A 288358-nucleotide genomic window follows, 5' to 3' on the forward strand; every position below is an offset into this window, starting at 1 on the left:
TCAAACAAACTACACAAACACACAATACATCCACTTACTGTCGACGTATCATAATCATTATATATATATATATATATATATATATATATATATATATATATATATATATATATATATATATATATATATATATATATATGAATAATATCATAATTTAAAAAGTAATTAAAGATCATACTCTGATTTGAAATTATTATATTTAAATGAGATTATATCATAATTATAAAAATTAATAAGAGATTAAACTGCAATTTGAAATGATAAAATAAAAAACGAAAAAACAAATTCATGACACCGTCTTTTGTTTCTATTATAAATATTATTAATAATATATTAAAAGATAACTCATTTCTTGCATATATTTACATTAAAAGTATAAAGCATGAGTATAATTTTTATGTATCCTAAGTTTTTGTATAAAATATAATTTAATTGGAAAATGTTTTTCCTTCAAATGTTATACATATTTTCTATATAAAAACAAGGGTATTATAGGAATGGATGTTTGGGAAATATGTTTTAGATATGGTATTGTAAGAATCGTGAATATCGATAATTAATCCATATAAACCCACCTAGTCATTTTACCATGCATATAAAATCAAGAGAAAAGTATTTTTGGTAATGTATGTTTAATTTTTTTTTGCGATTTTGGTAGTTTGAGTCTTGGTCATATATATTTTTTTATTATCAAAAACTTGTGTGAGACGGTCTTACATGTCGTATTTTGTAAGACCGATATCTTATTTGGGTCATCCATGAAAAGATATAACTTTTTATGCTAAGAGTATTACTTTTTATTGTGAATATCGGTAGAGTTGACCTGTTTCACATATAAAGATTCATGAGACCGTCTCACAAGAGACCTACTCTTTTTTATTTTATTTTTGCAATTTAAGTTTTTTTATTTTTTTGGAATATTGATTGACAGCAAACACTCTAACGACAAAATGATGTCCCAGCATCGTCATATCAGAAAAAATGACTAAAATTGCCAATAGTACAAGTATAACATACTAAGAATGAAATTTGACAATATAAATTATCAAAATCGTAAAGAGACAAACATACAATACCAATAATGCAATTTTTGTATTGGTTTGTTCAATAGTTATAAATATCTCAACAGCTAAATCATTTATTAAGTAATACCCACCAACTTATCTTCTTATCACAACTAAAGTCAGATTAAAATGTTTAACAAGTTAGTAATGATAGCACAATTAAGGTCAATAAACCCAAACTTCCATCACCCTCTAGCTTCTAATGTGTAGAAAACAATAAATAATAAGTATGGTAAAGCCAACCCATGAAATACATATCAACCACAAACAAAACATGTCATTTGGAAAATAATACCAAAATACTTGGAAATTAGAGGGTTCAAGTTTTTTTACCAATATCTTAAATATTTACAGTTCCAGTTGTGTTGCAAATCATGAAGTTCTTAACATACTCAAAATTTACTGGACCAATAGTTGAAATCAAGGTTCCCAGTTTTTCTACCAAGAAAAATAAGTTTCATGCTGTCCGGAAGACGAGACGAGAAGAGACGAGACGAGACGCCAAAACCCTTAGGCAGAACTCAGACATGATTTTACATGAATTTATGCCAGAATAAGTTGTCCACCATCTCATCCAAAGCAGTCCTAGCAACAGCTTAGAATCTACTCCCACACTGATTGACTTGATCTTGCCTCGAGTTTTCCTTTACTTTGAGAACAATGTCTTCGATCACCAAAGAATCTAATAAAGAACCAGTGAACCATAGATTAAAGCTACATGACTAGTGTTCACAAAACTCCTGTTCTTTCTAGTCTAGATCGAGGAGTGGATTGTTGCGACTCCTCAAAGAATCGCTCGAGAACTTATCTTCCAACAGCCAGAGCTTTTGGAAGCTCTACCAGATGGATATCTAAGCGCATAAAAGAGGTGGAAAGGTAAGGATTCAAGTTCACACGATGATCCGGATTTCGGTTTTTGAAGCGAGCATATCTTGTGGTATGTCCAGTTACTGAGTCTAGACACGGTTGTGTAGCTTTCCAGATTCAGAAGCTCCTAGTTGTGGTTGCATTAACTTCAGCCAATCTCCATTTTCACCCGAAGCAAATCAGGAATTCGTCTGGGGACATCTGAGTTGGTAATATGAACCCTCCTTATATTAAGTTTTGGGAATTAAAATCATATATACGAGTGCTTCTGTTTAATACTTTTTGCATAGTGAACACATATTGATAAGATATGTGCTGCCATGACAGGCAACTCGAACTCTTGCAGTTAATACTTTCTTTTTTCTGCAGACGTATTCCATGATTATTATTATTTGATATTATGTTTCATGTTTGTTACTTCACAGATTCATTTTCTTTCTTTCTTTTTTTTTTTTTTTTTGTGGAGAAAAACCAGATTCATTTTCTACGAACAAGGAAATTGAAACTATTGCTAGTTGATATAAAAAGCTACATTTTCCAATTCAATTGCATCAAAAGAATTATAAATATCACGTAATTAATTACATCCATCTAGTTCCAACCAAAACTTCAACCCACAACTATACCTACAAACAATCTCTAAGTCATAAATGGGATCATTTCATGTATAACTGGATTCTAACCAGTGTGATATAAATTCATAAGCAACGAATGTTACGGCGCCAGCAGGTGCCGCTTTGACAACAGATGGGACAATGCCCTTATAAAGACCAGCCCAACCCTCTGCAAGAAAAATCTGACGAAGGGCATCGGTCATATTTTTGTAAGCTTGATGCTCGACTCTAGCTCCATATCTAGGATGTCTTTGCAGACCTACAATCTAAAAGTGAATTTCAAAACTACCTTATGGCATATATCAACTGTGGAAGGTGATATTTGCTTGTATATACCAAAGAGGCTGATAAATTACCTGAAATCTCTTCTTCACAACATCAAGTGGATGACAGACGGCTTTAGCACATGTTCCAGCAGCCAATCCACATAGGAAAAGCTGGAAGCTCGACAGTGCATCCTCCGATTGGCTGGCATAGGAAGATCTGTACCGGTTCCAAGCCTATAGAGCATGTGGAACAAAAATATATCAATTTGAGAGCGTATCTTGGAAATGGAACTGGTGACATGGATGCCTCATTCAATGAAAATCAAAAGTACAAGAAGACAGAGACAAATAATGAGCCTCGATGTGAGTACATCAGATACCACCACCATAACTTGAGAGCTCTAATTTCTTTAACATATCAAATAACAATCTACTGATAATGAGTTTCATTTGATATATATACTCATTACTCACAGTTATGATCAGACCATATTATCTAATGACCACATATTTTAGGCAAAAATGCAGAGATATTTAAAACCTATATTATCTCACTATAATCAACCATGCCCATTCAAGACGTATGATTCAAAACGGAACTATCACTACAGTATGTCCCTTTTTATCCGAATACGTCTGAGAGAGGGTGGGCTGGAACCAAAATCATTATATGGAAGATGGAAATAGAAGTTCACCATTGTCCAACGTTTGAACGTATCATATGTTCCAAACTGCATCCCCGCGTAAGGAATTATCTCAACCAGTGTAGGCGTCAATCCAGTGTACAGCCCTCGAATGCCACGGGTTTCAATTGTATGAACAAATGCAGACCGCATATTAGGATAAACCTGCATATAAGCAAAGCCTAACTACTAGAATTCCATATCCATGTCATTTAAACAATAAATACTGGCATTCAAGTTAGTGCTTTAGAATTTGGATGTCAAAATGTCCATGTGGCTATGTACCTTTGGCTCACCCTGTGACGCTAATATGGTTCTTAGAAGATCAAACGGATATGACCCAATGGTGGCGGCACAGCCTGCTAATGACCCGCTAATGTAAGAAAGATATGGGCTTGAATTAATATGGTCTTCTGCAAAAGAAATCAAGAACGGAATAGAATGTAAAACTAAATTGTAGCAAGCTAAATGGAATGCAGGACAACTGTGTCAATAAAGAGAGCTGGTTTAATCACAACAAGTTCTCAGATGTAGCAAGCTGAATTGTAGCTAACCTTCTTTAGAAGAACCAGATACAAATGTCTTCAATTTGTGCAAAACAGTAAATTGAATTGCTGTATATGGCATGACCATAAGAAGGGCTGGAACATTGCCCCTCCAAAAACCCTGCTTACCATAGAAAAAGGATCAAAAAATTTTAAAGGAAAAAAAGGCCTTCATGGAGAGAAATAATTGAATGACGAGACTTCAATCCAGACAGATGATATATCTTCGGCACATTAATTCAAACGCTATCTAATTTGCAAGTTAAGTATATTGAATATCTCCATATTAACAAGTAAGTTGTACCGGGTATCCTTCCTCCCTAAATATGTCCTTGGTTGCTTGCAGCATACTATAATATTTTGATGTACCATATGCATCTCCTCGAAGCAAAGCCCATTGTGTAGTTGGTTCTAATTGAACCTGTATTTGAAAGCTTCATGAGAAAATTCAGCCACTTAAAATTCACGCAAGCATAAGCCATATAATAATTGGATGCTTTAAGAAGAATTCATCCATGACAGTTGAAACTACCATTGCAACTCTAGTAGCAATCTGACCATCAACATAATTCCAACCCAATATAAAATAAGAATCAAACTCATATTAATACATACAGTAAGATCATATTCAATAACAATTCCATACATTTAGATCTCAGCTTCTTTAACCAAAACAAGGTTTTTTAAAAAACATTTAAAGTTGAAAAACTTAACCTGAAACCTGATTTTGATTACGTCAAGTGGCGACGTGAAAGTTCTAGAAATGGCACCGGAAATTGCACCAGAAGTGGCATCGATCAAAGCCCTTTTTAGCTGATCAGGCTCTTCCATTCCACTCCTTGATTAAAAACTGCAAGGAAAAACATTTATATAACTGACCCCTTATTTTTAAATATCCACTGCACTCCAAGTATTCACCCAAAGGCCAAAAGTAAGAACTCACACCGTTCTATGTACCAAAGAAAGTAACAAAAAGAGTTATAATACGCACAAGTTGTCAAATTTTTATAAAAAAAACTAAATGGGGTATAAGTAAACAATAAAAAGAGGCATCGGCGAAAATTCAACAGGTGGAGTTGAATGAATGCGAATATTTCCAACTTAATATTCAAATAAAAGCTAGAAAACATAGCAGGAATGAACCAATAAACAAACTTCCCCGCATAATGTCAAAGGAGAACACCTTAGATAAGAAAACGTATTTAGATGTAAAAAAAAACATATAATAAGTGCCAGCAGTCTAAAGATTATATTTTCAATTAATATAACAAGAATCATTGAACAAATGCGAATATTTTGAATGTAGAACATACATACACAGCTCACAAACATCGGAACTTGCAGAAAGATTGAATTTTTTAATTAATATCAAAGAAAGTACCTGAACAGAATGGATCAATGATAAGAGGGAAACTAAGGAGCCTTCATCGACAAAATTACAGATAATCCGACCCTTATGCCAAAATATGAGTATGCAAATGAATTAGTATCTATAGGTTTGAGTATACGCAGGAGGAGAAGTTTGGCGCTTCGCCTTTGATACAGGGAGAGAGGCACATGGCAGAGAGTTTTCTTGGTGGACGGTTTGGAATTGAAAAGGGAAAGTCGATTTCTTTTTATGACCAAAGAAGGGAAAGTCGATATTGAAAATTACAAAAAACTTAATTTTTTCCATTTATAGGATTTTTTTCATCGAAACGAATATATTTTATGGTAAAAACTTGTGTGAGACGGTCTCACGGGTTGTATTTGTGAGACAGATCTCTTATTTGAGTCACCCATAAAAAATTATTAATTTTTATACTAAAAATATTACCTTTTATTGTGAATATGGTCCGTAGACGGTCTCACGTAATACTCTCTCTATACTTATTTGGATCCATTTGGACGAGGAAAATTTATATTCCAAAATTTGTTTTAAAAGATTTTCTATTTGTTTAAATTATCGATATTATCGATTGTATCATCATTACATAATGATATAACATCTCAAAAATTCATTACAAATATCAAAAAAAAAAACCTTTTCAATTTTATATTTATTTAATAAGTGTTTATATCTATATATTTAAGAGAAACGAAAAAAGAAATGTAGCTTATATAATTGAGACGGGGAGAACATATTACTTCTATTCCTTATATACATGTTTTATTCTATTGTTTTGATGATTTGTTTCTTTAATAGATGAAATCATTGAACTTTTACCATATGAGTATGTCTCTTGTAATACAATTTTATAGATTTTTTTGGTGAGACGAATCAACCTGATTCACACTATAAGTGAAAAATAATATTTTTAGTATAAAAATTAATATTTTTTCATGTATCGAATCGGGTCGACGATTCATCTAACAAAATTGACCGATAAGACCATCTCACATGAGTTATGAAATCACGCCTTCTACTTTGTGATATATTTCCTACTACGCAAATACATGTGAGTAAAATAACAATAATTTTAAACTAGTATTTCTTAAAAACAGTCTTTTAACTTTTTGGCTTCGACATTTCTATTCGATGATTTTACAAACACTTCAATAATTTTTACCAAGAACCCTTCTAAAAACATTTTCGGTACAAATCAATTTTTTGTCAAGGGACTGAGAGATATGTACATGTGAACATGAGAACATTTAATTAATATCTAATCGAAAGTTGGACAACTTCAACCACACAATTTGTTAGGTGCAGATGCATTTGAAGTCTTTCTACGACCACAGAATTTGCCTACGCCACAATCAAACACCTATTTGAAGAGAATCAAGTCAAACTATTCTATGTCCGACTGTAAGACCAACATGGGAAATCTTTCTTCTTTGCCTTTGAACCTCAATCACCGAAGAGACCAAGGGAATAATTATATGAACTTGGTTATAATCATTCTTTCGTAACCGAACAATAACAAAATCCATGATCCAAACATATATAGAATGCAACCGTATTCATGAGTAGAAACAGTAACATATTACATGTTATGAACAAAAACATGCATCCATACTGTTGGTGAGTGTTTCGCAAAGCGAGGAAAGACTCCTGGACGTAGCAGATTGGCGGGTTACACGAGTGGAATAAACAACTGACTTGATAAGTAAGTCGATGGAAGTTATTGTTAGAGTAGGTGTCCAGCGACGTAAATTGTGACTTGAGTTTTATGGACTTTTATGAAAAATAATAATTATTTTAATAATATTTTGCGGTTTTATTCAATTATGACCATTATTATATATGTATACTCATACAAGCTGGATAGATAAAGCTCTTAAATATACAATAAGGTCCGTCTCACAACGTAATATCATGAAACTCATTAGGAAGTACACCGTATATTCTAAATAGGTTTCTAGTCAAATTAGCCACCTAAAATAAGATTAAAGGTTGCTTAAGTTTGAGACTAGCATATGTCATGTAAACGTTTCATAAAAATGCGTATTTCATTGATAATGACATGGATATGACGGTTCATAAAAATGAGTGATCATTTGACTGAACAACCATCTATCGAACTTTCTAAATGATTAACACTTATCGTTTGGAAAAGTCTACGGTTATAGTTGAATATCATTGGTCATTTGACCCGAGACAACTTGGAGGCCCTGCGTATTAGTGTTGCACTTCGACTCGTTTATCGATTTAATTAAGGTTCATCAAGTGGCGATGTTGCGTGTAGTTTCGAAGTCATGCATTGTAGTCAAGGATTCACCGTTTGCGAATGAGTGAAAATATTTTATGTGATCTGATGAGTTAATAGTGCAAGGAGTCTTTGGCAAGAGCAAGACATGTCCTTAGCGAAAGGTGTTTTCTTAGTTGCTACCATGTCACTGTTATTAATAAAAAATACATCACATCGTTTTTCGAATTCATTTTCAACTCTCGATATACTAATGAGGTATATTCGATTGAGAAATATGAGTTGAAGGAACTGCATTGTATGCAAAGGTAAAGAGATCTAAACACCTTATGAATGTCATAAGGTCCAAGGAACGTTTTGAACGTCAAAAAAAAAAAAAAATTAACTTCCGTCAAGGTGCGAGAAAACGGTGTTGAGACAATTTTTTCTCTATCGTTCGATTTGTTGTTTAAATCGTGTTGAATAATTTATTTCTTACCACATAAGATAAAGCACTTCATACAACGACTGCCCAAAACACTTTTAAATAATTTTTTTGAAGATCTGTGCAGGACAACGCTTCCTGTGCAGAAGGGGCAGCTGCTCGAAATATTCGGGTAGTCGAGCAAGGTTCCCTAGAATTTATCAGGTAGCCCTGCCCCTTTCGGGCTCGAATTATTTGGGCTCGGAGCAATTTTTGAATTTTTCAAAATTTTTGGGTCAAATTGATATTTTATAAAAATTTAATCAAATTCGTCCTTGAAAAGAAATTTTGTTAAAATTATGGAATTTTTTTCTTATAAAATAAATATTTAGAATTGAATTTTAATTATTTATAGTAAAATATGTTTTACTATAAATTTAATTATTATGAATTAATTGAAGTTAAAAAAATATGTTTATTTAACTTATTAATTTATTATGATGGTTAGCAATAAATTTACAAAATATATGATTTATTGATTATATGTGATATTATGAATTAATATAATATTTGATATTATATGATCAAAAGATGATCGAGAGTCTTCACTAATTTGTTATGTGTATGTTATGATATTTTACATGTTTTGTTTTAATTATTTGATAAATATTTAAAGTGCATATGGTGTATGACTCGTCCTCACCCTAAATTTGTACCTCAATGTGTCATATAAATTTAATGTAAATATTAGATTTAGTAGGAGATCAATATTTTCGGATGGTAGGCCAAGATCCTCAAGAGTTTTGAAGATCGAAAACAGGTAAAATATTGGAAGCTTATATAATATTGCATCTCTTCATTTACCTATGTTTTGGACATGGATCCATATATGGTTCATATGGATCAATGAACTCTCGATTATAGATAATCATTTATTACTATAATGCATGTGTTATGTTATGAATAATCAGTATCTGTGTTATTATTAATATAATAACAAGAAGAGTTATATGAATCAGTCAAACATACAAAGAAACATGACAAGATTTTAATTAATGATGAAACAAATTGTTAAAATTAAAATCCCTCGTTTTTTATAAGATCCAAAATTTAAATCAATCTCATTAAAAAGAAAATTAAAAGAAAGTTCAATATTTCATTGCTTTCATCAACAATGGTTGTATGATGAACGTTATTCGTATTTAGTGTTTGGCTCATATTATCGGGAAGGCCTGGACGCCAGAAAACAGTAACTTCCCCTCATATATTTGATGTGATACTACATGAAATTCCCATGACTTCGACCCATATTATTAGGGGATCTCATGGCTACATGTAGTAGCCCGAATTCCAAATTGGGTAATTAACGGATTAATGGTGATTAAGAAGGTTTAATGTGTAATTTTGACCGTGGTCATGATCGGACGGACCGAAGATGGTTCGGTAGCACCGAAGAGTTCGGACGATCCGAAGTGGGTTCGGTGGATCCGATCATGAGGTGTCAAGAGTTGATCGACACGTGGGAGTTCGGACGTTCCGAAGTGGGTTCGGTGGATCCGAACATAGCCTATAAATAGTGCTCGGATTTCCTCATTTTGTATTGACAATCCTTGAGTTGTGTCTCATATTTGAGAGATTTGGAAGGTTTCTAGGGTTAGTTGCCGGTCGAGCGATAGCCAAGAGCTGCCAGGATTGGTAGTGTAGCGACGCCTGAGTTACGAGGCAATCGACATCAAAGGGCTGTCGACGGACGAAGGTAAACCCTAAACCTTTGGTAGTACTAGGGAGTACTGGTTTTGCTAGTTGAGCATGGTAGTATTGTTCATTGGGTGCTTTTGATGCGTAGGCTTGTTCTAGACCTGATTAGCGGTGCTGCGTAAGGCTAGGCTTGCTGTGATAGAGGTACGAAAGTACTATCCGAGATATCCTGGTTGAGTATACATTCTTATATGTGTTGCATGATTATGTGGTGCATTGATATATGTCATATGATGCATGCTATTATGTCACGTTTATTACTGCACGTTGCATTTCATGTTGAGCCGTATCTCCTTCGAGATAGCCTTTACTGTTGAGCTGTATCTCTTTCGAGATAAGCTATATATCTTGTGGGGCCGCTCAGCCCTGTCTTGTCTTGTGGACGCATGGACACCGAGAGTACACAGTGGCCGACGGGTCGGGAGGGCTTCGGTGATCCGGGACATTTTAGGTCCACGTCTGTTCTTGTAGTGGATGCAGTGACCCAGAGGTTGGACCGCGCGGCACTATCCACTTGGCGCCTCTAGACTGAGCATTTTGAGATCTTTTGTGACTCCTGTTTCTTGACTACCCTGGTATCATATCATAGCATGTGCATTTCATATAGGTTTGTATACTCATGCTTTTGTACTGGGCGTTCTTATCGCTCACGTCCTTGTTTTAATCTTGGGCACCCCATTCCACGGGGCAGGCCTCAGGTTGGACAGCTCGGGTAGAGCAGGAGGAGGACAGTGAGTATCTGGTTGGTTTAGTTTTCAGTACTATTCTATTTCGTTATGGTTGTACCGAATATATTTTGAGTTCTTCTGATTTCGATTGGGTTGTATAACTATCATTTGTTGGTATTTCCGCTGTTATCTCTGATTTTTATTAATTAAGTTAAGTTGCATGCTTAGTTCTTGATTAGTAGGTGATTCTGGAACGGGTCACTACACTACATCTACTAAGGTTCAACATTGATCAGTTGGAGTCGACATGTGAAGAGAAAATAGATCATATTGTTGGGCCCTCATCAAACGTGAGACAAAAATATGTAATGGCTACAAGGGGCTGCAATTGGACTATAACTTTTGGAAATTATGGTCGACTGATATTATTTGAGATTATAATTTAGAAATTGGGCCTTTCGTGCTCACTAAGAAAATTTGATTTCTTTTTTTTTTATCAAAGGATGGTGAAAATATCAAAATAGTGGGAGGAAATTTATAAAAACAATAATCCATATATGTCTTACAAATATTTTAAATTTTAGTAACGTTTATTCTGTTTCCATTTCAGTATTTTTACGAGGTCATCGTGAAATCTTCAATCTGTAACACTTGATCAAAATAAGCTAACCGGACCAACTTACCTAGATTGGCTAACGAATTTAAAAATTATTTTATATTATGAGAAAATAGCATATGTGCTCACAAAAATCGCGTCTGAAAACGGTTGCTGCCAACGCCTCTGCTGAGGAATTTTCTACACTTGAGAAATGATGTGACCGTTATTTGCAAGCTAAGAGCTATATGTTAACTTCTATGTCAAACGAGTTACAAAGGCGGTTTGAGAAACTAGTGGACTTGGACCTTGTTATTCCAAATGAATTGTCCACGGACATTCATCTTCTATCACTACCGCCGTCGTTTGATGGTTTTGTGGTGAACTTCTATACGAACAAGCCAGAAGGCAGCCTTGAAGAACTGGTCAGTATGCTTACTAGCTATGAAGCCACCATTAAAAGGAAAAAGCATGTTTTCCTAGTGTGTTCTTCATCTGGGACGAAGAAAGGCCCAAAAGATAAGAGAAATAAATGTCTGTTCCTTCCAAGAAAAACAAAACAAGAAAGAAGCAAGCTTCAAACAATTCTAAAGGCCCACAAAGTCCGATAAGGTAGAAGAGTTCTGATAAGTGTATGTTTTATATTGAAGTAAATGTATAAATTAATTCAATTTCTTGGGTATTAGATATTGGACGTGGATCTCATCTATACAATTATTTGCAAGTGATGACAAGAAGTAGAAGGTTAAGAAATGATGAGATCTTTTTGAGGATGAACAATGGAGGAAGAGTTGCTATGAGGGCCGTAAGAGACATTTACTTAGTATTAAAAAAAATTTTAATATAATTTTAAAAGATATTATATATGTTCCTGACTTAGTATTTCTATGCTTGATAAATATGAATTTTCTTGTTTATTTGTTAAAGTGTTTGCAATAATTACAATAATGAATGTTTAACTGTAACAGACGAACTACAAAACACATTGATATTAAGTTGTATTTTGAGAGATAGTACATCAAAATGACATATTAACATGGAGAAAATCTCAACATGAGAATCCTACAGATATGATTAAAATGGCACTATCTCAAACTAAGCTTAAGCATTGCTTGGACTTAGTTAATGTAGTGGAGTCAGAGTAGCTCGAATGGAGGATTGGAGAATAGCCTATCTTTGTAAGACAAGGTGGAGATTGTCAGTGAGTGTCTCCCAAAGCAAGGAAAGAATCCTGGACATAGCAAATTGGTGGCTTACACGAGTGGAAGAAACAACTGACTTGATAAATAAGTCAATTGAAATTTACTACTGGTCGGTGGACCAAGGAACATGATGCTATGTGGACTATGTAGCACGGATACCTTAATTTTTTTTTTGAAGTATCGGATACAGATACGACACAGATACGAATACGACACGCGGATACGCGTGTCGGATAACTCAAAATCCGTATCGTTGACTTTGTTTAGGGTTGACCATCCGGATACGTTTTGGACACGGCGAGGACACGCTATAGATACGACGTGGATACATTTTTGGGATACGTTTGGGCTAAATTACAAATATTTAAAAGTTTTAGGGGTTAATTAAAAAAAAAGACTAAAAAGAAAATAATTTAAAATAAATTAAGATGGGCTTTTAAATCCCTAAATACATTTGCCCATCTCTTTCATTCCATTTCTGCTCAAGCGTCTCTCAATTCAACCGATATGGATGTTTGATTTCTTTTTACTTGCTTAAGATAGATTTTGCATTTAAAATTTGTACTTAAGATATTATGATTAATGGAATATTACATCTATCTCTATAATTTTTATTTTTCAATACTAAATTTATATAAATATAAATATATATAATATTTATATATTTTTTAGTGATTGTCGTATCCTAGCCGTACGTGTCTTATATTTTCAAATTTTGATGTGTCGCCGTATCTGTATCGTATTAGATATGATACTCATACCCGTATCCATGCAACATAGTATGTGGATAAAGAGGGAAATAACCTGCTACTGGATACGCAAGTGAGAGAATAAAGGATTTTAGATAGAGAGGAAAAGCTCACAATTTTCATCACAATTAGAATAATAAAATCACTAGAGAAAGAATGAGAAAAAAACATAGTGAGAGATATGAGAAATACAAGAGAAAATTGCAGTTGAGAGTTTCTAGAGTGGATCGATTATGTGTAAATAATTGTTTCTTATAATCTCTGGATCAATATAGGCGAAGAGGTTCTTCTCCAAAAAGAAAAAAGTGGCTGTTCTCCCATGAATGTAAGCCTTACGGCAAAACCCCATAATCTTTGTGTCTATGAGTTCTTGATTGTTTCTGATTAAGTCTGAATTCATATTCGCAAGTACATCTGACTGCATATTGATTGTTTCATGGTCTTTGATCCATCTAGTTAATCAGAAAATATTGCTTAATTTTTTTAACACATATGCATTTTAGCTTGTCTCCTTCTCTAAAAAATATAAGTTGTGCAAAAATATTACACTCGGATAACATTTGCGGCAGGAGAAATGATGGAACACTATCGAAAAATTGCTTTTGTAAAACTTATTTATACAAATTTAGAGTGAAATATTAATGAAAAATCGACCACTAAAAGAAGAAAAAGAAAAGAAGAAGAAATGAAAATTAAGAAAGAATTTTGTTGGTGATAATGGGTTGAAAAGTTTAACTTAGGTGGGTGAATTTCAATCGGACATCATTTAACAAACCTACTACACGTCACCTCAATACGATAATAATCTACTTTAAAGTCGAAAAGGAATCAATAATTTATGCGAATAAATATATTAAAAGTGGTGAGACCATGATTTGCAAGCTAAGAGCTATATATTGGCTTCAATGTCAAACGAGTTTCAGAACTGGTTTGAAAAAGCTGTAAATGCTGCTAACATTTATGGACACCTACAAGAGTTGTATGATGAACGAACACATCCATGAAGTCATTTTACTGTCAAGGAACTTATGACATCATGCCTGCGAGAAGGGGCCTCGTTCCATGAGCAGGGTGTGAGGATGATTGGGATCATCGATAAGCTAGTGGGCTTGGACCTTGTTATTCCAAGAGAATTGTCCACATATATTCTACTGTTGTCACTATGCCATCTTTGATGGATTTGTGGTCAAGTTCAATATGAACAAGCTGGAGACTACTTTTGAAGAATCAGTCAATATTCTTACTTCATATGAAGCCATAATCAAGAAGAGAAACATGTTTTCATAATGGACTCCTACAAACAAGCTCCAAACACTTCTAAAGGGCCCACAAAGCTCGATAAGACAAAACTTGTTTGCTTTCACTACAAGAAGCCTAAACATTGGAAGTGCAACTGTAAAAAATATCTAGCGCAAAAGAGTTATGAAAATGATATGTTTTATATTAGAGTAAATATAATAATTAATTCAACTTCTTAGATATTAGATATTGGATTTGGCTTTCATCTATACAATGATTTGTAGGTGATGACAAGAAGTAGAAGACTTACGGATGATGAAACCTTCCTAAGGATAGACAATGATGGAAGGGTTGCTGCGACTGCTATATGAGATATTTGCTTATCATCAAAAAATAACTTTAAGTTACTTTTGAGAAATGTTTTATATGTTTCTGACTTGAGTAAAAACATTGTTTCAATTTTTATGATCGATAAAGATGTAATTTTTTTTAATTTGTTAAAATTTTTGCAATATTTACACGAATGAATGTTTAATTAGAACTAACGATGTTCAAGTGAATACGACTCAAGTGAATATGATTTCAACAACAAACAAAATAAAACAAGATATTCTAAATATCTTGAGTTACGTCTCAAAGAAAAGATTACCAAAGCATACTTCTTTGGAAAAGTAGAGCATACACATGATCTATTGGATTTTATCCATACAGATGTGTGTGACCCGCTAAGTGTTAACACGAGATATGACTCATTTTAGACATAAATTCTCTTTAAATATGTGAGTTATGTCTGAAAGAAAAAATGACCAAAGCATACTTCTTTGGAAAAGTAGAGCATACATATGATCTATTGGATTTTATCCATACAGATGTGTGTGACCCGCTAAGTGTTAGCACCAGATATGACCCATTTTACTTCATTATCTTTACTAACGACTTCTCGAGATATGTGTATGTTTATTTAATGAAATACAAGTTTGATGCCTTTCAAAGAATTCAGAGTTGAAATAGATAAATAGTTAGGAAAGAGCATTAAAACACTTCGATCTGATCGATGTGAAGAATAATTAAGTATTGGATTTCAAGATTACCTTAGAGATAATGAGATTCTCTCATAGTGGACCCCACTACCACACCACATTTGAATGGTGTGTTAGAACATCATAATCGAACAATGATGAATATAGTTCGATCTATGATTAGATTCATTGAATTGTTGTCATCTTTTTGGAGATCTGCACTTGAAACTGTGGAAATATTGTTGAACCAAATCCATACAAAAGTAGTAACAAAACTATATATGAAATATATATGGGAAAACCACTCAAATATTCTTTTTTAAGAACAATCTAAATTTAGTCATGATCCTAACAGTGTGATTGGCAACCAGGATTTGAGAGGATTTCATGGGATTTGGAATTGGATTTGGAAATTCAAGTATTTGAAATTCCATTTGGTGTTTGGTTTAAAATTTAAAAATGGTATTTACAAATTCATTTCTTGTTTGGAGAAAAAAAGATTCGAATTTGGAATTTTAAAATTTTACTAAACTACACTTAGAAATCATATAAACATAAATAACTAAAAAAAATTTAGAAATTAATAATTCTTCTCTATTATTTATATTTGTAAATTCAAAAATTAATTATTATTTGTTAATCATAGTGCACATAAAATAATAATAAAAAAATCATCAAACAACTTCAAACTTTAACATGAAATTAATTATTAAACGTAAAAAGAGGCTTTGGTAATTACTATAATTTTTATTATATTAATCAGTAAATAACACAAGAAACTTATAAAATTTAAACGAAATCTTTCAACTTCTAAAAAAAGTTAAAAGGAAAAAAATCCTAACCATTTAGAAACTTTTGGTGGAGAATGATGTGTTGGATAAAAAAGTAATTTTATGTTTTTAAAATCCAAATCCCACCAAATCTTATCAAATTTGATGAGATTTGGATATACTTGTTGAAATCCCATGAAATCCCTTGAAATCCTAAGTCCGAATCCTTTTTTTTTTTCGAACATCTTGCCAAACAGTAAAAATAGGATTTTAAAATCCAAATCACATGAAATCCTCCCAAATCCTGGTTACCAAACACTGTAAAGTATGGTTAAATTTTTATATTTTACCATATTATCAAATCTCATGTCATATTTAAAATGATAAATATCGTAACTAAATCAAAAACCGAGAAACAAAATATGTGAAATACATAACATTCGTATATTATATTACACACATAATATCTTTCAACCTTCCAAAAACAAACATCCGGTGACAAAATTTAATTTATCATGCGATTGTCAATGTATTAAAATATATTTTAGGTGTATATATGATTTTATTTATTCACACGATATACATATTAAACCATTTATAATAATTAACGACGATTAGTACAATAACTTAATGTTAATAATTAAGCTCTGCAATTCGTATATACAAACATAAATTGTATATCGGTTTTACATTGCATCTTCCCAACTTATTTGTATTAACCACTTTCGTGTCAAAATATGTCCATATTATTGTTAAAATAAAATTATCTTAATTTTGATTATAACAAATTGTTTGGATCTCCAACTGTTTTTATTTGTTTAATTCGATTTTGTGTCGGATGATCTTACTTCAAGCTGATTTTTTCAATCTATTTTCAAATTTGGTTGGATTACTCTTTCACCGAGGTGATCTTATCTACTTCCAAATTGGTTAAAATGTCTTGTAATAAGACAAAGACTATTACGACATTTTCTTTTTTATGAATCAAGATCATAAGTGTTAGATTAGACTATTTATGGATGACAACTTTCCTTACGGATTAAGGGCTCTACGGGAAAAATCCGAAACGTGGAAGAGGATCCTAGATTTTTTCGAGTTCGGGGAATTTTTTAAATCTCCGATGTAGTTCGGAACGGGTATGTGATTACTATACTCATCCCCGAACCCGTTCCGAAAATAATATCAATAATAAAATAATAGTATTGTTAGTATTAATAATACAATAATAATATTAGTATTTTTTTAACATATTAATTATTATTGATATTAATATTATTAGTATTATCACTAATAATAATAGATAATAATAAGTTTTGGTTTAAGAAAATCTCCGAATCCTTTATCGTCTTGCCATATTAATATTTTTGAAGCGGGAATGAGAAGTTGATCCCGAAGTTTCGGGTTCGGGGATTCCCCGAACCTGAAAAAACGGGGATCGGGACAGGTTTGAGGGTGATTATAGAATTCGGGACGGGACGGGGACGGGGATGGCAAACCCACCCGCATCCCGTCCCGCCCCATTATCATCCCTAATCCTATTTGGTTAGCGTGCAAGACTCATATATTGTGGTCTACTATGAGAAAAATGGAGACAAAAAACACTTACCATTCCTAGTCCTTTTTGTCGGCTGTTGTGTACAAAGTTGAAGTTTGTGTAGGATTTATTAATGTTGGGATTTGTACAAAGTTGAAGTTTGTGTAGGATTTATTAATGTTGAGATTTCGACTTTATAAGACAATTTACTCTTTGAGTGAATCTAAGAAATCATGCCATGCACTCTTAATTAAGTTCTCGAGCACACTTCATTGAAAAATATGAAGCTATTCTCTTAGCATATGCTTAAGCTTAAAAATCAATCTGACGTCCATTGAAGATCAAGTCGTGTTGTTATGCTCACTCTATTGTATTTGTTGAGCTTAAGGAAAGAGTGTTTGTGGTTTGCATCATTCCATGTATGCACCTCGTGTTGTTGAACATATAGTTGATTTGGTGTCGAGTTATACTTAGAGTTTCAGTAGTTACGGTTAATCGGATGAAGTGAAGTCCTTGCAAGCTATCGCACTGATCAAAGTCTATCAGTGATATCCTTACTCACAAAGGAAGAAAGGAAGACACAAAAAGATTTCTTTTGAACTTCCTTAAAAATCTCGTTTTTTATTTTTAACCAATGTTTTTTTATAACCGAACATGTGATCGAATCGGTAAAATAATGGTTCCACTGGACGGTCGAACCAGAATATTGTTATATTGTGTAAAATAATTATATAATATATCAAATAATGTATTTTAAATTCTAAATATCTTAAATGTGTATATAAATAATAACAAATAAATTTAACAAAGTTTAAAATATAAAGTAAAATCAAAATATCAAATATAATTATATATATATATATATATATATATATATATATATATATATATATATATTTAAACAAAAAAATAAGTCAGTTTACTATAATACTAGTAAAAAAAAATTAACAAAGTTCAAAATCCAAATTAACTTTATATATATAACCAAAAATAAAATATTAAATATAAAAATAATTAAATTACAAAAATAAAAAAAAAATGAAACTAATCTGATTAGGTTTTAAAGTCATCTCCAATACTGCACCGAAATAGGGCAGCACACTGTCTTCCTATGAGTGTTGCACTATTTTGCTAAAATAGCGCAGCCTCCTTTCGACAAATTTGGCGCAGAGGTTTTCATTTTTTTTTGTTTTTTGTATTACAAATTTGCTTTTTTTTTTTTTATTATAAATAGTTATATTAAAAACTATAAATATTATTTAAATTTATTAATAATATAATCTTGATTATATAATATAAACATTATTCATAATTAAAAATATATTAAATAAAATAAAAATATTAATATATGTAAAATAAAAAGAAAATTCCGAAAATATTCTTTTTGGTGTAAGATTTGAATTAAATGTGTCACGCCCCGAGCCCGGGCTCGTACCTGCGTGCCTGCATAATGGGCTCATATAGCAACTAATTCGTTTATGTCCTCGTTTTACGAAAATGATTAACCCAAGTTGCTATAGAAGTTCATTATAAGTCATTATAAACTTATTTTAAATCTCTCATTTTTAAGATGTCAGACAAGGGTATCACAAAATGAGTTGGAGATGAATGTTGTATTTGGCGTAGAAATCGCACTATTTTAATGTAAAATTTGCACTAAAATAGATTTTGTGATTAAAGATGACCTAATTGATCCATGGGTATATGATATTCATCCCAACCGATTTTTGGCAGAAAAATGGGTTCAAGGTAATAGTTCGTACCGAACTCGTGACCGATTCTCGATTAAAATGCCGATCGAGTACTATTCAAAAAACAATATATTTGACGCCTTCACACTTGTTAAATTTAAGTCATATGAGTTCTAGTTCACCGAATCCACTTGACCATTTTCCGCACTTTAAAATATCATTTTTAGTTGCATTCACCTTATGCAAAATAGAATTTAGCATTAAAATTTTGTAAGGTTATATGCTGTCTGTTTTTTAACAAACAATTTAAAAGAATTTATGTTCTCTCTAGACTCGTTTTCGATCATAACATCGTTGACATAACTGTAACAAATGATTCAAACGGGTACGTAAACTATTTTTTTGAGGTTGTATTTAAAGCAACAATTTATTATTGTAGCATTCATTAATAAATTTGGGTAACATTTATTTATAAATTTTTAGATACAAAAAATTTCGAATCGAGCCACTAAATTCTGAATTAACAGTATCAATTTTTGTTATATATAATCTAATCTAACTATATAAGTAAAAATTTTGAACCGGAAATTATTGATAAAAAATTATGTGATACAGTCTTATTGGTCGTATTTGTGAGACATATATCTTATTTGGGTCATACATGACAAAATATTACTCTTTATGCTAAGAGTATTACTTTTTATTGTGAATATTGGTAGAATTGACTCGTCTCACAAATAAAAATTCATGAGATCGTCTCATAAATAAAGATTTGTGAGACTGTTAAATAAGAACCCTATTCGAAATTAAATGAGTTTCGAGAATTTTCGAAGTTCACGAACTGGAAATGAAAAAGCGCGTGGACTCGGAAGTGCTCACCAACCCATGATAAAACCCGGGGAGACTTTGCGAGTCGGCCTCGTTCATCTTCTTGGAATCTTTGATACACCTTTCTCTACGTTTAATTAGAGATACTATTTCTGCAGAAGAATAGATCTTTGGTTCTTTTTTCTGGGATTTTTCGTTAAAAAATGGAGTCTAGAACTCTGGAAATCGAGCTTCAGTATGCTAAGGACCTCAACAAGGTCAACCTTATCACCAAGATGGATGTTTACGTTGTTGTTTCTATCTCCGGTGGTGATAAGAACTCTACGCAGAAGACCAAATCGTCGGTGGATCACGACGGCGACAATAATCCCACGTGGAATTTCCCGATGAAGTTCACTGTGGACGAGGCGTCTCTGCAGCAAAACCGCCTCACGCTTGATTTCATGCTAGTGTGCGAGAGGGCTTTGGGTGACAAAGATATCGGTGAAGTAAACGTTCCCATTAAAGAACTCTTAGATTCTCCGTCGAAGGGCGAGGGGAAGCAGATCTTGAGCTACCAGGTGAGGAAACCCAGCGGAAAGCCAAAAGGTCAGCTCACTTTTGCGTATAAATTCGGAGATAAAACTGCCGCAGCACTGCCGTACGCGGAGGAGCACGTGCTGGCGCATCCTCCGGAGAAGGTTGACGGGGAACCCATGACGGCTTACCCAGCTGGATCTAGTGCGCTGTACCCACCTCCGCCTTCGGGAGTGTACCCACCTCCGCCTTCGGGAGTTTACCCACCGCCGGTGGCCGCCTACTCAGCAGGGGCGTCGTCGGAAGCTGGGGGACACTATCCACCACCAGCGGGATACCCTCCAGCCAACGGTGCTCCGCCGCCAGGAGTCTATCCTCCACCGCCTCCATCTGGATATGGGTACCCACCACCGCCATCGCCACACCAAGGGTACGCTTACCCACCACAGCCGGGGTACGCATATCCACCACAGCCGGGGTACGCTTATCCACCGCATCCGAGCTATGGATACCCACCGCAGCCGGTGCAGCAACAGCCAAAGAAGAACAAGTTTGGGCTTGGATTAGGGGCTGGACTACTGGGTGGCGCAGTTGGTGGATTATTGGTCGGAGATATGATTTCCGATGCGGCGGATTTTGATTGTGGTGGTGGATTTGATTTTTGATTGAATTAAATTAAAATTTCGATTTCTTTTCTTTTTTATTTTGTTTCATCTTGTATCACGGTATTGCAGACAGAATCAATGTATTATGGTAATTTTCGTTGATCCATGTAAGATTTTTAAATAAGGTAAAAACTCTTGAGATTGTCTTACTGATCGTATTTTATGAGACATGTCTTTTATTTGAGTTATATATGAAAAAATATTATTTTGTATGTTAAGAGTATTATTTTTTGTTGTGAATATTGATAAGTTTGATCCGTCTAACAAATAAAGATTTGTGTGATCGTTTTATAAGAGTTTTATTCTTTTAATAATTATTTAACTAAATTGTTTAAATTTTAGGAGGAAATTTTTTTATATTAAAAACTTTATAAAAAAATTATACATCTCGAACGAGAATATTATTCATTTTGGTAGTGACGTGTTTTGATTGAAAATTAAAGAGTCAACGACTTTGTTGGCTCAAATTTAAGCCATGTGAATGCGTCTAACATAATAAAATATGAATTGACTAATTATTAAATAATAAAATAAATAATATTAAGATTAGAAATGTCTTTAGCACGATGTATTGAAGACACGAGTATTGCCAATTTTGCACATTGGGTCCTCTTGATTTTATTTTATACAAGTGCGGGAAAACAAGTTTTCGGACCCTAAATATTTGAGCAAAATGATTGATGATTTTGTCGAGAGAAAATTTCGATTTGAAGATTGATCAACTAAACAATTTGACATTAAGGTTGTTGGAGCAGTCGTTTTTAACTGCTCTAGAACGCCAACTTCTATCCGAACATTTAATTTTTACTTTCGAATTTACAAAAGTGGTTAACATGAATGTTATAAAACTATGTCTTGTTTTTTTATTTGCAATTGACATCACTCAATTTGAAGACTTATCCATTGTCTAATTGAAATTCCTAGCACACTATCGACTTTAGGCCGCAACCTGATCACAATCTGCATGATGCTTAACGTCTCTTATATCAAGACTACAAACACGATATTTTACGTCTTTGTGTAAAGACTATCACTCAACTATTCATTGAAGCTCAAATCTTATTTATATGTATGACTGTGTGTGTGATGATTTAATCTATTACAGTGTATGCTTCTCAAATTTCTTCTCACAAATAGGAGAAAATTTCTCAATAAGATTATATATTTTACGTCTTTGTGTAAAGACTATCACTCAACTATATGTGTCTTGGGCTTATTCTCTTTCTAGCTTATTTTTGTTGTATAATATGTTCATTCTTTTAATCTCCATCAAAAGCTTATAGTTTGATCTTCAAAGTATTGTATTTGTGGCTTCCAAGAATGATATAGACTTTAGGCACAAGAATATGAACGCTTGGAAATGTTTTGTATTGTTTATGATATTGAAACAATTATATTTAACTTGCTGGCCACTTTTTAATATCGGGCTGGCAGCGCACTTCCTGAGCGGCTCGGTCGGATTTTGGTGGCTGGAATTTTGGAGCGGTCTGGTCGGATTTTGAGTGACTGGAGTTTGAGCAGTGAATCTTGATCCAAGTCTAGTTGGTCTCTTCTATTGGTTATATATCTTGATTTGTTGATTTTTTAGCGAAGTCGTGAACATGAAAATTTTAGCCCTTTCTATTAGATTTTCACATAATCAAGAATCACTCAATTACGAGTTTGTGTGAGAGATATATGCTCAAAATATCATAACTTCTCATGTCTAGTCGGCAACTTTATCTATGTTACAGAACCATCAATTTCATCGCGTTTTTATCATATTCTTAAGTTCCAATTCAGACTTTGACTTTGGAATATGATTTGTCAATCATTGTCGCAAATTTCTTGTGCATGATTAATTGCTCCATTACGATAATCGATCTGAGAGATATGACAAAAATTCCAGAAATGCTCAAGTCCTTTGTTTGTTGTATTTGTGTCTTCTAGCTTAATCTTGCGGCATCCAATTAGCATAGATAACATCAGAACTAACCTGACCGACCCGAAATATGACTTGTAAATAATTGAGTTGGTCTTTACAAATTTTTACCCGATTGTCATTTGGATCATGGACCGTCTTGAAATATGACCTCTAGATAATTTCGTTTTATTTCTAACTGTTTTGCCCTATGGCCATTTAGATCACTGAGCTATAAGATATCATCGAAATACGTCAGATCGCCAGATTTTCAACTTGACTAAATTTGAATTCTAACTTCCAACTTAAGCTAGCAATTCACATTTGAGCAAAATATGTTAAAAACATAATAACAAGTATTGTTATCATCGAAATCAAAATCGCTAGTATCTCTAAACCCAACAATCTCTCAATTTTTTATGATAACAAAACTTGGATAAAAATGATTTTATCTAATATATTTCTCTCAATTTTTGTGTGAATAAAAAAATTGATTTAAAGCAAATCAACTATAAATTTTTCTTCCTCTCAAGATTTAAATTCAATCTACCCTTAAAATTATAATTAGTCCTTCCTATATATTTTTTAAAGCTTGAAATTGATAAAAGTAGATGGATGACCAATCAATGAAAATATTTTCAAAAGAGAATATTTCAAATTATGCAATGCGCAAATAATATCACAAAATAATTCAATCTCAACTACATTAAAATACATTTGAAACATAGACATATAAAGTTGAGTAAACAAGATTCACTAAGAATAAACAATATTAACTCAAAATTTCAAACAACACAAAATGAAGATATATTTTTTCAATTCAAATATTCATCAGACATTTAAGATATTTTTTTATTAAACACCGATCATAATCATAAATGTAAGAAAATTGTCAAACATGCTAGCACAATTTAGAACATCACGTTGAGCGACAAACTCGAGTACTTCTTGCAAATTAATATGAAAATTTTAGAATGGGTATACTGAATTTTCTTGTTGATGTATGACTCAAATTTGAATATAATCTCCTCTTCGATTGATGAGTGCAACACTATCGAGCTTTTTAACAGAAACTCCAACTTTGTCCTTGTCTTGTTTTTTGCCGCAACAACACATGGTCTGACTTCAACAAATAAACTGCTTTTCCTCCGGCATGACCAAGCTGCAAATTTTATACCGCCACTATTCTCTATGAGTCTAGTTTGCAATACAAAAGCAGTTCTTAATTCGATCAATCGAGCAAGTAGTTATGTCAGTTAGGTTGCTGCAAGATGCCAAAAATGCTTAACTATGCATATATATGTTTAAAAAAATATACGAAAAATTCTAATTTTAAATATAAAAATCAGTTTAAATATAATAACAATATAAATTTTATTTCAAGAACAAATCGATTTTATACAACTTGTTGAGATCAGATTAGAGTTTAGAGAGATCTAATAAAATATTTTAAAAAATTTCTTGAAACTTGAGTTATGATAGTTCATTATTGAGATATTAAAAAATGAACCGAGCTCTGAGAAATTAAATAGAGTTTGATTTTATAGTAAAGGGAAAGAAACTCAAAATAATCATTCTAAAAATCGATTAAATATTTTGTAAAATATTTAAAAGATATGTAAGTTGAAATAATAAAAACACTTTGATTGAAGCTTTTTAACAAATACTTTGTATGCAATATTTTGACATTTAAAAGAACACATAAAATATTTCAACAATATATTTCAAAACAACAACAATATTTCATGTAATGAAGTTAAGATGCACATATTTAGAATTAAGAAAATATGGTCGGGAAATAGGCCCAATTTGATTTTGATCCAAGGCCCACTAGCCCATTTGTCACGTTATGGCTCAGTTCAATCGGAGCCCTAGCCCCTTCCTAAAACCCTCCACCAAATTCGATGCCATCACCATAGTCAGAAGAAGCAGAGCACGATGAGGCCACTGGACGAGAAGGAAACCACTCAAGTCTTCAACAAACTCCACAAATTCGTCGGCGGAAACCTTAAAAACATCGTTTTAGACAATCAATCGCACGAAGGACCCGACTCAATACCCGGCCGCTACTGCTTCCGCCTCCAAAAAGCCCGAGTGTACTACGTTTCCGAATCTCTGGTCAGGCGTGCCACCAATATCAAGCGTGAAAAGTTAATCTCCCTTGGAACCCAGATCGGTAAATTCACCAAAGTGGGGAAATTTCATCTCACGGTCCAAAGCTTGAATCTTTTGGCTGCGAATGCAAAGCACAAGGTTTGGTTGAAACCCACTTCTGAGATGAGTTTTCTCTATGGGAACAGTGTGTTGAAAGGCGGGGTGGGGAGGATTACGGAGAATATTCAGGTGAACGATGGGGTGGTGGTGTTCTCCATGGCGGATGTGCCGTTGGGATTTGGTGATGCGGCGAAGAGCACGGTGGATTGCCGGAAGATGGATCCCAATGGGATTGTGGTGCATAGGCATGCCGATATTGGGGAATATTTGAGGATGGAGGATGATCTTTAGGTAGCAGATTGTTATGGCAGGAGGGATCAAATTTTTATTTATATCATGTACTTTTATTTGGTTGTTTAATGTGATGGAACTGATAATTTGCTTCATGATAATCCAGCTTTAAAATTTTGTTTGATATGTTTATGTACTGGTGATCTTTAGAATGATAGTTTCTTGGCACACTGTTGTGTAATTGTAATGGTTGAGGGTTCTGTTCTTTTTCTTGTCGGCTATATGCGGAGTTATTTTGGTTGAAATTTAATTCTGCCCGGTTATTTTGAGACATGTATAGGTCCTAATGGTTAAGCTCAAGGGAAACTTGAATACCTGGTAAAATCTAGATTAGCGGATGAATACAAGTAAGGTAATCGATTTTGCTGGAGAATTTGTTGTAGTTTCCCCCTTTGGGATCATTTCTGTGCCTGCGTATGAAATTAACGAAGTCCTAACTTCTGTCACTTTATTAGCAACTTAGATTTCTTGTTTGTTCGGTCCATGATCAATGATCAATCTTGGCTGCTTATATTAGCATGGCAGCCGATTTGTAGATTAATTTTCTTTGTAAGCTCGATGCTGAACTTTATTGTGCTAATCTTCCCAGCTCTGAGGACTGTGAAACGAGGTTCGACGAATGCATAACCACTTACGAATTCTTGATGTTCTTGCATATATTCCGTAGTCTATATTATTCTGCGAATGGAATTCATCTGGGACTAAAGACTGTTGATCTACAGTAAGTTTAGCTTGGTTCTTTTGTTAGAGTTCGAAAGGAGATTTTTTTAATACACAAAAGGGCATGTTCTATGCAGGGAAATTCTATGCTCCGGGGGTGTGTGCTTCATCATAACCGTTCATTTGGCATGGAACTCGCACATTTTGTAGGGTCTCAGCACCAAATGAATGACGAATGCTCGCTCGTATGTTATCCTTCAGCTCTGTCAAATGAAAAAAGGACAGACCGTGGAACTCACACATTTTGTGGTGTGATGAATGCTGGTATGCTATCCTTCACCCGAGCTCTGTCGAATGAAAAAAGAACAGGATTATCTAGGAGGAATCGTGCAGGCTCTGGTAAGTTCCGTGGGAGTGTACTACAGTACCACACGCAAGATGTCCTACCGAGTCAAATGTTGGGAAATAAAATTAATTTCTTTTAATAAATAACCAACAAGACAGATATTCCATCTTTTCAAAATTCTTGGTTATCAAGAAATAATATTAAGAAACCCAACATATGGAATAAAGTTCTTCAATTGGCATTTTGTTTGCAATCATTAGCCAAAAGTATGTTGCAGAAAATGACAAAACCAGGATGCTAAATACTTACAAAACACAAGGAACATAATTTTGCCGTAAAACACACGTCTTAGTTATAATTTTGTCACAATTGGTGCATTCATCTCGTCATCATATACCTTACCAAGATTTCAAGAAATTAAATTTTCCTTTTTATTTTTGAAAATGGAATAGATCCTTCGATCCAAAGTTCATGGCTCTTTATTCCCAAATTCTATGTATTCTCCCCAACTCCATCGTTTTTATATATAGAATGTAGAGATAATCTTTTTAAATCAATTTCTTTATGCTTCCTTTATGACCAACCAAAAAAATTGAACTACCTTCATTGTTTAAGTTTCCAATTTTACTAGTAAAACCATTGTTAAAATTCTCACTTTTTGCATGCCAATAAGGTTTAATCTGATTTTATAAATGCAATAGCTTAGGGTGTGAGTAACAAGATATTTGTAAACACATATTTCAAGTTCAAAATATTTTTATGTATGATCGAATATTTATCGTTTTACCAAAATATATAGCTGATGTTAATTGTACAACTTAAATCTTTTAAACCACATTGCAGCCCAAATGTCATGGTTTAATCGCTCTACCAGCAGGAGCAATTATTGCATCCAAAAATTATCTCTCAATAATCTCACTTCATGTAGTTAATGAGAATCGAACATGTGACCGTGACTCTGATATCAATTGTAAGATCAAACGTTTTTCGTTTTACGTGATAATTGTGTAACTAAAATATTTTAAATCACATAGCAGCCCAATAGTCTTGGTTCGATCACTCTATGAGCAGAGATAATTATTATACTCAACATTTTCATATGCTAGGAACATAATTTGGAGTATAAAATACAATATAGATCAAGCGTTTGTCTTTTTATCAAAATCTTTAACTACAAATAACAGCACAACTTCGATCTTTAAATCGTAGAATAGATCAACTGTTCAAGCACCGTGTGTCGATATTTTCATGACAATTATTGTTCACAACCACTTCATAAAACATTTATAATTAGGTTATATTTCAAATTATCTCGATATAATAAAGATAATTGTTTTCACTTTTCAGGGTCACACTCTTAATAAATAAATCCATTATTAGAGAATAAATTCGCTTCACATGGCGAGGGTAAGTCACGAAATCATCCTAAAGATGCAATATTTCTATTAATATAAGGCTATCTTTAAACTACCTCAATCTCCTCACCGAGAATGATTGTGGGAACCAATATCTCCATTAATATAGAGAGATTTGGGAATAACATACGTATAACATAATATATCACACCACTATTACAATATTTATTGAGTAGGTCTCTTGTGAGACGATATCATAAATCTTTATCTGTGAGACGGGTCAACCCTACCGAGATTCACAATAAAAAGTAATACTCTTAGCATAAAAAGTAATAATTTTTCATCGATTACTCAAAAAAAGATCTGTCTCACACAAGTTTTTGCCATATTTATTCAGGGTTTCCAAGAATTTAGCTAAATGACAGATGTTATTAACTAACTAATTAAATATTCTTTAGAATAAATCCCATAATAAAAAATAAACATTCATTATTCTCGTTAAAAAAAATAGTTTCATGAAAGTTAATTCGATGATCTGGACTTTTACCTATAATATACGAATTATGAAAATGCTAACTTCTTGTGGTATGATAAAGTAAGATTAAGCATCTACTACTTTGTCAAAACGCTAACTATATTTACTCAGTTAGTGATAATTGTGTAACTATTCAAATCTTCGATGTCAGATAACAATTCAAACATCATGTTTCAATTATTCTTCACTTTTTCGTACAAGAAAAAATATTGCTTACCAATAATAATCTAAACAAAATATTCAGCTTAATTCATTTAATATGTTCCACTTCATAAAACCCTGGGTTTTCTTCCACCTAAAATTATTTAATACAAAATCTCCATATAACATTACCAATTTTAGTATTATACCATAAAACTATGTTACATAATTTATTTGGATTATTTAAATTCAATTAATTTAAAAGTATTGAGCATTTTATATATGAAACTTATGATTCAATTAAATAATATATATTTAACCAACTAGGAATTCATTAATGGCCTCTTAATTTTATTAGAGTAGGTATTTTGTGAGACGGTCTCACGAATCTTTATCTGTGACGGGTCAATCTTACCGATATTCACAATAAAAAGTAATACTTTTAGCATAAAAAGTAATATTTTTTCATGGATGACCTAAATAAGAGATCTGTCTCACAAAATACGACATGTGAGACTGTCTCACACAAGTTTTTACTATTTTATTAATCAAACGTTAATAATTAGAAATAATGGCTAACTAATTAGAGTAGGTCTCTTGTGTGACGGTCTCACGAATCTTTATCTGTGAGACGAATTAACCCTAACGATATTCACAATAAAAAGTAGTATTATTAGCATAAAAAGTAACACTTTTTCATGGATGACCCAAATAAGACATCTGTATCATAAAATACAACCCATAATACCGTCTTACACAAGTTTTTGTCAACTAATAAGGACATAGAGAAAAAGAAAATGGGGAAGAAAATTATATTATTTTTCTTGGTTCGAAACTAATGAGATAGGAAGATTTAATATACAAAATATTTAACCAATTTAAAACTTTATCATACATGAGCTGATAAGTAGCTTTGGAGTTTGTGATTCCCACCAAGAACCAAATAAAATATCGGCAATAATTCATTATTAAAGGTATTGTATTTAACTAATTTTATAGTTTTAGTAAATAATCAATTATATATATATATATATATATATATATATATACACATAATTATTTTATATATACCAAAAAATGTTATCCAATATAACATCTAAATCCAATCAGAGATAAAGTTTAATAATAACTAGTTTTTACAAGTCACAAGAACCATATATAACTTTAGTATCATGCCATAGATGAATTCTCTCTCCTAATAATTTTCGTGAGACCGTATTTTACGAGACAGATCTCTTATTTGGGTCATCCATGAAAAAGTATTATTTTTTATGTTAAGAGTATTATTCTTTATTGTGAATATCGATATATCTGACTTGTCTACCGTTTCACAAGTGACATACTCATTTTAATTTGTTGGCAAACAATCTTGTTAATTAAAAATGGAGGGATTTAATTTGGTTGTGACCAAAAACGGAAATATTGTCCCCAAGTAGAAAGAAAATATATATCAGGAATGTTTGACTTTACGCTTCTACAAAGATCTACGTAGCCATGATTTTATGTGCCAAACCATTTCGTGGTACATAATATATACAAAAAAATGTACATTACTTAATAAAATATAAATTGATCTTAAATTTTAATAAAGGAGATGATTTAGTATAAAATTTTCTTAAATTAGATAAAATTTAATTTAAATTGAATTGAGGTTTATTTAATTTAATCCCTATATATATTGAGCCATCGACTTTTGAATGGACTTTTCAACACGTTTGTAATATGCTTTCAATAATTTTTCTTTGAATCCCCATTCCTTCCTCGAATGGGCTACTATGATATTTCCCTCTCTTCCTCAGTCGTCAACTAAAAATTAAATATAAAAACATTTAAATTAAATGTGTGGAAATAAATATATCTTATTTTCTCTCTTATCCTATCCATAAAGCATGGGTCGAGAAAGTCGTAAATTTCTTTCTCACGAGTTTGATTTTGACAACTTACACCTTTTGTCACACTCATGCCACGCATGGATCTTATATACTTTCAAATTTTAATTTTTTTTTTATAAATTTAATTTTACATCTATATATATATATATATATATTTCAAGGAAATATTTGTCCAAAATCATCTTTATATATATAGATACGCACAGATGGATTCATTTAGAAAGTCTATAAAAATTATTACATATTACTGCATGCATGTAAGAATATTAGAGAAGGTTCTAAGGAACCCATTAAGATAAAAAATCTAGTATTTTTAATTATGTAGCCTTTATTCACTAGGGTTTTGGGACGTAGAATAGCTATTTAAATAAGTTTATTATCCCATGAAAGGCTCTTTCCGAAATTCTTGTGCTTGAATCAATTAAAAAGTAACTTTTATTTTTTAAAAAATACAACAGGAACCTAGTTCCCAATTATTTTTTAATCAGAAAATTCTAAAGGAATGCTTTTTAATTCCAAGTTTTGCTTGAATCTTGCTTGCACAACACATATAATCACTACATGTGTCACGCTTCGAGTCCGAGCCCGAGCCTGAGTGACTTCACAATGAGCCCTTATAGCAACTACTTTATATTCGTCATCGTTGTACGAAAATGATTAACTCAAGTTGCTATAGAAGTCCATTGTAAGCCCATTATAAATTCATTTTAAAATCTTTAATTTTTAAAATGTTGGACAAGTGTATTACAACATGTACGTCCATATTGTTTACAAGTTCTTGAAAGTATTATTATCGCCACAGAATTTCAATATTTTCAATTTTCGTAAAACTATATTTACTATGTTTTTACATTCCAAAAATTGTAAATTAATTGATTTCTCACATAAGTATTATTTTTAAAAATTTTAAGCATCAACTAATATTGATAAAAAAATGACTTATCAAGAATAAAAATTCAAATTCTAGATAGCATATGGGTATTATTTAAAAAGAAAAAAGAACAAAAAGTAAATTCCAGAGCATCCACTATATAATAAACCTTTGCATGATACAGAAACTTATCAGCTTAATTTGAGGTTACCACACAGTACCACTCACCTTGTTCCACATAGTATTTGTCATCACAATCCACAGTCTTCCATCCCATACTTCTCTTGAAATCCATAGCACAATAACAGCAAGATATGTCTGGTGTTTGGGTATTCAAAAACGGCGTTGTTCGGCTCGTTGAGAACGCCGGAGAATGCAATACCAAGAAAGTTTTGGTCCATCTTCCCTCAAATGATGTGATCACTTCATATAGTGTCCTTGAGAGGAAATTATTGTCCCTCGGATGGGAGAGGTATTACGATGATCCCGATTTGTTGCAGTTCCATAAGAGATCCACAGTTCATCTGATCTCTCTTCCAAAAGACTTCAACAAGTTCAAGTCCATGCATATGTATGACATTGTTGTCAAGAATCGCAACGAATTTGAAGTTAGAGATACCCAATAATAGTTGCTTGGTTTGGTTTCTAACGCGTATTTCGGGTTGTTTTATCGATTGAAGTTAGTGCAAGGGTGTGAGTGATGCTGGAGTTTAATTATTAGGTTTTTGTGAATGTTAAGGTTTGTTGTGTGCATGTGAATGTTGTCATAGGTAGAGATTAATGTTTTCTATGGATATGTTACTTGTGAAATTGGAGTTGTGATGCTTGGTTTTAGGGTAAGGTTGCCATTGTTACATCAATATTGTTAAGTTCACTCTCATTAGAATATATATCTAAAATGCAATTAATTAATTTTGGTCTACATTAATTTGATTTTTTTGCCTCCTTTCACCTAGCTAATTTGATTTAATTACAATATTGAAGAACTTTGATAATTTTCCATCACATAAAATTTAAATAAATTTGAATCGATTTTAATCAAAATTCGACGGTTTGTTTTAATTTTAATTTCTTCAATTATCTCACGGAATATTTTCATGAATCTAAGAGAAAAAATAATTTAGATAGTTCAACTGAATTATTGGAAATTGCAAGAACACATTTAATTACTAATAATTTTGTAAAATTATTTTCTATTGCGATGGATATGGTAAACAAACAAGTAATGGGTATTTTGGGTTGGATTCTAACTTTAAAACCTCACTTTTTGACGATAATGCTTCAAAAGTTTAGTTGATTTCCCACCCCAAATAAGAAATATACTTGTACCAAATATTCACTTTGCCATAACCCTAATCATTCAAAATATACAAGTAGAAAGCAAAATCTTTTTGATCAAGCTACAATATTCTCAATTTTTTTTTAAAAAAATTTGTGGGGTGGCTCCATGTCATTTAAAGAATCTCACTTTTTAGGTCCTCAGAAAAAATAGTAAATTGGTCTTATGATGTATAGGTTGATCTAAATTGGATTTTGGTTATCTAATAAGTTAAAAACAGGTCTTGATGCAATAATCTGCCTTCTTTTAAACCTATTTTTTACTAATTAGATTATCGAAATCCAATTTAGATCAATTTATAGGACGACATTCATGATATTCATATTATAAGTTAGGTGTACTTATTGTTCTATAGGAAGAATATAACTTTTTTGAGAATGGATTCCTTCAAAATATACTTGATTGTGAAATTGGAAATATGAGTGATGAATGTTGTTATGATCAAGCGCTTGCCATTAGGTAAAAAACTATAGTTGTTAGTCAAGACACAATTTTGTTTCCTTGTACTTGTGGCAGCACATAGTGCACCTACATAGGTGTTAATGTCAAGCTATTAGGCTCATGAGTCTGAGGAGGTGTGTCTATTTGATGGTGTTGTCTCATATCTTTTAAAGATCAGTCTTATCACTTTCCTACTGTCGGCCATATCTCTAGCTGAGAACGTCATTTTTTTACGACCCACCTAGCCAACCAAATCAAGCGGAGCAACACCAATAGCTTGACGCACGAGAACTTCTCAGGAGGTCACTCATCTCAATACTACTCTCACTCATATATATTTAACTCAACAAACCTAAGTGTAATTTTTTTAATTTTATCTAAATAAACTATCTGAACACAATATTTGATGTTTTTTTTAGATAGTTATTATTTACTCCATTCTTGTCTTGCCGTGATGGTCTTGCGGTGTCCATCACCGCATCACGTATAGAAAGGGACTTCGAATTTTATTTTTCGATTAATATTAAATTATTGAAAACTAAAATAAAGATAAAGATAAAAGAGGTATTCAGTAAGGGAGAACAACATTTTTAGTCTTATCACATTGTTTTCAGTTTGGTCATTTCCACTTGAATGCTGATATGATACCCGAAAATAACGACGTGACGTCAAATAACACTAGCGTTGTCTTAGTCGTTGCTGATGTGTCCGATGCCACTTCAATATTCTAATTAAAAATGACCAAAATTGAGAAAAATGTGCAAATCAGTGGACTAAAATTATGAATTAACCGAAAAATGGCCAAAAATAAATATAATTAGTAAGTTACATAACAAAAATTGTTGTTTTCCCATTTAGTAATTTAAAATTTTTGGAGAATAAATGAGATATAATATTTATAGGTCAACTTCAAATTCACAAGCTAAAATATGCTTTTATAATATTTTATTAATATAAATGAAGTATTTTTTTATTCCGTATTCTAAAATTTTCGTACAATATAATTAAAATAAATTATCTAACCTTCTCATATTTTATAATATAAAATAATATAGAAAGTATATAGAATAGAGAATATAGTTATAATTTGTTCATTTTTCATTTTACTTTTAAAACTTTCAATTTATAGTTTTAGTTCCATATGTTGGTTCTTGCCTCACATTTAATCTTTTTCGTTGGAGTCGGCTTTGTCAATAATTGTGATGTCATGTTATCAATTTTCGGTTCTACGTCAACACTCTGATGGAAAAAAAACTAAAATAAAAAACAATGGCCCACTTGCTGTACTAAAACTGCAACATAAAAATAGTTGGAACAAAAAATAGAAAATTTGACAAGTACAAGACCAAATTTATAATTTTCCAAAGATATCCACAATAAAAACTAAACTCAAATCATTACAAGAAAATCATCTCTAAATGATGCAATATGATGATTCTCACGTCTCTAAACAATATAAGTTTCTATCAAATAACAAAAGAAACAGACAAAGATTTTACACTGAAAAACCAACATATTTGACACATAAATGACTCATCTGTGTGTTCAGAACCAAGTTTACATATATTGTTCCAATGGAAACAAGATCCATTCTAATTTGAGCAGTTAAAACCGCGACAAATCGAAAGCCAGATTATGAGTGCTAAGAGGATAAGGATTCCAAGGACAATTAACTTAATTTTCATATTCTGATACCACATCTTTCGTTTGATCTGTTCCCCCCTTTTCTTGAATTCTTTAGCCTGAAATCATGAAACATGGTGTTAAAAAGTGCATTTGATTCTGATTTCAAGATTTTAGAGCAAAGAAAAGTACGCATCATGCAGCATTAACATCTTACATTGTCACGTAAATCTTCAGCCTTGTTGCTAAGATCATCTATTGCTGCTCCTCTTTGAATTGTCTGTAAAAGTGCATGATATGATCATACACGTTTGCGTCACCACTCGAGATCGAGAGATCAAAGAAAAAGTTGAAATGCAATCAAAAAGTGCAATTGAGTATTAATATATATACCTTGTCTATATTCTCCCACATGATATTTTGGACTTGGGTAACTTGAGCCTGTACTTTTGAAAGTTTATCGATCTCTTCGGTGTGCTCTGTTACATATTTCATCTGCTCTTTCATAAGCGGCCTGCGTTTTAATTTTTACATGCTTTCAGTTTCTTGCATTTGTGCAGTACTTACTAATGAATTATGTTTGGTTTTTACCCGAATTCTTTGCTGAGGCTTTTGGCAACTGCAGTATCTGCTTTACCAGCACTATATTTTCTCAAGAAATCAGATCTTATACGTTCCAGAAGAGCAATTGAAATCGGTTGTCGAACAGATTCATTGGCAACTACGCAATAAGCTGTAAAGATTTTTAAACACAGCGTCAAGTTGATTGATGCAGAATTATTCAGAAACAGGTCTAGTACTTGACACAAAATGTTCTTTAAAGATGATTCCATGAGTGCTGATGTTATCTCGATAATTACGACAATTTTAGCTACTAATGCACATTACTTATCGTTCTGCAATGAAGATATCAACTGAGGACCAGAAGAACTCAACCATATCAAGGGACCATGAACTTGTGAAGTTGCTAGCAGATAATATTGGCATATATGAATTTCATTCTGAATATAATTAAATTCTTACTTATGCAGTCCTCGAGTTTAATGTTTATTAAAATTTTCATCTTGTAGGAGACCTAAAACTAGCCCGAAAATTAGAGAACCAATTTCAAGTATAGCTATAAACAGTCTTGAGAAGTCTTTTCATTATGAACAAGATTGGCAGATTGCTTCAACTGCTGGTTCCGTGTAAAGAACTGACAAGGAAATTAAGGACTCCAACTATTCATCATCTAACCAAGATCCAGGAAAACCCATTTCAAAATCAACTCCAATTTCCCAACAAAATCAATCATGAAGATCAACAAACAAAAACATGGAGCCATAAAAATGAGAAGAAACAATTACCATAGCCATCTGCAACTAGGTAGTTAAACGTATGTTGATCATACTGGTAAATGAATTTGTTGCCTGATGAAGGCAACTTCTGCAAGCACTGCTCCGCCACCGCTGCAAAGTTCCCGGTGATCTCGGAGTACTCAGCCATTATCACCGTGCCGCGTGCCACGAAGCTGTATACAAACGATTCTTGACCCATGGCTGCTAAAAAAAATTTAGTCACGCACAGAACCTACCACCAAGTAAATAAAGATCGAGCTTCTCTGTTTAACGTTCAAGGATTTATGTTACTTGCTGTTTCTTGAAAATATTACAATTAATAAACCTCTCTTCTCGGTTACATGTTTCGTTTTTTTTTTAAATATAAAAAACAAGAACCCAGTATTTGACACCAAAAATTCAAGTCAACGACGTTGAAAATTATAAAGTTCTAGCGAGACGCGTACTTTTAACAAGGGTTTAATTTCCGCATGGATGAGCTGCGAGTTCTTTTGCTTTGCAACTAAGGTTTCTAGTTTTCTCATTAATATTTTCAATTACTGTAATAGATGGGAAGTGTTGGAGACCGTCTTACGGCGTTGTTTGAAAATGAATGGGTCATAACTTCAAAATCGTCCTTAATTAAAATGCCACGTGTCGTGTAATATTCTTGCAAGATTTTGTGGACCAAGTCTGATTTCGCGAGGTTGAGTACTTGCGACTCAACCTCAGATCCCCGTACATTTGCTTGAATGATATATGAAAACAGTATTTATGTCCCTTTTCTCGCTGGTGTGGATGCATGCACTGACACATGAGATTTTTGTTTATTTCTATTGAATGAATTCATTGTAAATATGTAAAATCCTCGGAGGTTCAAGAACTTGTGATATGTATTGGAGATTCAAGTGAAATAGTTTAGACTGTACAAACTCGAGCTCGATTCTCTCAAATTCTTTAGGATGTGTAAGGTGTCTCTTGCCGAAGTTTGGTCAGCAGTTTGTCTGCTTTCGAAGATAGTTCCAAGTATGTTGCTAGTGGATAATTGATGTTATGACTCGTTTATTTTCACGCGCAAAAAGTTAATGCAGTAAGCATCGACGCAGAAACCTTGATCAAGAAACTGATGAGGTCTGGAAAATTAAAGCGTGCAAAAATTGTGCCCAGATAAGCCTACAAGTAGCAGCTTAGAGAACATAGTGAGAATGAGGATGAAGAAATTACAGCAGTGAATAGTGTTTATGGCAACAGAAAACTTCTAGTTATTGTCAGCTCTCCAAGTTTGTCCCTTCAGTCTTATTATTGTGATTCAAAAAAGAAAAAGAAACTGCTGATTACCAGTATGTGAAATCGGATATCGACAACTTCCCAGCATAATAAGTTCATATTCATATTAAGAGTTTCACATTATGAGGTTCTGGAAGTAACTACAGAGCCACACATTTGTTTAGCAGAGGTTTTTGCTGAAAGTGATTAGTTTATGTGGAACAGACCCATCTTTTGGGCATTATCCTGTTTTTCTAAGGAAGAGTTTCCAGCAATCAAATGACTTCATCATCAAGCCTCATAACAAGAAACAAATTAAACGACCGCAGCGGAATGTTTAATACTTAATTTGGAGATGAATACATTCAATACACAAGAAACTATAATATGTGGATAGAGATATTAGTAACAGATAAAAAGATCGAATTTTTCGCTAAATATAACACAACATAACATATAATATGGTTTTAAGACAGTAAGCAAAAACTTAATCTGTCTGAAGGAATGTAATGCTAACAGGCTGCAAAAACAATGCGGGTATTTAATATTTATACCCTTCAAGAATTGAGATTATTGTTTTAAAAAATATTTGACTCGGCTACTCATAGACATGTTGATGCCTTCGAAGTTCGTTTGTCCGTGCCTAGAAAGATTACAATAACTGTAACATCGTCATGATATTTCCGCCTTCTGCCAGCAGGAATACTCATCAGCTCTTCCATACTAAAACCTGAAAATATGTATGACACAAGATTGAATAAATATGCTGACCAGCCGCAAAAACTTATATAAACTAATAATTCAAACTTATATTATGTTATGTTCAAGTAGATAGTCTCTAATGGTGTGACGTATATTACTTATTTCCTCTTTAAATAATTCACTTAACAACAAATCATTGATGAGACAGGATGCAAGTGGACAATAAGAAAAGTTAAACTACTACTACTATGATGAGTTATTTAATCTGGTCCACTCCGAAATTGTCCAAATGCAGCCAAAGATACCAACCGAAGAGCAGTAAATTATATAAAATTATCAAATTATTAAATAAGCAAATATTAACAGCACAAACGAGAATCAATTTTATCTTTTTTAAGTCAAACTTAATATGATGCACAGTGTAATAACTACGCAGCATCTAAGATTTCAAACTTACAGATGATCTGGCATACTTCTTCTGATATTAAGTATTGTTCAAAGAAATCATCAAACATGATCATAATCTATAAAACGTAGGAAAACGACCTTTTACAGTTGCATATCAGGACAGAAAATTAAAGACAAGAGAATTGGTGGTGTACCAGCTGACTCTGCTGCTCTTGCAGCAAGCTGTTCGACGAGAAATTTAGCTGGATCACCTGAAGGGTTCCTAAATATATATGAATTTACAAGCTTTACGACTTCATTGTTGCTGAAGAAGTCGAACAAGCCGTCACTCCCTAGTACGACAAAATGATCAGAGTTTGAAACCTCGTGTACCACTAGTGATGGTTCTGTGGATACATACGGGGGACTTATGAGATTACGGACACGAAGAATACCCATCAAAGCATCATTCATGTCTTTCTGCATGACAGAAGTAGCGTGATTAGATTTCGTATAAAGTGCGAAAAAAGAATGCTTGTCCCATATAAACACCAAATATGAATGAATGTTATGATTTTAGACCCTGCAAGAAAACTTCAAAACATTCTTGTACCTTCTTCAAGTAACCAACTCCAAAGGCCCTTGTAACCTTTAGCTTCCCCTTGACTTTACCGGCCACAACTGTTGAAGGGTCATCAAGATGATCATTCATAAGTCTGGTTCTTTCCACTACATTGTCGACGGTATGACTATCAGTGAGCTGGATGGCTTGCAGCCTTGCTGTTCTGTTCATGTCACCTCCTTCGTCATATGAAGCCAGCACGGCTCGACTATCACCCACATTGAGTAAGTACAAGTCCTTTCCACGTAGCAGCACTAGTAAAACACAAGATCCTATTGATACTAAATCGGGACGGTCTTCCATCTCTTGTTCGACCATGTGTAGGAATTCGTTCTCTGCCTGACTAAGTGCAAGGTGAAGGCTGTTAAGAACACTCTGCTTAAATGAAGAATCAGAAGACTCCTGCACTGATATCCCAGTCTAGTAAGTTCAGATGATACACAACTGTTTCATACAAAGTTCCAGCCAGGAAATCAGCCGCATCCCGTCCATTGAACCCATCATAGATAGCACAGAAAAGCCAGCCATTCTCTTCGGAACAAACAGCTTGAACTCTATCTTCACCAGCGGCGCCTCCAGCCACTTGTACTTCCTCTGCATTGAGGAAACTCGATGAAAATGGATCATTATCGAGTGTCTCATTTGGTGAAGATGGACTTATACTCATATTCGATATGCTACTCTGCACAGAAGATGATAAAAACTCCATTTTCCCCAGGGATGGCGAAGAAGGGATTCTGCGGAATGAATTAGGAGAGTCCAAAGTTGGCAAAATTTCTGCCCCGATTATCCCATTACACATATTCGTATTAGCTAACGTAGCATTGGCACTCAATGCCGCACCGGAGAGACAAGAGAAGGAGCTGTTTGCTCTTCGGAGCTTACCTGGAGATGGAATATCAATACCATGTGGGATACCCCAAGAATTATCATTCTTGGTGTCACATTGATAGCCAAAACTAACTTTGATCTCTCCAGCCGGATCCTTTATGATTTCCCTTTGCATCGTTGCAGCTTAGAAAAACAAGAAGAGTTTGGTCACTAATTAATTCTTCAGTACACCGAAGCATGAAAAGATATCACCACAATAAGATACCAAAAAATAACATGGATTTTAGTATTTGTGTTGATTCCAAGATAATAACTCGCACCAAGACGTTTGAGAAATGAAATACGACATCTCCGGGACAACTATTAGATTGCATTTGAGGTGATGAATTTGCAATACATGGTTTTCGATTATGATTTTATTGCTAACAACGAAACAATATATCAAATCTTGATTCTATATTGAGTGAACGAGTTTGACAAAGTAGAATGTATTTCAAATGACATCGTTATTAGGTGATTTGAAATACATCCCGATTAACATGAACACTATATAAACATACAAAGCGTGAATTTGAAATTCATGATATTACTTCTCTAAAACAACAAAAATACAATTGAATACTTTGAAATCCATAAATCCAAATGGAACCTTAAATATTCAAGTGATGGATTTTCTTAGCAAATATACTGCCATTCACAATTTCTACAGCTCAAGTTGACAGGATTATAAGACAAATAGATAAGCTTTTCTTTGACATGATATAGTAAGAGTAAGAGACAAGGGCATTTACACTCAATGGCAATGCTTATCCAAATGCTCTATCCTGTGAGACGATAAAATTTTCCGCAAGACTAATAGCAGATAAAATTTAATGCACCAATTAGAATTGTATACCAGAGGTCATGGGCACCATACTGCCAGCAGCACACCCTATCTACAAGAAAATAAATTTAGGTAGATTCTCCTTTCTTTTTTAGTGAGAACATTCTTCTTTTTTAATAAATATATAAAATTAATGGTGTGATCTTTAGTGATTGCTGTATATTTTCGCAGAGCGGTGACACTAAATTACATATTCTGAGGTTAGATTTTGCCAACGCATCGAGTAAACAAGATCCTACCTTTTTCAAGAATTTCTTCGCAAGTTCATAAGAGGAGAAAGATCTAAATCGTAAGAAATACCAAAAACTAAAACCATAGCATGGTCAATTATAGCAATACATGGTACCCAAAACACCGATCGCATTTTAAGGTTCATAACTGGTTTTCCAATCATGTATATCAGAACAACATATCTCATTACAAAGATGACACAATTCAACAGTTCAAAACAAGAACTTTTTCAATACTGAACCGAAATCATTAAAAGATCATCTTTATTCGTGTACTGCTCCAAACAACAAAAAGAACAGAAACATGGCCAGAAACACCAAGAAAGATTGAAAATGGAACAACCCAACTCAATACTCACCTTCCTGACAACAACCAAGATCCCTTAAAACCTTGAATATGTATCATGCACAAATACACACCTGGGGGGGAACAAAAACGCAGAAAATGATAAGGGCAGGAATAATATGACAAGTGTGGGCAGCACACGCGCATACACCCTCAGATGCAAAACAAGCGTTGAAAGAAGAATCTTGAAACAGGAAAAGGAGAAGATGATGAGAAAAGACTTTGCTAATTATAGAGCAATTGAATTTGACGGGAACGAAGGGGGCCAAACTTGTCTTGAGATTCACCAATTTACCGGTTAAAATTTATTAAAATAATATATATATATATATTTATTTATTTATTCAAGTGCTCTTATGCAGAGGGAAGGGTCCTGATTGTTGGCTCTCTCTCTGTGCATAGAGTTTTTATTCTCTATGCATAGAGTTTTTATTGTATGGAATTTGACTTTAATAGATCTTTTGTGAGACGATCTCACGAATTTTTATTTGTAATGTCGATATTCACAATAAAAATAATACTTTTAACATTAAATGTAATATATTTTCGTGGATAACCCAAATATGATATATATCTCACAAAATACGACCCGTGAGATCGTCTCACATAATTTTTTGTCGTTTTCTTTTACGTAGATGAGAAATATTTTCCACTCTTTTCTCTGTTTTTTTTTGGTGCGATTTGTCTCACTTCACTTTCTTTGAAGTGTCCACATTTTTTCTCTTTATTTTATTTTATAAATACTTCCCACCCTAAAGTATATTTTATATATAATTATATCATATGTTATTGGCCTTTCATATAAACTATTGTATATATTTTAATCGTATTAAATTAATATATATTAAGTTAAAATACATGGAGACTAAGGACACAAGTTTGTAAATTTTGTCGTTGTATTACAGCTTGCATCATTATATTTTAAATTTTTTTATTCGGGGGTGGGGGAAGGTTGCACCATCATTTGCATGCTATAAATTTTGGTTTTTAGTTTTTCGATGCATTTTTTTATTTGATGTGGGGTTTATGATTTTGATGTATATTAGTTTAAGGTAAATTAGTCATAACTCCCCAAATATAAACTCAACTTTACTCAAACTCCCTACACACCAAAACTTTTTTTTAAACTCCCTAATACTATAAAATTGACAAAATTGTCCTTATACACTGTTTGATTTAATTGATCCTCACGCTCCCCGGAAAAAGGTATCAAAGCATGGTTAATTTATTTCAAACACATGATTTATTATTACAATAGAAACTAAAATGTTTGAGGAGGAGAATTTTCGAAAAAATTATGAATCCGAACTTAGGTTCGAGAAAAATAATTTACAAGATCTATTCCAATATTTTGGAATATACACAAGGGCATCTAACTATTGTTAGATATCAGAAGCAGATAGGGAAGCTTCAGCACCCTCAGGTAAACTTATGATCCAAACAAATAAGTTTCTAGAGATAGTTCTAGATTTCTCTAAGCTCTCTTCAGATCTTAGGGAAATACAGAAGACGGTACAAAATTATGGCAATATGCTACATTTTGTACCTCAACGAGTTGAGAAAATCCTTGAAAAACAGGAAGAAATTCTTGGAATATTAAAGGATATTCAAACAAGAATTCAGAAACTATAAAAACAACCAAGTTCTAGTAAAAGAACTTCACGAAGATGGTTACCACCATCATTTGGTACCGAACCTTTGTTACATCAACAAAGGAAGACCAGAGTGGTTTCAAAACCTTTGACTGAAGAAAAAAAGATGATCCATCTAATTAAGTCTGTTTCAAAAAAGAAATTAATCTGATGACAACTTTAGAAATGATTGGTCTGGAAGATCTACAAGAGCTTGCGGAATCTTTCGCAAATCTCAAAGTTGTAGATCTAAAAATGAACACAACAGGAGGTGAAATACCTGCTGTAACCTGGTCATCTTCTCAGGAACCATTAAGAGAAAGTGTGGGATCTCAGAATGTTAACTTGAGAAAATCGCAATCTGATTTCCATACTGGGGGAGGATCACACCCAGCTGGAACAAGGACAAGAAGAAATCAAATTCTCTTGCATCAAACACCCTATGGGAAAACTGTTTTAGATCCAATACATCCTTACGGGGTTATGCTTAACCTTGATGTATTAGATTTTAAAAAACAGAGAAGATCTCATTGATGACTGGACATCTGCTATGAGAATCGCAGCAGGAACACTAGATCTCAACAAAGAAGGATTCATTAAACTCTTAGAAATGAGTCTTATGGGATCAGTGAAAATTGCTTCGGACATGACTTCTTTGGAAATGAAAGAGTCAGTCCTAGATGGTGAATCTCTTAGTGAGATCTCTGGAAAAATGGATACCCTATTTAAAGCATAATTTATAGGAGTAGACTATTTCAACAGTCAAGATACAGAGAAGAAGAAGAAATATACTCAAGCTCTGTATAGTCTATTGCATGATATATGTTTGGTGGATGAATACATTATGTTATTAACCAAATATAGATGGAATTCAGGGGTCGAAGAAGATATAGCAATGCAGCTATTCTTCGCCAAGATGCCTAGTCCCTGGAGATAAATGCTCGTAAGGGAATATGTACCTAGAAATCCAGATACTTTGGCAAGAAGAACCTCTTTCCTTAAAGGAAAATTGGCAGAATGGTGTCATATGGCAGCATTACATATCAGATTATGTACCAAGGTTTCTCTGTGCAGGAAAGATTGTAAGAGTAATCTATTAAAGGATAGCCTACAACCTGGCAGATCGAGATTTCAACCGAGCCTTGACATTGCATCAGAACTTCAAGAAAAAAAGGATGATGAAAGAAGGTAATAGACAATACTCTATTATCTATCAGATTTCATATCCTCTATCTAATACACATCATTCAGAGTTGTTTACTTAGAAACGAATTTATTGAAATTCCTGAGATATTCAGAAAAGCTGCTCAGACAATTTATCCAGAAAGAGTTGAGTTTTCTTTAATACAAGAAACAGATATCCAAATACAAGACAAACCGATTCTACATAGGAATCAAAGTCTTAGATTGAAATCAATAAGACTATCTTTTCAAGGAGATAAAATTACAAGTTATAGATGGGATAAAAAACTTGTCATAGAAACCCAACAGGAGCTGAAAAACTTTTCTACAATAGGAAAGCTAATATGCCCAGAAGGGTGAATGAAGTAAAAATAGTATTTGATATTACAAAGCAAATGAATCAATTTCCTTGTAATACCATATACTATTTGGAACAACCTACGATAGGAACTTACCAAGGACTGATTAATATCGGAGAATTGGAAGTCCATATCCAAGAGATTCCAGGGAAAGAATCAGATCGACTGATTCTTGGACTAGAGTTTTTTGAGGAAGACAAACCTTGGAAACGTCTAGAATATGGAATGAAACTTATGGTAGAGGATAAGGTGTGGAAAATCCAATGACCACAAGTCCATTTTCCATATACATTCCAGTAGGAATGTTATATGAACAATATAAGGCAGAATACTTTGCTGCTTATATTGATTCAGGGGCTGGAATCTGTACAGCAAAACGAGGAGTTTTTCCAAATAATTTGGAAGAAGAATTACCCAAGATTGCTGGAAGAGATTTTTTCAGAAGAATCTTAATCTTATGTAAAGAGATTAAGATGGCTGAAATCATGATTGGCGGTGCTGGACAAACACCTTGGTACAAGGTAAAGACACCACCAATTTATTTTCATGATACATGAGCTGACATATTGTTAGGAAATAATTTTCTACAAATTTTTAAGTCTTGTACTCAAGAAAATGAGACTAGACGATTATTGTTCACAAAACCCTGTGATCACAAAATCATAGTCCAGAGACTACGAGAGGCATTTTACAGAAAATTGCCAATCCAGTTTCGCAACAAGCGTGGTGATTCAGGAAAAATCCTGAACCCAAAAATGAAGGATTCAAGACGTTTTGGAGAAACAATGCTCCAGTTGAGAGCAGATAAAGAACTCCAACCAGAAGATATAGAATGCCTTAAGATAACTCTACATACAAATGAAGTAGAGTTTGAATCTAAGGTATCATTGGAAGATGTCAAGAAAAGGATCAAAGAAAACTACAATGCAGATCCCTTGTCATGGTGGGACAGAAATCAACTCAAAGCTTGCCTTAAAATTAAGGAAGGCAAAGAATATGAATTTATCCGTTGCAAGCCTATCCCAATGAATATCATTGATCAAAAGGATTGTCCGTTGCAAGCCTATCCCAATGAATATCATTGATCAAAGGGATATGCAGATTATAATCAAGGAACATTTGGACCTTGGTTTAATCAAAGCAGGTATGTCACAATATAGCAGTCTAGGTTTTCAGGTAAGAAATCATGGTGAGATAAAAAGAGGAAAACCCAGACTGGTTATTAATTATCAAGGAATTAATAAGATTCTGGAGTTTGATGGGTATTTTATACCTAGTAGAGAACACTTAATTAGTTGCATTCGCAATGCCAAGATATTCTCTAAATTTGACTGTAAGTCCGGATTATATCAAATTCGGATGCAGGAAGAAAGCAAGAAATTCACAGCTTTCTCCACACCACAAGGACATTATATTTGGGAGGTATTACCAATGAGATTGGCTAATTCACCTCAGATATTCCAGAGAATGATGGATAATCTTTTTAAAGATTATTTTAAATTTATGTTTGTTTATATTGATGATGTTTTAATAGCATATAAAAATATGGAAGACCATGTCAAACATTTAGAAATTTTCTCTAGGTTTGCAAAAAAAAAAATGACTGGTTTTATCTGAAAAGAAAGCAGTCATAGCCACAAGAAAGATCGAATTTCTAAGAATAGAAATTGATGAATCTGGAATAATTTTGCAAGATCATATTGTAAAGAAAGTGCAAAATTTTCCAAACGAGTTAAAAGAAAAGAAACAACTTCAAAGTTTTCTGGGAGTTGTTAATTTTGCTGGGATGTTTATTAAAAACCTAGCTAAACACAGGAACGTGTTCAATCCATTATTGAAAAAAGAAGCAAGATTTATATGGACAAAAGAACACGCAGAAGGACTTATCCATTTAAAGGAGATTTGTAAGAATTTTCCAAAAATGGTTATTCCTTAAGATGAAGATGATCTGGTATTGTATACCGATGTCAGTGATCATTGGTGGGCTGCGGTGTTAACAATTCTCACACCAGATGGAGAACAACCATGCAGGTATTGTAGCGGTTTATTCTCCGATGCAGAAGTCATAATATGGCATATCAACGAGAAGGAATTTTATGCGGTAATAAAGGTTTTTGAAAAATGGCCATTATTTTTACTTGCAAAGAAATTTACTTTCAAAGTTGATAATACACATGTAAAAGCTTTCTTAAGGAATAGAATTGAATCTAAAACTGAGAAGGCTAGACTATTAAGATGGTAGGCACTATGTCAGAATTATATTTTTGATATTGTGATAATTAAATCTCATGAAAATATTCTTGTAGATTTTTTAACAAGAGATGGACAGCGGTGATATCGATGGCATCATCAAGATGCAGAGGCATTTGAGGGAACACCTTGAAATGCTTCAAAACGAGTTTAACAAGCTGGTCTTAAATGCAGAAGTTGCGGGAAGACTACAAAAAGCCGATAAGAGGGTTGTCTCTGATCGAATTACAGGATGTTTACAGGCATATACTCAGTTATGGTCTGTAACACAAAGGCCTATCTTCCAGGGCATTGAGAAACCATTGGTTTCCTAAATGGAGAGTTTTCGAGTACAGGACTCTATACCTGGAACAGGGGATTCAAATACCCCTAGCACAAGTGTTAAGCCGGGATCATCTCCAGATGAGTCGGCTGAAACAAAAATTGAGACTCCTGATCCTTATCTTGAGTCCTCAAGTCAACCCTTCACCTCGGGGATTGAAGAGAGAGAAAGATCAACCTTAGGCCTCGTACTGACAAGGGCAAACCTAATGTTGGTACAAATGAAGTTGCAATTTCTCCATTTCAGGTTTACCAACAGAACTGGGAGAAATTAAAAACAAGAGTTGTCATTAATCCAGCTACCAATTGGGTTGATGTTTCAGGGAAATATCCTACGGTATGGATGAAACCTAATTCATATCCCAAGGAGGTTAAAGCCTGGTATGAATTCGGGGTTCTTGCCTCAGTTTACAATATAATGAGTGGTAAAATACGAAAGGACATTGGATACTTTATTTGAAAAAGGAATCCAATATAGGGTACAAGAAAACTGGACCCTAACTTTACAATATAAATAAGGTAAATGGAACCAGTTAAACACACCAGAAAGAAACCTAAATAAAATGTATTATACATATCTAAAGGTTTTAAAAAGAAGAATCAAGTATAAGAGAAAAGAGGCAGATGCTCTTAAATGGCTAGTTCAACATTTCCAGGAAAAATGAGATGAGATTACCGCAGATCTCTTACATACTCATCGTTACTTGTATCTCGGAGAGATAAAAGAAGATGAGAGGTTAATTTCTAGATTATTAATCTAGAAAAAGACAGTTCAAGAAGGGATCACTCAACCACTCCATGGTCCATATGCAAGCTGTAAAGGTTTTTGAAGATTTGAAATCCGAAGTTCAAATCCGAAGAAGCCTTCTATAAATAAGGCAGGAAGGAAGAAGTGATGATCATCGAACATTTTCCTCATTTCTTTCTACAATAAATTGTAATATTTTCTCTTTCTAGTTTATGTGTTTAGCAAGTTCAGCTACTATCAGTAGCTAAAAAAAGTTTCTCTTCCTCTACAGGAGATTTCAATGTAATAAAAATGTTTGTGTTTGAATAAAGAGATCTTTGCTCTTAGCTCCTCTCATGTATTATTTTCAAAATTTCATCTTTTATTGTACACCCTAAGGTAGGAAACGAATTAGGGTTGTGCCAAGTACTGCTGAAAGAATCTGCGTCGGTAACCATCGGTTGCAATCACGTGGTTGGACTGTGAGAAGCAGTTCGTAAAATACGACGGATATAACCCGGTGGTACTCCGGTCAAAGAGGTAAAAGATTTAATTTATTTTACGAAAGCATGATGGGCCATAATTTATACAAAGAAAATCAATTATTTAAAAATAAAGATATAAGGATAAAATTGGAAATTTTATAGATATGGAGAGTTGAAACAAAGTTTTAGTGAGGTAGGGAGTAAAGAAGAGGTCGAGAATGGGAATAGGGATTTTTTGACAAATTCCCCGTAGTTTAATTAGTATTTTGTTTAATTAAAAATGGTATGTATTAAATATAAATGTTATCTCGGATGTTGTAACATCTTGTGGAAACATGCAGCGGAATAATATAACACACAAATAAATAATTTAATTAAAAATAACACAGAGATAGTTATGCAAATTGAACAATAAAAGAAATCGAGCTTACATATAGTGAAGAAACGAAAAGTTATATTTCTTAATAAGTCAATGAAATAAATTGTGAAAGAAAATTAGTCTTGATTTCTAAAATATAATTTATTCCTGGAAATAATATTTTTTTTAAATATAATTTTCTTATTGATAAGATTGTGTGAAATATTGAATTAGGAGTTTTGTCTTTCTATATCTGATATTTATGATAAGGATTTTATGACATGCTATCATTGTTTAAAAAGAGTTTATTTCTAGTCAAACTTTTGGTTTTCATAGCTTGTAGGATATTTTTCGGAGATAAATCATTGGAGAAAAGGAAGTTATAAATAAGAGAACCAAGCTAAGGAAAAGACTTTTGAATTTTGGACGTTCGGTGGCTGCTTACTTTTTCACTCGTACACGTCGTGGTTTTCAAAGAAAAATAATTCACAAGGACGTTGTTATTTTGAAGAATGTCTTTTCACGTGTTGCCGTGATTGTTGGAGACATCTACAGACAACATGCGTGGAAGTGTTGGCCGAAGATCTCGTTTTATTGCTCTAGTTTTTGGCGCCGTGTATTTGGTTTCTTGATTATGTTTTTGTTCTGTTATGTGATTTAGAAAGCATTTTACTGAGATTTTTGTTAAAATCACTAGTGTTAGTTTTTTTAAACTGAAATTGTATTCTAATAATTTTTTTGCCCCGAGACATCGCAATACTTGTGTATAATTAATCCTGAGTTATTTTGATTTAAGTTATTTATTTTTTTGTTATTTTATTCCGCTGTGGGTTGTCACTAGGTGTTATAACATTTGGAACACTATTTAAATATGATACACCCAACCTTTTATATCTTTTATACACTTTACGTTAAACATAATATACCCTCATACCAACAAATTGTATTCCAAAACATCAATAACAAAAATAACCAAAACACAAGAATGCAAATTTATATCATCAATTCAGATCAACGAAACAATTCTTCAATCAACACTTTATAAGAGTGTTGTCTCTGAATATCTTAAACACGTCACGAAAACATAATGAAACATTGATGCTTCGTCTTAACAAGTTCTTCATAAATTCTGTCTTTGTTATCATGTATCTCGCTCGTCTAATTTTTTTTTTGTGCAACAATTATTCTTTAATATATATAGACTTGTATTAATAGTAATATGAATTCTTGAATAGATTCCTACAAGATATGGAAAATAGCTAGGGGTGAGCATTCGTAGAACCGACCGAATTAGCCATAATCGAACCTAATCGAAATATATATGTATGACCGAACTGGCCGAACTAATTTTCACAACCGATGAAAACCGAAGCGAATTAAAATCGGTTAATTCGTTCGGTGACCAATTAACCGATTAGCTTTAAAAAAGTGTGATTTAACTTTAATTATATATGTAATTTTTCTTGAATACTACAGTCTACAAAAATGCATAAAAACATAAAATTACACACAATTGTATAAGTTTTGTTTGAATACAATTAATACATATTTTTTTTATAAAATAACATAACATGGGCGGGCGGCATCTCAACCGTGGACGAGAGATGGGTGGGCGGCGGACGAAGTCAAGAGTGAAGAATATAGAAGTGAGAACGAGAAAACAAAGACGCTTAGAATTATATTAGAATCATGATTGATTTTAAAATTAAAAATATAAATATATATATAAAAATTGATAAATAATAAAAATCTATTAAATAATAGTATTTATTATATCGGTTAATTCGGTTAACCGATTTCAAAATTTTGAAAACCGTAATCGAACCGAATTAACCGATATAACCTAATTTTTTTAATTTGAAAACCGAATTTCCGAAATAACCGAACCGAATTTCCGAATTAGTTCGAATCAGTCAGTTAATTCGGTTTAACCAAAATCTTACTCACATCTAAATGTAGCATTTCATTAAAAAAAACAAATTATTTTAAATATTAAATATCAAATATATAGTTTAAGAAACTTAATATTCTAAGAAAGATAAAACTACAAAATCTTATCAAAAAAATAATAATTTTAAGGAATTGTGTCTTGTAATGCAAGTCACGTTTTCTTTCAATCTACCATTTTTTATTTTTTCTATACAAAATAAGCATAAACAAGTCAATGCATGTTGATGCAACTCCAAGCAACTTTATTTAACTCCCTCTGAATTTAACATCATTCTTACGAGATAAAGAAAGAAGTATTTCATTAGGAAACAAATTCTTTTAAATATTAAATATCAAATCTAAAATTTAAGAAACACAATATTCTAGAGAGATAAAACTTTTATACAAAGTCTTATCAAAAAAGAAAAATAATTTTAAAGAATTGTGTCTTGCAATACAAGTTACGTTTCCTTTATCTCATTGTTTTTATTCAGCTCAAATTAACAAACTAGCAACAATAGCAATCATTTATATGAAGCAAAGTGAAAATAGCTGATATACCTTTGAAAGGAGATCCGGAGAAGATATGGCCACCGCCAAGGTATTGGTCATTCAAACTTAATGTGGATGTGGCTATGAACGAGGAGAGGCACAGATTTAGTATTGGTGGGGTAGTTCGAGACAATCAAGACGTTTGTTATTGGCTTTTGGAAAACAGATAAACCAACCTTTATCAGTGGTACATGATGAATTGGTGGTGAGCCGGGAAGGAATTCTTCTTCTCTACGATAAAGGTTTTACTGATGTACGAGTAGCATCTGATTTTTTATTGGCAATGCAAGCGTTTGAAGAGACCTGCGATCTCTGAATGCATTCATATCCGTCGATCGTCGAATAATGTTGCTCATAATATTGTTCGTTTTGCTTTTTCTTCGCCTTCACCCTTTGTTTGAATGAATGATGAATTTCTCTTTTAGTTGGTTAATCTTGTAACGGATGATTTTAATCAATAAAGTCACGGGTTTTTACCCTAAAAAAAATCATTTCTATGCTCTAAATTTGGCGAGAAAAAAAAAAGCTTTTATATTTTGTTTATTTAGGTCATGTATTTTATGAAAATATTTCAAGAAAGAAGACTGTTTTTATTTTTCCATTTTATCAACTACATAAAATAATTGAGATATTATTCGGAATCTTTCACTCATGAAAAAATAAATAAAAGTCTATATATCATTTTTCTAATCTATATTATAATGAATAATTGTCTCCCAATCAAAAGATTTCAAAATCATATAAAGAGAAATTTAAATTTTAATATAACGATAAAAACTGATTATAATAATTATATTAAATGGTATGACCTTCATCCGAGGAACTATGTATTTCTCAATGTCCAAAAACAGTTGACTATTCGATCATAATAATTAATATGTTACATTCACATGATGAAGAATGCATTATGAAATTTGATCTAAATTATAACTATTTCTGACAAAAATTTGTGTGAGACAGTTTCACGGGTCGTATTTAGTGAGACAAATCTCTTATTTGGGTCATCCATGAAAAATATATTACTTTTTATGCTAAGAGTATTACTTTTATTGTGAATATCGAAAGGGTTGACTCGTCTCACAGATAAAGATTCGTGAGACTATTTAAATTCCTTTATTACAAAATTTATATTTAAATAAAACCATATTTTAATCTAATTTTTGCCGCATAGCCGAAGCAACACTGATGGTGATGAAAAGAGACTGGTACACTTGGTTATTGACTTGCTCAAGGCTCTCCTTCCCAGTGAGATATTTGTATCTCAATTCAGCTTTTGGAGTCTTGAAAAGCTAAAACTAAGAATAGGGGACACATTCAAGAAAATGGAACTCCCAAAATCTTTTGTCGAATGGGTCCACGCACTTCAAATGTGGACAATAAATTAAGCAAAATTTCAACTATACTGTACAAGGGTTTGTAATTATATGCTTAGTTAAGATAAGAGGAATGAAGCTCAAGTAACTTGTTGTCCTTGGACCATTCATTTGTTCTAAAGGGAAGGAAAATTACACTTGTCGAATATGACATCTTTGGATAATTTGGTTTCATGAGATTCTACGAAAACGGCCTTATCCATTTTGAGTAATCCATCATATTCAATGGTATCTGTTATAAATCTGGTATTGACTTCAAAGAAAATCATGAAAGAATGTTTGGTACTTTTTACTTGCTAAGATTTTTCTCGTAAGTTTTTGTCCTAGGATTGATATCCTCCTGCAACCGACACAAACCGAGAGGGGAAAAAATTCTCCAAGAAGTTCTAGCAGTAAAAATGTATTGTTTATCTATTTCCAAACAGGGAAAAATCCATCATAAAGGAAGAATTTCGCTTTTATCGAGTAAAATAAATTTGTGTATTTTGGCTAACAAAATAACCCCGTAATAAAACAATGGGTTTCTCAAGACATAGGGATAGTGTTGGGTTCAGGAAATATTGGGTGTGTGAGTGTGATATATATTAAATAAAGAAATAAATAACTTGTTCTCGATAGATAATCTGTTTATACCATCAATGCAACAAATTATGGGTAGTAAAATTTAAACAGAAGTTTCATTATCACCAGCTCAAGTAGTTTTTTTATAAACAGATGACAACCAACACGAAGCATGGATTTAGGCAAGTTGCAACTTCTGGGAAAACTGAATCAGATGTAGAAATACAACCAGAACAGCAGAATGAAGGAGTTCTAAAATGAGCGATGAGCTTATAGCATGAATAAGAAAAACATATCAGGCCATGCGAGTTTCCTTGGAAACACACACTTCGCAACAAATTTTAAGCCCTCCATAAATCCGCGCTCATAGAGCGACTAAAGGCCGTCCATTGCATGTATTTTTTAGATATGAATATTGAAATAGAGAATGGAAATATAACAGTTCCCATGATTCCATAAACAAGCATAAATAAACATCCAACAACCCTTGTAAAATATAGTCGCATTTGAGTATCATTCATCAGCAGACTTGGGCTCTTCTTTAGCCTTCAGTGGAGCTGAAGGAGAGGGAGAACCTTCTTGACCCATCTCAGTTCTAAGATCATTGATGCTCAGCTCCAACTCATCAATTCGGTTACCCATCTCATCAAGTACACGGAGTTAAGGAAACGAATCTTAATATATGAATGTATATGAATTATACAATAATGTTTAAATAGATCATTGTGGAGGTTTACTCTTTTGGGAACATGAATTTGGTCAAAATTTGTTTCTTAAAGCATTGCACATCAATTGAAAACAAAACCAAAGAAATTATAGTCCCTGTAAATGGCTTCGACTATGATGAAATCAAAAATGTAACTCCATATGATGGGAATATATAGAAACGATTTGGACACCACGTGGAAACAAAACAATAGCCATAATCAGTGGCAGGCATCCTTCCGTTTCATGCATAAAAAAAAATAGTGCATCCATATCCATGTATAAAAAATGCATTTAATAGATTGTATTGAAGGATATTTTTAGAAATGATGGATTCCGACATTGTCTGAAACCTAGTTTGCTGCAAAGAAATCAAAACCTTATGTTAGCAAGGACACTAACTGTAAGCTATAGCAGATAACATTAGAGGAAATATTAGTAACTCACCATTTGCTGTAGGAGATTTTGCACCTAAATAATAATACAGACATGTTAGAACTACCAATACTGGCTATTTATAATGTAAAATAAAGTTTGAAACCCACCTCCAACATAAAGAAAAGGGAGTTCTAAATTATAACAGAAAGTTGAAACAAAACTCAGACGAGAGGCGAAACCATGACCATAAATTTAAACCAGGTAACTATAAAATTATTTCCTTGACACAAGAAGATACAGAATACTACGGCACAGATGGATGAGTTGATTGGAAAGAACTTACAAATGCAGTCATGTCAGTAGTACTTTGTTTACTATTCTCCGGATCATGTCCATCCTGCAAAGCAGAAAAAGCGTGATCAACTACATAAATATTGCACATAAATACGCATGCAAAACAACTCATACAAGCATACACATCCAATGAAAATCAATAAAACAAGAAAGCATCAACTCAAAAACCATTGCAGACCACAATGAATCATATTTCACCATGATTAAGTCATCAATACAACTGTATAACCATCCTTCATAATCTGTAAATACCATGACAAAATGAGCTAACTGAAACAATTTCACAGCACAACCCATCAAATATGCGGTAATTTTTTTACATATCTAGACACTCACTACTTAATAATGAATACCGTATAAACATTTCCATCTAAAATTACGCAACTACATTGGATTATTTTTTAGTCATTGTATTACAAGACAAACGAAATTACTTGTTTTGGCATTCACAGATCTAAGGAAAAACCAAAACCATACGATGCCCACAAAAATTGGAACCACAATAATCAAAATCGCATAAGCTAATATTCGGAAAACATCAAGAGAAAACGAAGATGGAACGCACAATCCCTAAAAACGGAACAGAATCACCCAGATTGGATTAAACCAGCTTCAAGAAGTCCATAATTTAAAAGAAGTGGTAGGATAAATCGATTTTACGAAGCAATTTACCATTTTTTACGCGTATTTGCTGAAGAATTGGCTAGAGAGAGACTTGATCAGAACTTTTGGTGTAAGCTTTTTGAATACTATTGAGTTCGAGAATTTTGAAATGTGAACCACACTAGTAGAGAGATTAAGTTACTGACAAATTGGGCTGGGCCGGCTTTTGCAATACATGGGCGTAGGCCCATGTTCGATGAATTCTATTGGACCTATGTCCATCTAATTTAATCACTGAAATGAATAAAAACATCGGACCAAGGAGCCGATCAACTGAATTGTTTTTAAAATTATAATATTACAATCAGTAATATTTTTATAAATTAATATTCGTTAAATTAATAATCATATCAATATTATAAATTAATAAGTATCTAAAATTACAAACATAAATATAAAATTTTAGCAAAATGTGATTCTAATATTATTTATTTTTTATTAAATTTAATTATTTTTTTATACGGTTGATTTTATTTGATTATTTAATATATTGATTAATATTTAATTATTAAAAATAATAAATATCAGCTTAATTTTCAATTCGAGAAAATTTAATCGAAATACTGACATGGTAGAAATTTTTTTTTATTCCATGACAATATTGCGGGGAGAATAATTGGTCACGTATTATCATGATGGAAAAAACTTATGTGAGACGGTCTCACGAGTCGAATTTGTGAGACGGATCTCTTATTTGGGTCATCCATGAAAAAATATAATTTTTTATGCTAAAAATATTACTTTTTATTGTGAATACGAGTAGGGTTAACCCGTCTAACAGATTAGTATCCGTGAGACGGTCTCACATGAGACTCAATCTATCATGATTATGACAATTATAACACTGTAGAATTTTGTTGATTGACTTCGTCTCTGAATCCTTCGACGATTACTAATGATGAAATGATATATAATGATCAACCTTCGTTACAAAACCAACTAAGTAAAATACTATTTTAAATTTCATATGTTAAAAAAAGTATTTAATATTTATTTGATGAAGTAATAAATTATAAAATAATATTTTTAATTTTAAATGCAGACGTAATAGGGTTGAAAAAATGTTTCCTTTGTTGAAAATATATTTAAAATGTGTGTTGAAAGGAATTTTATTCCTTGATATACTTTCCATGTTTATCTTTAATATTTTGCCTTTCTAGACATGTGGATAATATTGAATATTTGATATGATATTATAATATTTTTATGATGTGATATCACAATATCTTTAAGATATTATCCTTATGTTTAAAGAGTTTTTTCCTAATGAAATTGCTTTTTGTCTAGGTTAAAAAGGACTACAAGAAGCAAAAAGTGTGCGACGACAAGAAGAGAGACGAAGGAGTTCGAGGAGTTTGGAGATCGACGCTATCTCGTACTATTGTTTAAGTGTTGCCGAGAAGTGCTTACATCCGATGACAACAACACCTAATCATTGTGTTGATTAGTGTGTTGAATCTTTGAAGACTTTTTACTTCTCGGTTGATGCATCCCTTGTATATTGGTTATACGGTTTTTTAGAGGTTTAGGATGCAATTTGTTACTCGCCTTAATAAGGGAGTTGTTTTATTCTTTCACTAGTATTGGTTTTTGTAAACTTACAAGTTTTCTAGTGAATTATTTTGCCCTGAGGCACCGCACAAGTATTTTATACTTGTGCATAATTCATATCTCGGTTGTCACTTTATTATAATTCACATTGTGTGTTAATTTGTCAAAATGTAACTTCCGCTGCATGTTGTCGTGGGTGTTATAACACCTACGCACAACACCTATATTCTGAAACACACAACACTCACTCTCAACTCGCACATACACTGTGGAAACAGAACTTTCAATTGGTATCAGAGCCTCCACTTGACGCTACTAAGTGAGATCCTGTTTTGTTTTGTTTTCAGAGTGAAAAGGAATTATGAAAGGATCAACAAATACTGTTTTTAGGCCTCCTGTGTTGGATGGATCAAACTATGCATTGTGGAAAGTAAAGATGAGTGTTTTTATTAAATCCATTGACGAAAGAGCTTGGCAACTTGTACTTGATGGTTGGAGTCCACCAAAACTCGAGGATGCTGATGGAGACACACGGCTCAAACCTGAAAGTACATGGACTGTCGATGAAGTGCAAACTTCAAACTTTAATTCCAAGGCTCTCAATGCTATATTTTCATCTGTTGACACAAGGATGTTTAATTTAATTACCACTTGTGTATGCGCCAAAGATGCTTGGGAGATACTCCAGAAGCACTGTGAAGGATCCGCAAGTGTGCGTAAAACTAGGCTAAGGATGGTGACATCAAAGTTCGAAAGTTTGAGAATGGAGGACAAGGAGTCTATTTTTGAGTATGACTGCCGGTTGAGACAACTCTCAAATGAATCACATGGCCTAGGAGATCCCATACCAAATGAAAGATTGGTGAACAAGGTTCTAAGATCTCTTCCTGAGAGATTCAATGTCAAAGTCTGCGCAATTGAAGAATCTAAAGACACTTCAACGATCAACTTGGATGAACTAATGAGTTCTCTCAGAACTTTTGAGATGAATCTTGATCTACAAAGGAAGGATAAAGGGAAGACAATAGCCTTTGAAGCCTCAACCGAATCTTACGATGAAATCCTTCAAATATCTAAAGAGGTGGATAAGTCTGATTTAGGTGAAGAATCGATCTCTCTTTTTACTAAGAAATTTGGTGATTATTTGAAGACTATGAGAGAAAAGAAGAAAATTGGACAAAAATCTGAGCTGCCCAATAACTCCACTTTTGCAAAAGCTCAAAAGTTTACTCCTATGAAAGGACAGTTTCGACCAAAGACCGAAGTGCAAATCCAATCTAATGTCAGAAACCTGGACTCTGTACAATGTAGAGAGTGTTCGGGATATGGACACTATGCCAATGAGTGTGCCAATCGACTTAGGAAAAACAAAGGCATGACTGTCACCCTGAGTGATGAAGAGTCTGATGATGATCAAGGATCAAGTGAATCTGAAAATCACACATCGTTATCTTCTGTGATCAAAGAAAAACGCTCAATGCAAATAAATCATTTGGGTGTTGCCACCGGTGTTGCAATACCTGGCCGCAACACCTCTTCGAATTCAGTATGTCTTAAATCTACAACCCTTGTGAGGCAAGTCAGTCTGAAACTCAAGAGGTAGATGATGATGAAGTCACTCTAGAAAGTGTGCAGACGATGTACGAAGACCTATATGAAGACTGGATCAAAAGAACTAAAGGAAATGCAACTCTCTCCAAAGAGAATGCTGAGCTAAAGTCACAAATTTCACGACTTGAAGTAATCTTAAGCAAGAAAGATTTGGAATTATGCAAAGTCAAAGAGGAACTTGGAGAAGCAACTCAGATTCTTGCAAAGATGAATTCAAGTTCATCCAAACTTGACTCACTTTTGATGACTGGACAGAATGACAAAGCTGAACTTGGATATCCGAACAGTCTGTTCGAAATTGGAGAATCTTCCAATACTGAGAGAAAACCAACTGTTTTTGTCAAAGGAAGTGTTGAAACCTCGAATGCTACACAAACTGAAAAAGGTACTCCATCTAAAAGGCAAATATCTACCAAGAAGTCCAAATCCAGAAAACGCCACTTTATCTGTCACTATTGTTTTAGACCTGGTCATATCAAACTCTACTGCTTCAAACTGAGAAATGATTACAAGAGATGGGAATCAGAACAGGTGTTGCCACCGGTGTTGCATAACACCCGACGCAACACTGCCAACAGAAAACCGACGGTAAAAAGGGTTTGGGTACCAAAGGCTAAGATTCAATGTTCCGTTATTTATACTTCATTAAAGACTAACATTGCAGGAATATGGTACTTTGACAGTGGCTGTTCACGCCACATGACAGGTTCTAAAGATCATTTGATTGACTATGTTGAACCGAGGAGTGGTCATGTGACGTATGGTGGTGGTGCTAACGGAAGAATTGCTGGCAAAGGAACCTTAAATGTTGATGGACTGCATAATCTACACAATGTGCTTTATGTCGAAGGGCTTAACTCAAACTTAATAAGCATAAGCCAACTTTGTGATGATGGTTTGCATGTTAAGTTTGATAAAGACAATTGTGAAGTGTTTGATAATGCTAATACTCGTATTTTGATAGGTACAAGGTCTGCTGATAATTGTTATCAACTTGGAGAAGACTTAGTGTGCAATCATTCAAAGGTGAGCGAATTAAACTTGTGGCATCAAAAATTGGGACATGCAAACTTCAAGACATTAAAGAATCTTGGTAAGTACGATGCTGTGAGAGGTATGCCTAATTTATCCTCTGGAATTCCGTATGTTTGTGGTGCATGTCAAAAAGGTAAGCAAACACGTGTTCCCCATCAAGTGTTGCAACACTTTGGGACAACACGGTGTCTTGAACTCTTGCACATGGATCTTATGGGTCCAATGGAAGTGAAAAGTCTTGGAGGTAAGAAGTATTCATGTGTTTGTGTGGATGATTTCTCTCGCTTTACTTGGGTAAGATTTCTTAGAGAAAAATCCGATACATTTGATGTTTTCAAGAAATTACATGCTAAGATTACTAATCTACATAATCTGAGGGTTGGTAAGATAAGGACCGACCATGGTAAAGAATTTGAAAACTCACACTTTGTATCATTTTGTGAAAAGAGAGGGATAACTCATTAATTTTCGGCCCCTAAGACTCCTCAACAAAATGGGATAGCCGAAAGGAAGAATAGGACACTGCAAGAAATGTCTAGGGTCATGTTAAATTCAAAGAATATTTCAAAGAGATTTTGGGCCGAGGCCTGGAACACAGCATGTCATATTTCAAATCGTGTGTACTTAAGGAGTGGTTCTACTATGACATCCTATTAAATCATCATGGGAAAGAGGCCGAACCTCAAGTATTTTCATGTCTTTGGGTGTGTATGTTATGTTTTGAATGACCGAGACCATCTTGCAAAGTTTGACTCTAAAAGTGACAAATGTTTATTCTTTGGTTATTCATCTATTAGTCGTGCCTATCTCCTGTATAATCTGAGAACAAGAACGACTATGAAGTCTATTAATATTGTTTTTGATGATCTTGCAGATCTAACGGGAAAAACGATCGAGGATGATATTGATGGGCTGCTGAACGAAAGTGAGACACTGCCTAACACAGATGTTGCACCCGGTGTTGTAACACCGGAGACAACACCTGCACTGGCAGAATCAACTGTTGAACTAGGAAAGAATACTGAGAATGATGATAGTGTAACCGATGAAGAGATTGATATTCCCAGCAAGGTTCAGAAAAATCATCCATCATCTCAGATCATTGGAGAAACATTTGGAGGAATGCAAACGAGAAGAAAGGAGAAGGTAGGCTATCGCAAAATGATGGGACTAGTATGCATGACGTCTGTGTACTCTCAAGTAAGTCACTCTTGTTTTGTGTCACTCATGGAACCCAAAAATATAAATGAAACCTTAAAAGATGAATTTTGGGTTGATGCAATGCATGAGGAACTTGAACAATTTGTTAGGAATGATGTGTGGGATTTGGTTCCCAGACCTGATAATATAAATGTTATTGGAACCAAATGGATCTTTAAAAACAAAACTGATGAATCTGGAATTATAGTGAGAAATAAAGCTAGGCAAGTGGCTCAAGGGTATACTCAAATTGAAGGAATTGATTTTGATGAAACGTTTGTCCCTGTTGCCCGGATTGAATCGGTTAGACTTTTACTTGCTATTGCATGTCACATGGACATAAAATTATATCAAATGGATGTGAAAAATGCTTTTTTGAATGGCATCTTGAAATAAGAAGTTTATGTAAGCCAACCTAAAGGATTTGAAGATCCACACCACTCGAACCATGTCTACAAGTTGAAGAAAGCACTTTATGGACTTAAACAAGCTCCAAGAGCATGGTATGGAAGGCTTACTGAATATCTGCTTGACTTAGGCTTCAAAAGAGGTGAGGTTGATAAAACCCTTTTTATTCAAAAATCGAAGCATGATATTCTTGTGTGTCAAATTTATGTGGATGACATCATTTTTGGTGCTTCTTCTCAAAAGCATGTTGATGAATTTGTTAAATGCATGTCTACCACATTTGAAATGAGCATGGTAGGAGAATTAAGTTTCTTTCTTGGATTGCAAATTAAACAAATGTATGATGGTATATTTCTATGTCAATCCAAGTATGCCAAGAATTTGGTGAAGAAATTCTCTACCGAGAACACTAAGCACATGAAAACACCAATGGGGTCGACTGAAAAATTGTCCAAAGACGATGTTGCGGCAGGTGTTGACAACACCCAGTATCGCAGCATCATAGGCAGTCTTCTCTACTTAAGTGCAAGTCGTCCCGACATCATGTTTAGTGTTTGTTTGTGTGCTAGGTACCAGGCTGATCCTAAAGTTACTCATCTAAAGGCTGTCAAAAGAATTTTGCGATATATATCTGGAACAGTTGACTTAGGTCTATGGTACACCAAAGAAACAAACACCAATTTAGTGGGCTTTAGTGATGCTGACTGGGCTGGAAACTTAGATGATAGGAAAAGTACCACGGGTGGGTGTTTTTATCTTGGTAACAATCTGGTGTCATGGTATAGTAGAAAGCAAAATTGTGTCTTTGTCCACTGCTGAATCTAAGTATGTTGCAGCCGCTAGTTGCTGCTCACAACTTCTGTGGATGAATCAAATGATTAAAGATTATGGATTCAACAGTGACACCTTAATTGTATACTGCGACAATTCAAGTGCAATTGATATTTCAAAAAATCCAGTGCAACACTCTCGAACGAAACACATTGACATTAGACATCATTTTATTCGAGATTTGGTTGAAAAGGGTATGATTCGAATGGAATTTGTTGGAACTGAGAACCAAATGGCTGATATCTTTACAAAACCATTGGATTTTGAGAGATTTTCCAATCTTAGGAAGTCTCTCAGCTTGTGTACACAATGATCACTCACGGTTGTTGTCCTCGGTGTTACAACACTTGTGGACAACACTCAGCATGCATGTGCATTTTATTTTTAGGATGCTAGACATATTGCATACATCTTGTTCTGTGTGAAGCATGTACAAGTGAAGGATACTGAATGGTGCGCTCTCGGTTGTGAAACAAACTTTCTATCGAAATTCTCTAAAGTATGGAGTATGCTCAATCTAAGTCGTAAAGTTGTTGAGGATGTTCATGTACTACATGGTCATGTCCAAAATAGACAATGACTTAGAAAATTCTTGAGCAATGAGGCGAAAAATAGAAAGAGGAGAAGAATTGAAAAAAAATTGAACAAAAACATTGTTTAGAAGAAAATGGAAAAAGCTACCTAGAGGAGTCCAATGAAGACCGTTCTTCTAATGTGGGAGCTACCACTTCTAAGTCAAAATCCAGATGGAAAAAGCTACCTAGAGAAGTCCCATGAAGACCGTTCCTCTAGAGTGGGAGCTACCATGTCTGAAATAAAAATGTTGAAGAAAGTTTGAGTCCAACTTGTGAGTGTTGCCATGAGGTGTTGCCAACACCTAACTACAGACTGATCACTGTTTAGTCACATGTGTGTGTATTTCATTTCTTTGATCATATTTCAGGCATAAAATTAGGTCATTCATACTATTGTTTTGTGAATACATCATGTCCAGTGGGCTACCAATTTTTGATTCATGAAATTCGAAGAACACCCTAACCAACTTAATTTTGAAATATTTTGATTGCTAATTGTTTGTGGGGTTAATTCGACGTATTTCTAACTGGTTACTTAAGATAATAATTACACTGGTTCAGAAAAGTTACCGTTGGGTGAGAGGAAAAACTGATTCGGAAAGGTACTGTAGTCACGGCTTAACAAAATATTACCGTTGGAGTGTAGTGCTTAAATACTTACGGGGGAATCAGGAATAGCTTTACTGTTTACTCTTTCCCTCACATTCTAAAATTATTGTCTACCCTTACTGTTCAGATTTCGCGCAAATTATCTGTGCTCTTCGCAAGTTCTTGTGCTCTTCGAATTGTTTTCTGTCTCTTTGCTTCTTGATTTTACAGATGGCTGGCTTCGATCCTCAAGACATAAGGAGTGAAATGGCTGCGAGTATGGGTGTTGAATCACCAGTCACAACACCCTCCGCCGAAGCAAATGTCGAGGGGAAGGAAATTGTGCCTGCACCAGACGAACGAATGCCACTGGAGACTATCGTCCCTGGTGAACCTGGGAACGAGATCAATGTTGAGAATCCTCTGGACTTCGAAGCTTTGAATAAAGCGTTTCCCCCTGCCCCCATGCGCAGAAGGTCAAAGAGACAAGCAGGGTTCGACCCTGACTTTGTACCAACCAAGAAACCACGGGCATTTGCCTCCTCAAATCTTCTGGACCCTGATTTCTCATCTGGAGACGACTCCGATGATGATGATTTTGAGTTGGTGGCGCGCCCCAAACCATCTGTTGCTGCAAAAGAATCTGGTTCTACTTCTGGCAGTCAAGGGCCAAACCCCATCACAGATTCTCAAAATGTTGCAGAAGAAAGAGCTCCTGATAAACCTGAAGAAGATGAACAATCCTTGGCCGAGTTTCTTGCTCACCTTAAGGAAGAAAAGGCGGCCAAGAGACAAATGTCTAAGGAGGATGAACCTGATTCAGAAATGATGAAGGAGTTTGCTGCCCTACCCCTCACTCATTTATGGAATCCTGGAATCGCAAGGTTTCATCAAGGATATTGATGAAGAACTCTGTCCTGTCGGAGGATCACTGAAGATTTCTCCTGTTTATTTTAAGGGCAACAGAAAGGTCGATCTGCCCTGGCAAAGTTCAAGTGTTGCTTCGGATGTTGGCCACACTGGAGACACAACATCTGAGCCCCAGCCTGACACTGCTGATACATCTGAGCCTCTAACTGCGAGTCTACCTCCTACACCACCTCCTGGTTATGTTACATTATCTGTCTCCTACATTCAAGCTCAAATTGACTATGGTCGACAACAGATTGCTCATGCCAAGCAGACCATTGATTATTACGAAAATCAAGTGGCAGATTATGAGCTTCTACTTGCTGCCAGCTACCATTCTGGACAAAAAGGGGGAGTAGATGATACAGCTGGAACCAGTGGAGCCCAAATGGATGAAGATGATGAAGATGCTGATGGCAGTAATGATGAATAATGAGATTTTATTTTGAGTTTTTCTCTCTTGATGTTTCTAGTACTTCAGTTGTTCTTTTATTCTCTCTGATATGTGTCACTCCCGATTAATGAAATATTCCGGTGTTATGATCTACATTGTTGCAACATCTAACATACAACACTGGCTACACAGATGAAGGCTTAAGTTCAGGGGGAGTCATGATCGAGCAAAACTTGCACTGTGAATTCCCCAATAAAATATGATTTTGTATGCTCAAAAAGTAATCGCAAGTGCACGATGTCAAGTAATAATATAGTGTATGTGAATACGAGTATCGTTCCGCTGAAGACTGTATTTAACAATTATTATTTTAGTTATTAAAACTTTAGCGACGAAAGGTGATTGGTTGTGTTATGACTAATAAAATGCAAGAAAATTAAATAAACAAGTTCAAAGATTAAATGATAAAATATGATTGCTAAATCGATTGATTAAATTTCAAATGATAAAAGAATTTGTTGGGAATTCTGGTTCTCCTACCGCTTATTAATTAATTAATTCGTTCGATTGTGTTCTACGCTTCCGACAGGATTTCCTATTCAATTGAACACACTCTTTCGAGCTATGCCAAACTAATTCACTCAATGAAGTAATTAAATGTCTTTAATTATTTATCAAGAATGAATCGCATTTCGATTGATGAAATCCCCTAGTTTTCGACCCTAAGGACTATGACTATCGGCACGTATCCAATTTCATATATCTATGCAAATTGTAGATCCGCGAATTATACTAATAGTTCTTATCACAAGTTATTCTCTCGAACTCACCCGCGATATAAAAACGTTGTTAAAGTTAGCTACGCTCTAACAACACAATAAAACAATAGTATAACCAAGAACAAATCAGAAATCGAAATATGAATTAACTAGATCAAAGTTTTGGGGTAGGATCCCCCTTTAATCCCAACAAATATGAAAAGTTAGCTACTAGAATTCATAATTAAAATCAGCAAAACAATGTTTAAATAAGAGAAAATAAACTTGAGATACTAGATGTAGCGAAATCTGCGAAGAACGATGCCCGGAAACCGTCGAATCTTCAATCCAAGTGCCAAAGCTCTCCAAAACTCTTTGTCCTCCTCCAATAATGTCTGAATCTCCACCAAAAACGTCTAACCCCCCTTTCCATTCCAACCATTCTCCCCACTAAGGTAAGAAATCGAGCATGAAATCTTGCCAAAAATAGATGGCGCTCGGGCGGTAGAAAATTACCGCTCGAGCGCCACACCTTTTGTGAATCTCCTTGGGAAGTGCAGCATTCGCGCTCGGGCGGTAGAAAAATACCGCTCGAGCGCCGACCTTTCTGTCGAAGTTCTTGGGGTGAGTGGCTCTCGCGCTCGGGCGGTAGAAAACTACCGCTCGAGCGCCAACCTTTCTGTTGCCTTGGTCACCTTTCGCGCCCGGGCAGTAGAAAATTACCGCTCGGGCGCCACTCATTCTGTCTGTTGCCTTCTCATTTGTACACTTTGCTCCATCTTTGGTTTTCCGGTCACTTTTACCTGCAAATTCGTCACAAACCAGTGAGATATGATAGAATGCAGATGTTTGCTCAAAAATAAACAACATGTAACTAAAATGCATGCATGCACAATGCAAACACAACTAAAACTAATGCAATAAAATACGTAAAAATGACACATATCAACCCCCTCATACTAACCTTTTGCTTGCCCTCAAGTAAAATAGGTTAAAGCACGAGATACTAAACAAACTCAACAACCACAAAATTACTCAAACACGAAATAACTAACACAATTAAATATCAATGGTGAGTTAACAAATTTTATGCTCATGCCTCAGTGAACTTTCTCCCGTACAAATCATAATCAAGTCAAATCTCAAACGAATACTCATTCTCATCTACACATAAATCTTGACACTAATTTGAACGTGTGTGTGTGTCATGATGGGTCTAGTCATCCGTATTTCAAATAGATCAATTATCCAATCATGCGAGTCACTCAATTTAACACTTCATTACAAGTCTCACTAGCATGCATCCCCGTGTCCATTTATCACTAGCCATTAATTGAACTTTATTCAACTTTTTAAGTGTAGATAAGGGTGTCGAAAAGAAGGAAAATAAGCTCAAGTGGCTAAAAGTTGGGAGTACACCGATCATTTTCATTGTGCAATCGTCAAGACGTTTCGTCTGACTTTCCGCGTCTCCTTACATCTCCAACTTTTAGCCTAGGAATAGAATTTCATTCCTTTTATTTCGGCTCCCCCTCACCTTACATCTCCTTCTTCCTTCTCTTTTTCTCTCTTTTTTTTTTAAATGCACAATTTTCACACATGTACTCCCTAGGCTAAGAATATAATCTTTTGGATTACAGCTGGTTAGGAGTATGACATTTTAATTCAGTGCATTGGAAATGAGGTAAATGTAAAGTTCAAGGCAAAATAAATTTTCTCATTCGAGGTCCCAATTAGCGACTTATTTTCACGGGTTTACATGCTAAATCAACTCATAAACGGTGCCTTTCAAGTTAACCACACAAAACTTTCAAATTTCACCATTATTCCTACAAACTTCTAGTCCCCACACATATGTGCTTAAAAAGTTCAAACTTGAGCCAACATTCATGCTTTAACAATCAAGAGTACCGTTCATGAAATGACCCGATCAATACTTTTGTATACTAACAATCTGACCTCATCATTGGCGCATAAATTATGTCTTCTCACCATAAACGACACTAGACAAAATAAATGCAACGAATAACTAATCAAACATAACAATCTACCCCCCCTCATACTCGAGTTGTGCAATGCCCTCATTGCACAAAACGAAACAGACACTAAGAATGCAAACACAAATGCAGACTAAAAATATGAAAGATAATAAACATGGTAGACTGAAACAATGATAAGAAAGAAAAACAGAAAAGCGGCAAAGAAATAAAAGTGCGAAGTAGGGGAAACAGTAAACTCCCCTGATCAAGCGTCATCCTCATCATACTCCGGCGGTGGCGCTCCTGCGGCTACCCCCTGCTGAGAGTAATCATACTGGAACTGGAATGGGGGAGGAGGTAGCGGAGTCGGTGGAATGGTCGACGGGTCAACACCCCCGTGCACAAGCAAAGATCGCATCATAGAGTCAATGTGAGATAGGTGGTCCGTGACATACGAGTTAAACTGACTCTGATGTGCTTGGAAGGCGAGATTTTCATCCATTTTGTCATTCTGCGTTCGCCTGCGGGGTTGTGGTGGGAGGCGGCGTGGAATGGCAGTGCTAGATCCACCGGCGTCCTCCTCCCGAGGGGGAAATGCACTGATTCGCTTAGCTCGTTTCCGCTGGAGGTCTTCGACACAAATAGGCTTCATGGGCTGCAACCACTCCTCATCATCGCGAAATACGACTCCCGCTCTAGCGCACAACTCGGAGATAATGGTGGGGAAGAACAGGCCCACATGACTGTTGTGGGCACTCAGTGTGATTTGTGAATTGATGAGTGTGCCCACGTTGATGGCGTATCCCTCGGTCAAAGCATAAAGCAGCACCGCCCGCTCTTTCTGGACCTCGCTCTTATGCGAGACCGGCATCATTCTCCGAGCCACAAATAAATACCAAAGGGCAACTTCGGTTTTCAAATACTTCTCGTCAAAACAACTCGGCGAGCCGCCCAATGGTTTCCAAAGTGCGCCCGGACGGCACAATGTGGCGAGAATCGTATCATAATTTGGGTTAGCAACTAATGTCTGGAAGTAGGAGTCGTCAACCTCCGCTGTCCCTAACAGTGCATTGATCGTTACCGAGTCATACGGCACATGTTTACCCCTAACAAACACCAACCCATTTCGCCCCTCGGCTGCATTGGCATAAAATTCGCGAACCACAGAGACTACCGTCGCCTTAGGTTGCTCACCGTATTGTTCTCAACCACGCCTTTGCAAATCAACAATAATATCCAAGTATCGGTCCTCTAACTGTCGCCGGACTCCCCTCTCGGCTATTGGGTTGCGATGAATTTTCGCATGCTCGTATCGAGCCCTAGCCTCCATACTAACAAAACGGTGTCTATCAAATGAGGATGAAGACCTAGAGGAGCCGGGGTTACCTTTTTGCTTTTTGGGAGCCATTGTGTTGGACAAGTTGGATCTTTGAGTTGGAGAATGGTGTTCTTGCTTCCCAAGGGAGATTGTGCCTTGTTGCCGGAGACTAGAGTGGATATTGAAAGCCTGCACCACAAAATTGAAAGAACAAAATGAGAGTAGTGAGGGATTTTGTGAGATGGGAATTTGGGGATTAGGGATTTTGAGAGGGGAAGATTCGTGCAGAATGAAGAAAGGGGAAGGGGATCTGCGCTTTAAAAGTCTTCGCGCTCGAGCGGTAAAATATTACCGCTCGAGCGCCGAGTCCTCGGGAAAAATTTATTAGCGGCAAATGCTCGCGCTCGAGCGGTAATAAATTACCGCCCGAGCGCCGAGTTCTCGAGAAAAATTCACATTTCACCTCTTTTTTTTTATTGTTTAAATTTTTTTTAAAATTTTTTTTTTTAAAGAAATTAACACAACTGGAAAATAAAAAAAAACTGACACGAAAGAAAAAGAAAATTAAATTAAATGCAAGAGAAGGGAAAAGAAGTAAGTTCTCAATTTATCGTCGAGAGCTAGAATGTCGGTCTGTCTCAGTTCGGCGTGTCTTGGAACCGGGTGATTCCAAGTTGCGGCTCAATTGTGCCACCCATGTAGTGCTTCAGTCGCTGGGCATTGACCGTAAATGCCCCATCCTTCCCATCTTTCAATTCTACAGCTCCCGATGGATAAAATTTCGAGATCACGAATGGACCGGACCATCGCGACTTCAATTTACCGGGAAACAAGAGCAACCGGGAGTTGTAGAGCAGAACACTTTCACCCTCCTTAAATTCTCTCTCGATGATTCTTTTGTCATGAGCCTTTTTGGTTTTCTCCTTGTAAGACAGTGCAAGATCGTAAGCCAAATTGCGGAACTCCTCCAACTGGTCCAATTGAAGCAAAAGTTGTTCACCTGCATCAGTAAAATTAAAGTTCAGCGCTTTTGTTGCCCAATATGCCCGATGCTCCAACTCGACAGGTAAATGACATGCTTTACCAAATAACAACCTATACGGTGTAGTGCCTATAGGTGTTTTAAAAGCAGTCCTATATGCCCATAGAGCATCATCTAACCTCACCAACCAGTCTTTCCTACTGACGCCTACCACTTTCTCCAGAATTCTCTTTATCTCTCGGTTCGACACTTCCACTTGACCACTCGTCTGGGGGTGATAAGGGGTAGAGATCTTATGTGTGACACCATATTTGCTTAAAAGTTTTTCAAAGAGTTTGTTGCAAAAATGAGTGCCACCATCACTAATGATTGCTCGTGGTGTTCCAAAGCGGTTAAAAATGTTTTTCTTCAAAAATTTTAGAACCACTTGAGCATCATTAGTGGCGTATGCTTCCGCCTCTACCCACTTAGACACATAATCCACCGCCACCAAAATGTATTTTTTCGTGAAAGAACTGAGAAACGGTCCCATGAAATCTATTCCCCACACATCAACAACCTCACACTCAATGATATTATTTAAAGGCATTTCGTGACGGTTAGAGATGTTACCTGTCCGTTGGCATTATCACATGCTAGCATATAAGAACGAGCATCTTTAAAGAGGGTTGGCCAATAAAAGCCACATTCGAGTACCTTAGATGCCGTCCTCGTTGGTCCAAAGTGACCACCTACCTCACGGTCATGGCAATGAGTAAGAATCGATCCCATCTCTACCTCCGCCACACATCTCCGAATCATAGAATCTGCACAAATCTTAAACAAGAAAGGTTCCTCCCAAAAATAATATTTCACGTCCGAAAAGAATTTCTTTCTTTGGTGAAATGTTAGATTTGGGGGAGGTGAGCCTGTAACAAGAAAATTCTCAAGATTTGCATACCATGGACAATTTTTTACCTCAAACAACTGCTCATCCGGAAACCAATCATTAATCGCATCAGTCACACAATCATTACTGATAAATTCTAATCTAGACAAATGATCTGCAACCACATTCTCAACACCCTTCTTATCTTTTATTTCCACATCAAATTCTTGCAATAATAAAATCCACCGAAGTAAGCGTGGCTTTGCATCTTTATTTGCAAGTAAATATTTAAGGGCAGAGTGATCAGTAAACACAATTACTTTCGACAAAACAAGATAAGCATGAAACTTGTCAAGTGCAAACACTACTGCAAGTAACTCTTTTTCGGTGGTGGCATAATTCAATTGTGCTTCATCTAGAGTCCTACTTGCATAGTATATGGTGTGAAATACCTTGTTTTGTCTTTGTCCGAGGACAGCACCTACCGCAGTATCGCTAGCATCGCACATGATCTCGAAGGGTAGATCCCAATCCGGTGCCACCAAGACAGGAGCCGTCACTAAGCGCTCTTTCAACTTCTCGTATGTCTGCAAACAATCAGAATTGAAATCAAAAGGCACATCTTTCATGAGTAAAGAAGATAAAGGTTTTGCAATTTTAGAAAAATCTTTGATGAAACGTTGGTAAAAACCGGCATGGCCTAGAAAACTTCTAACTCCCTTTATGGACGCCGGAGGTGGTAAGTTCTTGATAACTTCAACTTTCGCCTTATCCACCTCTATTCCGTGCCCCGAAACCTTGTGCCCTAGGACAATTCCCTCTTGTACCATAAAGTGGCATTTTTCCCAATTAAGCACCAAGTTTGTCTCCTCACATCTCCTCAACACTACCTGCAAGTTCTGCAAACAATCATTAAAAGACGAGCCAAAAATCGAGAAGTCATCCATAAATATCTCAAGAAAAGTTTCAATCATATCATGGAATATAGCAGTCATGCATCGTTGAAAAGTGGCAGGGGCATTACACAAACCAAATGGCATCCGTCTAAAAGCAAAAGTGCCATAAGGACAAGTGAAAGTGGTTTTCTCTTGGTCCTCGGGCGCAATCATGATTTGGTTATACCCAGAATACCCATCTAAAAAACAATAGAACTCATGACCCGCTAACCTCTCAAGCATTTGATCAATAAAGGGAAGGGGAAAGTGGTCTTTACGGTAGCATCATTCAATTTCCTATAATCAATGCACACACGCCATCCCGTAACAGTCCTAGTGGGTATTAATTCATTATTTTCATTTGTGATAACAGTAATCCCACCTTTCTTTGGCACACACTGAACAGGACTTACCCATGCACTATCAGATATAGGATAGATAATACCTGCGTCGAGAAGCTTAATTGTTTCAGCCTTTACTACCTCTTGCATCTTTGGATTTAATCGTCTTTGAGGTTGCACAAGAGGTGAGTACTTCTCTTCCATCAAGATCTTGTGCATGCAGACGGATGGATTTATTCCTTTGATATCTGCCACCTTCCACGCAAATGCATCCTTATGCGCTTTCAAAACTTCCAACAGCTTGTCCTCCATCACATCTATCAAAGCAGCAGAAATAATGACAGGTAAAGTGTTATTCTCACCTAAGTATACGTACTTGAGGTGTGGAGGCAACGGCTTTAGCTCAAGCGTTGGTGGATCCTCGATGCTTGACCTTTGAGGGGTCAAATCTCTTCGTTCCCCTAGATCCTCCAATCGCATCCTCATTGGCCTTCTCCATGGTTGGTTGGCATTAAAGTGTGCTACAATTTCAGCTCTTTCTTCGTCTAACTCCTCTTCTCCCAATTCAGTATTGATAGTGGCCTCCAAAGGGTCCCTAAGAGCATCCTGCACATAGTTGGATACAAGAGAGTCAAAAGCATCAATTCTAAAACAACTATCAAAATGCAGTGTGTGCTTAAGTGCATTAAAAACATCAAATGTAATCTCTTCTTCGCCCACTCTCAATCTCAACTTTCCCTCTTGCACATCAATAAGTGCCTTGCCAGTCGCAAGGAATGGTCTCCCCAAAATGAGAGGCATCTCGGTATCCTCCTCCATGTCGAGCACCACGAAATCGGCCGGAAAAATGAATTTGTCCACCTTCACTAGCACATCCTCAACCACTCCGCGGGGGTACTTGACAGTTCTGTCCGCCAGTTGCAAGGACATCCTCGTCGGCTTAGGCTCTCCCAACCCAAGTTTCCTAAACACAGAAAATGGCATCAGATTAATACTTGCACCAAGATCACATAATGCTTTATGAAAAACAACATCACCAATCATGCAAGGAATAGAGAAACTCCCTGGGTCTTTTAGCTTAGGTGGGATTTTGTTTTGCACCAAAGCGGAGCAATTTTCAGTTAAGTTGACTGTCATATGATCCTCCAACTTCCTCTTATTTGCTAAGATATCCTTCAAAAATTTAGCATAACTAGGCATTTGCATTAGAGCATCGGCAAAGGGAATATTGATATGCAACTTTTTAAACACCTCGAGAAACTTACCAAATTGTGCATCTAGTTTTGCTTTTTTCAATGCAGCAGGAAAAGGAGGAGGTATAACAATTTTTGGTTGTGTAGTGGGTGCTAGTGTAGGGTTAGAAGACTTACCTTTAGATGTCGCCTCTTGTTCATCCGGCACTTGGCTTTTCTCTTTTTCTCTAGGCTCCAAAACTTTCCCGCTCTTCAACTCAATGGCCTTCACTTGCTCTTTTGGATTAGTCTCGGTATTACTTGGCAAGGTGCCCGGCTCTCTACTTGCTATCATCTTGGCCAACTGTCCAATTTGATTCTCGAGCCCCTTTATCGATGCATCTTGGTTTTGGAGTCGAGTTTTAGTGGAAGAAATAAACTTAGACATCATTTGCTCCAAGTTGGACTTTTCTTCTCTAGGAGGATCGGATCTGTACATCGGTTGTTTGCCATATTGTTGTCCTCCTTGCGGTCTATTCTGACTGTTTTGACCGCCCCACGAGAAGTTGGGATGTTGCCTCCACCCAGGATTGTATGTGTTCGAATAAGGGTCATTCCTTGGGCGGTTTTGGACTCCCACTTGATTCACCGGTGCCTCATTTTTCACATAGAAGGGATTTCCATCTTGACAGTCTTTCACATAGTGCTCTCCTCCACAATTTTCATAGAATATCTCTTGAAGACGCATAGCCGTGCCACCCACATTCAAGCCGTCTATTTTCCTGTTTAAAGCGTCAAGTTGTGCAGTAATAACAGAAAAATCAGTTTCCTGGTGAACTACGGCACTTCTCCGCTGGTTGTTCCTGTCAGATTGAGGATGATAGCTGCTAGCAGCCATCTCCTCCAACAACTCATATCCTTCTTCCGTAGTCTTCCTCAAAAGGTTCCCACACGCAGCAGCATCTATCATAGTACGAGTAGGAGTAAGTAAGCCATAATAGAAGGTTTGAACGATTAACCCAAGTGGCAACTCGTGATGTGGGCATCTTCGTAATAGATCTTTGAAACGCTCCCACGCCTCATATAGTGACTCTTGATCGAACTGAGCAAATGTTGTGATGTCTGCCCGCAGCTTCATGGTCTTCGATGGAGGAAAGTATTTGATGAGAAACGCCTTCGCCATGTCCTCCCATGTAGCGATCGAACCTACAGGTAAACAATTCAACCAAGCTTTAGCTTTATCACGCAAAGAGAAAGGAAATAAACGCAGTCTAATAGCATCATCAGAAACTCCATTAAATTTAAAAGTATCGCAAATCTCAAGAAAATCCGCGATGTGTGTGTTTGGATCGTCCACAGCAGTTCCTCCAAATTGGACGGTGTTCTGAATCATCTGGATAATGGCTGGTTTGATTTCGAATTGGTTTGCCCGCACAATCGGCCTCACAATGCTGGGGCGTGCACCATCCAAAGAAGGCTGGGCATACTCTAACATGGGTATGCGGCGTGGCATCTCAATTCGTCTCTCGTTTTGGCGCTCCGCCTCCTGCTCTTGTTCGTGCCTCTCCATCAGTTCCTTAAGTCTTTGCTGTTGTCTTCGCCTGCGGAAAGTCCTTTCAATTTCAGGGTCACACTCAAGCTCCAAGTCAAGTGACTTTGGCATGCACCGAAAGAGATATCTGAATTAAAATATGGAGTGTTAGTTCAATAGAAATAAAATACAATAAAGAAAATAACTAAAAATATAATTGTAGATTAACAGTCCCCGGCAACGGCGCCAAAAACTTGATCGAGCAAAACTTGCACTGTGAATTCCCCAATAAAATATGATTTTGTATGCTCAAAAAGTAATCGCAAGTGCACGATGTCAAGTAATAATATAGTGTATGTGAATACGAGTATCGTTCCGCTGAAGACTGTATTTAACAATTATTATTTTAGTTATTAAAACTTTAGCGACGAAAGGTGATTGGTTGTGTTATGACTAATAAAATGCAAGAAAATTAAATAAACAAGTTCAAAGATTAAATGATAAAATATGATTGCTAAATCGATTGATTAAATTTCAAATGATAAAAGAATTTGTTGGGAATTCTGGTTCACCTACCCCTTATTAATTAATTAATTCGTTCGATTGTGTTCTACGCTTCCGACAGGATTTCCTATTCAATTGAACACACTCTCTCGAGATATGCCAAACTAATTCACTCAATGAAGTAATTAAATGTCTTTAATTATTTATCAAGAATGAATCGCATTTCGATTGATGAAATCCCCTAATTTTCGACCCTAAGGACTATGACTATCGGCACGTATCCAATTTCATATATCTATGCAAATTGTAGATCCGCGAATTATACTACTAGTTCTTATCACAAGTTATTCTCTCGAACTCACTCGCGATATAAAAACGTTGTTAAAGTTAGCTACGCTCTAACAACACAATAAAACAATAGTATAACCAAGAATAAATCCCAAATCGAAATATGAATTAACTAGATCAAAGTTTTGGGGTAGGATCCCCCTTTAATCCCAACAAATATGAAAAGTTAGCTACTAGAATTCATAATTAAAATCAGCAAAACAATGTTTAAATAAGAGAAAATAAACTTGAGATACTAGATGTAGCGAAATCTGCGAAGAACGATGCCCGGAAACCGTCGAGTCTTCAATCCAAGTGCCAAAGCTCTCCAAAACTCCTTGTCCTCCTCCAATAATGTCTGAATCTCCACCAAAAACGTCTAACCCCCTTTCCATTCCAACCATTCTCCCCACTAAGGTAAGAAATCGAGCATGAAATCTTGCCAAAAATAGATGGCGCTCGGGCGGTAGAAAATTACCGCTCGAGCGCCACACCTTCTGTGAATCTCCTTGGGAAGTGCAGCATTCGCGCTCGGGCGGTAGAAAACTACCGCTCGAGCGCCGACCTTTCTGTCGAAGTTCTTGGGGTGAGTGGCTCTCGCGCTCGGGCGGTAGAAAACTACCGCTCGAGCGCCAACCTTTCTGTTGCCTTGGTCACCTTTCGCGCCCGGGCGGTAGAAAATTACCGCTCGGGCGCCACTCATTCTGTCTGTTGCCTTCTCATTTGTACACTTTGCTCCATCTTTGGTTTTCCGATCACTTTTACCTGCAAATTCGTCACAAACCAGTGAGATATGATAGAATGCAGATGTTTGCTCAAAAATAAACAACATGTAACTAAAATGCATGCATGCACAATGCAAACACAACTAAAACTAATGCAATAAAATACGTAAAAATGACACATATCAAGTCACTGAGTTATCCATTCAGGGGGAGTTCAGCCAAATACCATTTGTGGGTTGTTTTGTCCAGAAAGGCAAAAATGGGGAGATTGAAAGGAATTTTATTCCTTGATATACTTTCCATGTTTATCTTTAATATTTTGCCTTTCTAGACATGTGAATAATATTGAATATTTGATATGATATTATAATATTTTTATGATGTGATATCACAATATCTTTAAGATATTATCCTTATGTTTAAAGAGTTTTTTCCTAATGAAATTGCTTTTTGTCTAGGTTAAAAAGGACTACAAGAAGCAAAAAGTGTGCGACGACAAGAAGAGAGACGAAGGAGTTCGAGGAGTTTGGAGATCGACGCTATCTCGTACTATTGTTTAAGTGTTGCCGAGAAGTGCTTACATCCGATGACAACAACACCTAATCATTGTGTTGATTAGTGTGTTGAATCTTTGAAGACTTTTTACTTCTCGATTGATGCATCCCTTGTATAATGGTTATACGGTTTGTTAGAGGTTTATGATGCAATTTGTTACTCGCCTTAATAAGGGAGTTGTTTTTATTCTTTCACTAGTATTGGTTTTTGTAAACTTACAAGTTTTCTAGTGAATTATTTTGCCCTGAGGCACCGCACAAGTATTTTATACTTGTGCATAATTCATATCTCGGTTGTCACTTTATTATAATTCACATTGTGTGTTAATTTGTCAAAACGTAACTTCCGCTGCATGTTGTCGTGGGTGTTACAACACCTACGCACAACACCTATATTCTGAAACACACAACACTCACTCTCAACTCACACATACACTGTGGAAACAGAACTTTCATGTGTATTGAATATTTGAATATTGAATATTTGAATATTGAAAATAAGAGTTGTAAATATTGAAAATTAGTGTGTGATGATGTAGGTAATGATGAAATTGTTTTTGGATTATTTTCCAGAGAAATCCTATAAATAGGTCGTCATTTGTAAAGATTTGATACAATTGAGTAGAGAGAAAAATAAAGTGTGTAGTTTGGTAAATTTTGAGAGTTTGAGATTTTTACTTTTTACCATAAATTTTTACTTTTTCACAATATCCTTCATGTTTTTAACATTTTTCAATTAAATTCGATATTTAATTTTCGTTCTCCCATGCCTCGTCTGTCTATCTCCCCCATTCACTGGATCTAAGGCTACCGAATGCGGTTCAATTTCCCGACCACCCTCTTCGGCGACGACTACTTTTCTGTCTGGTTTCACTCCTCTCACACCTAGTGTTTGGGCTAAAGTATTTAATTATGAAAGCTTAATTTAATTATGAAGCCCAATTAAATTATACAAACTCATAAAATGTGGGATACAGATTTCTATCGATTCAAATTAAGATAAGTCAAAAGATCGTGAAAAGAGGAAAAGATCGTAGAGCGTATAGAAAGAGATCATGGGATAGTGGAGAAGGATCACACATTTGCTAGGAAGAAAAGGGGCATCGGCTACAGAAAAAAAGACACACAGACAATTCTACACACAAAAAATCTGCAAAAAGCTCTCTGCTAATTTTCAATTTTCAAGCATTAATTTTCAAGCATTCCAGTAGCTGTTCTAGCAATCTAGATCTTGTCGTTTTAGATTTCAGCGATAATTTAGTATATTTTTCATATTTTGATGAATTCCTACCGTTTTTATAAATTCAAAATTGTGTTAGGAATTTATTTCCATCAATTTCCAATAGTTTTTTTTGCATTGCATTTGTTTTAAGAGATTAGAACCGACGATCGAATTTAGAATTCACGTCGATTGAATATTTAGAAGTTAGATTTTATTATTTTTAACACAGGTTGGTGCAACTTCGCAAATATTACTATTGTGCGCAAATATTACTATTGTGCTAACACCTAGCCTTGGTTTATCAGAACCGGAACCCTAACTCAGAACTGAAGCCTGCTAAATTCGCGATTTATAACAGGCAAATTTCGAAGCTCAATTTTCTCCCCTTCCTTGATTATTTCCGCCTCCATTTTCTCCTCAGCACCATCCTTCATTGGTAAGTTTCAATTTCTACGCTTTATTGTAGCTCGTGCGCACACATTCAGTGTGTGTTTTCCATGCTATTCTGTTTCGATCACTGTGCGGAAATTGTGAAATGCTTAGTGTTTGATGCGTACTCTGTTCCACTTATTCTGTTTATCCTCTCTCTCATCTATCCGTTATTCATCTTGCCGCTTAGTTTTCTTACATCACATTGCGATGGTGTGTGTCACACTTCCATCAATTTTTGTTTTGTCACTCCATGCATTTTTTTTTTTTTGAATTAATTTATGTTGAGATGGAACGAGTTTTGTTTATTGAACTTTTTCTTGTGATATAATAGTTCTAAGGATCCCCAAGCACAGTTCTATTGAAGAAGTGACTCAAGACTATGAAAGAATAACGTCCAAATGGTAGTTTTTATTTTTACTATTATCTCATGTCAAATGTCTAATTGTGAAATGCTTAGTGTTTGATGCGTACTCTGTTCCACTTATTCTGTTTAGCCTCTCTCTCATCTATCCGTTATTCATCTTGCCGCTTAGTTTTCTTACATCACATTGCGATGGTATGAAGGGTTGTTCAACGCATCATGATATGATCCCTTAGCTGTATGAATAGACATCTTCATACCGGAACCAATGAAACATTATGTTTTTCATCACATATGACATTCTCAAGCTCAATCGACCTTTATCTTTATTTTAGACTACTGATTCGACTAGAAACCTGCTTTTAATATATGGTGCACTTCCTAATAAGTTTCATAATCTTACGTTGAGAGACAGATATCATGATAACTATTATGTATTCAAGGGCCTCATCTATGCAGCTTACATGAGTATACATACAAAATTAAATGTCATAATAGATAAAATCTTAAAATATTATTAAAATAAATAGATTTTTATATTAGAATCAACAAAACTCAAAATCAAAAGTTGGTTCGTTGAGCACCACATACCCTGACAGATACAAGCAACCCGTCGATACATTACATTATGCAGCCAGTGATTTTGAGACTTTTGATGAAGAGTTGAATCTTGCGGTCTAGGACTGAATCTTACATCTTGGGATTTTTGATTCGACACGGAATTTTGTGTTTTTTCTTGTAACTCAACAAGTTGAAGCTTGTTTTGTAAATGAGAATTTTGAGCCACAGGAAAAATATGAGCTGCATGAGTCACAAGGTCAGCACTTCGAGCCAACGGATATTGTAAGGGTTAATTATAGTCTGTTGATGGGTTTCTCTCGGTATTTTCACGGCCAATGTACTAAATTAATGATTTCAATAAATTAATAATATAATATTTTTTTGAAAAACTTTTGTATAAAACTATGATAATTGAATTAGTAATTCTTTAAATTACAAACATAACTTGGAATATTTAGTAAAAATATGATTATATTGTTATTTGTTTTTCATTAAATTTAATTATATTGTTGTTTATTTATATAATGAATTTTTTTGATTATTTAATACAACAATGAATATAACATACTTATTTTTATAAATATATATGTAAAATTGATTTTTTTTTATATATGAATTAAGAGAATATGACAAGGAATTGGTGAAAAACAATGACTTTTATGTAATTAAATTTATATTCATAAAATAAAAAAATGTCACACCTCGAAAACGAGACGTGCTATCGACGTTGTTTAAAAATTTAAAATCGTGAAACAACAAGCCAAGAAATATATAAAATAGCCAAAAATCAGTCTATTACATAAATCAGAATTTTTTTACAGTGTAAAACACAAATGATGAAGCAATAACGTAAAGGAAAATAAATCTTAAACCGATGCTTGAAACTCCATGTTTCAAACTTGATTACCAACCCCAAAACTTGGTGTTCGTCATCTTCCAATTGATTTCCGCCCTTATCTGGGGAGAGAAGTAGGCCGATTGTATACAACAATATCGAAATATATATATATAATTTGAGTTCAAATCGCAACATTAATCAACATATGAGAGAAATAGAATTCGAAAAAACAACATTAAAACATATCATAATTGAAGCATAAACTTATACAAAGCACTGATATTAATCATTTTATCTATGATATACTGATCAGTCCCTAATTGTTACTCATGTAATGGGACGATACCATATATCGGTTATTATAATCCATCGTATCAGAGCTTTATTTTATCTTATCATATTTCGGAAATTTCTTACTACTTTTAATTCGAATCTCAACATTGCATTTTCAAGATTTCATAACATTGCAAAGGAATCATGAGGAATGAAACATATCTGAATTAAAGAACATGAATCGAGTAGCGTATGATCGAATTTTCAAAACACAAGAACATAATCATTTTAAAGCATGTATATTAGCCTACTTACAATTATTGAAACAACAAAAAAATGTGAAATGCTTGTGGTAATGCTCAAACACATGGATGCTTCTTGCTGCCGAAACGTGGCTCGAATAGGTGCTGCTTATGCTCGAAAAAAAGGGCTACTTGGCTCGAGTCTTGGACAAATTTTTGATCAACTTTGGGAAATTGTTTGCTTGAAATTGGGAAAACAAGGCTAAAAAATTATGTTGATCTTCTTGCACGAAAATTTTATTGTTTGAGTGATATGTTGGTGTGATTTTTCCTCTTAATTCTTTGGGTATTTATAGGGGACTTGGACTAGCTGAATGTTAATGATTTTAAGACATTACACCCCATTTTAATGCTATTATTAGCCAAAAATGAGCTGTTACAAGTTTGATTTGAAAAGTTGTAATTGGTCAAATGAGAATTTAACTTGGCCTTTCAAATTTCAAAACAAATCTGATGCCAAGATATTTAAATTTCAAAAATTGCAAAGAAGTAAAAAGCTTGTACAAGGTTTTATATATATAGATATACATAGAATCTTGAGTCTTCACAAAAAATACTCTTTCAAATAATAAATTATTAAATTCTATATAATTTAATAAAATGTCATCTTCAATGGGCCCTTATGTAACGTACCGTATTTTTTTACCATTCAAAATTTGCGGAAAAATTAAAAATTTTCTTAAACATAAAATTCATTCAGTCGTTACTTATCATTCAACATAATAATATTTAAAATCAACATCCCATACTCAAATTTTCCAACAAAGTACTTATTCCAAATTATCTCACAACCAACATAAAAACATAATATTTTAAAGTTTTCATAAAACATAAACATAGTGGTCCTCGGGTTTAGCCTTCCGCTCAGTCCAAGCCTGCCCCTTGGTCGCCACCTCATGTCTCCTCATCAACATACTCACCTGCATCGATCAAGTCTAGTGAGTCTAAAGACTCAACACGTATAAACTGGGAATAACGAGTACTTACATAATAAAATCGCATACAACTTCAAAATAGATCGTACATACTTCAAACTTGAACTTTGCATAATAAACTTAAACTTTCATAAACTTGCTCTTTGCATAAACTTTGAACATATTTGCATACATAATATGACGTGACATCACATAAACTTTTCTTTAACATGCTTTCATACTTCAACATACTTAACTTCATCATTTTGTGTAGAGGATGTTTCAAAGCAAGTGACCCTGATAGGTGGTGTTTTTACGTGTTTATTGCATTAGTTTTAGTTGTGTTTGCATTGTGCATGCATGCATTTCATCTGCATTTTGTTCATTTTAGAGTAATCATTGGCATTTTATCATGTCTCACTCGTGTGTGGTGAATCTGTAGGAAAAATGGTCGGAAAGCGGAGCAAAATGTGGAATCCAAGAAGTTGGACAGAATACTTGGCGCCCGAGCGGTAGAAAAGTACCGCCCAGGCGCCACAGAAGACCAGCCGAGGAAACAAGACAGAACGTTGGCGCTCGGGCGGTGATTTTCTACCGCCCGAGCGCGAGAAGGTGTCTTCGGAAGCCATCGTTACAGAAAGTTGGCGCCCGAGCGGTACTTTTATACCGCCCGGGCGCGAGAAGAAAAAGGGCCAAGACAGAGAGTGTGGCGCTCGAGCGGTACTTTTCTACCGCCCGAGCGCCGCCTATTTTTGGAAAATTTTGGACGCGATTTCTTACCTTATTTTGGATGGGGGTTGCGATGGTATGTCTTGGGGACGAATTGGGAGATGATTCAGACATTATTGAGGAGCCACAAAGGTTTTTGGGGAGAGCTTTTGCACTTGGATTGAAGATTCGACGGTTTCCGGGCATCGTTCTTCGCAGATTTTGTCACGCCTAGTATTTCTAGTTTATTTTCCTTTGTTTAAACATTGTGTTGCTTATTTTAATTATGAATTCTAGTAGCTAACTTTCATATTTGTCGGGATTAAAGGGGATCCTACCCCAAACTTTTAGTTGATTAATTTATATTTTGAGTTGTGCTTTATTCTTGATTGTACTACGATTTTTATTGTGTCGTTTGAGCGTAGCTAACTTTTACGACAATTTTATATCACGAGTGAGTTCGAGAGAATAACTAGTGATAGGATCGAGTAGTATAATCTGTGGATCTACAATTTGCATAGACATATGAAATTGGATACGTGCCGATAGTCATAGTCCTTAGGGTCGAAAACTAGGGGATTTCATCAATCGAAATGCGGTTCATTCTTGATAAATAATTAAAGACATTTAATTATTTTATTGCGTGAATTAGTTTGGCATAGCTCGAGAGAGTGTGTTCAATTGAATAGGAAATCCTGTCGGAAGCGTAGAACACAATCGAACGAATTAATTAATTAATAAGGGGTAGGTGAACCAGAATTCCCAACAAATTCTTTTATCATTTGAAATTTAATCCATTGATTTGGCATTCATATTTCATCATTTAATCTTTGAGCTTGTTTATTTAAATTTTCTTGAATTTTATTAGTCATAAAACAAACAATCAAATTTCGTCGCTAAAGTTTTAATAACTAAAATAATAATTGTTCAACACAGTCTTCAGTGGAACGATACTCGTACTCACGTACACTATATTATAACTTGACATCGTGCACTTGCGATTTATTTTGAGCATACAAAATCATATTTTTATTGGGGATTTTATAGTGCAAGTTTTGCTCGATCAGACCCATAACATAATAAATATCTGATCAGACAAACCACAGTACTGGGCTGACAGGGACGTATCCACTGCCACATACATAAGATCCCCGTTCATAATTTAACGGGCTGGTTGGTCCCCGTTCATAATTTAACGCCTTCCAACCACGATCTAACACGTTCATCATTTAACGGGGTGGAGAGGTCCTCGGCCACGTTCACCGACTTCCAAACTCATTCACTTTTTTTTGGTCACAAGACATTTAGCATACCTCAAAAACTTCAAATATTTTCTTTGCACGTCATACATAGTTACTTGGCACTGAGGGATTCGTTGGATGTCAATCGTGTCGTTGCTGCAACATACTAACATGAATTCATAAGCTTAACGTGTACAACTTAAACGTAAAAGTCATGCTTAATCTCAAGCTAAATAAATTTTTAGAACATTCTATAATTTCTCACCACTTGACCTTGTAAAACATCAATGTTAAATCATAGCATAAAACCTCAAACCAAACCTTAAGTGATAAAATATTTATCCCAAAAACAGAAGCTACACGGACCCCGTACCCAGGTCAGGCCCCGGGTCCGTGTAGGTACTGCCTCATATGTGTCATGTAAAAGAAGGGGTACGGACCCCGTCCCTAGGTCCGTGTAGGGGTCCGTGTCTGTGCGTTTAAATATGTGTCGAAGAAATGAGAAGGCACGAACCCCGTGCTAACCTCCGTCTCCGGGTCCGTGTCCGTCTGCCCAACGAATTATTTGATGAAAATTTTATAACATGTCTATTCTCCCAATTAACACATAATGCATCAAGATTCAACACTATGAGACCATTCTAGGACACCATAACAATGAACTAAACTTTTATAATCACCCTACAATTTATACGACCCAAAAATACTGTCATTTATATTAAAGTTTATTTCTTACGACTTCTTAATAATTTAAGCTCTTAACGACATGAATCAAAACCTCAAAAATACTATAAACATCATTACTAACTTTCTTATATGCAGCAACTATCAACCCTCGATCCCCAACAAAGCCCGCAACATAAAAACTTCAAGAACACATTAAAATTCATAACTTTCTTGAAACACGATTTGAGCAGTCATACGAAAAACATCATAACTCACTCGTTTTTAATCTAAATAACTAGAATTTTATATCAAATCAAACGTATCGAAAAGATCTACGTTTTTGTAGTTGAAAGTTTTCTCAAAATATATACCGAAAAATTGCAGTTTTCGAAAGAACATCAAAACATGAGTTTTCGGATTTAATTTGAGCAGTCATACTAAAAACACCATAACTCACTCGTTTTTAATCCAAATAACTCGAATTCTATATCAAATCGAACGTATCGAAAAGATCTACGTTTTCGTGGCTGAAAGTTTTCTCAAAATATGTACCGAAAAATTGCAGTTTTCGAAAGAACATCAAAACAGAAATTTTTGGATCTAAAATTTGTTCAAAACATATTCAATACATTTCTTGCTCAAACTTCTACATCATATATACATTTTTATGCTTAAAAACAACTCAACACATAATATGACATGATCGATGCAGCAAGAACAGATTATACATGCCTTTTGATATTTAAAATACCGTAACGACGATACCGAAGCGGAACGAGTGCGAGGATTGATCTGGGCGATTGTAGCTCGATTTTTTTCTTGAAATAAAAATGAACTAAAATTGCTAGAATATTTCAGAGAGAGTAAACGTTTGATGATGGGAAAGATGGGATAGAACTTAAATAATTATTCAAACCCTTTTTCAAAGAACATTTTCAAAAGAAGACAATTTAAAAATGAGTTTTGTGTGTGTGTATATATGACATGCGTGTATATGTATGTGTAAATGTGTGAGTGTGTGTGTGAGTCAAAGTGTGTGTTTTATATATATATATATATATATATATATATATATATATATATATATATATATATATAATTTAATTAGACTCTTAAATTTCTAAAATTAATTAAATTATTTAAAATACTTCATCCTTATCTTAAATAATATACTGCATAAAAATTTACTAAAAATCGTCCCGGTCTCCTTCCCTCGATCTCGCCTCGAATAATCGCCTGAAACATAAAACTCAAGAAAACATTTTAACGTACATTAAATAAACATAAATAATTAAAATAATAAATTTCATAAATTAAATAAATGCATGGATTTTACGTATACTGATTTTTGGGCTTTACAATATCTTCCCTACTTATAAAAATTTCGTCCTCGAAATTAAGTCTTACCGAACAACTCTAGGTAACGAAGTCTCATATCTGCTTCAGCTTCCCAAGTGGCCTCCTCCACTGATTGATTCAGCCATTGGACTTTGACTAATTTAATCGTCTTATTTCGAAGCCTACGCTCTTGCCTGTCTAAAATTTTAATCGGTCTTTCTTCATAAGACAGGTCTGGAGTCAACTGCAACGGCTCATGGCTCAGAACATACGAAGGATTTGCTAGATACTTCCTCAACATCGAAACGTGAAATACATTGTGCACTCCGGCCAAATTCGGCGGTAGGGCTACACGATAAGCTAGTGTTCCAACTCTGTCAAGAATCTCGAACGGTCCAATAAATCTCGGACTCAGCTTACCTCTCTTCCCAAATCTCATAACACCCTTCATAGGTAATATCTTAACAAATACATGATTACCTACAGCAGATTCAAGATCTCTCCTTCTCTTATCAGCATAACTCTTCTGACGACTCTGGGCGGTCTTCATTCTGTCACGAATCTTAACCACCACATCTGCAGTCTGCTGAACTATTTCTGGACCAAGTTCTGCGCTCTCACCAACTTCATCCCAATGAACTGGCGATCTGCACTTTCGTCCATACAAAGCTTCATAAGGAGCCATACCTATTGATGATTGAAAACTGTTATTGTAGGTAAACTCCACAAGTGGTAGTTTAGACTCCCAAGTCCCCTGAAAATCAATCATACAAGCTCTCAACAAATCCTCTAATATCTGAATCACTCACTCAGACTGGCCATCTGTCTGAGGGTGAAATGCAGTACTGAATAACAATTTCGTCCCCATGGCTGCATGTAAACTTTTTCAGAAGGACGATGTAAACCTCGGATCCCTGTCTGACACAATAGAAACTGGAATCCCATGCAAACGAACTATCTCCCTGATATAAAGCTCTGCATACTGCGTCATGGAGAAAGTCGTCTTTACTGGTAAGAAATGTGCCGACTTAGTTAGTCGATCCACTATAACCCAAATGGCATTAAATCCTTTGACTGACCTCGGCAAACCCACAACAAAATCCATGGTGATATTCTCTAGGGGTGTCAATCGGGTGGGTTGGGTCGGGTTTCGGGTCAACCCGCGAAATTTTTTTTACTTTTTTTTTTCAACCCGAACCCGAACCCGAAGCAACCCGAAAACCCCCAACCCGAACACGAACCCGTATAACCCAATTCAACCCGTCTAACCCGAATTTTATTAATTTTTTTATATATATTTTTTAAAAAAATTAATGAAAAAAATTCAAAAAAATAAAAATAATAAAAATATTTTAATTTAAACACATAATAACAAAATTTTCGATTTAAATTTGAAAGTTTAATCGTAGAAAATTAAAAGCATATTTACTAAATCAAATAAAAAATTGTTAAAAAAATAAAAATATGTAAAATAAATATCAAATGATGAAAATTTAGCACATAAATATACAATAAATTTTGTTCAAACATACAATATATAAAAATATAGGTAATATTTTCAAAAAAAAGTTTGTGGGTCAACCCGCGACCCAACCCGAAACCCGCCTAACATGACACTAACCCGAATCCACTGAACCCGAAAAACCCCAACCCGAACCTGATTTTTTTCGTATTGGGTCGTGTCGGGTTGACGGGTCGTTTCGCATTTTGACACCCCTAATATTCTCCCATTTCCACTCTGGAATGGGAAGTGACTTAAGCATCCCTGCTGGTCTCTGATGCTCTGCTTTCACTAGTTGACAAGTGAGACATTCTGATACATATCTGCGGATGTCTCATTTCATCCCTGGCCACCAATACAAAATTTGCAAGTCTTTGTACATCTTGGTACCTCCTGGATGAATAGAATACGGAGATGCGTGTGTCTCTGACAAAATATCATGTCTGATTGAATCACCATTAGGCACCCACATTCTATCTTTGTATCTCACAATACCATCTGACACTGTGTAGAGAACACTGCCCTTCGCTTTATCTTTCAATCTCCATTTCTGTAGTTGCTCATCTGAAGACTGTCCTGCTCGAATACGGTCTAACAAAGAAGATTTGACTGTCAGATTAGACAGCTTAGGAGCTTTGCCCTTGCGATAAACTTCCAAGTCAAACCTTTGAATCTCATACTGAAGAGATCTCTGAGCTGATAAATGAGCTATGACTGCAACTTTTCTACTCAATGCGTCTGCGACAACATTAGCTTTTCCCGGATGATAGCTAATTTCACAGTCGTAATCCTTAACCAGTTCTAACCAACGTCTCTGTCTCATATTTAATTCTTTCTGTGTGAAGAAATATTTGAGACTCTTGTGATCAGTGAAAATCTGACATTTCTCACCGTATAGATAGTGTCTCCAAATTTTCAATGCAAAAACAACGGCTGCTAACTCAAGATCATGTGTCGGGTAGTTTTTCTCATGTACCTTCAACTATCTGGAAGCATAAGCTATGACCCGACCCTGTTGCATCAATACTGCTCCTAAACCGAGCTTAGATGCATCAGTGTATAACACAAAATCTCCTTGATCTGATGGCATGGCTAACACTGGTGCTGAAATAAGAGCTTGCTTCAAAGTATCGAAGCTCTTCTGACATTCTTCACTCCACACAAACTTAGCATTCTTCTTGGTCAATGAAGTGAGTGGCACTGCTATGGATGAAAACCCTTGAATGAATTTACGGTAGTAACCAGCTAAACCCAGAAAACTGCGGATTTCAGATGCATTCTTTGGTTCAACCCATTCCTTGACAGTTGCTACCTTCGCTGGATCCACCTCAATACCACTACTAGATACTATATGACCCAAAAACGCTACCTTTTCCAACCAAAATTCGCACTTACTGAATTTCGCAAATAACTTGCGACTCTGAAGAATCTGTAAGACTATCCTCAAATGCTGGTTATGTTCTTCATAGCTCTTCGAGTATATGAGGATGTCGTCAATAAATACTATGACGAACTGATCAAGATACTGATGGAATACTCGATTCATGAGATCCATGAAAATAGCTGGAGCATTCGTTACTCCAAACGGCATCACTAAAAACTCGTAATGCCCATACCGTGTCCTGAAAGCAGTCTTGTGGACATCTGCATCTTTTACTTTCAGCTGATGATACCCTGATCGAAGATCTATCTTAGAAAATACAGTAGCTCCCTGCAATTGATCAAACAAATCTTCTATTCTAGGCAATGGATACTTATTCTTGATCGTTACTTTATTTAACTCACGGTAATCGATACAAAGCCTCATGCTCCCATCTTTCTTTTTCACAAATAATACCGGTGCTCCCCAAGGTGAGAAACTAGGGTGAATAAATTCCTTGTCTAGAAGCTCCTGTATCTGCTTCTTGAGCTCTAACATCTCAGCTGGAGCTAATCTGTATGGTGCCTTAGAGATTGGCACTGTGCCTGGCATGAGTTCGATGGCAAACTCCACCTCTCTATTCGGTGGAAGGCCTGCGACGTCATCTGGAAAGACGTCTGGAAAATCTCTTACTACTGGCACCTCTGATATAGATGGAGTGGGTACGTCAGGTGCTGAGACAATACTGGCCAAGAAAGCCTGGCACCCTTTGGAAATCAATCTCCTCGCCTGTATGCAAGAAATCATGCGAGGAAAACTCCTCCATCTAGCTGGCTCGAATAGAAACTACTCCATGCCCACTGGTCTGACCAACACTGACCTCTTCTGAAAATCAATAAGAACTTTGTTCTTTGTCAACCAGTCCATTCTCAAAATGATATCAAACTCTGCATTGGCAATATGATCAAATCTGCATATACCAGGTGACCATGCATTTCCAAATCAATGTCTCTAACCACACTGGTAGCTAATAGCTCTTCCCCTGATGGAACTATCACCGAAATTTTACGTCTAGGCCAATGGACTTGAGATCCAAATGATTAGCAAAGGTCTCCGATATAAAGGAGTGAGTGGCTCCTGAATCTATCAGTACAGTTGTGGCTAATCTCTTTATGAAAATATTTCCTGAGAGATGTTAACACCACACCAAACTTATATCCCAAAATTCTATCATTAACATTAAGCATAGTTGAAATCAATATATTTCCATTAACTTGAAAGTTTTACTAACACTCTAATAATCTCAAGTAAAATTTCCATATGCAAGGCAAATAATACCAAGCTTAAATAGAAATGATTACCGGTCAGTAGTGTATTGTCTGGGTTCGCTTCTTGTGCATGCATGGCAAATACCCTCCCTTGGGTCGGTTGCTTCCACTGAGGACACTGCTTCAGCATGTGGTCCGTAGATCCACATTTAAAACATTTACCTGACCCATACAGACACGGTCCTGGATGATGTCGGTTGCACTTGGGACATGCCGGAATATTGGCGGGCTTCTGTGGCGCCCCCTGCTGTTGAATAGGACCCTTGCCTCTAGGTGGTACTTGGTAAGGTTTCTTTCCAGGCTGCCCCTGAAAAGGTTTCTTGTGCTGAGGTCGCTGATACGGATGCTGCGACTGCGGTGGTGCCTGGTAGGGCCTCTTTCCCAACCTATCAGTCTCAATGTCTCGCTGGTCTTGCTCCGCCGCCAGAGCTCCAGAAACGGCAGCTGTATATGTAGTAGGGCAAGTTACCCTCACATCACGGCACAAGACTGGCCGCAAACCACCCATGAAATGCCTCAGTTTTGCTCGGGTATCATTAGCTATGAGTGGCACAAAGTAGCAACTCTGCTCAAACTTTCTCACAAGTTCAGCCACACTACTATCTCCCTGTCGTAGCGTCACGAATTCTGTAGTCAAACGAGCCTGTACCTCCTCAGTGAAGTACTTAGCGAAGAACATCTCTTTGAATCCATCCCAAGACAACATCGACAAATTAACTGCCACCGATGCACTGTCCCACAATCGTCTTGCATCCCCTGCTAGGAGAAAAATGGCACATCGGACTCGATCCACATCCTGCAATTCCATATACTCAAAGATCACCTCTATAGACTTAACCCACTCTTCCGCCACCATAGGATTCGTAGTCCCTGAGAACTTATGAGGATTCATCTTCTGAAATCTTTCATACACTGCTTCCGGTTGGGACCTTGGTCCTGTACCTCCTGCTGCTGGAGCCTGGTTCCCCGCAACCTGTGCGAAGAACTGTCATAGCTGCAAGCATCTGTGCCTGCATATCTGGAGGTAGAGGAGGAGGAGTGGCTCTTTCCCCATCACGAGACTCTCGGTCCTCATCCCTAGCTCCACGGGCAATCAAACGTCTAGGAGCCATACTGTTCTAAAATTCCCCAATAGGTAAATCCAACATGCATATGAACATGATATCAATAACATAAAATGTACGTAACTGAACTTTAAAAATATGGACATGCTGAAATCATACTTAATGCATACTACATAACATAAATCTTTGAAAACTTAAAACTTACAGACTTGAGGTGTGACCTTATGAGCTTCTTGCGACTGCAGTAGACATAACCCTTTACAAGAACACCGCTCTGATACCAACTGTAACGTAACCGTATTTTTTTACCATTCAAAATTTGCAGGAAAAATTAAAAATTTTCTTAAACATAAAATTCATACAGTCGTTACTTATCATTCAACATAATAATATTTAAAATCAACATCACATACTCAAATTTTCCAACAAAGTACTTATTCCAAATTATCTCACAACCAACATAAAAACATAATATTTTAAAGTTTTCATAAAACATAAACATAGTGGTCCTCGGGTTTAGCCTTCCGCTCAGTCCAAGCCTGCCCCTTGGTCGTCCACCTCCTGTCTCCTCATCAATATACTCACCTGCATCGATCAAGTCTAGTGAGTCTAAAGACTCAACACGTATAAACTGGGAATAACGAGTACTTACATAATAAAATCGCATACAACTTCAAAATAGATCGTACATACTTCAAACTTGAACTTTGCATAATAAACTTAAACTTTCATAAACTTGCTCTTTGCATAAACTTTGAACATATTTGCATACATAATATGACGTGTCATCACATAAACTTTTCTTTAACATGCTTTCATACTTCAACATACTTAACTTCATCATTTTGTGTAGAGGATGTTTCAAAGCAAGTGACCCATAACATAATAAATATCTGATCAGACAAACCACAGTACTGAGCTGACAGGGACGTATCCACTGCCACATACATAAGATCCCCGTTCATAATTTAACGGGCTGGTTGGTCCCCGTTCATAATTTAACGCTTTCCAACCACGATCTAACCCGTTCATGATTTAACGGGGTGGAGAGGTCCTCGGCCATGTTCACCGACTTCCAAACCCATTCACTTTTTTTTTGTCACAAGACATTTAGCATACCTCAAAAACTTCAAATATTTTCTTTGCACGTCATACATACTTACTTGGCGCTGAGGGATTCGTTGGATGTCAATCGTGTCGTTGCTGCAACATACTAACATGAATTCATAAGCTTAACGTGTACAACTTAAACGTAAAAGTCATGCTTATCTCAAGCTAAATAAATTCTTAGAACATTCTATAATTTCTCACCACTTGACCTTGTAAAACATCAATGTTAAATCATAGCATAAAACCTCAAACCAAACCTTAAGTGATAAAATATTTATCCCAAAAACTGAAGCTACACGGACCCCGTACCCAGGTCAGGCCCCGGGTCCGTGTAGGTACTGCCTCATATGTGTCATGTAAAAGAAGGGGCACGGACCCCGTCCCTAGGTCCGTGTAGGGGTCCGTGTCTGTGCGTTTAAATATGCTGTCGAAGAAATGAGAAGGCACGAACCCCGTGCTAACCTCCGTCTCCGGGTCCGTGTCCGTCTGCCCAACGAATTATTTGATGAAAATTTTATGACATGTCTATTCTCCCAATTAACACATAATGCATCAAGATTCAACACTATGAGATCATTCTAGGACACCATAACAATGAACTAAACTTTTATAATCACCCTACAATTTATACGACCCAAAAATACTGTCATTTATATTAAAGTTTATTTCTTACGACTTCTTAATAATTCAAGCTCTTAACGACATGAATCGAAACCTCAAAAATACTCTAAACATCATTACTAACTTTCTTATATGCAGCAACGATCACCCATTGATCCCCAACAAAGCCTGCAACATAAAAACTTCAAGAACACATTAAAATTCATAACTTTCTTGAAACACGATTTGAGCAGTCATACGAAAAACATCATAACTCACTCGTTTTTAATCTAAATAACTCGAATTTTATATCAAATCGAACGTATCGAAAACGATCTACGTTTTTGTAGTTGAAAGTTTTCTCAAAATATATACCGAAAAATTGCAGTTTTCGAAAGAACATCAAAACATGAGTTTTCGGATTTAATTTGAGCAGTCATACTAAAACCACCATAACTCACTCGTTTTTAATCCAAATAACTCGAATTTTATATCAAATCGAACGTATCGAAAAGATCTACGTTTTTGTAGTTGAAAGTTTTCTCAAGAATATGTACCGAGAAATTGCAGTTTTACGAAAGAACATCAAAACAGGAATTTTCGGATCTAAAATTTGTTCAAAACATATTCAATACATTTCTTGCTCAAACTTCTACATCATATATACATTTTTATGCTTAAAAACAACTCAACACATAATATGACATGATCGATGTAGCAAGAACAGATTATACGTGTCTTTTGATATTTAAAATACCGTAACGACGATACCGAAGCGGAACGAGTGCGAGGATTGATCCGGGCGATTGTAGCTCGATTTTTTTCTTGAAATAAAAATGAACTAAAGTTGCTAGAATATTTCAGAGAGAGTAAACATTTGATGAAGGGAAAGATGGGATAGAACTTAAATAATTATTCAAACCCTTTTTCAAAGAACATTTTTCAAAACTCTTATTTAGTCAAAGAAGACAATTTAAAAATGAGTTTTGTGTGTGTATATATGACATGCGTGTATATGTATGTGTAAATTTGTGAGTGTGTGTGTGAGTCAAAGTGTGTGTTTTAGATATATATATATATATATATATATATATATATATATATATATACATATAAACAATTGTAACATGTGTATATTAGTGAATCAATTAAGGCTATTTAACATGAATAAAATATATTTAAAATATTTAACATACTAATTTAAAATAAAACTCATATTAACCTTACTATAAATTTTTAATTTAAATAAGATGCACAAATGCTACAAATTCTAAAATTTTAAAATCAATTAATCATTTAAATAATTTAATTAGACTCTTAAATTTCTAAAATTAATTAAATTATTTAAAATACTTCATCCTTATCTTAAATAATATACTGCATAAAAATTTACTAAAAATCGTCCCGGTCTCCTTCCCTCGATCTCGCCTCGAATAATCGCCTGAAACATAAAACTCAAGAAAACATTTTAACGTACATTAAATAAACATAAATAATTAAAATAATAAATTTCATAAATTAAATAAATGCATGGATTTTACGTATACTGATTTTTGGGCTTTACACCTTAACTCCTAATTGTTATTACAAGACAATTTGATTAGTGTTAATTAATTACAACGGCAAAACGAATAAAAATTTTCTTTACAATGAGCCCAAAATGTGTCAACTATAATTATAATACTAAATATAGTATATAATAAAGTCTCGTCTAAACATATCAAATCATAAATATACCCGCACATAATCAAAATCAACTACATACAACAACTCAAATCCTCGGGACATGCCTCGATATATAGATACATATATACACTCGGATAGACCACTCAACCTCAACTCAGATACGACTCCCTCCAGAAATATTCTCTCCGGTCTCCTGATAACCTGGAGTACTTGCCATTGTCCACACACAAAAACAACAACAACCCTCCTTGGGGGTGAACAAAAGCTCCGTATGGAACAACCATAATATATACAACATGTATCTATACAATGATATATGATGTGCAATGGATGTATGTAGTGGAAATATCAGGTCAAATGCCTATCCACTAGACGTGTATCAGAACCAATCGAATCGCTATCAAATCAATGCTCGAGCTGACACATCAGCCTCAATCAAGTATAAGGAATGATCGTATGATAGCATCGGCAAAATACCATCAAATCTCAATCAATCAATCATAGATGTCACAAATGAATATGTTTTAAGGGTCACATAATGCCAAACATATCACCGTACTCGCAAACCCTATAATCAAATCCAATGATATAAAAGTATCCAATGATCATAGCTCAACATGTATGTCATGTATCGATGTATGAATAAAATGATGTATGTTAACAAAATATTTATTTTATACATCGATATATCAATCATGAATGTCATGTATATCACATCAACTCAACAAGTAAGACATATAGACACATATTCTGAGTCAAATCAATCAAACATATATCATCTGACACATATACAAGCTGTATGTTACTCGATCGTAACATACATCCATTCTTTGTCTTTAGTCAATGTAGCTTTAAGATTTCAATATGGAAAATCTTTCTACATCATCAAAATATTAATTACAATCAACGAATTCATTTAAAATCAACAATTCAAGTTCCAAAATTCTTTTGAAACTTTGAAAATTCATATTAAATCGAAATCGTAACATAATTCAATTCCGACTTTGAAAATTAGTTTCTTGTAGGTGATTATATCGGATATATTGATTTTGACTTCAAATACATGCTTATTTCAGCGATTCAATAAATAACAGTGCTGAAACCAAAAGAAAGTTATCTCAAAAGAACGCTCTCAACGCGAGGATTCCGAATATATAATTTGTTTCGATTTTCGAAAACGTTTCGAGGTAGATTATGACGATAGAACTCGATTTCCTCGTTTGTCTCTCGAAGCCTCCAAAGGAATGAAAAAGAAATGCAAAAAGAAACTCATTCTTATCGGCCTTAAATTATGTGCAGACGGTACACGCTGAGGCGGTAAAGAAATGGCGCCCGAGCACGCCGAGTTCTGTCCGGACAATTTTATCATGCCGCGCTAGGGCGGTAATGAAGTAACGCCCTAGCGCACCATGTTTTGTCCACAAGCCTTGATAATACCGCGTTGGTGCGCATAAGAAGTAATGCCCTAGAGCGTCGCGCCATGTTCTATCCGGAACACTAGGTTTCAAATTAGAAAAAATAGTCAACATGAAAGTTGTAGATCTATGTCTTGGCTTTCATTTGCCACTAACCTTACTCAATTTGGATATCGGACGCGAAATTTAAGCTCATTCTCCCAAAATGTGTTAGTGCAGAAACTTTACTGCACGTGATACAATTCGTGATGAGTTTGCCCCTATTTTCAAATAGATTTGGACTAAATTCAAAACATGAAAGTTCTAGTATTATGTATTAGTTTTTTAGAAATTGGTTTCATTTAATTTGAAATAATACTCAGATAATTATGCTAAAAACCGTAACATATGTCACTTCTCTATTGCGGTTTCAGCATATTATTCAAACACAAATCAATTTCTAATACAATCCACACATAATTTATCACTTTCATTGTCACTTATATACGTCATGCACTTAATAACATTATAATTTCATGAATTATCGTATATCGATAATCAAAATATGATTTACGATAATATGATACAAGATCTTTACATCCTCCCTATGAGAAAAACCACGATTTCTGGAGAAGGAAAAAAATCTCTCCCCCAAATCCCAATTGTAAAAAAATACAGGGTACAAGAATAAACAATTTGACCATTTAGTTTCATAGACAGAGCACTCATTTGGGGAAGGACGACTAGTCCAATTCAACACCCATATTAAATAAATAAATTAATAAATTGAATCATTCCTTTTAAGTTTGATTTTATACATGATAACCTTGTTACATTATTTTTCATTTGGCATGCGTGGCTCGGGGAAATTGAAAAATTTCAGAGATTTGAATTATCATCCGCCTTAAATGATACTTAGTTTTAAAGTCTTCCCTCGATATTCTTATATGATAGTTAGTTTTAAAGTCTTCCCTCGATATTCTTATTCTTCATTTTGATCTCTCACTCTAATAATTTTTAATATAACTAATATTTTACGCGTGCGATTCACATATTGTTATTTTATATAATTAATTAATAAAATTAGTAAGTATAAATGTTTAAAAATTTATTTAAATCAGGTTTAAATGATGGTAAATAACTTTATCTTGATTGAGTAGAGCGGCTACTAAAAAAATGGATAAAATTCATAGACTAATAGCTTTAAAAAAGACTAATTAATCAATATTAATTAACTTTATTTTGAGTAGATTTTGTCTTTATTATCTACTAATGAATTGTTAAATTAGTATATGATCTATTGTAAAAATTATACCGATCATTCATATAAAAATAATTTGATATATCTAACAGTTAACTGTATTTTGAATAGATTTTGTTTTGGTTAGCTATCAATGTATTGTCAAATTAATATATGAATTATTGTAAATTTGATGTCTAAAATCTACAAATTTAATTAAAATAATTATTTTGCCCTCAAATTAAATTATTTTTTCCCAACTTTGTTTTCATTAAATGTAAATAGTAAGTTTTTTGTGAGACATTTCGTAGATCTTTATCATGAAACATGTCAATTATGTCCATATTTACAATAATATTTAATATTTTTGGCATAAAAGTAATAATTTTAATGAGAGTTTTAAATAGGAGGTTTGTCTCACAAAATTGATACGTAAGACCATCTTATAAAAGTTTTTGTGAAATGTAAAATTGGTTGGTACTAGTATTTATGTATGTTTAGTGATTTCTTTTAAAAATATATCGAATTGATATTTTGTGCACAAATTAAAATTCAAATAACCATAAAATTACGAAATGGGTCATATTTTGACATGAAATAATATATAATTTATTTCAAAACATTTTTTTAAAAAATATAACCAAACATAGCCATATTTTTGCTAATCGTTATATAATTGTTTGGAGTGGGTCTCATGTGAGACCGTCTCATGGATCTTAATCTGTGAGACGGGTCGACCCTACCAATATTCACAATAAAAAGTAATACTTTTAACATAAAAAATAATACTTTTTCATGGATGACGCAAATAAGAGATCTGTCTCACAAATATGACTCGTGAGACTGTCTCACACAAGTTTTGCTAATTGTTTGTGCTAAAATAATTTAATTTATAGTCATATTAATTATTTTGATTTTGAAGAGCGAATCTCAAAACTATGTTTATTCGAGGGGGATGACTGCAGTTTACCACATTTCCTGTCCGAATCCCATGTTCGCTACCACCTCTGTCCGTGTCCGCCTCTTTGTTTCTTTGTTTCTTCTTTCTTCCAACATCGGCGCTTAAAATTCTTCCTTTCCCTTCAAAAAGCGCATATCAAATTTGAAATTTTCATTCTCAGAGCTCCCATTTCGTGCAACAATCTTTGAAAAAACATTACCAGATTGAGGAAAATCATCTTTAAAAGTTCTGTTAATCCATCGAAAGAATTGGAATTTTGAGCCGGTTCGAGTTTTAGCTCAAAGGAGTTGAATAGCCATGTTAAATCGGCTAATCAGCCAGCGCCGGGCGCGCCAGTTCCGGCGACTTTTGCGCAATGGCAAGCTGACGCTTTTATGCCTCGTTCTTACCGTCGTAGTCTTGCGTGGGAATCTTGGCGCCGGAAGATTCGGCACGCCGGAGAAAGATCTTGACGAGATTCGAGAAACCTTCTCATACATACGCAAGCACGCCGAGCCTCGCCGCGCTTTGGTAGAGCCTTCAAAGGGGCAGCGGAAACCCAGTGATGGTACGGAAAATGGCATCAAGAATTATGCTGAATTTGATATGAAGAAGATTTTGAAAGACGAGGATGACGGGGTTGAGGAATTCAAGCGTGATTCGACGCAACCTTATAGTTTGGGTCCAAAGATTGAGAACTGGGATCAAATGAGAGACGAATGGCTGAAGAAGCATCCAAATGTCCCTAATTTAATTGCAGAAAAGAAGCCCAGGGTATTGCTGGTGACTGGGTCGTCGCCCAAGCCGTGCGAGAATCCGGTGGGGGATCATTACTTGTTGAAATCGATCAAGAATAAGATTGATTACTCTAGGCTTCATGGGATTGAGGTATTTTACAATATGGCCTTGCTTGATGCAGAAATGGCGGGATTTTGGGCGAAACTGCCGTTGATTCGGAAGCTTTTGTTGTCCCATCCAGAGGTGGAGTTCTTGTGGTGGATGGACAGTGATGCAATGTTCACAGATATGGCCTTTGAGGTGCCGTGGGAGAGGTATAAGGAGCATAACTTGGTGATGCACGGTTGGAACGAAATGGTGTATGATCAAAAAAACTGGATTGGTTTGAACACAGGGAGTTTCTTGTTGAGAAATTGTCAGTGGTCTTTAGACATTCTTGATACATTGGCACCAATGGGGCCGAAAGGGAAGGTTAGGGAAGAAGCAGGGAAGCTTTTAACTCGGGAGCTAAAGGATAGACCGGTTTTTGAGGCGGATGATCAGTCTGCAATGGTGTATATATTGGCAACACAGAAGGATAAGTGGAGTGATAAGGTTTATCTTGAGAACGCTTACTATCTGCATGGTTATTGGGGCATTTTGGTGGATAAGTACGAGGAAATGATTAAGAAATATCATCCGGGTCTGGGTGATGACCGTTGGCCGCTTGTTACTCACTTCGTGGGTTGCAAGCCTTGTGCAAAGTTTGGGGATTATCCGGTTGAAAGATGCTTGAAACAGATGGATCGTGCATTCAACTTTGGAGATGACCAAATCCTTCAAATATATGGTTTCTCTCATAAATCACTAGCCAGTCGGTGGGTGAAGAGAATACGGAATGAAACTGGCAATCCTCTTGAAGTAAGAGCTCATCTGGGGTTGCTTCACTTGCATCCTAAGCTGTGAAAATGTCATTTTCTTGAGTAGGCATGGAGATCCGATGAAAGGGACTGACTTGCCCTTTTCATATCAAGATTTTTGTCTCTAGGAATACATGTAAAATTTCGAATTTTTATTGTTTTAGTGTAATTCGTTTGTTTGGATTGTTCTGCTGCACGGATTACATTATTTTGAGCTGGTTAATCCAATCCGAACTCATCCCTTTTCGGTTTATTTGATTCTTTCCCTGAATTTCATGATCTTCGCAAATTGATGTTTGATCTGCAATGCCACACAGCTGGTGGACCTGTAGTTTCATCAGTTATGATGGCCTACAACAAGTATAGGATTCTTGGTTTTGGCCGAGTAGCTCATTTATGCCTCAATCGGCATCGAACTTCTTCTCCATTTGTCCACGCAAAGCACGCGATATACGCATGTCGGGATCGTGCCATGTTTTTTAAAAAAAAAAAATTACTTCCATTAATGTGTAAAAAGTGTTACAATAAAAATACACTGAACATCCCCAGAAGATAAAGAAGTTTGAAACACATTAATACAAAACCAAATACAACACGAAATCAACAAATCTATATCAATACACGAAATACTTCAGTCGAAGTCGAAATACTCCAGAAGACGTGAATCTGAATCTTCCTAGTTACTGCAACAATATTGGGCTTCTCATTTTCAAATATAAGCTTGCTCCTTGCATTTCATATATAGTAAACTGTAGCTGCAAGTACTATACAACGCATCTTAGCTAGTGTGGAGTTGTTCCTATTAACGCTTGGAAACACTATGAGTAATGCTGCCGGTTGTGCCATGTTTCTCTTCATTCCCAACCACTCTCTGATCGCATTCCATATGCTACTGGAGGTAGAACACCCGAAGAACAAGTGTTGGACTGATTCGCTCGCATCATTACATAGTACACAAGATTTGTATGTCACATGAACAAGTCTGTCCTGAATAAGGAGTTTACCATGTACTAGTAACCACAACGTAAACCGGTGCTTAAGGAGAATGCATGGTTTCCTCAAGAGAGGTTGTCATTAGGGATGTAAACAAACCAAACCGTTTGCGAGCTATTTAGAGCTCGGCTCGATAAAAAGCTTGTTTGAGTTCGTTTGTTAATCATATCAAACCAAGCTCAAGCTCGATTTTGAGCTCGACAACTTAATTAAACCAAGCTCAAGCTTAAGCGTATTCGGCTCGTGAGCTCGCAAACATGTTCGTTAATATGCTCGCGAGCTCGAACTCGGCTCGTTTAGGTGGCTCGTAAGCTCGAGCTTGACATATTTGTTGAGTTGACAAATAAAAATATTAGTACTAATAAAATTTAAACTTTTATGTCTAATATAAAATTAGTTCATAGATATATTTAATTTTAACAAGCTCGAATCAAGCTCAAATTCGAGCTCAATTGTATGTTTTACGAGCTCGAAAATGAGCCGAGCTCAAGTCAAGCTTGTTAAATATGATAAACGAGCTATTAATAAACCAAGCTCGAGCCCGGCTTTATTAACATGATAAATGAGCTTTTAACGAGTCGAACTCGAGCTTTTCACAAGCTTAGTAATTTCAATACAAGTCGAATTCTAGCCTGATGATAAAAGCTCGAATAAAGCTCGAGCTTCTATCAATTTTAAACGAGTCAAACTCAAGCCAGCTGATAAAAGCTCGAATCAAGCTCGAGCTCGAGCTTGAATTAATTTTAAACGAACCAAGCTCAAGCCTGATACTGTTCGATTTGGTTTGAATTATTTACATCCCTGCCTTCTCTGATCCATTCGACACGTGCAATTTCTTTTCCATCGATACGTCCTGGTTGTCATGACCATCTTCTTTTTTTGTTGACAAAGAAATCATATGCCTACTAGATCATCCTAAATTATCGTCTCGTTTTTTAATTTGCATCCATATCTATTATTTGAGAGTAGTTAGTTAGATTGAATCTTGCATCGAAATTAATTTTTGTATACATACTATATTTTTAGATTCTACAAAGTGAATAACATTACATCACAAGAAAAGAACAATTCTTTAACCAAACATCAGGTCAAGTGATTTGTACCTTTTCCGGGCACCAAAATAGACAAGGTGTCGAAAAGATGAAACAAAAGACAAAGTGTCACCAACATGTCCAATTAAAAACTGACACGTCGCCATAGTTCACCATCACTGTCGCACCAAATCATCATTAACGCATTATTCATCTGCACTACTAAAACCTCTCTTCTCCCAATTAAAAACCCTAACTTGTTATGTGTAAACTGTTCTTTTATCGAAAATAATTATAGTGTTAGATTACAATATTTCATGGAGAATAATAAGCTGGATGAGCAAGATTTTTTGGTAGCTTCGATTTCACAGCTATCCGTTTCGAGCAATTCTTCGCCGCCGGTGGTTGCCCGGTTTCGCCCCGACTGGCTCCAATTTGACCTGGACTCCGATTCAAATAACTCCGTCCGATTCGAGCTACGAAACTGCAGGGTCAGTTTTTTTTTTTTAAAAAAATATCTTGTTGCATTTCCTTAACTTCACGTATTCAAGTTCGAGCTTTTTGTACCAATAGTGTTTGGTTGGAGGTTTAGCTTGGTTTCATATATTGAATCACGTTTGAAAATCTTTGTATCCATGCTAAAGAAGTTTGTAGTGCTAGGTTAATGAAATTCGTGCTACTGGAATTTAAGTATCAGGGAAAGGATCGTTTTCCATGAATCAGTTGATTATTATCTCGAACTGCTTTCACAAAAGTTCATTTTTATATATGTTTAGCATGTCATGTAGTGATGGTTTATTATAATGCTTGTTTCCTTTTACTTTCCAGCTTTTCAAGCTCGGACCATCTCAATCAGTATGTGTATCTGAGGCTTCTGAAGTAAATAAGGAGGTATTATACAATTTAACTTACTCATGCAACAATTTCATGTTGGCAAGGTTGTTTATGCCCCTTTTGGTTATTTCAGTTCGCACCACTACTACTTTGATTGCAATCATGATTGTTATATGTGTATGGAGTTCTCTATGATCTTCTGTATCTCACAAGTAATATGCTATTTTTGTGGTAATGGTGAAGATAAAAAAGAAGGATTTTGTTTTCTTTTAAATATTTTTGTAGAAAAAGAAGGATATATTTTTATGAATGGCGTGTAGTGAATAAGATGTAATGGTTATTCTGTCAGAAGAAGTACTCAAGGGGCATCACCATACAGTTTATAAATGAGGAGGAAAGTATGGCTTTCCATTGTGCATTTGAGCAATGGAAGAAAGACGCGACTGTTCAAGGTTAGTTTTTTGCATGTTGCAGGTGTCTCGTGAAGATGTAATTGTGTGATTGTCATTTGTTGATTTGGTTTTAAATGATGGTGGTAGTAGAGTCCATCATCTTGTGTATGTAGACTATGATGTATTTTATTTGAAACTTACGCGATTCAAGTGTGATGTTACTAATTTCTAACCTTTTATGCTGGACTAGCCATTTTCTTTGCCACCTCTAAACATTTCCTTTTGTTTCAGCCAATGTTTACCCTTTATTTGGCATCATTAAGTTCTGACAACACCACTACTATGATTTTTTAAATGACAATTTGTCTATAAATCTGATTGCATTACGTGTCTGAAATCTTGTTAAGAATCTGTCTTTTGGTAATACTATAGCTTTTTGATTCCCCGTTGATATGGGTTTAGATTCATGCCCATTTGGCTTTTATCCATTGCCTTGGTGTGAACCAAAAAATCACGATTGAGTTATTCTAGACATGTATGCATGCAGATTTTTTTAAATGCTCCATTATAATTGTTGTGATCTGATTTAAATTCAAACTTAAATCTAGATACACACTGTAAATGTTATAAACCTGGACTCCAAAATATGGAGTATAGGCACTGGTCTGTAGTTTACAACCATGGCACACTTTTTCTATGCAGTAGCAATAATAATTCATCATGCAACTTTGTCCATGCATGCTCATCAACAATGTCTGCAGTGGTTAAGTACTTGCAATTCTGCATTAGATTAAAAACTCTGAGGTCAAAGTTCTGAGTGAGGATTCACTGTACTAATACCAGAAAGTTAAAATATCCTTATAAAACTTTCATGTCATGCAGTCCAGTCTTCTGTCATTCTGGCAGAATTTGATTTAGTTAAAGGATAATCCGACAGAAGTAAATAATACTGAGGGCAGAGGCACATGGAAACTCATATGCAGTTCTTTTTTTTTTTTTTGCAGGATCCTCTTTGCCAAATGGAAGCAATGTCATCTAAAAGTAAATTTGATGACAAAATAGAGGCATCCTCTGCCAAAATGTACTTTCATTACTATGGACAGCTTCTACACCAGCAAAATATGATGCAAGATTATGTGAGGACAGGTTACATATCTTTGACATAAATTTATATTTCTTTGAAATTGATTTTGAACCCGGGCACTCACATCGGAGCTTTTCCTTTTACCTGCATTTTCATTGGCATGTGCTAATGTTTTTCATTTAGAGAGATTTTAATTCAAGAGCTTACGATTCCATGGCTTCTCTGGTTGCTGAACTAAAATCTCAAGTCTCATTAGATTGCTGATTTATTAGAAATTTGTGCTCCAGGAACTTATTATGCGGCAGTCATGGAGAATCGTGCGAATTTTGTTGATCGTGTGGTAGTTGATGTTGGTGCTGGTAGTGGCATCTTGTCATTGTTTGCTGCTCAGGTGCTGAATTACACATGATTCTTCGCACTCCCTCATTGAATTAACTGATTACTTTACCATCATTGATCAACGGTGGCTGATTTAGATATTCCTTTTCGCAGGCCGGTGCCAAACATGTGTATGCTATTGAAGCATCAGACATGGCAGAATATGCTCGTAAACTTGTAGCTGGGAATGCATCACTCATCCAAAAAATAACGGTGATATTTCTAACCATACTTTAATATTATTTTCAGATAAGTTGTTTGCACTGTTATCGATATAATGTCTCTGTTTATTATGTAGGTTGTAAAAGGTAAAGTTGAAGAGGTTGAATTACCTGAGAAGGCGGATATTTTAATCTCCGAGCCAATGGGTAAGTTTGCTTATCTTTCTTTTGTCATCTGGCAGATGTAACATTTTGATATTTTGGAAAGCCAATCTTGCTAAACCAAATGAAGAGAACTTTAGTATGCATGGATCCTTTTAGATTCATGGAAATGCTCTTCTGTCTTTCAATAGTTTGCAGTTCAAAGAAGACCTGAAGGCATATAATGGCCACTAATTTTCCTGCTGCAGGCACTTTGCTAATAAATGAAAGAATGCTTGAGTCATACATAATTGCGAGAGATAGATTCCTTGTTCCAAATGGGAAAATGTTTCCAAGTTTAGGAAGGTATCTGTTATCCAAAATAATCTTCTTTCTGTGCTCAATTCTACATTTTCTTCGAAGTGGGAAAAATTCTCCGACATTTAACTTGGACAATGAATTGGAAGTTGACAAGTCCATCATTTTCTTATTTCTCTCGGTTTCATTGTCACTGGATTTCGTCTGAAGTATATACTTGTTTTTTACTCGTTTTGTTTATATCATACATCATGAACAGTTTCGTTTCTTAAGATAATAGGAACGTGTTTATGCCTCTGCTTCTCTTTTATAACTATTCTATAATTTCTTGGAGCTTTGAATTATAATAATGCTTCAATGATATTGTATGTCATGACACAGTTATATGTAGCAAATTGAGCTGGTTTTTAAGGTATTCATTGTATGACATTCTTTGAAGGGCAATGATGTTCCTATTTCCATGTACTAGTATGAAAGATATTTTCAGTGTTTATACTTTCTGCCAAATTGTATTGATATTTCTATTCCGAGTTGTCTACATGACTAGAAAGCACCTCAAGTTATCTGTAGCCAATCAAGTAACCTAATGGTAGAGACGTAGAGTTATTGGTTTTCCAAGATTTAGATCTTGTTATTGAGTCACACTGTGGGTGTGTGTGAATTTTTCTTGATAAAGATGCATGACTGTGCATGTGCCTGTTTTTTCTATTTGCTGCTGTAGGGTAGGTTATTTTTCACATCAGTAAGAGCTTTACTTTGCGGTTTTCTTCTGGATATATATTGGTACTTGCTTGTTCTTGTAGGATACACATGGCACCATTCAGTGATGAGTATTTGTACACGGAAATTGCGAACAAGGTTGGCTACTACTATTGCAGCAGGTGTTGCTAATGTCCTACTGGTAAAACCAGGGACGGGTTAGCCATTGTTCATCAATTAATATTTTAGGTTCAACGAGGGAGGGATGTCCATTCACTTCATGGAATTTTAATTGTATAACCAAGTCGAGAATGTTATGGTGCTGTCGTAACATCTTCCCTTGACAATGAATGCTTTTCTATTGCGACGGATATTTGATTTTGTCTCTCATTTCCACCCAGGCTTTATTTTGGCAGCAACAAAATTATTATGGTGTAAATTTGACACCTTTACATGGTGCTGCATTTGAAGGATACTTCTCACAGGTTGGCTTCAAATTTTTCAATATGTTTTGTTTATTATATGTTCACAATAAGTTGCAAATCACTTTAAGACTATGTATTAAGTTTTCAATCCAAGATGCTTTTCATATAATGTGTCTTTTATAATTTCAAAATAAATATAAGACAATTTAATTCTGGAGTGATAATTTTCTGGTGAGTCCCATTGTCGTGATCATATCTGGAACTTAAATGTGTGGATCAAATTTTGTTGAGACATTGTACTATCCTTGGGCATGTCATAATCTACTTCGGATTCTTTGCAGCCAGTGGTAGATGCTTTTGATCCCAGATTTTTGGTGGCTCTTGCAGTTTCTCACGAGATAAATTTCATGTCCTCCAAGGTAATGTTAGCTTCAACCATGTATCTATTTTGTATGCGTGCAACTTCAAATTTCATTTATGGTTGATACTTGAATTCCAGAAATATTTTACTGAACTATCTCCTAGTCATTTTGTTGACTGTTTTGTTAGTACATCCACTCTAATTTGATCGGGGACTAAGATGGTTGGACACTTTTTTTCATCCAGTGCTCACTAAATAGATGGAAAAGCAGTTTGTGGTTAATAGAACCTCTTGGAAATGTGAAGCAAACTCTTTCATTTTGCTAAGGGGATTGTTGGTGTTGTGCTATACCAGAATTGTGATGATAGTGGTTTGATGAACATTTCTCTGAGAAAACAGTTCCAAAAGATTTGGTTTATTTTTAACCATCAATCACAGCATAATTTACAAATGAACTATGACAAATAATTTTTGGCTTTTCGAAAAATGGAGTCACTGGTGGACTCAACGTTTGTATATCTAATGGTCTCTTTACTTGTGATTCATATCCAGAACTTTTACCATAAAAAATTGCTGTGATTTATTTATTGAAAATTGAGTACTGAATTGCTGTGATTTATCTAAAAATTGCTGTGACTTATCTAATGTTCTCGGTTTTTTTAGTTCCTGGAAGAGTATGCGACCTTCAGAATTGCAGCATATTATCGGTTATCTTTTTTAAAGTTGTAAATATTGGATCCCATGCTAACAAATTATCAAAATCATGACAGGAGGAAGAATTATATGAAATTGACATCCCATTGAGGTTTATAGCTTCCGTAGGAACCAGAATCCACGGGTTGGCTTGTTGGTTTGACGTGTTGTTTGATGGAAGGTAATGGTTTTATGATTTGTGTTTGCATTTTCTCTGTTTTTCCTTTGCACCGTGCTGACCGCATCAAATTGTTGCAAAAATAGCACCGTACAAAGGTGGCTTACCACTGCTCCTGGTGCACCTACGACACACTGGTACCAGCTACGATGTGTATTGTCCCAGCCAATTTATGTGATGTCTGGTCAAGAGATAACAGGTCAACTACGAATGGTTGCTCATAAAGCACAGAGTTATACCCTTCACCTAACATTATCAGGTTGGTTTGCACAGTTCTTTTCGTAGTCATGCACGAATCTTTTTAAATGTGTTTGGTTCCTTCTATCTCGAACTTGATCAACGCTATCATTTTCCAATAATATAGCTAAAATGTGGGGCCCTGGTGCTGAACAAGGAGGAATACTACAGACGTCATCTGGTAAATTTGATCTCAAAGAGCCCTATTACCGGATGTCTCAACCTCAGGCATATCCAGTGGCCCAAGAACAACCTCCTCAGCATCTACAAACACAGGTTTTGAGCATGCAACTTTGTTACGTTTACCATATTCTCATCGAATGAAAGCAACAAATTTGTGTGTTTATGAAATTAGTTCCGTACTATTTACCCTCTTCCCACCGGAACACATCTTTGTTACACTTATTTGAGCTTTTAACCTACCTGGTAGTAATACTGATTTTCTTCCCAAGAAACGACTTTTAGGTAGTTTGAAATTTCTTCCCAAACTTCCTAGCCATTTTTCAATCTTGTTACATTACATCTCAGCGTAAATCCAGTCTCAACTTCATTTATTTTCTATTCTTAAGCCCACGCCCTTGCACAATCATAAGCAGAACCATCCTTCGATTGATGGTCATGGTAATGCAGACTTTAAGTAATATACATGTTGCATTTTGCAGGATTTACAAACACTGTCCCAGGATGAAGAAGGTTCAGATTTATTGCAGTAATCTTTGTGATTCGGAGTCAGAGCTTCCATCACCACTTCAATGACAAATATACCAATTGTCTCCTGATGTTCCCCTTTTCATTACTTTGATTTTCATGTCTTTGCTTTGAGACCATGAACAGCCTGTTTCTTTCTCTAATCTTATTACTTGTCTAAGCTTGTGCGCTCCACTGATTGTTCTAGGTGGCTTTTCGCCCCCATCGTAATTCATGGTTTTATTCAATTCAGATCAACTTTTTGGATCATGGCAAAAGTGACTTCCGGAATTCGTGTAATAATTTACCTATTCATTTATGATTAAGATGAGTATTTTTAGAAATAAGGTAATTTATTTTTTTCAATACATCGAACCCCAAGAGAGTTCCCAGTTTATTTTGAGACCTCTATGACACAAGAAAAATAATGACTGGCACCTCTACGAAAAGGAAGATCTTACAAATAAAATGAACGTTGGATTCTGGAACATTAGCAAAAAAAATAAAGTTATATTTCATCCATCCGGCTTCATTACAATGCAAGTTCAGCCATATAATATTTGAGGTATACAAGTATCGGTTGACCATTACCTATGATCAAATGCAAAAGCATATACTTAACAACAAAAAGAGAACTAAAACAGAGAAACAAAAAAAAATATGTGACATGGGTTATTGACAGCACCTAGCTTGAGTTCTTGTTGGTATGAGGGAAAAAGCTCCTAAGCATCGCTTTGGCAATCGGAAGGAGAACTATAGTAGCGATTTGTAGCTGATCTGAACTGCTTGTCCTGATACAAACCTGCCAACTTGGCATTTTGTTCCATCCAGCCCGAATCCGAACGTGCAATCTGGAATTCTTACCAGAAGAAAACTGAGATTGCAGGTTGAATGACCACATAACATCACCTCTCCATTTCCTCAAAGACAGACCTAATGAGCTGTGATTCTTGACAATAGTGTAATAATCTTTTCCCTTTGAACACCTTTCAGTGTTTGCCCTGAATGCTGCATTGGTTTGAGTTTGACAAGAAGCTGCATTTCCAATGTGAGATGGTAGTTCTCCAACTGTGATTTGATTCTCAAGAAAAGTGACGGGTACTCCAGTGGTCTGAACATCGAGTCCTGCCATGGTTGATCTTTTGTGTTTGTGCTTTGCCGAGACAGATGAACGTAACTGGATCTTAAACTCTTCTGTATCCTTAGTAAGTTGAACCAAAACTACTGCTGGAAATTCACCATCATAACCAAGATTATGATCCCATCCACGGCAGTCGAAAGCCTGCTCACTGAGAAACTGGGACGAGGGTTCAAAACAACAGTCCCTAAAAAAGGGCCTATTTCCATCGAAGGAAGGTGGGAGAGCCACGTCTGTTAATGGAACTGCTACAGTTTTTAAGCTTCCCGTTTGGTTGTCTGCAGAAGTGTCGTCTTCTAGTTCAAACGGGGAACAAATTTTGAAACCAAATAGATTCCCACTATCCAAAGGATTCTTAATCCCGACCATGGAATTCACTTCTGATAAAATTTTCATTGAATAAAACAAAAGCAGAAGACGTGATCTCCAACTTTCTCTTACATACATCGGTTTTTCTCCATACTTGTTTTCTTCAGCAAAAGTGCTGTTTTCAACCAGAGCCACTGGAACCATCAAACCAGGATTCACTGCCATAAACTCCCCACGAGCATGACCAATCATCTGTTGCACAGCATATGATCGTTGAGAAACAAACACCTCATAACTTAGTGGATCTCCATTGGATCCATCTGGAGGTATTGAACTTGAATGCGTAAAAGAAATTACTGCTTTCTGCCATATTGATGATCCAAGATAAGTCGTAACTAACTTCAGTAAAGGTAAATCATCAAAGTTACTGGTTTGCATGTCTAGGCGATCAATATATAGGACAACATCGGGTGGAGATTTCTGCATTATTTTTTTTATTGACAACAGAACTTTTCGATTGTGAGATTGATCTACCAGAGAAGGTCTAAGACCAGGGGTATCAAAAATCTTAACTTTGACTTTATCGAGCATACCTACGATTTCCTTCACATCAGTTGTGGCCGGCTCAAATGCAGTCAATTACAGCCTTCCTTTCTCCGAAAATGGAATTTATTGTAGCACTCTTGCCAACTCCAGTTTTCCCAATAACCAGGATGCTCACAGAAAAATACATATCATTTTTAGATTGTACCTCGAGTTCCTTAGCTGCCTTTTTGTCTGAATCAAAATGGAATTCCTGAGAAGAGGATCTCGACTCAGCAACTGCAAGCTGGTATAAAACTTTTGCAGCTATGGAATTTTCAGGAAACATGCCCAATCTGCGGAGAAGCTGCAAGTATTTTACTCTTATTTGCTGAATTACCTCCAGCTTGTGCTTCTGAGCTTCACTTAAAGTTTCCTCTATTTCACTGTTCATTCTGGGAGCATAGCCGTTTCTGGCTTCGACTGATGTAAATTGATTCATGTCACCATCTGACACAACACCTATGTCGTCCATAAAGCATCCAGCAAGGTCAGCAGAATCAATTATTTGTCTCACATCGCTAATTTTGTCATCTGAATTCACCCCCACAACCAAGCCTGTGGCCATCCGACCATCGATCTCTTGCAAAATCTCCCCACCAGAGAAAGGAGTAAAAACTCGTTCTTCCATGTCACCGAGCATTACATTAACATCAGCTGGGGGGGTTGGATTTTCTCCCTCACCATATAACTGTTCACTATTTTCTTCTTTATGCGTGGCTTCCTGGTTCACATTCTTGTCGTTTATGAAAGCTTCAGGCAAATCTGAATATCGGGGGCACCCCTCACTTAGGCCCCCCTTTGTTTATCTGAACATCTCGATCAAGAATTACACTCTCAGTTTGGTCAATCTTTTGCCTGCATTCTTGTTCCTGATTCTCACCTTGAAAATCATCATCAGAGACCGAACTATCCACATACACTTCAACCATGCCACCGCTGCTGTCTAATTCAGGAATTTCAAGTTTCATTAGTTTACATATTTCACAAGAGCGTCTAGGTTCTGTAGCTGTAACATCACAAGGAAAATTTTCAGGCAGCATTGTGTTTTCAGCAAGGTCAGCTGGCAGTCCATGGTTATCCAACCCCACAAATTTTCTCTCATCCACCCCATCAATTTCTTTAAATTCCCGGTCAAGTGGCATCAAACTTCCATTCCACTCTGATTCAAATGGAGCCTTATGATCATCAAGGGAAACCACAGAACCAGCACTAGCTTCATAAGTGTCCTCAAGATCTTTATTTTGTATCATATCAGCTGACACGAGACCATCAATAGTTTGCTCTTCTTGTTTTGAGCTTAGACAATCGCTACCAACTACCAACTCCTCAACAAATTCGATACCAACCACGCTCTCAGCCAGTGATTCATGAACTTCCTTTTCCTCAACCTCTAAGACGCTGACTTTTCGGTTACTATCAAGCCTCTGATGATTAATAATGCTCAGGACTCGAGCTACACCCGAGAATCCATCATCGTCCATAACTTCACTGGCCTGAGAATCATCATCACTGTCCCTTGATACCTGGGCGATGGGTATAATAGTGTTCGGCATCAATGAAATTTCAAAATCCACGACTGAAGATGATTCATTTTCTGAAACATCCTCATGAGCTGCAGCCACAACAGGTCTAAAATCACCATATCCCAAAACATATTCCCCATCTTCCAATATTTCTTCATCCGAGTCACTTGAAAATGAACTTGAACCGTCGTACTCGCCAACTTTCTTAAATCCCTTAAAATTTCCGTCGTTTGGGTTTCTGACAAGAGCTCTTCCAAATACATTTCCATTAATGCTTCCACTCTCTTCAACAATTTCTCTACATGGTCTTTCACAGAAGGCCTAAACGAAGCATCTTCATAGCTTCTACTACCTAGTAGAACCTTTTCACTATTTGGGTTCTTCAAGAAAGGCCTCGAAAATCCATATTCCTCAACATAGTGAGTATCCTCAAGAATTCCCTCATCTTCACCACGAGCAAAACCCTCAGATTCAGGCTCACTACCACTGTAATAACTACTGGTAGTACTGTTTCTACGACTTTTTGACGAAGCTGAATATTCAAAGTCGGATTCATCAACAGTGAGAGGAGCTCTAATACCTGAGGATGCTGAATCGTAAAAAACTGCCGCCTTTGGGGCCACTCCCACTCGTGTACTGGAAATGGTGACACCATTATACCTTGAACCCATGAAAGACCAGAACTTCAGAGCGCCTGACTGTTTGAATATATATATCCAAAGGTTGTGGTTTATCACACGTAAAGTGAGAAATCTTTGTTTCTGGGAATAAAGATGGGATCTTGGGTTGGTTTTATCTAGGTCTTGAATTTGTTTTGCTTTGTTGTTTTGTTTGAATGTTTGTGGCTTTGTTCGGTTTGGATGCATCGGGCAATTTAGTGGTGAGAAAAAGTACATGTGGAGAGCCCATTCTTGTCCTCGTAAATTAAGGTGGTCATAAATAAATTATAGCAACTTAAAACTCCACCCACATTTTTTTTTTACAAAAATGTATGAGAGACGGTTTCACGGGTCGTATTTTATGAGAAGGATTTTTTTATTTGGGTCATCTATGAAAAAATATTACTTTTTACGCTAAAATTACTACTTTTTATAGTGAATATCGGTAGGATCAACCCGTTTCACGACCGTCTTACAAGAGACCTACTCTTTTTTTTTTCTTCTAATTTTTTCGAAATTATAAAATATATTGGTCACATTTGAAATTTATATATTTAAATGAAAATTATCTAACAAATATAGAATAAATTATTTAATGAATGTTACTCGTGGATCTAAAATTAAGCATAGGAAAATGTATTGTTTTGGGTAAAGATACGTGTATGTGAGACTAAGCATCGGCATTTAATTACTTGTATATGAATATACACATTATTAAATGCATAGGTTCCTATTTGACCATGCCCATTTAATATTTTCAACAAATGGCCCATTAATTTCGAATATTTTAACTTAAAAGTAAAAATAGGCAAAATATTTAATTTTGTGGTGCAAAGTAAAAATTTATGGTAAACAGTAAAAATCTCAAACTCTCAAAATTTTTCAAACTACATACTTTATAATATTTTTCTCTCCATTCAATTGTGAATTTCTTCACAAATGGTGAGTCTATTTATAGAATTTCTTTACGAATAATCCAAAAATAAAATACATCATTACTTACATCATCACACACTAATTTTCAATATTTACAACTCTTATTTTCAACATTCAAATATTCATCATTCAAATATTCAATACACACATTTTAAATATTATTTTTCAACACTCTCCCTTGTGATGATGATCATAATGATTGTCTTCATTACGTGTTTTTATACTGCCTCATTAAAAACCTTACTAGGAAAAATCCATTGGGAGAAAAACCATAGTAAGGGAAAAAGAGTGCAGTCACATAAACTCCCCCTCATGTTGACACGAACAATTCTTCACAAATTTCGTAGATTGCGCATCCCAATATTATATATGTGCTTTCTGAATATTGTTGTAGGAAGTGCCTTTGTGAAGAGATCTGATGAGTTTTCACTTGATTGAATGTGACGAACATCAATACATTTATTCTTCTCAAGCTCCTTGGTGAATGCGAAGAACTTAGGAGGAATATGTTTAGTTCTGTAGCTTTTTATGAATCATTCTTTCATTTGAGCAACACATGCAACATTATCTTCATATAGTATCACAGGCTTCTCGTCGAATGATAATCCGCATGAGATTTGGATATGTTGGGTCATTGATTTTAACCACACACATTCACGACTTGCTCATGTAGTGCAATAATCTCGGCATGATTTGATGAAGTTGTTACGAACGTTTGTTTCTGTGAACGCCAAGAAATTGCACTGCCTCCACGAGTAAATACATATTCAGTTTGGGAACGTGCCTTCTGTGGATCAGATAAGTATCTAGCATCGGCATAACCAATTATACTTGGATTAGCATCTTTTGAATACAAAAGTCTCAAGTCTGTCGTTCTTCGTAGATAACGGAATATATGTTTAATTCCGTTCCAGTGTCTCTTTGTTGGATATGTGTTAAATCTTGTCAACAAATTTACGGCAAAAGATATATCAGGCCTTGTACAATTTGTAAGATACATAAGGGCATCGATAGCACTTAGATATGGTACTTATGGACCAAGAATATCTTCATCATTTTCACATGGACGGAATGGATCCCTTTCTATGTTTAATGATCTAACAACCATTGGAGTACTTAAAGGATATGATTTATCCATATTAAAACGTTTAAGGATCTTTTCTGTATAATTTGTCTAGTGAACAAACATTCCGCATTCTTTTTGTTCAATTTATAAACCCAGACAATACTTGGTTTTTCCAAGATCCTTCATTTCAAATTCTTCCTTCAAGTATGACACAACTTCTTGAATTTCCTTATTCGTTCCAATGATGTTTAAATCATCAACATATACAAGCAATAATTACGCATCCGGATGTTGTTTTCTTAATGAAAACACAAGGGCATATTGAATTATTTACATATCCCTTTTTCATCAAGTGATCACTTAGTCGATTATACCACATTCGACCGGATTGCTTCAACCCATATAATGATCTTTGTAATTTCACAGAATAACATTCTCTGGGTTTTGAACTTTGTGCTTCAGGCATCTTAATTCTTTCAGGAATTTTCATATATATATATATATTGCTATCAAGTGATCCATATAAGTAAGCTGTAACAACATCCATAAGACGCATTTCTAAATTTTCAGATACTGCCAAGCTAATCAAATACCGAAACGTAATTGCATCCATCACGGGAGAATACGTTTCTTCATAATCAATTCCAGGTCTTTGAGAAAAACCTTGTGCAACAAGTCGAGCTTTATATCTTACTATTTCATTTTTCTCATTTCGCTTTCGAATAAAAACCCATTTGTATCCAACAGGTTTTACACCTTCAGGTGTAAGGACTATAGGTCCAAAAACATTACGTTTATTTAGCGAATCCAATTCAACTTGGATGGCTTCTTTCCATTTTATCTAATCTTGCCGATTTTTACATTCACCAAAAGATTTTGGTTCATGATCTTCATTATCATTTATGATGTCGATTGTCACATTATAAGAAAATATATCATCAATTTCTTTTTTTTTTGTTCCATATTTTTCCAGTATTAATGTAATTGATAGAGATTTCATGATTCTCGTCAGTTTGTGGTTCTGACAGAACATTTTCATCATCATGTGTTTCTTCAAGAACATCATTCTCTATTTTGTGATCATCATGTGTTTCTTCAGGAACATAATTCTTTATTTTGTGATCATCATGTTTCTCTATGAATTTTCTTTTTCGAGGATTTTTATCCTTGGAACCTACTGGCCTTCCACGCTTCAAGCGTTTAATGACATCATGAGTATTTTCAATTTGTTTCTTTGGAATTTCAATTCGAGCAGGGGCATTTGCAGCATGTATATATGATTTAGTTACCCCTTTTGTGTCTGCAAATGCATCTGGTATTTGATTTGCTATTCTTTGCAAGTGTACAATTTGTTGTACATCTTTTTCACATTGTTTTGTTCTTGGATCCAGATGTAACAATGATGATACATACCATGTAATTTCTTTTTCGGTATGTTTCTGTTCACCCCCTAACATTGGGAAGATTTCCTCATTAAAATGACAATCAGCAAAACGTGATGTGAACACGTCGCCTGTCTGAGGTTCAAGATATCGAATGATTGATGGACTATCATAACCGATATAAATTCCAACCTTTCTTTGAGGTCCCTATTTTCTTTCGTTGCGGTGGTGCAATAGGCACATACACCATACATCCAAAAATTCTCAAATGAGAAATGTCTGGTTCTTTACCAAATGCAAGCTGCAATGAGGAGTATTTATGATATGCACTTGGTCTGATGCGAATTAATAAATCAGCATGTAAAATTGCATGTCCTCATATAGAAATAGGGAGCTTTGTTTTCATAATCATTGGTCTAGCAATCATTTGCAGACGTTTAATCAATGATTCAGCCAATCCATTCTGTGTATGTACATGAGCAACATGATGCTCAACAATGATTCTCATAGACATACAATAATCATTGAAAGTCTGGGAAGTAAATTCACCAGCATTATCGAGTCTAATTTTCTTGATTGTATAATCGAGAAATTGATTCCTCGATTTTATTATTTGAGCAAGTAATCTTGCAAATGCAATATTTCGAGTTGACAATAAACATACATGTGACCATCTGCTGAAGGCATCAATCAATACCATAAAGTATCTGAATGGTCCACATGGTGGATGGATTGGTCCAAAAATATCACCCTGAATACGTTCAAGAAACATTGGTGATTCAGTTTGGATTTTGACTGGTGATGGTCTTATAATAAGTTTTCAAAGAGAACATGCTTTACATTGAAACTTATTATTCTGAAAGATCTTCTGGTTTTTCAGTGGATGACCATATGTATTTTCTATAATTCATCGCATTATTGTTGAACCAGGATGTCCTAATCGATCATGCCAATTGGTTAATATTGAAGAATTATCAACTATCATGTTTGATTCAATGAGACTTATATGTGTATAATGCAATCCAGTAAGGAGCATTGGTAGTTTTTCAATCACATATTTCTTTCCTGATTTATATGTGATAAGACACATATATTTCTCATTCCTTCATTCATTGTTTGAGTATCATACCCATGTGAATATATATCATTAAAACTCGATAAATTTCTTTTCGATTGTGGTGAATATAAAGCATCATTGATAAAAAAAATTTGTACCATTAGGTAACAAAAATTGTGCTTTACCACATCCTTTAATAAGTCTACAGGACCTGATATTGTATTCACCGTTGTTTTCGTTGGTTTTAGTTCCAAGAAATATCTTTTATCTCGAAGAATAGTGTGCGTTGTACCACTATCAGGTATGCAAACTTCCATGGGATTAGTTCCTTGTTTAGCTTTGTTCATGGTATTTTACATATTTGAACTTCAAAAATATACAATGAAAAAAATTACTGACAATACATATGTAAATATAACACATATCATAATTGTACAATAAAAAATTATTATATGACTACAAGAAAAATAAATTATTGTACATTTATATTCTACCACTATATTGTTCATTTTCAGAGAAATCATTGAGAAAATCTGCAGCATCAATATTTTTCATTTCTATCCCACCAACATATTGATCATTTTCAGAGAAATCATTCAGAAATTCAGTAGCATCAAAATGAGTTGAATCACTCAAACGGTCATTGCGTTCAGTGAAGTTGGTCTCTTTTTCTTTCCCCTTTATAGATTCTTTATAGAGCTTGTAAAGGTTCTCGGGGCTCGACAAATACGAGACCAATGTCCTGGAGTTCCGCATCTGAAACAAGAACTTTCAAATCTTTTCGAGTGATTTTCATTAACACTCATGTTCTCATGATGTCTTTTCTGTGGGTGGTTCGTGACGCCCTTTTGAGATGAGTTATAAAAATAACTATCTCTATTGTTTTCAAAACCACGGCCTCGACCACGACCACTTCCACGTCCACAACCACGACCACGACCTCGATCTCGACCAAAATCTGGTCTCTGGATTTGATTTTGGTTTCCAGGTTTAAATTCATTTTTACTCACAACATTTACTTGTGGAAATGTTGTTGATCCAGTGGGTCGGGACTGATAATTTCTCATTAATAGCTCGTTGTTCTTTTCTGCCACAAGAAGACAGGCGATAAGTTCAGAATATCTCGCAAATCCACGCACTCTATATTGTTGCTGTAAAGTTATATTTGATGCGTGAAACGTGGAAAATGTTTTTCCAAGCATTTCTGATTCTGTAACCTCATGTCCACAAAATTTTAATTGCGAGATTATTCGATACATCGCCGAATTGTAATCACTAACTTTCTTGAAATCTTGGAATCTTAACATATTCCATTCATCACGGGCGGTCGGAAGTATAATTTCCCTTATATGTTCGAATCTTTCTTTCAATCCTTTCCACAAAACCATGAGATCTTTTTCGATGAGTTATTCACATTTTAAACCTTCATCGAGATGTCGACGCAAAAATATTATAGCTTTTGTTTTTTCTTGTGATGAAGATATACCATTTTATTTAATGGTCTCGCTTAGAACCAATGACTCAAGATGTATTTCTACATCGAGAGTCCATGACATATAATTTTTTTTCCCATGATGTCGAGCGCAACAAATTCGAGCTTTGTCAAATTTGACATGGTGATACTAAAAAAATTACGATGCATTTTATTAGTTAATGAATATTGCAATACAAAGTAATGGATAAACAACAAATACAAGCATTCGTAAAAATAAAGAAAACACACGAAGAGAATATTCTCTAATAAATACAAGACTCGTGAGTATGATAACCAAAATAATTAAAAATAACCTTGAGAAACTTCTCTTTTTCTTCAAAAAAATTGATGAAAAATAATTTTTAGAGAAAAAGAGAAAGTTGGAGTGATTGAATGTGTTTGTGAGATCATATTTATAGGGCAAAAGCTAGCCGTTTTTTTACCGTTTATGACCGTTGGTGTACAAAAAAAATAAAGGTATGTATTTGTATAATTTTATGGTAATAATATGGTGTATATAATATTAGGCATGCTTAAATAATTATGTATATCATATCATATTATTATAATGAGGTGTCATAAGTTATTTTGTTTAAAAACCTTATAAGCTTTTATACTTGTCGTATTCTTTACCGGGAGTGTGAGATGTCGTCTTAACATCCTCTCAGGATTTTAACAAGTTTTTGAAAAATTTATTTTTATTATTTTTAATAATAACATTATATTATATATTAAATATATACACAATAAATAAATAACAGTAAAATAAATATTATTACATTTTTTTTTACCTTTTTCTTCTATTTGGAGCTTGGAGAAGTATGGATGACTTTTAGAGTTTCGTGCTGATAACGTGTTGTGAAAAAGTAAAAAATTATGGTAAAAAGTAAAAATCTCAAACTCTCAAAATTTACCAAACTACACACTTTATAATATTTTTCTCTCTACTCAATTGTAAATTTCTTCACAAATGGTTAGGCTATTTATAGATTTTCTTTACAAATAATCCAAAAATAAAATACATCATTACCTACATCATCACACACTAATTTTCAATATTTACAACTCTTATTTTCAATATTCAAATATTTAATACACACATTTTAAATATTATTTTTCAACAAATTTCATTTATATTATTTGGAGTGTGTCCTTGTTCAAAACATATATTATGTATAGAAATGCATATCACTAACAAGTTTCATGTTATAAAAGTAACTATGACACATGTGCAATGTATAAAAGAAATTATAAATTTAATTATTTAAGTCGTTTTAATTTGAGTTTTAGTCGTTTAACTTGTCAGAAAGATACTTCTTTGATTTTTGGTATTTTTTTTCGTTTGAAGTCATTGAACCCATGTAACATAACTTATTTAATATAAATGTTCTCATACGTAGGAGAATAAAACTAATCATATAAACATTCAAATATATCTATATAAAAATAAAAGAAAAGAATAAAAAAAGACAAAAATTTGTGTGAGACGGTCTCATAGGTCGTATTTGTGAGACATATATCTTATTTGGGTCATCCACGAAAAAACATTACTTTTTATGTTAAAAATATTACTTTTTATTGTAAATATCGGTATGGTTGACTCGTCATACAGATAAAGATTCGTGTGATCGTCTCACAAGATACATACTCATAAAAAAAGCACGTAATATTAAAAAATGAGGGAGAAAACTTCTTTTTTCCTTTTTATTTTTGCTTATGGAGTTTTAATATGTATTATATAAGTTTTACTTTTGTTACGTAAAAGAATATTAAGGTCAAATAACAATATTCGATAGATTCAGTAGCTTCGATGAAAAAATAATCAAAACAAAAAAATGTAAGTTGGTGGATCGAAACCAAATTTAATAAATTATAAGGGTAAAATCCATAACAAACCAATTTAAATATAAAAATTACAATTTTCATCTGTTCAAATTGAAAGTCTTGTAGAACACGAAGAATCTGAAATCGTATTTATTCTTATTAAATTATTTGGGCCCGGATCTGAAACATTTAAATGGGCCATTTATTTTAATTTGATTAACCTGAGCCCAATATCAGCCCATTGTCTTCAAAGTCACGAAGCATCGTCCTTTCCTTTGTATCCGACAGCCAACTCAGATGCTGAAGCTAAGGCCTCCACGGTTCCACACCCATTTCTCCTTGCTCTTCAATCTCCCATATTCTCACCTCCATCGAAAGTTTTCCTTTTCTCTCTCGTTTAGCAGCTCCACATCACGAGCCCCAAACCCCAGTCATGCCGCCGCGAAGGCCTCTAGTCGGACGGAGCCCTCCGAATCATCCCGGTTCGTGCAGAAAGTACTGTTCGTGCCGCCGGGAATGAGACCGGATGAAGTTACCGACGACATGGTCCTACCTGGGTCGAATATTGTGATTGGACCCTATGCTGGCGATGCGAAGGTTAAGGAGGTGGATTTTGTTAAGAGCAGCAACCGGGCCAAGGATTGCCCCAATGATGACCGACCCGAATTCGCCATGTTGGGTCGATCGAATGTTGGCAAGTCATCACTTATCAACTTTTTGGTTCGGAAAAAAGATGTTGCTCTCACTTCTAAAAAGCCAGGTTTTATCTATATCCTCCGTTTTTAAGTTAGAACTGAATTTGCGTTTTGCCGTTAAGTTGATTTTTTTAAAAAAATATTTTGCAGGAAAGACTCAGTTGATTAATCATTTCTTGATTAATAAAAGTTGGTACATTGTGGATTTACCCGGTTATGGGTAAGCTTTTGTAGTTAATTTGTATCTATTTATATAATGAACTTGTGCATATTGATTTTTCTTGAATTTTAAATTTTCTGGGCTAGTTGTGTATACTTTGATTCTGTGCTTCAACATTTGGACTCACGAGTAGCTTTTGGCTTTTTTGGTCTTGAAAGTTTGCAGCCATTTTTCTGTTATGTGATTTGGGTATTGATCTAGTTTGGTCAAGTTAGTTTTGATAGGAGTTACTTGTTTCATTATTTATATGGTATCTGATTGAGCAAAAGATACTCTGATGTATCTCAAAATCGCTGAAATTATTAGAGTTGCCAAAGTCGAATATGTGTTTTCTTCTTTGTCATATAGCACAACTGAGAATTTCAATTATTTTTGTGGAGAGGATGTGCTAAAAGAAGGAAAAGATAAGTATATATTTTTATTATATTCAAAATAACATCTTCGAATTCCAAAATGTAAATCGGGATGATTTTATAATTTTATTCATAGTCGAAGGAAAAACACTCGTGCTATAAACAAATTTATGGGGTGGGGTGGGGTGGGTTCAGCCATCAACTTAAGTTCATTTAGTCTTCATCGAGATTTTAGTCCTTTTTGAAATAATGGAGGGCTGCGTATAAATGATTTAAACATGGTATAAGACTCAAATAATGTTCTTTGTGCAACCAATTAAGCCAATTAAGTTTTAATGATTGCAAGAGTGATGAGCATGCTGGTTCTACGTTAACCATTTGCTTACTGCAACCATCCTATTTTGTCCAGGCTTTATATAACCACAACTGAAAGTTACTCCATAGACATTATTTGTCTAGACCACTGTTCTAGGCGGTGGTCAACCTTCTAGAAAAGGTGCTGGTCGGCATGCCTAGGCGGAAAGGACGCCTAGGCAGTTCTAGACGGTCCTAGGCGGTTAGGGATTCGTTTTAAAATTAAAAATTCAATTAAAAAAATGCAAGATAATTTTTTATAGTCCCTAAAATAAAGTCCAACAAGGAATGTGATTTGTCGACTTGCCCTGACACATCAAACTTCATTTTCGTCTACGTTCTAGAGTGAAGGAACTCCACAATGATGATTTTGTATCTGAAGAAGATGTAGATCACAATGGATGATATTGAGTTAATTTAAACAATGATTTAATATCTTAAAATAAAAAACTTTATTTTATTTTTTTCATTAGACATGCTCTTCCCACCTATATCAAACAATGCTTTAATATTCTAAAATAAAAATATTTTAAAGATATTAACTTATAATGTTATTAAATATTATAAAATCAATTTTAAAAAACCGTCTAGGCGCTAGGTGATAGGTAACTGTTCACCTACTGCCTACCTTTTCTAGAATACTGGTTTAGACTTGAGATCTTCAGTAAAATTTTCAAAGTTAATACAGGTATCAAGCGACTGTGATCATCAAATGTGAGATTATGAACTCTCTTGATTTATTTTAAGAGAGCTGTTGGTTTCCCATGATTTGGTTTGAAGTTCAAGTAGCTCCTTGTTTGTGTGTTAGAGGGCAAAAAAAATTGTAAAAAGAATAACCTACATGGCAAATCTCTTACCTGGTTTCCTTGATAATTTTCTTAAAATGTGATGCTTTAGCATGGAAGTGTACTGTGATTCAGTTTGCACCTTCTGTGTTGACAAATTTTTCTGGTGCCGTATTTATGAACATGTGTGAGTGACTATTTTCCAGATTTGCCTTCTTTCTCACACTGTTTACATTTATCTACAGTTTTGCTAATGCCCCTGAATCTGCGAGAATGGATTGGTCCTCATTCACAAAAGGCTACTTTCTGAATCGAGAAACTTTGGTGTCTGTCCTACTTCTAGTTGATGCAAGTGTTCCGCCCCAGAAAATCGACCTTGATTGTGCAAATTGGCTTGGCCGAAACAACGTATGTTAGTTTTTGTTCTTGCATCTTATGTAGTTTATAAAAACCAACTGCTCTTTTGTCTCACATTTTTCGTTAACATTTGTTTATTTTTAGATCTCGATGACTTTTGTTTTCACTAAGTGTGACAAAATAAAAGGTGGTAAAGGGAGAAGGCCCGATGAGAACATAAGAGATTTTCAAGAACTGATTAGAGAAAATTATAGACTACATCCTCCATGGATAATGACTAGCAGCATAACAGGATTGGGCAGAGACGAGCTTCTTTTGCACATGTCTCAGCTTAGGAACTATTGGGATAACGAGTAATATTAAAATCGAAGTTGATTTTGTAGCATGGGTTTAGTGTAGTGCATCTGCTGTATCCAGTATTGCTGCATCTGCTGTATATGTTCTCAGCATCGATGTATTCAGATTACCGATATATTTATGTTATAAACACTGATTATATGATGTAAAGTATAAATCGTTCGTCCCTAAAGCTCGAACTCATGAGAAGTGGACTAATATGTTGGTCCCACGTGCGGAATTTGAGATAATAAAATCCGAAAAATAAAGAATAAAATGGACACCGAGATTTACGTGGAAAACCCCTAAAAATTATTAGGGTAAAAACCACGGGCAAGATGAAAAGAATTTCACTATAATATTTTGTGGTGTACAACTCACTCACTGTGTTTCCAAAGAGAACACACACTCTCTTAATACAGGAGAACAAAACACCTCACAAATATTATAGAACTAAGCACTCAAATGCTTATAAGATGAGAGAAAACTCGAAGAAGGGATGATTTCAGAATGAAGGGGGGAGCTCTATTTATAGAGCCCCTGTCAGTGTGAATACGCGTTAAAAACGCGTATTCAATTTCCATCTGAATTTTCCGCGAAAGTCCAACGCACGTTTTATAAACAATTTTCACGAATTCATCACTACAGGAAATGCAATAAATGCATTTCCTATCTATCCTGTTTGCCGACATTTCTCCCACTTGGAGATTTGATTGAGGATCAAACACATCTCCACACATCCTTTCAATCTTGCCATTCCCTTGCTGCTTACGTTTCTGCTAGACCACTTGAGGATCTACACCACTCTAACTTATCAGTGTTCACTGGCTTGGTCAGAAAATCAGCTATGTTATCCTTTGTATGGATCTTCTGCATATCCACGCTTCCTTCTTCTACTACTTCCCGCACAAAGTGAAATTGTACTCCAATGTGTTTCGTCCTGGAATGAAAGGCTGGATTCCTTGCGATGTGCAAGGCACTCTGACTGTCACAAAACAAAGGAACATTATCTTGTTTGTGCCCGATCTCCTCCAGTAACCTTTTAATCCATATTGCCTCTTTGCAAGCTTGAGTAGCTGCCATGTATTCTGCCTCTGTTGTAGATAACGCCACAACTGTCTGCAGTTTTGAAACCCAGCTTACTGCTCCTCCTGCAAGTGTAAACACATAACCAGTAGTAGATTTTCTCTTGTCAGGATCACCTGCATAATCTGAATCGACATAGCCCCTGAGTGTAAAATCCGATCCTCCATAACATAATGCAGCATTCGAGGTACCCTTAATGTATCTAAGGATCCTCTTAACAGTGCTCCAATGCTCTCGTCCAGGATTCGCCATATACCGACTAACTGCTCCCACTGCTTGAGCAATGTCCGGCCTTGTACATATCATGGCGAACATCAAACTTCCCACTGCTGATGCATATGGTACTCGAAACATCTCCATCCTCTCTGCTTCACTGCTAGGACACATCTCGGAGGATAACTTGAAGTTAACAGGAAGAGGGGTCGATATTGGCTTACTATCTTGCATGTTGAAGCGTTGCAAGACTTTCTTCAAATAATTTTTCTGGGAAAGCCAAATCTTTCTGTTACTTCTGTCTCGGTGAACTTGCATCCCTAGAATCTTGTTTGCTGGTCCCAAGTCCTTCATATCAAATTCCCTAGCCAACTGTGCCTTCAATCCTTGGACCTGATCTTTGTTGGGGCCTGCTACCAACATGTCGTCCACATACAACAGCAAAATGATATAATCATCACCAGACCTCTTGAAATACGTACAAGGGTCTGCACTCAGTCTGTTGTATCCAAGGCTCATGATATAGGAATCAAATCTCTTGTACCAACACCTCGGCGCCTGTTTGAGACCGTACAGAGATTTCTTCAACCTGCAAACCAAGTTCTCTTTGCCTTTTTCCGCAAAACCTTCTGGCTGGAGCATATAGATTTCTTCTTCAAGATCTCCATGAAGAAACGCCGTTTTTACATCTAGCTGTTCTAGATGTAGGTCAAACACCGCACACAATGCCAACACTACTCTGACTGTTGTAAGCCGAACCACAGGAGAAAATATCTCATTGAAGTCAATGCCTTCTTTCTGAGCATACCCTTTTACTACCAATCTAGCACGATACCGTTCCACTTGATTATTGCCATCACGCTTGATCTTATAGACCCATCTGTTTCCAATGGCTTTCCTCCCTCGTGGTAATGTAACAAGATCCCAAGTTTTATTCTTGTCTAATGCCTCCAACTCTTCTTGCATTGCTATCATCCAAAAAGATACATCCGAGCTCTGAGTAGCCTCGTGGAAACTGGATGGCTCACCATCTTCTGATAATAGACAATATGCAATGTTGCTTTCAGTGACATAATCTGAAAGCCAACCTGGTGGTCTTCTGTCTCGAGTTGACTGCCTCACATTGGAAACCTCAGACTCAACTTGTTCTTGTTCTTCGTGCTCTGGTACTGTTTCACAAGAAACTTGACCTTCGTCTGTCTTATTTTCTACCTGAAAAATAGTAGTTTCTGAATTCTGTGTGCCTTTGTCTCCCTTTACTTTATCTTCCTCGAAGATAACATCCCTGCTGATGACAAGCTTGTGAACAGTAGGATCCCACAAGCGAAACCCCTTTACTCCATCAGCATAACCCAAGAAGATACATTTTCTGGATTTCGAATCCAACTTCGATCTTTCTTGCTCATTGTACAGAACGTACACCGGACTTCCAAATATATGCAAATGAGAATAATCTGTTGGCTTCCCAGTCCACATCTCCATCGGAGTCTTCAGATCAATCGCCACTGAAGGAGAACGATTGATAATATAACAAGCGGTTTTGACTGCTTCCGCCCAAAATGACTTTTCTAGACCCGCAGTCCTCAACATAGCTCTTGTTCTGTCCAACAAGGTCCTGTTCATCCGCTCCGCCACTCCATTCTGTTGAGGTGTGTAAGCCGTCGTGAACTGTCTTTTGATGCCCTCATGTTGACAAAATGCATCAAACTCGTCACTGGTATATTCTCCTCCATTGTCAGTCCTCAGACACTTGATTTTCTTTTCAGAATCAAGTTCAACCCGCGCTTTGAAATCTTTGAAGATCTGGAAAGCATCTGATTTCTTCTTGATTGGATACACCCAACATCTCCTAGAGAAATCATCAATGAACGAGACAAAGTATCTCGCTCCTCCTAGGGATACAACCGGTGCTTGCCAAACATCCGAATGAATCAGCTCCAATATGCTTTTGCTCCTGGCAGTAGAAGTGCCAAACTTTAATCTGTGTTGTTTACTGGTAACACAATGCTCACAAAAGGGTAGTGACACTTTTGTAAGTCCCGGCAGCAGCTTCCGTTCTGAGAGAATTTTCAACCCTCGTTCTGACATATGTCCGAACTTTCTATGCCATAACACCGTTAATTCTTCTCTTGAACCAATTGATGCAACAGCTAGTTCTGCCTCTTTGTGTGTTTCTCCCAAAAGTACATACAGATTTGCAGCAATTTTTTCCGCCTTCATAACCACAAGCGCTCCCTTCACAATTTTCATGATCCCGTTCTCAATCCGAGTTTTGCACCCGATGTCATCCAATTACCCCAAGGACAAAAGATTTTTCGTCAGTCCTTTCACATGTCGTACCTCCTGTATGGTGCGAATGGTGCCATCAAACATTTTAATTTTGATAGTACCGACCCCAGCGATTTCCAAGGCATGATCATTTCCCATGAATACAGATCCTCCTGAGACTGGTTCATAATGATCAAACCATTCTCTCCGAGACGTCATGTGCCACGTCGCTCCTGAATCCATAATCCATGTGTCACAAAATTTGTGTCTGCCTTCTGCAACAGTTGCCGCTTCGCTGAATAATATTTCACCACTGCCTGAAGTACTGGCCACATTTCCTTCATCCGTAATCTCCACCGGTCTATCTCCAATAGCCGCCAAGCAATTCTCATTTCTTAAAACTGCTTGTATCTTTATTTTCCATAGCATAAAATTGCTTCCGTTGAATTTTGCTATCTCGTACCTTCCCGCCATTATGTCTACAACAATTTTAGTAGACCAGACAAAATAATCCCGCCTTAAATAAAAAATCTCAAAAAATCTTTTCTGATGTGGAAGATCAGTCTAAGCTGCAACCACAGAGCATACTCAGAATTTTAGGAAATTTTAAACCAAGGCTCTGATACCACTTGTTGGTCCCACGTGCGGAATTTGAGATAATAAAATCCGAAAAATAAAGAATAAAATGGACACCGAGATTTACGTGGAAAACCCCTAAAAATTATTAGGGTAAAAACCACGGGCAAGATGAAAAGAATTTCACTATAATATTTTGTGGTGTACAACTCACTCACTGTGTTTCCAAAGAGAACACACACTCTCTTAATACAGGAGAACAAAACACCTCACAAATATTATAGAACTAAGCACTCAAATGCTTATAAGATGAGAGAAAACTCGAAGAAGGGATGATTTCAGAATGAAGGGGGGAGCTCTATTTATAGAGCCCCTGTCAGTGTGAATACGCGTTAAAAACGCGTATTCAATTTCCATCTGAATTTTCCGCGAAAGTCCAACGCACGTTTTATAAACAATTTTCACGAATTCATCACTACAGGAAATGCAATAAATGCATTTCCTATCTATCCTGTTTGCCGACATAATAGTTTTGTGTTCTAACATGTCATCGATGATTGCTGCTGCCCTTCTTCTGCGGAAGATGGTGCCGGCTGAATTTTGTGCTAGTGGAAACCGCTCACACACTGCCACACCATCTCCTGCAATTAATTCGACTCGAGAGGGAAGAATAAAGGGAATTCGCCACATTTTGGTGCACTACAGTATTATCACCTGTCGGCGCGGTTGGCCGTGGAAGGTGACAGTACAATGTTTCAGGATATATAATGTACTTACACATCCATCAAGTCAAGGAAAACACTGCCGATCAAATTTCACAAACAACACAAGAATATTAAACAAAATAATGGTTTCATGAAGCATATTAATTTCCCACAATGAGGTAAACTTAAAAGTACGTCAATTACCATGAATCACCCCCAAATGTTTATCAATCAAGCTAGTTCCATTTAAGATGAAACATGTTTAACCAAAGCTTGTGCATGAATAGGTGGCAGATTAGACTGGCAAAAGCTTTGCCATTTCTCCTGCTTCTCTTCTTCATTCTCTGTAAATGCTTCAAACAATGAAGTTACAATACTTCTAGCTGCCTCCCTTGCTTCTGGGAGCTTATCATTTAGCAAATTTGCTGCAGTTTGAATCAACGCAACCAGGCCATATTCTTTCATACGTTCGAGATCCTGTGAAGCATTTTACACAGATAAGATACAAAGATTGCACATAATGTTAAATAATATGATATATACTTGGTGCCAGTTTCTTGTTTTTGTACCATCTTAGAGACACAACTGGAGATGGAAATTGCGGCTTTTGCTCGGACTTTGAGGTTCGAGTGCCCCACATATGTGTCGAGCTTATGGAGAAGAGAAAGAGGGGGAATGAACTCCACCATTGTCTTTAATCCCTTGTCTGCTTCCTCACATACAAATTTCTTATCTTGAGAGGCTTTCAGAAGTAGCTGCAGCAACTGTTTAAAAACAAGGAAATTTCTTTAGAATTGTAATTGCCATTAACATAACACTGAGCATCAAGAAAAACAGAACCGATCTATTAAATGTACCAAGTTGTTGAAGGAATCAGGAGTGGTGGATTCAAGTAACTTTTCACCAAAAGCCTTGAACATATCAGAGGAAGCCATGATCGAGGTCTTGCACAATGCACTTCTTGGATTCTTTATTGCTTTCACCATTACTAAAACCACATTTTCCCTGCATACCACATATTTCGAAGAATATCCTATCACACCGACAAAAAATTTTAAATTGTAAAAAAAAAAAATCAGAAAAAATAGCTTAAAACTTACAAAATTGGCAGCAATAGGGTGGAGTGAAAGAGTGCCAACCGCCTAACATCATTCAGTGACTCACAAACCTTCAACCAGTCTTTTGACTCGAACCCTCCAAGTAGACTCTGAAAATCCACTTCCATATAATTAACCAAGAACGAGCAAAACGGGAAAAGTATGTATAAAAAACCTGGATCTTCACTTCTGGGTCTTGAAACGCTTGAAGATTATCAGAAGGAATATAATCCACGGAAACGTCGGTAGAAGTCGGCAGCGATGAAGGGTGTTGGTTTTCGTTATTCACGCCAAATTCAGGATGCTGTTGCTGCTTCTTCTCCTTGTGAATCTGCTCCGAGACTTTCGCTTGTTTTTTGGGTCTTTCTTGTGTGATTGGAAGCTTATTATCAAGAGACCTAAGCGCCATTTTCTTGAAAGCTTTTATTTAACACACACTTTGAAGAAAGAACGAGAGAATCTGCGAGCAAGAGTAAATTTGAGGATTGCTTTATGATAGTGTTCAGTCAAGAAAAAGGGAATCGAAAAGATTATGCAACGGTCATTTGAGATTTGAAATATTGAGGATGAATAAGCAGAAACAAACTTTTTCACAACGGTCATTTTTTAGAAGTTGATTCTCTGTTTTCCCTTTAATATTTGAAAAATTTAATTTACAGGTGGCGTAGTTTTTCTTTCTTTCTTTCAAAAACAGAATTGACAAGTCATTTTCATAAAATTGACGTTAAAAGATGTCCGAAAGAGTAAAAATTTCAGAACTAGGAGAGCCATGATTCATTTCCTTTTCCTATTATATATGTTACATAGAAAAATTAGAAAATAAAATAGTTTTTTTTTAAAAAAAAATAATTGAAAATTGTTAATTTTTTAAACAGAAATGATACGAAATAAAATCGAATATAAATAAAAAATGCGTATATATAATAGTAAAAAGAGAATAGTAACTAAAAAAAGTAACTTTAAAATTACAGAATTATCATGAAAACTTGTATGTCAGATAAGAGGTGCCAATCGAGTGGGTTGGGTCAACCCACGAATTTTTTTTTATTTTTTTTCAACCTGAACCCAACCCGAAGCAACCCGAAAACCCCTAACCCTAACTCGAACACGAACCCGTATAACTCGACTCAACCCGCCTAACCCGAATTTTATTAATTTTTTTAAAATTTTTTAAAAAAATTAATGAAAAAAATCTAAAAAATATAAACAATAATAATAATATTTTAATTTAAACACATAATAACAAAATTTCGATTTAAATTTGAAAGTTTAAAATATATAAAAATATAGATAATATTTCCACAAAAAAAAAAGTTCGCGGATCAACCCGCAACTAACATGACACTAACCCGAATCCACCACACCCCAACCCGAACCTGATTTTTTCGTGTTGGGTCGTGTCGAGTTGACGGGTCGTGTCGTATTTTGACACCCCTGTGTCAGATAATATTAAGGAATAATAGATCATCAACTGTCATTGTTTTAAAATTGAAATTTAGTACGGTGATACACTAATGTTTGAGAGACGTACAAAAGATATGCATGGTTACAAGACGAACAAGAATCGCATTTCAAGTGCGACCCACTTGATCCTTCCACAATTATTTTCAATAATATTAACCAAACAATGTTGCATCCAAGCATTTGATCATCTGCGGATGCAACTTTCGTGTTTAATATTGGGAAATCATGTACAAATTGATCAAAGAAAAAGTTCCCAGAAGCGTCTCTGGAGCATACCAGGTTCTGTAATATAACTTTGGCTGCATATCCTACACCGATTTTGGTCGAATATTGGCCTTCAGAACATCAGAGCAAAGAAAACATGGTGAGGCACCTGGACTACCACAGAACAGATTAACAAAGGTTACTAATCAATCCTTGAAATCAGAAGCGAAAATGAAAATCATGATAGAAAACAGTAGAAGCTAAAAAAGGTGCATGATTCATTTGTTTGATGTTCATGGATACATTTCAATGCGAAAGAAATCTTCAAGAATGTACTTGAACTAGCAGTAGCAGCATATATAAGTTCGAGCATGAATGATGAAGGTTATGAAATAAACAACTTATTTCATTTCAAGAAAACGAGCAGTCGAGTGGCTTCCTTTTTCGAGAATTGAAAATATGAAGTATCAGCAGTAGTAAGTAATTCCAAATTGAAAATCCTACCTGAAAAGCCACATTTTCCTTGGTCATCCATGTTGATGGGGATATATATTTTTGAATTTGTGATCTCTGGTTTCTAACTGGAATAAGAAATGCCTCCTTGCTTGTCAACTTAAACAATTCTATTTATTGATAGTATAGAGAAACATTTACGAGCTAGTCGTCAATCTTTCATTGACAAGTAGTATTGGCGATTTCCATTTCCAAACAAATATCAAGTGCAATTACTGTTACAAGGTTCTGAAAGCATGCTGCGACTTGGCTGTTTCTCGCAACACAGCACCAACAATTGCCGCCTGTTCAAGACATTCAGCTTTATGCAAAGCGTCCAAAAGAATCACACATGTTTTGGTATAAATTTTACAACCCTTCAACCTAGTTTCTTCAAATAGCTGATATGCTTCTGTCGCCCTATTCGATACACTTAAACCTTCTATCATTGTATTATAGCAGGCAGAATCAGGTATGCCTCCATTTGCTTTGAACCTTTCAAAGAGTTTATCAGCTTCCATGATATTCCCAGCCTTGGCAAGCCCGGATATCATGGTGAGATAGGTGATTATATTGGGTTTCAACCCTTGCTTCTGCATTTCCTGCCAAAAGACAAAAGCCTTGTTGAATTTTCGAACCCTACAGAGACCATTTATAAGGATGCTATAGGTTATAATATTAGGTGTCGCATTCAAGTCTTTCATTGAGTTCCAGCAAACAAGAGCTTCATCTATTTCCTCTGCCTTAACAAGAGCATCAAGTAAGCAATTCCACGTTTGCACATTTGGCATTAAATCTCTTTGCATCATTTCTTCTATTATGAGATATGCTTCGTCAATTCTACCCACCTTTCCAAACCCATCTACAAGACTGCTGTACACCACTACATTTAACTCAACACCAATTGATTTTGCTTCTTCAAAGAGCATGTAGGCTTCATCTAGCCGGTCAATCTTAGCAAGCCCGTCAATGACAGAACCATAAGTAACTACAGTTGGTTGGTGGCCTTTAGCTTTCATTTCTTCCAAAAGTTGGTAACCTTTATTCACTTTTCCTGATTTGCAAAATCCATTGATAATAGTGTTGTAAGCGAGTGTATCTAGCACACATCCTTTTTCCTTCATTGAGTAAAATAGTTCATATGTCTCACGAGCAAAGCCCGCCTTTATGAGACCATGAATTAGTATTGAATAGCTCCGCGCATCAGGTGTAAACTGAGCTTTAATCTCCTCAAATAGAGCCCTTCCCTTTTCAGTTTCACCAGCTTTGAAAACACAATCCATGTAGTTATTAAGGAGTGTAAGATCCGTAGAAACCCCTCTCCGAACCATTTCCTTGTAAATTTTGTGTCCATCTTCTTTTCTTCCAGACCTAAAAAAGTTTCGGATTAGGGATGTGTATACAATTGCATCTGGCATCTGATCAGAATCCAGCATCTGCTCATACAATCTATAGGCATCATCTATTCTGCCAGACTTTCCCAAGCCATCTATCAATGAACAAAATGTGACTTTGTTCGGGGTACAAAATTTATGATCCATGCCTTTAAATATCGAGCAAGCCTCATCGAGTTTATTAGCCTTACACAACCTGTCAATCATAATGTTAACAGTCATTATATTTGGAACCAAGCCTGCTGCCTTCATCTCATTTTGAATTTCTAAAGCTGTGTCAACTTTTCCGGTCTTGCAAAGCATGTCTACAAGAATATTATAGGTAGAGAGATTGGGCATGGCATCTTTCTTCATGTCATCAAAAATTTCCAAGGCCTTGTCTACTTTTCCTTTCTTCCCAAGGCAAGTAAGAAGACTGTTGTATGCAATCACACATGGAATGGACCCCTTCAGTCTCTGCCTCTCCAGCAAACCAAATGCTTCATCAAACCTCCCAGCAGACCCATAACCCATGATCATGGTGTTATAAGCATATGCACAAGGAACTTTCCTGTTCAGTTCCATCTGCTCAAACAACTCAACTGCTTCGTCCAATCTATTAGCCTTGCAGAGGACTCCTATCATGCTGGTATACGATACTTCATCGGGTGTGAGACCATGGAATTTAATCTCATGAAAGAACTTCCATGCCATATCAACCTTACCAACCTTGCCAAAGCAGTCTATACACACATTGTAGAGAACAATGTCTGCATCAAATGAATTGCTCTTCATCTCATCTAGTAAGGAAAGTGCAGCATCAACCCGGCAATCCCGAGCAAATACACGAACCAAAGTTGTAAACAAATGCACATTAACTTCATATCCTAATTCCTGCATCTGATGAAAGAGCGCAAGCATGAGATCTGGGTAATCGGGCTTATGACCTGCAGCCAAAGCACCTATAACAGTTGTGTAAGCAGAAAATGCTGGGCGGAATTTAAATTTCCTCATAGATTGGATAATATTGCATGCCTCTTTCAATTTCTGCGCTTTCACACAGCTGGAAACTAACTCCACACATGTTTCATACGATGGACCAAATCCAGCAAGACTCATCTCCTCCAAAACATGTTCAAACCTATCAAATTTCTTACATCTAGCCATTACCATGAGAAGTGAATAATAAGCTTCGGGAAAATTCACTTGATTGGTCATTCTCTCGACCCACCGAAAATAATTAACAGCTAACTCAACATCCTTCATTCTCCTCAACACTCCAATCACCACATCCAATTGAGGTTTATCATCAAAAGACGATAAAGCTTTCTCTAGGGCCGGTCCCCAAGATCCACTTTCTAGAATTCCACACACCTTCTCAACCACTTGTCTAACAGCTTCGTGTTTTCTAATGTTTTGACCTTCTGCAGCATTCAGAGAAAAACTATACTTTTGCTCGTTGGCAGATCTTTCACTTTCCTTATCAACAAGAGAAACAGAGCTTTTTCCATCATAAGAGGATCCATCACTTGAAAATGAAAATCTATTACAAACGTCACAGAGGAAGAAACATCTCATGTAAAGCTGAATTTTTATCCCTGCGCCAACACATATATACAGTGAAAAACAATTGAAGGCTATATGAGATTCAACAAAGTCAGTCGATGACTCCAATAATTTCATAACAATATTAAACATTGAACTACCTTACAACACTCGATTGAATAAGGAAAAAAGAGCCACAAAAAAATACACGTTGATTGCCACACAAAAGGAATGGAAAAGATAAGATTTTGCAAAATTTTACCTCTATTAATTAAAAGGGCCCTCATTCTTCAGTACTTGAGCTGTAACCTGCAGATTACTTTCCCAATTAATCAAAAAAAAAAAAAAAAACCACACCCTAAGAAATGACCAGAAGACAGGCATTTATTCTTACCTTTCTTGAAGGAACAAACACCGGGGATTAAGGACTGCGAATGAGAAGCAAAAAATGAAGCCCGGCGACCCTTTACTAGTAAGGAAAAACGCTAGCGCCTACTCCCTCTAATGCCTCTATTCCTACTGCTCCTGATACGCTATTTCTAATAATAAAAAAATAAAAATAAACCATCCTCCGTTGGTAGTGTTTGTGCTGGACGGCCACTGGTGGGCAGGATGGTTGGTTACAGAACGCTGGGAAAGTGTTCGACGAATCGCCGTAAAGAAGTGGAGTAAAAATGATGATATATATACTTAGTGATCGCCGCAAGTGCAAACAGACAACTTTTGATTCATGCTAGTTTTAATATGTTTGTTAAAATATTAAATATGTCCATTTCTTTTGCTTAGATTTACTAAGTATATTTCTCTTGCACACTTTATCAAGCATGTGGAGAGCAGCATCAACTAATATTCGACGATCGAGCCATAAAGGAAGAGTTCTTGTTAACTAATAGAAAGCAAAGGTGGAATAGAAAATTCCAACATCGATTAATGCCTGTAGGATATTGTCAGAGAAAATTACGTACCACTGTTTCTTCCAAATGCTTGTAATTTTGAGTGGATTTCCCCCAAATTCTTCTGTTTTTTGTGGTTTCTCGAATTTGGCTTTACAAATCTACAACGCGGGATTCATCATAACTTCATTCCAGGAATTAAGCTTCGGTCCAATTTGTGTTGTGCCCGATTATTTAGTTTGGCTGTTAATTGGTATCAAACGATGGATGTGGTCATCGACAAAATTATCGTTTTCCCTCGATTCTTCTCTTCGTTCATCCAAAATTTTGAGAAAATGGCTCTGTATATGTTCGAAAATTGCATCTGATCTTCTGGAGAAAATTTTCACTTAGTGGAATTCAATTTTTCCGATTTCTCAAAATCTCTCTTCCAATCGTACTCTGTAAGCTCACTTCCATTTTTAAGAGCTTATGTTTTGTGTTCTATTTATATGTTTTTCACAGCTTAAATGCTCACATACAAAGAGATTATGGAATGAAAATTGACTATTACAAAAGCTTGGGTCGGCAAATAAATGACAATGCATGATATTCATGAGATTGAGAAAGGGCCGTATGGTTAACTGTGATCGTATTGTCATGCCGTTAAAAAAACAAATCATGGAAGTTTTGCTGAATGTGAGAACGATCGAATGACTAATAAATTTAAGCGGATTTTCTTTTGTTTTCATGCTTGTCTAGTTGGTTTGTTAGTAGTTTTCGGTCGTTAATGTTTTGGATGAGTGTCACATTAAGAACAAATGTTTTGTTCTAGGGTAAGCGATGAGGTGTCAGTAACGTTAATATAGCTGAAAGTTGGAAACAATATTTGGGTAAATTATTCTCATTATCTACCTCTTATGACTATAGTTGATAATATATGCATCTAAATTATGATAATGATGCATCAAATACGAGAATCAACATTGAATTTGGTTCAAGAGTGAAGTCCTAGAAAAGGAAAAAAAATGTTGCAATCGCATGTATGAAGGTTATATCGATGGAGGAAGTACAATTTATGCTCCTGCAATTCATATTCAGTCAATGTGTAGAGGGACTGAGAGGAATTGGTCTTCTTGAAAGTAAACATCGTGCGAAAATTTTCTAGGGAATTAATATGAAAGGGGGGCATAATAGAAGGACTTGGAAGAAACCTTCAACTAATTGTTTGTCATCCCACATAAATTTTGTTTTATTGTTATTAGAGTGATCAAATTTTTTTTCTTAACAGCCCGAAAATTCCGAACCAAATTGCATTGCATCGTTTCTCGTAATATTTTATAAAAATCACGATTAAAAATAGTAATTATAAACTGCACCGCATACATGGTTCAGTTATTTTTTTTTGTCAAGAACCACGTCAAACCGCCATGTCTAACCGTTTACCATAATATTTGACATAAGATTATGATAATAATTTGTGAACAACATATTTAACTAAAGAAGTCATCATTTAATATATCTTAAATCTCTTCAAAATTATTACTCATACAAAAAAAAACTCATTATCTTCTTAACATCTTTATATTAGTCTTGTATTAAAGTATTTATTTCTTTTACTACAAATATTTTTTTCGAAGTTTGAAAGTAAAAAAATGAAAGAATAGTGTAAGTGTCATTTTTGTTGTGGGTGCCTTGTGTTATTCAATTATTAACTTAGTTTTGAATATTGATTATTGTTTTATCTTTGTACGATTTGAGTTATATTTTATATTTCAAAGATATATTTTATATTTGTAAGACATTATAATGTTATTGTTTTTGAATAAATTTGAATATATGTTCTAACATTTTACATTAAAAACCCGCAAAAAACTCCAACCGTCAGAAACTGCTCAAAACCGTAAAACTAATTATACATGCCTAGATTTATTTAAAAAATACTAACCGACCGCAATAATGGTAATTCGGTTTGATTTTTTTTTTTTAAAAAAAAAAAAGGACAGCAAAACCGCACATTGTTCACTCCTAATTGTTATATAGTTCACATATTATAAATTTTTGTTAATGTATTTTTTAGACATCGAGCAAAATTTGAACTATTTGGTTCTTTTTTGGAAGGCCTAAGAGGTCGTTGGAGCTAGAGAATGAAGCAAGCGTGGTGGGTTTATAATAAGGCGTACATGATTTGGTTGCATTATGTATTGATATTTCAGGGCCAGGATCTTGGTTCAATATAGACAACAATATATTATAATTAATAAAGCGAAAAAAAGAGCAATGATTAATCGACAGTAAAAATAATGTGTCATAAAATTTGAACACAAATCACACACAGCCAGTAACATTGATAATTGATGGGAAAACGTCAAAAAAATGGCGAACAACAACATGTACAAAATCCGAATTCAAAACAAAATATTATATAAAATATACGTTCGAAAAATAAGCACGAATTCATTATCGATCGGAAAAAGCATAAAATTATAATTACCCGATATTTTATATATGGTACCTATAATTATATAAATAATCCGAACTAACCGATATTTTATAAATGGTACCTATAATTATATATAGAATTGTATAAATATAAAAATTGCATAAAGTAAACGTTAAATTAAATCATTATATTTCATTTAGAATAACCAACAAAATCACGTTGTTGCCTAAATCAAATATATAATTTAATAAGTTATATGCCGAAGTTAAAAGTTTGCTGAGTAAAAGTTAGATGCGGAAAGTAAAAGTTAGTTGTTAATTTAATTAAACTATATGTATTATTTAGAATAACCGACAGAGCTACGCTATTGTCTAAATAAACATATAATTTAATTATAGTTAATTATATATATATATACATAAATAAAATATCTCTCACTTATAAAAGTGTGGATTTAATAATTGTAGTATAATGATATAATATTCATTGTATCATATTAAAACAACAAATCAAGATAACCATTTTTATGGTACCAAGCATTTGATGTTAATTGATAATAAATATTCAAAATTACACCTACAGAAAAAGATTAATTAGCAAAACCATAATAAATAAAAGAAGAATATATAAAATTGTAAACAATCTTACTTGACTAAAAATGCAACCGTTTCACCTTGACATCAATGGATTTATTTAGCTTGCCATAAACTTTCTTGAATTTAGTATAACACTCGTGAATGATAAACAAAAAATATTATAAATTTTATTTTCACACTCAAAGTTTAAATTTTCACATTAGAATCTCCTCATCTTTCAAACTAATACAAGACCTCTATTTATAGACAAATATGGGGAGACAAGAAAAATAAAATATTAATTTGTACATAGAATTGGTGTAATCTATATATATAAAAGTAGAGTTGTTATTATATTTAGTAAGTTCCCGTCAAAATTATTACTAAATAAGGAAACAAAAAAAGAAAACATATTTCCTAATATATTTAATAATATTACAATTTTCAATAACATTAATGAGTTCTCTTTTCAAAGTTTTTTTTTGAAATATCTATGCCTATTGGATAACATAATTTGAAATATTTGATAATTGATAATTAATATGTAGTTAATTAAAGTATGAAAATTAATAAAATTGTCGTAAAACATTTCAAATTCTTTTTCAAAATTCCGTTAAATTGAATTTCTTGAAAATATAAATTTCAATTTTAATTTCAAATTTAAATCTAAATATCTTGAAAAAATAAATAACATTAAAATATTTGACATATGTTTCATCACATGATTTAATATCTTGGTTCTATCACACGGTTTGTACCAACGAGCTAGGTTGCTGCTGAATATAATTTGATTGAAACAATTAATTTTAAAAATGATAATTCTAAAAAAAAAATATTATTAATCTCGAAATAGGTTAACTACAATAAATGATTGAAAACAATTAATTTTATGCAATTTTTATTGATAATTTTGTAATAAAGAGTGATATATTTTCTTTTAAAAAAAATTCAAAGGTGAATTGAAGAAATTTAAAAATATAAACTTTAATTATTGTTTGAATTGATTATATCAATTCATTTATAGTTTAAATTCGATTTTAATTCATTTTTATATCAATTTAAATGTAATCTATGAATTATGTGTTTTTTTATGTTCTTTTTTCAAATTGAAACCGAACTCAATTGAAAACATAAAATATTTTTAAATCATTCAAAAATACATTTAACGCTTAAACTCTGATTAGTTCGTTGATACGATCTACAACATATGGAAACTACAGAAATTCAAGTTTAAAATATATTTTTCATTATCAAAATTTATTATTTTTTTCATATATTTTATTTTTTGATTTAAGGGTAATATTTATATTTTCTTTATTTTATATGGTTTACACGCGTACACGCATATATATAAAAAAAGTTTTTTTTCATATCTGGAAATTTTTTCTCATAAATAGTAGTTATAAAAATATACCATTATTAATCTATTCACATACCACATTAATATTTGAAACAAATACAAAATAAGTACGTAGTTAAATGTGAATTTTTTTCAAATTATTTTTTAAAATTCAAATTTAAATTTGATATTTTTTGAAATTATAAACTACATTTAAATATATGTATTGATTATATCATTCTATTTAATTTCGATTGTGGTTTTAAGTTGTGTGTTACTTTTATAGAATTTATTTTACTACTTTCTATCGTACTAAATAAAATATAAAAGATTTTATATAATATTATGTTTTTCAATTTTTTTGAAAGAATGTCAGTAAATTGTTGTTATTATTGTTATGTATAAAACTTTAAAATATGTATTTTAATAGAAATTTAATATAAATATTTTTAACATGTCCAAAAAAATAATTAATTTTTTAATCAAAATTTATTCATATAATAAATGACAAAAAATGTGAATTTTTTGTAAAAATGTTTATTTATTCTTTAAAATTTTGATAAACAAAATAATATAATTTTTTTAAATATTTTTATTTTCTTTTTATTTATAGCAGTTTCACTTAACCAAGATAATAAGTCAATTTGACGACAAAATATTGTTATCATCATTTGAGTGTTATTTCAAATGACATTAATATTTTGATATAATAATTTTTGATAATAATATGTAAAATTTAAATATATTCATTATATTAAATAAATAATTTTAAATCATTATTCCAAAACTAATACTTACTAATTTTAATCATTAATTATATAAAATAACACTCCGTGCGGGTGAAATACTAGTTGGTCTTATTGATTGACACAAGCATTGATTGCATCTTGCACCCCCTCTTTAACAATCTTATCGATTGATTTGAGTCTTCCACATAAAACAAAGGTTGTGTGAATAATTGTGTTGACTGCTTTGTGGTTAAATTTCGTGACATTTTACCAAATAGTTTGAGAGTTACACGGTAAATACACTCAAACATGGTAAAACAGTAATTCCATTTATACCACTTTTACTTTTTGCTCCATTAATTCTCAATTGTGTGAAAAATTTTATTCATGGATATCATCAATATTGTAGACATTGAAATCAACTTTCTACAGGTTCAAAAATCATCTTCTTCTCATTTTTCAAGCAAAAGTTATTCTTTGTTTTACCGAACCTATAAAAATAGCAAAAATATTAATATTATACAATACATATATTTAAGGAAATACAAATTATTATAAAACTTTTAAAATATAGATATTTAATACAATTTTAAACTATAAAATATTTAATAAATATACATTTTTTTAAGTTTATCATACCACAAGTACTCAGTCTTACAATTAGTATGAGAGCGAGGTCATGAGTTCAAATCTCGCAAGAAGTATATTTATAGTACTGGGATGAGTGACCTCCTGAGAAGTTCTTATGCGCCAAGATGCTAACGTTGTGCCGCTTGACCTGGTTGGTTATATGAGTTGTAAAAGAATAATATCAGATCTTAATTGATAATACTGTCTCTGCTGGGGACAGAGCCCGCAGTAGGAAATTGTATGACTGATCTCCGAGATATATGAAACAGAACCAGTAGATAGAAACGTACCTCCCGAACTCATGGGCCCAACAACTCGACCCATTAGCACCAAGTAGGTGCACTCTCCGCTGCTACGAGTATAAGGAAATAAAGTTGCGTATTAGCTAACAACTATAGTTTTTAATTAATGGTAAGCACTTGATCATAAAAATTGGTACCGAAGACAAAGTCACGAGTTTGATTCTCATTGATTGTAAGGAGTGTAATTATTGAAATGAAGATTGTTGGGTGCAATATCTCTGCTAGATAGAGCGATCGAAACATGGTGTTTGAGCTCATGTACGATTTAAAAGATTTGAACTGCATCGTAACCACCAGCTATAACTTTTGTTATAGCGGCAAACAACCGATCCTCCAGACACCTTCGTATTTTAGTAACTAAGATGATCCATAATTTCTCCACGCAAGAATCTAAAAGCAGCATCTACTCGAGCATATTAAAACAAAGTGTCCAAATATGGGAAGAAAATGAACAACAGAAATGCATAATCTCATCTAAGCCAAAACAAAAACTCGACATAGTACATGAAATTTTCTGATGATAGAAACAACTCTACATGTGCCGATGCATAGCTTCGGCTTCTTCAAGCAAAGGGCAAGTGGTGTAGCCTCGATTATCTTCAATTATCTTGCACCGAGTTTTGAAACTAATTCTTCTATTTTATCACTTGTCTAAATATGGTGGGGAACAACGTGAGAATGCTTCTTTGCCAGTGGATCGCTATCATCACCTCTAACATTATTATTTTTATTTTTTCACCATTTCTGGAAAACAAATAATAAAATATTCATCAACAATTCCAGCAAAATTGTTCTCAAATAAAGTTAATAAAAACGAAAAAAATTACAAAATTGGAACAAAAACCCTAAATTGGAGATTTTTTTCATGACCATGAGAATTAAACAGTATACTATCAGGCATTAAACAGTGAAAATTAGAGCTCAAACCTTGAAAAACGGGTAAAATATTCGCAAATCAAAAAATTTATACCACAAAATCACAAGTAATTTACGCTACAATGAAGCAAAATCATGAAAATGAAGAAATAATACCTCGAAAAATTGATCCATGTATGTGTTGGGTCTAAAATCTCGAACCATCACGCGTAATCTTCTTTCAATAAAGTTCAAGGAGAACTTACATGCTTACCATTAGGTCTATCTATTGGGTCCTTGGATTTTTTCGTTGAAGTGGAGAGTTGAAATTCTCCTTCGTCAATGTCGATTGTGGCAAATGGATAGAAAATGAAAAATGGGGAATTCAATAAAGTAAAAATTGTGTGAGACGGTCTTACAAGTAGTTCGTCCATGAAAAAATTTTATTTTTTATGATAAGAGTATTATTTTTTCTTGTGAATATCGTTAGATCGTCTCACAAATAAAAATTCGTCAGCTCATTCAAGAATTATAAAAGTTATGGAAGTTAAATGAGCTAAAACTAACGATTAACCCAAATGTACTTATCTTACATAACAAAACGTGTGGCCGGGGGATTTCGCTGTAATTAATATTGAAAAAAAAAACATTTACGTTTATACGAACAAACTTACCGGATTCACCATTGACAGGCAAATTCTCTTGAGCAAAATCATACGTCCAAATCGTGCGGAGCTAGTTTCACATCTCTGTGTTGTTATTGGAATACTTTCAGAACCCTAGAATTGCGTTTTTCTACAACGCTCACAAATATTGCCGGTTTAATTTAATCGAAAGCAAACCCTACTGTGTGAGAAATTTTCACACATTGTTTTGAATGAGTCGACGTTTTTCTCTCTGAGTATTCTTTTTTCTTGGTTTTTTTATTGTTTGATTATGGGGGCTATTACTAGCTATAGAAAGCGAGGCCAGGATTTTAACAAATCACTTTTGTCAAATTCCCCATCATACGATCAATCACGCACTCACATTGCAAAAAAGCTCAGGCTTTCGGATTCTACTAGTAAAAATATCCAGGAAAATGATCCGCCCGCATCACTGAATTCTGTTGTTTCGAGAATTGCTTCGTACCCTGATCCAATATCAAGGGGCTCCACAGAAGTTCATGCGCCAGTTAGGAGGTCAAGAATGCGGACGTTTTTGGGGGCAATGAAACTTGGGAATGGTGGAAGTTCCAAGGAAAGTACTGCTAAAAAAATTGGTAGTTTTTTTAAGGCGAAATTTAGTTCGACAAGGTTCTTTAATGGACAAAATGACGTGTTTGTGCCGAGAGAGAAGGAAAAGGAGGTGATTCGAATTAAGGATGATGAGGAGGAGGACAACCTAATAGATGTATCAGATGATTCCGGCGTTGAGGAGGTGGATGTTGTGGATGTTTTGAACGGCAAGTGGAAGGAGCATAGGACTCCGGAGCAATCACCTAACTATGAGATTAAATCGGTGGAGAAAGAACCGAAGTCTTTGGATTCTTCTATAGCAAGTGATGTAAGCAAAGTGAATGCCAAGATAGATGTTGTGGAGAAAAGGGACTTAATTCTGTTGGACCAAGAACCAGATGCTTCAGAGTTTCCTGTTCATAAAAAGTTATATGATGAATCGAAGCAGAGAGATTGCAAGCTGCAAAGCTTAACTTTTTTAATTAAGGTTTATGAAATGTTTGTTCCAAGTTTTTCTTTTTGGAGGTCTCACAAGAAAGAAGAGCAATTTAAGGTGACATTTCAGATTGATTTGCAGTGGAAATGTCTTGTTTGTGTAATTCGTTGTTTAGTCTTGTATCTCATAGTGTGATCAGTGATGGTATTTTCTGACAGTGGAATTGAATTCAATTGCAGGACGTGGCCAGTGAATGTTTTATTCCTCTTACCAAGGAGGAAGAGGATCACATCGATCGTGCATTGTCCAATTTATCTAGGTACTTAATCTTCAATTGAACTAGATCTTGATGTTTCACTTTTTTTAATACATTTTGAGTCTGTTTAAATTTTACAGGAGAAAGGTTTTGGTGAGTCATAAAAATTCTAATATCGATATTACTGGAGAAATATTGCGGTGTTTGAGTCCAGAGGCATGGCTTAATGATGAGGTGACCTTGTTTCTTATTTTCAAGGAAAGAAATTGGAACGATTCCAGTTTGCGCAAGGAAGCTAGTTTTGGAAGTGTATGACTTGCTTCTTACTTTGCAGGTCATTAACGTCTATCTTGAATTGTTGAAGGAAAGGGAAAGCAAGGACCCACAAAAGTTCTTGAAATGCCATTTTTTTAACACTTTCTTTTACAAGAAGGTCTTCTCACTGGTTTTACTCTCTTACTTTAATGACCACATATTATAGAATTTTATGCTCAAAAAGTCGTGTGCCATTTTTGTTAAAGTGGACCACGTCGAATTCGTACACACTGCATTTACTTCCTTCACTTTTTATGCTAAGAAATACACTCATGCACCCTTAAAACTAGTAAGTGCTATTTCATGGTGTTGCTTAATATGCTTGGGATCGTTATGTGACAATCATAGTTGTCAAGGGCGCAAGGCGCACCGAGGCGCACAAGGGCTCTGGAGCCTGAGGCGCAAGGCGAGGCGCGCGCCTTACCGAAGTAAGGCGCACATTTTTAATTTTTTTTAAATATATTTAGCTTATAATAATATATTAAAATATGAAATAATTAAGTCACAATGTCATACAAAACAATAAATAATTAATAAGTTCATAACAATAAGTAACACAATTAAAATTCTTCAATCATCCTGAGAAGTTACGTTTGGGATTGGTTTGGGCTTTTACATTTTAAGTTATTATTAAAAAAAAACTGAGAAGTTGCATTTTCAAAATGCAACTTCTCTGTTACTGAATTTGTTTTTTAAAAAAAGCAACTCAGGGGCGACTAAGGCACGCCCGAGAGCCTTTCCAAGGCGAGCCCAGGCGCGCGCCTGGGCGAGCCTTTGTGAATCGTTGCGCCTGGGACGGCCCCAGGCGCAACGCCCACGCCTGGTGGTGCCTCTCGCCTCAAGGCGAGAGGCGCTCGCCTTTGACAACTATGGTGACAATTCCTCTTTTCCGAATAAACTTAGCGACTTATTAACGAAGCTGACATATTCTGAAAACATATTGTTAAACAATATTGTCTGGAGTTACTGCGGATACTTATTGTGGAGGTGCCAAAATATGAATATCATGATAATACGATAACACCAGGAAAATGGACGCCTTAGTGTGCATCAGAATAGAAAATATGTGAATGAAAAAGTAAAATTGGTTGATCACATAAGACTCAGAAGCCATTGAATGGGTTGAGAGGCGTGCAGTGATTAGTTATATTCCAATATATTGCATTTATTCGATCAAGATGTATGCAATTCATTTAGAAATTTTAAATCTTTATTCTACAATAGTCTGGACCTGTTATTGAGGTTCTGGTCTTTTTATTCGTGTGGCAGTGCGGTGAATCTGTATCTTGTGCAAATGAAAAGTGATATTTCCTTATATCAATTATTCCCAATAAAAATCAGTTTGTTGCATGGCGAATTATCAACTCATAAATATATCTTACCATATTAGTTACTTTCTTTAAACCTGACTGTGACTGATTGCTTTATCGAAGAACCCTAAATTGAAAATCCACTAATTATTTGACTTTCATAGCATCTGCAACAGTTTCAATTTTTCCATCGAGAACAGTATTATTTACGCTTCTAACTTTTTTTCAGCTGATTAGTGGCAGAGGTGGCTACAATTTTCAATCAGTTCGAAGATGGACTACACACAAAAAGCTAGGATATAACCTTTTAGAATGTGATAAAGTAATTTTTTTGCATATGCATCATTACAAATTTTATTGTTGTCTATCAGATCAACTCCATTTTTTCTAACTTTTATTTACTCAATTATCTTATGTGGTTCTGTTTTTTATTAGATTTTTGTGCCTATCCACCAAGAAATCCATTGGTGTTTAGCAGTTATTAATAAAAAGGATGAAAAGTTTCAGTATCTTGATTCGCTCAGAGGAGTTGATTCTCAAGTTCTGAATGTACTGGTATGATTGCTATTTTTTAAGGCATCTTAACGTTCTGAATGTACTGGTATGATTGCTGTCTTCTAAAGCATCTTAAGATTTGTTTTTTGTTCTCAAGCTATGTTTTAATATAGTACCATATATTTTTATTTGGATTTTCTCTATGTTGTTCTTTGAATTTGAGTAAGTTAGAGAAATGCAAGGCACGTTTGTTTGGATAAATTCCTCAAAGTAGGGGACAAAGGAGGGACAGAAGATGCAGTAGCAACAGGGAAGACACAGAGGAGGAAGGATATAAGGAATGTGAAGAAGAAGCCGGAGAAGAGATGATATGAGCATTACAGGAAAGAGGAATTTCTGGAAGATATAAATTAGATAAGGGATCAATGGTGGAAGGAGATAGAGCAGGAGACTTTTTACACAGGGAAATGAGTGTTCATCAAAATTGACCTGGCAAGAAATATAGACATGACCATCCGAACTTAGGTATTTGTAGCCTTTGTGAGTGCTACTGTAACCAGGAAAAGTGCACAGTTTGGTGCGAAAATCAAATTGTGTGAATTGTAGGTCGGAGATGGGGAAAACAAAGGCAACCAAGCACTCTAAGAAACAAGTAAGCAAGAGCTAGTGAAAAAGTTGAGTTAGAGTAATTTCCCCTTCAATGCTTGAAGATGGTAAATGATTTATAAGGAAGACAACTGTAGATTAGCATCTTCCTAAAACTTGAGAGGCATATGAGCATGAGCTAATACTGAAAGACTCGTATCAACTATATGTCGATACACATGTTCGACGACACCGTTTTGTTGTGAGGTGTGTGGGCAAGAGACTCAATGTGTGATGCCATGCTCTTGGAACCCAAAAAAGAAAAAAACTAAGCTACAATACTCCCAACCCCAATAAGTTTGAATGGCTTTGATTTTAGTCTTACATTGGAGTTCAACGTTAGCTTTGAAAGTGAGAAAAGCTTGAAGCAACTCATATTTGATTTTTAAGAAGAAAATCCAAGTTTGACGAATGCATCAACAGGCTACCGTAAATATTTAGACCCATTGGTCGAGACTGTACTAGGAGGCTCCTAAACGTTCGAAAAGATTAATTGAAGAGGCGATGAGTAACAGGTGTTGGTAATTTTTGTCTAACTCGCAAGAAGAACAAAAACTAAATGTTTCATTTCTGGAATAAGGAAGTTTACAACTGATTAACACTTTCATTACAGTAGAATTCATAGAATGCCCTGATTGACAGTTCCATTGATGTAATGTGGAAGAAACCACTTGGGATGGCTGAGATGGACTCTCTTGATCGGAAGGAAATGACACAGTGAAACAGGTGTTAGAAGAGGAAGGAGATCCCACCAGATTGCCAAGTCGAAACTTATATAAGCTATTATGCCAAAGACCTTTGAGAAGAGGGACCTGCATCTTGAGATCCTTCACATGACAAAATGAAGGATGAAATTAAAAGAAAGCACCGTTGTTCTGAGCAAATTTACTAACACTGACTAAGTTTTTAGTAATGTTCGGAACACGTAGAAGGTTGTATAAATGAAAGGAACGAGATGAGGAGGAAATAAATTATGGGGAAACCTAAAGAGCTAGGATACCCTGGAACCGCAAGGTGAAGCGCACGCTTTATCGAAGTAAAACGCATTAAAAATAAATTTTAAAATTCAATTTATAAAGTGATTTATACTAATCTATAATATTATATAAATTAAGTATTTTTCACAAAGATAACAAACATTATAAATAAAAATTCATTATTAAATAATGTATCGTAATCATACCCAGAAAAAAACTTTAATTATCTAAAATTCATTAGTAACCCATCAATTCATAGTATATGAAGAAAAAAACTTCAAATATTTAAATTATCAAATTCAACTTCATTCACCTCAACTATATCGTTATCATCATCATCTTTCAAAACCATTGAGTTATGAGTGTTGAAGAAATTAGAGTAAAAATTTGCATATAGGATTACAGTATCATCTAAATCATCAAATTTTTCTTTGTCTTCCTCAATTATATAATCGTCACAGAGGGAAAATGAGAGTAAAAGTTTGCACAGATAACTTCTGAACTTTCTGATAAAAATATCTTGCATAGATGAGCAACAATAGGGTTTTTATCATTAAATAGTCACGAGCTTTGCTAATTGGCTTCAAAATTGGTTGGGTTCGAGTTATTTTTTATTTACTTACAAAATATCAGCTTACTTCTTTAAAGCACACGTTTCTGCGCCTCTCGGATGCCTCATGCCTAGGCAAAAGCACACGCTTTAAGCGTGCTTGTTTCAAGTTATGCACCTGGGTAATAACCCAGGCGCACCCAGGCTCGACGCTTTTAATAACTATGGTCACGTCCACGATGAGAGGATCTGGAGTGTCATTGATCGTGATCCTTGGGTTGAGAGAAATGAGCAACATTGGACGAAGGAATGGTGTCGTCAATGTTGATATTATAGAGTCAATTGTCCCTTCATGAGATAAAAAGAAAGCACCCACTTCAGCGGGAGACATAGTGTCAACTCGGGATGTCACATGGAAGATTACCAAGTCGTGTTCTAAACCAACCCCCGCCAGTAGATAGAGGATGTGATTTTCATCAGAGATAGGATGACCACATGCCGCAAGAGTATCAACATAATTTTTCATTTGTTAGGTGGGATTTTAATAAGGTGGGGCCCACGTCAAAATAAAATATTCAGAAATCACGAATCCCACATCGAAAGTTTCTAAAAATGAACGAGGAAAATTTGTTATAAATTGAGCCTTCCTTGTTTGTTTTTAGTATCCCAAATCAAAAGCTTTTCAGCTTTGATAAAAAGAGAGTGCATAGAAAAAAAGGAGTGTATTTTTTTCTTGAGTACGGGAATTCTCTTTTGTGAGTTAGAGAAAATATTTTCTCGGTATACTCGGGGTTGGGATCGTGAGATATTGAGTGTATTGGTGTATACACTTGTTGTAATATTTCTCCCGGTTATAAAAGTTGCAGTGCTCCGTGGATGTAGCCTATATTGGGTGAACCACGTAAATCTTTGTGTTCTTGTTGGTTGTTTTATTCCGCATTTTTTGGGTACTATTATCATCGTGATCGGCATCGCTTCGGGGCAATTCCCCAACAACTGGTATCAGAGCCTTGTTGTGAAAATTCTTAAAAATTCTGAGTATGCTATGTGATTGCAGCTTTGTCTGATCTTCCACATCAGAAAAGATTTTTTAGATTTTCTGTTAAGGCTAGAGAAGTGATGGCCGGAGATGATGGATCGGGACCGGGAATCAACAAGTTCGACGGAACAGATTTTTCGTTCTGGCGGTTACAGATTAGAGATTATCTGTATAGTAAGAAGCTGCATCAACCTCTATCAGGAAAGAAACCGGAAAAGATGGAGGATGATGATTGGGAGCTTCTTGACCGACAGGTTTTAGGTGTCATACGATTGACCCTTACAAAGAACGTGGCGCATAACGTGGCGGAGGCCAAAACCACGGAGGAGATGATGTCTATTTTATCGGACATGTACGAGAAGCCATCAGCAAACAATAAAGTACATCTCATGAAGAAGTTATTCAACTTGAAGATGGGAGAAGGTGCTTCGGTGGCAAAACACATAAATGAATTCAACACGATTGTCTCCCAGCTGACATCAGTGGACATCAAATTTGATGATGAGATTCGGGCACTTATTCTTCTGGCGTCTTTACCAGACAGTTGGGAACCGATGCGGGCAGCGGTTAGCAACTCTGTTGGAAAAGGGAAACTACAACTCAATGATGTTAGAGATCAAATCCTTGCTGAAGAAGTTCGCAGGAAAGACTCGGGTGAAGCAACATCATCAAGATCTGCTCTAAATCTTGATAACAGAGGAAGAGGCAGGAGTGGTGAAAGGAGTTACAACCGATGGCGCGGTAGATCCAAATCAAGAAATGGCAAAGACAAAAACATCCTTGAAAAGAATATGAAGTGCTGGAGCTGTGGTGAGACTGGTCACCTGAAAAAGAACTGCAGATCAACGAAGAATAATGCCAATGCTGTCACTGAGGAAGTACATGATGTTCTGCTATTATCCATGGAAAGCCCTGTTGATTCTTGGGTTATGGATTCGGGAGCTTCGTTTCATACCACTGGTGATCGCGATGTGTTTGACAATTACATCGCTGGCGATTACGGAAAAGTTTTCCTGGCTGATGGAAAACCCTTGAAAATTGTAGGTATGGGTGATGTACGGATGAAGATGTCAAATGGATCTTTCTGGAAAATCAACAAAGTCAGGCATGTACCAAAATTGACACGCAATCTGATCTCGGTGGGACAGCTCGATGATGAAGGCCACAATGTGACTTTCGGAGATGGTTCTTGGAAAGTGAACAAAGGAGCTATGATCGTTGCTCGAGGAAAGAAAACTGGAACACTGTATATGACTTCCAGTTGCAGAGACACATTAGCAGCTGTGGATGCTGGAGTCAATTCAAGTCTATGGCATTATAGACTTGGACATATGAGTGAGAAGGGAATGAAGATGTTGGTGTCAAAAGGAAAGCTACCAGAATTAAAGGCTGTTGAACACCAACTATGTGAAAGCTGTATCTTTGGAAAGCAGAAGAAGGTGAGCTTTTCAAAAGGCGGTAGAGAACCCAAATCAGCAAAGTTGGAGCTGGTTCATACTGATGTATGGGGACCATCTCCTGTGACATCCCTTGGAGGCTCGAGATACTATGTCACATTCATTGACGATTCGAGTAGAAAAGTTTGGGTTTATTTTCTGAAAAATAAATCTGATGTTTACGAGACCTTTAAAAGGTGGAAAGCCATGGTGGAAAATGAGACCAACTTGAAGGTGAAGTGCTTACGGTCTGATTATGGTGGAGAATATGAAGATGATGAGTTCAAGAAATATTGTGCACAGAACGGGATCAAGATGGAGAAAACCATTCCTGGTACACCTCAACAGAATGGTGTAGCTGAAAGAATGAACAGGACCTTGAATGAACGCGCAAGGAGCATGAGATTGCATTCTGGATTGCCAAAATCATTCTGGGCTGATGCTGTTAACACTGCAGCATATCTGATCAACAGAGGACCTTCGATACCGCTTGACTGCAGAATACCCGAAGAGGTATGGAGCGGCAAAGAAGTAAACCTTTCTTTCTTGAAAGTGTTTGGATGTCTATCCTATGTTCATATTGATTCAGCAAGCAGAACAAAACTTGATCCTAAATTAAAGAAGTGTTTCTTTATTGGTTATGGAGATAATGAATTTGGTTATCGTTTCTGGGATGACCAAAATCGGAAGATCATTCGGAGCATGGATGTAATATTTAATGAGCAACTTCTGTACAAGGACAAGTCAGACATTGGAGCTGGAGATGAATGTCCTGAAGTCAAGAAAACCGATGAAGTGCCATTGACATATATTCCTGTGAATGAATCGAAAACCAGTAACCAGGAAGATGAAGAAGAAACTGCACAAGATGATGACCCACAAACTCCGGTGATTGAACTCAGGAGATCTTTGAGAACCATTAGACCACCTGAGAGATACTCCCCTGCACTTCATTATATTTTTCTGACAGACAAAGGTGAACCGGAGACCTATGAAGAGGCAATGCAAAATGATGATTCAACCAAGTGGGAGTTGGCCATGGAAGATGAGATGGATTCACTGCCATCCAATCAGACGTGGGAGTTGACAGAACTTCCGCAAGGCAAAAAGGCGTTACATAACAAGTGGGTGTACCGGTTAAAAGAAGAGCATGATGGTAGCAAGCGGTACAAGGCAAGACTTGTTGTAAAAGGCTTCCAACAACGGGAAAGAATTGATTACACTGAGATTTTCTCTCCGGTGGTTAAATTAACCACTATCAGGACAGTACTTGGAATAGTGGCGAAGGAAGATTTACATTTGGAGCAGTTGGATGTAAAGACTGCGTTTCTTCACGGTGACCTAGATGAAGAAATTTATATGAAACAGCCACAGGGCTTTGAAGTACGGGGAAAAGAGAAAATGGCGTGCAAACTTCAGAAGAGCTTGTACGGTCTCAAACAAGCTCCAAGACAGTGGTACAAGAAGTTTGATGGATTCATGAGTGAAAATGGTTTCCTAAGGTGTCAAGCTGATCACTGCTGTTATGTGAAAAAGTTTGACGGTTCTTATATCATACTACTGCTGTATGTAGATGATATGCTGATAGCTGGAGCTTGTCTGGAAGAAATTGATAAACTCAAGAAAGATTTATCAAAGGAATTTGCCATGAAGGATTTGGGTGCTGCAAAGCAAATCCTTGGAATGAGGATCTTAAGAGACCGGGTGAATAGAATCTTGAAGTTATCTCAAGAAGAGTACGTGAAAAAGGTGGTTAGCAGATTTAATATGGATGAAGCTAAATCTGTGAGTACTCCTTTGGCTAGTCATTTCAAACTAACCAAAGCACAATCACCATCGACGGAGCAGGAGCAGGCTTATATGAATAAGGTTCCTTATGCTTCTGCTGTCGGAAGCCTCATGTATGCAATGGTGTGTACAAGACCAGACATAGCACATGCAGTGGGAGTTGTGAGCAGGTTTATGAGTAATCCAGGAAAGCAACACTGGGAAGCAGTTAAGTGGATTCTCATGTATTTGAAAGGTACTGCTAGCTGTTCTTTATGCTTCAGGAGGTCAAAATTGGGCTTACAAGGTTTTGTCGATGCCGATCTGGGTGGTGACCTGGATGGCAGGAAAAGTACTACTGGATATGTGTTCACATTAGGTGGTACAGTTGTAAGCTGGGTGTCTAAGCTGCAAAAGATTGTTGCGCTTTCGACTACTGAGGCTGAGTATGTTGCAGTTACAGAAGCTAGTAAGGAGATGATATGGTTTTGATCCTTTCTGGAAGAATTGGGTCAGAAGATTGAAGATAGCACGTTACACTGTGACAGTCAGAGTGCTATTCATTTAGCAAAAAATCCTGTTTATCATGCTAGGACAAAGCATATACAGGTTAGGTACCATTTCATCAGATCAGTGCTGGAAGATGGAATCTTGATGCTGGAGAAAATTCCTGGAAGTAAGAATCCAGCCGATATGCTCACAAAGACAGTAACCATTGACAAACTGAAGTTGTGTTCAACTTCAGTCGGACTGCAAGTATAAATGGAGAGATATGAGCTGCTGCAATGATGATGTGAAGTCATGATTGAAATCAAGTATTCAAGTGGGAGAATTGTTAGGTGGGATTTTAATAAGGTGGGGCCCACGTCAAAATAAAATATTCAAAAATCACGAATCCCACATCGAAAGTTTCTAAAAATGAACGAGGAAAATTTGTTATAAATTGAGCCTTCCTTGTTTGTTTTTAGTATCCCAAATCAAAAGCTTTTCAGCTTTGATAAAAAGAGAGTGCATAGAAAAAAATGAGTGTATTTTTTTCTTGAGTACGGGAATTCTCTTTTGTGAGTTAGAGAAAATATTTTCTCGGTATACTCGGGGTTGGGATCGTGAGATATTGAGTGTATTAGTGTATACACTTGTTGTAATATTTCTCCCGGTTATAAAAGTTGCAGTGCTCCGTGGATGTAGCCTATATTGGGTGAACCACGTAAATCTTTGTGTTCTTGTTGGTTGTTTTATTCCGCATTTTTTGGGTACTATTATCATCGTGATCGGCATCGCTTCGGGGTAATTCCCCAACATCATTTTGGTCAGGTAATCCTTCATGAACCACTTTTCTTCAATGTTTGTAATTGAAGTTTGTAATGCATCACATGGGCCTTCGATTGAGTAGCAAAGAGGCAAAAAACTCTAGACCAGATTTGAGCAGATGTGTGACAGCTGATCATCTGGCCTCAGAGAGGCTAAAAGAAAAGAGAAGAGTAACTGATCTTGACACGTCCACATAATAAAAGGAGGATTGATAACCACCGTCGCTTCATCAGCAGAGATGGTCTTGGGTGGCACGGGCAAGGTTTCATTAATGAACATTTCCAGTCCTAAACCATGAATTCCGGCCAACACCTGGAGTTGCCAGAGCAGAAAGTTATCGTCACTGAGCTTGACAAAATTTATTTGATTCGCGGGATTAACAAGCATAAATCTGGCAGTCGGATTTGGAGCAGCGGCGGAACTGATCTCGGCGTGGAAGGTGGCTTCCGCCATGGCTCGAGATACCAAGTTAGAGAAATGCAAGGCACTTGTATTTGGATAAGTTCCTCTTGTGTTACTCGAACAATTTACATCCCTTATATACAATTAGAAAAAGAAAGAAAATAAGAACAACAAACTAATCAATGAAGGCACTACACTCTTCTAGAAGCTAGTAATGTTCCTTAAGCATGCAAATGATGTACATTTGAGATAGCCACGTATCCAACTGCTGATATGTCACTTGACTGCATATGGGCAGGCTGCAAGCACATGACTATTTCTTTCTTTTTCACTGTGCGTGTGGTGGATAGGAAGTGTTTCAGCATTTGTGAATTGGATGGTTCTAAAAGCGAAAACCAACACGTTAACACTTAAAAAGCATAGCCTGCATACTTTCAGTATCAAAATTGCACTCAAAGGAGAATGGTTAGAATTATCTGTTAGCTTCAAGATTCCTCTTTTAGCCTCCTCCCGTAACTTTATTCTTTACTATTGGCTTTCATTATTCTATATCCGCAGATTCATTGCTTAATTAAATTTTGAACTGTTGCAATCTTGGAGTTACATTTAAGTAATGAAACTTGTGCATACTATCAGACTGTGGAATGATTTGTTTCGTTTTGTTTTGATGAGGTGTATACATCCTCATTCTTCTCCCTTTTTTATATACACAGGTACTGCCTTTATTCTATGTTCATGTATTAGCCTATTGGGTACTTAAATACCTATTATCAACTTGAACTTTTTGGAGATGTAATTTGTTTGTAGTTCTCTGTGGAATGACTTCATATAAATGCAGGCTAGGTACTATGTTGATGAGGTGAAGGAGAAGTGCGGGAAGGACTTAAATGTTAGTTCATGGGAGCGAGAATATGTCACAGATCTTCCAAAGCAGGAAAATGGGTAAGTGGAACTTTTCGGTATTCGCTTGTCTACTGAACGTTTAAGATATCTCAATACCATAAAAATACTTTTGTAGCAAAAACGCGAATTGAACATGCTGTGTCATTGTGCATTGATGATTCGTTTGGTGGCTGGTTGCATAACATGTCCTTATTTTAGCATCATCTTGTGGAACTAAGTCGTTGAAAGACTCTGCATTCTGATATGTGAACCACTCAGACAGATTTGGTATTTAAGGATTCTGGATTTGATCATACCTTCTGGCCTACTCATTGAAGGGTGGAAAATCCTTGTATCTGGCTTCAATAGAATAGAGAAAAATATTTTTACTTTTTATCTTGAAAATAATATCACGGTTCTTTAATTCAAAGCTTGTCTAGTTTAGTTCAAGTTCCTGCTTTTAGATGTTAAGAAGTTGTGGGTTGGTGAGATCTCATCATTTTGTTTCTGTTTAATTTCCTTTTTTGAATGTCCTCCTTCCAACTTTTCTATAAGATCATCTTCCCTCTTTACAACGGCGTTAAAATATTATGCTTCCCCCTTTCTCTACAGTCGTGTTAGGACAAGATAATTTTTATTAGATTAGCAGGCACCCTTTTCGTTGCATTATGATTTTAATAAACCTGTGTATTCGGACAGAAATTAATTGTACACAATGTTATTAAATGATGACAAAAACAATTATTTTACTTGGGCATGAGTCGTAATTAGTGTTCTAGCAATCATGCTTCAATTTAGGTTTATATCCAAACTGAATAGTACTAATTCTAGGTTATATTATCTTTGGTTTATTTTCTCCATCGATCTTTATCAAGATCCATTATGTTGTGAAGATTCAAACCAGTTAGTGGTTGCATAGTATCTTTAGTATCCTACTGGAAAGACAAAAGATGATTTCCCTTTAGCATTAGTAAAATCATGTGAAAGTAAGCTGACTTTCTTCGTGTTGCTGCTGTTTGGAGCAGGTTTGACTGTGGAGTTTTCATGATCAAATATGCCGATTTCTTTAGCAGGGATATAGGACTTTGTTTCAACCAGGTAATCCTTGCGCTGGGTGCTTGTTTATATGTTTGCTCATCTCCCCCTCTATCCTTGCTGCACACTGAAATTCGTCCGTTTTGGATCCGTAGTTGTAAAAGGCGAGCCACCAGGCGAGACCGTTGCGCCTGAGTGCCGGGAACCTTTTCTTAGGCGCACTTAGAGTCATGTATTTTCCCTCTTTAAAAAAAATATATTTGAGGCTTTATTTCCTAAAATATTCGAAAAATGCTTGTATAGATACATAGCAGCTATAAACTAGGATCTAAATTGTCAATCGGCCTTAAACTAAATATAAATTGATTGATCGGACAAATTAGTGGAGAAAACACTTTCTATGGTAAGAAAGAAAATAAAAGAAAAAAAATCTTCTATAATAGCAGATTACTTAACTACACAACATACTTGAACAAAATCTCGAAAATCTAAATCAAGAAAATAGAACAAACGCATAAATCTGTCAATACGTCGGTATTTCTTTACTAGATACTAAATGTATATATTTTGCCATAAAACAGTAGTATGATAATATATTTTTCTAAAACATTAATAATAACTTTTTTTACAGAAAAATATATTTTTGTGATATATATTTTTTCTCAACTTAATTATTTCAATAATAGTGTTTTGTGTCTCGTCTTGCGTCTCAAACTCCAGGACTTTTTTGCGCCTTAGTGTGCCTTTAAGGATCTAAACTGTGTTTAGCATGAAAAAAATTGTTTCTTGACTCCCCAAAGCAAGCTTTAAATTTCACATTTTCAAATGAGTTGCAAATATTATGTGATTATTTTATATGTGAATACATATTTTGCTGTTGCTTTGGCAGTAATTCAACAGTTACTCCATTAGTGTGAGCAACTTTTTGCTCTCAACTGTTGCTAAATTAGTGTGAGCAATTTACTGGCACTCACTGATTTTTGGTTCAGTATTATGTTTATACACAGTATACGAAGATTATAAATACTCCGTGAGCCCTGCTTAATGTGTGAAGACTTTTTCTTATGCAACGCATGATCTTTACCTGCAACTGAGTATTAGATAATATTGATTGATATTTGGAACGAAACTTGGTTTGCTTGTCATGAGTAATTTCTGACTGAATTTTCTGTGTTCTGCAGCAACACATGCCATATTTTAGGCGAAGGATAGCAAAGGAAATTTTGAATCTGAGAGCTGAATGATGACTAAAGAACTGTACTGATTGTTTAGGTCAAAGTAATTGATAACTTATCTGCGCCTGTGGATGATTTTGTATTTTTACCAAATATAGAAAATCAGTCCTATAGAAGCACATTGACATACATATCATGCAACAGCCAATCCTTAAATATCTGATAATGACAAGATTAAGTCTGTTGAAACTTCGGTGAAATCGAAAAAATCAGGAGATTTGGACTGCATTTTATTTCAAATACATCTCTGTGATAGATTTCTTAAGTGCCTTTGGCTTTTGTGTTGGTGGAAAAGTTACACGTGAAGAATGATTTTGGATTTTCGTTTGTTATTTTGTAATTCATTAGTAATGTAATCATGTGCACTTTGTGATCTGTGTATTACTTTGTTCGGTAAGGAGTTGTTTCTCGGTTTATAATACGTAAAAACGTTTTATTTAGAGCAATCATTAAAAAATATATACACAAATTTAAAATTTAGAAAATTATGTAAAATCTAAATTTTCTTTTGTTAATGTTACTCCCTTGTCCAAATGCCTCTGATCAAAATTTTCTGGCCTTGCCACAATTGAAGGTTCTTTTAGACAAGTAAAGAGAGGGCAACTGCCAAGCTTACATCTAAACTAAATGGTTGTACAAAGCATCATGACAATTTCAATACACATCTTGAGTACATGCATGGTTTGAGCCAAAACAACTCCAAACCAAGCTTCATTCATCAAGCATACAAGAACAAGCCTTCTGTTTCATGGTAGCAGTACGGTAATTCATATTACACATGAAATGAATTAACGAAAGATCGGTTGATCCTTGGTACACAGACAATTCTTCAACCTTTCTTATATTCTCCTTTGCATTCTGCTCTATAAATGAAATAAATTCACCAGGTCATTTTGTTTACATATTTGACAGTTAGAAGTGAGCTGTACTTCGGTAAAAAAAAGCCAAGGATCAAAGACCAGGTGCCTTGACGTTGGTATTGGCTAGTGAAAATATTTGCCTTACCGCAGCACTCTCTTTCTACTAAGTATTTCCTGCTCTTTCAATCGATGCTGGAACCTTGCAAGGCGAGCTTGAAGGCTGACAAGACTAGCTGCTTTGCGTGAGAGCACAAAATTCAACTGAGTTACATAATTGTCAACATGGCTTCCTGGTTGGTCCACTTCTGCCAATAGTTTCATTTCCTGGAAATCAAATAAAAACGAGTGAATTCTCACCATTCATCTTCAATGTTCTCGAATGAGATTATTTACTTGATGCTAAATGAGTTTTCCAGCCATAACGCAATAATCTAATCTGATTGTTCATTGAAATGAAAATCATTTTCCAGAAAAAAAAAAATTAACAATTGTTTGCTTACTTCACGAACGATCTCCATTGTATCTTCAATCTCTTTTCTGTGAGCTGAAATGAGGGCCTCTTCCTCCTATACACACGACAAAATATTAAATGCATGGTCTATGTTCTAATAAGACTTACGACACAGAAAAATCAGAATAACTGAGTACACACTGAACCTCGAGTATCTCGTTGATGCTTTCGTGAGTAGGTTGCTCAGATTCATTCGGTTTAGCGATGGTGCTGGTTATATTAGAACTGTTTATATATTGCCGCTGCTTATAGCTGCTAGTTGGCACATCAGAATCTTCGCCCTCTTTTCTTGGTCCATGTCCTGGCCTTTCATCCCTGTAAGGTTTTTGCCGTGGTGGAGACACTTTCTGCACCTTATCTTCTATATCATCAGAATTCTGTGAGTAGAAAACTGAGTGGGCCTTTTGACTCATAGAACCCTTGAAAGTGTTTTTAACATCAGGCCGTTCGGTTTTCAAACTACCAGCAGTATCCCCACTTTCCTCATGGCCATTTAAGGTAAATTTGGAAGAAAAACTAGATGGTAGTTTCTCATCATCAGTAGAAAAATTGTAAGGTAAACTTTCCTTCTCTAAAACCCGTCCACTTGTACCCACTGCTCTAGATTCTTGACGTTGCTCATAAATATCCTCTGTCTCAGCAGAAAGAGACAAAGTTGGTGCTGATGAAGATTCTTTGACACTAGGTGGCAATGAACTAGCCTGATCCTTCCTGGGATTCCCACCTTTTGATAGACTTTTGACCCTGTCAAACCATAGCTTACTTAAGTTTAAGCTGCGTAAAATTTATACGCAAGGAGTGAAGTAGAGTACACACGAGAAATCAATTAAAGAAATAAAATAAACAGACCTATCAGCATATCTCAAAGTATTGAGAGTATGCTCGCACGAACCAGCATTTGGAGAAATGCACGAGATCATAACAGTCCTTGAATTTCCGACAAAGGAGTCACGAAGGACCTCAGTTAGTTTGCTACCACGGAATGGTATGTGAATCTGGTCATTGTCAAGAGCACGAATACACTCCTTAAGGGCCAGAAGACTCTTGTTGATTTCTGCTCCTTCAATCCTGGATACAAACAATAATATGCCCAAATATAATCCCCAACCATTCATAAACAAAACAATTATGAGGATAACTTAAAGCACGTGTTAAACAGATCCCTTTATAAAGATCTAATAATGCTTGGTCACAAAATTATTATTGCAAAAAAGACCTAACAAGTGACCTTTACTAGATTCCGAATATCAGTTACCAAAATGTCCCATTTAACAAGAAAAGAAAAACAAAAAACTCATTTGAGAAACTTCAGAATTTGATTAATAAATGCTTCCAGTTAGAGGTGTCAAAGACATCATTCAATCAACTCTAAAGTCATTATTAAGGTTGACAGTCGCTAAAAAATTAAAGAGGAAAAAAAAAAGAAGAAGCAAATCCCAAGTAAGAATAATCCAAGACCAGCAGAAAATCCAAAATGGCCATTCCATTCTATAGGTCTGTTCTCCAGAAAGGCACCAAATTTAACAGTTTAACACCAAACACAACCAAAGTCTTTTTTCTGGAATCAGAAAAACCACATTCTAGAGCACCCTCTAACCAAACCCGAACCCAAAAGAATATGAAATAATCATGTAATATATTCATCACAAACTTCAAGATCAGTAAAGACAAAATTAAACAGGTTTTACACAATAAATAACCAAAGATCATAAAGGCGTTTCTTATTTCAGATAGCGAAATCAATCAGAAAGAGGGTAAATACCAGAAAAATAGGTAACAGCTTGAAAATATACAAGACAAAAGTATTAACTTTCCATGTGTACTGAAAAGTTTGTTTGTGGAAGAAGCAACAAAGGACATATATTAAAATCTTTAATTTTTCTAATTCAAAAACAATGTTAAACGCAAACAACTATAAATTTCTACTGAATTTCTGCAGAAAAAATACCGAGTTTGCCGGTCATTATCTGTAGTGTCGGCCCCTCTCTCACTACCAGCAAGATCGATGAAAGAAATCTTGCCAACAACCTTCGCATTCCTGGCATCATTTCCATCAATATTTCGTTTAGATTCCTTCACCTCATTGTGCTTCTTCACAGCCAGTTGCAATATTGCATGAGATCTGGAAGACTCTTCATTAGCACCAGTAGAACCTGTGCTTCTCGCTGCATTTCCCTTCTCAATGTATTCTTTCACAATCTGTACATCCAGGACTTCAAACTCCTGCAATCCAACAATGCAAACTTGTTGTCTTCCATCCTCTCTCATACAGAGTTTCCTATATAAGAAAAAATTAGAAACATTAGCCTAGATAACAAAAGTTTTTTTAAAAAAGAAAAAGGAAAACAGAATTTAATGGTCACCCCTCACAAATCTGGAGGTTAAAATTCAGAATTTAAGGAAGTAAAAAATCATAGATTGTCATTTTATTATTACAGTATAATAAATACTGCATTTACCCATTTAGTTGCTTTAATAATGCAATTATCTGCATCATATAGCAACGAGTAAGATTTCCAATACAAAATAAAGGAGACCAAGTTAGAATACTAACTTCCTATCACTAAGAAGATCAAAAAGTTTTCCACCATATATCTCAAAATAGCTAAGCCACAACTTGAATCTTTGAGTACGATAAATTGGCTGATGCAGGTATCTAACAAGGTCTTCTGCAGCTCTAAGAGGTAGCGGCTGCATGGTGTATGTCTTACCACTTCCTGGAGAAAGAGAAGACGTAAATTCAGTAATCCTACAGAATCCATAGGATCTTAAACCATTAGTTGAAATCAAGAATAAATTATCTTCATAAAATTTCAGAACTTCAGTTCACACCACACTAAACTGCAGCAACACACAAGGACGGACCCAGGAATTTTGTTTAGGGGGGCACAGTTCATATAAAATCACAAAAGTATATTTATATCAACTAAAAGACGAGCATAAATGTTTGTTGTGTTCCTTTCAAGAGCTAACGGAAGAGAGAGAGTTTTTTAGAATAGGCCGAGAAGGAATATTAGGAAAAAAGGTTTTGTAGCATTATACAGTGCTTGCTTGGTGATGGTCATGTTCTTTGTAAAATAATTTATTTTATTAATTAATAAGGGTATATTAGTAACTTTACAGGAAAAAAAAATGAGGGTGGGCCGCCCATGATCCCCCTCGTCCCTGTACGAGTCCGCCCCAGGCAACACAACACCAATTAATACAGTCTAGAACCAAAGTGGTTCCATCCAAAGAACCTCAGGCATTCTTGTATAAAGTTGTTGAAGCAGCAAGAAACTTCTTGGTGTATTTTTTTTATATGAATAAAAAATTCCATCACAAAATATCCATAGAGGTACTTTGATTCAATATAAATAAGCCTGTGCACCTTTCTTCATATGGATTTGATAGTTAAAAATGAATTGGATCAAGATACAAGGAAGTGTAAGATGGTGTTGATGCAAATGAATAGCAAATTTATTCAGCATGGAACCTCATAAAGGTTTTTGACAAACAGAATCTAGTACGTTTACTCTATGGAGTTGCACCTGAACTCTACATGCAGGCCGCATAATACAAGGCCATCAGCAGTCGGAGACTAAATAAAATGCTTGAAAGATAAGCAAGAAGAGAAAGAGAGAGAGAAACACACCTGTCTGACCATATGCAAAACATGTTGCTTTGGTACGTTGAAAAATGGTAGGTATGATTGGCTCCACAGTGTTACGGTATACCTAATTAGACAAATCAAAAGACCAAGCGTGAGAACGTCCAAACAGAAATACAAACATCCCCACTCATTTCCAAACTTGTACATATGAATCCCACCCAGAGAAGAAAAAGTAAGGAATTTTTTTTCCAGCATGAACCCTCGATCAAATCCACCCAACCCAAAGAAAAGAGAAAGAGAAACTAAAGAAAGTACATTCCAGCATATTTCTTTTTTTTATCATTATTACCTACTGTGGAGGGGAGACTCGAACTCGAATCATTATAAGGGGTAGAGGGTCAGACACCAATTGGGCTAGGAGCCCGGTCTCACATATTTCTTAATCAAGGTATTACCTCATCATTTGTTACATATTCATCCAGAACCGCATCAAAATAGAACTCATGTTTCTCCACATAAGCTGTCAGGTCCACCTTCATTATGATTCTAAATTGTTAGCCCTGAATACCAAAAAGACTAATGGAAAATTATTTACTCAGTTCTATATTGATTTCTACACCACATTATCAAATGAAAAATACTGTTTCATGACGTTAAAACTGTTACATACCTTTAATTTTGGTTCATGAACTGATAAATAAACATCATCAGACACAGTGACAACATCATCCTCTTTCCGAGCAATTTCCTTCTTATTTAAAGGTCTCTTACGCACCTGAATTCAGAGGAAAGATGTGCATATATTTCTCACTCAACACACTCAAAATAGCAATAAGAACTGCGTTGATAGGTATCCAGTTTCAAACACTTCCGTAAGTATGCAACATACCACAACTTTAATCTTGGCCACATTGTTTTCCCTTGAATTGTTCTCCTTCTCATTTGCCAACGATTCTGCAGCAGCTTCTACATCTGTATGCACTCTTTGTTGTCTGCTGGCTATCTCTTCATGGTCAGTTTCAAAAGTTGTAGTAACAGTAGGCATGAAAGGTGATGGCTCGAACGGCTCCAAGATAACATGCTGAAAACAAATTAAATTTACTTACATCAGGATTGGACTTTTCCTAGTCGCTACAAGGAAAAATTTTGTTTAACCAAGTCAATATTTAAGCATGCTTACATCAGATAATAGCTCTGTATCATCCATAGAATGTAGATCCAAAAGCCCAGCTCCGAAATCACCCCTAAACTCAGGGGAATAATATCCGTCTGACAAAGCAAATGCACCTGAACTATGGGTACTCGGAACATAAGGATCAGAAACAGATTCACCATTAAAATTGAGATTCCTCATCAGTTTGAAGAGCCTCTGCTTCTCTTCCGCGGACTGTGGTCCATAACCCTTCGCACACAACCACAAAATCCTCTATCAATCAGAAGATTAAGATGCAAGAACTAAAAGATTATTCACTCATACACTCCCCTCACCACCACAACCGACACAAAAAAAAAGAAGAAACAGAAGAAGAAAGTATGCACGCAGTAACAGAAATGCTCAGAAAAACAGGATTGGTCTTCCTTACTTTTTGTCACTTGTGATAAAAGTTCTAATTTTCACGATACATTTTCCTAAGTGAAAGAGAATAACAATGCACCTCAAAATGTTGTCCCAAAAACAAATTAAATGAAACGCGCTAAAGAAAGAGGAGAACAAATCATAAAAGACGTGCGCGTACATACAAGGAAATACTATTATTACCTGCATTAAAAGGTTCGGCAGCACGCGATGATCAACCGCATTGGATGCAATAGGAGAGGCCAGATGCTGCAATCCAGCAGACTGGAGCCATCGCGCCATTACAGCGGCGTCGCCCGCATCACCACCGGACATACTAGGTCCAGTATTGTCATACAAGGCGGTGGCCGCAGCCGCACCGCTCGGCTGCACCTGGCCGCCGACGTGGCGCATCGATCTCTTAAGGGGAGCCAATTTTCAAGATCTATTAAACAAAAACTTCCAAGAATCAACGGTTGATGGTTTCAGCAAACAACAACAATAATGATCATGACAAGTATCGTTCACGTTAAAAATAACAATGCCTTAAAATACAAAACGGGACGATTTTGATTAATACTCAAAACTTCAAATGCGATCCCCACACGCACCCGCAATGCAATATAATTAACACCTAGATGGGAAATCCGAAACAAAATCAAAACATCAAACGCGATCCCATGCAATACCTAAAAAAAAAAATCAGCTCAGTTCCCCAGAAAATTTCTACAATGCCGATTGCATCACCAAAAATGAAAACCCTGATAAGATCAACCCAAAAGACAACACATTTCAATCGAAAAAACATATAATCAAAAGCGGGCCAAGATTAAATATATAAACAAATATATCCACACCCATATACGGGAATCAACACCGATTCATCAAGAAACGGTACAGATCTGCAAATTCAAAAATATAGAACCAATAATCAAGATTTGGGTTGGCGAGATCTTCACAAAAATATTAAGAGATTACTTTGAGAATAGTGAACAGAAAGCATCAAGCGATGATGAAAAAGAACGTGAATATATACATACATACACACACATACAGAAGCGTTGGTATCTTTACTTAGCTTCAGAATTTGTAAGAAGAAATTCTATATATAAACGGCTAATTTGAAAATCGTATGCATGAACATTTTTTCCCTTTCAACCAACCTATTAATTTAACACACGGATCTAAGTACATAAAATAGGTGGATTCAATCTATATTTATAATTAAAAATAATATTTTTTTTATGATCCATTCAGATCGGAGAATCTTCCTACAAATTGTTCCGTTAAAACATCTTCTAACAATCAATAGAAGTTTGTCTGATACGATCATGCTGTGCTGATTTGGGAAAAAAGTTAGAAATTATCACAAACCACCACAAATTTGGAAATTTACCCACCTGAATAAAAATTCCACTGTTCTTTTAAAATTTTTGATTTAATATAGTTTCTATTTATTTACCACAAAATTATGTACATCCCTAAAATATACATTGAGGTAGATCCAAATAATTATTAAATAGTGTGGAGTTGGATAGCAAGTGAAGGAGATGATTTTTTTGTATTTAATAACATCTAAAGATATTTTTTAAAAAATATAATATACAAACATCGAACTATTGTTAAGATAGTAATGTTCGATAATAAAAGTTCAAAAGCTCGTATATATATTTAATATATAATTATTTTAATAAAATATTAAAGCTCGCAAACTATCGAATAAAATAATTTTAGCTCGAGTTCAGTACGAAAAAAAAATTCAAATGTGCTCGAATTTGACTCGAGTTCCATAGAGTCGAATACAAATCAAATATTTAGAGAGTTAACTCGAAAAATTCGCGAACCAACTTGATTCGTTTACGGTGATGCACTACATAAAACTCATAACAATGTCCACATCGAATTCACTCATTGATTCAACGAAAGTGGACACGATTAAGTTGATGAAGATTAGATGCATTGTGCTTAGCGGCAAAAAAATACTAAGTCATTGCAAGGGAAAAAAAATGACAGGAAATAGAAAAACAAAGTGAGACAGCAAAATTAATTAATCAAATAATTTTTGTAGACAAATTTTATTTTTTTTTCATTATTAATTATGTTAGAAAATATTAACCAATTTGTCCTCGATCGCTTAAATTACGATTATACCCTTGATGGCAGCTGACTTACTGAATTTGATGGTACAAAAGCAATTTATGGTTTCTGACACCTTTGCCTCCCAATTTGAATCCAACTATGTCAAACCCTACTTGTCATTTAAATAAATAAATATATAACTTTAATAGTCACGTTATATAATAAAATAAAAAATAATAAAATTATTATTATATCATGAAATTAAGTATATAATATATAATGAGATATGAAAAATAAAATTTTTATATGGAATTTTTTATGATTTAAAAAATGTTGTTCAAGTAAGCATAATATAAATAATATGTATCGGATAAATATGTATAAGGCCACAAACTTGATCAAGCAAATAAGATTTTTATGGAATTCGATTTCAAGTTTCAGATACTCAACCAATCCAGCATCTGACTTTTAACCCAATAAAATTAAATGCTGTTGTATGTTAATATTGCAGTCCCGATTTATCATGGCGTCAAGTGAGATTTGGGTCCCTACCACATAAAATAAATCCCACTGTTTTCACACTTTATTATTGGAGAAATTTGAAAAAAAAATTATGTGAGATGGTCTCACGGATCGTATTTTGTGAGACAGATAAAGATTCGTGAGACCGTCTCACAAGATACCTACTCGAGAAATGTACATGAATGTTGATTGTTAATTACACTCTATTAATCATCGTAAGTGCGTGTGTTTAAATTAAGACTCTTGGAAATCCCTTTTTCTATTTAAAAAAAAAACTAATGATTAGTAAGATGTTTTTATTACATAATAAATAACGTATCGCGCCCGATACGAATTCAAACTATGCAAATGCATGCTATTTCAATTGCTTATAGTTCAATAATTTCATGAAATTTCAATATCTTGTCATATTTCTGAACAAGGAAATTGTACTAAATAATGTTGATCTCGACAATGATAATTATCTTCTACTAGTAATAATCCTAAGGTTTGCTCAAACGGCAGCATATCATCGCGTCTTAGTTTAAATCAAGCTATTGTGATTAGGGATGACAATGGAGCGGGCGGGACAAGGTCAGGTTTGCCATCCTCATCTCCGTCCTCGTCCCTGAATTCCGTCCATATCCCCATATCCGTCCTGATCTCCGCTTTTTCGCATTCGGGGAATTCCAAAACCCGAAACTATAGGGATCAATTTCATATCCCCACCCCTATCCCCGTTTAAAAATATTAATATGACAAGACGATGACGGATTCAGAGATTTTCTCAAACCAAAACTTATTATTATTAGTGATAATATTAATTTTAATATCAATAATAATAATAATAATATATTATTATTATTATTTTTAAAAAAATCGGGGATTTAAAAAAATCCTCGAACCCGAACCCGAAAATTGGAGATCCACATCCTTGTTTCGGGTTTTCACTGTAGGACCCCAAATCCATAGAGAAAATTGTCATCCCTAATTGTGATGGAATAATTGGGAATCAAAGGTAATATGTATATACTTTTTAGAATGTTAGAAACAATAATATCGATAAAAACAGAAACACGCATATGTTTGGGGTGGTAATAAGACTAAAAAAATTGTTTATATTTATTTTAATTTTTTAAAAAAAAAACACTATTAACTTTTAATATCTAATATTTATTAGGCTTTTAAAATTTATTTCCGTGGAATATGACTTATAATATAATTATTTATCTATTTACTATTTTGGGGGAGGCAGAAAAATATAAGTAAACTATTTTACACTTTTCAAATAATAAGGAATAAATATATTTACGCACCCTAATTAATTCAATGGGGGAAATTTCTTGTAAAATATTTCACATGTATTCAATTCATTCACCCACTCTTGATGCAGCCTAACATATCATGCCTTGCACTTCACTTTCTTTTTTACAACTTTTTTGCTTTAGCTTGAAAAATGGGACATTGAATATATATATATATATATATATATATATATATATATATATATATATATATATATATATATATATTTCAAGATCCTAAAATTTCTATAAAAAAATTTCTAATTTCCTAAATGTCAATGAAAATAATCATACAATAGTAAGAATTTGCACTTTACAATTTACACGCATATGCTATATATTTAGACTTTAGTTACTAGTAGACACGAAATGCGCTAGTTAAAATTTGTCCGCGGTTCGAATGATTTAAACATGTGTAGTTGGTTCAAAAAAAATTTTAAAGAGAGAACTAAAAAAGATCGTCTCACATATTTTTTTATTTTATGATAATGAAATTGAAAAAGTCCAATTATTTTAAAGAAAATGATTTTATATTTGAAAATTTTAAGTCGATGGTGATTAAATATTATTTGATTTAAGAGTCCATAGGGGCAAAACGGTAATAAGACAGCAACTCCATGTTCATACAAAAACACACTCTTTACGTCCGTACGACAAAGCGGAAAAACCCCAGAAAAGAAATCGAACTCAAAAATCGTTAAAATAAACAAATGGAACCAAATTTCAAATCTACGGTTCCATGGAACAGATCAAGATCTCAGTCAAGCTCCAGAATCATCATCTCCGCCGAAGATCGAGACTCTGTTGAAGAGAAGCAGTAGGACGAGGAGGAGAAACAGCGCGACGCCGAGAGGCGAGCCACTGACGCGGTGAATAGAGTTCGGCTCACCGGAGGAGAATATTCCGGCGACGAAGGATCCGCTTTCGGAGGATAGGAACTGGATAGTAAGGAGGAGCAGTATCGGCAGGAGGAGGAGACCTACTGGAGTCAGCAGCTCAGCAATGAAGCCTGTGACCGCCTCACCTTGGTCTCCAAAAAAGGTTGGCACCACCATGACAACCACCACCACCGCCGCCAAGATGGCTGCGTGGGGAGGACCGGCGCGGCGTTCCTCTAGCATGTTTTGGTTTGATGTGGGTGCGCGTGTTGCTTTCTCCGTCGGGTTGGGCTAGCTGGCCTGGTCGTGACTAAAATAGGGCAATGAGACGAAAACTTCATTTGAAACTATAATATAATATTATTTTATAGTTAATTAAATATTTTTCAATTAATTTATCTATTATAAAACAATTTGAAATACTTCATAACTATAAAATAAATATTATTAATTAGATAATTATAATGATAATTAGATAATTATAATGATAGAACAAGTTGAAATACCTCATAAATATATAATAAATATTATTAATTAGATAATTATAATTTATTTTATCTATGATAGCACTGAGTAAATGCCTGAATATTAGTTATTACATGGGAAAAAACGAACAAATTAAGCTACAAAATTCAGTAGTTGAAGAATTCCAACCACTCAATATTGGTCACAAGTTGGTACAAGATCTCAACAAGGGAAATTGGTGAAATAACTTTGATAAATTTTTTTTTTTTTTTTAAAATGACTTTCTCAATTGTATTTGAATTATATTTGAGGAAGTCATTTTCTTAAAAAAATAGTTGATCGAGGTTAAAAAATAAAATATCTCAAACATCAACATGCATCAATTAATTTTTTTTTTAAAAATAATTGAACAAACAAACGGACTGCAAGGTACGCTATGATTAATAACAAAAATTTCAAAAAAATGGAGGTGGAGCAGACTAAAACCACCTCATACCAGATTCCTCATGTCGGAATCCAAGAAATATAAAGAAAACGAAAGCTATACTTGTCTTGGGTGAAGACAAAAGTTAATAGTTAGGTTGTTGTTTTTACTGTAACTGTTCGATTTGGTATTATCATTTTATGGCGGGGATTTGGCAATCACTACTATCGGGGTATCCAATAATTTTTGAGCTCGAAGAAATAGCTTGTAAAGAACACTAGTTAATTGGGTAGATAGAACTAAGCAAGCCTAGAAGTGTAAACGAAATATTTCAAACCGACTCGAAAAATATTTTATTTGTATTCGAGCCAGTCGAACTTTAGAGCGCAAATGATATTGTTCGATAGTTCGAAAAAACCGCTCGCGCACTTATTATTTTATTAATATAATTATATAATAAATAAATAAATTTCGAGATTTTCAAGTAATTATTTGCGAGCAATATTGGTTCGAATCTTTTGGAGCCGAACTTGAACTTGAGTTTTAATTCGGACCAAGTTCGAGTAATTTTTTTTAAAATTTTTGAGCTTCGAATCGATCTCAACCTCGAATAGAACTAATTCGAGCTGAATTCGAACCTTAAATTTTTCTTCACATTCGGTTTGATTTAGTTTGTTTACACCTTAAGTGAACCTTGTGCAACATATTCAACCGACAAAATTTAAGTGAGTATTTATCTGTGTTAGAAAAATGAGTTTTGTACTCATTTAGAATCAATAAAATAATTTGAACGAGCTACGTGGTGAACAGAATTGTTTCTCAATTACCAATTAGGACGAATGAGAAATTAATTTAAATTTTATCGAGTGAAAAAATTGAATCGAAAAGATTTTATTTTATATATATATATATATATATATATAATAAAAAAAATTGAAATCACACGGCCGTGTGATTTCATGACTGTGGCGCCTCTTTGAACTTGGCCGAATGGCGAAGTTGATTTTCATTCAATTATGAAGTAGTGCATCACTTCATGAAGGCTTTTCATCTATTATAAATAGGACGTATCTCATTTCCATTCATTGCACCAAATTCTCCTCTTCTCCTCTCTTTTTAATTTAGTTTTTTATACGAATTTTTAAGCACTAGCGCTTAAAGTTCAAATTTTCATGATATAAAATCTTGAGTTTGAATTTTCTAAGCTTATACGCTTAAATTCGAACTTTGGAATTTAAATTCGAGAGTTCTATTATATTTTTGAGTTTTTTCAAGCATTTGCGCTTAAATCCAAATTTTGCAAGATTTAAACTCTTGGAATTAGATTTTTAAGTTGAACGCTTAGAATTCGAAACTAGAAAGTTTGCATACCATGTTGATAGCGTTCCAAACATCTCAAATCCGTGTGGCTTTGAAATTTGTAGTGCTAATATTTTAAAGCCGTAGTCGTTGTATCTTGGGAAACGAATTGCCAACAATCGTGAGCATCGGGGCGGAGAAATATCGTTTTAAGGAAAAAAAGTCGAACTCTTGTCTCGACTATTTTCTCATAGCCATTTGGTTCACCCATTTACATCCCTTGATTTCTCAAGACAAAAGAATACCGTACCAACCATATGAACATATATAGAAATTTGAATAAACATATATATACTATGTATTAAGCTAGTGACAAGTACAAATTTAGGCTTTTTAGATCTTGGCTCGTTACATGAGCTACAAATTGGAGATAGATGAAGACAACTTCAAAAGACACGAGACAGGAGACAACAACTTCTCTTGTAGAACATTCACTAGTAGAAAAATCGGATTTTATTTCGGCAGACTATACTTCGGCAATAATAATTTACGAAGTAATACTTTACCAATAACTTCAGTAATAACAAAGCGAAGTAAAATAATATATTTTACTTCGGATGTTTAAAAACACGGGCTTCACTATTTTTTATTATTATATTTTACTTCGTTATTTCAATGTTGATGAAGTAAAAAAGAAGAAAAATAAGTTAATGCCGAAGTAATAAGATGAACCGCGCTGAACATTTGGTGAGGGCTGACATATTGCGACGGTTTTTTAACCGTTGCCGATCGTCAGCGACGGTTTTTAAGCATTCCGTCGCTATTAGCGACGGATTTTTTAAAAACCGTCGTTGTGTTATATCGATTATATTATATAGACGAGCTCATTAACTCGCCACATTTTCCACTCACCCCTGTTCTCTCTTCGAACCGCCAACACCACCGCCGTTCAACTCACCGAGAGAGAAGCAAAACACCACCACCACCGTAAGTCTAGTTATTCCGTCCCTGATGTAAAAAAAATCGTCTACTTTTGGAATACAATGATTTTTTCCAATTGGTTTCTTGTTTGCTCTCAAAATTTGCTAATTTGAGTTGAATAAACCATGTGATTTACAAAAGCATTTCGATAAACATTTTGCTCTTAACTTTTGTTTTGGACTGATTTATTTGAATTATATTGTAAAAGCATGTGCGCATTGTTCTTTGTAATTTAATTACTTTGAGCTATTCTGCACTGTTATGCAGATTAGCAAATGCTACCTAATTAGATTATTTGCTTTAAAGAACTCTTCTTGTACCCGCTTCCCTTTTAATATTATGGTTGTTTGGATTTAGAAGCTATAAGAATGAACAAGTAGACTTTTAAAAGGAACCGAGCAGAATTCAAACTTTAGCTATTACCACATCTTTTCTCATTCTTACTTTTCCACTAAGCACTAAATTATCATTTTATTTCTTGTTAGTCATTGTCTCCATCGATTTTGTTGTTTTTCTAACTTATATGCATCTGTGTAGTCTTCTTTTGTTTGTTAGTCAATAGGTAGTCTCCTTTCGTTTTTTTTTTTGCGCTCAACAAATTAAATTGAAAATGACATTATTAAATGTAATATTTTCAGGTTTAGATCAAATTCATTGTTATATATTTCTGGTCTTTTGCTGTATTGAAATGGATAAATCTTGGATTCACTCGGACAGAAGGTCAAAACAGTACGAGGAGGGTGTGGAACTGTTTATCAGAGGTTGTTTAGAGAATCCCCATATTGACCCCAATTTAATTCATTGTCCTTGTTGCAAATGTAAAAATCTTAAAAAAAGACCAGCTAAGTCCATTCGAGAGCATCTTTATTTCCATGGTTTTAGTCAAAATTATGTGAATTGGATTTGGCACGGTGAGTCTGCTTGAAGTGACAAAGTAAATTGGAGCACGAACAAGGAGCCAATTGGTAACTATCACGGACACTTTGAAACCACTAATATGTGTGAGGCATCATATGATAACTATACAGAAAATCCAGAAGCGTTTATGGAATTTTTGGAGGAAGCAGAGAAACCTTTGTATATTGGTTGTAAGCGTTACACAAAGTTGAGTGCAATTGTGAAACTATACAACACCAAAGCAAAGCATGGGATGAGTGACGCTCTATTTTCCGATCTACTAATGGATTTTGGGGATATGCTACCAGATAATCACAACCTGCCAACCAAAATGTATGATGTAAAAAAGACATTGAGTTGTTGGGCGTTGAGTCATGAAAAGATTCATGCTTGTTCCAATGATTGCATTCTTTATAGGAAGCAATATAAAGACTGCGTAAACTGCCCTAAATGTGGCTTGTCACGGTGGAAGCTAAACAAGAAGAACGTTGAGAAGAAAGGTGTTCTTGCAAAGGTGTTGTGGTCTTTCCCTCCCATACCAAGATTTAAGCGCATGTTTAAATCTCTACATACCTCGAAAAATTTAACATGGCATGCAGAAACCACAGGAGTTCCCGGTCAGTTACGTCATCCAGCTGATTCACCATCTTGGAAGTTGGTGGATCATATGTGGCCCGACTTTGAAAGTGAACCAAGAAATCTTCGCCTTGCACTTGCAGCTGATGGCATTAATCCTTATAGCAACCTTAGTAGTCGGTACAGTTGCTGGCCAATTATGTTGGTCACCTATAATCTGCCTCCAAACATGTGTATGAAAAGAAAATTCATCATGCTAACTATGCTCATTTCAGGGCCTAAACAGCCAGGAAACGATATAGATGTCTATCTTGATGTGTTAGTTGAAGATTTGCAACGATTGTGGGATGGAGTTGATGGTGTCTATGATGCTTATCGTAGACAATTTTTCACTCTTAAAGCAGTCTTACTATGGACCATCAATGACTTTCCAGCCTATGGTAACCTTAGTGGATGTACTACACATGGTTATTATGCATGCCCAGTATGCAAAGAAGATACTTGTGCAAAGCATTTGGAAAATGGGAAGAAATTGTCATTTGTTGGTCATAGACGATTCCTACCACGGTTTCATCCATATCGGAGGCAAATGAAAGAGTTCGATGGTATGGAAGAACATGGAGAATCATCTACACCATTATCTGGTGTTGCTTTGTTTGACAAGCTTTCTGATATAAGGTGTGTTTTCGGAAAGAAGATTATTGTGAAAGGTAAAAAGAGAGAATGCAAAGGACAATAATTTGGAAGATAGTAAAGAAGAAAAAGATTTTGGATCAACAGATTTCAGAAAATGTTGGAAGAAGAAATCAATTTTTTTCAATCTTCCTTATTGGAAACACCTGCATGTTAGGCATTGTCTCGATGTGATGCACATAGAGAAAAATGTCTTCGAATCTCTCATTAATACTTTGATGAATGTTAAAGGAAAAACCAAGGACAATATGGCAGCTAGGTTGGACATGGTTCAAATGGGAGTTAGGCCTGAATTGACACCTACATTTGGTAAAAAAAGAACATATCTTCCTCCTGATGCATGCTCATTCACAAAAAAAGAAAAGTTACAGGTTTGTCAGTCGAATACATTAACTTATAAATATGAAAAAAAATAACTTCTTACTTTTTAAAATGTAGTGGGGTGAAGACGTACAATGCCTCCAAAGGTATTTCTAAAGGGCCATGTTTTAAAATATTGACGGTATGTATCTTACTTATTTATGAATACATGAATTGGTAGTGGTTATTCATTAGATTGTGATTGTTGCATTAACTTTTTGATTCCATTATAAGGTAATCTGAAACAAAGTGGTTCGGTTGAGTATGGATATTGCGTGATGAGGTACATGAAAGAGATAGTCGATTGCGATGATCCACAGTTGGAAAAGATGGTGAGTTTCTTCTTGGGATAAATTTTTTGATTGATTGAGATGAATTGTTGTCTTTGGGATATATTTTATTGTTGAGATAATGTGTTGTCATTGGGATATATTTTATTGTTGAGATAATGTGTTGCCATTGGGATATATTTTATATTAGTGATAAAAAAATAAAATTTTGTTGGGTTGCTTCAGATTTTGTTGGCCAAATAATCACTGTCTATTGATCTTCCTTTCCTGTATATGTATGTATTAATATCCAGTCCAACATCTATTTTCCATATTTTCTTTGTTTATTTTTCTTCTTCTCTGTCTTTTCTGGTAAGACTTATTCATATTGATCTTTTTTTTTTATACCGAATTGCTCTTTTCTGATTCTTCCCTCTTATATTTTACACGGCCTTGCTTTTTTTCTCTCTCTTGGGGTTGTGTTTTTGCTTTATCTGTTGTTTTTGTTCAGAATTATGTTTGATCGTTTGTTATTTCGTATGAGTTATCTGTTTCTTGATATTATGTTGATGTCCAGAAGTAAGTCGTCTCTTATGGCTATTTTGAATCGTTTTTTAGTCTTGAGCTTCATTTCAGGATAATTTAGGATTTAGTTTGTGTTTTTACTATTCACTTTCATAGTGCATCTATCCCATTGAATATCAAATATTACTTTACCCGAAGTATCCAATATGTCTAATTGGTTACCTGGCCCTGGATTTCTTGATACCTGTTCTTGGGATGATTGCAATTCTCAATGTTTAGTGAGCTTGGTGTATTTGAGATAAACAGTTGGAATCAATGCTTGTTGATGGTTGAATTGAATAGGGTAAAAGACTTCAGGAAAAGCATTTGATCCATGAGATTTGGTGTCGACACCCTTCTTTTTTTTAATTCAAGTTCTTTACTTTTTCCATGGATAAATAAATTTGCTTGGTGTTCGATATGCTACATCATTTTTCTATTTGGGTGGTGCGTTACCTGCCTCTACCAGTACTGTTATATTTTATATCTGTAAATTTTTATTTGAAATAGAAGAATCTAATGTATTTTTTTTTTTTCAAATTTCAGTTTGCAGGATGCATCAAGAACCAGTACTACACCCAATGTCAATATGACGATGTTAGAAGTGAATGGAGTGAATTTGTTTACTCCTATGTAGGTGCTTAGATGGATGGTGTATGTTGGGATAAATATTTTGTTTGTCATTCTAGATTTTTGGATATACTTTTGGTTTTGTGGATGTATTTTTTGGGTTACTTGTGGATTGATGAATATGTAATTGTGGATTCGTGGATATTAATCATTTTTAGATGGATGGTGTATGTTGGGATAAACACTTACTTCGTCACTAAATGTAAATTGTGAAGTAACATGATATAAAATACTTCAACAAATAGGATAAATGCTGTAGTTATACATTATCTTTACTTCGACAAATAGGATAAATTGTGAAGTTGTTTGCGTCTATTACTTCATCAAAATACATAACTACGAAGTCTTCCAGATGAATTACTTCGTCACTCAATGTAAATTGTGAAATAAAATATTATACACTACTTCGCTAAATAATAATTAAGACGAAGTTATATATAATCTATTACTTCACTATTTACAAAAATCGATGAAGTAAAACACATTTCTTACTTCGGCACCGATCCAATTCGGGACCGGTTTTCTTTCGAAAATCGGCCAAAGACTTCAGTAATTTCAAGCATACAACTTCGGTTATTATGCGAAGTAAAAGGTACATCTATTACTTCACGTCCATATACTTCGGCAATTAACTACCGTATTACTTCATTGAATACGCGAAGTAAAAAGCGATTTTTCTACTAGTGATCATATGCAACAAAATAAACTTTTTTCTGAGAAGGAGGCTTAAGTTGAAAACTTGGATGAATATTTCAATATTCTCAAGAACATACATCTAAATCGCTGAGATTTTATTTTTATTTTTCTTGATTATGTTTTTCTATTAATTTCGACATGGGTTTTTTCTTTTGTTTTGAGTTTATGGATAGAGTTTTGTAGACTAAGGTCGTGATAAGGACAAGACAAGTTATTTTTAATGCTTTGAATTTGATATGATTATCTATTTTGATTCACTAATTTATGTCGTTTAACGCATGTGATTTAATGTGGCCAATTAAATTATATGATTTGTTGGTTAATATAAAATTGGAATGCAATAAATTAATATTTGTTCCACTAAATCAATCAACATATAAAAAATAACTAGGAATAGATATTTTTTTATATGTGACTTTAGGTTGAAAAAGTGAAATTCTATAGAAACTTAGTGTAGTTGAAACTAATTAAATTCAATTGTGAATAGTTAGGCTATTATATTTAATTAAGTTTATTAACTTGATTAATTATTTAATAAATAATCCAGTGAATTTTGTTATGAATTAAGTAATTAATTTATTTAATTCAAATTTGACACTTAGATTATAACTTAGCTTGATATCGTTGCGCGCATTAATCATTTTTAAAAATTTGATTTTTCCCTCAAATCAATGTCTTGTCGTTAGTTTTATTTTTGTGCATTATTTATGTGTATCTAGGGATGTAATCGAGTCAAGCCGAGCCGAACTCTTGAATGTTTGAGCTTGGTTCGTTTATAATCGAGCCGAGCTCGAGCTTTATTTAACGAATATATGCATGGCTCACGAGCTTATTCAAGCCTTTATCGAGCCTAAACAAGCTTAATAAATATGAATTATACATTTAAATTTCCATTAAATTAATTAAAAAATTAATTATATATTTAAAGAAAAAATACATTATTCTTATTAAAATTTGTAAATTTATTATAATAAATAAATTTAATAGATTTTTTTATATATTTCATAAATAATATGCAAAATCAATAAATCAAATATCAAAACTATTATTTTTTCATCTAAAAGATTACTCATGAATTTATCAACGAACATGTTCACGAGCTAACGAGTCGAATACTGTAAAGCTTGAGTTTGGTTTGTTTATCTTAACGAGCCTCGTTAAACAGCTCAAACGAGCTTTTATCGAATCGAGCTTCTAATAGCTCACAAACGGTTTGGTTTGTTTATATCCCTATGTGTGCCCCAACTTCTAAAATATATAAACATTAACATAATAGCGGAAGCGTAGCATCAGATTATTTAAATACATGGCATTGTATCAAACAACACATATTTTAAACGATCACACGACATATTATTTTACAATACATTTTGGGACAATTGAACATATTAACCCTTTAATTTTCCTCCGAGTGTGGCTCTAGTTCTTCTATATCTGGAATTTACAGTAAATATAAGAAAAAAGAGGTTAAGTTTTTGAGTACTTAGTGAGGTAATATTCTAGATTTTCATTTATATATCTAATAAATTAATATTATACCAAGGCTGTAATCAAAATGTTATGATGTATTGCAATGAACAAAACAATGACGTAATGCGAGAATATGCAATGACTGTTCCAGATTCTAAAATGATTGTGTATGCTAAAGAGGTGAATCCCAACATCATTCGTTGTAGTTATTTTCCCCACGTATTCAAGTAGAATCCGTACAATCTATCAGTTACGAGCCAAGGTGAAAACACAATGCCAGACCGAAGTCACGTGTTTAGATGAATCATATACATGAATTTGAAACTCATTATTCATTGGACTCACTTTCCGGGCCAAAGTCACGTTGTCAAGTGGACTAGAAAATATCAAAATAATGAGACGCCTGTAGTGTGAAAGTAAAAAGACATATTGCTCAAGGGTATTTCAGTTCGAGGATCACTCTTATTTTATGTATCTATTCATGAAACACTCCATAATATTATCTTTCATATCCTTCTCTACTAAATTTTGTAAGATCATGATCCGATCAATTTATTTATTTTTTTCAAGTTTATAATATTAGGTCAGGGTTTAGGGTTACAATAAGACCACAAAGAGGAAAAAAAAGAGAGAGAGAATAAACACTTCAGTAATAATGTAATGCGATCATTCATCTTTAATCATCCATTTCTTATTAACTTTGATCCTTCATCTCTTGTTTTCATCAATCTTTTTATTTTTTTTATCATTTATAATTTTTTTTTGCAAACTCATCCAATCCTCTTATCTTTTGTCAACACATGAGAGTTACTTAAAAGTTTCAAAGCACCAAAAAGCCTTATTTCTCTCAAAATTTAGATAAGGCTTATGATCAGGTTGAAAAACTAAAATTCCATAACGATAATGCAATTGGATCTAACTAAATCCAGTTATGAATAATTGGACCGTTAGATTTAATTGTGTTTATTAAGTCAATGAATCGTTTGATAAATAATCTAGAAAATTTTATGGTGAATTAAATCATTAATTTATTGAATTTGAATTTTATACCCAGATTATATCTTAGCTTGTTATCGTTGTGTGCTAAAGTCATTTTTAAGAAATTGAATTTCTCTCAAATCAATATCTCGTGGCTAGTGTTATTTGCGTGGTTGAGTTAAATTATTATTTAATTCAATTTTAATTATTTGTTCTCACCTCACTTGAATTTTATTAGAATAAATTAGAAAAAAATAGTACATATCATAGTATTTAAATGTTGATATATGTAGGTACAATACTAATTAGACTCGTCATCCATTTACTATTGTTTGACCTAGTATGTTTGTTAGATTTATCCCCAAAGAAAAATATCTATAATATAATAAAATTTACCATACATTGATTTTTCTTAAAATAACATTTCAAATATCAAATTTAAGGAATTTTTTAATTTTCGCAATCTTGAAAAATGAATTCCGAAAGTAGATCGATACGTGAAGGTGTCTTTGAATTAAGTAAAGAAATTGGTTGAATTTTTTTTTTAAGAAATTGTTGGAATTTTTTGATACGTGAAGGTGTCTTTGAATTAAGTAAATAAATTGTTAGAATGTTTTTTTACGGAATTGTTAGAATTTTTTAATAAAGAATGATTTCAAAATTATAGTATCTGAATTCATAGTAATAATTATTAAATAATTTAAATACTATTGGTATCCTTTCAATTTCAAATTCAAAATTTAAATTATTTTTCCAAGTCATGTCCACAGTCCAATCATAGAAGACCATCAATCCTATGGAATAACTCAACAAATCAAGTTTTATAGCATCAACCAATAATAGAGGACAATCCTCGTTAATTCATTCAAGATACGGTTTCGATGTAATAGTTTCATGAGCTAATTATGAACAACACCATTTGTCGATTTTCTCATAAACATTACAGAAATAAAAAGTCTCGATTTTTTCATAATCGATTGAATCTCCAACGTAACTGAATTATTAATCACCTCTCGAACCACGAGTGAGTTCAGGTAAACGTTGGTGAGACCTCGACGAAAGACATAAATCCATACCCATACGATTAGACATTAGATTTGCCACAACTGAATTAGTAGAGGATTGACAATACCTAGGCATGGTTCGGTACGGTATATCGATTTTTTAATAATACCGTTACCCTACCGAAATTTTTCCGTACCGAAAAATGAATACCGATATCGTACCGAAATTATTTCGGTATAACATAAATTACATATCGTTCTTACCAAAAAAATTCGGTATACCACAATTTCGCTACGGTATCGGTATAATATCGTTAATATTGGTATATGCGGTATATTTCGATATGATATGCACGATATACCGAAGTTTCGGTATTTTTTCCTATCCATAACAATACCTATTTTAGTTTAAATAACTAAAAAAATTAGCGAAAAATAACAATGGGCTGAATACATCTTCTGTGGGCTTGACTATATAATAGGACCAAATATATAAAGTATAATGAGGAAAAACATATTTTTTTTGTATAAAAATTTAAATATCAAATCCAAATAAATTACTTTATATATGAACTCTTATAACCATTAAATAAAATAATTATTTAAACTATATTTTTTGTTGTTTTAAAATTTTATGGTGTGAAATATGCTCCATAGATTTAATATATTAGTTAATTAATGGATTAGTATGGGTGAATACCTTTTATATTATTTATAAAGATATTATTTAATAATAATAATAATAATAATTTTTATTATATTTTACTTATAATTAGTAATATGATTAGTTAAAAATAAATAGACAAGATAATGGTAATATTAAATATAAGACAAAAACTTGTGTGAGACGGTCTCACGGATCGTATTTGTGAGACGGATCTCTTATTTGGGTCATCCTTGAATAAGTATTACTTATTATGCTAAAAGTATTACATTTTATTGTGAATATGAGTAGGGTTGATCCGTCTCATAGATTAAGATCCGTGAGACAATATCATATGAGACTCGTAAGTTCCCTCTTTTTCTCCTCCGTCGACTAATCTAAAACGTGGAACCTTTTTGAAGCGGCGTGTCAAAATTCGTTTTTCCATCTTTCTGTATATATATATAGGCAAAAACAAAATTTATATAAACATTTTCGAAGAATTCTGAAAACGGCCAAGAAAGGAAGAGGAGAAGAACGAGAAAGAATGGGAGAAGAAAAGGGCAAGCTCGAATCGATCAGGGAATGGGTCGTGGAGCACAAGCTTCGAGCAGTCGGTAATTATTTTGTTCTTATTTGTTTGTTTTATTTCTGACGATTTTCTGTTGGAAGATTGAATTTTTAATGGGTTGTTTGCTTTTATTGTTTGTTCGAAGGGACTTTATGGGCTAGCGGGATCGTGGGTTCTATGGCGTATAATTGGTCGCAACCAAATATGAAAACCAGTGTCAAGATTATTCATGCTAGGTATAGCTGTTTATGATCTCGATCAATTTTCTATTTCTTTCTTTTCCTTATTTGTATTGTTTATTGAGTTTTCTTAGTGATGATTCAGTTATCCTGCTGATTTCCATTTGCTTTTGAAATGATTGGTAGGAACTAGGATCATTTTCCAATTGGGCGTAGGTTGATAAAAATATGCATTTGTAGAATCCGATGTAGCTTTGTGATTCTTGATGAAAAATCTGCATTTATAAGGCCCATGTTTTGGCAAAATCTCACAGTTAATGTTTTAAGAAAAATGCGATTTTGCTCCCAAGTAATCCATGGCCGTACTGCATCCAGGGCTCGCCACAAGTAGATTTTGGTCTTATGCCCTTTGGTGATTTAAGTATTGGGTATAAACTTGAACTTCCAAATGGGATGTTTGATTGAAACATTATATGATAACGAATCTCGACGATTTCGGAAGATAAAACTCATTGCATGTTGTATTTGGAAACTCAAGAGATAGAAATGATGGCATATTTTGGTTATAGAACTGTAGTCTGTCCATGTCTTGATACAAGCAGAATTCATATGTTTTGGTGTAGTGCTCTTATATACATCTGCTGGCATGTGATGTTTGGACATAGAATCAAGTCCTTGTGAATGGGCATAGCCAGGTGCTCTTATTTTACGACGGTAGGGACGTGGTGTATCCATTTTTGGGACATGAAACCAACCAGCTGATTTTGGGGGGTTCTTCTTCTCTTTTTATCTTGAAATGCATAATGTTTCCATCAAATAACTATCACGATTGTGTTAAAGTAGACCGGAAATTGAGGATTTCAAATGCCGTAGCAATCCTTCCATCCATTTGTTGAACCTGGTTGTAGCTGATGCTAAACTAGGTGGAAGGTCATACTCACATGTAAACAATGAAAAGATCCTTATTGATATTATTTTACCTGTGTTTAACCATTTGATTCAGAATGAATCATAAATTGTGGCAAAAACATCTCATCTTTATTTAATTTAGAGTTTTCGCGAGAGTTTTATTAACTGTTGTTATGCGATATCTGATACTTGCCAATTCCTTGAACAATATTTCTTGGAAACAGGCTGCATGCGCAGGCTCTTACACTTGCTGCGTTAGCTGGTGCTGCCGTTGTTGAGTATTATGATCACAAGACAGGAGCAAAAGAAGAGCGTGTGGCGAAGTTCCTCGAATTTCATCAACAGCAGCCACACAAAGATTGAACTCCTTTTCTTGCAGAAATTCACATATGTTAGATGTCACCATTTTTCTGTTCAAGAAGATGATCACACTTATTAGCACATGGAGTTTCCCGTTTTTACTTGGCTTATAACCATCACTATTGTTGTGAAGATACTGATTTATTCTTTTCTCGTCCTTTTTTATTTTTCTTCGACGATTTAAAAATATATGTTTTATATTGATAACAATAGTTTAATCAATTTTATTTTTCAGGTGAATTTAAAATCTATTTATTAAAATTTATTATAGTACATAACAAAAAATTATAGTATTTTATTAGTTTATAAATTAATTTTTTTTAATTAATCTAACCTATAATGGAATTCAAATATGACGTGAATATATATATATATATATATATATATATATATATATATATATATATATATATATATATATATATATATATGACAAATAAAAAATTAAATGTATAAAATAAGATAATTATAATATTTAATTTTTTTTTATATAAAGTTTGATTAATTGTAAATATTTTAACATATTCATTCTGCATTTTTAAGAATAAATAATTATTTTGTTTTTTTTTTAGTGAATAATTAAAATTTAATTATAATAAATTTAATATCGACTTATTTATTATTTTTAATAAATTAAATCAATAATTAAAAATATTTATATTGATAGATAAAAATATTTTAAATAAATAAAAATTATACATGTACAACTGTAGTTCAAAAAATCTAAAAAAAATTTCTTAATCATAAATTACAAAATCAATTATTCAGAAAAATCTAAAAATTAAAATCCATAATCATAAATTACAAAATCACTTATACAAATATCGATAAAAATCATGTAAAATAAATCTACAAAGTTATGTGGAAAAATCTTTAGAAATTTGTGAGTTTATATAAAAGTCAATAATGTCGGAGAAATAGATTGACATAGGAAATACATTAAATGCATTTTAGTGGTGATTAATTGTGAGGAAAAGACATGTATTTTGCAGGTTTAGTTGAAAGTTGCATATGGAAGGAAATTGCCTACACACTGTTTCGCATGGACGAGTAGCTCTATTAATAGAGCTCCCTCTCCTCATTCAAAAAACATTCTTCATCGAGTTCTTTATAATCTTATAGCATTTGAGTGTTTAGTTCTATAATATTTGTGAGGTATTTGTTCTCATGTATTGAGAGAATATGTATTCTTTTTGCAAACACAGTGAGTGATTGTACACTATAAAATATTATAGTGAAATTCTTTTCATATTTCCCGTGGTTTTTACCTTAATAATTTTTTAAGATTTTTCCACGTAAATCTCGGTTTCCAGTTTTTAATTTATTTTCATATTGTTATTTCAAGTTGTTGCACGTGAGACCAACAAATGGTATCAGAGCATTGGTTTAAAATTTATTAAAATTCTGAGTATGCTCTGTGGTTACAGTCTAGACTGATCTTCTACATCAGAAAAGATTTTTTTGAGAAATTTTTTATTAAAGAGGAGTTATTTTGTACAGTTACCTAAATTATTGTAGACATAATGGCGGACGGATACGAGATAGCAAAATTCAATGGAAACAATTTTATGTTGTGAAAAATAAAGATACAAGTAGTTTTAAGAAAGGAGAATTGCTTGGCGGCTGTTGGAGATAAACCAGTGGAAATGACGGACGATGGAAAGTATAATGAGATGAATTATAATGTTATTGTCAATTTACACTTGGTCATAGCAGACGAAATAATGTCAAGTATCTGTAAGATAAAAAATGAAAAATTGGTATGGATTATTATGACAAATATGTACTAGATCAAGTCATTATACAACAAGATTTTCTTAAAGAGAATGCTTTATACTTTTCGGATGGTGGAATCATAATCGATGATCGACAATATCAACACACTAAATACTCTATTTGCCCAACTCGCTTCTTTGAGGCATAAAATAGAGGAAAATGAACGTGTTGAGCTTCTACTTCAAAGTTTACCAGATTCAAATGATCAACTTATCATCAACATAACCAATAATATTTTTATGGGCTTTCTAAAATTCGACGATGTCTTGACTGCAGTTCTCATAAAAGAAAGCTGGCCAAATATAAAGAAGATAAGTTGGTAACTTTGAAGCAGCCAGAGGCTTTACCGATGATAAAATGAAAATTTATGGACTACAACTCCAGTGAGAGCCAAATACGAGGTAGATCAAAGTCAAGAAGTAAGAAGAAAAATATTTAGTGCTATTAATGTGAAGGTAAAAGACACTTAAAAAAAGAATAGGATTATCGAGAAGAGTTCTCAAGGAAATGTGGCCCGTACTTCAGACGGTAGTAAAATATTATTCAGCGAAGCGGCAACAGTTTTAGAAGACAATCACAAATTTTGTGACACGTGGATTATGGATTCAGGTATGACGTGGCACATGACATATTGGAGAGAATGATTTGATCATTATGAACTAGTCTCGGGAGGATTTGTATTAATGGGAAATGATCATATGCCTTTGAAATAGCTGGGATCTGTATTATCAAAATAAAAATGTTTGATATCACCATTCTCATCATACAAGATGTATGACATGTAAAGGGAAATGAAAAAAAATCTTTTGTCCTTGGGGAAATTGGATGACATCGAGTGCAAAACCCGTATCGAGAACATGATCATGAAAATTTCGAAAGTTGCGCTTGTGGTTATGAAAGCAGAATTTTTTTTGCAAATCTATATGTACTTTTGAAAGAAACACACAAATAGACGGAACTAACTGTTGTATCAATTAGTTCAAGAGAAGAATTAACAGCGTAATGACATAGAAAGCCCGGACATATGTCGGAACGAGGGTTGAAAATTGTCTCAGAACGGAAGCTACTGTTGGGACTTACAAAAATGTCACTACCATTTTGTGAGCATTGTGTTACCAGTAAACAACATATATTAAAATTTGACACTTCTACCAAAAGCAAAAGCATATTAGAGCTGATTCATTCGGATTTTGGCAAGCACCAGTTGTATCCCTAGGAGGAGTGAGATACTTTGTCTAGTTCCTCGATGATTTCTCTAGGAGATGTTGAATGTATCCAATCAAGAAGAAATCAGATCTTTTTCGGATCTTCAAAGATTTCAAAGCGCGGGTTGAACTTGATTCTGAAAAGAAAATCAAGTGTTTGAGGACTGACAATGGATGAGAATATACCAGTGATGAGTTTGATGCATTTTGTCAATATGAGGGCATCAAAAGAAAATTCACGACGACTTACACACCTCAAGAAAATTGAGTGACGGAGCGGATGAACAGGACCTTGTTGTACAAAACAAGAGTCATGTTGAGGACTGCTGGTCTAGACAAGTCATTTTGGACGGAAGCAGTCAAAACCGCTTGTTATATTATCAATCGTTCTCTTTCAGTGGCGATTGATATGAAAACTCCAATGGAGATGCGGAATCGGAAGCTGGCAGATTATTCTTACATTTGGAAGTATTGTGTACGTTCTGTACAATGAGTAAGAAAGATCGAAGTTGGATTCAAAATTCAGAAAATATATCTTCTTTGATTATGCTGATAGAGTAAAGGGGTTTCGCTTGTGGGATCCTACTGTCCACAAGCTTGTCATCAGGAAAGATGTTATCTTCGAGGAAGATAAAGACATGCTGAATTCAGAAACTACTATATTTCAGATGAAAAATAAGACGGACGAATGTCAAATTTCTTGTTAAGACCACCAGGTTGGCTTTCAGATTATGTCACGGAAAGAAATATTACATATTGTCTATTATTAGAGGATGGTGAGCCATCGAGTTTCCACGAGGCTACTCAAAGCTCGGATGTATCCTTGTGGATGATAGCAATGCAGGAAGAATTGGAGACATTAGACAAGAATAAAACTTAGGATCTTGTTACACTACCACGAAGGAGGAATGTCATTGATAAGAGATGTGTCTATAAGATAAAGCATGATAGGATTAACCAAGTGGAGCGGCATCATGCTAGATTGATGGTAAAATGGTATATTCAGAAAGAGGACATTGATTTCAGTGATATATTTTTTCATGTGGTTTGGCTCACAACAGTCAGAGTAGTGTTGACATCGTGTGAAATATTTGACCTACATCTAGATGTGAAAACGACGTTTCTTCATTGAAATCTTGAAGAAGAAATATATATGCTCTATCCAGAAGCTTTTACAAAAAAAGGCAAAGAGAACTTGGTTTGCATGTTGAACAAATCTCTGTACGGTCTCAAACAGGCGCCGAGGTATTGATACAAGAGATTTGATTCCTATATCATAATACTTGGATACAATAGACTGAGTGCAGACCCTTGTTCATATTTCAAGAGGTCTGGTGATGATTATTTCATTTCGCTGTTGTATGTGGATGACATGTTGGTAGCAGGCAAAAAAAAAAAAAAAAATTAGGTCCAAAGATTGAAGGCACAATTGGCTAGAGAATTTGATACGAAGGACTTGAGACCAACAAATAAGATTTAGGGATGCAAATTCATCGAGACAGAAGTAACATAAAAATTTGGCTTTCACAAAAAAATTATTTGAAGAAAGTCTAGCAACGCTTAAACATGCAAGATAATAAGCCAATTTCGACCTATCTTCCTATTAACTTCAAGTTATCCTCGCAGATGTGTTCTAGCAGTAAATCAGAGAGGATGTAGATGTCCGGGTACTATATGCATCAGTGGTGAGAAGTTTAATGTTCGCCATGATCTGTACAAGACCGGACATTGCTCAAACAGTTAGAACAATTAGTCAGTATATGACGAATCTTGGAAGAAAGCATTGTAGCACTATTAAGAAGATCCTTAGATACATTAAGAATACCTCAAATGCTGTATTATGTTTTGAAGGATCAGTTTTACACTCAAAGACTATGTCGATTCAGATTATACAGGTGATCTGGATAAGAGAAAATATACTATGAGTTATGTGTTTACACTTGCAGGAAATTGTGGAAATGTAGAAGATCCATACAAAAGATAAAATAGCTTATTTTTTGACCAAGCTAGTGAACAATGACGATAAAACCAAAGACCAAAAGTTGACAATATAACCAAATAACACAGTACATGCATCAAATTTACAGAAACATTTTCTTTAGAGAATTATGAAAACCATGCTCAATTATAGGGATCGTGAATGAAGTGCAAGATTATGTAAATACGAGCATGTCAGGTATAAATGCACCAAATCAAATAATATCCATATGTTTTTTTACGAGACAGTAACACATAGTCTCAAAATATAATTGTTGCTCTAAAATAACAACAATCATTTTTCTTGTCAAACAAATGTTAATTTTAACACAAATAATTTATAGACAATATATAATAGATGTCTTTTCAATACATTTTTCAAGCTTATCGTCTAGTTTTTTCATATCATGTGAATGCTAGTATGTCAGGTACAAATGCAAGAAATTTGTTGTTTATTAACTAAATTAATTTCTTGATCTCTTAGGACCATATTTAAAAAGTTGATTAATTCCATTTAATTTTCTATTTATAATCGAAAACAAATCAGGTAAAAAAATCGCACACTTGATAATATGAAACTTAACATAGAAAAACGGAAACCAGCAAGAGTAACGCCACAAGCAGCGATCTTTCGCCGACATTTAATGCAAATGCCCCCGCTCCCCGCCATCTTGGATCTCACCATTTCTCTAACTTTCAGGTTTTCACACGCAAACTCATACAACACACACACAAAAATGTATCTGAATTCATACATGCACATGCATTAATATTCAGTCTGCATCAAATAATCGACCTTTTTTTTTGGTTGTTTGATACATGCTCTCTTCTATCAATTAATCCGCATCCCACATTCGGAATGTTCCGTTCATTTCATGATTAAAATGTTCTGAACTTGTTTCGTTTTGAATTTAGTATTGAATCGCTTATTTCTTGCTCTGGAAATTGTGATCAGAACATAAAAAATGGGCAGTGATGAGTTTTCCAACATTAGCTACGCCAAAAAACATCAAAAGAAAATTTCTGTGGCGTACCCTTTTCATTATATGTTTCAAGAGCAAAGATTTGTGTGTCTTTTGGTTGGAATTGCCATTGCTTGTGTGGTTTTCACTGTCATTCCTTCGAATTTGCCTCGGCAGAATGAAAGGATCTGGCTTTCAGAGGATTCGGCCCAGGTTCCTCGGAGGATTGCTTATGAATTACACGACGGATTCGGGTACCACAGCGCAGGTATTATTAGCTATTAAAAAATTTTGAATTCTAATGGATCTCTTCTTCTTCTTCTTCTTTTTTCTCAATTTATCTCTTTTTTCTTAATAAGCTGATGGATTTCAATGTTTTCTCCATTTTCTGCATGCAGTGTTCTTGTTTATTCCGTGATTTTGATCCCAAATTTAAAGGATTTCTGAAAATCTCTGCTCTTTATTATATGTTTAAAACCTTGGGTTAGAAATATCATAATTAATCAAATTGAGTGTTTTTGTAGATGTAATATGATCGTGAGTAGTGATTTCTTTTGTTCTATAATCTCTATGAATCAAGTAAAATATGAGGAGTTTTCATACCGAGAAACACTGAAAGGGACATGCAAAGTAGGCTTTTTTTTTTAATAAAAAAATGAAGTATAAAATTCTTCAACAAAAGCATATTTTTAGAATGTTCAACGTGATGCAGGTGGGAAGGTTCCTTTAAGTTTGAAAAGCAAAAGTTTGAGGGTTTTGGTCACCGGTGGAGCTGGTTTTGTAGGGAGCCATCTGGTGGACCGTTTGATGGCTCGGGGCGACAGTGTAATTGTCGTTGATAACTTTTTCACTGGAAATAAGGAAAACGTTTTGCACCATTTTGGAAACCCAAGATTTGAGCTCATTCGGCACGATGTAGTCGAGCCCATTATGCTAGAAGTGGATCAAATTTACCATTTGGCCTGCCCTGCTTCTCCAGTGCATTACAAGTATAACCCTGTCAAGACCATTATATCCTCTCACTTGTTTCTTTCATTTATCATCCATTTCTTGATTTATTTTACTCTAATCAGTGATCTTCACAATGTGCTTATACATTTAAAGTTTTGAAAAACATTCAAGAAATATATCATGTCCTGGTTGGAGTTCTGGTAAGATTTTTCTTGACTGTCTTTTCTTGAGATCACAAAACAAATGTGATGGGAACACTGAATATGTTGGGACTGGCGAAAAGGGTCGGCGCTCGTTTTCTCCTAACGAGCACCAGCGAAGTGTATGGTGACCCTTTGCAGCATCCACAAAACGAGACTTATTGGGGCAATGTCAACCCCATTGGTGAGTCAGGACAAAGAAACTCCATTTTCTTGTAAAAGTTAGAGATACTTATCTCAAGTTAGTCGTATGTTATCTTATTTAGCTTTGATCGATTTCTTGGCAGGCGTTAGGAGTTGTTATGATGAGGGAAAACGTACAGCTGAGACCTTGACCATGGATTACCACAGAGGACTCAATCTTGAGGTAACATATTGATCAGGATTCAGAATCAATAATATAGATTTGATTGTCACATTTTATTTATCTGGACATCTTTTATCCAGGTGAGAATTGCTAGGATTTTCAACACTTATGGGCCTCGCATGTGCATAGATGATGGGCGTGTCGTTAGCAATTTCGTCGCTCAGGTCTTGACAACCTTAAAATTTTTGATGCAAAATGTGTGTTATCCGGTATTGTTGAGTTTTATGCAGTTGTTTTCTGATAAAACTTTTTCAGGCCTTAAGAAAGCAGCCCTTGACTGTTTATGGGGATGGGAAGCAAACCAGAAGTTTCCAATATGTTTCTGATCTGGTCAGCAACCATATGTTTCTTGCATAAAGATAGCCAAGATATACTCCTTTGATAACCAATCGCACACAAAATTTCATGTTTTGCAAACAGGTGGAAGGTCTAATGCGACTAATGGAAGGCGATCACGTAGGTCCATTCAATCTTGGGAACCCTGGTGAATTCACCATGCTTGAACTAGCTCGGGTAAACTCTTACACCATCACAAGTTTCCGAACTTCAGAGTCCTTGTTATGAACAGTGAGGTGCTTTTGAAAGCTTTTGAGATGTGTTATCCATACAGGTGGTACAAGATACAATTGATCCAAATGCAAGGATCGAGTTTAGGCCGAATACAGAAGATGATCCTCACAAGAGAAAACCAGACATTTCGAAGGCCAAGAAGCTTCTCGGATGGCAACCGAACGTGCCTTTAACGAAGGGACTTCCTCTGATGGTGTCGGACTTCACACAACGCATATTCGGAGATCAGAAAGATCAGACAGGCGCGTAGATTTCTACATTTTTATGAGACTGAGAAAAAGACCGAAAGTAGGAGCTAGAGAAAATGGAATAATGCATGGAAAATTCAAAAGTAGTATTTCTTTATAAGAGTAATAATTTTATAATAGTAAACTGGTAGAGAAACGCAGATTTGAAGTAATTTCTTGACAGCAAATTAACCAAATTCTTTGTTTTGAGAGTTGGGGGAATTAGTGTTTGAACGATTCAGCTTCATTTACATATGTTCATGTTCAAAAGCTCCCCTGCAAACATGGGGCAACTTTAAAAAGATGTTTCAGCTTGTTTCTAACAAGAAGAAAATATACTTAACCAATGGAATTCATTTTGAAACCCCATTTTCCAAATTTTTACCATGTAAGATATGTTTAACTAGGATGATTAGGTCTCTTATGAAACGGTCTCACGAATTTTTATCTGTGAGATGTGTCAATCCTATCGATATTCATAATTAAAAGTAGAGTGAGTCGTCTCATGGATCATGATCTGTGAGATTGGTATTCACAATAAAAAGTAATACTGTTAGCATAAAAAGTAATATTTTTTCATGGGTGATCCAAATAAGATATTCGTCTCACAAATACGACCCGTGAGACCGTCTCACACAAGTTTTTGCCTTAAAAGTAATAATCTTAGCACAAAAAGTAATATTTTTTCATGGATGACCTAAATAACAAACCCGTCTCACAAAATACGACCAGTGAGACCGTCTCGCACAAATTTTTGGCAACGTGGATTATATCAATTTATTAATAATAACTTCTAGATACGATTATCAATTTAACTCAATGATATCATAAAATAAATATATAAATGGATCAAAATTATTACTTAACAGTGTGACTGTAATATTATTGCAGTAAATCTAGATTTTTCTTATTTTCTGTATAGCGGACAAGTATATCAAACGGCTCGGATTTTTCTGAGTCATTTTTTTTTTTTACAGGGAGGTGGGCCTGGATCACTCATGTGGAGTGATCCGCGCGGTTCATTGCCCGTGCAGGCACTAGGGTGAAACAAACCCAAAAAGAAAGAAAATTTGTAATTTTAGTTCTTTAAGTTGGTCTATTTTAAGTTTTCATTTAAAATTTGTCAAAGTTTGTTTTTATACAATAATTTAGATTGTTTTGTTTTGTCGATTTTTCTGTTTTGTAAATTTTTTTGGTCGATAGTCACTAACTAACAAATATTACTTATTTGACATCGATATTTTTATATATGACTTATATTATACACATTAAAATCTATCTAAACAAAAATAAAAAGAAAATTATAAGTTTTTTCCTTTCAATTGAAATATTATGTGTCATTTTGTCTTTATTTTTCTTTTTTTTTATTTGGATTTATTTTAATATGTGTAATAGATTTTATTTTCGTCAGACGGGGGAATCAAGGTTTTTTTGGTCCACGTAATCTACTGTACATTTTGGCGACGGAATATATATCCAAACCGTCGCTAAAATTTAGCGACGGTTTTTAAACTGTCGCTAAAATTAAATCCGTGACGGTTAACAAATCGTTGCTCATTTTAGCGACGATTTAAGTAAAACACCGTCGCTAAGATTAGCTACATTCCAAAATGTATTTTTGCTGCGAAAAGTTATTTTTGTTGTAGTGAAGATAGAGAAAAAAACAGGGATGTCTGACATATTCCGTCGTTTACGTGGACCAGCGTCCGTGCTTACGAAGCGGTTTTGATATATATTACGTAGCTGAAATATTCTGTCGCTTACGTGGATCAGCGTCAGTGCTTACGAAACGCGGACTGATTCAGGGATAGGTGACTTTGGTTTGTTTGGTCAATAGGATTTTCAGACTCCGTCTTGGTCGAACATACACAGTTTTACAAATTTACTTAATGTTGGTCCGCTGCATCTTGTACATGACATTCAACCACAGAATGATGCTGAGGAAAATGAACAACATTCAATTGAGATCGAATAATTCTTACGACATCTCCTACGGTTTTTAAATCGTCGCTAAGATGAGCGACGGTAGTTTAACCATCGCAGATTCCATTTTAGCGACAGTTTGAGAAACCGTCGCTAAAATTAGCGACGTTTTGGATGTATACTCCGTCGCTAAAATATACAGTAGATTACCTGGGCCAGCGTCCGGGCTTACGAAGCGTGGACGCTGCTCCACGTAAGCAGCGTCCGCGCTCCGTAAGCGCGGATTGCCGTAGTTTTGAAAAGTTTTTTTTTTTTACATTATTTTTGAATTTTTTTAAAAAATTTACATTATTTTTAAAAATATCCAGTGATGATTTATTGGATTTTGGTAAAAAAAAAATCACTTAAAAAAATCAAAATTATTGTTGAACATTGATAAGTTATATGAATAAAACCTAAAACAACTTAGGCCCTGTTTGGTTTGAGGGATAAAGTAGGTTTATATTATTTAACCTACTTTATCCCTCGTTTGGTACGCGTGATTATTTAACCCACCTTATCCCTCTTATGAATGATTAGGTTATATTAGGTAGGTTAAAATAATACCTCCTCATCCCCTAGGATTATTTATCCTACTCATAATCCATCCTATTTTTCTAATTTTACCCTTCTACTAAATTCAAACTCACCACCACTTCCCGCCTATATTCAAACTCACCACCACTTCCCGCCGCCACCCGCCGCCTCAACGACCGCCGACCGCCGCCCCCCGCCGGCCGCCGACCGCCGCCCCCCGCCGGCCGCCGACCGCCGCCGGCCGAGCACCGGCGCCGACCGCTTCCGGCGCCGGCCGAAATTTCCGGCCGGCCGTTTTCGACGGACCATTTCCAGCCAGCCGCCGGCCGCCGCCGCGAAGGGGAAGGGCAATTTCGTCTTTTCATAAAAAAATTCAAAATTATCCTACAGTTGAAAATCTTACCAAACATAATATTATTTTACCCCATATTAATCCATCCTATCACAATCATTTTTTTTATCATTTACATACTAATCATTAGTTTATCCTATCCTTCCAACCAAACGTAGCCTTGTTGTATTAAAATTCCAATTTTTTGCTGTTTATAATATAAAATAAAATTACAATTTTCTCTTAAGACAAATTTCAAATATGTAAATATAAAGGGGTTAATTTGCGAATATAATAAAATGTTGTCTCTGTATACTATACCTAGCTTTCCCAGAACACATTTTTATATTGCTTGTTTAACTTCTCTTTAAACGCATTTAGAGAACCCTCCGACGGCTGCTGTGAGACAAAGGTCAGCCCTTTTTCTTGTTCTGCTCGCTTATGCACAGTTTCATATTTCTCGCACCGTTTCATTTTTTCTGTTATTATTTTTCTGTTATTCTTTCTGGAATTTTCTTGATGGGCTCCCGTGTGTTGTAATTTGAGAGGCGTCTTTCTTGATTTTAGTGGTGGGTTTTCTCTACTATCTGATTGGATTTTTGGAGATTAGGGTTTTTGGGAAGAGGATTTTCTAATCTTTATGAAGTTGGGATAATGAATTTGAGTGTATTGAATTCGAAGGATTAATGGTTTACAAGCTGATGGAATAGCTTTATCATTGGCTTGATTTTATATTTTCTTGACGTGAATCATACTTTCAAAGCTGCAAACGCGATTTACTGCTTTGTAATTATTATAGCTTTTCTCTGTGTGCATCTAATTTTGTGTGAAATGTGTGTGACCCTAGCACTTGAGCTTGAGCCCAATTATCACATCGGCCCAACTCTCTCCTAGTTATATAAAACGTATATCTTTCATTCCTCTCATTCTGCACTCTACTTTATAATAATTAACCCTCAAAATTCTCTTTCTACACAGAGCTTGAAGTTCCATATGTAGGTATTCAAGTTCTCTTGCAGTCAACTTTGATTTTAACACTAGTAGAAGATCGTAAGTGGAATGTGTATTTTATAAATATGTTAAGTTTAAATATAAGATCTATTGCTTGACGATAGATTTCAACAAATATTTTGGTGTTATCTTAATCTTGTTTGTGGCCTTGTCTAGTAAGTTAAAATTAGACACTTATGATCCAGCCTGGGGAGTTAAGCCAGACATTCATGATCCAATTTGGAGAGTTATGCCAGATACTATGATCCATTCTGGGGAGTTAATCCAGATTCTTTTCGGGAGCTTTATCACATACGAACTTCAAAGTTAAGTGAGTGACCCCCTGGAAGTTTCTTAGGGTGCGTGTGAGTGGGGACATAAGCACGCTGGAAAGACACGTCTTGGTACAGTTGTCGAATATGGGGCGCCGACCTCTCTTAGTACGGTGTGGTTCGTCAGTTGGTTGGCATGTGATGCCCGGGGCTGAAGATGGTGGGGGTGATCGTCGGTGTCATGAGGTTGCATGGACAATAAGCGAATCCTGGCAGGCTTCTAGGCGAATGAAACATGAAAATTAACTGATTTCACACTGGAATGAGAGGGATTCAAGACTGTGCAGTTATGAGACTCTACAGACAACAGTCGAGGAGGGTTTAAAAGAATTTTATAGGTAATACTCATCTCAAGAAGGTGAATATTATTTTCGGAAGCTTATTACATAAGAACTTCGAACTTAAGTGTGTTTGACTTAAAGCAATTTTGAGATGATTAACCTCCTGGGAAGTTTCTTAGGGTATGTGTGAGTGAAGAGCTTCAAGGTTTTATTCCAAAGTTTCGAGTTTTTGAAGCATTAGATGGGTTTCACTCGAATTGGGATTGGATTTTTGAAACGGGGTTTCAGGGAAAGTGATTCTGATCATTTTTCAGGTGAACTAACTGAATATCGATGTAAATCTGGGAGATTGAGGCTTTAGGAATTTTTTGAATGACAAGTTTTACGTTGCATTGATCGTTTATAATTTATTTGCTATGTTTTTGTTTTCAGAATTAGTTGTTAACTTGTCTGTGTTATTTTGGAAATGCACGTTTTTTTTATGATGGTGGGGTATGAATGATTTCTTTTTTCAGTGGTCATTGAATATGTTGCCGATGGCTTCTATCTAAACTAGTACGGTTTCCAAGTTGAATTAGCTATTGAATACATTGTGAGCTTCCATGATATATTGTGAGATAAGAATGGAACTTCAAAATATCTTCAGCGTATACCGCTCTGTATATTCTCAGCCATCGTGTTGTAAAATTTCACCAGATTAAACTTGCAAACTGGTGTTGTATTTAGATCAAATTCTATGCTACCAGATCAGCCTTTTAAGCTAAATCCAATGACTTTTTGTTACAGACTATTCAGGGCTTTCGAAGTGTTATTCCCTCTCTGCACGAAATTGTACATTTCGGTATTTAGTGAATCAAGAGTTGCCAGAATGTCGAAAAAGGGATTGATGGAGCAGGACTTAAGTAAGCTGGATGTGACGAAACTACATCCACTCTCGCCTGAGGTTATATCTCGTCAGGCGACAATAAACATAGGTTAGCTTGTTTTGTTTTGTGAATTGCTTTATGCGTACTATGACTGTTGTTACACTTTCAATTAGTCTCTTTACTGATCCCGTTAACTTACTCCTCCAGGGACAATTGGTCATGTGGCTCATGGGAAGTCAACAGTTGTAAAAGCCATATCTGGTGTTCAGGTATATCAATCATTTTCTTGAACTTGTGAGTTTAGAAATTCATGCTTGTTGTGGCATTTAAAGTACTGTGAGGATCCGAGTGATTCATTATTTAATTTCTAAATTATCAGTTGGATAGATAGGAATTGGGCCATATATTGACTAGTTTAATTATCTTGGAACATGGCCAGTTTAAGTATTTTTATATTTTGATGGTTGCACTTGTTAGAGGACATAACCGTCTACTATAGTTTATGGTAGTATAACTTTTAATGATTTGCGACTGTATGAACCTAAATTCCTACTTCCTACCTTTTTCCAGTGTTCTCAGAAAGCATGTGTTCATATTCATACATCTTGGGTACTAAATGCTAAAAAATATCGTGTATGAATCGAAGTTCTTTCAATTTGGAATGCCTTTCACCTGCAGACTGTTCGTTTTAAAAATGAATTGGAACGTAATATTACAATCAAACTTGGATATGCCAATGCAAAAATATACAAGTGTGAAGATGATCGTTGCTCTCGGCCTATGTGCTACAAGTAAGTCCGGCAATGCAAATTCAGTTTATTGATGTGGATTTATTTCCTGGTTCATTTACTTGATGATTTGTCTTTCTTTTCAGGGCATACGGAAGTGGAAAGGAAGACAGGCCAATCTGCGATGTGCCTGGCTTTGAAAACAGCAAGATGAAATTGCTTAGGCATGTCTCTTTTGTTGATTGCCCGGTAATGGTTTCTATGGCTATTTATTTACACATGTGATGATATTTTGTTGTGGATAACTTTAGATAAAGTCTGAGTTGTCAGTGAAGTTTTATTGTGATATGTATTTATGAACCAAATATTTCAACTGGGATTCAAGCATATTATATTCATGGAAAAATGTTTTGATGCCACAGGGTCATGATATTCTCATGGCTACAATGCTTAATGGGGCAGCAATTATGGATGGAGCTTTACTTCTCATAGCTGCCAATGAGAGTTGTCCTCAACCTCAGACGTCAGAACATTTAGCTGCTGTTGAAATTATGCGTCTTCAGCACATTATAATACTCCAAAATAAAGTTGATCTAGTTCAGGAAAATGTTGCCATCAACCAGCATGATGCAATTCAGAAATTCATTCAGGTTGATTGATGTGTGATACGATTCAAATTTCATTGGTGCATACATTTAACATTGTTTTCCATATTTCTCTACAGGGAACTGTTGCAGATGGTGCACCAGTGGTACCAATTTCTGCACAACTGAAGTATAATATTGATGTTGTATCTGAATACATTGTGAAGAAAATCCCAATTCCAGAGAGGAACTTCATTTCACCACCAAATATGATTGTAATCCGGTCCTTCGACGTCAATAAGCCTGGTTTTGAAGTTGATGAAATCCGGGGTGGTGTTGCTGGTGGAAGTATTCTGAAGGTAGATTTTCTTTTGTTACTCATAACTTCAAAGAACGAAAATTTGATTGCAGTCCACATACTTTTATCCTTTATCCTTTATAGGACTTGGTTATTCAGTTTTCTCTTTGTGAGTGCTAAGTTTTCTGTTAGTGACTATTGTTTATATGAAGCTGAAATGCCACAAAAGTGGTTTTTCAATAGGTAGATATCATATTCAATTTTCATCATTTTAGGTGCTCCCGAAAGCTTAAGTCAGTGGAAGGTGGTCCACCGATATTATTTATATTTAACACTTCTCTTAAGCTAGAAAACGAGTAGATGTGCGGAATTAATATCCAAGATGCACGAGGTCAAATGGAAAGAAAGGTCCAGAAATTACCATAACTTAAGGCAATCTTAATGAAATATGATTGGAATTGTGTACGCATGATTCAAACTCCTGAATTGATAAAACACAACCATTTTTGCCAAACATTGAAATTCATGGCTAATATTTGACTTCAAAAAAATAATCACTCCTGTCTTGTAGATATCCGAAAATTGACTCACGCAACTTAATTGGCCAACTGACCCAATATGATAAAACTGTCAGATTACTATTGCAGGGCGTTTTGAAGGTAAATCAATTTATAGAGGTCCGTCCAGGTATTGTAGTCAAGGACGAAAATGGAAACATAAAGTGCACCCCTATATACTCCAGAATAGTCTCCTTATATGCTGAGCAAAACGAGTTACAATTTGCCGTTCCTGGAGGCCTTATCGGAGTTGGAACGACCATGGACCCTACACTTACTCGTGCAGATAGGTTGGTCGGCCAGGTTCTTGGAGAGGTCGGATCACTACCTGAAGTGTACGTTGAACTAGAGGTAAGTGTCACTACTTCAACAAACTCCAACTTGGCAAATTATGTTTAAGCTGTATTTTCCTGATTGAAAATAGCCTTTTGCATGTAAACGTGGCATGTGAAATCCATTTGAATAGGAGTGTTTTTTTGAAGAACATTCAAGTGCTTTTGCTGAACAATTTGCTTTACTACAGGTTAATTTCTTTTTGCTGCGTCGTCTACTGGGTGTTAGGACAAAGGATACAGAGAGGCAGGGTAAAGTCTCGAAACTGGCCAAGGGAGAGATCCTTATGTTAAACATAGGGTCTATGTCAACAGGGGCGCGTGTTGTTGCTGTCAAGAACGTTTTCGCAAAACTACAACTCACTTCCCCTGTGTGCACCAGCAAAGGAGAGAAAATTGCCTTAAGTCGTAGAATTGAGAAGCACTGGCGTCTTATTGGCTGGGGTCAGATTCAAGCTGGTATTACTCTTGACGTCCCACCCTGCCCCCTTTAAAGAGAACCACCTGGTTTACACAAGAACCCGAAAGAAGCGGACATAGGCGAGAAAATTCGCGGAAGAGATGTGGGAAGGCAGAAAATTGCGGGGAACATTTTTTGTTCGATGGAAGTTGATATATTGTATGGATATTCGGATACTCTTTTACTTTTTTTTTTCTTTCCTGATGATTTTTCGCTTTTGTTTCAGTTTTGGAGTCGGTATTGAATTATATTTATACGTTTTGGATGTTTGAGTACTTTCTTTGGGCATAAAATTCTCAACCCCCATTGATTTTTACACAACAATTATTCATTTTCCCTGGTAATTTGATAACTTAACCAGGGAATAATCTTGAACAAATTAAACAGTACCAAACTTTGCTGGCATATTAATGCTACCAGATGGATGGTACTATTCTACGAGCGTCAGCGACTCAGTTTCGCACATACTATTCAAATCTGGTTTTCGTAATATAATCAATAAAAAATGATATTTTTGAAGTGAAAATTAATATTTTAAACATAAAAAATTATATTTTTCTTTCGGGACAGACCCAAGATTTCGGGTTAGAGAGCTGATTAAACAAATTGTGAATTTTTATGTATCAAATAATCAATAAAAAAATGTTACGTCAAGAGGTACAACAAATTTAGCAAATCATAATTAGAGGTGAGCATTCGGTCGGTTCGGTTACCGACCGAACCGAAATATTTTTTATAACCGAACCGATCGAATTACTTTTCATAACCGATGAAAACCGAACCGAATTAAAATCGTGTTACCGAATTAACCGATTAGTTTTTTTTAAAAAAATTGTGATTTAACTTTAATTATATATGTAATTTCTCTTGAATACTACAATCTACATAAATGTATAAAAACATAAAATCACACAAATCACGAATGTATAAGTTTTGTTTGAACACAATTAATCCATGTTATATCGATTTTAAAATTAAAAATTAAAATATATATAAAAATTGATTATAATAAAAATTTATTAAATAATAATATTTATTATATCGGTTAATTCGGTTAATCGATTTCAAAATTTTGAAACCCGTAACCGAACCGAATTAACGGAATTTTTTAATTTGAAAATTGAATTTTCGAAATAACCGAATTTTCGAATTGGCTCGGTTCAATCGGTTAATTCGATTTAACCGAAATCTTGCTCACTGGTAATCATAATAGATAAATGAGTGAGTCTCATGTGAGACCGTCTCACGGATCTTAATCTGTGAAACGGGTCAACCCTACCCATATTCACAATAAAAAGTTATACTCTTAGCATAAAAAGTAATATATTTTCATGGATGACCCAAATAAATATCCGTATCACAAAATACGACCCGTGAGACCGTCTTACATAAGTTTTTGCCTAGATAAATCTGGACCAAATATTTAACATATCATATCATGCCCTATTGGTTGGTTAGAAAATAAAATATATATATATATATATATATATATATATATATATATATATATATATATAATCGTGAACTCCTAATTCTGGTTATAGTTTATTTTAGGAAAAATACAAGTACAATCAAGAATCCCAAAAAATATCTAGTTTTCCCAAAAATTTTGGGACAGGATTCACTCGCTTTTTATTTTTATTTTGTTGAGATTAGAATTTGAAGATTCAAGTTGGGAAGTAAGTACTGCCAGTAAAACTAAAAAGTAAAAACCAAGAGTCAGTAAGATATGAAAATAAAATCCAAAGTTAGCGGTTGTTTAGTTTTGTTTTATATTCTTTTATGAGTAGGTTTCTTGTGAGACGGTCTTACGAATCTTTATATGTGAAACGGATTAACCCTACCAATATTCACAATAAAAAGTAGTACTCTTAGCATAAAAAATAATACTTTTTTATGGATGACCCAAATAAGATATTTGTTTCATAAAATACGACTCGTTAGACCGTCTCACACAAGTTTTTGCCTTCTTCTATTTATTTATTTCATCCATAGTGGATAGGCAAAAACTTGTGTGAGACGGCTTCACGGGTCGTATTTGTGAGACAGATCTCTTATTTGGATCATCCATGAAAAAGTATTACTTTTTATGCTAAGAGTATTACTTTTTATTGTGAATATCCGTAGGGTTGACCCGTATCACAGATTAAGATCCGTGAGACAGTCTCACATAAGACCCACTCTAGTGGATATACCTTAATTCACTTAATAAACAATATTTTTAAAGAGAAAAATAATAATTTGTATATGTAATGTTATTTTTATTGATAGAAAATTTGTCACAAAATTTATTGAAACGATCTTACATAAAAAAAAATTCTTTTTTTTTTACGGTAAACTTGCAATTTATTGAGTAAAATCGTTCTTTACAAGTTCAACCAACCAAGAAGGAAACTTACCGTTCATCCAAACAAACGATGACGGGAGTGAAGAAGCTAAACGTGCAATATTGAGGGCTAAATTATTAGCCGATCTAGATTCATGGACAATCTCTTAAACCACCGATGTCTTCAAGTCATTAAAGATTTCTAGAGCGCATTTCCCAACGTATCCCAAGTCATCCTCCATGGCCGTGACTGCACGCACTTCCAATATCTGATGCTACTTGAACATCCTCAAAATTCTTCTCATATAGTAGATTAATCCCATCCCTGATGGCAAGTAATTCTCCATGGATCATCGAGATGGGTTAGTTTATTTGCTTCCCAAAAGCCAAAAGAAGCCTGCCTTGTTTGTCCCTCACTACCCCACCTACACTGTATCGACTTAATTTCTCATTGACACAGGCGTCAACATTCATCTTGAACGAATTTCTGTCTTTTAGACGTTCCCTTAACATGATTTTCCATTGTTCTTGCGGCATTAAAGTTCGAGAGTAAAGCAGAGCTCCAAGCTACAGACTGTGCCAGCGCACCATCGCCTTCATTATGTAAAAATTTCTGCTTTTCTTTCCATATAGCCCAAGCAAAAACTGCAAATTGCTCAAATTCTTCCTTTGACAGTTGTGCTCGCATCCATTCACAGAAATCCAGTGTAGCTGTAATCGATGTTGCCTTGAAAAAATGATAGTAACCTGCTTCCTTCCACAGATGTTTGATGGCTTTACAATAGAATAGAGCGTGACATGTAGAATCATAAGCAAATTTCCATAATGAGCAGCCCGTGTCAATCGGAACATGGTGGCGCTGCAGGTTTTGGCTAGTGGTGATGATATCTTGAGACACATTCCACCAAAATATGCGGACCTTAGGTGGCAGAGAAAGGCTCCACAGAAAGGACCACCAACACTGAAGTGTATGTTCAGATTGATTTTCAGGCGGAGAGAAAAGTCCCATTTGAAGTCGGTATCCATCTCGTACAGAGTATTTCCCTTTCCTGTAAAATCGCCAGAACTGAGTGTCATGGGCCGGTTGGGCAGTTAGAGGGATCTTGAGAATTTCTTTGGCCACATAAGGATTGAAGGTGCTCAGAATAAGCTCACGGTTCCAACTCCCCTCCCGGATTAGTGAGCTCAATTTATCATTAATCTGCCAATTCCCGAGGGGCTTTCCAATGCTTGATATCAGTCCAGGTACCCATTTATCCTCAAAAATATGTATAGATTTGCCATCACCCACACGCCAGAACAAGCCTTTTTCAAGTATATTCCTGCTCCAAAGAAGTGATCTCCAAATGAATGAAGGATTGCTACTCAGCCTAGCATTCAAGACATTCCCAAATTTAAAGTAACGACCCTTAAGGACCCAAGCTATTAGAGAATCTGGGTATTGAATGATACGCCACAGCTGTTTAGCTAGAAGCGCTTTATTGAACTCGATCATTTTCCGGAAGCCCAGCCCTCCTCTCAGTTTCGGCTTACAAAGATAATCCCAAGGTCTCCAGTGCATTTTTCGCTTTCCATTCGATGTACCCCACCAAAAATTGGCACAAGCCATTTCAATCTCCTTACAGACAGATGCAGGTATTCTGAAACAACCCATCGCATACGATGGAATAGATTGAAGGACAGACTTGATCAAGACTTCCTTTCCCCAAGCAGAGAAGACTCTATGTCCCCACCCTTGAATCCGTTTGACCACGCTTTCCATCAAGTAATTAAATTGAAGTCTTTTTCTTTTTAATGAGACTGTCGGCAGCCCTCGGTAGATTTCGTGACCTTGGACCACTGGAATTGTCAATATTGTCTTGATTGTATCAATCAGCGAAGGGTGAGTATTTGGGCTAAAGGATAAGGCTGACTTCTCATAATTAATCTGTTGGCCAGAAGCACGCTCATAGAGAAATAAGCATTCCTTGATTCTCGCCCCCTCCTCCATTGTCGCCCTTAAAAATACCAAGCTATCATCGGCAAAGAAAAGGTGGGATATTGATGGGCATGAAGAAGCAATTCTCACCCCTCGGATCAGCCCCCTTATTTCATACAAATTTATCAGAGCAGATAATCTGTGAGTACAAAGAACAAATAGATAGGGTGACAACGGGTCGCCTTGGTGAAGTCCTCTTCCTGGGGAAATCGGGCCCACCACATTCTCATTGACTCTGAAATAGTAGCTCACTGATTTAAGGCAATTCATGATTTTTTCAACCCACTCTATTGCAAATCCCAATTTAATCATCAATGCTTGTAGGAAGTTCCATTCCACTCGGTCATAGGCTTTACTCATATCTAGCTTAAGTGCCGCATACCCACTTCTTCCAGATCTCCTATTCCTCATCCAGTGTATTCTTTCAAATCCCACAATGATATTGTCTGTTATCACTCGGCCTGGAATGAAAGCACTCTGAAACTCAACAGTCAATCTTGAGACGATAGGTCGTAACCGGTTGGTAAGTGCTCGGGAAACAATCTTGTAGCTTACGTTGCAGAGACTGATTGGTCTAAAATCCTTCATGGTCATTGGATTATTCATCTTGGGAATCAAGGTTACAAGAGTGTCATTCCACGAAGCCAGAGAAGTCGATCCATTAAGAATCTGGAGAGCGGCATCAGTAATATCCTCTCCAACCACATGCCAAAATTTTTTATAGAAGAGAGGGGGCATACCATCAGGGCCGGGTGCTTTATCCGGATTCATATCGAATAGTGCACGACGGATTTCCAGTGCTGTAAACGGGGCACAAAGTACTGAGTTCATATGATGGTCCACTACTGGAGTCAGAGCATTTAGAATAGGGCACATGTCTTCCTCTGTAGGGGCTCCCGAGTTAAATAAAGATCCAAAGTAGTCCAAAACTATGTCACCCATACCTCTACTATCTGAGCACCAGTCACCGTGGGAGGAGACCAAGCCGGTGATCAAATTCTGTGCTCTCCGTTTGGATGCTATGGCATGGAAATAGTGGGAATTATGATCACATTCTTTCAGCCAAGAAATCCTGCTCCGCTGTCTCCAATACATATCCTATTTTGTTGCAATTTTATCTCTCTCTTTTTCTAGTTCCTGAATCTGAATGGAAGAATTCCACATTCCACTCGTTCGGAGCATATTTAGCTTCGCTCTCTTTTCTTTAAGCAATCTGGGGATGCTAGGAAATCTGGTATTGTCCCAATCTTGGAGTGCGTTTTTGCAATATGCTATGCGGTCTGTGATGGGCCTCGTTACCCCCTGTCACCCCAAGCCATTTTTACTATCTCCTCGCAATCTTATTCCAGTAGCCAATGTTTTTCACATCGAAAAATATTTTTTGTCCTCCTTCCATGAATTGAGTCCTGTGCGCGAAAACCTCTCAATTCAAGGCAAATAGGTCGGTGGTCCGAGTGATAGAACTCAAGTGAGACTGATCTGGCAGCCGGGTAAAGCAGTCTCCATTCCAAGTTACCAACAAATTTGTCGAGTCTTTCAAAAATAACACTATCTGAACTTCGCCTATTCACCCAAGTAAAAACTCTCCTTGACAATTAATATCTTGGAGTTCACAAACCTCCAAAGCATCCCTAAATAATTGCATGTGTGAGTGTCTGCGTCTCCCACCTCCCAGTTTTTCAGTCTCAAAACATATTTCATTGAATTCACCTCCTACAAACCAAGGTAAGTTTGTGAGATCAGTCATACCATGAAGCTTCCGAAGTAGTTCCCATGAATGATGACGAAGGGATTTTTTCGCTCAATCATTTTCTTTGATTTGTGCACTGGTTGGCTCTGTTGGAATGGATCCGGACGAGATTACTCGTTTAGTTGAGGAGATGAAGTTATCCACGTCAAACTTAAATGACACCATCTGCTTGGATGAGGCAGAAAAACGAATGGGAGTGGATCGGCTGGCTAACTGTTTAGTGGCCAAGATTCTTTCACCTAAGGCCCTCAATTGAGAAGCATTTAGACAACACATGCCTCATATTATGCAGGCCACAAGGAAGATCAACATCGAAGCCATGGGCGACAATTTATTTGTGTGTGAATTCACCTCACCGAGGGACCGCAATAGGGAGCTTACGGACGGGCCCTGGAATTTCTTCAGACATCTGGTGATCTTCAAGGAACCAAAGGGATGGCAGAATCCTAGTTCTATGTGTTTCGATGCAATATCGTTATGGGTTCAGTGCCATAATTTACCTTTGGCGTACATGCAAGAAGATTTGTTATCAAAAATTGGGAGACTAATAGGACATGTGGAGGCTTTAGACCCAGGTGATAATGGTGTATTCCTGGGCAGATTTGCTAGAATTCGGGTACGTATTGATATCAACCAACCTCTGAAGAAATGTGTCCGTATAAATACTATGAAAAATATGTATGATATTATAGTGCTACTTGTCTATGAAAGATTGCCGGATTTTTGTTATGCCTGCGGAAGAGTTGGACACACTATACGTGACTTTGATGATGGAACAGTAGATAAGACTGCTCCTAGCTTTGGCAGCTGGCTACGAGCTTCGACACATATTGGTACCAGGAGGAAAAAAAATGGGCCATGCACAGGGACACTGTGGGGACCCGGACGCTAATCATCTTCTTAATCGTCGTTGGGATTTAATTATCAGTTCTGATAAACAGGGTCTAAAAATTTTTCTTTTTAAAATGTAAATGCGGAAGGTAATGGAATCTAAATAATATACATCTCAGTATAAAATACATTTCAGTATAAAAGTACAATACTGTAAAATCTAAGTCTAAGGTTCAGTTACTAAGTTCAAGTAATAAACCAAATCTACAGTAAGTCCGGAATCACCACGCTAACTCTTCTTCTCTCCTCATCCTCTTGACCCCGATCAAGTCCCACCTGTTGTCATGCACACATACAAAACAAGACAACAGCCGGGTAACTCCGGTGAGAATAAATCCCAGTATAAAACATGGTAAGCATGTATATAAACAATCTAAATCATAAAACATGCTATCATGAACATATTTAAAGTAATAGATTTCATAATCTATGAAATCAAATCACAATAAGCATGCAACTCCTTTCAGATAGACATGCAATGTAAATCAAATCATATAAACATGCTATCATACTGAAAGAAATAAACATGGGTTTCTATTCTATGAAACCACATCTCTAAACACATGCAGTTCTAGTCAAATCATGTCTAGACTTGACTCAACTATAACTCTAGGGATCCCGGTGTGAATAAAACGTCAATGGCTGTCACCTACCCTCTCACTCGGGGTGACTGTACGTCTTATTCCTAGACTTCGGTCAGAGCTGTATCAACGACTACAATAGCAGTTAGGGCTGCTCCTAAGCTGAGATACACCGAACATCTAGATATGTGACAATGGCTGTCAACGACTCTCCTATCTCAAATGCAATGTATAACAATCTGTAAACAAAGCATGCTCATTTCCAAAAGATTTGAATATAAAGTCTATAAACAAATCATAATCATATCAGAAGACAAACAATAATCTAGTATGTGATTTTATTGGGAAACTCAAATAGGATCTTATTTGAGTTGTATCTTCCCAGATATCACATGAATTATACCTTTGTCGTCCCTATCTGACGAAGACGATGATCTGTATTCAACTCTGTCCATATCAATCTGAAATGACAATATTGAATACGCTGTATCAGTAAATAACTCAATACACAATCTGTTCTGATCAATACTCAAATCAGTATACAATCTGATCAATATCTGAACAAGATACAATCTAATTCATGTCTTCGACATTACAATACAATCTGAGTAATTACTGAGTCTGATCAATCTCAATCAATACTGAATCTGATCAATATAACTCAACTGATGTTTCGACGACATAACAATACAATCTGAATAACCCCGTCAAACTAAACATCACAAATATAATACTGGAACTCATAATCTGTATCCATACAATTCATAATCTGAATACTAACACAATTCTGATATAGAATCTCAGTCAATATCTTTCACAAATCATAACAATTACGTAACCAGTCTGTTCTTTAATCTGAATTCAATTCTACAATTTCTACGATAGTAGAAACGCCATATCTGATTCATATTCAGTTCTGACAATATCTCAAATTCAAAACATGTCTAAACGTAACAAAACTTACGTCCTTGTGTAGCTCGTAGCTAGAGGAACTCAGAACTGAAGTCGGATTTGAATTCTGATAGACGGATCTTTCACAATCGCAAATCTAAAAGGCGTAAAGATTTTTCTCTCAACAGCTCGGCCCTTTTTCTGAAATTCTGAGGAATTATACGTGTAATTCAGCTATATATATAATGCATGCAAATCTGGAAACGTGTCTTATTTTTTAAGCAACACGCATGACCGCGGGTGCGGTCTGTGCAGCAGCGCGAGTGCGCTCATGCTTCGGCATGCTTATCATTTTCCTAAAATCTTCGACCGCGGGTGCGGTCTTGGTTGCACCGCGGGTGCGGTGTGGCTTCGGCCTCACTTTCAAAATTTCATAATTGCATGACCGCGGGTGCACTCCTGTTCTGGGCGCGGGTGCGGTCTTGCAAACCCTATTTTCTCATGTCTTTTCTTCCCTCATTGCATGTCATGCATTCTCATATCTTCCGAGTCTCACGTTAATGAAGACTAATAATCTTGGTTTATCAATTCTATACTTCTTGGGCGTTACATTTCTCCCCCTCTTAGATCTGAGTTCGTCCTCGAACTCACAACAATCAATTCAAAGATATCAGAAGAAATGTATCACAGAGTTTAAACTAAACTCCCATATATAATTCCAGTCTTGAATAAGAATTCGTTAAGTGTCATGTCATAACACTTCTTCAATTCTTCTGACAGAATCAGTCTCGCATTACTGGCTATACACGTCCGTATAAACCAATCTACAGCTCATCACCTATCAGTACCATCTGCTGTTATCAAATCTGTTTCTTCCCAAACAAAGGCATCTACCATCTTTAGCTTCAAATACCAATCGTCATCATCCGACATTGGGTTCTTAAATCTGTCCATTCTGAACTATCTTCATCTTCCTTTGAATTTTCTTCAAAAGAAATCCGTAGTACTCATCGTATACTGTCTTGTCTATAACTATCTCCTTACCTATCTGATAAGCTCATAGCTATTGTCACACAATGATAATAAATCATATTAATCAGTGCTAACATCCAGCACCAAAGCTGTATCCAAGTCTTCCAATATCTGGATAACATATTCTAAATGCCTGTCAATCTGTGAAACGATCTAAGAAAGAGTTCATGATATATTCTGTCACGAATACAAACTCAAGCAAAATCACAATCTGACATAATCTATTATGACATTACGATCTTTCTGACCACTTTTCTGACACCGATCTGTGTCATTTGTCATGTTTGTACATTATCTGGTACAAACTGATAGATATAGATTGAACAATCTGTCAATCTTAATCATATCATATTTCACAATCTGTAGAAAATGGCAGTAATTTCATTACGGATGCTATAGAAATGTACTCCCATTTCTATTTAAAACTATACAATTCTGTAATAAATCTTCTAATTTCTATTTTTCTGTCTTTTCTGTTAGCAATTCAGACGTATCAGTACAATTTCTGCCAACATTTCAATACAATTCTGTTATAACTGATCTCATCTGTCTATATCACAACTATCTGTTCGAATACAATACATTCTCAATCATCAGACTGAACACTGAATCCATGACTGTAAGCTTCTGACAATATCTGTTCTTTCTGGTTCGAACTATTTGATATACACAAATCAGTCAATAATATAAATTAAAGAGGAAATACTTACCTGATATTCGTCTCTGACTATCGATATCAAGTTCTCCTGTACAATTCTGACACATTCTGAGATCACAAGATAAGCAATCTCATACAAAACACAGAATCACATATCTGTTACTCTGTTCTGATTATTACAATCAAGTTCTGAACATTCTGATCATATTCTGAACTGTTGTAACTCTCGAAATCAACTTTGATTCGGTTGAAACTGTATATACTCCCTCTAGTTCACCCTAATCTGTAGCATATACGGATTCAAACACAGTAATATCAGATTAGAAACGAAATATCAATATCCTATACAGATCTAGTGAGTTCAATGAACTCATAAAACATGGATTTCTGATAAATATCTTCATGTCATTCTGATCAACTGGTATATCTCATCTGCAAATAAAATATGCTCCCAAAACAATATAAGATGTCTCAAATACTGATTTAGAGCAATATCAATACTCAAGCAGATATAAAACAATAGTTGAACAAAATAATTTGTCAAATCAGACAAAATATATCTCTGACAATTCTGACATTTCTGAACTTTCTGGTCTTTCTGATATCGGTATTTTATCAGTCACTGATCGAAATCTCAACGGTATCGAAATCAATCTGTATACTAACTTCAGATAACGCATACTCTGAATACAATCTGTTTCAAGCAGGATTCTTATCTGAACAATTTCTGTATACAATCATTACAGTTCTCAGAATATTCAATACAATCTTCAAATATTCTATTCAGTCAATCAGATGCTGCAAATATATCAAAATTTCATAGATATAATGAGAATAGAATTCATCAGAATATCTCTGAATATACTGACACGTGCCAAAGAGTATCACAAAATCAGATGTACTCTTGGTCGGTACTCTTCTACTGATCTTTCAATTTATTCTGTATCATTCCGTACATTTAATATCATTCTGTACTGAATTCTAACATACAATCAATGTCTGATCTCAATTCAATTCTGAACTCTATCTTTCTAATATAATACACAAATCTGAAATCTTATCTGGCTAATGTCTGCCAACTCATACATCATTGACATATCTGTCAATGTTAGGCTCGATTTCAGTAGGTCTACTGAATACATAGGGATGCAATCTGCTCCTTTCTGTATTAATCGAGTCATATACAATACAAATATCAAAGGAATTCTAAATCTAGAATCATTAACGTGGTATCTCCACTGATCAGTCATCTCTGATCTGACTCTTACCATTTCTGGAAAAATTCTCCAATATGTCTATACTTGTTCAGCATATACATATCAATAATGCGTTCAAATCAGGAACACAAGTACATCATAAGCTATTTCTATTTCATTCTCATCTTACTGTAGTATACAATATATACAGAAATCTCTGATATCAACACTTCCTCAACAAGCAAGGACATCAATACTACAGTACATACAAACTCAACAGATACAACATATCTCCATGCAACTCAGTCAAAGATATTCTTAACAAATGCATTAGTATATATCAATACATATGCAATAGAATCATAAAGAATAGTACCTGTTGTGAAATCTAGATCTGTGTTTTCAACTGAACTCTGTTCCCTACAATCTTCGGGAACGCTTCTGGGGACAGACTTTAGCAAAGTGTCCTGGCTGTCCACAAATATTGCATCTACCAGTCACTCCCTGGCATTGCTCGGTGGGATGTCTCCCTCCGCAAGTCCTGCAATATACTCCAGTATAACTCGGGCTAGAACAACTGGAACTCGAGGAACCACTCTCTAACTTCTTGAATGGCTTCTTTCGAGCTTTCAGCAAATCTTGCTTTCTACTCGTACTGCCTCGATCAAATCGGAGAGGAGATTGCTGTGTCTGGGGTTGTTTCACACACAACCTCCCTAGCTGTCTAATCAGACTCGCCTCAGCTCTCTTCGCTCTACTCAGGATGTCAGCAAAATGGTAAGGTCGCTGCAAATTCATAAATGCAACTACCTCCGAATTCAACCCTCTGATGAACTGATTCACTACAGCTTCATCATTCCCAGCTATCTGAGGAGCAAAATGCAGTAGAGTAGAGAATTTAGCAATATATTCATCAATATTCAATTGACCTTGGCTCAAATTCTCAAACTCTGCTTTCTTGTCCTCTCGGTACGAGACTGAGAAAAATCTTCGATAAAATTCAGTTCTGAATAATTCCCACGAAATCACTGTACCTCTCTTTTCCCACATTCTTCTACTGGTAATCCACCAACTCCTGGCGGCTTCTCGTAACTGATAAGGAACCATTTTAACTCTCTGTTCATTTGTACAATCAAGTAAATCGAACAGTATTTCTATATCATCAAACCAGTTCTGACAATCTTCAGATGTCTCGGTACCCCTCAGAACCGGCGGCTGTAATAACTGAAACTCTTTCATCTTTTCTTCTAGCTGAGTTTCTGATGCATCTATCTGTTCAGACGAAGTACTACCCCTTTCTGGAAATCTCCGAGGCGGTATATCTGAATATCAAACAAATCAATGTACAATCTGTATAATCTGTCTCAGCCCTCCTCTGATCATATACCTCTGATTCAGACTCGGTTCTGATCCAGGCTTAGTAATTACATGCTGCAATCAACTCAGATACAAACAACATGTAATAGGGAAAACAATAAATCATGCTAGCACCCATAATGTAATTCAACATTATAATAAATCGCATGCTAGCAATCACATGCAAGGAAGAAAATTCAATCTACTCCGCGCATTCTTTACTATCTCAGTCTAAAAGATCTATCAATTTTGACTATCTCAATCTAAAGGATCTATCGCTCTGATACCACCTGTTGTGGGGACCCGGACACTAATCATCTTCTTAATCGTCGTTGGGATTTAATTATCAGTTCTGATAAACAGGGTCTAAAAATTTTTCTTTTTAAAATGTAAATGCAGAAGGTAATGGAATCTAAATAATATACATCTCAGTATAAAATACATTTCAGTATAAAAGTACAATACTGTACAATCTAAGTCTAAGGTTCAGTTACTAAGTTCAAGTAATAAACCAAATCTACAGTAAGTCCGGAATCACCACGCTAACTCTTCTTCTCTCCTCATCCTCTTGACCCCGATCCAGTCCCACCTGTTGTCATGCACACATACAAAACAAGACAACAGCCGGGTAACTCCGGTGAGAATAAATCCCAGTATAAAACAATCTAAATCATAAAACATGCTATCATTAACATATTCAAAGTAATAGATTTCATAATCTATGAAATCAAATCACAATAAGCATGCAACTCCTTTCAGATAGACATGCAATTTAAATCAAATCACCTAAACATGTTGTCATAACTGAAAGCAATAAACATGGGTTTCATTGTCTATGAAACCACATCTATAAACACATGCAGTTCTAGTCAAATCATGTCTAGACTCGACTCAACTATAATTCTAGGGATCCCGGTGTGAATAAGACGTCAATGGCTGTCACCTACCCTCCCACTCGGGGTGACTGTACGTCTTATTCCTAGACTTCGGTCTGAGCTGTATCAACGACTGCAATAGGAGTCAGGGCTGCTCCTAAACTGAGATACACCGAACATCTAGATATGTGACAATGGCTGTCAACGACTCTCCTATCTCAAATGCAATGTATAACAATCTGTAAACAAAGCATGCTCATTTCCAAAAGATTTGAATATAAAGTCTATAAACAAATCACAATCATATCAGAAGACAAACAATAATCAAGTATGTGATTTTATTGGGAAACTCAAATGAGATCTGATTTGAGTTGTATCTTCCCAGATATCACATGAATTATACCTTTGTCGTCCCTATCTGACGAAGACGATGATCTGTCTTCAACTCTGTCCATATCAATCTGAAATGACAATATTGAATACGTTGTATCAGTAAATAACTCAATACACAATCTGTTCTGATCAATACTCAAATCAGTATACAATCTGATCAATATCTGAACAAGATACAATCTAATTCATGTCGTCGACATTACAATACAATCTGAGTAATTAATGAGTCTGATCAATCTCAATCAATACTGAATCTGATCAATATAACTCAACTGATGTTTCGACGGCATAACAATACAATCTGAATAACCCCGTCAAACTAAACATCACAAATATAATACTGGAACTCATAATCTGTATCCATACAATTCATAATTTGAATAGTAACACAATTCTGATATAGAATCTCAGTCAATATCTTTCACAAATCATAACAATTACGTAACCAGTCTGTTCTTTAATCTGAATTCAATTCTACAATTTCTACGATAGTAGAAACGCCATATCTGATTCATATTCAGTTCTGAAAATATCTCAAATTCAAAACATGTCTAAACGTAACAAAACTTACGTCCTTGTGTAGCTCGTAGCTAGAGGAACTCAGAACTGAAGTCGGATTTGAATTCTGATGGATGGATCTTCCACAATCGCCAATCTAAAAGGCGTAAGGATTTTCTATTAAAATCTTCGCCCCTTTCTCCATTTTTCTGATGAATTACGTGCCATTCATCTGTATATATAATGCATGCACAATCTGAAACGTGGCATCATTTTCCAAGCAACACGAATGACCGCGGGTGCGGTCATGACATGCACCGCAGGTGCGGTCGTGCAATGCCTATCCTGGCATTTCTCGAAAGCTCAGACCGCGGGAGCGGTCCTTCCAATACCGCGGGTGCGGTAATGCTATGGGATTGCCACCGCGGGTGCGGTCTATCTTGCACTGCTGGTGCGGTGTGGCTACGGGCAAAATGCTCAACTTTCTGTCCAGGCACCGCGGGTGCGGTCTTGTCTGGTACCGCGAGTGCGGTGATGCTTCGACCTTTCTTGCAAAAATCCACAATTGCATGACCGCGGGTGCACTCATGTTCTGGGCGCGGGTGCGGTCTTGCAAACCCTATTTTCTCATGTCCTTTCTTCCCTCATTGCATGTCATGCATTCTCATATCTTCCGAGTCTCACGTTAAAGAAGATTAATAATCTTGGTTATCGATACTGTAATTCTTGGGCCTTACAGTCTATAAACAAATCATAATCATATCAGAAGACAAACAATAATCAAGTATGTGATTTTATTGGGAAACTCAAATGAGATCTGATTTGAGTTGTATCTTCCCAGATATCACATGAATTATACCTTTGTCGTCCCTATCTGACGAAGACGACGATCTGTCCTCAACTCTGTCCATATCAATCTGAAATGACAATATTGAATACGCTGTATCAGTAAATAACTCAATACACAATCTGTTCTGATCAATACTCAAATCAGTAAACAATCTGATCAATATCTGAACAAGATACAATCTAATTCATGTCGTCGACATTACAATACAATCTGAGTAATTACTGAGTCTGATCAATCTCAATCAATACTGAATCTGATCAATATAACTCAACTGATGTTTCGACGGCATAACAATACAATCTGAATAACCTCGTCAAACTAAACATCACAAATATAATACTGGAACTCATAATCTGTATCCATACAATTCATAATCTGAATACTAACACAATTCTGATATAGAATCTCAGTCAATATCTTTCACAAATCATAACAATTACGTAACCAGTCTGTTCTTTAATCTGAATTTAATTCTACAATTTCTACGATAGTAGAAACGCCATATCTGATTCATATTCAGTTCTGACAATATCTCAAATTCAAAACATGTCTAAACGTAACAAAACTTACGTCCTTGTGTAGCTCGTAGCTAGAGGAACTCAGAACTGAAGTCGGATTTGAATTCTGATAGACGGATCTTTCACAATCGCAAATCTAAAAGGCGTAAGGATTTTTCTCTCAACAGCTCGGCCCTTTTTCTGAAATTCTGAGGAATTATACGTGTAATTCAGCTATATATATAATGCATGCAAATCTGGAAACATGTCTTATTTTTCAAGCAACACGCATGACCGCGGGTGCGGTCTGTGCAGCAGCACGGGTGCGCTCATGCTTCGGCATGCTTATCATTTTCCTAAAATCTTCGGCCGCGGGTGCGCTACATACAAGACCGCGGGTGCGGTGTCACTACCGCAGGTGCGGTCCTTCTCGCACCGCGGGTGCGGTCCTGCTTCGCATAAATTTGCCTACTTTCTGTCCATGCACCGCTGGTGCGGTCTTGGTTGCACCGCGGGTGTGGTGTGGCTTCGGCCTCACTTTCAAAATTTCATAATTGCATGACCGCGGGTGCACTCCTGTTCTGGGCGCGGGTGCTGTCTTGCGAACCCTATTTTCTCATGTCTTTTCTTCCCTCATTGCATGTCATGCATTCTCATATCTTCCGAGTCTCACGTTAATGAAGACTAATAATCTTGGTTTATCAATTCTATACTTCTTGGGCATTACAGACACACTCAGGAAAAAAATCTTTGGACAGAAGGTAATGAAGATACGGAAAATTCTGAAGGAGAGAATATAGGTAAGGTGGCCCAGGTATTGATGTTAATGGATAATAATGCCATGGGAAGTACTGAGGCTCTGCCAGCGCAAGCTATAAATCAAGATTCAGGCACGGACGCTGGTAATAAAGGTTCAGAGGAGGACAAACAAATGCCAGTCGCGCGAAAACAATGGAAACGAAGGGCTCGTGAAGTGAGGAAGGAAGTTTCTTCACAAAGTTTCTCTGGAGCTAAAAGACATTATAACATGGCCGATGAAGGGTCTTCTTCTCACGAATCCATGAGCCCAGTCAAGAAATGTGCAAAACTTGAGAAATCAACGGTGACTACTAAGAAATTAACGGCGGAGGTTGCAGTGCAACCCCGCCGATCATCATGAATATCATAGTTTGGAATGCCAGGGGGCCTGGGAACCCAAGGGCATTCCGCGAACTGCGGCGTCTCGTAGCCGACAAGACACCCACTCTCTTATTCCTGAGTGAAACCAAGATGAGAGAGTCTAAATGTAGATGGTGGAAAATTGTTGGATTATTCGGGTTGCTTTGTCATTGACTGCATAGGCAAGAGTGGGGGATTGGCTTTACTATGGAAGGAATATGTTGATATGCATATAAAGTCTTACTCCATGGGGCATATTGATTGTGTAGTCAAAAAAAAAAATTCTATATAGATAGTATATAATCAACTCCTTGCATCCGATTACTTTTTCAATAATCAACTTACATTTTCTATATATTTGGTTTTTTAAAAGTAATATACGACCAGAAAATATAGATGTAACATTTATTTCAATTTTTTTTTATACGTGGAAGTAACTATCATTATCTTTTTGTGAGTGTTGTGTAACTTCTCGAACTAATATAATAGTTTATTTTTGTCTAAAAGTCATTTTTTTAAAACAAATATGAGGATAATGTCAGAAATTTAAATGTCCGACTTGTTCACTTATTAATATTCTTTTTAATTTCGCATTATATAAAATAAATATTCATCATCATCATTCTTCTTCTAAAAACGAGCCAAAAAGGAAAGACGTGAATAACGGAAAGATACGATCTTGAGAATCTGTGCGCATAATTATTTACATGCTTCTTCTTAACTCCCAAAATCACAAACGAAAGCCACGAATCGATCCTCGTCAACAAAACCGGCCATGGCTCCTAATCTCGATTGCAGAATGTACGAACAAAAGTTCCCAGAAATCGACACCCCAGTAATGGTACAAGTGAAGAGCATAAACCCCGATACCTGCGCCTACGTATTGTTGCTAGAGTACAATATCGAAGGGATGCTCAGCTTCACAGAGCTTTCTCGCCGCCGCATACGTAGCGTTCTGAGTTTGATTCGTGTCGGGCGGATCGAGCCGCTTATGGTTTTGCATGTCGACCGGGAAAAGGGTTTTGTGAATTTGACTAAAAGAAGAGTTTCTGAGGATGATGCGAGAACGTGCGAAGAAAAGTTTAATAAGAGTAAGCATGTTCATTCCATCATGCGGCATGTTGCTGAGACCATGGATATTGATCTTGAGGTAATTTTTGCGTTCAATTTTCATTTAACCGTATACCACCTTTCTTTTGTTCTTCGTCTTTGTGTGTTAATTTCGGAAGAGGGTGTAAGTAGGTTTTCTTGAAATTGTAAGCTTTTGTGGCATGGAATTTTCATGGATAGAGAGATTGTTTAAAGTATGGATACGTCATATTATTGTGAATTAGTTACAATGAATCCCATCAACGAAAAGAATCAATACAATTCAGGATTAGTATCAGACAGCCAGCCCCAATTTCTTGGAATTGAAAGATGCTTAGTCATGGTCATCTGCACAGGCTGATCCGAAGGCCTCGACTCAAATAAATCTTGTGAGTTTTTAAAATTTAAGTTTAGCCTCCATTTGCCTAAATTGTAAGTGTTTCTTGTGTATTACATATTTTCGAATTCACCATTGTACATATTTAGATTCTAAGACTGTGAATTGTCTTGTATGTGCATCAACTTGATGATAAAATTTACCAAATTCGGATCGAAGAACTACGATTTTTGAGTTCAAATTAATTTGTATCACATCATCTAACCTGTCGCATTTTGTTGTGTGTAGACAATAGATACGGTCCTGTTCTTATTACTGAGTATATTCATTTGTTTCAGGAGTTGTATACTCACGTTGGATGGCCTTTATACAAAAAATATGGCCATGCTTTCGATGTAAGATTTAGACTTCGTGCCTAACTATCTAGTTTACTTATTAAGAAAATCTGAACATATGGTAGATATGGCGCAGGCTTTCAAACTAATTGTTTCTGATCCTGATTCTGTTCTTGATCCTCTCACTCGTAGAGTCGAGGAAATCAATGCTGATGGTCAAAAGGTATATGCTTTCTGATCAAACTAATCACTCATTCAATTTCAAATATCTTTTGTTTCATGTTTCTCAAACGAGTTAACTTGGTACTAATTTCCATCACTGATCAGGTGACTAAGGTGGTTCCTGCTATCTCTGATGAAGTAAAAAAAGTGTTGGTTCAAAATATTAAAAGAAGAATGACTCCACACGTGTTGAAAATTCGAGCTGATATTGAGATGAAATGCTTTGAGCTCGATGGTATTCTCCACATTAAGGTTTGCTAACAACATTCGCCTAACCATGTATAACCTTATGCATTTACTCCGTGCTATAAAAACTTCGATTTGGGTTGTTCATGTAGAATGCAATGCGAAAAGCTGAAGCTGCTGGTAACAAAGATTGCCCTGTAAAGATTTCATTAGTTGGTTCTCCATTGTATGTGTTGAACACCCAGACATTCGATAAGGTAACATGTACTTCCTCTTTAAAACATGTCATCTATTTCTAAGTCGATCAGCTTAAATTTTTATCGAATATTCCGCTATTGCAGGAACAAGGCATAGAAACTCTGAATAAAGCAATCGCAGCTTGCACAGAAGAAATGGATCATCACAAAGGGAGACTCGTAGTAAAAACAGCACCAAGACCAGTAAGCTTCATTTTGTTGTAATCTTGAAATACCACTATTTGTCTTTCTTTCATTGGAACAGACTGTTAATTTGTGAGTAGCAATATATTTTCTTGATTTTGCTTTCTTTTTTTTTCCGTACACGATGAATGTAGATGAGTGAACGAGAAGATAAACTGTTTGCCGAACAAATAGCTCGACTAAACCTCGCAGATGATGATGTGAGCGGCGGTGATGATACCGATGATGATGGAGGAATGAAATTCAATGAAAGAGATGATTCAAGAATGGAAGATGGCTACTAGCTAGGAGATGCTGACAGCAAGTTTGGGGAATTTTTGGTCCTTTGCTTGTTTCGTTTCTCTCGAAATCACCCACAAAACATTGGAACAGAGTTGGAAACTGACAATGTTTTTGAATGATGTGGCTGCATTGTATGTGAATGACAAAGGAATATCACCTTTCACTTGGGAGTTCTTGTCTCAGTTCTCTGGTGCACCACTTATGTGAATGACAAGGGAATTATACCATATTACTTGGATTTTATTTTTAGAATTAGAATTGCTTTAATCAAATTCCGGAATTCAATTATTTCAGATCAAAACCTCCCCAATGAGGTTCAGGCCAAATTCAATCCATTGACGAATTTAAACCAAGGGAAGTCTTTACTTTTCGTAAAGTAAGTCCACTCTGATAAGAACATTTGAAAGTGAATTTCTTATTCATTAAGGCTTCTTCTAAAAGTTTAAAGTCAAAGTTACCCATCAATCTGAATTAATTTACGTGACAGATAATTATACTTTCTTGTGAATGGCAAACACATGGAAATTTTGTAGCATACCCAACCTAAAAAAAACCATTTTGGGGGAGAAAAAAATCAAAATAACTTATAAGTTTGATAGTGGATAAGCTGTTTAAAAACACTTAATCTTTTTAATATTTTACTTCACAAAAATATCCATATATATGTTATTAAATCTTCCATGTATCAAATCTATATCACCAAAATTGTGTTCCTTCTATCAACCACAGAGGGCCTACCCCTCCATTTTCCATATTAATTATGATAAACTTATAAATTGTTACCAATACTTTCTTGAAGCACATAATCCGAAAAGGTTATGACCCAATAATTCAAATATTTTCATAAAGTTAGCAAATATGCCATCATTTCTGCTTTCATTATTTCTGGAAACCTCTCATAAATGATAATCCAAGAAGAAAATATCACACAAGTTGAGGACCCCATAGATTTGAGATATCCAACAAAATGCTCAGTTCATATCTAGACATAGTGGGTGATTCCATAAAGTTCTTGTCCTTTTAAACCCGTTGGGATGATCATCTGCACCAACACCATGGTCCATTCCCAATACTGCCTTTTTCTTTTGTGTCTTTTTGCATTTCTGTCCTATTATCCCTCTTTAGTCTCCATCCCCAATCCTGTTTTCTGCAATACACCACTGTGCTTATAATTCTTATTATTTTATTACAGGGTCCCTTAATATATGGCCTACTAAGATCATTACTGATTCATTGAATGAGTTATGATATGATCTTGCCGTGTTTCTTCAAGAAATCACATAAAACAGAGGAGGAAATCCAAAGGGGAAACAGATCAAAAGCCAAACTCAACCTATACTTGCTCTATAGAACAAAAGAACTGTTGATGAAGTTGCATGTTTTTTTGAAGGATGTGATACTTACATCCCAAATAAAATAAATTTTTTCAAAGACTTGTATTATTTGGTACGAAGAATATTAATATTAAGACAATGTACTTTGTCATTGTCTACCAAACATTGCAACATTTTGATTAAACTTGAGGGTGATTTTTCTTCTTCCTTTGTTTTGCCTTCTATAATAATATGATTAGACAGAGGCAATTTGTGGGGTGGTGTGGGGGAGTTGGGGGGTTATGGTCCGTCACTTCCTGCAAATGCTAAAATAGTGACATGTGAGTCCACCCTTTCATTTTAATTTATTTTTGGCCATTGCAATTGGCAGCACATAAACTTATAAAATGGCTCCTGGATTGAGACATCAAGCGGGTGTTTAGTCTCATATCCAAAATATTTTGTACGAAAAGTTGCAAGAAAAACCATGCCATAAAGTGAAATGTCATAACAAATATCAAAGAGGAAATTGATTCTTGCTAACCAGCACACAGACCTTTCAGGTACATGGCAAATGGAAGTTTTTATGCAACACTTTCTAGACATCATCATCTTCCTAGGGATGAGACCAGGATTTTAGTTTAGGTGTGGAGAATGTCTAAATTTCTGGGTAACATGCATGTAAACTTGTTATTTCCATCGTCCCCTATGGTTTTGAACTTTAAACCATGTATGGCTTTGGTAATGAGCACACGAAATTGGTATTTCAACTAAAGAACATTATGTGCAAACTAAAAATATACAAATGGATTCATTTATTCAACTATATTTAAGTAACTCATATCCAGATCACACTGAAATGCACAACTGAAATACAAAGCCTATAGCCTCGACTTTTAACGACAAAACAATTTGAAACAAATGAAATTAATATCACAATTGGTGAAAAAGTGCAGAACAATTAGATAGAACAGAGGCAAACATATTGGATTAACATAGTAATGACCAGGTAAAGAACATTAAAATATCTCTTTATTTTCAGCCACTCACAGATAGCAATGAAGGAATTGCATCCAGATTAGGAGTGGCATTCTTGGTTGAAGCATCACCCCTTTTTACATTAGAAGGTTTAACAAAAGCTCTCATTGGGCTTGCAAAAGCCCACACCCAGCTTTTACTCCTTCCATGGGAAATATGCTCCATTGATGAATGAGTTGCGTAAGCTGTTTTCCCATTTGCATTATTCTCCTCCTCAGTGGAAGATGAAACCAAGTATGAAGAAGATGAAGTTAACATAAAACCACTGAAAATCCCACCACATTTTACTCTTTCTTTGATGCAATCCTGGCCATTCTTGGTATTGCTACCACCATTTCTATGCAGCGGGGGCAGCTTAGGCTTGCCTTCTCTATGAGACTCTACTCTACGGAGAGTACAATCACCAAAACCAGTTGAAATCCTCTCAAACAAGTCCCCTGAAAAGCTCCTACTCCCACAACCAACAGATCTGGATCTTGACACCTTTCTATCATATGAAGGGCTCTCGTTTTCATCAATCACCACAAAATTTTCGCTCTTTTTCTCCATTGATTTGATAGCAGATGAGGATCCAACAGTACTAGGTGTTGCGGGTGTGAAGTTTGAATCTTTAGAGTTGGTATCACTTTTCTTGGTGGTAGAATTCTTGGACAAGTATAGAAATGACCAAAATCCACTTCTATGAGGGCTGTAATCCCCGGGATAGTTCAAGACATGCATACCTCTTCTTGGAGTCGTGGTAGACTTGCTTCTCTCGAAAACAATGCTGGCAGCAGCTGCATTCCCTATCACTCCATCCTTCTTCTTTTTCCTGTGAGTCAAAACGAAAGGGAGTCTTGATCTCCTTGTGTAATAGCCATGGTAGCTACAGTCATTGTTCAAAGTCTGATTGTCGGTAGATGAAGAAGAAGCAATGGAGCGGAGCTGGAGTGCGGAGCCGCCGCCTAAACCGGCAGCAGTGGCGGCGGTCATGATTCTGCTACCCCCGATATCAGATCTAAATGAAGGAGATGGTGATGAAGAAGATGAGGGGCCAACAGCTACAGAAAACGAGGAAGAGAGGAGATTTCCAAGCTTTTCTTGAAGGCAAAAAGCACAGATCCCACCCGGTGTGCTGTTTTTGTTAGGATGATTCATACATTGCATGGTACCGTCCCCCATATCTTCATGCACAACTTCCATCACCATCTATCACGAGACAAACTTGAATCCCCAGATGGAAAAATCACTCAATTCCAAAACCCGATGCAAAAAATAAAAATAAAAAATTCAAGCTTTCACTGTTTCACATACAGCTTCACTTCAAGAAAATGGCTTGCAACAAGAAACTAGCACTTGGGGAAGAGTTGCACAAGATGGTCAAAGGGATTACAGTTCATTAATGATATCGAATGCAAATAATGGAATTGTAGTGAAGACTTGAGGACAGAGGACACGTGCATACATATTATTTTACACCCCATCTCGTTAAATATGGCAACAACAAAAAAACTTAAAATTTTATTTTTACAGATATTACTCTAAAAAAATATTTACATTCACATGCAAGAAATATTTTTTTAAAAAAAAGGCTTGTTGACTTATTCGTCTTTTAGTGATTGGTCTCTTTCGATATTTCTATTTTAATAATTAATTATCTAAAAATTATATGTGCATCTTATACATCAATAATGAAGTTGTTCAATATTGCATGTTGATCAATATTCCAGCCCACTGTGGCTCGGACCAAGCCCATACGCAATTGGGCCTCTGGTTCAGTGGGCTGAGCTGACACAGCCTACTTGGAAAATGGGTTTCATGGGTCTTGGTCATCCCTGGCCATTTGACATGTCTTTTAGCGGATCTTCCTGTATACTAACCCTGTGTGCAGAGTTGGAATTGTTTTTTATAAATACTATTGTTAAAAAATGAAATTAAAAGTAAAAATAGAATTATAATTTTTTTGTATAAATTTAATTTATCATGCAAGAAAAAAAGGGCTAAAAAAAAGAAGAAATGGGTTTTTTTAGTTGTAATTTTTATAATCCTAAATATATATTTACCTGAAGCCATTTATTTCTTGTTTAGATTTCAAGGGGAGAATCGCAATTTAAATGTTGGGCCCAAGGAGGAGGCAAATATAGTACAAAATGTCCATTTCAAAGTGAAGGAGATTGGTTGGGTTGAAGAAAGGTGTCACACAGTAGAGGAACAATTCCAAGAAAGTACTGTGTGCTTCCGCATCTATGGTTCCATTGTGGGCACAACAGAAGAGAGTGTAGATTCCTAAATTTTGGTCCACCACTTTGTAGGGTTCTTAACATATTGTCCTCATTATATTCTTGATGCACATATTCGATAATTCGATTATATTGAAATTACCCATCGCGATAATTTTTTTTTTACAAGTTATCGAATTCGAGAGCGAGTCCATTTGATCGGAATTTGACAAGTCGACGACATTTTACGCGCTCACGTCATTGTTAACATGACATATGAACTGGTGTATGGTGTGGTTATAATGGGATAACTTATTCGACTTTGGTTCGTCATTGTTGAGCGGTATAGCACGAAACCGACAAGAGATTCCCGTTGAAGTACAGGTATGGGGTAGCCGCAAGCGTACACCTACAGCCACACTATGGTCACACAGACCCGGCCCCTACCGCCCTTTAGGCCTTCCTTTGCATGCGTTGAATCTATTCGAATGATACATATAGAAGCCGAAACCGCCTTCCTTCCGAGCATGCCAAGGCTTCGGTAGAGCATGTTGTGTGGAGATGATCCGATTACAATGGCAGCAGTGCATGTCGCCATGCCTACGTACCATATTCGTCTGTAGAAAATATCCAATGTGATTTATATAGACAAATACCTGACATTGGTTGCTCACCTAAAGTTTACATTCATTCTAACATCAAGTTCAAAGAATGCAATGAAGATGAAGATAAAAGTAGGGCTCATTACCAATACGTGACTCGAATCGTCTTTTATTCGAGTTATTCGAGTCGACTCGTGACAAATTAAATAATTTTACTAATATCCCAAAATGGCTATCGTATTACTATATGATATAAATAGTCGTACTTGATGAAAATAATTACACACACGATTTACTTGGGATCGAACGAGTATGAAATATGCCTGTGACATTTGTCCATTATAATTTATATGTAGCCTTTCTTTTGTTAAGAGAATATGACTAGCCTTTTAATGCAAATATTTATTATGATACAATATAATATTTTACAAACAAATATTATGGTACTTTTTTCTAGCTAATAAAAATAATGGTACTTTCTGACTCAAATAAAAGTCACCCTACTTGCATTCATGGTCTCAACCATATATATATTTTTAACATATATTTGTCATATTGTAAATAAATAATGTGATTGTTATAATTTTGTGACGAAATATGAAAGAAGCTAGTGGAAAGAGGAGCCAAGAACATTAATCTTTCGTGAAACGATTTCACGAATATTTATCTGTGAGACTAATCGATCCTACCGATATTCACAATAAAAAAAATACTATCATCTTAAAAAATAATATTTTTTCATATCTTTTTATGAAACGATCTTACAAATATTTATCTATAAGACGTGTCAACTCTATCAATATTCACAAAAAAAATAATACTCTCATCTTAAAAATAATATTTTTTCATGGATAACTCAAATAAGATATTCGTCTCACAAAATACGACCCGTATGACCGTCTCACACAAATTTTTACCAAAATAAAATCATTCTTTAAAAAATCAATATTACTTCTAAAAATAGGAAAATAAACATTCAAACTTATTTAAAATTTTATATATTACATTTAAAAAAAAAATTAACCACAACTCTATCACGAAATTCAAGGTTACATGCTCTGTCCATCGAACCAAAAACCAAACTAGAATTTTCTTTAAAGATTCAAAATCTAACATCCCAAAACTTAAAACCCTTGATTAATTATTTAATTACCCCTCAAAACTCATACCCCATCCTCGATTATATATCATCAAAATATTAATTAAATAACCGAAAAATCAAACTAAAAAAGAAAAAGAAAAGCAAAAGATCAGTAGATTCCACCATTTCCATTTTTGGGTTCCAAACCCATGGCTTCTTTATAGGGAACAACCCCCCGAAAAAGGAACAAAAGAGGAAGGGTATCCGGGTCATAAACGAAGCTTGGAAGGGGCAGAAATGGAAAAAAGAAAATCATGTGAACCAGTGTATTCTTGTTCCCTTCCCAGAGCGCGAAGAAGATGGTGATGAAGTTTGATGAGGGACTTGCAGAGGTCCTTTCATGGCAGCCAGAGAACAGTTGTACTCTTTGGTACCACCGGCTTTCTCATCACTTTCTTCTTCATCCATGAAGATCTGCCTGCACCTACACTCCACGCTGCAGAATGCCCTGTCCCCTCTGCATCATCGTATACCACTGTGTTTACCATATCTAAATATCGTAATATTCAAATCTTACCGCATAAAATACTACTACGCTGGGAACTTACTTGTACATGTAAAGATCCTTGGATGGCGAGAGTTTTTGTTTGCAGAGGAAACAGTACTCGAGAAACCCAGAAGTGGACGTGTTTTTCGTCCATGGTGAAAATCCAGAAAGAGGTGAAAGGATGGAGGGGGAAGAAGGGTTGGAGGGTGGTTTAATCGCGCTTCCTTTGACGATGACTTGAGGGGATTTCTTCGCAGAAATCTCCTTGAAGTTTTCTAGTATTACGCTTAGTCCCACCATCACATGTTCCCTGGTGCCGGTGGAGGAAGGCGGTGGTTGGAGCTTCCAAGCTCTGATGAGAGATGGGAAAAGCAAATGGAAGACGTGGGAGATATTCTCCAATTTTGTTTATATATATATATATATATATATATATATATATATTTTAGAGATATAATTATATTTTTATATCAGGTAAAAAGTTATAATTTTATAAGATAACCTGCAACACCCAATTCATATGTATTCACCGAATTAACTTTTGGGCGGTTAATTGTTGTTAAATTTTTTGGGAGTTGTCTATGTATAAAATTGGATAATTATTTTTTTTAGCTAGTTTTTTAGATTAGATTAATTTCAAGTTTCAATTTTAATATGATATCAGAACTTAGATTTCACTTTTATGTGTGTTGGGATGCAACCACAGTCCCACATTGGAAGATCTAGAGAAAGATCATGGGTTTATAAAAATGGAATGATATCTTCATTGGTATGAGGCCTTTTGGGTGGATCCAAAAGCAAAACTATGAGAATTAAAACTCAAAATAGACAATATCATACCAGTGTGGAGATATCCGGATTCCATTGGTCCTAACAATGTGTTATAATCGTTCTACTCATAGTTAGGTCATTATTCACGGTTCAAATGTTTATTCATGTGCGTGAGATATATATGTGTGTTAATTGTCTCACATCGGTCGGATAAAATTCATGAAAGTTCACTTAATCTAACTTTTGAACTTAAGTTAAGTTAAGTTCATATTCCAATCTTAACATGACTTATACGTAATAGTTTATAAATCATATCAATCAAATAAATCTTATTAAACAAGTAGATCAGTTTTTCAAAAAAGACGTTGATAATAATAATAATAAATAATAAAAATGTGACTAATTAATCACAAATATACTTAACCTATCAACTTTAATAGGCTAAAATGACACAAAAATTAATTAAGAACAAAATTTGTTGTATGATATTTAATAGTACAGTAAATATAATATAAATGTGAAATTATTTTTATGGTTGTTAATAGCAGCAAAAATTAAATAATATTATCATCCAAAAAAATCAAACAAAATAGTGGGACCCATTTAGCACACACAAAACGAGTTAGCGTAGCCAACGATCTAACCTGTTTCGCTGATTAACCGCCACGTGTTCAATCTCACCCCCGATAAATAAATAGTTTATTAAATATTTGTTTTTTTTGTCGTTTAGTTTGTGGGTACATTCTTTTTACTGCCTTTGAAAGATTTTATTTATTTACCCAAAGTGGATCCAAAGTAAAGAATCTCTGCTTCATTTTGGATCTTGGGTCAATATCCTTCTTTTTTTTTTTTTAATAAAAATATTTTGATTTCTACTTATTAGTTATTACTCGCTGTAAGAATTTTGGATTTCAAATTTTATTCATTTACGTTTTCTCTCACTTGTGATAAAATTGACATAAATTCATTTTATATACAAGAGAAAGTCTGCATTCGAACAAGCACAGATGAAATAAATATCACGTTCTTAAGTTACTCGTAAAACATACAAAAATTATTACTTTTTACTTTAAATATGAACATGGTTGATCTACCTCACGAATAAAAATCCGTGAAACCGTATTAAGATATATACTCCCAAATGTATTCAATCCAAATATTTTTATTATTATTAATTGACGGGGTTAAAAGTGGCCATTTATACGTATGAGTGGGTCTTATGTGAGACCGTCTCACGGATCATAATCTGTCAGATGGATCAATCATACTCATATTCACAATAAAAAATAATATTTTTTCATGGATAACCCAAATAAGATATCTATCTCACAAATACGACCCATAAGACCGTCTCACACAAGTTTTTGCATGTACATATATATAAAATTTCTTAATGTGGGCCTATTAAATTTGAATTCATTTAGTTTTTGTTTTGAATAAATTCATAGAAAATTTATTTTATTCATAATCTTATACAAATTATAAACGAGTCATTTGTTTAATTTATAATAACATGAAAGGTGTCAATTCAGCCCGAAAATGGTAGGCATATGGTGACAGGGATTACCCACCAACCAAAACATCGAATAAATTATCATGCTTTTTTGATTAATCATCAAATAAAAAGTAAAATTCTTTTTTCTATCTAATCAACTTTAATCAATATATGTATGATTATACTTCAGATGAATTAATGACTTTATAATTTATTTTAAAAAAAAAAGGATCAAATACCATTTAAAAATCAAAGATTTAAATTTTCTCCGGTTTTAATTATTGATAGTTGATACCGCTATCCATAATTTGTATGTTGTGCACGTGGTTTTTATATCCTTATATATATCACAAAAACCCTAAAGATGTGCATGGGTTGAGATACCTGAGTGCGATGCATGAGGTCGAGGAGGGTGAGAAGTGATTGTTCGTGTTATGAGCTAGTATGGATAAGGAAACGATTCATGACAAACTTTTAGGTGGTGTTAGAATGAGATATATATATCACAACAACCCTAAAGATGTGCATGGGTTGAGATACCTGAGTGTGATGCCTGAGGTCGACGAAGGTGAGAAGTGATTATTCGTGTTATGAGCTAGCATGGATAAGGAATCGATTCATGACAAACTTTTAGACAACATCAAAATGAGATATGTCAACAAGATCAGTGACAGTACGAGATTGTCCGATTAATAATTATACTTAAAATAATTTCATAGTTACTAATCATATCAATAAAGTGCATATTCTTTTCGAAAATATATACCTTAGATCCTTTGAAACTAAACATGTTTAACTTGGAGAAAATTGAAAAAGAGTGATCCATTGAAAGCTTTATAAAGAACATATAAATGATAACATAAGCACATTGTTAGGGCATTACACTAAGATGTGGATTTTACATTAAATACAACCTAAATTAAAAACCATTAACACCCAATTTGTGGTCTCTATTTGTAAAAATAATTAAACATAAAAAAACATGGAAGATAAACAGTTATATTTATGTTGTTAACCATATTTAGAGCAATATTTTAGAATTTCATTATCATTCTAAGTTTGCAAAAAAATTATGTATGAAAATGCGATTTTCTCACGAAAAATCATAAAAAGTATTAGACTGAGAATTAAACGCAATTAAACCCCAAAACTAGCTCAAAGGTGGATTGTTCAAGTTCATATATACAACTCACAATGATTAAATTAAGTCGATGTTAAACATCTAACACAACCTCTCATCACCAAGAATGAAAATTGATGCCTGAAACTTTACGTTATTCCGTGGTTCATAGGACAACAGTTCAACACATAACGGTAGGTACTATTGACTCTGATATCATGTTAAAAATGTGACTTTGATTTAACTCAACCTAAACAATTAGCTCAATTGAAGAAGAATATCTGAGTCCGTATATACAACGTCCAAAAACATAATACAGTCGATGCTGGACATCTAACACAAACTAGATTTTATCTAGTAATTAAAAATATATGTGACCTCGTTAAATTTTTTTTATCGAGAACTTTAGTCTAATTGAAATAGAAAGGTAAGTGGTATACATGCAGCGTCCCCAAAATCAAATGATTCAACAACACACGTTGAATATGTGAAAAGGCATGGTTTTATGGCTTCGTACGATGTTTCCATTTGATTGAGAAAACTGTGAGCTTCTCGGAAACAACGACGTTAACATACAAAAACCACGTTCCGTTAAATATATCGATTATAATGTATATCTCAAGCTCATTTAATTTGGTGTCCTTTTTATTGAATAAAATTTACCACTTTTTAAACTATATTCAATCTATATTCGGCCCCCTCACATTTATTTTAAGAGTATGTTTCTTATAAGACGATTTCACGAATCTTTATATGTGAGACGAGTCAACCCTACCGATATTCACAATAAAACGTAATACTCTTAGTATAAAAAGTAGAGTAGGTCTCTTGTGAGACGGTCTCACATATCTTTATCTGTGAGACATGTCAACTTTAGCGATATTCACAATAAAAAGTAATACTCTTAGCATAAAAAGTAATATTTTTTCATTGATTACCCAAATAAGAGATCCGTCTAACAAAATACGATCTGTAAAACCGTCTCACACAAATCTATGCCTAAAAGTAATACTTTTCATGGATGATGCAAATAAGATCTTCGTCTCACAAAATACAACCCGTGAGATCATCTCACACAAATTTTTGCCACATTTTAAATGTGAAAATGATTAATTAGCCGGAGGATTCAAATTTTATTTTCATGTTTTATTCACCTTCCCTAAAATATTTGATTCGTAATGAAATTATTTTAAGGGCAACTTGTGAATCAGTACCCATTTTTTATAAACTTTGGTTTTGGTACCCAATTTCCTAAAATACCCTTCCTATCCATTCTTAAATAATTGAGTTTTCTTTTAAAATAACGGCCCATCATGCTTCCGTAAAATAAATTAAATCTTATACCTCTTTGACCAGAGTGCCACCGGGTTATATCCACCGTATTTTACAGACTGCTCCTCACAGTCTAACCACGCGATCGCAACCTATGGTTACTGACGTAGATTCCTTCAGCAGCACTTGGCACAACCTTAATTCGTTTCCTACCTTAAGGTATACAGTATAAGATGAAATTTTTTGAAAATAATACATGAGAGGGGCTAGAGCAAAAGATCTCTTTTATTCAAACACAAACATTTATATATTACATAGTAACCTCCTGTAGAGGAGGAGAAACTTGTTTAGCTACTAATAGTAGCTGAACTTACTACACACATAAATTTGTAAGAGAAATGTTACAACCTTATATGAAAGAAATGGAGAAAATATTTGATGATCTTCACTTCCTTCTTCCGGCTTTATTTATAGAAGGCTCTTTCGGATTTGAAACTCGGATTTCAAATCTTCATTAGCCTTTACAGCTTGCTTGGGGACCATGTAGTGGTTGAAGGGTCCCTGTCTAGATTATTAATCTGGACATCAACTTCTCATCCTCCTTTATCTCTTTTAGATACCATTGGCGATGAGTTTCCAGGATATCGGCAGTAATTTCATCTTTTTTATACTCTTTGAAATGATTTACTAACCATTTAAGAGCTTCTGCCTCTTTCCTCTTGTATGTTATCCTTCTTTTCAAAACTTTCAAATATACTCGATACATTTTTAAGTTTTGATTCTGGTGTGTTAACTGGTTTCCTTTCTGTCCTTATTTATAGATGAATTTTCGGGACCAGTTAATTTACTTTTATTCATTGGATTCCTTTTAGATTGGTATCCAATGCTTGCTGAGTCATCCACCATTTGTTATTGGTGGTCCATTTGTCCTTTACCACTAATTAGTGGTTGTCTTGTTTCTACCACTCACATGGTAGTGGTCCTGCTTTTGTAATGGAGGGTCACATGTCCCTTTTAATTTTGTCGAGGAATCTTCGGCTTTCGGCTTCCTCGAGGAAATCGTGAATGTGGTCCATCCCCACTTGTACTGGTATCGGTAAAGTGTTTCCGATCAGATCTCGGCTTGAATCCTTTACCAAATTCCGGTTCCTTCTGGTTTTGGCATTCTGGACAGATGTTTTCAGACCATCTTCCTACATGTGCCATATTACAGAATTTCCGGCGAGTTTCTTTACTTTCCGGCAGCTTGCTATTCCACAAAAGATTTCTTTTCTTTTCAAATAGATCTTCTGCAAAACTTGTTGTTTTTCCTGTCATGGTATTTAACAGGAGTGATCCGTTCACTGAATGATTGTAGAATTTGAACGGAAACTTGACTTTGTCCATCTCAGTGAGACAGACCCAAATACCCCAAGCTCTTCTGGTAGAAATGTCATCTTCAGTTATTGAAGACACCAGGGGTGTTTCTTCTATCGGAGGGTCCTTGATAAATTTCTGGACATTTGAATCTGGCCTCCTTAGCTTGATGAAATGAAAAGCTTCGTGAGAACCTTTCCCTGCTGGTTCTGGTGCTGCACTAAAAAAGTATAGCTCCAAAACATCTCCTCTGGACAAATAATCATTATTCGCCCAAGTTTCGTGAACAGCTTCCTGGATCCATTTTGGTAGACCTGAAATTTCTGGAAAGCTGGGTGATGTAGTATAAACTGAGGCAAGAGCCCCGAATTCATACCACGCTTTAACCTCCTTTGGATACGAATTTTGTTTCATCCATACCCTTGGATATTTCCCTGAAACATCAACCCGATTGGTAGCTGGGTTAATGCCAATTCTTGTTTTTAATTTCTCTCAATTTTGTTGGTAAACCTGAAATGGAGAAATGGTTGCTTCGTTAGTACCAACCTTAGTTTTGCCTTTGTCAATACGAGGCCTAAGGTTGATCTCTCCCTCTTCAATCCCCGAGGTGAAGGGTTGACTTGAGGACTCAAGATAAGGATCAGGAGTCTCAATTTTTGTTTCAGTCGACTCATCTGGTGATGATCCCGACTTAACACTTGTGCAAGGGGTATTTGAATCCCCCGCTACAGGTATAGAGTCCTGTACTCGAAAACTCTCCATTTGAGAAACCAGTGGTCTCTCAATGCCCTGGAGGATAGGCCTTTGCGTTACAGACCATAACTGAGTATATGCCTGTAAACATCCTGTAATTCGATCAGAGACAATTCTCTTATCAGCTTGTTGTAGCCTTCCCGCAATTTCTGCGTTAACAGCTAACTTGTTGAACTCGGTTTGAAGCATTTCAAGGTGTTCCCTCAAATGCCTCTGCATCTTGATAATAGCATCAATGTCAATGCTGTCCATCTCTTGTTAAAAAATCTGCAAGAATATTTTCATGAGATTTTATTATCATAATATCAAAAATATAATTTTGGCATAAAGCTTGCCATCGTAATAATCTAGCCTTCTCTGGTTTAGACTCAATTCTATTCCTCAAAAAGGCTTTAACTTGAGTGTTATCAACTTTCAAAGTGAATTTCTTTGCAAGTAAAAATAACGGCCATTTTTCAAAAGCCCTTTTTACTGCATAGAATTCCTTTTCGTTGATATGTCATCTTATGGCTTCTGCATCTGAGAATAACCCACTACAATATCTGCATGGTTGTTCTCCATCTGGTGTGAGCTTGGTTAGTACTGCAGCCCACCAATGATCACTGGCATCGGTATATAATACCAGATCATCCTCGTCTTGAGGAATAGCCATTTTTGGAAGATTTTTGCAAACCTTCTTTAAATGGATAAGTCCTTTTGTGTGTTCTTCTGTCCATATAAATCTAGCATCTTTTTTCAACAATGGACTGAACACTTTCCTGTGTTTTGCTAGGTTTTTGATAAACATCTCAGCAAAATTAACAACCCCTAGAAAACTTTGAAGTTGCTTCTTGTCTTTGAGATTCTCTGGAAAATTCTGCACCTTTTCCACTATGTGTTCTTGCAGAATTATTCCTGACTCATCGATTTCAATTCCGAGGAATTCAATCTTTCTTGTAGCAATGACTGCTTTCTTTTCCGATAAAACTAGTCCTTCTTTTTTACAAACATTAGAGAAAATCTCCAAATGTTTAACATGTTCATTCATATCTTTAGATGCTATCAAAACATCGTCGATGTAAACAAACATAAACTTAAAATAATCTTTAAAGAGATTATTCATTTTCCTTTGGAATATCTGTGGTGAATTAGCCAATCCCATTGGTAATACCTCCCAGATATAATGTCCTTGTGGTGTGGAGAAGGCTGTGAATTTCTTGCTTTCTTCCTGCATCCGAATCTGATAGAATCCGGACTTGCAATCAAACTTAGAGAATATCTTGGCGTTGCGTATGCAACTAATCAAGTGTTCTCTACTAGGTATAAAATACCCATCAAACTCCAGAATCTTATTAATTTCTTGATAATTAATAACCAATCTGGGTTTCCCTCGTTTAATCTCACCATGATTTCTTACCAGAAAACCTGGACTGCTATATGGTGACGTTCCTGCTTTGATCAATCCAAGGTCTAAATGTTCCTTGATTATAATCTGCATATCCCTCTGATCAATGATGTTCATTGGGATGGGTTTACAACGGACAAATTCATACTCTTTGCCTTCCTTAATCTTAAGGCAAGCCCTGAGTTGATTTCTGTCCCACCATGCCAAGGGATCTTCGTTGTAATTTTCTTTGATCCTCTTCTTGACATCTTCCAATGATACCTTAGACTCGAACTCTACTTCATTTGTTTGTAGAGTTATCTTAAGGCATTCTATATCTTCTGGTTGGAGTTCTTTATCTGCTCTCAACTGGAGCATTGTTTCTCCAAACCGTCTTGAATCTTTCATTTTTGGGTTCAGAAGTTTTCCTGAATCACCACGCTTGCTGCGAAACTGGATCGGCAATTTTCTGTAAAATGCTTCTCGAAGTCTTTGGACTATGATTTTGTGATCACATGGTGTTGTGAACACTAATCTTCTAGTCTCATTTTCTTGTGTATAGGATTTGAACATTTGTAGGAAATTATTTCCTAACAATATGTCAGCTCCTGTATCATGAAAATAAATTGGTGGTGTTTTTACCTTGTACCAAGGTGTTTGTCCAGCACCGCCAATCATAATTTCAGTCATCTTAATCCCTTTACATAAGATTAAGATTCTTCTGGAAAAATCTCTTCCAGCAATCTTTGGTAACTCTTCTTCCAAATTATTTGGAAAAACGCCTCGTTTTGCTGTACATATTCCAGCACCTGAATCAATATATGCAGCAAAGTATTCTGCCTTATATTGTTCATACAACATTCCTACTGGAATGTATATGGAGAATGGACTTGTGGTCATTGAATTTTCCACATTTTTTCTTCTGCCATAAACTCCATTCCATGTTCTAGACGTTTCCAAGGTTTGTGTTTCTCGAGAAACTCTAGTCCAAGAATCAGTCGATTTGATTCTTTTCCCGGAATTCCTTGAATATGGACTTCCAATTCTCCGATATTAATCAGTCCTTGGTAAGTTCCCATCGCAGGTTGTTCTAAATAGTATATTGAATTACAAGGAAATTGATTCCTTTGCTTTGTAATATCAAATACTATTTCAACCTCCTTCCACCCTTCCGGGCATCTAAGTTTTCCTATTGTAGAAAAACTTTTCAGCTCCTGTTGGGTGTTTATGACAGGCCTTTTATCCCATCTGTAACTTGTAATTCTATCTCCTTGAAAAGATAGTCTTCTTGATTCCAATCTAAGACTTTGATTCATTTGTAGAATCGGTTTGTCTTGGATTTGGATATCTGTTTCCTGTATTAAAGGAAACTCGAATCTTTATGGATAAATTGCCTGTGCAACTTTTCCGAATATTTCAGGGATTTCTATAAACTCGTTTCTAATAAACAATTCAGAATGATGTGTATTAGATAGAGCATATGAAATCTGATAGGTAATAGAATAGGGTCTATTACCTTCTTTCATCAACCTTTTTTCCTTGAAGTTCTGATGCAATGTCAAGGCTCGGCTGAAATCTCGATCTGCCAGGTTGTAGGCTATCCTTGGATAGATTACTCCTACAATTTTTCCTGCACAGAGGTTTCCTGAGATTGTCCCCAGTACTGAATCTTGTAGATTCCCCATTCTTTTATCGCATATAGCGATATCAATTGGTGAATCTATCCCTTCTTTGAAGGTAGCCTTTATCATAATCTGGATTGCTCCTATATGAATCCAGGACATAGTCCTTGCTACTTCTATCTTGAGTTTTTGTAATTCTTCCTTGATTTCTTCGGAAGGAATTAGCTGCATCTCCATTCTATTTCCTGTAAGTTCCATTGGGATTGCCATTTCCCTTCTAGAAACTTTATAGATTAGATGATGCTTTCTGTTTCTTAGGCCAAGACTTCCTAAGAACTTTTCTACCTGTCCTGCAGAGAAACCTTGATATCTCTGTAGACTCGGATTTTCTCTCATGATTCTTTGAACCATGTTATGAGATATTGTTGTCTGACTGAAAAACCCAGACAGATCTTCATGTGTTTCGTGTCGAAACACCTCTTCTTCAGTCAGATTCCGATTCTGTTCCATCAGAGTCTTCCTGACTTAAGACTTCTTCTTCTTCATATATACTTTCATCTGAGGCGATGTCCTCAAATCGGTATACTTGAATAAGATCTTGGTAATAAACTGCTTCTTCAATATCCGGGGTAGGATCAAAGCGTTTAATACCTCTGTTTTCATTTTCTGGACAGTTGGTCGAAATATGACCTCTTGCTCCACATGTCCAGCAATTACAATCCTTGAAGCTTTCATTGGCTCTAGTATGAGCTCTTCTGAAAGTTTTCTTTGTAGGTGTTCTTCCTGTGCTTCGAGATGAACTCGATGCTTGGGATGATATCCTACTTCTCGATGGTCCGCTTCTTTGTCCAGATTTATAAGATCTGGCTTTCTGTCTAGACCATACGGTTCTTGGTTTCCAAGAACTTTTCCCCCTTCGTGCATAAGGATGAGTCCTAAAGCTTTTCCTTTTATGCTTCTGTGGTTTACTTCCAATTATTGTTGGAAGATCATTTTCTTTACAACACAAAGGAGTTCTTTTGTTGATACCCCTTAAGCGTTTGTAATTCTTTTGTAATGCTGCCATATGGCACCATTCTGCCAGTTTTCCTTTAAGGAAAGAGGCTCTTCTTGCCACCGTATCTGGATTACCAGGTACGTATTCCCTTATGAGCATTTCTCTCCAAGGGCTCGGCATTTTTGCGAAGAAAAGCTGCATAGCTATATCCTCTTCGACTCCTGAATTCCATCTGTATTTAGTGAATAACATAATGTATTCATCCACCAAACATATGTAATGTAATTCAAGACTATTTAGAGCTTGAGTGTATTTCTTTTTCTTCTCTGTATCTTGACTGTTGAAATAGTCTACCCCTATAAAGTGTGGTTTAAATAGGCTAGCCATTTTTCCCGCGATCTCACTAAGAGATTCCCCAACTAGGACTGACTCTTTCATGTCTGATGAAGTCATGTCCCAAGCAATTTTTACTGATCCCATAAGACTCATTTCCAAAAGTTTAATGAATCCTTCTTTGTTGAGATCAAGTGTTCCTGCTGCAATCCTCATAGCAGATGTCCAATCGTCTATGAGATCTTTTCTGTTTTTGAAGTCCAAAATATCAAGGTTAAGCATAACCCCGTAAGGATGTATAGGATCTAAAACAGTTTTCCCATAGGGTGTTTGATGCAAAGGAATTTGAGTTCTCCTTGCCCTTGTTCCCGCTGGGTGTGATCCTCCACCAGTATGGAAGTCAGTCTGAGATTCTCTCATATTTACATTATGAGATCCCATACTTTCCCTTGGTGGTTCCTGAGAAGATGACCAGGTTATTGCAGGTGGTGTTTCACCTACTGCTGTATTCATCTTTAGATCTACTACTTTGAGATTTGCGAAAGATTCCGCAAGCTCTTGTAGATCCTCCAAACCAATCCTTTCTAAAGTTGTCATCAGATCAATTTCTTTTCTGAGACAGACTTGATTAGATTGATCATCTTTTCTTCTTCAGTTAAAGGTTTTGACACCACTTTGGCCTTCCCTTGTTGATGTAACAAAGGTTCGGTACCAAAGGATGGTGGTAACCAGCCTCCTGAAGTTCTTCTACTAGAACTTGGTTGTTGTTCTAGTTTCTGTATTCTTGCTTGAATATCCTTTAAGATCTCAAGAATTTTTTCTTGTTTTTCTAGGACCTTTTCAATCCTTTGAGGTACATAATATAGCATATTGCCATAGTTTTGTACCGTTTTCTGGATTTCTCTAAGATCCAGAGAGAGCTTAGAGGAGTCTGGTACTATCTCCAGAAATTTATTATTCTGAATCATAAATTTTTACCTGAGGGTGATGTTGCTTCCCTTCGTAGATCTGCTGTCTATACAGATCCATTGTTCTCTGAAGAATTTCTTCTGAGTAGACTTTGAAGTATGTTTTTACGGTTCTTTAGGCCTTGTAAACGCATACCTCTTGTGCTGAGTTCAGTGAAGCATGTACTTCGCTGTAATTCTTGCTCTAATTGAATTATTTCTAGCGAAATAAGTTCAATTTCGAACTGGATGGTAGTCCCTGGCATATTTAACAGATCAATGAAGATCTGGTCTTTTTGGCCTGTAAGAATCTACCTTTTGTGTATGCAACGTTTTGCAAACACTACTGTCTTTTATCAGGAGATAAATTTCTTTTGTTCTCCTGTTTCTGATATTTAACAATAGTTAGATAAACTTGTGTATATTCCAAAATATTGGAATAGTTCTTGTAAGTTATTCTTCTCGAACTAAAGTTCGGATTCATAATTTTTTCGAAATTCTCATTCTCGTACATTTAGTTGCTAGTAATAATAAAATTTGTGTTTGAAATAAATCAACCTTCGGCTCTGATACCATTTTCGGGGGCGTGGGGATCAATTAAATTTGAAGAGGACAAAAGGGCAAATTTGGCAATTTAAAAGAAAATTTCTCTTTTTATGTACTAAAACCCAACTCCATTTTTAAAATGTACTGAATCTCAATTAACCTTTATTTTAACCTAATTTCCTGAATTAATAGCTTAAACAGTAATTAATGAAAGCCAAAAATTACAGCGTATTTGACACCTCATTAACTCTCAGTCACAGTTCATTAAATAGCGCCAGTATCTTTAACATCGGATCGTACAAGAATTTAAGAGACTCTTCACCATCTCATGATAAAAGGTAAATCTATGTTATATCGGGAAATTTGGCTTCAGTCCCCAGCCGCTTTTTTTCTTTGTTTTCAGTCCTTAGGTACTTTTTTAGTACCACATTTCCACATGAAATGTACCACATTTTGTATGAAATAGTACCACAATTTTATGGGTAGGGAGTGAATGCAAAGAAATATTATGATTGGGGATTTTTAAATAACTTCCCCATGTTATATCCCTGAATTTATTTTCGATTTTTATTTTTTTATAAGATAATTTATTATTATTTTATTTGAAAATGAAAAATATGAAGTTCAAGAATAATATTTTATTTTATAATAAAATGGTTATATAAATACAAGAATAGAATTGATATGATATTAACTTACCTATAATTAATTAAAGCCGGCCGACGGTGGCGTCGCGGTGGCAGTGGCAAATTCATTTTCTGCAGCGCCACCTGTACCTTCCACCCCTCCCCGGAAAACACAATCAATACACGTATTACTTTACATGATAAATAATAATTGAATGCTTCCATAATCTCGATCCACTGCTCTTTTATGGAGTATTATATTATATTATATTATAATATATATTTATGCGTGTGTCCTAAAACACAAGAATACGAAGGTACATACAACAGAAGATCGAAGCTGGAAGGGTTACTGTCTAAATTTTTTTGGATCCCACTTCTGAATAATTTTGTAAATTTTGTTATTTTTTTTTATACTCATTGCAAAAGTTATATTCTTCTGGACAATCTTCCCTATGGGATTAGTTGTTGGGATTGAGTTAGTTTTAAGTTCTAATATTAACATGGTATCAGAGCTCAGGTTCCATCAATATGTGTTGGACTACACATAGTTGGGTCACCATTTCTGCCCATAATTGGGACATTTGTAAATTTCACGCTCCAGATGTTTATTTATGGGGTGAGAGAGGTGTGTTAGTTATCCCACATTGGTTGGATAAAATACGTGAGAGTTTTATATATGGTCTTGGACAATCCCCCTAGAGCTAGCTTTTGAGGTTGAGTTAGGTCCAAGTTATAATCTTAACATGGTATCAGAGCCCGGGTTCCACCGTTATGTGTTGGACGACCTATAATTAGGTCACCCGTTATGCCCATAATGGGGTCATTTGTAAAATATACGCTCCAGATGTTCATTCCTGGGCGTGAGAGGGGTGTGTTAATTGTTTCACATTGGTTGGATAAATAACTTGGGATTTGTATATATGGGCTTGGACAATCCTCCTCCCTTGAGCTAGCTTTTGGGGTTGAGTTAGGTCCAAGTTTCAATCTTAACATATCCCGTTTTAAATTGAATGTATATCATAATCATGATGTGAGAACATATCCCATACATTAGGGTTGGACCTTCTATAAGGACGAGGAGGCCGCGGTCTTAGGGTTAGGTCATGAAGGGGTCTAAACATATATTTTTGAGTTGGAGACCTACCAAAATAAAAATAAAAAAAAAATTGTCCAATATTAAATAAAAACAAGATTAATTTGAATTTTTTCTTGTTTATAATTATCCAACTCGATTTTTTTTTCGAGTTCATTTGAACAATTTAAATGATATCAAGAGACTTTTAGACTTTTATCGAGTTTGGATAAGTTAAAAGGTTAGTCTTTAACAAAATTGTGAAGTATTGTATAGAGTTTCAACAATATTTGAATTTGCGACAATGTTTGGTAAAACTGAATAATTTATTCCCAAATAATTATATTCCCTATAAGATTTTGTTAATCATATCAGTAAAATTACATAAGCAGAAATAAGTTTATTAAAGTTGAAGTTAATAAAGTCTTATCTTCGATCAACAATGTCACAAGATAGACTAAATGAGCTAGCTATGAATGACACAAAAAATCCGACAACTGGATTATATAGATTTGATATGTATTTTTTACTCTAAAACAATTTGATCAGTATTTATATAATTATTTCAAATATCTATTGACTTGTTTTTATGTAATATATTATTCTGGTGTATTTATGTATTATTTATTATATTTATCATTTACTAACTAAATTTTGACATTATTTATCGTAAAAATAGACTCATTTTTAAATTTTCGTTTCGGGCCGATCGAACACAAATACGACTCTGAATCATAGTGGTTGACATCTGGCCACATCTTTCATTTTTTTTCTTTTAATCAATTATCCATCCTTAATTTAAGCATCGAAGGACTTTCGTGACGACATGGCAACTAGGGCCTTTCGAACTATTTATCCAAGTTCATACCAAGCACCACATGGTCAATTTAAATGTATGATTGGTAAGATCAATTGAGACGAACAAGTAATCATGCATATTATTCCAATGATACTGTTTCCAGAAAAAATAAAAGTAGGCTCAGTATTTTAAAAACTCATACCCTACAAAATGATTGACAAAAAAAAGAGAGCCCAATAATCATTCAAGATTATTTTGAATTAACCTAGCAGTTTTGTAGAGCGAAACGTGGCACGAGATCGAGGATCAGATCGTTTGGAAGATGGAAATCTAGTGGGGAGTTAGGTCCTGTCAATATCAAATTCAGATAAAAGAAGGAGAAAACATATACAGGAAAAGAATAAATAGGAAAAGAAAAACTCGACATCACAACTCTTGAAAACTCTATGCAAAAATTCCATATAGTATTATAGTTCAAGCAAATTCACATTTTTCGTTTTAGATTCCAGATATTTCTTCAATATTCATTCCAGTTTCCAACAACTTCAATATATTTTTATGTTTTCTGAATTCTTACATACTATTAAAGATACAAAAATCATGTTGGGAGTTTATGTCTTTAATTTCCAGACTTTTTTCTTCTTTTTTAGATTAATATTTTCTTAGAAGATTAGAACTTACGATCAAATTTGGTTCATATGTTATTTAAACTTTTAGAAGTTAGATTATTTACGTAAATTGATGCTTGTAGTATATGTCACACTTTTATTCCATAAAAATTGGGCAAACAGATTTTCTATTCAATTTTTGTACTTTATTTTTATGATTTTTTTTCTTCTAATAATGCGGATGAATATAAACAAACAGTTGTAAGAAACAAAGTGTGGTGGTTATTTTTATAATGCGGTAATGAAACTCTTAAGAGTCGTATATTTGAAGTAAATTGTTGAGATTTTGATTTGAATCTAACTCATTCTTATAAGGTAGCTCAAAGAGAGAGCATTGTCCAAATTCATATATGAACTACAGTATTATCCAAGTTCATATATGAACTACCAAGAACTATATTTAATCGATGTGTGACATCTTAATACTCATCCATCACGTCCAAGAATGAACAACTGAAACGTGAAGACATTAGCTGGGGGCCAACTATAAACATTCCAACACTTAAAAGTAGGCATGAACTCTAATACTATGTTAAGATTGAGAGTTGAAACTAATTCATCCCTAAAAACTAGTTTAAGGAGATAGGATTGTCCAAGTTCATATACAAAATTTCAAAGAATTTTATCAAACCGATGTGAGACATTTTAACATAAATGTTATGCACTATACGATACAAATTAATACAGTTAGATTTTGTACATATCGGCCTCCCTCATCAAGAACTCAAAATCTTATTCATGTTCAAATCCAAAATGTTGAACTTCGCAAATAATGATGGTGACTTTATTTAAATATTTAACAAGGATCATATATATATATATATATATATATATATATATATATATATATATATATATATATGAATTGTTACCCTGCACCCTTGGGTGCAGGGTAACCGTCAGCTGGCGTCCACGCGTGCATTTTATTTTTTTTTAAAAAAATTTTAAAACAGCTTTATTAGCGAAGGTTTTCATTAATCCGTCGCTAATAACGACGGATTATTAAAAACCGTCGCTAATAACGACGGTTTGTAAATAACCGTCGCTAAATGTCTAAATTTTTAAAAATAATCGGACAGATATAAAAACAATTTTTGATTATGTTCCCATGTTTAACTATTATGCTGTGGCACTCATGGTATGAAATATCAATATTAGCTATGCAATTCTATATTAGTGAAGTTACATTTGGAGGAAGTTTGTTTCTGTTGCTATTGTGGCACTCAAATAGATCTTTTACACATGGTATCTATGTATGTATTATGTGGAAAAAATATCGTTCCTGATTCGTTCGAGCAGTTTCAAGCTAATACAATTTTAATGCGTGCATATTGAAGCAAAATTCCCGTTTTGGTAGTAGAAAAAGCATTCCCAGTCTGGACCCATATATCCTACAATCACCGTCTGCCCTTTCTCTTCCATGGAAAATAATATATGACAATAGTTTTAATTAATTGAACAATCCAAAAGACATGGCTAATTAAAGCAGATAATAGAACCTATCTCAAGAATTTGCATTGCTTTCTGACAGCTAAAAAAATTCATCAGGTAACATTGATGATGAAGTTTTGCTAAGCTTATTCACATGTGCATGTGTAAAAACTCATATGTCTCTTCTGTAGCATAAGACGAATGGCATATCCAATAGATGTTGAACTTGTGACACATGAGTTCTGAGAGAGGTGCATCTAGCTGCATAGAAAACCATCAATAGTAAATTATTATAATCATCCATGATGTCAAAAGGGAAGAAGGTAACATTCTCACAAGTCATGACTCGTCCATTTCTAAATATAGTCAAAAGCTGTTGCGCTAACATGCAATAAATTTGCAATGACTGTAACCATGAATTGAAGCAGAGCATTATCTTATTAAAATAACTACGGACAAGCACCCTGAATCCTACCAATTGCAACTTTGATCAGCCCCATTCCTGCAGAAAATATTGCATCAGAAATCAGCATAGCGCTATCTTATTATTATTCAAGGAATATGAACACAACTTCACAATGTTTTTCCAACAAAATATGTAATTAAAATTTAACTTTAATATAGCTCAAACATTGTAGCAGAGCATTATCTTATTAAAATTTTGCACCATCCAACATAAAAACATACAAATTAATTTCAGTCGTCGAAGTCCATTCCAGTTGTCCACGTGTTTGTACAACCTGTAAATATGAAAACGATTATTAGTGAAATATTATCAAAGAAACAATATTTAAATGCAAAAATTAATTTATGTATTTGAGTTACCACCTATTGATCCAAAATCTTCTTCATCTGAGTTCTCATCTGTGTTATTATTATTTAGTGTTGACCTGATAAACGAACTTTGTCATCCGTATTACTATTAAAGAAATTATAAACTTTTAAAAAAAAACACACATACCCGTCTTTCAAATTCGGACAGTTGCGTTTGTCATGTGACACACCTCGATGCCCGCATCCACGACACTGTCGGCCCCTTGATATTGATTTCTCCTTCGATGATTTTAGTCTCTTCCCACGTCATTTTGTTCTTATTTCTGAAGGATCAATGATACCAATGGCTCCATCGAAGGTACTCCTACTTTGAATTCCACTGCTTAACGTTCTATTAATATTCATCTCCTTCATTTTGCTATCAATAGAATCAAACTCATCAGCCAAGAAGTTTGTCCCCTCATCACTGAAAGATGCTACATCAATTAAAGCTGAAGCTTTACAAGATAACCTCATATGTCTAGACATCAAACACCTTTTTGGATCGTCGACCAAATTTTGCTCAGCCATAGTGTATAGTACGCCAACGTTTGCATCTTTTGTCCACCGTTTGAGTATATACTGATCAGGTAAGTGGAACACTTGGTTGATACGAAAGAATGCTAACATATGCCTGCACGGAATACCCTCAAATTGAAATTTCATCCAACTACATGATATATCGTCTCTTTGTATGTCATGCGTAAGCAGTCTATGTTTGGCAGAAGAAGAACCTTGAAAATTAATGACATTGTAAACCCCAAACTCAATTCCAATAGATGCTTGTTGCACGTAATAACCATGACTCAGACTAATTTCATTTTGAAACTCCAACCATTTGTTTTTCGTGTATACATTCACAATTTGCAGTTCCATTGGCCAGTTCGATTTAACCTTTGGCCGCTCGTTCATATCAGTATGATCGACAACTAACTCATTGTGTCTTTGGTGTCGAAGTGCCTTATTGAAACGAATTATAAAATCCATCAATGAGTTCTTGTTACAGACGTACCTCTTGAAAAATGCATGTGAACTTTCAGACCTCTGACTACTTGACATTCCTGCAGAAAATACATGGTTGAAATAAGCCGACACCCACTTATGCCGCAACTCATACATCAATGACAGCCAATCATTTTCTACCAAGTTAGCACAATTCATAACATCTTCCTATGATCTCTCAAATTCAATAGAAGTCGTAGAATGTACGATGACATTTTTTATGCTTTGATAGTGGTCACGGAAAGTCACGGGGTTCAATTTATCTGGGAATTTGTTTAGAATGTGCCACAAACAATATCGATGTATTGTTTTAGGGAAAACTTCAGCTATGGCTTTCGTTATAGCAGGATCCTGGTCAGTTATGATCAAGTTTGGTGCTCCTTTAGGCATGGCTTACAGAAACTTATTAAGAAACCAAACAAAAGAATCAGTTTTCTCATCACTTAAAAATCCACAACCAAAAACAATGGTCTGATGATGATGATTAACTCCTATAAATGGTGCAAAAATCATCCCATATTTGTTGGTGTTATATGTTGTATCAAACACCACTACATCACCAAATGCAGTGTATGCCCTCCGTGACACAGGATCCGCCCAAAAACAACGAATAAATCTATTGTCTGAATCAGTCTCGTAATCAAAAAAGAAAGTTGAGCTCTTGTCTTTCTCAGACATAAATAAATCAATCAATGTTTCGGCATCAATACCCTTGTGCTCATCCCTAAGCGTTTTCTCGTAGTTTCTTATATCTCTTTCTGTGCAACCAACATGTTCAGGTCCTCCAGACTCTATTTCAAACAATCGCATTTGTTGACAAGTAGGTACATTCGCTTCTGCAAACTATTGACTTAGTGCTTTCTTTACTGCAGAAACAGTACGATGTGAGCGCAACAAATGCACCTTTGAAGGAGTTGATAGTGGATGATTATGACTTTCCATGAAGGTACTAATAACCCAACCAAGACCGGTTTGTTCCTTCACAACTGAAATCTTTGACTTACATCCAGTTCGAATATCACCACGAGCTCTTTCCTTTATTGATTCATCACTTTTTGATTGTTTACTCCATCTGATTGCATCTGTATGTCCTTCTTTAAAGCATACAAATTTTTTCCAGATAACTTCTTTTGTTTTTTTTACTTTTTTTGCTATTGCTTATTCTTGCACTAAAACCAGATTCTCGTGCATATTGGTTGTAGAACGAAAACGCCTCGTCTAAAGATTCGAATTTCATCCCAATCTTTGGCTTTGTCTCCAACTTGGGGAATGTATGACATTTCATCGCCGCTGTTTTCGTCCATTCTTTAAATATGAAAATAGCAAAATTAAAATTGATACACATAATATGCTAGCTAGCTCGGCAAACATTAAAATTGATAAAAATATTCAATTTTGTTTCACAAAACTTATTGTATTTTCTTGTTTTCACTACCAACGAACCCCCTAGCCCAACTTTTTGAAAGCTGACTTCATTCACTAACCATAAAGATAACATTCATGGGTTCCATTGTTGCCCGCAAAATTCCAATAAATCAATTAATAATAAATTCAGGTGACGTGAATGCACTCACAAATTAAACATGTTCACCACTAATCTACAATCTTGTTTTTATTTTAAAAAGTTTAGTAGTGCTTCACGAGAATGAGACGCAGCTAATCGCTTAGATAAACACTATGGTCTTTCTTTCATCTTTAGCTTCGTGTGTTCCCCTTTGCCAACCTTCTCTCTTAATTTAATATGAAATTTAAAGAACAACCACCGAAACCCCATTTAAAATCCAACAGCTTGACCCTTGGTTTTTCAAACACAAGATCTTTTATCAACAAATCCTAAATTACAAATATCTTGGGAATATGAAATTTAAAATACATGAAATTTACCTTCTGATTTCGAAATAACCCGCAATAGATCTCCGGAATACCGCAAGGAAATTGAAGCTACTTGCAAAGTTGGGTTTCGGTGACGAAATTTGGGCGCAAGAAATTTTGGGGAAGGAAAGTACGCCCATTTCCTCGTAAAATTGTTTTTATATCTGTCCGATTTTTTTTAAAAATTTAGACATTTAGCGACGGTTTTAATAATCCGTCGTTATGAGCGACGGCTTTTAATAATCCGTCGTTATTAGGGACGGATTAATGAAAACCGTCGCTAATAACGTTGTTTCCTGCGCTAATTTTAAAATTTTTTAAAAAATAAAATAAAATGCACGCGTGGGCTGGCTCCCACGGTTACCCTGCACCCAAGGGTGCAGGGTAACAATTCTCTATATATATATATATATATATATATATATATATATATACACATATATATATATATATATATATTTTAGGTGTATTTGGATCAATGAATTTGAAGTAAAAGATTTTAAATCCATAATAATTGAAGAGAAATATAATTTTCGTATTAAATTTATTTCTCAAGATAATTTTTTTTTGATGATATGATTTTGAATATTTATTTATGTTTGTGTCTTTTTAGATAATGTGATAATTAATGTGATAATTATGCTAAGATTTTTGTGATATGAAATGTTTGTTTAAATAGAGTTTGTTTCTAATAAAACTCTTATTTTCCATATTGTGTAGGTTTCCTTGTTGATAAACCTCAGGACTATAAATAAGAGGATTCATCTCATGCAAGATCTATGATTTACACAGAAGCACATACATACTATGACACCTTTGCGCGTCATAAACTTTAGAGAAAATAATACACAAGGTTGCTGGTGATCGAAGGACGAATAGTGCTGAATCCACGTGTTGCCGTGATTGTTGGAGATATCTGCAGACAACAACTGTGAAGGAGTTGACTGAATATTTGTTTTTGTTGCTTCAATTTTGACATCGTGTTTTACTGCTTTATATACTGTTTTAATGTGGTTCTTTGTTTTAGGAAAGTATTTTATTTTCTCAACGTGTTGAGGAAATTGGTTTTTGATTAAAATCACGAATGATAGGATAGTTTTTGTGTAAACTTGTTGGTTTTCTAGCCATTATTTTTGCCCTGAGACACTGCGTAAGAATTTATACTTGTGCAAAATTTATTCTGTTTCATCGTATTTACTTAAATATATTATATATTGATTTGTTTGAGCAATCAAAGTGACAATAAATTTCAAATATCAAATAGTCATTTTTTGACTCATTGAGATGAATTTCGAATTTCTCATTTCAAATCCTCGTCTCAAATCTAAATCTTTTAATTCAAACACAACTTTTATTCAATAATTCATTACAACTGTTAAAAATATATTTGTATCAACGAGTATCTAACATCAATAAGCGAAAACTTTATTTGAATGACAAAGAAAGTAGGATTTAATTTGTATTACATGATGCAACATTAAAAATATAGTTAGTCCATGTCTATAAAAGTTTTTGTGTTGTTTTTTTGTTTGGGAGAAATGTCTATAGTATTTTACTACAAGTAATTAAAGAGTTGACTGCTTCATTTAAAAGTGATAATATCTTCCAACTACCTTTTAAATTTCACATTAGTGCAGCTACAGCAGTACTATGGAAGATGGATCGTTGCCCCATAAAATTGCACTTAATAATTACAATCTACAAAATGGGTGCAATAAAATTGATATATAAATGTGAAAATGAGTCACTGTTGAAAGTACATGCAAGAGTTGACTTTTGTAACGATCATGAGCCATTAGGCTGAACCAACAAAGGCCTCGACCCATATCCACGCACCACTACTGGTCATGGATCGTTAGGATGGTCCAGAATGGGCCTCGGCCCATGTCCATGCACCGCCACTCACAGAATATCCCACTCCTGGAAAGTGGTTTCTTTCGCCTTCCTCAACACTTGAACCCAGGAATCTGTTGGTCCCACGTGCGAGATTTGAGATAATAAAACCCGAAAATAAAGAATAAACTGGACACCGAGATTTACGTGGAAAACCCCTAAAAATTATTAGGGTAAAAACCACGGGCAAGATGAAAAGATTTCCACTATAATATTTTACTGGTGTACAACTCACTCACTGTGTTTCCAAAGAGAACACAAACTCTCTTAATACAGGAGAACAAACACCTAACAAATATTATAATATTAAGCACTCAAAGAAGAAGAGATGCTCAAAGAGAAGAGCTGAAGGAACTTTGGGATGATAGAATCAGGGGGAGAGGAGCTCTATTTATAGAGCTCCCTCCATACGTGTATCGTGCTGTCATAAAGACAGCCACCAATCACCAATCACCCATCACCAGCCAACAATCACCTGCCAACCCCCATCAATACCAAATTTATTGCCAACAATTCTCCCACTTGGAGATTTGATTGAGAATCAAACATATCTCCACACATCCTTTCAATCTTGTCATTCCCTGCTGCTTACGTTTCCGCTAGACCACTTGAGGATCTACACCACTCAAACTTATCAGTGTTCACTGGCTTGGTCAGAAAATCAGCTATGTTATCCTTTGTATGGATCTTCTGCATATCCACGCTTCCTTCTTCTACTACTTCTCGCACAAAATGAAATTGTACTCCAATGTGTTTCGTCCTGGAATGAAAGACTGGATTCCTTGTGATGTGCAAGGCACTCTGACTATCACAAAACAAAGGAACATTATCTTGTTTGTGTCTGATCTCCTCCAATAACCTTTTAATCCATATTGCCTCCTTGCAAGCTTGAGTAGCTGCCATATATTCTGCCTCTGTTGTAGATAACGCCACAACTGTCTGCAATTTTGAAACCCAGCTTACTGCTCCCCCTGCAAGTGTAAACACATAACCAGTAGTAGATTTCATCTTATCAGGATCACCTGCATAATCTGAATCGACATAGCCCCTAAGTGTAAAATACGATCCTCCATAACATAATGCAGCATTCGAGGTACCCTTAATGTATCTAAGGATCCTCTTAACAGTGCTCCAATGCTCTCGTCCAGGATTCGCCATATACCGACTAACTGCTCCCACTGCTTGAGCAATGTCCGGCCTTGTACAGATCATAGCGAACATCAAACTTCCCACTGCTGATGCATACGGTACTCGAGACATCTCCATCCTCTCCGCTTCACTGCTAGGACACATCTCGGAGGATAACTTGAAGTTGACAGGAAGAGGGGTCGAGATTGGCTTACTATCTTGCATGTTGAAGTGAAACATCTTGCTCATTTTAAAATTCTACTGATTTTTTTTTTTTTTGCTATGGCCGAAACAATGCCCATATAAAACTATAAAATTCGAAAACATACATTTTAAAAAAAGAAACATCCCACTGCTGAATAAAATAACAACAGTTAAAATTTATGAAAAAAGTAACCAACCTAAACCATTTACCAATTAAAAATATAAAACGTCCATCATATAAAAATCTGTCAAAAACCCTCAACAAAATGAATTCATCAATCAGCTAAAAACTATTTAAACGTGTTCCCATAAAATCATATTATCGCGGAAGAATACTAGGTCCTCGGGTTAACGTGCACCACCAGCTCCGCCCATTCAGTCATCATCACCTCCAGTCTCCAGTTCAAAATACTCACCTGCATCACACACGCCTAGTGAGTCTAAAGACTCAGCACACCTGTACCAGAGATAACAAGTACGTATACGTAGCACACAGCAGTGAAAAATAGCATAATGAACATACATTTCATGAGCTTAAAAATATGAACGCAAGCGTGTCGTGTAAAATCGTAACGTGTCAAAACATGTCTCATCATGTTATCATATTGTATGCGTAACTGTGACCTGTCAAAACATGGTAAAAGCATGTATCATCGTATCAGCATATACGTGTTAAAATATTAATTTGAATTCCGTTCATTAGCTGTGACTTTCGTATCATCATGTCATCATGTCAGTCGATGGATCCATCTACGTGTAACCGCGGTACCCGGCGGCGAGGGACATCGGCGACGGCATTACCCGCCCACTGAGCCCGGGCCTTACATGTCATCGTGTCATCGTGTTAGTCACAACTAAATCACTTCCTTCAAAACGTGTCATCATATTCATCACTTAATAAAAGAATGCGTATACGTAATTTTTCCTTTAAACTAAGCATGCACCGTATTTATCATCTTGCGTAAAAATCGTAAACATGATGCATAAACATTTTAAATATCATATATTTGTGTTCAGGGCGCTGCCAGGACCAAAACCTCACCCTGGGTGCAAAATGACCATTTTGCCCCTGGGAACCCAAAAATTATCGTTTCACCCCTGGACCTCTAAAATTGACCCGAAGCTTACCAAACACCTTAAAATATCCCAAAACATAATTAAAAGTATTCCTATACGTAATACCCAGAGCCAAAATCAGAACTTAACCGATTCGCTTTAAAACTTGAACTGGGGTCCCGGTTTTACCCCAAATCGACTCGAAACTTAACAAAACTTTCCCAACCTTTTTTCCACACCTAATACACTCATTTACAGCCTTAAAACCATCCAAACCAACCCCCTAAATCTTCGGACAGTAGGCCACCAGCTGCTGGAATTTCTATACTATCAAATCCTAACCACCCTATTGCCCCACCTTATATAAATGCGACCTTATCCTTCTACTGAAAGGACCAGCTATGATCCAGCCTTCCCCTAGATCACCGTAGGACTCCTCCAGCCCCTCTAGACACACAGCCCCAACCCCATGCAGCTTACACAATGGACACAACCGCTAGAACGTGAGATCGCTACACCCGAGCTTCACCCCTTCTCGCACACGGCCGGCCACAAGGAAGGTTCCAGCGGTGGTTGAGCCTCCCTGGGCCGTGACTCAGACCCACCAGGGTCTGGTCCATGCCTCGATTCAGCCCTTACACCGCCAGCACCACCCCTCACTCGAACCACAACTCACGCGCAGCACACCTCCATGCACAACTCTCGGCCTCTCGTCCTACGGCAACACCGAACCATTTTCACTCCTAAACTCCATCGTGACACCACCATCAGACCCTAAACAGCCCCAAGCCGCAGCCCCTCGCACTTAAATTCAGAAAAACATGAACAACGATCATAAGATGCAAGAAAACGCATGGAAACCGAATTCCTTTCAATGACATGCTTGGATCGGAAATCTTTATGTATGAACACAAACATCAGTATAAAAACGTGTATGATGCATAAAGAATGATACAAATGCGTGCCTTATGATGAAAAACCGTGAGAATAATGAAGAGAGGAGCGCCGAAGATTGATTGGATGCAAGAATAAGCAAGACCCGAAGCTTCATTGAGGTTGCTGGTGAAGAAAGCGAGGAGGATGCTGCTGAAAGGGTTGTGTCGGCTGAGTGGGGAGTGGTAGGTTTAGGTTAAATGGGGTTAAGGTGTTAATTAAGTAGCAAAAATAATAATTAATGGGCTCTAATTAAATAATTAAAAGTTTAAAAGAGTTTTAAGCCCAACAAGCTTAAAAGTAGGCCCATTAAATTCAAACACACTCACGTAAAATATTTCGTGATGGAAAGATGTTGAAAATATTAGCCGAACCACTAAAAAGCCCCCGATTCGATAAAATCTGCGCACCGTAAAAAAAATAAAATAATGCGGGTAGAAATACCCAGAAAACTCCCGTTTTTGAAAAATACATTTAAAAAAAACCTCATAATAATTTATAAAAATAAATCGTGCAATTAAAATAATTTTCCAGAAAATTCTCCGGTTTCCGGTCCTCGCTCGAGCGTGAAATGCATCTAGAAACCCTAATGCATGAACTTTTAAAATTCCATGAATTAAATCCTATTATGCATGAATTATGCATAAAATGCACAAAAATAAATAAACACAAACTAATAAAATAAACATGCATTTTATGCTTTAAAAGAATTTAATAAAATACCAAAGAAATTTAATAATTTGCATGGATGTGATTCACGTGGGCCTTCAAATTTTCGGGACGTTACATGAAGCGTTGCAAGATTTTCTTCAAATAATTTTTCTGCGAAAGCCAAATCTTTCTGTTACTTCTATCTCGGTGAACTTGCATCCCTAGAATCTTGTTTGCTGGTCCCAAGTCCTTCATATCAAATTCTCTAGCCAACTGTGCCTTCAATAATTGGACCTGATCTTTGTTGGGGCCTGCTACCAACATGTCATCCACATACAACAGCAAAATGATATAATCATCACCAGACCTCTTGAAATACGTACAAGGGTCTGCACTCAGTCTGTTGTATCCAAGGCTCATGATATAGGAATCAAATCTCTTGTACCAACACCTCGGCGCCTGTTTGAGACCGTACAGAGATTTCTTCAACCTGCAAACCAAGTTCTCTTTGCCTATTTCTGCAAAACCTTCTGGCTGGAGCATATAGATTTATTCTTCAAGATCTCCATGAAGAAATGCCGTTTTCACATCTAGCTGTTCTAGATGTAGGTCAAACACCGCACACAATGCCAACACTACTCTGACTGTTGTAAGCCGAACCACAGGAGAAAATATCTCATTGAAGTCAATGCCTTCTTTCTGAGCATACCCTTTTACCACCAATCTAGCACGATATCGCTCCACTTGGTTATTGCCATCACGCTTGATCTTATAGACCCATCTGTTTCCAATGGCTTTCCTCCCTCGTGGTAATGTAACAAGGTCCCAAGTTTTATTCTTGTCTAATGCCTCCAACTCTTCTTGCATTGCTATCATCCAAAAAGATACATCCGAGCTCTGAGTAGCCTCGTAGAAACTCGATGGCTCACCATCTTCTGATAATAGACAATATGCAATGTTGCTTTCAGTGACATAATCTGAAAGCCAACCTGGTGGTATTCTGTCTCGAGTTGACTGCCTCACATTGGAAACCTCAGACTCAACTTGTTCTTGTTCTTCGTGCTCTGGTACTGCTTCACAAGAAACTTGACCTTCGTCTGTCTTATTTTCTACCTGAAAAATAGTAGTTTCTGAATTCTGTGTGCCTTTGTCTCCCTTTACTTTATCTTCCTCAAAGATAACATCCCTGCTGATGACAAGCTTGTGAACAGTAGGATCCCACAAGCGAAACCCCTTTACTCCATCAGCATAACCCAAGAAGATACATTTTCTGGATTTCGAATCCAACTTCGATCTTTCTTGCTCATTGTACAGAACGTATACCGGACTTCCAAATGTATGCAAATGAGAATAATCTGTCGGCTTCCCGGTCCACATCTCCATCGGAGTCTTCAGATCAATCGCCACTGAAGGAGAACGATTGATAATATAACAAGCGGTTTTGACTGCTTCCGCCCAAAATGATTTTTCTAGACCTGCAGTCCTCAACATAGCTCTTGTTCTGTCCAACAAGGTTCTGTTCATCCGCTCCGCCACTCCATTCTGTTGAGGTGTGTAAGCCGTCGTGAACTGTCTCTTGATGCCTTCATGTTGACAAAATTCATCAAACTCGTCACTGGTATATTCTCCTCCATTGTCAGTCCTCAGACACTTGATTTTCTTTTCAGAATCAAGTTCAACCCGCGCTTTGAAATCTTTGAAGATCTGGAAAACATCTGATTTTTTCTTGATTGGATACACCCAACATCTCCTAGAGAAATCATCAATGAACGAGACAAAGTATCTCGCTCCTCCTAGGGATACAACCGGTGCTTGCCAAAAATCCGAATGAATCAGCTCTAATATGCTTTTGCTCCTGGCAGTAGAAGTGCCAAACTTTAATCTGTGTTGTTTACTGGTAACACAGTGCTCACAAAAGGGTAGTGACACTTTTGTAAGTCCCGGCAGCAGCTTCCGTTCTGAGAGAATTTTCAACCCCCGTTCTGACATATGCCCGAGCTTTCTATGCCATAACACTGTTAATTTTTCTCCTGAACCAATTGATGCAACAGCTAGTTCTGCCTCTTTGTGTGTTTCTCCCAAAAGTACATACAGATTTGCAGCAACCTTTTCCGCCTTCATAACCACAAGCGCGCCCTTCACAATTTTCATGATCCCGTTCTCGATCCGAGTTTTGCACCCGATGTCATCCAATTGTCCCAAGGACAAAAGATTTTTCGTCAGTCCTTTCACATGTCGTACCTCCTGTATGGTGCGAATGGTGCCATCAAACATTTTAATTTTGATAGTACCGACCCCAGTGATTTCCAAGGCATGATCATTTCCCATGAATACAGATCCTCCTGAGATTGGTTCATAATGATCGAACCATTCTCTCCGAGACGTCATATGCCACGTCGCTCCTGAATCCATTATCCATGTGTCACAAAATTTGTGTCTGCCTTCTGCAACAGTTGCCGCTTCGCTGAATAATATTTCACCACTTCCTGAAGTACTGGCCACATTTCCTTGAGAACTTTTATCGATACTCGTACACTCTTTCTTGAAGTGCCCTTTACCGCCACATTTAAAGCAGTAAATATTTTTCTTCTTACTTCTCGACTTTGATCTACCTCGTCTTTGGCTCCCACTGGAGTCACGGTCCATGAATCTTCCTCTTATCATCGGCAAAGCCTCTGCCTGCTTCGAAGTTACCAACCTGTCTTCCTTATTCTTGCGCCGGCTTTCTTCTCCGAGAACCGCAGTTAAGACATCGTCGAATCTTAGAAAGCCCATAAGAATATTGTTGGTAATGTTGATGATAAGTTGATCGTATGAATCTGGTAGACTTTGAAGTAGAAGCTCCGCACGTTCATTTTCCCCTATTTTATGCCCCATGGAAGTGAGTTGGGCAAATAGAGTATTTAGTGTGTTGATATGGTCGGTCATCGATGAGGATTCCGCCATCCGAAGAGTATAAAGCCTTCTCTTTAGGAAAATCATATTGTGTAGGGACTTGACCTCGTACATCTTTGTCAGAGTATCCCAGATAATTTTTGCTGTTTTTATCTCAGAGATACTTGACAAAACTTCGTCAGCTATAGCCAAGTGTAAATTGGCAACAGCGTTGTCATTCATCTCATTCCACTTTCCATCATCCGTAATCTCCACCGGTCTATCTCCAATAGCCGCCAAGCAATTCTCCTTTCTTAAAACTGCTTGTATCTTTATTTTCCACAACATAAAATTGCTTCCGTTGAACTTTGCTATCTCGTACCTTCCCGCCATTACGTCTATAACAATTTTAGTAGACCGGACAAAATAATCTCGCCTTAAATAAAAAATCTCGAAAAATCTTTTCTGATGTGGAAGATCAGTCTAGGCTGCAACCACAGAGCATACTCAGAATCTTAAGAAATTTTAAACCAAGGCTCTGATACCACTTGTTGGTCCCACGTGCGAGATTTGAGATAATAAAACCCGAAAATAAAGAATAAACTGGACACCGAGATTTACGTGGAAAACCCCTAAAAATTATTAGGGTAAAAACCACGGGCAAGATGAAAAGATTTCCACTATAATATTTTACTGGTGTACAACTCACTCACTGTGTTTCCAAAGAGAACACAAACTCTCTTAATACAGGAGAACAAACACCTAACAAATATTATAATATTAAGCACTCAAAGAAGAAGAGATGCTCAAAGAGAAGAGCTGAAGGAACTTTGGGATGATAGAATCAGGGGGAGAGGAGCTCTATTTATAGAGCTCCCTCCATACGTGTATCGTGGCTGTCATAAAGACAGCCACCAATCACCAATCACCCATCACCAGCCAACAATCACCTGCCAACCCCCATCAATACCAAATTTATTGCCAACAGAATCTAGGTACTTATCCTGGAGGTCCTGGGTTCAAGTGTTAGGGAAGGCGAAAAAAACCACTTTCTAAGAGTGGGATATTCTGTGAGTGGCGGTGCATGGGTATGGGCCGAGGCCCATGTTGGACCATCCTAACAACCCATGATCATTAGTGGTGCGTGGGTATGGGCGATGCCTTTGTTGGTTCAGCCTAATAGCCCATGATCGTTAAGTACGAACATTTAAAACGTCCATCCACATTTAGAAGAAGTTAACAACGATGTTATTTTCGATACGTTTTAATATAAAATGATCATAATAAGTTCGAAGCGTTAAAAATCGCATGCACGTTGGAAAGGTCATCGCGCCTCTAGTGCAACTCCCTGGAAATTGAACTCAGGCAAACTCGAGTCTGTTTCGAATTTCATTGATGTTCACGCGTAAAAGATCAATAATTATCTTATATCAGTAATCTCTTCCCCTCCCAAAGCATGGATCTGATAAGCTAATACGTAGAATAGGGAGGGCTAAAATGAGAAATTCGCTCCCAGGTGTGCGGCTGATATATTGAAGTATAAAATTGAAGCCCACAAAATTTAATGGGCCAGAAGAAAATTGGGCCTGGGACACGATTCACCCTAGTGGTGCCGAACGGTTTTTTTTAATCCAAACCACTTTCATCTCTCGAACAAATAACCGTTTCGGGTTATTGGTCGGTCTTCCGAGTTTCTAGAAGTTACATTTTTCATGCATTAAATCGGACAGCTACAAATTTGGAGCAACCCGTAGTAAGGATATTATCATAGATATAGATCATAGATATAGACCGGATATTAGAAACAAGTAAAAAAAAAAAAATTTAATTTACAAAGAAAAATTATTTATAAGTGTAGGAACGACAACTAGGGGTGTTCATCGGTCGGTTCGGTTCGGTTTTCGGTTTTTTATTTCGGTTTTCGGTTTTACAAATATATAATCCGATATCCGAACCATTTTTCTTCGGTTCGGTTCGATTTTTTACCGAAATGGTTCGGTTATTTCGGTCGGTTATTCGGTTTTGATACAATTATTTAAATTAACAATATAAATATATTATAAAATATAATATGTTATCTTTTTAAATGATTTCTTAGTAAAATATTTAAATATAAAGTACAAATGAATTACATAAACAATAATCAACTAAGTATTATTCAAAATAATTCTTCATTCACTAATATCATCTCAATAAATAATATAAAATAAAAATAACATTATTAATTTAATTAAATTTCGGTTTTTTCGGTCGGTTCGGTTTTGACATCTATAATCCGAAACCGAACCAAATTAATTTCGGTTTTAACATTTATATCCGAATTATAAAATTCGGTTTTCGTTTCGGTTTAGTGTTCGGTTTTTTCGGTTTGGATTTTCGGTTTTTTCGGTTTTATCCGAAGTTTGAACACCCCTAACGACAACGAGTATGAGTTTGACCCGTATCCGACCTGTTTGGGGCTGGATGTACATGAAAAGAAATAGAAAATACAGATCGATCTCTTGTGAGACAGTCTCATGGATTTGTTTTTGTGATACTTAAAGTGAAAAATAATATTTTTAGTATAAAGAATAATATTTTTCATGAATCAAGTTTTATTGGATATTCGTGTCACAAAATCGGCAAATGAGACTGTCTCACAATAACTTTTATGAAAAATATATAAGCACATGATATAATATTTGATAATGAGAGAGAATTCAATAAGAATGTTTTGATTAATTAATTTTATTGAGTTAATTTTGTCTTAAAAGCTTTAATTTGGATTTTTATGTATATTTTATATTATGATTGTGTTAATTATAAATTAGATATGTCAAAATTTATTATAGATATAAGTTTTCGATCTGTTTAGCGGGTTTAACTGACCCAATCTATTAAACTTCGGATATCAGTTCATAAATCGTATTTTGTTAGATATATATTTTATTTAAATTATTTATAAAAAATATTATTTTTTATATTAAGATTGATCTTTTCACGGACAGTATCAGATAGACTTGCTCTTTCATTTTTATGTTATTTTGCAGGAATTAAATCCATTTAGTTTTTTTGGTCGCGATTCTAAAATGAAAATCTGATTAATCGAATTGAAATTGAAGAAATGACCCGTATGTTGTGCAGGTATCTCCTTTCAGTCCTGTGAAGGTATCGCCTTTCTTGTGAAGGTTTTGCTCGCTTCAGTTATGGTGATTCTCTCTTGTGAAGGTATCTCCTTTCAGTCTTGTTACGAGAGCTAAGCTTCGATTATCATAAGCGCTTGTTGTAGGAATTTATTAATATATTTGATGAATGGTTTTTAGTAATGCGATTCTTTAATCGAGTGTTTTCTTAAACAACGCTAGTTGAAAGTTATAGTGAGATAGCTGTTTGTTTGTAAGAGGAATTTTCATGGTACTGGTTCTTATAGTTTAATGTAATTTGCTGAAAACTTGTTGGGTTTTAGTTAATAGATGCAAATTTGTTGACAAGTATGTTAGGTTATGGTTAAGGATCTTTGGAATAGTTGGTATTTTGATGAACAATATTGAGGGAAGTATAATTTTTCAAGTCTTTCAAGGGTTTCATGCAGAGTGGAGTTTATTGCCAGCTAATGCAATGTATTTGGGTTGGTTAATTAGTGGAGATTCTTTTTTTGGCCTTTTTGTCAATTGTTGTTATTATTGTAACTTCTGAAGCGTGGCGGTGTTATGTGTTGTTAGTATGATTGGAATCTATCTGAAGCAAAAGGGTGTAAGATGTTGAAAATTGAGATGCAAGACTCTAACGTTTGGACCATGAGAGGAGAGGAGTGGTTTAGGTCCTCATTTCTGTCCTATCTTTATGGATTCTTAATTTCTGAAGTACTAGCATCCCTGGGTTATAACTATTGTCTCCATTATTTGATTTTGAAATACACGGTATATCTGCAGATTCCAAGTGGAGGGAATGGGTCCTCAAAAAACCATGCTTTTAGTACTTTGAGATTTGTTCAGATGGAAAACTGATGGGGGTTTTCTGACTCCTAACTTGGACCGAATGAAAATTGTGACGAGGTTATCTCTGGTGAGCGTAAAAGCCAAGAGGTAATTTTAATGCCTCTTGAACATTTTCTTTGTTCATAGCAGTTAACCCTATCCATCATGAGTCATGTTGTTCTTTCATAATTCATTTGTATTGCCATTTGATTGGCAGAAATATGACTCATTGAGTGTTCATTAGGTGAAAATAGTGCAGTCCTCTGTTGTGGGCATGTCAGCATAATGTAAATTGGCTTGTGAGTAACGACTACTTACTGTGTAAATATTTTTTTGACACTTGAAATAAGTGTAGAGAAGGATCTTGTAACATTTTTTTCTGTCAAGCATTTACAATTATTGGCACATTTATTAAGGAGAGAGGGAGAGAGGGTTGGGGAGGGGAGAGAGAGTTGCAAAATTTATAATCTCAAGTAGCTTTCGCTTTACAATCAATCAAAAGATAATGTTGCTCCATACTAGTACACTTTGTGATGTGGCATCATTTCTCTTCCTTATAAAAACATATATTAAACTACTGTGAGTTGCATGATGAGTGTCCTGGCCATTTAAATTTAAAAATTGAAGGGACAATGATTAATAATCACCTCGCTATAAGCTTGTGGCCGAAATACTCTTCTTCTGCTCTAATAAAATACAATTACCATTCATCCTTCTTCATAAGCTTATTCTTCCTTCATCATATTTCCCTATTAAACCTGCATATAAATTTTCGTCGTCTTTGCCAACTAAGTCTTTTGCCCTCAAGGATTCGTACTCCCAGTCTGTTCTACAAACAACTGTTAAAATAGATGATACACATGCCAGCTGAGCCGCTAAAAGCCCATAACAAAGACCCGGAAATCCCATTTCCCAGGCAAAGGCCAAAGCTATTGCAACAGGCGTTCCTATCAAGTAGAATGAGCAAAAATTTATGCCTGCACCTATACTAGGCCTAGCAGTTCCTCGGAGGACCCCACAACAGGTGGTTTGTGGACAATTGGCTAGCTCACAAAGTCCGATAATGGGTAGAACAGCCATGGTAAGCTTAAGAATGTCATCATCATCGGTAAAGACCCTACCCCATACTCCTCTCCCTAAGGTAGTCAACAGAAAGCCAAATGTCGATGTGAAAAAGGACAGTGCTATGACTACTAGTGTTGCCAAGCGTGCCTTATGTGGCCTACCTGCTCCAAGCTCGTTTCCTGCTCTGGTTGAAATTGATGCACTAAGTGCTGAAGGCAATGTGTACATAAGAGATGTGGTTTGTGTTACTATAGCAGATGTTGCAAGAGCAACATGAGATTTATGGAGGTAACCAGCTAGAAGTGTCATTAACTCATACCACCACCATTCTAAGCAAATACCCAGGCAACTGGAGATTGCCATTCTAAGTAGTAGAGCCCATTCCTTCCATGGTGAACTTGTCAAACTAAGTTGTTTTAAAGGTGGTGCCTTGTCTTTAGATAAAGGCTTCATTTCTTCGTGAAAGAGGTGCATGTAAACTAAAAGGAAAAACAAGGTGTTAAAGTTTGCAATAGATGTGGCAATTGCTATTCCCTTGATGCCGAAATGGTGATTGAAAGTTAAGAAAATGGTGATGGGAAAATGTAGAATTGTCGCCAGAAAGGAGCAATAGAACAGTGGCCATGTTGTTCCTTTGCTGCGTAAGTAGATACGTAAGGGATGAAGTAGGCTGTTGGCAATGAGATCTGGGACTGCCAATCGGCAATACAGGCTTGCAATATGTACTGCTCCTGGTTCTTGATGGAGCCATAGCAAGAGAGGCTCAAATTTCATCCATAACATTCCAATTGGAATGGATGCAAAAAGTAACAAAATTATTGTTCTTTGTAGTGTGATAGAAACCATGGCTAAGTTTTTGGATCCAAAAGCTTGGCTACAAAGTGGCTCCATCCCCATGGCAAGGCCAGAAAGCACAGAGTAACCTGTAATGTTAGTGAAACCAATGGCTAATGCACCTCCTGCTAGCTCCAGGCTCCCTAGCCTTCCCATGCATGCCACTGAAATCATGTTTTTTAGGTAAATCAAAATGCCCACAGCCAATATCGGAAAACTGATGTCTGTTATAATCTTCAATTCCTCTATTACCTGGAAATATTTGGGAGCGAAAATCAGATATGTCAGAGTAAACTTAGACAATGCTTAGCTTATTCTCTATGATTACTAATGATTTTGTTGTTCGTACCTCTATCATTATCGGATTTTTTTGGGTCTGTGCTGCAGCCATCTTCCTCCTTTTTATTGTTTTGTACTTGCCTATGTTTTACGTGGTGGGAAGGATTTGATGTTAATCATCCCTTTCTGCACGTTAACATTATCAACGCCAAACGCCAGAGAAAGAAAGCAAGAAAGAAAAAGGGACATGGCTTCTGTAAAGATAAGAGGGAGCTTTATAGGTGGTGCAGGTGGTGGATTTTTCATCTTCCTCTTTTCTTTTATCTGTGTTGCGAGTGTTTAATTGAAAGGTTAGAACTAGAGTTATAGCTTGTGCTTTAATCTCTTATGATTAAAGACTGCTTCACAATTTAGTTTGTCTTTTTGCCAAATATATGAGAACATATCTGCTTCATCCACTTGGAGAATCATGTGGAAATATAATATTACCTAATCCATAATCCTCCACATGAAAAGTTTTTATGCACTTAGATATTTCTTGATATTTTCGATGGCATATTAAAGGTACCAGCTCAAAATCAAATGGATGATTTCACTCATCTTCATGTTTAATTGGTTATAAGTTGGAGTGAGTTGATACCCTTGTCCTTGAGTGGACAAATTTCCAGAGCCCGTATTCATTACTTATCTTGATATTTTAAAGAAATTTTTAGCTCTTTCTTCATTTCCTGTAATGCTTACAGATTTTATAGGTTGCCTTTAATGGTACTGCTGTAAAGTTAATCAATGATGGGAAAAATCTATATATAGTAGTACAAGGGCTTGGTTTAGGTCTATGTCACATTCTAGTTAATGTTTAAGACTATGCAAATACCATTCATTTTCTACTTGCGCAACGTCTTGGTTTACAATAATATCCTGTGGAAGACCTCCGATCAATCAATAGTATCCCATTCCAGGTCCAGAATCTTTTTTACAGGAAATGTTTCTTCTGCATAAAATTTAATGCCTTTTTGCTGATGCCAAATACAATCACACACACACACACACACACATACACATACTCTCTCTCTCTCTCTCTCTCTCTCGCACACACACACACACACACACACACACACTCTCTCTCACACACTCCTTGTTTGCATGTGTTTCATGCCATGCATATTTTCCACTTGCGTCGCTTATTTTTCATATTGCCTGCAGTATAAGAATTTCAACCATTCTGCCCTTTTGGCTTTTGCGGAATTATTTGGATTGATAATATTATATGGAAATCATAGTACCATGAATTGGTATCTTGGTTTGCATATCCCCATCCAACCTCACCCAGCAGTCGATAGGTAAATAATATAACATGTGCTCACTCCGTTGTATGTGTCATTTGTTGATTTGAAATCTCCGCGCTTTCTTTGGGTGAAATAATGTTGTCACAGTCAGATGAAACCATGCATGTGCATATTTGTTGCACCAAATTAAATCAACCTATTTGTCTGCTTAATAACAATCCTCACTTTTCATAATCTCGTAGACAAATTATGTTTGAAGCATTAACTTTTCTTCTCCTCGCTCAAATGATGGGATATTATACCTTCCGACGGAAATCCTATTTGAACCCCATAGGTTTGGTACGGTGGGTAAAGAAAAAAGTAGTACTATTCTTTACAGTCATATCTTCCTTACAGATGTTGCAATGGTTGTTTTGGTCCCAAAGTCTCATACAAAAATGCATGAAACGTCAAAACTAGTCATATCTTCCTTACAGATGTTGAAATGGTTGTTTTGGTCCCAAAGTCTCATACAATAATGCATGAAGCATCAAAACAACTGACAAGGTTCATACTTTCCGCATGACGCAAGTGCAATAAGCTTTAGCATCAGTTAATTGAGAAGCTCCAAATCGGTAGGTATACTCATCTTTTTAATTACTTATTATTATTTACATTCCCTCTTTGTCAATAATCCTTTTGGTTATATATATTGGATCACTATATCTCCTTGAAATAATCTTTAACGTGTTTGGATCCATCGTTTTTTTTACTTGACTTTAAGCATTTTAACTACAAATTTTGCAAAGTTGTAGGTCTTTTCTATTGGTTCCTTTTCCCCACTTTCACGCAGCTCAATGTTGTATGTTAATAAGCAACGTAATTTGTCCACTTTGAATATCATACGAAGCGACTAATACAGTAACAGTACAAAAGAAATGCTATAAAGACACATTGAGGATCTTAATATAATAATACTCTTTCTTTGTAGGGTCTTGAGGTGTCAAAATTGCCTACAAGATATGTAGCACTGGTGTCGTCGTGCTGGATAGTCAAGAATTCTCTCATTAACCCTAAACCATGTATCTTATTTTATCTTCTAGCTATAGCATGGGAAAATTGTTTAGTCGGGGTGCAATATCCTATTGCAAGATCATCCACATTATTTGGTCCCCTCTCATGATATGTCAACCAAAGGAACAATAAAAAAATCTCCACATTGGAGGCAAATTCATGAAGTCAAAACAAAAAAATAATCAAGAATTGTCCATTGTTTAGTTTTATTTTTAAACTATATTCCCTTATTTTTACGTTTCCTAAATGAATGTTCGTCTGTTTGCGGGTACATGTTGAAGATGGTAGAAAATGTCGCATGAATACTTTATGGCAAAATCACCCCTTTGGACCATATATCTAAGAAACTTAACAGTATAAATGTGAATTCTTACCTGTAATTATTTATTTCAACCCATTAATGTCTCATCTGACTTTTGTCAACTCTCATCTTGTGTCGTAGCTAAATAACCTGATCTCGAGCCAAGTTGAATTACCAACTCATTGCTCAGGTAAAATTTGTCATCTTCTCATTCTTTTCAATTCATGTATAATTTTCCCGTTTAGTATGGTGTAGAAGAATCATTGTCACAATGGGGTTGAATAAAAAGGTTGCGTTCCAAGGTTGGCATTCCATGTGATATAAAGATGGAGTTTCCATGTGCTGATGATGCAGCCATGTAATTAATTACACACCATTGATGGATCATGGAAAATGAAAGGAACATGCTAAATAGAGATGAACATGTTGGCAAAGTAATTGATAGAGGACTCTGCATAAAGATAGGATAATGGGAATTTGTAATGCGTGTGGTAATGGGGCTTGTGAAGTATCATGGATTTGCATAGTGATATGACATAATCCTAATTTTCACCTTCTCCCCGCCCAGTATCCCTTAACTTGAAAAAATAACCCTGGTGACAAGGCATTAGATAACAGTCTATTTTCAGTTCATGAGTTGATTTTAAGTGGAAACATTAGGTTTTCTACTTTGTTTCAGAGTTGAGTTTAGTATATCTAACTATTTAAAAAGGTACTAGAAAGATTCGTCAAATATTGAAAAGATGAGCTATGTGGAATCTTTCAGAATATATATATATATATATATATATATATATATATATATATATATATATATATATATATATATATATATATATATATATATATATATGTATTGAGGAACATTCGCATATATATTTATAAGGTGGGAAGTCAAGTCATAATCATGTGAGTTAGTTACCAATCAACTCCATGAATGGGTATCGATCAAATTTCATCAACCATGTGGCTTAAATAATTCATGATATTAATTAAGTGATTGGACCACATTTTCCTTGCTTTAATGATTCAATTCTTGTGAAATGACCAAAGCTCAGAGGTGGAACTAACAAAATTACTTGTGGTCACCTCATATATGAATCTTAAAAGTAATAAATTTATCAAATCCCAATTTCACGAAGTTCTCTTTACTCCGCCAAAATTTAAATAATCTTTGTCTGAAAGCTTGAAATGTTCATCGTAGTAATGACACTTTTCTTTTCGATAAAAGAATATGGTATTTTATTTGTCGTCTAGTAAAATAAATAGAAAAACGAGTTCCATGTTTGTTTATTGCATTTTGAGTTTTTTGATGCAAAATCCGCCAATTTCAATTTAAGGAAATAACACGAGAGCCCATTTCAAAACATAAGGCCCAGCAACCACTACTGTTTGCACGATGAAAGATCCCATGTGATTATCCGAAATCTGTCTAAAAGATGGGGTAGTTCTTGAAGACAACATAGTTTCCAAGATTCTTTCAAGCTGAAAATTTATAAACCAATGTTATCCCGAGATGATGTAATTTTGACACTTGTTACGCATTAAACAATTGTCTCTCAAGCCAAAATTGGATAAAAATACAAGGATAGTAGTGTGATAAATGAACGGTATGCACTTGTACACTAATTAGCAAGATCTTTGGAGCAAAACGGCGAACACCCGAATCGGTATGTACAGTGTGGTAAAATGGGCAGAAGAGTGTCGAGGCTATCTGTAGTCTGCCCCAACTGCTTCATAGATAGACTTGAAGCCATCTCTTTCTAAACATTGAGCTAATTCAGCCTATAAAGCAGAAAAGGGATTTTCAATGGCATGATTTAACTTTCATACTGATACTTTTCCTGTATCAGTTTTCGATCAGTATTATCTCAGATTCAAAGCGCAACTTTGTAAAGTAAATACCTTGATTTTAGGTATAAGGGCAGGCCCTCCGTAGGCAAATGCAGTATACAACTGAAAAGGTGTGGCTCCAGCTCTTATTTTCTTGTATGCATCCCACCACTAAAAAGTTTCTTGGTGTAAGTTATATGATAAAACAAGACACCATTTAGGATCACAAATCATTTTTAATAACTGATCTTACCTGCAAATGCCTCCACAGCCAATCAAAGGAATCTTTCCCTAATTACAAATGGCGAAACAAGTTTCTGTCAGGTTTGCAAATACTGATTACCTTTGTAAGAACATACATTTCTTTGAGCATATTGGAAGATAAATCAAAAAGCGGCTTCCCACTCAACCCACCAGTTTCCTCGGGAACAGGATTGTTGCTTATAGCCTTGGGTCTTTGAATGGTGGTGTTTGATATGATCTGCAAGTATCAAATAAAGGTGGTGTTTGATATGATCTGCAAGTATCAAATAAACAAAACGGTCACAAATTCTGGAGCCTCACAATCTTGCTACAAAAATAGGTGGAAAATCGGAATTTAGTTTAGTCGGCTATTGTTGATATCATCCAAATCATTAGCTAAAATACACAAATTAAATAACTGCAAGAAAAAAGTGTGCCTCGATTCTCAATTTTGGATAGATGGAAATTTAAGGGATGACAATTCAAACTTTAATTGTTATAGATATGTCATTTTGATGCAGATAATACTAATTATTGCCAGGTAAATTATATTATAATTTATAGCGAGAGAAACATACCAATCCATCTACTCGAAGAGCAAGAGCAACCTAGATACCCAGAGGACATATTAGAGCCCATGACTCTATATTAAATCGCCTGGAAACATGACACATCCATACCCGTGCAACATCTTCGAGATTTTGTTTTGACAAAATCTGGAGCAATTTTTACAAGCAATGGGGGTGGCCCTTCCTCACCCCGTTGCATTTCGTCACGAGCGCCCTGAACCTGGCAAAATATATGTTGAAAAAGTTTTGATTTATCTATGAATATAGTGACCTCAAAGTAGATCAGGAAATAGATTGACCAATAGGATTGAAATAGAAGTAAGATGATCATACCTTCTTTACAAGATCTTTCATTTGCTTCCTCCCTTGAAGTTATCGCAACCCAGGAGTATTAGGGGACGAAATATTGATGACCTACAAGATAGTGTCTGAGCATTAAAAGATCAGCATACTGCCACAACAATAATATCTAAAGGTGATTTCTCCTTAACTGGCACAAATATATATATATATATATATGCAGCTATGATTTCTCTTGACGGATTTGAAAGTCCATTTGTGGTTCATGGAAACAAAAGTTTCACCTTGTAACTTTGTCGGATTAAAGAGACCACGCTACTAGAACTATTACAAAGTTAAAATTAGCCATAGGCTATATCTGGGTCAGAAGTTCAACAGATAGATAATGAACAAGGAAAATTTGTGACGTGCCACGGAATACACAGATAACCAGAGATAAAAAAAAATATTATATACCAAATAATCAGCATATTGTGATAATGTATGAACTCCTTGGACATAATCAGAAGCAGCATCTTCACTAGTCTTATTCTTTCCAAGATTAACCCCAAGAATTCCTGGAGGTGCTTTCCCTACATGTACAACTTCATCTCCAATAGGAGATGCAGTGCTTAATGTTTCCAACTTTCTTTTACCAGGTTGTGCGCCCAACCGTTTGGCAACAGCAACAATTCCTTCGCTATTAAAGCCACATCTATTATTAATAACTCTGCTTACAAAAGAAAAACAAACTCAGAACCACGTAGAAGAAAGTACAACTAATGGTTCTTCAAGATTGAAGGCAAAAATAAAATATAAGATGTTACCCTTCCTTTGGCAATCTGAATATTCGAGGCTTTGGATTTCCTTCCTGTGGAACTGGAGTGACAGTTCCAACCTCCACAAACCCAAAGCCTAATCCAAGTAAACCTTCAACAGCCTCAGCATTTTTGTCAAAACCAGCAGAAAGTGAAGAACTCAAATTGAAAATCTCCAGCCACCATCCAGAAGGTCCACTTTTCAACGGTAGGTGCAGCCATTGTTGATTCTCCAATGACTGTCATCGTCCATTCACACCCATTAACATGTGCAGAATATCCTCTATAAATAGAGGCTTCAGCTCGTTGTTTAAATCATCCCATTCCCAGTTGAGGAATCCTAATCCTGAGTAGAGGAGAGCCTTGAGAGTGCTGTGAGGATCTGAGAGTTTTTATTTCTTTCTGTAAATTAAATCTATGAATTGAATAGATTGATTTTTCTCTCAAATTAGTTTGATCTTTGATAGTTTAATTCCCAACAAGTGGTATCAGAGTCTGGTTAGAGGTATTAGCCATAGAAGGAGAGCTCTCTGTGAAAAATTCGATTTCGTGAAAGTGTCTGAAATCTTGTTTTGATCATACCATGACGTAGCTCTCGTTCCCACGAGTCTACCGGTATTTTCAGATCGAAAATCGGACATCAAACGAATTTTCTGTGATTTTTCAAAAGTTCTTTACGAAGAAGAGGATGAACAGTGCCCGCCACGCCATTGCCACGTAAGCGTCCAGTCAGCGCCACGTCATTGCCACGTAAGCGTCCAGTCAGTGCCACGTCATCAGCACTATTCAATTTTCTGGAAATTACATTTTGGTCCTTATATTTTCTGCTTGTTTCAAAATGGTCCTTTATCTTTCCTAAAGTACAGAATGGCCCCTGAACTTTTGGTAATGCCTTAGAGACCCCTGAACTATCAGAAAGTTATATAGTGACCCCAAAATTTTCAGCAATAGAATTTCTGACCCCGAAGTGCCTATTTCACCATTTTCGACCGTTTCGGACACAACGGTGTACTCCGTTTTACGAGATTCAGCTCCTATTTTGATAAATAAATATTGACGATGACCACAGAAGAGTCAACATCATATTTTGGAGCTATGATCATGCTCACGACAACCAACTACAAGCTGTGGAAACCTCGGATGGAAGATGTCCTCAGCTGTAAAGATTTGTTCGATCCCGTAGAATTGAAAGGTGAAAATCCTGATCCAACCAAAGCGTCAGAGTGGAGGAAATTAAACCGGAAATCTATTGGTCAAATCCGACAATGGATTGATCATAGTGTCTTCCACCATGTTGCACAGGAGACAGACGCATATGCTCTCTAGAAGAAGCTGGAGGACATGTACCAGGCCAAGACCGCTCGGAATAAAGCCCTGTTGATGAGACGGTTAGTCAATATGAAGTTCAAAAGTGGAACTTCTGTTGCCGAGCATACCAGTGAGTACCAAAGTCTGGTAAATCAATTATCGTCTGTAGAGATGCCGCTTGGAGGTGAGATGCAGGCACTCCTACTTCTCAGTTCACTTCCTGATAACTGGGAAACACTTGTAGTTTCTCTCAGCAACTCGGCTCCAGATGGCAAACTTACCATGTCCATGGTTAAGGATGCCCTGTTCAACGAAGAGGCCAGGAGAAAGGATATGGGCACAGACCAGACTCATGCCCTTGTCACAGAGCCCCGAGGAAGACAACAAGAGAAACAACAAAGGGGTAAAGGCAAATGGAGAGGCAGAAGCAAGAGCAGAGGCAGATCCACAGATGGCAGAAAACCTTCGTATAAAGGTCATCACTGTGGAATAGAGGGTCATATGAAGAAGAATTGCTACAAATGGCTAGAGGAGCAAGGCCAGAGCAGTTCCCAGTCGAAGAACAAGGGTGGAGAAACGCTAGTCATCATTCCTGGAGATGTAGCGTTCTGTTCGACCCATAATGAGACATGCCTTCACGTTTCAAAAGAAGACACAGAATGGGTGGTAGATACTGCAGCTTCCTACCACGTGACTTCGCACAAGGAATACTTCATGACATACAAAGCTGGTGACTTTGGAGCAGTGAAGATGGGAAATTCTAGTTCCTCTGGGATTGTAGGAATTGGAGATATCCAAATAAAGACAAGTGTTGGAAGTACAATCACTTTGAAGGATGTCCGACATGTGCCAGATCTTCGGCTCAATCTTCTTTCTGGAATAGCCCTTGACAACCAGGGCTATGATAATCATTTCAGCAATGGCACATGGAAGATGTCAAAGGGTGCTTTGATAGTCGCTCGAGGACACATTTGTTGCACACTGTACAAGACTCACATGAAGATATGTACAGACACCCTCAACGTAGCTGAGAAGGAGGGTTATCAAAATTTGTGGCACCAGAGACTCGGCCATATGAGTGAGAAAGGGTTGTCTACCCTAATAAAGAAAGAGCTTATCATCGTTGACAAAGATGCTGCGCCAGATCCTTGCAATCATTGTCTATTTGGTAAGCAGCACAGAGTCTCATTCAGTTCCTATTCAACGAGAAGATCAGAGTTGCTCAGTCTGGTACACTCTGACGTTTGCGGTCCCCTGGAGGATGAATCACTAGGCGGAAATAAATATTTTCTGACGTTCATTGATGATGCTTCTCGAAAGGTGTGGGTCTATTTCCTGAAAACGAAGGACCAGGTATTCGAATACTTCAAAATGTTTCATGTCATGGTAGAACGTGAGACTTGGAAGAAATTGAAGTGTCTCCGGTCAGATAATGGAGGCGAATACACTTCCAAGGTGTTCGATGCGTATTGCAAAACATACGGCATTCGACATGAGAAGACGGTCCCTCGCACCCCTCAACACAACGGTGTAGCCGAAAGAATGAACCGGACAATCATGGAACGTGTTCGGAGTATGCTCAGTATGGCTAAACTGCCAAAGTCATTCTGGGGAGAAGCGGTCAGAGCCGCCTGTTACCTGATCAACAGATCACCATCAGTACCACTGAATTTTGAAGTTCCGGAGAAACTGTGGTCTGGAAAGGATCCATCATACTCACACTTAAGAGTATTTGGATGTTTGGCGTACACACATGTATCCAAAGAGCTCAGACAAAAGCTTGATGAAAGGACCACTCCATGCATTTTCATTGGCTATGGAGATGAAGAATTTGGATACAGACTATGGGATCCAAAGGAGAAAAAGGTGACCTTTCAATATCTCAGAAGTCAAATGTTGGTGCTCTAAATTCAGATGCAGTACTAAACCCGTTTGATATAGTGACAGAATACATGCCAGAAGCAGAAGCTGAGGAAGAAATGGGTGTTGAGCAGGGGGAGCTACAACCCACTCCACCAGATGTTCCAGGATCATCACAAGGCCCAGATGATGGTGAATCTTCTCAGACTATTCCAGAAGTTCGTAGGTCTGAACTGAACGAGGACGGATTCCATCTAGAAGATATACGGAATCCGAGTACCTTCTGCTTACTGAAGATGGAGAACCAGAGAGTTTTCAAGAAGCACTATCTCATAAGGACAAAGAAACATGGTTGTCAGCAGTGCAAGATGAGATGGAATCTCTGCAGAAGAATCACACGTATGAGATCGTAGAACTTCCAAAAGGGAAGAAGGCACTAAGAAACAAATGGGTGTTCAAGATGAAGAAAGATGGCATCGGACAAATGGTGAAATACAAAGCACGATTGGTAGTCAAAGGATTCCAACAGAAGAAAGGAATTGACTTTGATGAGATATTTTCACCAGTAGTCAAGATGACGTCAATCCGAGTTATACTTGGCTTGGTAGCAAGTATGAACTTGGAGCTTGAACAGATGGACGTGAAGACAGCTTTTCTTCACGGAGATTTAAAAGAAGAAATCTATATGGAGCAGCCAGAAGGTTTTGAGGTTTCAGGTGATAACCTCGTTTGCAAGCTTAAGAAAAGCTTGTGCGGTCTAAAGCAGGCACCAAGGCAGTGGTACAAGAAGTTTGACTCATGCATGGCAAGTCAAGGCTATAAGAAAACTGCTGCAGATGAGTGCGTTTACATTCAGAAATTTTCAGACGGGAGTTTCGTTGCTCTTCTACTTTATGTAGACGATATTATGATCGTGGGAAAGGATGCAACGAAGATTAGTCAGTTAAAGAATGAACTCTCTAAGTCTTTTGAAATGAAGGACTTAGGACCAGCTCAACAGATTTTGGGAATGCAGATTGTTCGAGACAGAAACAACCAACGGTTATGGTTATCTCAGGAGAAGTACATTGAACGTGTGCTCGAGAGGTTCAACATGAACAACGCCAAACCAGTCAGCATTCCACTTGCCAATCATTTCAAGATGAGCAAGAGTGCATGTCCTTTATCCAAGAAAGAGATCGGGGAAATGTCATCAATACCATATTCTTCAGCTGTTGGAAGTTTGATGTATGCAATGGTATGCACAAGGCCAGATATTGCTCATGCAGTGGGAAAGGTGAGTCGTTTTCTCTCCAACCCTGGGAAACAGCATTGGGAGGCAGTAAAGTGGATTCTCAGGTATCTAAAGGGTACTACTAAATTATGTCTTTGTTACGGGGGAGCTGATCCAATATTGGAGGGCTATACGGATGCAGATATGGCTGGAGATATTGATAGTAGCAAATCTACTTCAGGATATATCTACACTTTCGTGGGGGGAGCTGTCTCATGGCAGTCACGACTGCAGAAGTGTGTTGCTTTATCCACAACAGAAGCAGAGTATATTGTTGCCGCTGAAGCTGGGAAATAAATGTTGTGGCTAAAGCGATATCTTCAAGAACTTGGAATCAAGTAGAAAGAGTACAAGGTACATTGTGACAGTCAAAGTGCTCTCAACTTAAGCAAGAACTCCATGTACCATTCCCGTACAAAGCATATTGATATTCGATATCATTGGATACGTGAAGTTATGGATCGACAACTGTTGAGACTAGTTAAAATTCATACGAAGGAGAATCCAGCAGATATGTTGACAAAAGTGGTAACTCGAGAAAAGTTAGAGCTATGCAGAGACATAGCTGGAATGCTTGTTTTGGATATGGCTGGAGGGGGAGAATTGAAGAACTCAAATTGGAAATCTCCAGCCACCATCTAGAAGGTCCACTTTTCAACGGTAGGTGCAGCAATTGTTGATTCTCCAATGGCTGCCATCGTCCATTCACACCCATTAACATGTGTAGAATATCCTCTATAAATAGAGGCTTCAGCTCGTTGTTTAAATCATCCCATTCCCCGTTGAGGAATCCTAATCCCAAGTAGAGGAGAGCCTTGAGAGTGTTGTGAGGATCTGAGAGTTTTTATTTCTTTCTGTAAATTAAATCTATGAATTGAATAAATTGATTTTTTTCTCAAATTAGTTTGATCTTTGATAGTTTAATTCCCAACAGAAAGGCCAACCGGATTGGAAAACCTCCTTCCCCAAACTTCAAGTTCCAGAATTGATGGATATTTCTATCGGAACCCATCCACGAGCTGCAGCAGAGACTGCCAGTCGGTGGGCAAACTCCGGATCCATAAATGCAAAAAATGGATTGACTAGTTTTGTCGCTGAGAATAGCCAGCCACTGCATAATTTTAGACATGTAACATAAACTAGTCTTGACTATAGCCTTAGGTGTAGTATATATTTGAACTTTGAAACATACCATGAAAGCTGTTTTACTTCAAAACTAAGAGTAGGGCGAGAATGAGCGTAAATAAGATCAGAGCATGAAAATTAACCTGATGCATAATCCTAAACTATTGTGTAAAGTAAATCTATATTCAAGCTAAAACGTGCATTAAATAAAGAAGTTTGGACATCTAAATTCAAGCCACAGATATTAAATTTATGAGCTGAATTTCCTGTTTCCATGACAAATAGGGAAAGAGTGCATATATACAATCTCAAGTTTGATGCAAAGCTCATAATATGAGTACAAGAATTATGTTTAGACACATGTAAAAATCCCTAGAAATTTCTGGGCCACAATCAGAATCTTCGACCACATGAAAAACCATTGTTCATCTGTTTAATCACATATACAACAAAAGATCTGCCCTGCCATTTACCAATCAAGTAGCAGAAGGGCAGAGGCAAGGCCTTTGGTATCCCTTCAAGTGTTGTTTTGGGGCCTGGCAGTTTCTACCCGAAAGGATTTTTCTAAGGTTTTTCTTTGTTCATGGTTCTCAATCTTGGTATTAAACTGTATTTCCGTGACAATACTATGCAGGGAGTATTTTGGGGAACATCACTCCAATTCGAAGATATCCCCAGATCCTCAAAAAAATTTGTTAGCTACCTTGAAATAAGATGATGAAACAAATTAAACAATAATCTAGGATGTTGGCGTCAGGTCCTTTGTCATTTAATTATAAAGTAAACAAGTTATGCGTGGTTCAGATTTCAGAAGGTGGATAGATAAAGTTTGGAAGAGAAGCAGAAATGCCATTCGCTTATATGTCACGACTTTAAAGCACAAAACCAAAAAAAACAGCTTAGTCCAAGTTTTCCACGGAACATAATGGCAGCAGGTATCATTTTCCCGACGATCATTTTCCTTGGAGTGACCAAGTTTTCCTCTGAAAAAATATTTATGTCAACAATAATTTTTTGTATCCGCTAGGCTCCTACAAGAATGATCTTAAATGGACATTGATGAACCAAATTCTCAGCGGCGTATGTTACTACTTATTTCTGGATTTATATGGTGGTGTTACTCAACATAAACTTTAAGGACTCGTTAAGTTAGCCTCACATAAAACAGAATAAGGATAATCTAAGTCAGCCTTATCATCCAAAATGTGGCATACGAGAATTGAACAGCTAGGGCGTTGGAAACAGTAATTATTAATTCATTTTGCAAATGCCAGAAACTATATTGAAAACTTGCATCTTCCACAGAATTCAATCATGAAACTAGAAAGTTGCTTCATCCACAGTACTCGCATATGCAAATCCACCTATCAGCAAGCCTATAGTAGCTCCAGTAAACAACCTACCCTGCAGTTCAAGTGCAATAATCTTAGCATGTAGGAGCCAAGAGAACATGATCAATGTACCCGTGGTCAGAATCCAGCACTAAAAGATCCTATTTGAAAGTCCAAGTGTTAAACCAGAACATGAAAATCTATGCAGCGAGATTTATAAAAATATAACATTTAAGTCATAAGAGTTCATTTCACATAAAAGCATCATAGAAAGGGCACAACTGGCTCATTTCCTCTAGTGGAAATCAACTGCAAAAGGTAGTGGCCCATTAATCATTGTATGTTAATATTAGGCATCAAACAAGCTTGTCAGCCATAGTATGAAAAAATGCAAAACCTAAACACAAAAAACAAAGCACTAAATATTTCTTCCCCTCTCAAGAAAAAGGGAAGCTCATACCACTTTCTGAAGTTTCATTTTTCAACGTTCAAAATATTATTACAGCCAAACACGTTCCAATCCAAGCTAAATTTAAGCAACACCACTTCCCATCACGAGATAAACAAACTCATTTTACATCATTCTACACATGAGCTTTCAAATTTCATCAAAAGATCACATCACATCTGCAGAAGAAATACTACATTAACACGTAACAATTGGATAGGATGGGAAAAAAGATATCTTCTTGGAAAAATGAGGAACCTTTTTTGGTGTTAGAGGCGGCGAAGGCTGAGCAGTTAAATTACCATTTAACTGAATATTGTTCGAAAATACATAATGAAAACTTTAGAAACTATGCATTAATAAAATGTTTAACCAAATAAAAATATATAATATATTTTCTATAAACCACAATATTTTTTATTTCACCAAGTCAAAGTTACAAATGATTATATTATTATAATCTATACATAAAGGCTTAAACAAATATATAGCGTATAATATCATGTTTAGAACTGCTTAAGAAAAGTGTAAATGTGTTCATTGATCTCATCTGGCCTTTCTTGATTCACAAAGTGGCAGCACCTTCAATCACCACAGTTTCCTGCAACAACGGCACGTTGCTCTTGAACCCACCTCCATGTATATGATCTTTGGTCCCCGGCATATGATAGGCCAAGTCTAATTCCCCTACAATGAACTTTGCAGGGACATGTACTCGAGCCCCTGTCCATGGGGCATTCAGTTTCCAATTCCTGCAATTTTCAGTACCAAGAAAGATATATTAGTGCGCTAGACAATGCCCAAAAGTCTTACATCCATACATACAAATAAGTTCATGGCACAAGATCGGGGGTATTGGGATGGGGTCAAGACACACTCACATGCCAATAGCGCGGTAGTAATTCACTCCACCAGTGAATCCAGTCTGCTCGAATTTGCTAACGTAATAGAGTAACTCGTCTTCTGATAACCAGGGTGCTCTTTCAGTATTGTAGTCTAATATCTTATCTTTCGGAAAAAGCAATGGACCTGGATTGCGGTATGAAAGGATATACTTGACAACTTCTTTAACCCCAACACTAGCAAACTCAGCTTCTATATCCCCGGCTTCCTGAAATATCGTTAAATTTAGCCGATTCACAGATGATATCTAAAGTTGAACAAACAAATTTGATGTGAAGATACCTGAAATCTTATTATATAATGGTCATCACCCATCATACGAAGCAACTCCATCAAATTCATCCGAGGATCCCTAGGAATATAAGCAACGCTCATGTTCACCGAAGCCTTGACCCTGTCGGGCCGGTACAAACACAAATGCCAAGCAATGTAAGCACCCCAGTCATGCCCAACAATAAACACCTTCCCTTCATTCGGAGCATAGCATCAAGAAGCGAAACCAAATCACCCACAAGATGGGGGATGGTAAACTTGGAAGGGTCATCAAGAGGTGCGCCGGTGGTATCCCCGTAACCCCTCATGTCCGGCGCCACCGTGCGGAAGCCGCGCGCAGCCATGTACAGCATTTGGTGGCGCCATGAGTACCATAACTCGGGGAAACCGTGCACGAAAAGAACTAAAGGGCCTTTACCCAATTCAGCTACGTGCATCTTCAGGCCATTAATGGGTATTATCTTATGCTCAATCATCTCCATGACACTGAATGGTGAAGGAAATTGGAAAAAAGTCACTTAAATAAAGAAGTCTTCGTACTATTGGTATCTAACTATGCAGCATTTACTTTCCTGGCCGGCAATCTTCGGAATTCAACAACAAATGAACAACGTCAAATTTTCGACGGTGGAAGCTGAAGAATATGACAACAGAAGTGACGTGGCTGTATATAAATTGGGCCAACCCTGGGCCCAGCCTAAAACAGTTGAGGCCCGATTAACTGTAATGTTCGTCCGCCCCGGACCCGTCTTGTACTCGGATTCCGGTCCCTTATATATATATATATATATATATATATATATATATATATATATATTTTTATATATATATATATATATATATATATATAGTGAAACATAAGAGCATGTTCAATATTGTGAGAATGTTGTTGTGATCAAGTTGGGAAATCTATTTACACACAAAATAAAATTGCATATGATTGAAAAAATTTAAAATCTTACACATAATTTTAAAACATAATAAAAAGTTAGCACACATTGAAAATAACACATATAAATATAAAAACACACATAAGTAAAAGAAAATACATAATTAATTATCCATATTCATGTAAGCTCCAAGTATATTTGATCAAGTTCTTAATTTTGAGGCATTTTAGGCAAATCTCTGTTCCAAATGCTGACACATACTTCAGAAAGATGTTAAATTCTACGGTAGGATATCTCGAAAGAACAATATCCAGTGACACATATTCATCATCTTAAGCAGGGAACTTACGATATTAGAGTATATCTTCTCTTTCGTCCTCCACAATCATGTTATGGAGAATGAGGCAAGTCTTTATTATATAATCCAAATCGATTGAATCTCACATGAGAGATGGACCTCTCACAATGTGCCAACATACTTGCAGTATACTAAATGCTTGTTCAACATTTTTTTCTCATATCCTCTCGATATCGTGAAAAATTCATATGCTTTTGCGAGAGAGGTCGGGGACAATTTTGAAAAAAGACAACCCAAGATAGATACATACCATCGTCAAGATAATATATCATCTTTTACTCGTTCTCGTTCAATTCGAAACGCACTGGAGGGGCTTCAACTTTTGCAAAGTATAAGAACAAATTGGACTTCTCTAGCATATTAATGTCATTATTGCATCCGAGTACACTGAAGTATGCATATGCCAAATCAATAATTCTTCTAATGCAACTGCCTGCAATATAATTGAAGTTTCTTTTTGGTGTCCACTGTGATATTGTCCCGCTCAAACTGTTGGACAATTTTTCAAGCCCAGAACATACAATCAATGCTTCCAAATATATCAGAAACCCTTTTTTAGCATTTTCAACAGTTAGTCGAACAACATTCTCATGTGTTTGTTGCCTCAAATACTGCTCAAAAAATATATCATACAACATCCTGCATAATGTTTTCAAACATTCCAATATTGTCGATGCACATATTCTCAAGTATTCGTTAACAACATTACCCACTACATCATATGCAAACAGTATAACTGCAACCGTAACCTTCTGAAGTGATAACAACCCAAACATACATGTTGCGTCTCTCCGTTGGACAAGTAAGACACATTGATTTGTAAAACTTCAATAATTCTTAAAAAAACAAATATCTCTTCATTCGAAATCGCCTAAAAATCTTTCCCACTGTAAACAGAACTATAGCTTGGTTGTCATCTTGTCGTGAATAAAAATTGATCAATTATGAGATCGAAAATTTCATCATCCGGTGATGGTGATAGTGAAAGAAATTGTTAATTGTTTGGAATAAATTGGATTGTTTTAGATGAAAGTGGAAGAAGTTTGATTTTTTAAAGCTATAATGAAGTGAATTTATTGGACATTGAAGAATATAGCCGTTACTAACCATTGAATATTTCTATGCAATTTTTTTTTTTTGAAGGATTTTTATATACTTTTTAATTTTTAAAGACTAAGATGATCTTGGTCATTGACCTACAATGGACAAATAATCTTGTTCTCTTTATTATATTTTTCAAAAAAAAAATTAATATTAAAAACATAACATTAAATCGATTAATTATATTATTTTTCCTCATAAAACATAACAGATGATGTCGACCCAATTCCTCAACTCGAATTTATCGCCCATTGTACTCGCCTAATAAGTTCACCGTGTATTATGGGAATATATTGCCGTGCATCATCAATCTTGAATTTATGACAAACTCAGTCACATATTCAAATGTGGAATCTCAAATTGCGAAAATTCTGGACATCCGCCGTTTCCTAATTTTTGGATGCTTGTGCCTCATGCGAACCTACTTTCTAGTAATTAATTTTGGATATGATATAGGTCTTTTGTGAGACGATCTCACGAATTTTTATCTGTGTAAAACGGGTCAACTCTACCGATATTCACAATACAAAGTAATACTCTTAGCATAAAAAATAATGTTTTCATGGATGACCCAAATAAGAGATCCGTCTCACAAAATACGATCGGTGAGACCGTCTCACACAAGTTTGTGTCTTATTTAAAACAAAGAGTTCATGGTTTTAACGGCAATTTGTGACGTGTGCCAAGTACAAAATTTAGATTAAATAAATAAACAACATTGGGGGTGGGTGGGTAGTTGAGATAAACGGACAAAAGACTGAGGTTTAATTTCAAACCGTTGGGAGCGTATATGCACATGATCACAGTTGCCAGTAACATGCAACTTTCGTTTTCAAATATTTTCAAGATTTTGATTTCTACCCCAAAGTAGAATTAAAATTCACTACCTTCCAATTTGTAACAAATTGTTCACTATTTTTTTGGTCATGTATGAAAATAATATTTTTTGTGTTAAAAGTATTATTTTTCAGGACAGATATAGATCGAATCGATCAGTTTCATGAATCTAATATACAAATTGGTATTATTCATAAAATCAGTCAATTAATTGTGTCCTTTTATAGAACAAAATACAAGATTTAAAACAGATTCTTAATTTTACTACTTCATCTAATTCAAAAAACAACAATACTCGATGGATAAAAGGATCTAGGAACATAGCTGATGTTAGTATTATTATTAATTCCATATGAAGTTTCTTAGCACAAATAAGGCGTACAACCCTTCATCCAAATCCAAAAAAACAAAAAGTAGAAAGAAAAAAACACAAATAACTGATTACTAATTAAAAAGTAGTTAATCTATTTGATCCAAAACAAAGGAAACTTTGTTGGATCAAATTAGTTACACACTGATTAAAAGTGGGAAAAAAAAGCTAAAGCGTGCTCGGTCATCACGTGACCAAATATATGGGCATGGCGGTGGTCGAAATCCGATGATGCTGCCGGTCCATGTTAAGGTCCCTGAGGCTGATGTACGGGATCTCTACCTCGCCCTTCATAAGCTCGCTGGAGCTCGCCCGGGTGGCGGTCCGGTAAGGAGTCGACGACCCGCTCATGCTCTCAGTGATGTAAACTGGGCCGGATATCATCGACCCAATGCGGGCGTGCCGGGAACCAGTGCTCTGTGGAGGCGCCGCCCACTTGTCGAACTTGAAGAAAAGCAACGCATTGCGCCACCACCTCTTCTTGGCGTTCTTCTTGAATTTCTTGGAGGAATCGTCTTTGGAGATGGGCTTCTGCAGCTTGAAATGCAAGTCTATATGGGATCTTGATGCCGGCTCCCTTTTGTGCTTTCGGGCTTCCTCCAAAACCTTGATTCATTTCCGATTATGGAATCAAAAACCAATATTTTTTTTTTGCACAAGATAATGATGAAAATCAATATTCAATCTCAGCAGAAGAATATATAGTACCTGAAAGTAGTCGATTTGAGCGTCGAAGCCATAGTCACTAAAGTGTTGAGGTTCGCAAATGGGGAAAATGGGTGATTTATTTGACATTTTTTGGATGTTTTCTTCACCAAATTCTAGCTCTTCGTATTATTTTTCCCACACTTTATTTTGGGGTTTTAACCAGCTTTGTTAAAAATGAAGTGCCATCATGTATATATAGAAAGAGGAGAATGTGGTTCACTGCGTAAACGAGTTGGTAAAGTTTGGGGTGACGTGAGTTGATATTCTTCGATGTCATAAGATGGATTCTCGTGTAGAACATATTCCTCACCTAAAATATCGTGAGGACATACTCTTAAAGTTGATGTTCGTTGTCATCTTCTTCGATCCCTGTTTACTTATATACATAGATTTACCTTTCTATTTAAGGCAAAAGTTTCTGAATGATGGAAAATAGTTTACCACCATCCATCGGTGAATGGGTGCATAAATGAAGCTGGTTGTTTTGGTGGACTCGAGATTGACATGGCCCGTTAGAGTGGGAAACCCTAGTGGAGTAAATGCACTCACATATGCCATACTACATTTTGTACTTTTTTTTTCAGCTTTTGCACTGAACTATGTCACGCGTGTAGGAACGCTTCCTTAATTTTAATTGTTAACGAGTTAAATATTATGACAAAAATTTGTGTGACACAGTCTCACGAATCGTGTTTTGTGAGATGTATATCTTATTTGGATCATCCATGAAAAATATTATTTTTTATTGTGATATTGGTTTGGTTGATACGTCTCACAGATAAAGATTCGTGAGACCGTCTCACGAAAAACTTACTTTTAAATTACTATAACCTGAAAATTAATACTTCATCAGTCCTATAAATATATGCTTATATATGTTTTACACATATTAAAAAAATTATATGAATCAGTTTTGCCTTTATCTTATTTAATGAGTGTTTTAATAGGATAAAAAATTGTTGCAACAGTTAAAAAAATAATCAAGAAAATAATATTAAATATGAAAATTTAGATAAAAAAAAATGAAGAGTGAGTTTCATGTGAGACTGTCTCACATATCTTAATTTGTGAGACAGGTCAACCCGACGGAAATTCACAATAAAAAGTAATACTCTTAACATAAAAAGTAATATTTTTTCATGGATGACCCAAATAAGAGATCTGTCTCACAAATACGACCAGTGAGACCGTATCACACAAGTTTTTGTAAAAAATGAAATGCTGACTTTTATACGGAGACTATTAGAATAGGAGTCTAATAATTAAATTTGGAGTTCACTCCTCATATTGAAAAATATATTATAAAATATTTCAATTGCTAGTTTATGTGTGAGAAATTGGAGAGCAAATATTAAGAATAATATATATTGATTTTTTATCTTTAATGTGTAGTAATCTATTTTAATTTTCAACATAATAATTCATAATTTTTTTTGTTATTTTATCTTTTGGTTATTTTGATTACTTGATATTTATTTTTACAAAATATCTCATAGTTACGTCACAACTCAGATATTTTAATAGAACACAAAACAAAGCGTCAAATCTTAATCATTCTTCGGATAAGAACACTAATAGCATCATACATTATATTAATATGTATGATGCTAGTAGGGATGGCAATTTCCCCCGTGGGTTTGGGGCCCCGCGGGGATAACTCGAAACGGGGATGGGGATCCCCGATTTTTTCGGGTTTGGGTTCGGGTTCGGGGATTTTTTTAAATCCCCGATGTAGTTCGGGACGGGTATGGGATTACTATCCCCATCCCCGAAATCCCCGAACCCGCCCCGAAAATATATTATCAATAATAAAATAATAGTGTTATTAGTATTAATAATATAATTTTTAAAATATTAATAATATTATTATTGTTGATATTGATATTAATATTAATATTATAATTATATCTAATAATAATATATAATAATAAGTTTTGGTTTGAGAAAATATCCGAATCCGTCATCGTCTTGCCATATTAATATTTTTGAAATGGGGATGGGGACGGGGATGGTAAGTTGATCCCCGAAGTTTCGGGTTTGGGGATTCCCCGAACCCGAAAAAACGGGGATGGGGGCGGGGATGGGGGTGGGGATGGCATTCGGGGATGGGGATGGGAATGGCAAACCCGCCCCCGCCCCGGCCCATTGCCATCCCTAGATGCTAGTCGTAACTCGTGTGCTAGCTAGAGCTCTATCGTAACATTTAGAACCCTCGTTGACTAGCATGTCAAGCATTTTAGCGTATGGCAAAAATTTATGTGAGATAATTTCACGGGTCGTATATTGTGAGACGTATTTCTTATTTGGGTTATCTAGGAAAAAAATATTACTTTTTACTGTGAATATCGGTAGAGTTGACCCGTCTCACAGATAAAGATTCGTGAGACCGTGTTATAAGAGACCTACTCTTAGCCCACATGACTCGTGCATGTGGTTTAAAATATAGGTTCGTTGTGATATGTGGCGTAGTTAGGTTATTATTTTTATCCGAGTTAAAATTTCTAAAATAAGGTTGAATTGATAATGAAAAATGGAGTCCTCGGATAACGAGAAATTAGACAAAAATTTATGTATACAAATAGAGAAAAAAAAACCGAGTCACTCAAGACCCTGGGCATAGGGGTGTTGTAATGCCCTAGATTTTATATCATATTAAGTAAAGATTAGTGAAGTTGAATTGATATAAGTATAGACGCGCTATTACGAGATCAGATTGGCCAAATAATTCAATGATACAATTTTGGGACAGAAGTGTTGGCGCCCGAGCGGTAAAGATCGACCGCCCGAGCGCCAGTGTCCCTGAAAAGTACGTCGCGGGCAGAAGATATGGCGCCCGGGCGGTAGATTATTACCGCCCGAGCGCCAAGGGTGCAATCTGAAGGGCTTGAGCCGAGAGGGCCGCGCTCGAGCGGTGCATTATTACCGCCCGAGCTCCGACCGAGATTTGAGTAAAGGTGCCACGTTTCAATTGCATGCAAACTTGATATATATATAAGTTAATTGCTTCAGAAGTTAACGGAGGAAAATAAGAAAAGGGTCGAGGAAGTTCTGTGAAAATCCTTACGCCTTTATATTTCAATCCGTCCGTTAGATTTTAAATCCGACTTCGGCACCGAGTTCCTATCAACGCAGACTACAACTGGACGTAAGTTTTATTACGTTTTGACATGTTTGGAAATTATGATGTTGTTAGAATTGAATACACGTCATATATGTTGTTCTTGACATGTTAGACAGCGTAGAATCGAAGTCAGATTAAGAAACAGACTGAATATGGAATTGTTATGAATTTCAGAATGAAATTTACTAGAATTGATATCAGATTGGTACAGTGGTTGATTGTAAATAATTGGAATTGATATAGACTGATATAGTATTATCAGTATCGCAAGATTGTACTGTTGTCTGTCATAATTTGATAAAACAGAGATGTTGTGATTTGATTAGATTATTGATACAGAATATTGGTATTGTCATTGCCAGATTGAACAGTGACAGACTTCGAATCAAGACTTTGATTGTATCAGATCGACAGCAAGAAAGGTATAAATAAATAAATGTTGAGTTGGGATTGCACAACTCGAGTTAGGTTTGACTTGAGTTTCCCTAAATCACATACTTTATTTTATTGCATAGATATTTGCAGATTATCAGATTGATATGTTAATGGATTGACTTAGAATAGAGTCAGAGTCCGAGTCTAGGGCAGACAGCCTAGCTAGGGCAGAACCGCCGAGTCTTTCTCAGAACCGATAAGACTCTAGACTTACGGTGTATCGAAGAGCTTCAGATGTAGATCGACGTCTATCTCAGACACATTCGATACAGCATACCAAAGTCTAAATTAGATTGGGATCCCTAGATTTGAGATAAGATATGATTAAATCACGAGTCATTGATTCATGTAGTTAGATTAGATACATGTTTCGATGTTTGTTTATGCTTTTATATATGTTTTATATGATTGCATTTAATGCATTGTTTATACTGGGATATTTATATCTCACCGGAGTTATCCGGCTGTTGTCTTGTTTGTATGTATGCATGGCAACAGGTGGGACAGGTACAGGGTCACAGAGGTAAAGACAGATCGAGATTAGAGTGGTGATACCGGACTTGGACTAGAGATAGGGTTTAGACACTTGATAGTAGTTGTTGAACCTGAATGTGTAGGTTTGTATCTTTTATCAGATTTATAATTTTATACTAATATGTATAGGAGTTTGTTTCCATTACCTTCCGCATTTAAAAAAAAATAAAATTTTGACCCTGTTTATTATAATTGATTTAGTCCCAATCATGATTAAAAAGATGATTAGCGTCCGGGTCCCCACAGGTGTCAATCGGGTGGGTTGGGTTGGGTCAGGTTTCTGGTCAACCGGCGAATTTTTTTTATTTTTTTCAACCCGAACCCAATCGAACCCGAAGCAACCCGAAAACCCCCAACCCGAACACGAACCCGTATAACCCGACTCAACCCTTCTAACCCGCTTAACTCGAATATTAGTAATTTTTTTAAAAAAAATTAATGAAAAAATTCAAAAAAAAATAAAAAATAATAATAACATTTTAATTTAAACACATAATAACGAAATTTTCGATTTAAATTTGAAAGTTTAATCGTAGAAAATTAAAAGTATATTTACTAAATCAAATAAAAATTGTTAAAAAAATTAAAATATGCAAAATAAATATTAAATGATGAAAATTTATCATATAAATATGCAGTAAATTTTGTTCAAACATACAATATATAAAAATGCAGGTAATATTTTCAAAAAAAAAAGTTTCGCGGGTCAACCCGCGACCCAACCCGAAACCCGCCTAACATGGCACTAACCCAAATCCACCCAACCCGAACCCGAAAAACCCCAACCCGAACCTGCTTTTTTTCGTGTTGGGTCGTGTCGGATTGACGGATCGTGTCGTATTTTGACACCCCTACCTAGGCAGAACAACACATGGCTCCCCAAGTTGTTGCGATTTCCAATAGAATTTAAGAAAAGATATATCGAGTCTTACATATCCTATGATCAATCAAAATTGTCATTATATAAACATAGGATTCGTGGCAGCATATATAATAATTGCAAAATGCCATACTATGTTGCCTTTCAACTTGTTATATATGCTCCCCATGTGGTATTATGTTATTTAGATGTGATATTTGTTCTTAGAATCAGGCGCTACATGACAACTCAATCACTCGGGGACTACTTGATTGTAACTTGGTTTTGCAAAAATTGAGAACCATGCCTGAATTAAGACTGAGCTGAGTTGTCAACTTTTCGCGATATATAGTCTTCTTGCTTTTTTTTAAAAAAAATATTTTTCATATATATTTTATCCTTATTTTTGAGTGAACTATATAATTATCAAGATCAGATGGTATTTTATCGACTTACCATTAATATTCAAGTTCGAGCCCAACAAATACTATTGAGTTTAAGTCAATTTTTTTGAGCTCCATGGTGCAATCGTAGTGTTTACTTGACATGTATGATTTAACAGGACGATTTTTCAAATTGATAATTGGTGATACCCCGAGAAATATCCTACATTCTCCCGGATCATCATCGATTTTGAGCCCAGATAGCTGAGAGCTCCTGGATATTACCAGCAGATTACCCGGGCAACCATAAAGCTTGAGTAACGAGGGTATTTCCGTTTGGGAGCCCCGGAGGGTAGAACTCGGACATTCCAGTACATGGGACATAATTTAAGTCATAAGTATGGGGCATCATGGATTGGTCATCATTAATCGATCCTTTAGCATGTAAAAAGTGACCGAACTCAATCAAAACAAGCATGGGTTGTCAGACCCAGAACTGTCAGTGAAAGCAGAAAGCATGTGCAACCATACCCTCATGATGAGTGGTTGGACACTGAAAACAAGGTCATCATTGACTTTCTTATTATAAATATCAGGTTGGTTTAGCATTAAAGATTCTCATTCACTTATACATCGCCTACAACATTTATTACAAAATTCTCCATATAATCATTGATTAACCTGAGCGTTAGAGTGGTCATGCCGGAGAATCTTCTGGCATCAATTAACGTTTTTCTCCCTTTAAAGTGCAGATTTAGGTGCCCCGACAATCATTCCAGCTCGTCAACTCGACTCGGTGCAATCGCCCACCAAGCTCTTACCCGATTCACCCGGTCATCATCATTGGCTCCGTCTGTGAGAAATATCAATCTAAGACGTTGATCAAAGTTACTACAAAAAAATCCACGATAAGAGATAATGATGGGAAAGAGTCATCTGACTCGGAAGTCCCTCAGGAAGGTCAGTTTCAACCGACCTTTGTATTAGATAAAGAACAACTCACTCAAATCATAGCAGTGGCTGTCCAGAACACTGTAGCAGTGGATCTTCGTAATTTCCCCAAGTCCATTCGAGATGATGTCTTTTCTCTGCCCACATTATCAATGAGCCCTTGCCCGCCCATTTCACATCGGCGAGCATCAGGGAGTATGATGGCAGTTCTGATCCAGAGGAACGATTGACTCGATTCGAGAATATGGTCATGTTGCACTGTTATGGCAATAAGATTAAGTGTACGACATTTTTAACCACGTAGGTAGATGCTGCCCAATGATGCTTCGAAAGATTGCAGCCCCGAAGTATACAGAGTTTTGAAGATTTCAAGAGGGACTTTTGCATCATTTTAGTAGCAGTAAGATATACAAGAAGACTGCTTTCAGTCTGTTTGAAGTCAAGCAGGACCGAGATGAGTCGCTGCGAGCCTACATTCACAAATTTAACAGGGAGGTAAGCACTGAAAGTACCATCCTGTGCCCCCCGAGGTGAAAACTTACCGCCTTCACACAGAGGTTGCAAGATGGCGATTTCTTCAGGTCATTAATAAAAATATTACCTCGGGAATTTGAGAATTTGTTGTCCCAGGCGGAGAAATACATCAACATGGAGGAGGCGCAGAAACAAAAGAGGGAGGTTGGGAGAAGAGAATAAGGCGAGAAGTTGGGGAAGCCAGAGGAACGGGTCCCTATAGGAAGTTCTCAGGGGCGTTTTTCTCATTATGTCCCCATGAAGAATTCAAAGAGTTGGGATGTTCATCTTTGTGATGAGAAGGAGGCCGATATTCCAACGTATTTGCCTCTCATGTTCAGGGAGCTGGTAAGAAATTTTGTTAATTACATAAGACTGTCGTCATGACACTATCGAGTACAGGAAACTAAAGAGTGAATAAACCAAACAAACACCTAAAAAAGTTAGGTGACCCCCTAGGTGCCCTGGAGCTCAGAGCATACCTTTCCAGCTCGGGCTCCAAGTTCTAGACCGGTCCCAAATACTAGAGACATGCCTCCTACACAAGGAGGGGCCTGGGAGGATAAAGATCGGAGGAAATCTCCCACATCGGGAGTGATAAAAATGATTTCAGGAGGTGAGCTGTGGGGACTCGGACGCTAATCATCTTCTTAATCATTATTGGGACAATTTAATCAATTAAATGCGGAATGTAATGAAATTCAATCTAATATACATATCAATATAAAAGTACAAGTCGTGTACAACATAAATCAAACTCAAACTAAGGTTCAACAACTAATGTCAAGTGCTGAATCCTATCTACAGCAACGTCAAAGTCCGTGGTCTCCATTCTAATCATGATCTCTCGTCATCTCCTCGACCCTGATCCTGTCCCACATGTTGTCATGCACACATACAAACACGACGACAGCCGGATAACTCCGGTGAAAAATATAACCCAGTATAAGCCAACGAAACATGCAATCATATAACAATATAAAAGCATGTAATAAATATCAGTAACATGCATCAAAATCTGAAACATAATCAATATAAAATCATTAATCAGACTCGTGACTCCACGTCCCAGATTAGACTAAATCCTAGTCTAGGGATCCCGATTTCCAGATGTTGGCATTCTTATATTGATTTCAGTACTAGAAGAAACTCCAATTCTATTCAATCGATATAACCAAACATCCGGTGTCTTGACCTATCCGTCACAGAATGTGGCTCTATCGCCAATTCACTATCTTGTGACAATGTGCAATGTGTCAGTGACGATTCCATCACCATCGGCACTTATGTCACAAGATTACTCGTCTAATAATCGTCTAATACATGCTTTCTATAAATCAATAGAACAAGCATATCAACTCAAATCAATGCACATAATAACAAGAAGTATGTGATTTAGGGAAACTCCAGTATATCGTACTCGAGTCGTTCTCCCGGTATCACAT

At 35.5% G+C, this 288358-nt stretch overlaps 25 protein-coding genes, 3 long non-coding RNA genes, 1 other non-coding gene and 3 pseudogenes across 37 annotated transcripts; 15 read left to right on the top strand and 17 right to left on the bottom strand.

The window, feature by feature from the left end:
• Positions 1–2452: 2452 nt before the first annotated feature.
• Positions 2453–5661, bottom strand: LOC140830753 (mitochondrial thiamine diphosphate carrier 2-like). Of its 2 annotated transcripts, none has more exons than XM_073194224.1 (8): positions 5421–5661; positions 4754–4889; positions 4344–4460; positions 4049–4160; positions 3780–3907; positions 3507–3659; positions 2902–3045; positions 2453–2804 (listed from the first exon to the last, which is right to left on the bottom strand). In XM_073194224.1, exons 2-8 carry the CDS (start codon positions 4868–4870, stop codon positions 2745–2747), a joined length of 831 nt encoding a protein of 276 aa, XP_073050325.1. In that variant the 5' UTR covers positions 4871–4889; positions 5421–5661; the 3' UTR covers positions 2453–2744. The 2 variants fall into 2 exon arrangements, with proteins under 2 accessions (XP_073050325.1, XP_073050324.1); XM_073194223.1 differs by having other exon boundaries at positions 2453–2811.
• Positions 5662–20115: 14454 nt separating this feature from the next.
• Positions 20116–21407, top strand: LOC140830754 (protein SRC2-like). Its single transcript, XM_073194225.1, has one exon. The coding sequence runs from the start codon at positions 20328–20330 to the stop codon at positions 21303–21305; it is 978 nt and encodes a 325-aa protein (XP_073050326.1). The 5' UTR covers positions 20116–20327; the 3' UTR covers positions 21306–21407.
• A 3659-nt stretch (positions 21408–25066) lies between these two features.
• On the top strand, positions 25067–25915 carry LOC140830755 (uncharacterized). Its single transcript, XM_073194226.1, has one exon. It carries the CDS (start codon positions 25144–25146, stop codon positions 25708–25710), a length of 567 nt encoding a protein of 188 aa, XP_073050327.1. The 5' UTR covers positions 25067–25143; the 3' UTR covers positions 25711–25915.
• Positions 25916–31715: 5800 nt separating this feature from the next.
• Positions 31716–32441, top strand: LOC140829721 (flowering-promoting factor 1-like protein 3). The gene has a single exon (XM_073193027.1). It carries the CDS (start codon positions 31825–31827, stop codon positions 32134–32136), a length of 312 nt encoding a protein of 103 aa, XP_073049128.1. The 5' UTR covers positions 31716–31824; the 3' UTR covers positions 32137–32441.
• Positions 32442–34637: 2196 nt separating this feature from the next.
• Positions 34638–36798, bottom strand: LOC140829722 (vesicle-associated membrane protein 724-like). 2 transcript variants are annotated; one of them, XM_073193029.1, is made up of 6 exons: positions 36697–36798; positions 36260–36451; positions 35505–35646; positions 35307–35427; positions 35131–35193; positions 34638–35032 (listed from the first exon to the last, which is right to left on the bottom strand). In XM_073193029.1, the coding sequence occupies exons 2-6, from the start codon at positions 36447–36449 to the stop codon at positions 34883–34885; spliced, it is 666 nt and encodes a 221-aa protein (XP_073049130.1). In that variant the 5' UTR covers positions 36450–36451; positions 36697–36798; the 3' UTR covers positions 34638–34882. The 2 variants fall into 2 exon arrangements, with proteins under 2 accessions (XP_073049130.1, XP_073049129.1); XM_073193028.1 differs by lacking the exon at positions 36697–36798 and having other exon boundaries at positions 36260–36646.
• Positions 36799–37901: 1103 nt separating this feature from the next.
• On the bottom strand, positions 37902–41785 carry LOC140830756 (probable protein phosphatase 2C 40). Its single transcript, XM_073194227.1, is given in 5 exon segments — positions 37902–38225; positions 38800–39064; positions 39198–39618; positions 39620–40220; positions 41510–41785. Coding segments are annotated over 4 exon segments (1407 nt in total). The 5' UTR covers positions 40213–40220; positions 41510–41785; the 3' UTR covers positions 37902–38097.
• An 11767-nt stretch (positions 41786–53552) lies between these two features.
• LOC140829723 (heat shock factor-binding protein-like) lies at positions 53553–55444 on the bottom strand. The gene is made up of 5 exons (XM_073193030.1): positions 55334–55444; positions 54651–54704; positions 54377–54400; positions 54248–54290; positions 53553–53874 (listed from the first exon to the last, which is right to left on the bottom strand). The coding sequence occupies exons 1-5, from the start codon at positions 55334–55336 to the stop codon at positions 53738–53740; spliced, it is 261 nt and encodes an 86-aa protein (XP_073049131.1). The 5' UTR covers positions 55337–55444; the 3' UTR covers positions 53553–53737.
• A 1792-nt stretch (positions 55445–57236) lies between these two features.
• LOC140830013 (uncharacterized) lies at positions 57237–58478 on the top strand. The gene has a single exon (XM_073193293.1). It carries the CDS (start codon positions 57237–57239, stop codon positions 58476–58478), a length of 1242 nt encoding a protein of 413 aa, XP_073049394.1.
• Positions 58479–73807: 15329 nt separating this feature from the next.
• LOC140831244 (small nucleolar RNA R71) lies at positions 73808–73913 on the top strand. The gene has a single exon (XR_012117821.1). It is a non-coding gene; the product is annotated as a small nucleolar RNA R71 (small nucleolar RNA).
• Positions 73914–97501: 23588 nt separating this feature from the next.
• LOC140830759 (xyloglucan 6-xylosyltransferase 2-like) lies at positions 97502–99389 on the top strand. The gene has a single exon (XM_073194229.1). It carries the CDS (start codon positions 97818–97820, stop codon positions 99180–99182), a length of 1365 nt encoding a protein of 454 aa, XP_073050330.1. The 5' UTR covers positions 97502–97817; the 3' UTR covers positions 99183–99389.
• Positions 99390–101268: 1879 nt separating this feature from the next.
• LOC140830758 (probable histone-arginine methyltransferase 1.3) lies at positions 101269–108018 on the top strand. The gene is given in 16 exon segments (XM_073194228.1): positions 101269–101651; positions 101989–102051; positions 102344–102446; positions 103391–103412; positions 103414–103532; positions 103758–103861; positions 103963–104061; positions 104147–104216; positions 104420–104516; positions 105272–105326; positions 105569–105652; positions 105934–106011; positions 106724–106827; positions 106911–107083; positions 107189–107337; positions 107724–108018. Coding segments are annotated over 16 exon segments (1545 nt in total). The 5' UTR covers positions 101269–101477; the 3' UTR covers positions 107775–108018.
• Positions 108019–108247: 229 nt separating this feature from the next.
• LOC140830760 (uncharacterized) lies at positions 108248–112173 on the bottom strand. The gene is given in 4 exon segments (XM_073194230.1): positions 108248–109828; positions 109830–110562; positions 110564–111519; positions 111522–112173. Coding segments are annotated over 4 exon segments (3537 nt in total). The 5' UTR covers positions 111975–112173; the 3' UTR covers positions 108248–108433.
• Positions 112174–119963: 7790 nt separating this feature from the next.
• On the top strand, positions 119964–122949 carry LOC140830761 (GTP-binding protein At2g22870). Its single transcript, XM_073194231.1, has 4 exons — positions 119964–120461; positions 120547–120616; positions 122354–122516; positions 122610–122949. The coding sequence occupies exons 1-4, from the start codon at positions 119999–120001 to the stop codon at positions 122820–122822; spliced, it is 909 nt and encodes a 302-aa protein (XP_073050332.1). The 5' UTR covers positions 119964–119998; the 3' UTR covers positions 122823–122949.
• Positions 122950–127728: 4779 nt separating this feature from the next.
• On the bottom strand, positions 127729–129262 carry LOC140829724 (uncharacterized). Its single transcript, XM_073193031.1, has 5 exons — positions 128921–129262; positions 128749–128855; positions 128506–128653; positions 128218–128412; positions 127729–128125 (listed from the first exon to the last, which is right to left on the bottom strand). Exons 1-5 carry the CDS (start codon positions 129152–129154, stop codon positions 127895–127897), a joined length of 915 nt encoding a protein of 304 aa, XP_073049132.1. The 5' UTR covers positions 129155–129262; the 3' UTR covers positions 127729–127894.
• Positions 129263–130219: 957 nt separating this feature from the next.
• Positions 130220–135202, bottom strand: LOC140830762 (uncharacterized). Of its 4 annotated transcripts, XM_073194233.1 has the most exons (5): positions 134789–135202; positions 134218–134356; positions 134086–134132; positions 130918–133876; positions 130220–130582 (listed from the first exon to the last, which is right to left on the bottom strand). In XM_073194233.1, exons 3-4 carry the CDS (start codon positions 134108–134110, stop codon positions 131145–131147), a joined length of 2757 nt encoding a protein of 918 aa, XP_073050334.1. In that variant the 5' UTR covers positions 134111–134132; positions 134218–134356; positions 134789–135202; the 3' UTR covers positions 130220–130582; positions 130918–131144. The 4 variants fall into 4 exon arrangements, with proteins under 4 accessions (XP_073050334.1, XP_073050336.1, XP_073050335.1 ...); XM_073194235.1 differs by lacking the exon at positions 134218–134356; XM_073194234.1 differs by lacking the exon at positions 134789–135202 and having other exon boundaries at positions 130220–130544; positions 134218–134747.
• Positions 135203–140419: 5217 nt separating this feature from the next.
• Positions 140420–141950, bottom strand: LOC140829725 (uncharacterized). Its single transcript, XR_012117502.1, has 3 exons — positions 141745–141950; positions 140701–141456; positions 140420–140558 (listed from the first exon to the last, which is right to left on the bottom strand). It is a non-coding gene; the product is annotated as an uncharacterized lncRNA (long non-coding RNA).
• A 272-nt stretch (positions 141951–142222) lies between these two features.
• On the top strand, positions 142223–157068 carry LOC140830765 (ubiquitin-like-specific protease ESD4). The gene is made up of 9 exons (XM_073194240.1): positions 142223–143337; positions 143460–143539; positions 143617–143710; positions 143811–143909; positions 145331–145423; positions 145537–145656; positions 154562–154665; positions 155631–155703; positions 156822–157068. Exons 1-9 carry the CDS (start codon positions 142504–142506, stop codon positions 156882–156884), a joined length of 1560 nt encoding a protein of 519 aa, XP_073050341.1. The 5' UTR covers positions 142223–142503; the 3' UTR covers positions 156885–157068.
• Positions 157069–157521: 453 nt separating this feature from the next.
• On the bottom strand, positions 157522–164552 carry LOC140830764 (kinesin-like protein KIN-13A). Of its 3 annotated transcripts, none has more exons than XM_073194237.1 (14): positions 164251–164544; positions 164083–164154; positions 163598–163838; positions 163019–163240; positions 162728–162919; positions 162509–162613; positions 162294–162371; positions 161881–161962; positions 160801–160963; positions 160195–160524; positions 159096–159314; positions 158393–158990; positions 158236–158301; positions 157522–158059 (listed from the first exon to the last, which is right to left on the bottom strand). In XM_073194237.1, exons 3-14 carry the CDS (start codon positions 163805–163807, stop codon positions 157877–157879), a joined length of 2448 nt encoding a protein of 815 aa, XP_073050338.1. In that variant the 5' UTR covers positions 163808–163838; positions 164083–164154; positions 164251–164544; the 3' UTR covers positions 157522–157876. The 3 variants fall into 3 exon arrangements, with proteins under 3 accessions (XP_073050338.1, XP_073050337.1, XP_073050340.1); XM_073194236.1 differs by having other exon boundaries at positions 164028–164154; XM_073194239.1 differs by lacking the exon at positions 164083–164154 and having other exon boundaries at positions 164434–164552.
• A 3313-nt stretch (positions 164553–167865) lies between these two features.
• Positions 167866–168492, bottom strand: LOC140829726 (uncharacterized). The gene has a single exon (XM_073193032.1). The coding sequence runs from the start codon at positions 168396–168398 to the stop codon at positions 168039–168041; it is 360 nt and encodes a 119-aa protein (XP_073049133.1). The 5' UTR covers positions 168399–168492; the 3' UTR covers positions 167866–168038.
• A 2771-nt stretch (positions 168493–171263) lies between these two features.
• LOC140829728 (uncharacterized) lies at positions 171264–175467 on the top strand. Its single transcript, XR_012117503.1, has 4 exons — positions 171264–171330; positions 171963–172127; positions 174114–174182; positions 175230–175467. It is a non-coding gene; the product is annotated as an uncharacterized lncRNA (long non-coding RNA).
• Positions 175468–180510: 5043 nt separating this feature from the next.
• Positions 180511–182255, top strand: LOC140829729 (uncharacterized). Its single transcript, XM_073193033.1, has 3 exons — positions 180511–180721; positions 180821–180911; positions 181988–182255. The coding sequence occupies exons 1-3, from the start codon at positions 180652–180654 to the stop codon at positions 182124–182126; spliced, it is 300 nt and encodes a 99-aa protein (XP_073049134.1). The 5' UTR covers positions 180511–180651; the 3' UTR covers positions 182127–182255.
• Positions 182256–187755: 5500 nt separating this feature from the next.
• LOC140830014 (UDP-glucuronic acid decarboxylase 2-like) lies at positions 187756–190399 on the top strand (annotated as a pseudogene).
• A 3098-nt stretch (positions 190400–193497) lies between these two features.
• Positions 193498–198916, top strand: LOC140830766 (eukaryotic translation initiation factor 2 subunit gamma-like). The gene is made up of 9 exons (XM_073194241.1): positions 193498–193600; positions 195578–195765; positions 195865–195926; positions 196336–196448; positions 196532–196634; positions 196808–197035; positions 197110–197328; positions 197915–198175; positions 198348–198916. The coding sequence occupies exons 2-9, from the start codon at positions 195660–195662 to the stop codon at positions 198648–198650; spliced, it is 1395 nt and encodes a 464-aa protein (XP_073050342.1). The 5' UTR covers positions 193498–193600; positions 195578–195659; the 3' UTR covers positions 198651–198916.
• Positions 198917–216262: 17346 nt separating this feature from the next.
• LOC140830768 (eukaryotic translation initiation factor 2 subunit alpha homolog) lies at positions 216263–218698 on the top strand. The gene is made up of 7 exons (XM_073194244.1): positions 216263–216696; positions 217311–217367; positions 217444–217530; positions 217635–217781; positions 217868–217972; positions 218057–218155; positions 218290–218698. The coding sequence occupies exons 1-7, from the start codon at positions 216322–216324 to the stop codon at positions 218437–218439; spliced, it is 1020 nt and encodes a 339-aa protein (XP_073050345.1). The 5' UTR covers positions 216263–216321; the 3' UTR covers positions 218440–218698.
• A 610-nt stretch (positions 218699–219308) lies between these two features.
• On the bottom strand, positions 219309–222245 carry LOC140830767 (uncharacterized). Of its 2 annotated transcripts, none has more exons than XM_073194243.1 (2): positions 220801–222245; positions 219309–219584 (listed from the first exon to the last, which is right to left on the bottom strand). In XM_073194243.1, the coding sequence occupies exons 1-2, from the start codon at positions 221974–221976 to the stop codon at positions 219549–219551; spliced, it is 1212 nt and encodes a 403-aa protein (XP_073050344.1). In that variant the 5' UTR covers positions 221977–222245; the 3' UTR covers positions 219309–219548. The 2 variants fall into 2 exon arrangements, with proteins under 2 accessions (XP_073050344.1, XP_073050343.1); XM_073194242.1 differs by having other exon boundaries at positions 219309–219597.
• A 2736-nt stretch (positions 222246–224981) lies between these two features.
• LOC140830015 (FCS-Like Zinc finger 17-like) lies at positions 224982–225516 on the bottom strand. The gene is made up of 2 exons (XM_073193294.1): positions 225278–225516; positions 224982–225186 (listed from the first exon to the last, which is right to left on the bottom strand). Exons 1-2 carry the CDS (start codon positions 225514–225516, stop codon positions 224982–224984), a joined length of 444 nt encoding a protein of 147 aa, XP_073049395.1.
• A 19082-nt stretch (positions 225517–244598) lies between these two features.
• LOC140830017 (protein FAR1-RELATED SEQUENCE 5-like) lies at positions 244599–245490 on the bottom strand. Its single transcript, XM_073193295.1, has 2 exons — positions 245349–245490; positions 244599–244996 (listed from the first exon to the last, which is right to left on the bottom strand). The coding sequence occupies exons 1-2, from the start codon at positions 245488–245490 to the stop codon at positions 244599–244601; spliced, it is 540 nt and encodes a 179-aa protein (XP_073049396.1).
• Positions 245491–257821: 12331 nt separating this feature from the next.
• On the top strand, positions 257822–264144 carry LOC140830770 (uncharacterized). Its single transcript, XR_012117670.1, has 3 exons — positions 257822–258023; positions 258728–258880; positions 262713–264144. It is a non-coding gene; the product is annotated as an uncharacterized lncRNA (long non-coding RNA).
• Positions 259210–261254, bottom strand: LOC140830769 (protein DETOXIFICATION 55-like). The gene is made up of 2 exons (XM_073194245.1): positions 261021–261254; positions 259210–260923 (listed from the first exon to the last, which is right to left on the bottom strand). Exons 1-2 carry the CDS (start codon positions 261060–261062, stop codon positions 259490–259492), a joined length of 1476 nt encoding a protein of 491 aa, XP_073050346.1. The 5' UTR covers positions 261063–261254; the 3' UTR covers positions 259210–259489.
• Positions 264145–264893: 749 nt separating the features above from the next.
• Positions 264894–268043, bottom strand: LOC140830018 (dihydroorotate dehydrogenase (quinone), mitochondrial-like; annotated as a pseudogene).
• Positions 268044–272706: 4663 nt separating this feature from the next.
• On the bottom strand, positions 272707–276495 carry LOC140830772 (epoxide hydrolase 2-like; annotated as a pseudogene).
• Positions 276496–279360: 2865 nt separating this feature from the next.
• LOC140829730 (uncharacterized) lies at positions 279361–280349 on the bottom strand. Its single transcript, XM_073193034.1, has 2 exons — positions 280118–280349; positions 279361–280015 (listed from the first exon to the last, which is right to left on the bottom strand). The coding sequence occupies exons 1-2, from the start codon at positions 280202–280204 to the stop codon at positions 279596–279598; spliced, it is 507 nt and encodes a 168-aa protein (XP_073049135.1). The 5' UTR covers positions 280205–280349; the 3' UTR covers positions 279361–279595.
• Positions 280350–288358: the final 8009 nt, after the last annotated feature.

This window comes from Primulina eburnea, chromosome 4 (genome assembly GCF_022965805.1).
Source record: "Primulina eburnea isolate SZY01 chromosome 4, ASM2296580v1, whole genome shotgun sequence".
Taxonomy (NCBI): Eukaryota; Viridiplantae; Streptophyta; class Magnoliopsida; order Lamiales; family Gesneriaceae; genus Primulina; species Primulina eburnea.

What these genes read in the sequence shown, in the direction of transcription:
- LOC140830753 (XM_073194223.1), bottom strand. Translation starts at nt 4,870, where the DNA reads ATGGAAGAGCCTGATCAGCTAAAAAGGGCTTTGATCGATGCCACTTCT. An exon ending in ATCTGGTTCTTCTAAAGAAG is followed by an intron (nt 3,908 to 4,048) that starts GTTAGCTACAAT and finishes TTTCTTTTGCAG; the next exon opens with AAGACCATATTAATTCAAGC. An exon ending in CGTTCAAACGTTGGACAATG is followed by an intron (nt 3,046 to 3,506) that starts GTGAACTTCTAT and finishes CATGCTCTATAG; the next exon opens with GCTTGGAACCGGTACAGATC.
- LOC140830754 (XM_073194225.1), top strand. Translation starts at nt 20,328, where the DNA reads ATGGAGTCTAGAACTCTGGAAATCGAGCTTCAGTATGCTAAGGACCTC.
- LOC140830755 (XM_073194226.1), top strand. Translation starts at nt 25,144, where the DNA reads ATGAGGCCACTGGACGAGAAGGAAACCACTCAAGTCTTCAACAAACTC.
- LOC140829721 (XM_073193027.1), top strand. Translation starts at nt 31,825, where the DNA reads ATGTCTGGTGTTTGGGTATTCAAAAACGGCGTTGTTCGGCTCGTTGAG.
- LOC140829722 (XM_073193029.1), bottom strand. Translation starts at nt 36,449, where the DNA reads ATGGGTCAAGAATCGTTTGTATACAGCTTCGTGGCACGCGGCACGGTG. An exon ending in AGCCTCAGCAAAGAATTCGG is followed by an intron (nt 35,428 to 35,504) that starts GTAAAAACCAAA and finishes ATTAAAACGCAG; the next exon opens with GCCGCTTATGAAAGAGCAGA. An exon ending in CTGAAGATTTACGTGACAAT is followed by an intron (nt 35,033 to 35,130) that starts GTAAGATGTTAA and finishes TCATGATTTCAG; the next exon opens with GCTAAAGAATTCAAGAAAAG.
- LOC140829723 (XM_073193030.1), bottom strand. An exon ending in CTACTGACATGACTGCATTT is followed by an intron (nt 54,401 to 54,650) that starts GTAAGTTCTTTC and finishes ATTATTATTTAG; the next exon opens with GTGCAAAATCTCCTACAGCA. An exon ending in GGAATCCATCATTTCTAAAA is followed by an intron (nt 53,875 to 54,247) that starts ATATCCTTCAAT and finishes AACTCCGTGTAC; the next exon opens with TTGATGAGATGGGTAACCGA.
- LOC140830013 (XM_073193293.1), top strand. Translation starts at nt 57,237, where the DNA reads ATGAAAGGATCAACAAATACTGTTTTTAGGCCTCCTGTGTTGGATGGA.
- LOC140830759 (XM_073194229.1), top strand. Translation starts at nt 97,818, where the DNA reads ATGTTAAATCGGCTAATCAGCCAGCGCCGGGCGCGCCAGTTCCGGCGA.
- LOC140830761 (XM_073194231.1), top strand. Translation starts at nt 119,999, where the DNA reads ATGCTGAAGCTAAGGCCTCCACGGTTCCACACCCATTTCTCCTTGCTC. An exon ending in TCTCACTTCTAAAAAGCCAG is followed by an intron (nt 120,462 to 120,546) that starts GTTTTATCTATA and finishes AATATTTTGCAG; the next exon opens with GAAAGACTCAGTTGATTAAT. An exon ending in ATTGGCTTGGCCGAAACAAC is followed by an intron (nt 122,517 to 122,609) that starts GTATGTTAGTTT and finishes GTTTATTTTTAG; the next exon opens with ATCTCGATGACTTTTGTTTT.
- LOC140829724 (XM_073193031.1), bottom strand. Translation starts at nt 129,154, where the DNA reads ATGGCGCTTAGGTCTCTTGATAATAAGCTTCCAATCACACAAGAAAGA. An exon ending in ACCCTATTGCTGCCAATTTT is followed by an intron (nt 128,654 to 128,748) that starts GTAAGTTTTAAG and finishes TGTGGTATGCAG; the next exon opens with GGAAAATGTGGTTTTAGTAA. An exon ending in CCAGTTGTGTCTCTAAGATG is followed by an intron (nt 128,126 to 128,217) that starts GTACAAAAACAA and finishes AATGCTTCACAG; the next exon opens with GATCTCGAACGTATGAAAGA.
- LOC140830762 (XM_073194235.1), bottom strand. Translation starts at nt 134,110, where the DNA reads ATGAGGGCCCTTTTAATTAATAGAG. An exon ending in GGCCCTTTTAATTAATAGAG is followed by an intron (nt 133,877 to 134,085) that starts GTAAAATTTTGC and finishes GTGTTGGCGCAG; the next exon opens with GGATAAAAATTCAGCTTTAC.
- LOC140830765 (XM_073194240.1), top strand. Translation starts at nt 142,504, where the DNA reads ATGGGGGCTATTACTAGCTATAGAAAGCGAGGCCAGGATTTTAACAAA. An exon ending in GCATTGTCCAATTTATCTAG is followed by an intron (nt 143,540 to 143,616) that starts GTACTTAATCTT and finishes TAAATTTTACAG; the next exon opens with GAGAAAGGTTTTGGTGAGTC. An exon ending in CTCAAGTTCTGAATGTACTG is followed by an intron (nt 145,657 to 154,561) that starts GTATGATTGCTA and finishes ATATAAATGCAG; the next exon opens with GCTAGGTACTATGTTGATGA.
- LOC140830764 (XM_073194239.1), bottom strand. Translation starts at nt 163,807, where the DNA reads ATGCGCCACGTCGGCGGCCAGGTGCAGCCGAGCGGTGCGGCTGCGGCC. An exon ending in ATACAGAGCTATTATCTGAT is followed by an intron (nt 162,920 to 163,018) that starts GTAAGCATGCTT and finishes ATTTGTTTTCAG; the next exon opens with CATGTTATCTTGGAGCCGTT. An exon ending in TTTTGCATATGGTCAGACAG is followed by an intron (nt 160,964 to 161,880) that starts GTGTGTTTCTCT and finishes CTCTTTCTCCAG; the next exon opens with GAAGTGGTAAGACATACACC.
- LOC140829726 (XM_073193032.1), bottom strand. Translation starts at nt 168,398, where the DNA reads ATGCTAGAGGAACGCCGCGCCGGTCCTCCCCACGCAGCCATCTTGGCG.
- LOC140829729 (XM_073193033.1), top strand. Translation starts at nt 180,652, where the DNA reads ATGGGAGAAGAAAAGGGCAAGCTCGAATCGATCAGGGAATGGGTCGTG. An exon ending in GCACAAGCTTCGAGCAGTCG is followed by an intron (nt 180,722 to 180,820) that starts GTAATTATTTTG and finishes GTTTGTTCGAAG; the next exon opens with GGACTTTATGGGCTAGCGGG. An exon ending in GTCAAGATTATTCATGCTAG is followed by an intron (nt 180,912 to 181,987) that starts GTATAGCTGTTT and finishes TCTTGGAAACAG; the next exon opens with GCTGCATGCGCAGGCTCTTA.
- LOC140830766 (XM_073194241.1), top strand. Translation starts at nt 195,660, where the DNA reads ATGTCGAAAAAGGGATTGATGGAGCAGGACTTAAGTAAGCTGGATGTG. An exon ending in TCTCTTTTGTTGATTGCCCG is followed by an intron (nt 196,635 to 196,807) that starts GTAATGGTTTCT and finishes TTGATGCCACAG; the next exon opens with GGTCATGATATTCTCATGGC. An exon ending in CTGGTGGAAGTATTCTGAAG is followed by an intron (nt 197,329 to 197,914) that starts GTAGATTTTCTT and finishes TTACTATTGCAG; the next exon opens with GGCGTTTTGAAGGTAAATCA.
- LOC140830768 (XM_073194244.1), top strand. Translation starts at nt 216,322, where the DNA reads ATGGCTCCTAATCTCGATTGCAGAATGTACGAACAAAAGTTCCCAGAA. An exon ending in ATGGTATTCTCCACATTAAG is followed by an intron (nt 217,782 to 217,867) that starts GTTTGCTAACAA and finishes TTGTTCATGTAG; the next exon opens with AATGCAATGCGAAAAGCTGA. An exon ending in ACACCCAGACATTCGATAAG is followed by an intron (nt 217,973 to 218,056) that starts GTAACATGTACT and finishes CCGCTATTGCAG; the next exon opens with GAACAAGGCATAGAAACTCT.
- LOC140830767 (XM_073194242.1), bottom strand. Translation starts at nt 221,976, where the DNA reads ATGGTGATGGAAGTTGTGCATGAAGATATGGGGGACGGTACCATGCAA. An exon ending in CAATTCCTTCATTGCTATCT is followed by an intron (nt 219,598 to 220,800) that starts GTGAGTGGCTGA and finishes TTATAAGCACAG; the next exon opens with TGGTGTATTGCAGAAAACAG.
- LOC140830015 (XM_073193294.1), bottom strand. Translation starts at nt 225,516, where the DNA reads ATGGTGGGACTAAGCGTAATACTAGAAAACTTCAAGGAGATTTCTGCG. An exon ending in AAGGATCTTTACATGTACAA is followed by an intron (nt 225,187 to 225,277) that starts GTAAGTTCCCAG and finishes ACGATGATGCAG; the next exon opens with AGGGGACAGGGCATTCTGCA.
- LOC140830017 (XM_073193295.1), bottom strand. Translation starts at nt 245,490, where the DNA reads ATGAAATGTCATACATTCCCCAAGTTGGAGACAAAGCCAAAGATTGGG. An exon ending in AATAAGCAATAGCAAAAAAA is followed by an intron (nt 244,997 to 245,348) that starts GTAAAAAAAACA and finishes TGTTTGAAATAG; the next exon opens with AGTCTGGAGGACCTGAACAT.
- LOC140830769 (XM_073194245.1), bottom strand. Translation starts at nt 261,062, where the DNA reads ATGGCTGCAGCACAGACCCAAAAAAATCCGATAATGATAGAG. An exon ending in AAAATCCGATAATGATAGAG is followed by an intron (nt 260,924 to 261,020) that starts GTACGAACAACA and finishes AAATATTTCCAG; the next exon opens with GTAATAGAGGAATTGAAGAT.
- LOC140829730 (XM_073193034.1), bottom strand. Translation starts at nt 280,204, where the DNA reads ATGTCAAATAAATCACCCATTTTCCCCATTTGCGAACCTCAACACTTT. An exon ending in CTCAAATCGACTACTTTCAG is followed by an intron (nt 280,016 to 280,117) that starts GTACTATATATT and finishes AAATGAATCAAG; the next exon opens with GTTTTGGAGGAAGCCCGAAA.